Source organism: Malaclemys terrapin, chromosome 13, assembly GCF_027887155.1.
Source record: "Malaclemys terrapin pileata isolate rMalTer1 chromosome 13, rMalTer1.hap1, whole genome shotgun sequence".
Classification (NCBI taxonomy): domain Eukaryota; kingdom Metazoa; phylum Chordata; order Testudines; family Emydidae; genus Malaclemys; species Malaclemys terrapin.
This window is the reverse complement of record NC_071517.1, coordinates 25343292-25631649: the sequence shown is the minus strand read 5'-3', so window position 1 is coordinate 25631649 and position 288358 is coordinate 25343292.

Sequence of the window (288358 nt, the reverse complement as noted above, 5' to 3'; positions counted from 1 at the left end):
CCACAGGTAAGTCAAAAACACGGAAACCTGGGAGAAGGATCAGAATCTGGGGAGAGTACAGGCCATTATAGCAGGGACAAGGGAGTGAGCAGAGGGAACATAGTGGGGAAATCAAATCAGTGTCTTAGATATCTGTATACTAATATGAGAAGTATGGGGAATAAGCAGGAAGAACTTGAAATGCTAGTGAATAAACACAACTATGACATAGTTGGCATCACAGTGGCTTAGTGGGATAATACACATGACTGGAATATTGGTACTGCTCAGGAAGGACAGTCATAGAAGAAAAGGAGGAGGTGTTGCCTTATATATCAAAGATGTATACACTTGAACTGAGGTTAAGATGGAAATAGGAGACAGACTAGTTGAAAGTCTCTGGGTAAGGATAAAATAGGTAAAAAACAAAGGGTGATGTCATGATAGGGATCTACTACAGACCACCTGACCAGGAGGAAGAGGGGAATGAGGCTTTTTTTAAACTACTAACAAAATCACCCAAAGCACAGGACTTGGTGGTGAGGGTGGACTTCAACTACTCAGACGTCTGTTGGGAAAATAACACAGCAGAGCACAGGTTATCCAACAAGTTCTTGGAATGTATTGGAGACAATTTTTTATTTCAGAAGATGGAGAAAGCAAGTAGGCTGTTCTAGACTTGATTTAGAAAAATAGAGAGGAACTGAGAATTTGAAAGTGGAAGGCAGCTGAGTAAAAGTGATCATGAAATGATAGAGTCCATGGTTCTAAAGAACGATAGGAGAGAAAACAGCACAATAAAGAGAATAGATTTCAAGAAGGCAAACTTTAGCAAAGGAATGGGCGACAGGGGATGGATCGCGTGATGATTACCTGTTCTGTTAATTCCCTCTGGGGCACCTGGCATTGTCGGAATACAGGATACTGAGCTAAATGGACCTTTCATCTGACCCAGTATGGCCATTCTATGTTCTTAAAATGTGGTGGACGCGCTAAATGACTTTTATGTTTCAGTTTTCACCAAAAAGTTTAGTAATGATTGGCCATCTAACATCATGAACGCCAGTGAAAATGAGGTATGAACCAAAGCAAACATAGGGAAAGAGCAAGTTAAAAAGTACTTGGACAAGTTAGATGTCTTCAAGTCACCAGGGGCTGATGAAATACATCCTAGAATACTCAAAGAGCTGACTGAGGATATATCTGAGCCATTAGCGATTATCTTTGATAACTCATGGAAGACGGGAGAGATTCCAGAGGACTGCAAAAGAGCAAATATAGTGCCACGCTATAAAAAATAAAGTAAGGAAAACCCAGGGAATTACAGACCAGTCAGCTTAACTTTGGTACCCAGAAAGCTAATGGAGCCAATAATTGAGCAATCAATTTGCAAACACTTAGAGGATAATAAGGTGATAAGTAACAGTCAGCATGGATTTGTCAAGAACAAATCGTGTCAAACCATCCTGATAGCTTTCTTTGATAGGGTAACAAACCTTGTGGATAGGGAGGAAGCAGTAGAAGTGGTATAACTTGATTTTATAAAGTTTTTGATACTGTCTCACATGACCTCCTCATAAATAAATGAGGGAAATGCAACCTAAATGGAGCTACTATAAAGTGGGTGCATAACTGGTTGGAAAACTGTTCCCAGAGAGTAGTTATCGGTGGTTCACAGTCAAGCTGGAAGGGAATATCGAGTGAGGTCCCCCAGGGATTGATCCTGAGTCCAGTTCTGTTCAATATCTTCATCAATAATTTAGATCAGTGATACTCTGACCTCAGTGGTTCAGGAGCCAAATTAGTGATCAACATTGCCAAAAGGGCCACAGGAGTGTGAATTTATCATTTCATTTACTATAGATATATAATTCTCAGAGCAAAATGACTGACCAAGTATTCTACATTTGGTTAATAACATAGTAAAAACATGCTGATTGGTTAATAACTTAGATTGGTTAATAATTAAATCACACAGTGTTTTAAGATCAGGTGCTGCAAAGAGCCACAGGAGACACATTAAAGAGCCACTTGCAGCTCCCAAGCCTCCATCTGAGTATCAATGATTTAGATAATGGCATAGAGACAGGGCCGGCTCTAGGTTTTTTGCTGCCCCAATCAAAACAATTTTTGGCTGCCCCCCACCTCAGCCCTGGGCACCCCTCTGCTGCCCCAGCCCTGGGTTCTCCCCCCACCCTCCCACACCCACTGCCGCCCCAGCGCTGGGCTCCCTCCTTTCCCCCCCACTAGTGCCCTACCCCCAACCCTCCTGCCATCCCAGCCCTGGGCTCTCCCCCCAACCTGCACCCTCCTGCCACCCCAGCCCTGGGTCACTGGTAACTCGCTCCAAGGGCGGGTCATTCAGCAGGAATTTTGGATGTGCACAGAACACAGACAGGATTGATTCCCATATGGTTACAGAACTGCAGTAAAGTGGAACAATTTTCAGCTTGTGTGATTGGAGGATATCTGGATGCATACTATAAGACTGTCCTACATAAATGAGGAAACCTTGAGGTGCCTTTATTATTCTTTTGTTCCACTCTTTGTTTCTATGGGGAATTTGCCAATGCAATATCACTGTCTTCCTTTTAAACAAATAAAACTAAAAAAAAAAAAAAAAAGGGGGGGGGAGAGGGGCCAATGGCTGTTGAAAATAGCAATTCCAGTCCTAATAACCACTGGGAAGCATTTCTTGCTCAATTTTATCCTACTTTTTCTACAAGTTACAGTGGATCAGTATATTTGATTTGGGAGAAATGAAGTAATAGCTGCCCAAATTGAACTTGAGCACTCCTGAATTTTGAGGGTGTTCAAATCTGGAAGGCAGGTGCTAGATTCCCTTTCTGAATATTAGCTAAATCTGGAAAGGAAAAGTCAATTTCTGCTTCCATAGCTCAGAAGTGGAAATCCTCCTACATGCCTGGTACTGTATCTAAAGCTGCCCAAGCCCTCTAACAGAGACTCCCCTCCCTTACTTTTCATTTTAAATTCTAGTGGGATCCATGTACCTCCCTTGCTAGGCTTCAGATAGAGAGGGGCACTGTCCATTTAGTCCACCCAATTCCACCTTTGCTGCAAGGTGAGGTCACACCAGTATCCCTAATCCAGTCTGGGGAAGTCTTCTGAAGGGGATATCTGGGGCAAAGCCTTCTACTCCTTGGGCATACTTGTCCCCCATTCACAGTGCCACCCCCTTCTAGCAGCCAGCTCCCCATCCACGGCAAGCGCATGGGGTCTCAGCTTCCCCACTCCCTCCCCCTCCCTTTCCTGTAGCTAGCAGCCAAGGGAATGCTGGGAAATGTAGTTCTTTCCTTGCTCCAGGGCTGGCTCTATAGGCAGGGAGTTAGCCAAGGAACTACAGCTCCCAGGGTCCTGTGGGTTCTCAGCTCCCATGCTGGATACCCAGCTGCTCCATGGCTCCGCTTCTGCAGCGTTGCGAGAGGGGAAGAAGTGAGTTTAAAAAAAAAAAAAAAAAAAAAAGGATGGCCCGAATGCCGCCCCCTGCAAATGTGCCGCCCCAAGCACCTGCTTGTTTTGCTGGTGCCTAGAGCCGGCCCTGCATAGAGAGCACACTTATAAAGTTTGCAGACGATACCAAGCTGGAAGGGGTTGCAAGTGCTTTGGGGGATAGGATTAAAATTCAAAATGATCTGGACAAACTGGAGAAATGATCTGAAGTAAATAGGATGAAATTCAATAAGGACAAATGAAAAGTACTCCACTTAGGAAGGAACAATCAATTTCACACATACAAAATGGGAAATGACTGCCTAGGAAGGAGTACTGCGGAAAGGGATCTGGGGGTCATAGTGGATCACAAGCTAAATATGAGTAACGGTGTAACGCTGTTGCAAAACAAGCAAACATCATTCTGGGATGTATTAGCAGGAGTGTTGCAAGCAAGACACAAGAAGTAATTCTTCCACTGTACTCCGTGCTGATAAGGGAGCTTGGGGAATCTTGTCATTGGGAGTTTTTAAGAGCAGGTTAGACAAACACCTGTCAGGGATGGTCTAGATCAGGGGTTCTAAACCTTTTTCTTTTTGAGGCCCCGCAAACATGCTATAAAAGCCATGGCTCACCTGTGCCACAATAACTGGTTTTCTGCCAGAACCGGCATTAAGGGATAGCAAGCAGTTCAATTCCCCAGGGCCCCATGCCACAGAGCACACCGTGAAGCTAAGTTGCTCAGGCTTCTACTTCAGCCCCAGGGGGCAGGGCTCAGGGCCCAACGCTTCAGCCCCATGCAGTGGGATTCCGGCTTTCTGCCCTGGGCCCCAGCAAGTCTAACACTGGTCCTGCTTGGTGGACCCCCTGAAACCTGCTCGTGGCCCCCCAGGGGGCCCCAGTGTTTGAGAACCACTGGTCTAGATAATACTTAGTCCTGTGATGAGTGCAGGGGACTGGACTAAAAGACCTCTCAACGTCCCGTTCAGTCCCACACCTCTATGATTCTATATTGACATGGGTTCCTGGAGGTTATATTGGCAAGGCATGTTGGCTCTTGGAGGTTATATTCACTGGGCATATGGGCTGCTGGAGGTTATATTGGCTGGGGATTTTTGTTTTTTTCTCCCCACATTGACACAGAATAATTGCAAATGTTTTATTGTCCTTGCTGCGAAGGATCCTTGTTTGGTTTGTTGAGTTGCATCTGTTCCAGGGCTCAGGAGGAGTTGGGAATTTTGTCTCCCAGATGCCTAACATCTCATCTAAAATATTCCTAATCACTTGAGCTTGGAAGTGTAACAATTGCTTTTCATGAATACTTGTGAGAGGAAACCTAGCTGGCACGGACATTAACCCAATCGGGTGGGAGCCCAGGGGACGCATTCAGTCTCTTTTTACATTTCATTTATCAAAACTATACAAGTGACCTAAGCCAAAAGTCATCTGCTACTGCCAGGGCCACCTGCCTCAAGTTCAGGAAGATCTCTGGTTAGCTCAGCCCCTTGCACACTGACTGGATGGTCTGACCAAAAGATAAAAAGAAATAACTGTCCCTGCATCCTCTCTCTGTCTCTAGGAAAAAGAAATCATCAGTAAAGCCCAGGAGTGTGACACTTTGCTAATGAATGTAACCTATCCATAGTGAGCATAACAGAGAGAGAAGAATTTCTTATCTGCCCCGCTCTGCACACACCCCTTGCTCTGCAATGTTAAATGAAATGCTATGAACTCTTTCACCTGATCAAATACATAAAATATAATTTTGTTGTTCTCCGTAACTAATCTCAGGTTAGTGGGAAGCAGAAGAGGTGCACAAAAGCCAGGAAAGTGACATCCAGTGCTTCCTTCTCGTCTGTGTCGTTTTACTCACATTGGCAGCAATAGAGACCCTCTTGCTGTTTGAAAGAATGTTTCCTTTAGATTCATGAGACGTCCCAAATCAGATAGTAACCCGAGAGTGACAATGCCTCTGGAGGCATTAAGGAAGGTTTAAATGGCACTGGAAAACCCCTAAGGAAATGAAAAGGGGGATCACAATTGACCAGGGAACTGAATATTCCAGAGATTTTTGTTACTTAGCTCATACTGTCAGGAACACTAAGACTATGGTTTTGAAAATGTTTCCGCATGTTCTGTGTATTATTACGTTATCGTTGATCTAGACCCTGTTAGGGATTTCATGCTCTTAGCCTGTGTTGGAGATTCAGCACATTTATCATTGAGATCTTTCTGAGATGTGTCAACAAATTCAACCTGCTGTTTTGAGTTAGTTACGTGGAGTGACAGAGTGCTGTGCTTCACATCGGCCCTGCTGGGCGGGGACGGAGTTGCACTCCTTGCAGGGTCTATCTAAGGAAGCTGTGGTGATTCCTGATCCTTTCCTAGCTGATTGTCTAGGATCCCTTATGGAAAGAGACTGAGTTGAGAGTGAAAGCTCCTCCATCACACTCTGTCTTCTGTCCTCGCTGACTGCTGAGTAGACATACATGTCTGCTCCACCTCCTGCCATCTTTTAAGAGTTATGATTGAGGCGGGGAAGGAGCTGCAAAAAGGGCAGGCTCCAGAGCCAAAGTGCTAATGAAAGTATCAGCAGCCTGGTGAGACGCTGGGAAAGCCTTAAATGGCATCCCAGCCTACCCACGGCGTGATGGTGGGGTCTAGCACAGGGGTGCCTCGTACACCCAGAAGGGCCAAGCAGGCGTGGGGGGCTTGTGTCACACCTCCAGTGTCCCCAGCCAGGCAGCAGGTGAGGGTTTGGCTGAGGAAGCACGCAGCAACCCAGGAGAAGCAGCAGCTGCCCCTGTGTTCCCAAGTCACTGAGGGGTGGGTCTAGTCCAGGAGCCACAGATACCCAGCAGCAAAAGAAAGTCATGGTAAAGTCTGTGGAACAGGCTTTGCACTGTTTGCCCAGCCCTAGGCTTTGCTCTCTGCTGGGTGGCTGGTTTGATAGTTGCAGGAGGAGAGGGCAAGGAGGATGCTGACTACACAGGCTTCTTGTTCTGGGGAGACAGAGTCTCTGCTGACCTAAATAATGTAAAGGGTGCTCGGATTCCCCAGTGGGAGCCTCAGCAGCATCTGATAATAAACAGTGTCAGTGTGAGAGAGACACTGTCCGTGTCAGTGTGAATGTGAATGTGTCAGCGGTTCTAAACGTCATCCCATTCCATTCCATTTCCATCAGAATGCAACCCAGGCCTGGGAGTCAGCCCGCAATGCCGTCTAATGCACAGCCCACAGCGTGCTCTGGAAACACAGGCCAGAAGCTAATTCTTTGCCCTGTTGACCAACATTTCTGAGACAATAGAAAGAAGGAAATGAATTGCAGAGCTCGTGTTTTAGAAGCGAACGGTTTAAAGCGAAGTGTCCTTTGCCAAACCCTGGCATAGTGAGAGTGAGAGAAGGAGCTAAAACAGGGACTGTCACTGGCAATGGTACTTTGTAACACTGCATTTCCCCAGCAAAAGTCACCTTGGATATGGACCCTGGTTCCTGAAAGCCAAGGACAGAACTTACCCAATGGCACTGAGTGGAGACCTCCTAAGAGCAGCATTTGCAGGGAAGACATTTCCTGGCATGGGTATCTTGCCCCTATCACAGAAAAGGCCACACTGTCCCTTCCAGCAACATGAGCAGCCTTGGGCACCAACCTGTCTGGGGCATGCAAAGAGGGGGCACCAGGCCTGCAAGCTTGTGCAAGTCCCACCCACAAAATCCACGGGCTTTGGCTGGGTGAGCGTTTGTGTGTGGGGCTGGGAAGAGCTGGTCTTTCTGGTACACTCACATCCAGGCCCCACACACAGAGATGCAGTCGGAAGGATAACTCAATAACTACAATGAGCTACATTCAAATGAGGGACTTTGGGGTCTCAGAAATACAAAATACAGCCTCCAAAGCATCCAAACTTCCCAGCTCAGCCTCATTTCTGAGGAAGATGAGAATAGGGGTTCTCTGAAATATTAAAATTCCAGAGTATTTACTCAAAACATAACAACACATTAACTCCAATCACATGTTGCATTCAAATATTAGAATATTTATTCCAAATATGGTGCTGTTGCAATTGTATGATAAACATGAAAGTGAGAGTGCCGTTATTTATGTCCTGACTTCAGCTTCTCAATCTCATGTTTAAGTTTGGTGTATTTATGCTCTTTCATCCAGCAGTCCGACTTTATCAATCCCTGTAAAACTTGTGAGAAATAACTGTGCCAGCAGCAGAGCAAACCCCAGTAGAGTGCACACAACCCTGGTGGAGAGTACAGTGTATCTTCTCCCACTGCACACCTATCCCTATGGAGCAGGGCTGGCAAAAACTCCAGCACTTTGCATAATACACAGGTGCGGCAGGAAGCCACCCTTTCAGGCTGGGACTGAAGATGCATCCAACGTGATTTCAATGATACAACATTAAGTTGGTAGAGAAGGATTATTTCGCGTATTCCGAAAGCCCACGCTGTGACCAGGAGGGATGCAGTAAAATTAGGCAAAGGGAAGTTTTGACTGAACAGCCTGAAAAATGTCCTGGGGGTGCCTATTACACAGTGCAGCAGCCTCATTAGATGACTTAGAACTTTTAGATGACTTGGAACTGGACTGGCCAAGGACTAATACAAAAGTACTTTGCTCTTCGCTGGGTCCTGGGGTCTGGGCTCCAGCTACTCGCCAGAACTTCCACAGCACCTCTAGAATCTCGCTGAGTGAAGTGGCTGGAATTCCACACTGATTACCTCAAAACCAGACAATGCTCCATGAGTGACTGTGTCTGTGTAGAGGCTACCAGAGTCAGTTAAGCCATCAACTCCTCCAGGTCAACTGCCTGCAAAGAAAGGGAAGAAATAGCTTTCTCTGACTCCCTCATAGTCATACTTTAAGACTTCCAAAAGTCTCTCTCCTGCCATTGAGCTGACTTGAAACATAGTTTCCTTCAATACTGCTTCAGTCTTGGTCATGATCACTAGCCCTCTGGGTACAGGAGTGTTCTCTGTGGGTGGTGCATGGGGACATCAGGTCATCAGTACAGCAAGATTCCAACAGCAGAATATTCTCCCTAGGAAAAATCTGAGACTTACTGGGATCCAGTGATCTACATGGGCAGGCCTGGAGATAGGTCCTTCTTCCACAACAGGTGCAAAGAAGTGAGAGGACTTCTGAAAGCCTCAGGTAATGACCAAGAGTCAGATGTAATCTGCACCATTTGAGCTGCCAAATCCACATCAATGCAAGATGCAGGATGATCCTATTTAAATATGTAGAATCACATCCCGTACTCACAGCTATAGTCACCTGTTCATGGGTGCACTGCACATCTCAGATGTCTTGGCAATTAGCCTGATTGCAATGGAACAAACCCCCAGATTTCAGGCCATCTCTCTAACTTTGTTCCTTTTGGATTTCACTATCTCATGGGAAAACTGCCATGACTTCTTCCCTGTTCTTTCATTGTTGGCCCTCCACTCCACCTGCTGTGCCACCATCCTCCACCAATGAAGCATTGGAACATTAATGTACATCTAGTACCATCCACCGTGTAACAAGTAGAAGTGTTCTGGATTCTCCAGGAATGTTCAGCAGCAGCTGATCTATAGAAACCTACCTAGAAATGCAGGAATTGCCACCTGCTCAGAATAACAGCCTGTCTACTCCTGTATCTGTCTGTGACATAGCATCAGATGCTTTGCAACCAAGAAGCCTCCAAGTCCTGCCAACATAAGAAGTCAGTCTGAAATCCAAAGGCACTGGTATAAAGGTTTTGCATGGAATCCACCCTCCACCCCCGCCTCCCCAGTTAATGGCATTCCAGGATTGTCTGATTTCAGGAGTGAACAGAAGATTTAGAGAGGGCTCAGCTCATCAGCCATAGTGGGGAAAGAAAATGTATGTTGTTTTATAAAATGCTTTAAAAATATATTTTCTTAAAATGCTGTTTTAAAGTGAGTACTTTAAAAATGGCTCTGTTTGCTGGGACAGAAATAAGGTTTCAGTGCATTTCACTCTGATTCACGCTGTACGGCCCATACAACTCAGAGGGAGGGCGCTGGGTCTGTTCCTTCCTGTGCCTCATCAACAGAACTGTTTGCTCAAGTCAGGCCCACCTGTGTGAAGTCCTGCTCCCGTCACCCCTCGGGCAGACTGAGGGCAATGGGGTCACACCTGGGGTACTCAGGGCTTGCCTAGGTGATCAGTGCGTGCATGGCAGGCTGGGATATACATCTTTTATCTACCTCACATCAGAGTGCTGCAGACTAAGCCCTCTGTGCGGACCCTGCTACCAGCAATAAAAGTTCTGCAGTGTGCTTCGATCCATGGTGCTGTGCAATGGGAGCAGATAAAAGTACACCCAGGAACTTTCACTGCATGGTGGCAGCAGGCTCCACACAGATACTTAGCGGCAGGCTAATGCAGGGTAGATTTACCCCCCAGCCTGCCACGCCCTCTCTGTTCCTATAGTCAACCCCTGAGGGCAAGAATTGGCACCGGTGTCACAAAGGGCTGAGATGTCCCGAAGAGTCTTGTTACTGTTGGCGGTAGGCAAGGTGGAAGGAGCCTCGCGTGACTCCTCGAGCCCAGGCTGAGTTTGTGATTCTGACATAAGAACGGCCATACTGGGTCAGACCAAAGGTCCATCTACCCTAGTAGCTTGTCTTCCGACAGTGGCCAATGCCAGGTGCCCCAGAGGGAATAAACAGAACAGGTAATAATCAAGTGATCCATCCCATCGCCCATTCCTGGCTTCTGGCAAACAGAGGCTAGGGACACCATCCCTGCCCATCCTGGCTCATAGCCATTGAATTTATTTAATTCTCCATGAATTTATTTAATTCTTTTTTGAACCCTGTTATAGTCTTGGTCTTCCCAACATCCACTGGCAAGGAGTTACACAGGTTGACTGTGCGTTGTGTGAAAAAATACTTTCTTTTGTTTGTTTTAAACCTTCTGTCTATTAATTTCATTTGGTGGCCTCTAGTTCTTGTGTTATGAGAAGGAGTAAATAACACTTCCTTATTTACTTTTTCCACACCAGTCATGATTTTATAGACCTCTATCATATTCCCCCCTTAGTTGTCTTTTTTCCAACCTGAAAAATCCCTGTTTTATTAATCTGACAGAGCAAACATCTTTCAACGTGTCAGCTGAGTTCACCGACTATGGACTCATTGGGTCAGATTCACTGCCCTCCTCCACCCTCCTGCACTAGCCCTCATGCTGGGCATAGAGCCGCACCCTGGCTCCAACACCACAGCCCCAGCAGGCCCTGCTCTAGGTGGTGCGCTGAGGGGTGGCCAGGGTTGCCAGCTGAGCCCCTCTTAGCTGCTCTAAGCTGCGCAGGGGGTCAGGGCTGTGATGGAGGATGAGGCAGATAGATATAAACTGTTCCCTTACAGTGGGCCATGCTCACTGGAGCTCAGCAGAGAGCCTAACTGACAGAAAATGCCCCGTGTACTGCCTGCTTCACAGAGTCACTGTGCAGACTAGAACCACATTGCAAAGCTTTCAGTTCTTTGTTTCTGGTTTATTTTTCCAGGCATTGATGTGCACAGTGGTAGTGGCTGGAAACTTACTGATTACCTCCGATTACTCAGTAAGCCCTGCAGTTAGCTAACCTTGGTGTCTGCAGAATTCAGGGCATGTCCAACACGAGGATGGGGAGGGCAAGGGGGTAACCAATATAGCCAATAGAAAATTGGCAGGTTTTCACTACCACTCCTGAGTACTGCTGCTATAAGACACTGCTCAGTCAGGATTTCATTACCCAGATCTTGCAGTGGGTCCTGTGGATAATAGACTGTCTAGGATAGCAATATCAGTTGTAGCTGCCTGAGGAATCTGGAATCCATTAAGATCAATACAATCACTGAGGGGAAGCCAGTGCCCCTTGGAGACAATGTTTGGCTCTGGCATTTGAGTCTAGTTTTAGAATACAATAAAGATGAAGCTGATATCAGAAGCCCCAGAGCCAAGATGTGGTACTAACCGAAGTCTGAGATGATTGAGGCCTGGACTAAGAGTTCTGCATCCTGCTGAGAAGCAAGGATCCCGCCCATGCAGAATTCCAGAGGTGGAATGGTTATAAGGGGAGTCTCCAAGGAATTCTCAAGGTCAGACGTGACAAACACTGAAGAAAACCTGATGACATCAAATAGCTCTGCAGCGCCATGGTACAGTAAGCAGCATGTTCTGTTGGCTGTTCTCTGTGGAGGCAGGTTAGGGACACCTCTTCACTGCTCACAGTAGGATGTGTGCATGTTATACCTGGCTGACCTCAGGCGCTTGGAGGGAGATGCCACTTTGGAGGGATTTCTCAGAAATGCCTCCAAACTCATGGGGTTTCTGGCCATAGCAACCAGATAAAGAATAAAGGAGCAGCAAGATGGGGCCTGCCCTAGCAGCCTGCAGGGAAACAGCACATGAGTTCCTGAGCCTCAAACATTGCCTGAAATCACTTAAATGATGTGTCCAAAGCAGAACCCCAGGAGCTAGCAAGAAGACATATTTAGTTAGTTTATAATAAGCAGCAGAGGGAGAGTGGGCAGGAAATTAGCGATGAATTTTCAGTGAGATATGGCAGCAAAAAAAGCCAGTTGGTTTTGGGCTCTGCATGGGGAGGCATCAGCCCTGATTCTGATCTCACTTACTCTGGTGTGAGTCGGGAGTGACAACACTAAAGTCAACAGAGTCACACCAGTGTGCAGTTGGGACGGGGCAAGGGAGAGCTGATTCACCATTTCCAGGAGCAGGTGGGTAACTGCTGCCCATGCACCGTGGCTGACACCACATCTAGAATGCGGGGACCAGATGAGGGCACCTCAGTACTTAAAGGAGTCAGTAAAATAGACGGGCCCAAACCCAGAGCCCAGGTGCCATCCCGCTTTGAAGCAGAGGGGACTGTGCAGCTCAGACTCATCTCTGCACTGGAAGGTTTAACGCGTTCCTAGCATGGCTATTTTTATACTGCTCCCAGCATGAGAAAGCTGGCCTATTGTTTTACCATCTTGGCAGCAAGGACAAGGCAGCTGCCCCAGCACTCTGTGCCCATCCCGATGTTCTAAAGACGGCTGCTTTGCCTCTGGGATGACAGACAGGGTCTGAGAGGAGCTGGCAGGGTGTACACCATGAATATAGTCACTTGGAAGGTCAGTAAGTACTCCACCAAATACTAGCAATATAGGTTGAGCCCTTGCACTGCACCAACCCTCCTGCATTGGAGAGGGGGCAACTGAGCAACAGGAAAGGAGAGACCTGAACACTAAGAATGGAGAGTGAAGCAATGACAGAGAGTGACATGATCTGTGTCTACATGTGTCGGAAGGCAGCAAACTCCACGGAGTGAGTGAGAGCCATTGGGTAAGGAGGTCCAGGTGGGTTTGGCTTGGAGAGAGGAAAGAAATTAAGGAAAAGAAAATATGGGCTGAGCATCAGGGCCTATTAGCATTTTGAAATCTCCCAATCTTGGGTACAGTCTTCTGAGGGAAAGGCTGGAAGTACCAGGGCTTGAGACATGTAAAGTTGCATCATACACTGCAGGGAATAATCCTCTGCAGCTCCTAGGCAAGGTCTAGAAGAGTGGTGCACAAACTCTCCCAGTTGTGACCCCCTTATCATTCATGGAGTTAAAAAAAAAAAGAATATTAGGTTTGGAAGGAACCTCAGGAGGTTATCTAGTCCAACCCCCTGCTTAAAGCAGGACCAAACCCCAACTAAATCCCCCTCAAGGATTGAACTCACAACCCTGGTTTTAACAGGCTAATGCTTAAATCACTGAGCAATCCCTCCTCCCCTTCCTTTGCTACCCTTACTTCTACACTGCTACTGGTGGCAGCACTGCCTTCAGAGCTGGGAGGCCAGAGAGAAGCAGCTGCTGGCCAGAGAGTTCATGTTGTGTGCAGCGTGGGAGGATTATTTGCATTAATCCTGCTCTCGTCCCACCACGCAATACCTACTCTATTTTTATCCCACTTCTGCTACTATGGCAGCAGGTCCTGCGGGACCCACAGGATCCAAGTTTCTTTGCGCCCCCCCAGAACTTCTTTTGCCCCCCCAGAAGGGGGTACCACCCAGTTTGCGTACCACTGGTCTAGAAGTCCTTTCCGATTTGTAACTGCAGTGACTGTAGGAAAGAACAAATATCTCTTGGAATGTTTGTATGAGAATAAGACAGTGAGAACAGCATGGATGATATTAAAGGAGGGCTCATTTGTGTCTAATACATTGGAGACATTGTTTACGAAAAATTCATTCTTCTCTAAAGATCACTTCCCTAAAGTGTTTTATTATTGACTAATTGATTTATTAATTTATTACTCCTTTCTGTGTCCATTCCACTGATTTATATAATCTAATGAATTATTTCTCATTAAGCACATGACTTTGAAGCACTGGTACATGCTTATCTGGAAGACATTGCTTGGCAAAGCACCAACTTATCTTCTGAATTTACTCATGTTTTCCCCATCATTGCATCATCTCAGATCTGGTGTTTTCTTGAAGCTGGTCATTCCGAAGGTTTTATTTCCCTTTGGGAGGTCCTGGTCGTTGGAATTTTCAGCAGTTGACAGCTGCTTGGAGCACACTACAAAAGGATTAAAGCCAACAGCATTTCTATCTTTTCATCTCTCTAGTCTTAGACTGAATCAGTTGCTGGCCGCTACTTGTAGCTGCTATTCATGACATGGCTGGTGTTGTTATGACCTTTTCTGAGTTATTGTTTTATCTGATGTTTGCAGGACATTGTATAACTCCGGGGTTTATGTGTAACAATGGAGCTGGATCACTTTCCTTTATTTTGGAGTGAATTTATTGCTGGTGGAAGGTGCTGGAATGACAGTGCTGGCGTCTGAAATCCTCCAGTTAGCCACAAAACAGGTACACCACAAGCAACAGCAAGACCAGCTTCTGCGTGCCGCTCTGTGCCCCAGCACCCCTGGAAGGGAACCCACAGTAGGGAGGGAAGCAGTTGGGCCATGGTGGGTGAACCCAAAGAAGATGGGGCTTGGAGTACAGGAAGCAGGTGGAAGCCAGCTGCATAAGACACCAACCATCTTTCTCCTCCTCTTCATGCCCCAGGGATGGGCTCCTAGAGCACAGGGCTCATTTCCGCCAGCGGCTTCCTCATGGGCCAGATCATTGCTATGCTTTGAACTAGACCCAGAGATGTCTGGGTCAATGCAGGGGTGTGCGTAGTTTTCTAAGCCATCTGCTATCCCTGCTTGAGTCCCCAGGGGCCACTCAAACCTCAGCTTCTCTCTGGAACCTACCAACAGGATGGAAAATACAAACAGCACTAATTGCGATGATGGTTTGTGTGCGCTAGACGCCAGCTCACTGGAGCTCTGCGGAGCCCACCAGGCTCTCTCACAAAGGCCATTGAACAGGTGGGAACGTCTTTCATCCACCATCAGATCTGGAAGTGAAAGGCTCTGTAACAGTGTATCTAGGACCATTTACCTGGCGCACATTGGTGTTGGGTCCCTCATTCCTACAGCTGTGCCTAGCATTTGGAGCTATCTTGGCAAGGTTACAAATGCACATTGCATTTCTTGTTAAACCAGTGGTTTGGAAAAGCTTTCCTATGTGGCCATCCATCAATCCATGTTCTTGGCTCTTTTGTGACACGCTGCCTCCTAGCTCTGCAGGCATCTTCCTTGTCTTGCTCTGGCTTTCTCCTGTGGTGCATAAGGCCACCCAGGGGATCCAGTTATAGCTGCCCGCTGAGCAGCTGGGCCTGCCGACTGTGTGCAAATTCTTCCAGAGCTTCCCTGGAGGTTCCTTAATCACCTGCAAATCATGCAAAATCAGCTGACGTTGGATATAACTTTTCCATAAATAGGGTGGGGAGCAAATCCCTTCTTAGCGTATGTGCAACGTGTGGCACAAGGCTAGGATGAATCACTGAATTTGGTCCACTGGTTGGAGCATTAGCTTCCCCAGGTACTGACAGGGAGCACGACGTGAACACTGATCCATTCCCCTCCCCCAAACACACTGCTTGACATGGGCCTTGCCTTTCATTGCTGGGCTCTGCTACTTTTTCCATCAGTCCTTTGGGCTGACTTCAGTGGCATGTAAACCCTGGCTGTCTGCCTGGGGAGGAATTTCACCCTCTCAGTCCACCCATGACCCTGGGTATGGCACAGCGATTTTACTTTTAGAGCTGTGCCAAACCCAGGCTCTGAACAGTCCCAAGCTTTGGACAAGATTCCAGTGTAGATCTCAGAGTGAGCCCCAAGCAGGGGCCCAAGGTCTGATCTATTGTTTGACTAAGTTCCCAAGCTGTGATTACTGCAATTCGTTGGCCTGGCATTGCTATTTGCCCAAGCCCAAGTGCCGACGGCAGCCTCCCAATACTGCATAGTTGCATTAGGTTGCTGTAGGTTTTAATAGCCTTTGTTTTGCAAAATAAAAACTGTTTTAAAAAAGTTGACTCCATGTAGTGCCCCAGCCCTCTGGCCATGTGACCCTGTGGCTCCGGAACTAAATGAATAAAAGAAAACCACAAGGCTCTTTCCAGAGCCCGAGTTTGGCTCCAACGTGTCAGGATGAAAGACAGTCTTAGAGAGGAATTCACTTCTCTCTTTATTTAAATCTGTCAGACAGAATCCATCTCTCTGAGACAGAGCACACACTTCACGGGAAGAGTCGGAGGCAGCCTTTCTCCTCTCAGCTGCAGAGCATTCTTGAGAGGCAGAGCAATCCTCAAGGAAATCATGTGAATACATTACGATAAAGGGGAGCGGCAGCCAGGCTCTGTATGTGGGGGGTGACTTTGGCAGCAGAGCAAATGCTTCTGTTTTATTAGAAGAGCTGGGGGTGGTCCAGTGACTTTTCTGCATGGGAGTGAGGCAGGGGCAGCGTCACACAAGTTACACAAGGGATTCAGCCAGAGCTGCTCCAGCCACATGGAGACCCCCGAGACCAGCCATATGGAGATGGAAAGAAATACACAAGAAGGAGGCCCAAGAGATTGCATGAGCCTTATCCCTGCATAAGCAAAGAGGAGGTGCAATGTCTCCCTGAGGCTTGCCCTGGGCATGAGGTGCAGTCCCTCCCCAAGTTCCCCCAGGGGTGGTGTGCACTGCACTGGCCCCTGCAAAGAGCTGCACCTGCATAGCACAATTCAGCCTGGTGGTACCAGGGAAAGTGCATGAGAAAGGAAGGCAGAGAAGCTACCAAGGCTGAGGTTCCTGAGGTCATTTCAGGTCAGATTACCTAACTCTTCATGTCTGCTTGGACGGGCCTGACAAAAGGCCAGAGCCAAAGCCTATTAAAGTCAGTGGAAAGGCTCCCAAGGGATCAGCCCCAGGACAGGAGAAAGTAGCTTCAGAAAGCGTATCTGCACTCCAGTAGGCAGCAGGGGCCTGGTCTTGAATGGTGCAGAACACCCTCAACTCCAGTTGAAATCAGCGGGAGCTGAGGTGCTCAGCACCTTGCAGGATGGGGCTGTTAGAGATGTGCTGCTGGCAGAACACAGAGATGACACAGCCACCTAAGGCTCAGGGTTATGCTCACAGGCTGGCGTTGCATATGTTGGCTTCCAAATCCAGTGGTAATTCTGTGCATTTATCGCACTGGGGTAATTATCTGGGAGCACCAGAGCGAAGCTAGTCTCTCCCAGGCTGATCTACCAGCAGGGAGCAGAGGGGATAAAGGGCGCTTCCACTGATACTGCCTGGGGTTTGGTTAGGGTTGCCAGGTGGTCGGTTTTCAACTGCAACGCCCGGTTGAAAAGGGACCCTGGCAGCTCCAGTCAGCACTGCTGACTGGCCATTAAAAGTCCGGTTGGCACAAGGCTGGCAGGCTCCCTACGCGGCTCCTTGGAAGCAGCAACATGTCCTTTGGATCCTAGGTGGAGGAACGGCCGTGGGGGCTACATGCGCTGCCCCGGCCCTGCTTCGAGTGCCAGCTCCACAGCTTCCATTGGCCAGGAACTGCCTGGCCACACCTCTGCCTAGGAGCTGACGGACATGTTGCCGCTTGTGGGGAGTCACCCAAAGTGAGCGCTGCCCGGAGCTTACACCCCTCACTTCCTCCTCCCCAAGCCCCATCCCTGAACCCCCTCCCACACCCAAACTCCCTCCCAAAGCCCGCACCCCTCATCTCCTCCTGCACCCAAAGCCCCAGCCCTGAGCCCCCTCCCGCACCCAATCTCCCTCCCAGAGCCCAAACCCCCTCCTGCACCCCAAACCCTTCATCCTTGGCCCCACCCCAGAGCTCACACCCCCAGCCAAAGCCCCCACCCTCCTGTACCCTAACCCCTTGCCCCAGCCTGGAGCCCCCTCCTGCACACCAAACCCCTCACCCCTGGCCCCGTCCCAGAGCCCAAACCCCCTGCCAGAGCCCTCACCCCACTGCACCCCAACCCTCTGCCCCAGTCTGGTGAAAATGAGTGAGTGAGTGAGTGAGTGAGGGTGGTGGAGAGCAAGAAACAGAGGGAGAGGGGATGGAGAGAGCTGGGGGCAGGGCCTTAGAGAAGGGGCAGGGCAGGGGCGGGGCCTCGGGGAAGGGGCAGGGCAGGGCCAGGGTGTTCGGTTTTGTGCAATTAGAAAGTTGGCAACCCTAGGTTTGATGGTAACTCTCTGAGGGAACCAGTGGACAAAGATGCTGGCAGTAGACATCTGCTGTGCTAGGTGGAGTCTGCAGGGTGGCTCACTCTGGCACTGAGCCCTCTCGGTGTGGGAGTCCCAGCACATCTCAGCACCACAAGCAGAGGGATTTCATGGTGAGGGACAGGGGGATGGCTCTTACCACTCCACCCGCTTGGGTCTGTATATTCATGGCGTCTCTTGGTAGCAGTCCAGGATGCGGCCTGGCCCATTCCTTCCAAGCCTCCCAGACAGCACAGGGGGCTGGGCGAAGGCAGAAAGAATGGAAAATGCTCCCTGCTGTTGCTATTTAACTTTAGGAATCTTTCCAGCTAAGATAATAACAGAAGACTTCAGTTCACCATCTCAAATATGCAGGTACTTTGTAGTATTAGGAACTGATGCCCTGTTCTTATAAAACTGGCCCCTGCTGATAGGGGAAGACAAAGTTGCCCATAAACAACATTTTATTTCTGAGTTAATGCAACTTCATGGGCAAAGGGGGTCAATCAATTTTTCATAAAGTATAAAACAGAGATAAGTGCTGGGGATCACGGCCAGAGTTGCTGTAGAATGGGATTGAGAAGCGTGTGATGCAGTGCTGGGGTATGCTTCAACAATTACTGGCCAAGTGACCTTTCATTAATTTCCCTTAAACTGTTAATCTCGTCTTTTTCAGGGTATGGGCTATTTTCAGTCACATTACATTGTATCTACATTTCTCTCCCATGCAGTAGTGGAGAGGGTCTGCTTGTGTTGTTGAAATTAAAACAATATAGCCTTCCTGATCTGCTGAATTCCCCACGGGGCCAGAAGGAATGGGTCTCTGAGTGAGTTGGAAGGTGATTGTTTGCAGTAATGTGCATGTGACAGTTAAGGGGCAGGCTGTGATTTATGAAATCCTGTCAGGACAGAAGCTGTTGTTTCCCTTCTCCAAAGGCAGCCATGTGAATGGGAAAGAGCCTATGGGCCCAGCGAGTGAAATCATCTGTTGAGATGTCCACTGCCTGTCTGTGGTACTGTAAAGGGGAGAAATGCAGGCCTCAGCCAGTGCTCCCGCCAGGGATCCAGCTACTAAACCAAATATTTAAACATTCGGCCCCAATGGGCATTGTAACAAATGATTTAGGGGGGAGAAAAGTGTTTCAAGAGACTCTGTTTTACCAAGAAATGATACACGTATAAGAAAGGATGGGTGGGATTTTCCCAGCAGTCCAGGGGGTTTAGCCACATCTCTTCTAGTCATCAAAGTGATGGAAATCTCCCCGTACGTATTCACCGTGTCTGGGGCACAATCTGTACAGGGCTGTGCCTGTCGACAAGAGGTCAGTGGCAGGGCCTCTCTGCCAGCTGGGTGAAGAAATGACTGTGCAGCCCACATGCTCTCTGGCACATTGCCAACTGTCACCCTGCATAGGGATCATGGCCCGGCCTGCAGGAGGCAGAAACTAGCACTTCTGTTGTGGACAGGATGGGGTGAAATTAAAAGAAAGAGGAGCAGAAGAGGCCAGGGATAAAAGGGGAAGCATGGGGTGTAGGTAAGAAGTAATTAATGCTTTAGCTCTATCCGCATATATATTCAAGGGACACCATCATAGGACCTAACCACATCAGCCACACCATCAGGGGCTCTTTCACCTGCACATCTACCAGTGTGATATATGCCATCATGTGCCAGCAATGCCCCTCTGCCATGTACATTGGCCAAACCGGATAGTCTCTATGCAAACAAATAAATGGACATAAATCAGACATTAAGAATTGTAACATTCAAAAACCAGTAGGAGAGCACTTCAATCTCCCTGGACACTCAATAACAAACTTTGAAGTGGCCATTCTTCAACAAAAACACTTCAAAAACAGACTTCAACGAGAAATTGCAGAACTGGAATTAATTTGCAAACTTGACACCATCAAATTAGGCCTGAATAAAGACTGGGAGTGGCTAGGTCACTACAACATTTTTTCCCCCTGTGTTGATACTCACACCTTCTTGTCAACTGTTGAGTATGGGCCACATCCACCCTAATTGAATTGGCATCATTAGCACTGCAAAAAATAATTTTCCCTCTCTTGATATTTACCCCTTCTTGTCAACTGTTGGAAATGGGTCACATCCACCCTAATTGAATTGCCCTCGTTAGCACTGCCCCCACCCCACTCGGTAAGGTAACTCCCATCTTTTCATGTGCTGTATATTTATACCTGCCTACTGTATTTTTCACTCTATGCATCTGATGAAGTGGGTTATAGCCCATGAAAGCTTATGCTCAAATAAATTTGTTAGTCTCTAAGGTGCCACAAGGACTCCTCGTTGTTTTAACCCTTTAGGTACATCTGGAAAGGGCATTCATCTTGTTTTTCCACCATAGCTAGAACTAGGAAGTACTATAGGTCTGTTTTTCTGATATTTCTAGACCAATGAACTTCTGAGATTTTGTATATGCAACTGAATGGAACCTCCTCAGACATTCCACTAATAATAATAACAATAAATCTATCTCTTATACATGCTTTTTATCACTAGATTTCAAAGTTTATCTATCTATCTATTTGAGAAAGCTACTGTTACCTTAATGTGTTCAGTCTGTATAAAGCAAACATTTCTCCATGTGAAAATAATGCTCATCATAGACGATACCTCTATCTGTTAAAATTAAATTACATTTAGGTGCCAGAGTGGTTCTAGTCAATAAGAAATGACCCTGTGGCCCATCTTTTGGGAAGGATTTGTATTCTTGGCCTGTGTTGCAACATTAAATGAGAATCATTCTCTGTCATTAACCTTTTTCACTTTTCAGGTTTCTAACTATGAATATACTCTTCCCGGGTTTTCATACCTGAATTATTCTCAGTTAACAAACAGAAATCAAATGGTGTGGAGAAAAAAAAATACCAGTCCCCATGTCAGTCAGGGCTGAGAGTCTCCAGATCTGAAATGCTGGCTGTCAAGTAAAGAATTCTGTTCAGCTCAGGAAGTACTTACACCATAACCTCACCCTTGGGGATTTAGCAAACACAGGGAGGGAGTTTAATTTAGAGACACTTCAGAAACAAAAATACTTTTTGAACACACAGCAAGGCAGCTGAAAAGGCTTTCTGCAGTGTTATCATAGCTGAAGAGCAAATGCTATTCAAAGCTGCTTAATGAATCAGAAGCAAGCTGACCTTCTTTGATTGCAGAACAAGCTTGTCCACACAAGGTCTGGCCCAGCCAGGAAGCAGCAAGCACCTCACAGGATCAGGCTTTCTGTGTCTCCATGAGTAGACGTCTACTGCATAACATCGATATCACAGCATATACAATGTATTAGTAACATATGGACACGATCTCATACAGACTGTTGTGGCGGCTACATTTAAATGAAATGTAAATCGTGAAAGTGAAATGAAAGCTAATCTCCACATTTTGTATTAGACAAAATATCACAGAGTGAATACAGATAAGTACCAAGTGTGAAATATCCAAAAGGGTGGGCTCTCCGTTCCGCATGACCTGATGGAGAAATGCCTTAAAATAGCATATCTCACTGCAATGCTTTAAACAGAGACATCCAATTGATTACTAATACACTTGGCATAGGACAGACAACAATCAGTTCTACACATTTGAAACAGGTGTTCATAGATTCTAAAGCCAGACGGGACAATTGTGATGATCTGGTCTGACCTCCTGTATAACATGGGCCAGAGAATTTCCCATAAATAATTTGTTTGGAACTATAGCAGATCTTTTAGGAAAACAGTGAGCCTTGATTTAAAAATTGCCAGTGATGGAGAATCCACCACGACCCTTGGTAAAGTATTCCAATGGTGAATTATGGTCACTGTTAAAATGTATGCCTTATTTCCAGTCTGAATTTGTGTAGCTTTATCTTCCAGCCATTGGATGGTATTGTACATTTCTCTTTTAGAGTGAAGAGCCTGTTATTAAATATTTGTTCCCCATGTAGATACTTACAGACTGTGATCAAGTCACCCCTTAACCGTCTCTTTGTTAAGCTAAATAGATTGAGATCTTTGAGTCTATCACTATAAGGTAGGTTTTTTAATCCTTTAATCATTCTTGTGGCTCTTCTCTGAACCCTCTCCAATTTACCAATACCCTCCTTGATTTGTAGTTGCCAGAAATGGACACGGTATTCCAGCAGCAGTCGCATAAGTGCCAAAAACATGTTTGAACAGATGGATGTAAGAAGAGAAACTAAATTCATGAACACTTCTGAACTGTAGCGTTGAAGCTAATATTTACAGGAAAAGAAGCCTGGTTCATGGCTGGCTGAAAATAATAATAATCAAAACAACAGCAGCAATAATGACACCTGGCTGTGATATAATGATTTTAGAGTCATGTGATGTGTCGAGACGTTTCTACAGCTTTTCCCTCAGAGATCAACAGGGGTGGGAGGGCTGAAATGGTGTTAGCCAATCAGATTCTACAGGCAAATTTCTGCTTTCTAACTGTCTTATCAGCATTTGTAGCATGATTCTCCTCTCACTCCAGTGTAAATAAGGAGTAACAGCACCAATGGTAGTGGAATTCCTTGCGAGCGGGTGAGGGAGGACTGATGCAATTGCAGAGGTGTAGACAACTTTTTTTATTTGGGTGCAACTAGATGTAAATATTATTAAGATAACAGCTGTTGAAGATTGTTTTCGATACTCTGATGGTAGCTAGGCCAGTCCCTGATAACTCACAGTTTGCTCTTCAGTCCAGGAGGTGGTGCAGTTCTTTGATCGTCTTGGCTGCTTGAAATCTCTCTCTACCTTCCAGGGCATCAGCTGGCTCTCAGTGGACAGGGCTGGGTTGAGGGTCTTTCCTGCAGCAGGCTCTGGCTCCTTTCTTCCCTGACTGGAAAACAGTTCAGCAAGCAGGTGCCCTCTTCCTGTGTGACAGGGAATTCTGTGTGCCTGGGTGATGCTCAGCTGTGTTTCTCCTGCTCCTCCTTTAGCCAGGCTGTCTGAGTCCCTCCTTGTCTCACCAGGATTACTGAGCCTCTTTCTCTCTCTTTGTGGCCAATGTCAGATCCCCTCTCTCTGGAAAGACCTAGGATAGGTCTAGCCAGTTGCCACTCCTCTGGAGCTGATTCCCACTGCCTCCTGACTGGGTCTTCTCTACCACCACTACCCCCCTGCCTACACTAGTTCCATGTGCTCCGTACACAAAGGGAAGGGGTGGTCAGACATCATGGAGCCCATGATTCTTTGGCATGAATCCCATCATGCTTGGAGTCAAAAGGCCTCCAGCTGCCATTTTATTTGTAGTCTTCTCCTTGTCTGTGAAGTACCAACAGATGAGGTGTAGTCTAAACTCTTTCTTCATTCTGCCATATGATAGACTGTTCTACAAAGAAGCATGACTATATCAAACTATGAGGCCAGCTCGGTTTGCCAGAGAGTGTTGTATGTTTTAATTCTGCTGCAGTCCTATATCGTTCTTACTGAGCAGTGGCTGCATGAAGTATACAAACAAAGTGTGTTTCCAAGTGCTAAAATGAAATCATTGAAACACGGCAGTACAAAGGAGGAAACTACATTTCCAACAACAAGTGGATCAACTTCTGCTGGTTGTAGTACTGAGCTGTCTTCTCCATTGCCAGCAACAGCAATCAAATACCAGCTGCCTGTACTGTTAGCACGTCTGAGACACCCCATCAGCCACGACTTATGTCTTTCTCTTTGTGTAACTTTGGAAAACAAGCCATTCTTCTGCTTATCCTGGTTTGAGGATTTTCAGTGGCTCCATTATTCTAATGGCAGGACAATATGTTTCTACTGTTGTACAGCTGTTAAGTACAAACTACTTTGACTAAGTACACAGAAGAAGTGTTCACAAATTCTAGATTATCTAATTGGAAGAAAAGGCTCAAGACAAGTTTGAGAGTCACCAAGGTTCTTTGTGTCACCAGGAAGCAGCTGATATTCTTCAAAAGACAACAACGAATGTCCGTACTATGCTAGGTTTTCAGTATTTTCGAAAGAAAGAAGCAAACAGGAGGATTCTAATGAGGTTATTAATTAGCATATGTTATCTTGCCAGACAGGGACTTAGGCTTTATCGACACTGGCACTTTCGTCGGTAAAACTTTTGTCCGTCAAGGGTGAAAAAAAAAACCCTGACTGACAAAAGTTTTACTGATGAAAAGCACCGGTGTGTACAGCGCTGTTGGTGGGAGACGCTCTCCCGCCAACAACGCTCCCACCCCTCATTGGGGGTGATTTTATTTTGTCAGCAGGAGAGCTCTCTCCTGCCAACAAAGAGCGGTTACACAGCATACCTTACAGTGGCACTGCTGTAGTAGCACAGCTGTGCCGCTGTAAGGTGCGCAGTGTAGACATAGCCTTGATGGTGAGGCCATTATACTGAACAAGCTGAAAAAATGCCCTTCAGTGGAGAGGTTTTGCACCTCGCAGGTTGCAATGAAAGATCCTGACATGAGTGTTTGAATTGGTGGAATAGCAGCTCAAATGGAAAGGTTTCATTCCTTTTTGTACTGAACAAGGTTGACATGGCAGATAATCTGTTCAAAACTTGGCATGCATCAGTCATTTTAGCAATAGAAGGCCAAGTGAAAATTATATTTATGAAAATGACATTTAATTCATTTCAGTCCATCTGATCAGGTGAAAGCTACAACTCATTCTGGGAGCAAATCTATCTGAAAAGTTTAAAGTTGGAGATAGAATGCCTGAGCTTACAAGAAAGAGAAAAGTTCTGAAGAAAAGGCTAATAGGGACAGGTGAACTCCGATACTCAAATTCAGCAAAGGAATTTTATAAGTAGATCTACTTTGAAGTAATTGATCTTACACTGCCCAGTATACAATCAAGGTTTAACAAAAAAGCTACAAAATTATTCAAAATCTTGCAACCCTTTTAACTTAAAATGTAGTTAAAATGCAATTTCAAAAAATGCTTCAGGTGTATGGTTCATTCTGAAGACCCCCAAGCCCTCATTATCTTTGCCCATGAACTGAGAGCAGAATTAGGTCCTAGGGTTTTTTTAACCCTGCTTCCTCTTCCCTTCAGAAAGTTTGTTTATTCTTTTAAAATTGACCTTTTAATTTCTGGCTATCTGAGGAGAGTCCAGGAGTTTCTGATGTTCATTCAGGCTTCACACACCAAATCAATAGAGTAAAAGAATCCGGGAAGAAGCTGCAACACTATTTCCTTTAGCACTTGCTCAAGTCTAAAACTGAACTTCCTATATCTTTGTCCAGTGCCCCTCTGCGCTTGCAGACCTTTGAACAATTGAGTGTTATTCACAGAACTGCTCATGGATTATAAACTCACACATGTGAATGTTCTCATAGAAGTAAAATTCTTTATGTGCTCTGGGACATTGCTTGACATACCAGAGGGACGGGGTCCCCAGAACCCCTTTCTAGAGCTCTGGCCCAGAGGCAGTTAACTAAGCCAGGGAAAGATCTGACCGAGTCCTTCCCAACAAGGACCATGCACACATTTACAATTATTTTGTACAAAACCCGATTTGTTCTAGCAGTGCTGCCTTGGGTCAGCACTGGTATAAGAGAGAGGGTTTAGAATGTCTAAAATATTCTAATTCTGCTTATCTGCTTCCTCCCCAGAAACCCTTTTGTCTTCTGAGAGACTCAAAGCGCCAATGGCTTCTTCAAGCCTGGCTTGTTTTAAGACTTCCATTCATCCAATTAGGGAATAGAAACAATACCATGTGACTTATGTGACTAATCACAATTAATCAACACAGCTCACATTTTGAATTTCAAGTATCGACTCCACTGAGGAAGCTGTTCAGGACCCATCCAAAGAGGAACAAAACATTTTAAATCTTGGAAAAAATTGTCGCTGAAATTGGAATGATGAATAAATCTGGAATTTGTAGTGTGTTCTAAAAGCAGGAAAAAAAGGTTAATTTCATGGCGGGAACAGTCAGTTCTCAGCACAACATCTACATCTACACACCTGTATCCGCTTGTCTACATAAAAATTTTTAATGAGGCCATCCTGTGGGATCTGAATGTAAATAACACAAACACTCAGCCCATAGGACTGTCTCCCCGATTCCTCCTTGTCCCTATGGTTCAGCGTGCATCAGCTTTGCCTTAGCCAACATTCACTTCTTGACTGTATAAATCTTGTATTGCTTCACCACAACAGACACTAAAATCTGCTTCTTATTCTGTGGCAAGCCTGCATGCATCATGTTACAAACTGAAAACATTGGATACTTTGAGCCACTGAACATTCAGCATTCAATTCTATTTGGTAATTGCAGTATTTGGAAAAGGAGCTATCACTGTACTGCAGAGTAATTAATAGCACCCACCATAGGGGCCGTACAATGCCATGTGGGAGATATATGAGTATGTAAGTGGGAACTCATCCAGGATTTGAATCTGGCACCTCTCACACTTATGTGATGGGTCTCATCTGAACCAACACACCAGGGGTAGAACCAGAGACTTCCAGAGCTAGAAGTGTAAGCTACTATAGCTTCCTTGGAGGATGGTAAGACTCATATCCTCTGCAGAGCAGCACAGTGGGGGACCTGTAGCTCACATGTACTAGTGGGTCACACACCTCGTAGGCACCTTCTGACATCATCTGGTCTTTGGCCACTGACATCTGAGAGCAATGACTAGAACATACTAATGATGATGACATTTCATCTCCCCGTCACTGTGGCGAGACAGACCCAATTAATAAGATGTCTGTGCTAGGCTGGTATGGTATTGCTTTGAGGGTTAGTTTACACCCCCGTTGCCTCCAGAGAATCAGGAGATCTTTGGGAACTGTGTGTAAAGGAAATAAATAAACAAAACCCTGCTGAAATGAACGGAGAAGTCTGCAAATGTAGCCCCCAAAATGTCAGGCAGTGTATGTTATGTTTCCTCTGGCGATGTGAAAGACCCGTTTTCACTTGCAGATTTCCCAGCCTCACAGCAATCAGGTATGGTTAGTCAATGTAGAGGAATCAGTGTCATTATGAGAACATTAATATTAGAATGTCTGACTTTCTGGGGGGTGTGTGTGTGTGTGTGTGCGTGTGTGTGTGTGTTTGTAAGATTCATGCTGCACTAATATAAAAATATTTTTTTTATATTAGTGCAGCATGAATCTTACACACACACACACACACACCAGAAAGTCAGACATTCTAATATTAATGTTCTCATAATGACACTGATTCCTCTACATTGACTAACCACACATGATTGCTGTGAGTTAGTCAATGTAGTGTTTGCTGCATCCCTCACTGTCACTCTGGCCGTGCTGAGGGCTTCCTCACCAGAGCTATGGCTGCACTGCTTGCACACAGAGATGGGCTTCCCCATTTTTCCTGTAGGTGCAGCTGTGTGTTTTACGTAGAGGTGGAGAACTGACACTGACTTTAGCTGTTCCAATGCTAATTAGTTAAGGGCACCCCAGTAACGCTCACACAGTATTTTAATCCAGTCTTTTTTAACCAGGGACTGGTTCTGAATTTTGCAAAGTTTGGGCTAGTTTGTTTGGGCCCAGTCCTGGTTCAGATTAATATCTAGTCCAAACACACATTACAAGAATTTTATTATTATTTCTTCATGAAGAAATATTGCCACTGAGTTAAAACTGTGTATCTGTTATTAGCTCCAAACCATTAGGGAAAGACATGTATTATATGTATTATAAACAGAAAAGCAGAAAGTGATTTAGAATAAACATGGATTGAACCATACTTCTGCCCCATTCACTCCACTGTACTGTATCTGTTGACTCCACTGATAGGTTTAACATTATCTATTGGTCGCTTCCTGGCACACAGTTTGTAAATTGTCTGCACCAGCCCCTGGTGTGTGCTGACCTGACCTAGTGTGCAGGCATTGAAAGAACATCATTCAGTGGCCAACCTTTCAGATTGCACACTTTTTCTAAGTTGAATCCTTGCTATCAAGTCTGCTCCTGGCACTCAGTCCAACTCCAGACAGAGTGAAATTCCCTAGCCATGGGACAGCATACACAAAGCACCATGCTTACAGGAGCCTCGGAGAGGTGCTTCCAAAGCAAACATCTTGTATGTAGGGCTATGATCTTAGCAGGAGTTTTCAGTGAGTGTGACCTCCATTATTTCCATCACGGCAAATACTAGTGAAACCAATGGTAAAATATGGCAATTCCCAAACCGTGGCTCTTCTCCGAGTGATGCCCCTTTAATCACTCAACACGTGTTTCCAATTCACATGTTCAGATGATAATAACCTCACTATATCAGTTTTCACTTGTTAGACCAAAATGCCTTTTTGGTTTGAGGCTGCACATGTTGTACTACACTGTACAAGTAGGTTATTCTTAGAAACAAATCCCTTTCCAAAAACATGCAGGTCAGCAGTTCAGCCTTTGGTTTCACTTTCTGCACTGTTCCCTTTATGCTCTGTTTCCAGTCTCACCTCCCGGCTCATTCCCCTCACAACCCATCACCACTTGCCTGCTTTGCTATTTGTTCTACACTAGCTGGTCTTTTCATTTGCAGAGCCTACAGGTTAAACAGAATGTCTCGTTTCACTTTCAGGTGTATTCTTACCCTTTTAAAAAGAAATAAATCTAGCTAAATTTCAAAACAAATCATCTGACTTAAAAAAATATTTTCCATTTTTTTGCAGATGAATTTATTTCCCAGATTTGACCCAACTTCTTGAATAGTTTTAGTTGACCCAGCACTGAATTTTTCAATGAATAAACTATTTGTCAACTTTTTTTGCCTTTGTCCAATAGCAAAGTGAGAGTGAAATCCACAGACCCAGACACTTTGGGGTGGAGAATTCCCTTGTGACACTCCATGTTATACTAGTATATTGCAAGGCACAAGAGTTAGCAAAATCACCCATGTCTGAACAGTCCGACAAAATCTAGCATCACATGGGAGGGTGGTGTAATGAACTGTCTAGTGTGCATTGGTACCCCTTGCCCTTTCCGGGATGGAATCAGAGCTGCGCAACTCTGCATCAGAGGCACTATGCTGCTAAAAGCGAATGGAACTGAAGTGACAGAGGTCTGATGAGCAGCACAGTGTAACAACTTGGTAGTCTCAGGTAGCTGCAGATGGTCATGTTAGTAGCCAGGCTGGAGGCTGCACGGAGTTAGTCATTTGTTTGCTCCTTTTACAGTATAAAAATATGCTCCTAAGGAGCTACCACAAAAAGAATGTAAGGATTGTTAAAGCTTTAAAACGGGAACTCTGCTCGCACGACACCAAAGCAACCTGGACAGGAGCAAAGTCCTTGCCCTCCTCTCATTTCCTTCTGCATGTCACGGTTTCGAGAGTTCATCGTGTGCTTACGTTGGTGTGATTGGTGCGCTGAGTGAGCTATGTGCTCAGATTGGTACAACGAGTGCTCTCAATCAGTTGTGTGCTCATGGTACGATTGCTGTTTCAGAGCTCTGGATGTCTCCCTGTAAGAACCTTTCTCAAAACTAACCCACTGCCTCCTCTCCAGCTCTGCGATCTGACACACCCCCAGGGAAAGTACAGTTCGAGATTGTCCTATACACCACCAGCGACACAGTCATTTCATAACAACTGTGTTTTCTAATTGCTCTGTACTGATCACAGATATCAACCATATCATCCAAAAGGCTAGTTCAGCCTATATATGGTCAGAGGATGGGAGTGCCAAGATGTCTGTTTTGTTCTGCTAAAATCAGATAGCTAGTGCCCGTCACTACTCCAATGGGCTGCAGCCAACTCACATTGCTGACAGATGCACCGGAATTAGCTGAAAGTTGGACATAACAACACTAGTGAAAGAAGCTTCCCTTGATCCCCTCTGCCTATCTGTCTTAGCTGAAGGACCCTTTCGCTCTCAGCAGAGAGCAGATATCTGCTGGCATGCAGCAGGTTAATACAAAGGTAGACCCTGATGATGTTTGCATAACCAGGGCTAATCTGGCCTCTTCCCTTCCACAAGTGTGAAGTATCGTTAAAGGTGCAGTAAGTTTGGCCCAAGACTGAGCCTGCAGCTCTGTTCAGTAATTAGAGCCTCATTCTGGAAGAAGGGAATTTACATTATTCCTGCAGAGTGCAGTACACAGAAGCCGGTATGTGCTCTCCAGGACTTTCGCAAAGTGGGGCTGAGGGAGCTGGTTGAGAATGTGACCTGTGGTTTGGGATGCTCAGTGTGAGTGTGGTGGCAAAGGGGGCAGTGAGAGCCAGGAACTTGCTCTGGGTAGCTCGTCTTCTGAGTGTGTCATGGGGATCAGCACCAGCTCCAGCTCTTGTTTCTTGCTTGGTCTTTGGTCCGTCCCCTTGTGTTCACCTGCCACAGCCTCATGGCAACAGCCCTCACTGGGAGCACATCTTTGCCAGGCCCCTGACCAAGACTGCGATGCGGTTGCAGATTCTAGAGACTCTGCCCCCTCTGCAGTCCTCAGTGAAGGTTACGTGGTTCTCTTCCCCTGGGGAACTCTGCGCGAGAGTCCCCAGATGGCAGTAACCTCAAGGACAACAAAATTCATTAACTACAGAGGAAATGGAATTCAAACAAAGAAAGGGTTTGCTTAACTGATCTAGAATTATCCTCCTCCTTTCTGAGCTTGGTCAGAGAGAGAAAGGAAAGTGACTTGCTTACCTCTCCAGAGACCAACCCTTCTCTCTGACCACTTTGCTCAACCTCTCAGCTTCCCTCACTGACTCGACAGCTTCTCCCCACTGCATCCAGAGCTCTCCCTTCTCAAGCCTCTGTGGCAGGGTCAGCTGGCCTGTTGGTCAAAGGTAGCCTCCTCCCATTCTCCAGACCAGTTCTCCCCACTTGCCACTTGGTTTTGCACTGGCTGCTTTCTCTAAGAGATGACCCACTGAAGCATTTAGCAGTGGTTAACAGCCACCTCTCAAAGGCTCAATGACCAAGCTTAGAAACAGGCCAGCCTGCGTTTCTCAGTCCCAGCTGTTTTTTCTGTTGACCTTTACAATAGGCAGATTCACATTTTCTTCCAGACCAACCTTACCCCCCACTCACATACTTATTTTCCATTGTTATAAATCAGGGACAGAGGTCTAGACTTCTATCACCATCACCATCATCATCATCCCTGGGACTGGCTCAAATTCTACTTGGATTTACACCTTGTGCAACCAACTGATTTCCTAAATTTCAATGTGGAAACAGAAGATGCATGTCAGGGCAGAACATGGCCTGGTCCACCCATTGAAAGAGATGCATCTGGAGCAATCTGTGACCCAGCCTTGTGTGTCATATTAGAAACACCAGTGCTCCACCTTTGATGTGGCCTGGGAAGAGGAGAAGGAAGGTGATAGGTTTCTTTGCAACAGGCAAAGTCTCTTTCATACAATGTTGAGCTTGGATGCTGCATCAAGGCTAATACTGATGCTTACTCTGACTGCATACTGTCCTCATGAGATTTTCCCATCTTCTCCAGGGAGCTGGGCTCTGGCCATGTTCCAAGATCACATTCCTGTTGCTAAGATTAGAGTTAAGAATTTATTTTACAGCATGGCCAGTGTCTTGTGTCTGTTGCTCTTTCTAAGTGGTGGGCCCATCTTGGTTGTGGGTTGTGGTAGTGATCTACTGACTGTGAATAATGTGTGGTCTGTGTAGCAAGGCAGGTATTCCCTGTAATTCAGCACTTTGAAGGTTTTGGATCAGTGCTTGGAATATGCATTTGAACCACCATAACTGTCTTTTAACAAAGTTCTTTTCTCTTTTAATTTCCCAGGTTTTTTTAAGATTGATCTATACATTGATCACAACTTCAGTGTATTTATAGATTGTTATTTGTTGGCTACTGTAAAGTGTTAATTTAAAAGAATCCATGCCTCACCTTGTGTAAGCAGAAGTAGTAATTAAAGCACAAAAAGTGTATCAAGACCCTTTAAACTAGTTGACTGACAGACGTCTCCATTTATGATTGTTCTGTATGGGTCTGAAAATGAATCAGTATAGCTCAGAAATCCAATGCATTTTCAATAGAAATGTTTCTTGTTATTAAGTGAAAACTTTGTATGTACCCAAATGAGCATTTTACCGAAGGAAATCCCCCAGTATATAGATCAGAGTAATACATCAAATCACAGTTATCTGATACTCAGTGCTGTCTCCTACATAACGATTGCAAAAAAATAATGTGACCAGTTTGTTAATTAAAATATTTTTCTCTTAACATTATTTCATGAATTGCTGCCATAGCCACTGTTAACAGTTTTAAATAGTGCGGCTTCAGTCTGCCACACTTATTTCATGTGAAGACTGAAATCTAATTTTGCACAAAATGAAGTAACTAGAGGAGGTTTTGTAATTAATTGATAAACTTAACAGTAACAAATCACTGGGACCAGATGGCATTCAGCCAAGAGTTCTGAGAGAACTCAAATGTGAAATTGCGAAACTATTAACTATGGTTTGTAACCTGTCCTTTAAATCAGCTTCTATACCAATGACTGGAAGATAGCTAAGGTAACGCCAATATTTAAAAAGGGCTCTAGAGGTGATCCCGGCAATTACAGACCGGTAAGTCTAATGTCAGTACCGGGCAAATTAGTTGTAACAATAGTAAAGAATAAAATTGTCAGACACATAGAAGAACATAAATTGTTGGGCAAAAGTTAACATGATTTCTGTAAAGGGAAATCATGTCTTACTAATCTATTAGAGTTCTTTGAAGGGGTCAACAAACATGTGGATAAGGGGGATCCAGTGGACATAGTGTACTTAGATTTCCAGAAAGCCTTTGACAAGGTCCCTCACCAAAGGCTCTTACGTAAATTAAGTTGTCATGGGATAAGAGGGAAGATCATTTCATGGATTGAGAACTGGTTAAAAGACAGGGAACAAAGGGTAGGAATAAATGGTAAATTTTCAGAATGGAGAGGGGTAACTAGTGGTGTTCCCCAAGGGTCAGTCCTAGGACCCATCCTATTCAACTTATTCATAAATGATCTGGAGAAAGGGGTAAACAGTGAGGTAGCAAAGTTTGCAGATGATACTAAACTACTCAAGATAGTTAAGACCAAAGTAGACTGTGAAGAACTTCAAAAAGATCTCACAAAACTAAGTGATTGGGCAACAAAATGGCAAATGAAATTTAATGTGGATAAATGTAAAGTAATGCACACTGGAAAAAATAACTCCAGCTATACATACAATATGATGGGGGATAATTTAGCTACAACTAATCAGGAAAGAGATCTTGGAGTCATCGTGGATAGTTCTCTGAAGACGTCCACGAAGTGTGCAGCGGCAGTCAAAAAAGTGAACAGGATGTTAGGAATCATTAAAAAAGGGTTAGAGAATAAGATGTAGAATATCTTATTGCCCTTATATAAATCCATGATATGCCCACATCTTGAATACTGCGTACAGATGTGGTCTCCTCATCTCAAAAAAGATATACTGGCATTAGAAAAGGTTCAGAGAAGGGCAACTAAAATGATTAGGGGTTTGGAACAGGTCCCATATGAGGAGAGATTAAAGAGGCTAGGACTTTTCAGCTTGGAAAAGAGGAGACTAAGGGGGGATATGATAGAGGTATATAAAATCATGAGTGGTGTGGAGAAAGTGAATAAGGAAAAGTTATTTACTTGTTCCCATAATATAAGAACTAGGGGCCACTCCCTCTGGGACACCTGGCATTGGTCACTGTCGGTAGACAGGATGATGGGCTGGATGGACCTTTGGTCTGACCCAGTATGGCCATTCTTATGTTCTTATGTTCTTAATGGGCACAAAACACATGTTCCTTCATATCTTATGTGTCCCAGAAGTGTCCAAACCCATCAAATCCATTTTTTATTCTGTAATGTACGTACTGGAGGGGTCCAAAGGAACATGAGACATTGCCCTGTTCAAATCGGGAGATTTTTGACTATGTATTAAAAACACCACTACCCTCCTACCTCAAAACTCAGAGATTCATAGATTCTAAACCCATAAAGGACCATTGTGATCATCTAGTCTGACCTCCTGTATAGCACAGGCCACAGAACCTCCCCAAAACAATTCCTAGAGCAGAGCTTTCAGAATAACATCCAGTCTTGATTTAAAAATTGTCAGGGATGGAGACTCCACCACAACCCTTAGCAAATTGTTCCAATGGTGAATTACTGTCATTGTTAAAAATTTACAAATTATTTCCAGTCCGAATTTGTGTAGCTTCAACTTCCAGCTATTAGACCTTTCTCTGCTAGAGTGAAAAGCCTGTTATTAAATATTTGTTCCCCATGTAGGTAACTTACAGACTGTGATCAAGTCACCCCAACGTTCTATTTGTTAAGCTAAATAGACTGAACAATTTGAGTCTATCACTATCAGGCAGGTTTTCTAATCCTGTAATGATTCTCTTGGCTCTTCTCTGAACCCTCTCCAATTTATCAGTATCCCTCTTGACTTGTGGGCACCAGAACTGGACACAGGATTCCAGTAGTGGTTACACCAGTGCCCAATACAAAGGTAAAATAACCCCTCTCTTCTTACTTGAGGTTCTACTGTTTGTGCATCTCAGGATCACATTAGCTCTTTTGGCCACAGTGTCACACTGTGAGCTTATGTTCAGCTGATTATCCACCATGACCTTTAAATCTTTTTCAGAGGCACTGCTTCCCAGGATAGAATCCCCCAACCTGTAAGTGTGGCCCACATTCTTTATTCCCAGATGTATACATTTACATTTAATGAAAACAAATATCATTTGCTTGTGTCTTCTTCATTATTTACCGCTCCCCCAATTTTTGTGACATCTATAAACTTTATCAGTGATGATTGTATGTTTTCTTCCAGGACATTGATAAAAATGTTAAACAGCGTAGTGACAAGAACCGATTCCTACAGAACCCCACTGGAAACACACCAGTTCAATGATGATTCCCCATTTACAATCACACTTTGACACCTAGAGTCAGGCAATTTTTAATCTATTTAATGTGTGCCATGTTAATTTTATCTCATTCCAGTTTTTTAATCAGAATTCTGTGTGGCACCAAATTGAACACCTTACAGAAATCTAAGTAAACACTGTGACCATTAAAAGCAGCAAAAAGTCCTGTGGCACCTTATAGATTAACAGATGTATTGGAGCATGAGCTTTCGTGGGTGAATACCCACTTCGTTGGATGCAGGACGGTATTCATCCACGAAAGCTCATGCTCCAATACGTCTGTTAGTCTATAAGGTGCCACAGGACTCTTTGCTGCTTTTACAGATCCAGACTAACACGGCTACCTCTCTGATACTATGACCTTTGTCAACCAAGTACATGATGTCAACACTATGACCTTTATCAGCCAAACTTGTAATCTCATAAAAAAGATACCAAGTTTATTTGACAGGTTCTATTTCCCATAGACCCATGTTGATTTGCATTAATTTCTTAACCTTACTTTCATTCATTGTTAATCAAGTCCCATATCAGCTATTCCATTATCTTGCTCGGGATCAATATCAAGCTGACAGGCCTATCACTACCCGGGTCATTCTGTTTTCCCTTTTAAAAAATTGGCACAACATTAGCTTTCCTCCAATCTTCTGGAACTTTCCCAATGCTCTAAGATTTATTGAAAATTAATATTAAAAGTCCAATGAGCTCCACAGCCAGCTCTTTTAAAACTCTTGGATGAAATTTATCTGGACCTGCTGATTTGAAAATGCCTGACTTTAGTAACTTCTGTTTAATATCCTCCAGACATGCTAGTGGAATGGAAAGAATGTTATCATCATGATATGATGAGACTATATAATTTTTCCCCTCAGATACAGTACAGAAATATTTATTGAACACTTCTGCCTTTTTCTGCATTATTAATGATAATTATGCCATTTCCAGCTAGTAATGGAATGATACCATTGTCAGGATTCTTTTTGTTCCTAATATATTTAAAAATCTTCTTATTATTGTACTTAACGCTGTTCGCCATAGAGTTCTTCTTGTGTCCCTTTGGTTCCCTTATCAATTTTCTACAATTCCTAACTTCTGGTTTATATTCATTACTATCAACTTTCCCTTTCTTCAATTTGTTATATATTATTATTTAAACATTTTTTATAGCTGCCTTCACTTCCCCTCCAAACCAGGTTGGGTTATTTAACCAATATGGGTTTCCTCCCTAATTGTGGCATTGTGGCTTTTTAGGCTTCTGTGAAGGTGTTTTTAAATTATTCCCAATTATCATTCACTCAGACATTCATCCTCATTTCCAACTACTGCTTACTGTTCTCATTTGTCTCTGAACAATAGCTGATTCCCAGATCCTCTCACATGTTTGCACTGTCAAACTGAAATCTGTAATGCAATCTTAACTATGCTGTTGCGACCTGCTGCGGCAGAATATTTATCAGAATCTGGAAATCTAACAGTAAATCCTGCCAGAATTGGCAGGCTTCCAAAAAGACTGTTCTGTGCTTTGTTCAGTGCAGTACTGCAAATCTGGCATTTCCTAAACACTATGTTTGTCTGAAATCTTTTATGTTCCATCCCAGCTTCCCCTCCACTCTCCCTATAGCCCAGAGAGAATTCCACAGCACCTTTTCAATTCGACTCCGTTGCCTTCTTTCTGTATGCTCAGAAGATAGTTTAATTAATAGATCCTTCTTATTTCTTCTCATTCTTCTCTTCTTTCTTGGGTACAGTCACCAGAACCAAGGGGCTATGCACTGCAGTCCCTGTCAGATTGATTCCAGCATACGCTTTGAAACAGAGAGACTGCTCATTCAAAGGGAATTCCTGTCTTTGACAGATCTATTCCCAATAACACAGAAATCTCAGCATAGATAGCTGAGGCTCAGTCACTGCTCAAACATGCAGGCCCTCCTCATTGAAGAATTTCCATGGAGAGATTTCTCTCTTCCTTGGCTTTTCAGTATTTCATTGTCACTTCATTATCTCGCAGCATCTCACAGCATCCAGACTGGAGCATTACACCTGCCAAAATTGTATGCAAATAATTTAAAGGCTTTAGCCTGGGACAAGATGAGGCTGGAATATGTCGCTCCTTCTTGCTATTTACCTCCAATCCAGGGAGTTCTATACCAAAGTCAGCAAGGGACTCAAGGTGGAAAATCCAAGACTGTGGTTTCTTTCTCTGTTGCTCTGCATCCTTGACCAATGTGGGGGAATTCCACTGGGATTGTCCAGAAGGCACAGCGACAGACTGCAAACTGATCCCTTATCATCTACCTGATCTTAAATCACCTCTGGGTCTCTACTTGATCTTTGTGCTGTACTTGCGACCCACTCGTAAATTACACATGTGCTAACTCCGTAAGATGGTACATTAACCATAGAGAAACATAGGTGCTGAAACTAGGGGTGCAGGGATGCTAGAGCACCCCCTGACTTGAAATGGTTTCCATTATATACAAGATTTACAGTTTGGTTCAATGGCTCTCAGCACCACCACTATAAAATTCGTTCCAGCACCCTTATAGGGAACTTCCGTATACATGGTGCTGCATTATCACACAATAACACAAGTGCACAGACTAGGCTGCGACATCAGCCATCTGGTCACTTTCTGGAGCACTCCCATATGTCCCTCCCGGCTTCTTTGAAAGAGTAGTGGTATTTCCTTTCTAGCCCCTCTTCTCCACTTCCTCTGACAGTGTGTTCAGAACCATTTGGCTCTGCATGGTCTGTCCTTCCCCAGTGGCAGAGTCCCATTCCAGGTCTGAGTCCCTTACAAACCCCTGAAAGGAAGGGAAGACATATTATCCCCATTTTATGGGGCAGGGGGAGGGAAAACGATGCCTGGCAAGGGGGAGTGAGCTGCTCAAGGTCCCACAGGTTGAGGATGAGAAAGAAAATGAACCACATGGGAAAAGATGTTAGTCATCTTGCAGAATTCACGACTGGCAGTGCTCAGACATGATGTAAGATCCCATATAAAACAGAATAGAGCCCCAGGGGGAATTATACACTAGTGATGACTTTTCTCTTCCTAGAAAGTGCAATTTATACATATTCATGTGTCTGAAAAGAGGCTTTTTGCCTGGACAGACTTTATTTCACCAGCTCCTACACTTCTAGTTCCAGCTCCCTGCCTAGCAGAGAGTGTTGGGGAATGTCTCCACAGCAGCTGCTGCTTCTATCTATAAATAATGTCTCATACACCTGTGCTTTCCCCAGGAAAGGTCAGAAATGTGTGTCACTGTCCTACCAGCTAATTGTTCACAGCCCCCTCCAACAACAAGGAGTTAAGCTTGTGATGTGGATTGCAGCCAGTGCAAAAACCCTTCTGAAAACTGTCCTGCTTCCTTCCCCGCTTTCAGTGGGGTTTGGGTTTTTATTCCTATGTGTCTGGCACTGTGATTTCATCACCTCAGTGGGCACTGAGATCCCAGCACGGCCTAATCTGCACTTGGGCAGACTTGTTTCTGAGCGAATGAAACCAAGAATAACCCCACCACCAAGACGGGCTACTGAGTTGGCTGCTCTCTGGCACTTCCCCATCACAATTACCAGGCTTTGCACGGCTAGTCCAGCCAGCTATGTCCAAGAGGAAACGTGGCAGAAGTGTCTCCCTGCCATTGGCACCAAAGAAGCAAGCACGTTCATCCCCCTTCAGGCCACAAGAAGGGCCCAATGTTTGGCCTTCGCCTCACCATTATTTCAGCTTCGATTGGGCATTTAGTCAGTTTCAAGGCATCCTGACTTCCTCCCCACTTCTACATTCTCCCGGAGAGGCCTAGGCTGGGGTGATTCCCACCATGACTGGCTCCCATGCAGATTTACTGGTGGGTCCCTCCAAGGCGCTGGCAGTGAGCTGCACTTAGCTGTCCAGAATGGCAGTGAGGGTCACTGCAGGCCCTCAGCCAGAGCCAGCAGAGACTTGGCGTTGCAGCTAAAGGAGTGTCTGCGCAGAGATTATTGGCTTTCCCTGTCATTCTCTTTCCTTCTGAGGCCAAGGGCCTAACAAGCACAGCCAGCCCCTGCTCCCCTGGCACACTGGAAATTGCCCTCCCTCCTCCTTCCTTCCAGGTGTGTGTCTCTCTCTCCAAACGCCAGCCCTGCCTCCACTTCCCGGACCCCTTTCCCCTTTGTTCTTGAGCTAGGGCCTTTCCTCTGCCTCCCTGCCAGCAGGTGGCAGGAAATCTCCTTCTTCCTGTTGGTTGCTAGGGGTGACTATCCCAGCCATTGGGGTTCCCATTGTCTTTCCGAATCCTCCACTGATATGGGCTGATTTTCAGCTGGTTCTTTTCTGGCCCATTCAGCCCATCCCAGACAGTTACACCAACGCCTCCTGTCCTCAGCTCTTCTCCAAGATGCCAGAGCAACTTTTTATCTCTTTACAAATCCGTGCCTGGCAACACAAAGCACGGGGAAAACTGAGGCAGACATAGAACTCATAAAAATATTACCAAAATCCCCACTTTCTCACATGGTGACTCTCAGCCTGCCTCCCTGTAGGCCAGATAAGGACACATGTTCTCTCTGCACATTGACGCGCTCAGTGTTAGTGCCTGAGTGAGGCATATGTACACACCCTTATTGTTTTCAGAGGATTGTGGAAATGCTGCATCCGGGACAATAGTTCCTCCATGGTTCACAGAACACCCGTGCTTTATTAAGGGCGTCTTAGGGTGAACAGCAATTGGAACCTGTCTGCTTCACTCCAGCCTTGGGAGCCCAGGTTAGTACCCGGGGTAGTGTTATGGAAAGGGTGGTTAGCATGAGGTAGGGCAAAGCAGGAAACCACAGCACTGCGACTGCGCATTAGGCAGGGAGTGAGTTAACAAGAACACACTTAGCAGGAGGCTAAAGCTTCATTTGCCCATTGGATGCAGTGAGCTCAGTGCAGGCAGAACCTACCCTGGGTGACTGAGGTCCTGGACATGGGGCTGGTCTTGCTCCCTTTGGACTCATGGGAGTTTAATTAATGTTTTTGTTTGGGCCTTTATTTACCAAACCTCTTGCTCCTGCAATGTCCTCTAGAGCAGCAGCCGTCTGTGCTGCCAATACTGGCGACAGCAGGGCGGTCAGGTGCCTGTGACCTGCCTTGCACCAAAGAACATTTCTCTTTATTTCACGAAAAATGAGGGATTCCAGTTCATTCAGCCTCATTCTTCCAGCCAACATGGTGAAATGGCCAATACATGAGACCTCTGGGCCAACCCCCTCCCACTGATGGACCTGGGGGAGGAACCCTCCTCAGTGAATATGCCTTCCTCTCTCCCATGATCATCTAATGCGGCTGCTTTCCTGCAAAGCAGAATCAGACAGCTTTATTCAGGGAATAAAATAAAGAACCGAAAGTCACAGCAGCCCAGAGCAAGTGCAAGTCAAAGTGTCCGGAGCAAGTGAAAGCACAGGAGAAGGATTCACTGTAGGGGAAGGAAAGATGAATGGATCTCCAAGCTTGTTAAAAAAAAGGTCATTTGCCTCGATGCCAGATTTTAGAGCTTTCTGGGAACAGGGAGTGGCACCCAGCCAGAGACAGCACTGACGCACCCAGGGCAGTCCCAGGAGGTCAATGGAGGGGCCCAGGCGCTATGTCAGTACAGAATTACCCCATGAAACCTTCTAAATGACATTCCTGTGTAAGGTGGCCAGGTGTCCGGTTTTCAAATCTACTGACCGGACACCCAAAGTCCGGTTACTGTAGGTAGGGGAGACAGGGAGGTGTCAGGTAATTAACCCTCGCCAGCCCCTACTCAGCCAGGGCCGCCACCTACCTGTGTTGGGCGGCTGCAGCTCCCAACCCCAGCTCTGTAGGCAAGTCCCTTCCAACCTGGACAGGGGGTGGGTGGGGGAAGCAGTGAGCAATGGGGGTGGGGGGAAAGAGGAGCGTATTGGGGGCAGGGTCTTGGGGTAAGAGGCAGGGTGGGGTGGGGCCTTGGGGCAAGAGGCAGGACAGAGGCAGGGCTCTTGGGGCAGAGGCAGAGCCTCGGGGGAAGAGGTGGGGCAGAGGCGGGGCTCTTGGGGAAGAAGCAGGGTCTCGGGGAAGAGGCGGAGCCGAGGAAGTTCTGGCACTCCTGTTGGAATAACTGGTTTTCAGATATTCTAAAGTTGGCAACCCTATTCCTGTGCCAAGGACAGAGGGCTAAATCCCCTCTCAGGACTGTGGGCCAAAAGAAACCTGATGGGGTTCAACAAGGACAAGTGCAGAGTCCTGCACTTAGGACGGAAGAATCCCATTCACTGTTACAGACTAGGGACCGAATGGCTAGGAAACAGTTCTGCAGAAAAGGACCTAGGGGTTACGGTGGGCGAAAACCTGGATATGAGTCAATAGTGTGCCCTTGTTGCCAAGAAGGCTAACAGCATTTTGGGCTGTATAAATAGGGGCATTGCCAGCAGATCGAAGGATGTGATCATTCCCCTCTATTCGACATTGGTGAGGCCTCATCTGGAGTACTGTGTCCAGTTTTGGGCCCCACACTACAAGAAGGATGTGGAAAAATTGGAAAGAGTCCAGCGGAGGGCAACAAAAATGTTTAGGGGGCTGGAGTACATGACTTATGAGGAGAGGCTGAGGGAACTGGGATTGTTTAATCTGCAGAAGAGAAGAATGAAGGGGGATTTTGATAGCTGTTTTCAACTACCTGAAAGGGGGTTCCAAAGAGGATGGATCTAGGCTGTTCTCAGTGGTACCAGATGACAGAACAAGGTGTAATGGTCTCAAGTTGCAGTGGGGGAGGTTTAGGTTGGATATTAGGAAAATCTTTTTCACTAGGAGGGTGGTGAAGCACTGGAATGCGTTACCTAGGGAGGTGGTGGAGTCTCCTTCCTTGGAGGTTTTTAAGGCCCGGCTTGACAAAGCCCTGGCTGGGATGATTTAGTTGGGAATTGGTCCTGCTTTGAGCAGGGGGTTGGACTAGATGACCTCCTGAGGTCCCTTCCAACCCTGATATTCTATGATTCTATAATCTCCAGAGTGTCACAGCCTAGATCACCCTTCCCTTCCAAGTGCTCCCTCCAGTTCTCAGCACAGAGCTTGAGATCAACTGCTAGCCCGAGGGCAGAGGAACACAGTAAACTCCTCCCCCCAAAGTCATCTGTGGCAGGGATCCCAGGCAGCATGAGGATCCAGTGAATTGGCGAGGCTGGAAAGACAGGAACTAATCCCTAAGGAAAAGTATTTCCTGCAAGAAGGGGTGCCTCACACTGGCCGAGACAACATCTGAAGATAATTCTCCAGAAGACAGAGGGAAGAGTTTTAACAAAACCCTAGATTCTTGCAATACAGGGAGTGGATAAGTGCAGGGATCAATGGGAAATGAATGGCAGGATTGCATCTGTGGGAAGGAGACACATGCAGAACAGTCCTGAATTTATGGGGGAGAAGAGTTTATTTAAATTAACCAGAATCATTCAAGATCTGAAACCCAGGTAACGTCCACGCGGAGAAGGCTGTGGTTAGTAGCATGACCTTCATGCACAGTCTCATATTGGGCTGTTATTTTAACAGGACTGGCTTTGGATGCAATTGAAATGGGATTATGTTCCAGGATGGGTGCTGTGAATCTGTGCAGACCTGTGCCTGCCCTGCTCTCTGATCGCACGGGTGCCATCCCTGGCTTTAGCACGTTCCCTGAGGCGATGCTCCTGCCAGACGAGACACTTAGTAGGACTGCAGCCTGCCAGGGAGTTTTATGGCACCAGCCGTGGAGTTCTAGCAAGCAGCAAAGGGTGGGACTCCTCCCTCTTGTTTGCTGAGAAGGAGCAGCCAGCAGGATGCTCCCTGGGCAGAGGGGAAGGATCCGCTGGGAGCAGACCCTGTCACTCCCTACAGGAAGCTGAGGTGCTTTGTGGGCAAAGTTTTAACTGAATCTATTAAAGGTCCTGACAATCCTGCGGAGGCGTTAGCCCTAGGAGGCTCCACCCAGAGCGGCTCTTTGGGAGAGTCCTGCCTTCCCACGTGGCTCATCAGTGTGTGCATCGCCAGGCTTCCTGTCATAGGGGGCCACAGATCCCCCATCACCCGGGGGCCTTTGCCTAAGAAGCTGCCATTCACCACAGCCACTGGGTTTAGCAGCAAGAAACCTGGAAATGCCAGGTAAATGCACATGAACTCCCTTAACTCTGCCCTGCAGTGACACTGTGCCATAACCACAGCATTATGGTTAAACCGTGTTAGTGTTTTGGTCCCAGATAATCTAATCTGATGACATTTAGAGCAGTTTTTAAAGTCAGATTTTTTGCCATATTTGTCCATTGTGGTGTCACTACTGGGCAGGGTATGGTTGTTCGGCTGCCCTAATTGCATTTCCACAGCTATGTGTGTTTGTGACGTTACACCCCATATTCTTCATAGAAATATGGTTATGATATGAATATGGTATAACTAAGATATACTTTATGCAAGATAGTCTTGTAAGATATCATTGGAAAGGTTATAATTTACTGAATGTGTTTATCCAATGTGTATGCATGTATCATTTTTGTATCTGACGCTGGGAATATTGACCATGGCTCTGGTATTTCAAACGTGCTACGTTGGGTGAGGCCAAGCAATGTTAGTGGCTTATTGAAGAAATGCACACGAGCATAAGGAACTGTGTGCAATAGAAACCGCTCAGAGATAGCTCTATACAATGGGAACTATTTGACCCAGGTCACAGCAAAATAGCTTTCCAGCAAGCGTGGGAAAGATATAAAAGAGGGACAACGACAACATGAGTGGCCCTCACTCTCCCTACAACAACACACCTGAAAACACCTGAGGAACAAAGACTGAACTATGAGCAGTGATGGTCCCAGGCTAAGATCTTAAGCCTGTGTAAGAAAACCTGGGAAAGCCAAGGCGACCTGTGCCTTAAGAATCTGCCAGCCTGTTTATCACTAATGGTGAGAATTTGTTAATTTGTATCCTACCGATCTAGTGTGTTAACCTCAGTCTGCAGCTTGTTTATTTACTAAGGTAATCTGCTTTGTTCTGTTTGCTATCTCTTTAACTACTTAAAATTCACCTTTTGTAAACGTATTTCTTGTTTAAAATAAAACCCAGTTTATGTCATTTCTAACTGGGGAGGCAAGAAACTGTGCACATCTCTCTTCACATTGAGGAAGAGGGCGGATTTTTATGAGCTTGCACTGTGCATATTTTTCTATACAGTGCATGACAGTATTATTTTGGGTTTATCTCCCAAAAGGGGTGGGCATGTGAGTGCTGGGGGAGTCCTCTCACACAGAGCTGACTTCAGCCCGTGTCTGCAGCCTTACCTGTGTGTGTGTGCTGCAAGAGGCCGGAGAGCCTAATTTAGCAAAGCATGGAGAGGGAACCCAGGCTGCTTAAGCAGGAGAGGCTCAGTACATCAGGTGGCATCCCAGAAGGGGCATCCAACGCATCACAGTGTTTGCATTGATTTTCAGTTTAACTGTAGCTGTGCGTTTCTGGGGTTTGTAACGCTTGGCTTGGGGATAATTACAACAACCCGTTATGCGCTTTGCTGTCCACTCCCTCAGCCTGAACTCCAGTTTATTGTTGTTTCTTGTCCAGGGCTTTGTCTACACTTGGAATGTTACAGCCGCACAGCTGCACTGCTGTACCACTACAGTGTAGACACTGCCTACGCCAATAGGGGTGGCTCTTCCATCAGCGTAGGTGATGCACTTCCTTGAGAGGCAGTAGCTAGGTCAACAGACAAATTCTTCCATTGACCAAGCGCTGTCTACAATGGGGGTTAGTTCAGTTTAACGATGCTGTTCAGTGGGTGTGGATTTTTCACACCCCTGGGCGATGTAATTAAGCGACTTACTTAAGCAACCAGGCCTAGGAGCACACGCAAGATTCCTTCTCTGCTTATCTGTGTTTGTATTGCCTGTTGCACTCTTATTCTTGCTGCGAAGTGTGAAATGATCATGATTGTCTGTGAATCACCAGAGCATGGGGCTCAGCTCAGCCGTGCTCTCAGCACAACTAACAGGGGCTCAGTGAATCAGGAATTGAAAATCACCCTGTTTTTCTGGCTTCAGAGCGAAGCAGACTGCAGATGAGAGCAGTCCGGCCTCCCCTGAGGGCAGGGATGGTAGCAGAACTGGCTCAGTGTCCAGGGGAGGCACTCTGGTAGGGCTGGAGTGTCACTTGCTTCTATTGCTGTTACAACAGAACCATGAGCTACTCCCAGGGTACACGGCAGGATCTGACACCATGGCATTTCCCTGGGAAGGTCCAAGGTGAAGGCGTTCACTAATGAGGACATGGGTATCTCTGGAGTGTGGGGATGGGACATGAGTCTTGCATGTCCCAGGGCATGTCTACATGACAAGCTTAAGTTGACCTATGTTAGGTCCACTTACAGCCACTGCAGTAATTACTGCGATGGTTCACATCCACACTGCTCTCCTGTTGATGGTATGCGTCCTCCCCAGGAGCATTTCCACCAGCTTAAGAGGGGCTGAGAGCCAGGGCTTTCAGCTCCTTGCAGCTCTCTGACTGGAGCCCGGCTGCCCCCAGGTTCCTGGCTCCCTGCTCCCACCCCGAGCCCCAGGCTCTTGGCTTCCCGCTCTATATGGACACTGTGTCACTCTAGTTACACCGACATAAGCTATGCCTCTCGCAGAATTGGAGTTATTATGTCAGTGTAGTAGGGCACTTACATGGGCGGGAGCAAGGCTGTAGTGTATACACTGACATTAGTGCAGACCAGGGCCCCGTCTGGTTCCAATCCAGTGCAGGTCAGTGCTCTCTGAGTGCTACTCAGTGTAAACTGGGGCCACACTGGGCATGGTCAGGAAGTTGCTCCAGGCCCTTCTTTGTACAAAATGGTGTTCACCTTTGGGCCTGACAAACGGTGAGGGAAGGAGCTGGTGAAGCAAAGACTACCCCTCCCCACCACCTCACCTCCCGCCCCTTGCTTTGCTGTTCACTAGCACCAAAGTCTGAAAGGAGGCAAATCACTTTTATTGAGTTGGACAAATGACATACCAGCAAATGTTTTTTTCTAACCTTTCCCTGCAAAAATATCTTCAAATAATAGGATTGTGTTTTTCCAAAAATGTTCCTTATTGCTTTACATCAGTATCCCATTAAAGCGTGGCATTAGCGTTCCGTTATTAATGGAATACGACACACAAGTCTTATTATATTAGTGATTTTCACAGTGTAACTTAGTAAGCTATTTTTAATATTCTTATGGACACATGCCAGCGTGAGAATATATTTATATTCGATAGCAGAGAAATACGTTTTCAGCCAGTTTTGACTGACTTTTTAAATTGCCCAGGAGTGCAGAGGAATGTGACCCATCCAGCCAAGTGTGGATACCAAGGCAAGAGGAGCCTCAGAACCAGTGGAGAGCAAAACATGCCCTGGGCTTGCTGGGCTGAAATCCTGGCTCCATTGAAGTCAATAGCAAACACTGCCCCAGCTGCTGGGGAGGACAGATGAGAGAGAATTGATACTATTGACAGTCACTTCTCCTCCTTCCCAGCCAATAGGCCGAATTCACTGCTGCTCCCCCAGTGGAGTTACACCAGGGGCATTGCCTTTCATCCTAGTGAAGGAAAACCCCCACACAAGTGGCCCTTGTGCTTGTGACATGAAAGGTGTCAGCACCCTGGCCAGCATCCATAGGCGAGCAGGGCGAAGGCCGGATCGCTCCCCTTGCTCGTCCTTCTTCCCCTTCCTTTAATACTTTCACGAGACATTTCTGTGGTGCAAAGGGAAATTCTGGCTCTCCTGAGGGGCTTTTGTCATCTGACAGCTACATTTCAGGCTCATTTCCAGGGCAACAAACCTTTCCACCGAGGGAGCACCCATGTGTCGGGGGCTTTTTTATCATGACCCTGGCTGTGGTGTGCTGGGGGTACAGGGCTAACATGTCAAACCAGAGTGCTCAGGCTTCTGTGAGGCTCAAATAAGCCTCCCTCAGGGAGCCTTTGGATCTAGAGCACAATCTGCAACACATTTCCTGTTCAGTGTATGAGGAAAGCACAGAGCCGGCGGGCATGCTAGCTAGCAAGGCGCTGAGCCAGCTGGGAGCTAGCTGCATTGGCAGTACTACCAGTGTATTTAATAACGGCAGGAGCCCACCTCTGAACAAAATCAGAACACAGACAGACAGACTGATAGGCTCCCCGCTAGTCCTTTCTGGGGCTCCACAGCCTAGAGAAATGTCCCCCTCTGCCCAGGACAGCTGCTTCCTTTCGAGCTTAATCTCCTTCCCCTGTGCGCCTGTCTAGTAACGCCTGCTCCCTCCTCCTTTCCTCCCCTCCAGCCAGGCCCAGGTGGGGCCTGAGCCCAGCTATCTTCACTCCACACCCTTCAGCCCATGACAGTCAGGGCGCAGACACCCCAAGGGACACAGGAAGGCTGAACCCCAAAGCGTACTCAACTGAATCAACTGGTTGTATGCAATGTTATTGTGCATAAAATTATGCCACGTAAGGTCTTGTATGAACGTGATGGTCATTATGAGATCTGCATACAGGCCTTGGATAGGAATCGGTGTAATTATCTATAGAGAACAGTCACTCAGGACCGGTACTACAATTTCAAGTACACCTCGTAGGAGGGAGGGGCTCCTCCCAAGCCAGTTGTTTACATGACACTAACTTCAAATACCAATCCATTGTCCAGCCAGGAAAAGACAACGGTGGACCACTAGAGTTAAAGGGAAAACACTGAACCAACTTGAAACTGAATAGAAAACCCCAGCCTTGGAGAAATAAGAGAAGAGGGAATTTCCCCCACCGTGAATCACCATAGCCTGAGAGAAAAAAGCCTGCAGACACTTAGGGTACATCTACACTACAGCGGGGAGTCGATTTAAGATACGCAAATTCAGCTACGTGAATAGCGTAGCTGAATTCGACGTATTGCAGCCGACTTACCCCGTTGTGAGGACGGCGGCAAAATTGACTTCTGCCGCTTTTTGTCGGCGGCGCTTACTACCACCTCTGCTGGTGGAGTTAGAGCGCCGATTCGGGGATCGATTGTCGCGTCCCGATGGGACGCGATAAATCGATCCCCAAGAGGTCGATTTCTACCCGCCGATTCAGGCGGGTAGTATAGACCAGACCTTAGAAGAGAAGGGTTTGACACGAAGGCTATCCAGAAACTGAGGGGCAGCCGCTAAGTGGGATGCTGCCTGTGAAACACTGGATTCCCTCTGGGATGGGGTACTCTGGGAACCTGTTCAGAGGCAATAGGTAACATCTTAGAAAGGGAAGTTCGCTCATATCAAAGTGTGAAGCCAGAAGTTTCTTTAAGCTTATTTTCTGTGTAATTTGTCTGTGTTGCTTTTCCTCACTATTCCACCTTTGGAGCTGGGGCTTTTCTATTAAATAAACCTGTTGTTCAGTTTTACCCAAGCAGGTCTCTGGTGTGCAGACTGTGCGGAGTGCGTGTGCCGTGGTGAAGTGATTACTGGGAGCTTTTGCTCCTTGGGGGGTGACGGACCAGAGGGAACAGTCTGAGTGTCTGGTGGTTAAGAACTTGGGGTAGACGGATTTGGGGAGACTCTGACTGGAAGGTCTGCTGGAATCACCCTGCAAGGAATAACTAGGCTGATGGAAGCCAGGGTGAGACCTTGTGCTTGTGCTGGCTATGGGTGTCAGGGCTCTGAGCCGCAGCAGCACGACACTAAGGCATGCAGGGGTACAGGACAGGCGGTGACAGAATCCCTTAATAGTGTGAGTGATCCGCAAAATGTCCAAAGCACTTCCCCATCGGCAGAACTCCCAAGCAGACAGAGGCCTGGGCTGGGACTGCCTTGGGGGTGGGGTGGGGAAGGCCCAGCTGCCAGGATCCTCACAGGACCCACATTTTCAGAGTTTGTATGAATAAGTCGATTTGGCCAGCTCTGCAGAGGCCCATCTAAAGGGGCCTGTGAAGCTCAGAGGCCTTTCTTATTTCAGAGCCAGCACAGCAGGAATTCCTTCACCTGGATGTGACCAAATTCAGCTGTGCTGCCACCTGGTAACTAAGCAGGATGCTCCCCGCTGAGGGCATACCCGCTGAATGCCACGGCTTGCTCAGGGCCGTGTGTGCAACATTGGCTAGGGTGCGGTTTGCAGGGTCAGGCCCATGGGCAGGAGGAGGCTGCAGTGCGTATCTGCACTCCTGTACTGCCCCTTCGTCGGTATGTAGCAGGGGGCATTCCGAAGGATGCTGCTGTCATTCCCTGAGATGATGCACAGCCTCCATTAGCAGCACTTGCCACTGGGGGGCGTCACAAAGAGGCTGAAATCGTCCCTAGCCCAGCCGAAGGAGCTAGTGACTGAACAGCACTCTCCTTGCCACTTCTAAACAGGCCTCAGCTGCTAACAGATGGATGTAATCTCGAAACCCCAAGAACCACAGCACCAGGCTGCAGGGCCTTTGGAAATACCTTGAGGAATCTCTGGCGAGATCTCCACCGTAACAGCAATGTTTACGGGATTTGTGCATCCGTTGGGAAGCGCTCTGTCATGTTTACATTATTATTACGATTCTTCCTGCTTTCTTCACATCTTTGTTGTAACGACAGGCTTCAGAGTGCGGCCTCGGTGGGTTGCAAACCCAGCCTGGAGGTCAGGACGTGCCGTGCTCTCCGGGACTGGAATGAATCTGGAAAAGATCCTGTAACTGCAACACAGTCACAGCTCCTTGCATTGTTCCGGAAAGCTCAGCGGGTCAGTGCAGGAGCACTGTCAGCTGTGCATGGCAGAGAGGCCATAGTAGGTTCTGTGCGGAGTCTGTGTGTCGGGATAATTAGCTTTACACTAGGGAGGAGTCAGATCCTGCCCCCCTTCCATGGCTCTGGAGAGCCCCACATACAGTGGGACCAATTTCCTTCTGCAATGCCAGCAAGGGCAGGATTTGTGCCACATGCACTATGCACATTGCAGCACCTAGCTTAGCAGGCATCCCTGCATACCACTGACAGGCAGAGCATGGTGGGATGGGGAGAAGTGGGCAGAGGGGTTGCATGAACTCACCAACCCTTCCCCCACACTCAATGAAGCAGCAGATTCTGCTGCCACTCTGGAACTTAGGAAGGAAGATCCCCTTCCACCCAGGCTACGCAGAGCCCTCTGTGTCCAGCCTAGTGACCCAGGCCAGACTTAACCCTGCTTTCACTGGTAATGAAACAGCTCGGAATTTCTCCTCTTCTTCATTTAAAACAGTGGAAGTGGTTTGCACAGCAGTAACAGAACACAGCCTCCTAGCCAGGTCTTTCCTCTCCTCTGGAGCCATTCTCCTAATGCCACTCATGCTTAGTACTGGGAAGTCCCCGCAGTGTTAAACATCTGTGTGAAATGTGACTGTGCCAGATGTTACTGGAAGATGATGCAGCTTTGGGCTTGGAGACTGATTACTGTAAGTACAACTATTCCAAGCACATGCTGAGCTAGACTTTGGGGAAAGAGTACCCACAACAAACATGAGAAAGAGCACAGACTCGGCCAAACCTCATGGGCAACAGCTATAGGAAGCCTCTGCTTGCCAAGCAACCAGGGAACAGCTCACCATGGAGCCAGGGAACAGCTCACCATGGAGCCGGGGAACAGCTCCCCATGCAGCCAGGGAACAGCTCACAAAGGAACCAGGGAACAGCTCACCATGGAACCAGAGTGTCTTGCCATGGAGCCAGAGCGTTTCCAGGGTTTACAAGGGAGCTCTAGGGGCAGGCCTCGCTAATGTAGGCTCAGGGAGAGAGGTGTGTCTAGCGCCCAGGCCAGGTATTATGTACACAGCTGGTAGTTTCAGTCACCATGGAGAAGCTACAGGACTCTGGTTAGTCAATATAACAGGGTTCCTGCATTTGGATGCTGGACACACTCCTGTCCTGAAGCACCTGGCTTTCCAGTTCATACTTGTGTCACCACACAGGCTCTGTGTATGGGCTGCAGTAACCACCCCGTTATCTTTGGGTATGTCCAGAACCCTCGCCACATGAATCCTTGACAGACAGCACTCAGACTGGCTCATCCTCACTCAGGTAGCCAGCCAAGGCCATGGCAGGATCTGGCTCCAAGGGCAAACAATATTAGCCTGGGGCTACCTCTGTCAATGACAATTACCATGTGGTTCATTCCAAATGAGGTGGGGTGTGTAGCTCGGAATCTGTGCTGCAAGTGGGATTTTGTGCACTGTATCGTTCAATTTGTAAGCACCTTGTGTGCAGAGTTCAGAGAGCTCAGTGTAAACGCACACGTGTACACACACACAGAGTGCACTCTCACACATGCACACAGAGTGCACTCTCTCGCACAACACAGTGCGTTCTCTCTCTCACACATACATAGTGCGCACTCTCTCACTCTCTCTCACACACATGGTGTGCTTCCTCTCTCTCTCTTTCTCTCTCTCTCTCTCACACACACAGTGCGCTCTCACTGTCACAGACACAAGTGCACTCTCTCACATACAGAGTGCGCTCTCTCTCTCTCACACATACAAAGTGCGCGCTCTCTCTCTCACACTCACAGAGTGTGCTCTCTATCTCTCTCTCACACACACACAGTGCGCTCTCACTGTCACAGACACAAGTGCACTCTCTCACATACAGAGTGCGCTCTCTCTCTCTCACACATACAAAGTGCGTGCTCTCTCTCTCACACTCACAGAGTGTGCTCTCTATCTCTCTCTCAGACACACACAGTGTGTGCTCCCTCTCTCTGTTTCTCTCTCACACACACACAATGCGCTCGCAGGGCCGGTGCTACCATTTAGGCAAACTAGGCGCTCAGTGTAAACGCACACGTGTACACACACACAGAGTGCACTCTCACACATGCACACAGAGTGCACTCTCTCGCACAACACAGTGCGTTCTCTCTCTCACACATACATAGTGTGCACTCTCTCACTCTCTCACACACACAGTGCGCGCTCTCTCACTCTCTCTCACACACACAGTGCGCGCTGTCTTACTCTCTCACACACACACAGTGCGCTCTTTCTCATACACACAGTGCGTGTTTTCACATAGTACGATCTCTCTCTCTCTCACACACACATAGTGCGCGTGCTGTCTCTCTCTCTCTCTCCCTCTCTCTCTGTCATACACACACACACACACTGCACTCTCTCTTTACTTCTGTTATTTCTTGTTGTTCTCCTAATCTAAAAATCATTCAGAGTGACGTTTCTCTTTGTGAATGGAGGAATATAACACAGACAGCCCATTAACTGAGAACCAATTTGTTCCAGTACATTCAGAATTCATGGATCTTAAGGCCAGAAGGCAGCATTCTGATCCTCTAGTCCAATGTTCCTCAATCTCTTCAGACTGGCGACCCTTTCTTCGAATTCAAAACTTTTTGCAGTCCTCTTACATTTACTATAAAAGTAAGAGTAAAATTCTTCAAAGTTACCTGTAGAATGTGTGTGAAGAGATTGACATCGAATACTTGACCATGAAGGATCAGGGCATGTGGTGGAGCCAGATTTTCTTTGTTGAGATTGTGATATAATTTTCTGTGCCTTGTGACCCTCCTACTGAGTGCCTTTCATAACCCACCTGCTGAGAAATATAGTTCTAGTGAAACCAACGGCATGACACAGGCCCACAAGCCTGGGTGAAGTAGGGCAGATCTTTTAGACAGAGACGCCAAGTCTTGGTATCCCAAGTGTGTTGTACCAATGGTTAATTATGCCCAACATTGAACATTCGCACCACATTGCTAGTCTGAGTTTGTCCATCTTCAGTTTCCAGCCACGGGATCTTGATGTCTTTGCTACATTGGAGTCTCTTTTTGTAAGAAATCTTTTTCCCATTTGGAGCATAGAAATGCTGGACCAGCTCAGACCATTCCTCCTGCATGCTCTCTCACTGGGGCTAGTCCCAAATGCTCCAAAGGAAGAGGAAAGACTGCTCAGGGTCCGGGCAGGATTGTACTCAGGGCAGTTAGCCTATGCCGCTGCTCACTGCTGCCCATGCTACCGCAGCTACACAGCTATTTTTAGAACACTAACTCAGTGAGAGCTAGTGTGCGTATGTCTACTTGAGCAGGGACTCTCTCCCCCCAGCTCCAAGTGTAGACATAAGCAGTGAGGCCTCTGGGGACAGTCACAGCAGGGAGAAAGCTGTTTGATACATCACCTCGTGGGGTTCTCAGAACAAGTCAAAGGACTCAAATCAGAGTCCCGCACTTAGGACAGAAGAATCTCATTCACTGTTACAGACTAGGGACCGAATGTCTAGGAAGGAGTTCTGCAGAAAAGGACCTAGGGGTTATGGTGGGCGAGAAGCTGGGTATGAGTCAACAGTGTGCCCTTGTTGCCAAGAAGGCTAACGGCATTTTGGGCTGTATAAATAGGGGCATTGCCAGCAGACTGAGGGACGTGATCATTCCCCTCTATTCGACATTGGTGAGGCCTCATCTGGAGTACTGTGTCCAGTTTTGAGCCCCACACTACAAGAAGGATGTGGAAAAATTGGAAAGAGTCCAGCGGAGGGCAACAAAAATGATTAGGGGGCTGGAGCACATGACTTATGAGGCGAGGCTGAGGGAACTGGGATTGTTTAGTCTGCAGAAGAGAAGAATGAAGGGGGATTTGATAGCTGTTTTCAACTACCTGAAAGGGGGTTCCAAAGAGGATGGATCTAGACTATTCTCAGTGGTAGCAGATGACAGAACAAGGAGTAATGGTCTCAAGTTGCAGTGGGGGAGGTTTAGGTTGGACATTAGGAAAATCTTTTTCACTAGGAGGGTGGTGAAACACTGGAATGGGATTACCTACGGAGGTGATGGAATTTCCTTCCTTAGAGGTTTTTAAGGCCCGGCTTGACAAAGCCCTGGCTGGGATGATTTATTTGGGAATTGGTCCTGCTTTGAGCAGGGGGTTGGACTAGATGACCTCCTGAGGTCCTTTCCAACCCTGATATTCTATGATTCTATAATTCTATGACTTTACAAGATGTGCAGTCACAAAACCAACATGCAAAGAGTGACAAATATAAATAAGAGGGAAGGTAAATGCAAACTGTGTGCAGAGGACCAGAGCTTGTATTCATCCAGCTCCAGATGGCAAAGGGGAAAGCTTGCAATCACACATACTTAGTTTATTTAATCACAGTCATGGTTATAAAGGAAAGAAAATGGGCACAAGCCTAAATATTGAGTGTTAAATCCTCCACAAGGAGGTGCAGAGAAAGTAGGGTGACCAGATGAGAGGAAGAAATTATCGGGACACCCGGGAGGGGAGGGGGGGCAAAAAAAAAAAAAAAAAGCCAAGTGCTGCCAGCGGAGCAAAAAAAGAAAAAAACAAACAAACTGCAGGCGGAGCGAAATATCGGGACGTCTGGTCACCCTCGGAGAAAGTGATGTAAGGAGACAAAGCCTCCTACAGGGGACTTGACGCTGTGTGATGCAAGCACTGGCCACACTCCAGCACAGCATATAAGCAAGTGCTGAACATTAAGCACAGGAGCGGTCCACTGCCATCTTTTGCAATTAAACTCCTTTTGGAGTAAGATATCTGGAACAATAGGAGTCACTGCCCAAAACACAGGCCATGAGTCAGGAGTTTAGCCATGTGGATGGAGGGGTTTCCCTGCAGGCTGCATGTGACTATAACAGGGTTCAAAAAAGAACTAGATAAGTTCATGGAGGATAGGTCCATCAATGACTATTAGCCAGGATGGGCAGGGATGGTGTCCCTAGCCTCTGTTTGCCAGAATCTGGGAATGGGTGACAGGGGATGGATCACTTGATGATTATTTGTTCTGTTCACTCCCTCTGGGGCACCTGGCATTGGCCACTGTTGGAAGAGAGGATACTGGGCTAGATGGACCTTTAGTCTGACCCAGTACGGCCATTTTTATGTTCTTATGAACACAGGTCTGGGTATTGCTTTGGTGGGGCTCTGAGTGTGCGTAAGTGTGAGCAGCCACAGGCAGAAAGACAACCGAACCAGACAGAGACGGCTGCAGAAAGTGTTGCATCCATCAGGGGGGAATTCTATATTAGGCACCATCCTGATGGATTAAGAGGAACTGATCGCAGAGTGAAAACTTCATGGTAATTTAGGTACAAGTGATCATGACTTGATCCTATTTATCATAGACAAGTAGAATAAAGTCCAGAGCAGTAATATATATACTTGGTGCTTTAAAAGATCCAATTTCACAAAGCTGAAATCAATTATGAGCCAAATCAGCTGGGAGGAAGAATTTAATCAGAAAAATGTGAATAATGTTTGGGAAATGTTTAGGAATCCTTTACTAGATACCCAAAAGCCACAATCCCATAACTGAGGAAGAAGGCTGTGCTGTTAAAAATAAAATTTGGTTTAGAGAGTCAGTGAAGGCAGCTATACAAAATAAAATAAATACTATTTAACAAATGGAAGAAAGAGAAAGTTGATAGTAATGAGCATAAATCAGAAGTTAGGACTTGTTGAAAATTGATAAGGGAAGCAAAGGGGCACAAGGAAAAAACTATGGCCAGCAGAACTGAAGACAATAAGAAAGAGTTTGTTAAATATATTGGGAACAAAAAGTATCCTGACAATGGTACTGTCTCCCCTTTTTTGAGAGAAATGGCAGAGTTATCCATAATAATGTAGAAAGGGGAGACAAGATCAATAAATATTTCTGCTCTCTATTTGGGTGAAAAAATAGATAATGGAGTCATATCTAGGGTTACCATACACCCAGGTTTTCCCGGACAGGATCTCGGCCTCCATCTGGGTGGATTTTTGAAATAAGAGGAAATGTCTGTGATTTTTCTGCTCCAGACACTGCAGGTCAGAAAAAGCTCTCTGCACCCTGATTGGTTCCTTCCCTGCATCCGCACTGCTGGATCCCGCCCCCCCCAGCCCTGGCCCATCTCAGCCCACCAGGTAAGCAAAGCCGCCAAACACCTCTTGGCTGGGCCACCTGCCCTGCCATGGGGCCTCAGAGCCCAGTCAGCAGGGGTAATAGGGCCAGGCCCCAGCTGCCTGCCCTGGGGAGGGGGAGAGATCCACAGGGAAGCACTGACTGATGGGCTGATGCTGCATCCCAGGCCTGTGCCAGCCACCCTGCCACCGTGACAGGGAACGGCACTGCCCCACACCTTGAGAGTGAGGCCACAGGTACTCCCTCCAGCACCCCCAAAACCCCCTCCAGCACCCCCAAATATCCATCCCAGTACACACATACCCCTCCAACACCCCTAACTGTACCCCTCTTCTGCTCCCCCTCCCCCCAGCAGTATCCTTTATTTGGGAACTTTAAATATGGTAACCCTTGTCGTATCATATGCTCTTTTCATTTGCTATTAACTCTGAAGGATGTTATATAGAAGCGACTAAAGTTAGACAGTTTTAAATCAGCAGGTCCAGATAATTTGCATCCAAGAGTTCTAAAAGAGCTGGACTGTTGATCTTCAATAAGTTTTGGAACACTGGGGAAGTTCCAGGTGATTGGAAGAAAGCTAATGTTGTGCTAATATTTAAAAACAGTGAATGGGATGATCTGGGTAATTACAGGCCTGTCAGTCTGACATCGATCCTGGGCGGGACTTGATTAATAAAGAATTAAAGGAGGGTAATGTAATTAATGCCAATCAACATGGGTTTATGGAAAATAGATCCTGTCAAACTAACTTGCTAGCTATTTTTGTCGAGATTACAAATTTGGATGCTAAAGGTCATAGTGTTGATGTAACCAACTTTAACTTCCGTAAGACATTTGACTTGGTACCACATGACATTTTGATTTAAAAAATAGAGAGTTATAAAATTATCATGGCCCACTGTGATGGGGTGTTCACCACACACCTCACCTGAAGGGGTTAAGGGGTTAATTAAGCGAGTAGGCCGCACCTGGGGGAGAATTAGGCTGGACAGACAAGTCCAGCCGGGCGAGCACAGGAGGAGGAGCTATAAAGTCAGGAATTAGAGAGTAAGAAGGGAGCTGCAGTGCAGAAGGCCTGCAGTCACTCTCTGGGCTTGGACAGGGGTTGGAAAAGGCTCAGGCAAACAGCAGCAAGGTTCACGGTGGTGCAGACCTTGGCCACTGTTTAGAGGGTCCCTGGGCTGGAACCTGGAGTAGAGAGAGGGTGAACCCACGTTCCCCTAACAGCCATGGGGGAAGTGGCACAGTCTGGGCGATGAATGGGAAGACTGCCTGAGACAGTTTATGTGGAGAGACTTTGACACCCTCCGGAAGGGGAAGCATGGATAGGGATCTGGCTGGAGGGCCAAGCCTCAAAGAGAGAGCACTCTGAGCTGCAGAAGAGAGAGAGGCTGCGGGGCCTGCAAATGCATGACAGAAGGGGGCATCGGCTGTGGAAGGCGTTAATTCATAGAGGATCCAGGAGAAGGTGCCTTGCAGTGAGCATGCCCTGTTATACACACACATAAACTGGATTAAAGGCTGGCTATCCAATAGATTTCAATATGTAACTGTAGAAGGGGAATCCCCACTGAGCGGGTGTTTCCAGTGGGGTCCCAGAGGGATCAGTTCTTGGCCCTGCGCTATTTCACATTTTTATAAAATGACTTGGAAGAAAACATAAAATCAGCACTTTTAATGTTTGCAGTTGACACAAAAATTGGGGGAGTGGCAAATAACGAAGAGGCCAGGTCACTGATACAGAGTGATCAGGATTTCTTGGTAAACAGGGCTCAAGCCAGCAATAAGTGTTTTAATACGGATAAATGTAAATATGTACATCTAGGAACAAAGAATATCAGCCAAACTCACAAGATGGGGATCTCTATTCTGGGAAGCAGAGATTCTGAAAAAGATTTGGGGTCATGGTCAATAATCAGCTGAACATAGGAACAAAGGAATACTGAGTAGGAGCAGAGAGGTTATTTTACCTCTGTATTTGGCACCGGTGTGATTGCTGCTGGAATCCTCTGCCCAGTTCTGGTGCCCACAATTGAAGAAGGACGTTGATAAATTGGTGAAGGGTCAGAGGCGAGCCATGAGAATGATTACAGGGTTAGAAAATCTGCCTTATTGTGATAGACTCAAAGAGCTCAATCTATTTAGCTTAACAAAGAGAAGATCAAGGATGACTTGATCACAGTCTGTAAGTACCTTTTTGGGGAACAAATATCTAATATCTCAGCCTAGCAGAGAAAGGTCTAAAATTATCCAATGGCTGGAAGTTGAAGCTAGACAAATTCAGACTGGAAATAAGGCATAAATTTTAACGGTGACCATAATTAACCATTGGAACGACTTACCCATGGGCGTGGTGGATTCTCCATCACTGATAATTTTAAATCAAGCTTGGGTGTTGTTCTAAAGGATCTGCTCTAGGAATTATTTTGGGGCAGTTCTCTGACCTGTGTCATAGAATAGAATCATAGAATATCAGGGTGGGAAGGGACCTCAGGAGGTCATCTGGTCCAACCCCCTGCTCAAAGCAGGACCAATCACCAACTAACTCATCCCAGCCAGGGCTTTGTCAAGCCTGACCTTACAAACCTCTAAAGAAGGAAATTCCACCACCTTCCTAGGTAACCCATTCCAGTGCTTCATCACCCTCTTAGTGAAAAAGTTTTTCCTAATATCCAACCTAAACCTCCCCCACTGCAACTTGAGACCATTACTCCTTGTTCTGTCATCTGCTACCACTGAGAACAGTCCTCCAGATCATTAATGAAGATATTGAACAAAACCGGCCCCAGGACCGACCCTTGGGGCACTCCACTTGACACTGTCTGCCAACTAGATATGGAGTCTTTGATCACTACCCATTGAGCCCGACGATCTAGCCAGCTTTCTATGCATGGAGGAGGTCAGTCTCGATGATCACAGTAGTCCCTTCCAGCCTTAGAATCTATAAATCTGTGTTATTTTAGCCTCAGCAAGGGGCTTTGGGCTACATCCTCTAAGCACGGCCTGCATTCTGTGTTGCTAGATGGATACATTTACCTGTATTAAAATGCACATTGTTGGTTTTTGCCCAGTTTACCAAGTGATCTTGATCTGTCCTCTTCATTATTTACCAGTCCTCCAATTTTTTTATCATCTGCAAACTTTATCAGTGATGATTTTATATTTTCTTCCAGGTCATTGATCCATATGTTAAATGGTATAGAGCCAGGAACAGATTCCTGCCAGACCTCACTGGGTCAATGCTGATTCCTTGTTTACAATTACATGGTGAGACCTATCAGTTGGCCAGCTTTTAATTCATTTAATTGTGTTATGTTAATTTGATACTGTTTTAGTTTTTTAATCAAAATGTCATGTGGCTCTTTCCACCCTGCCAGAGTCTCTTTTATGTCCTTCCAGGGTCAGAGTTTCTGAAGATTTTGAAACTTGCAATCAGGTGGCTTGAACTCCCCTCTGGCTACAGCTGAGGAGAGAGAATGTACTTGAAAATAAACGAACCCCTCAGTGGCTTGTGTGGTGCCTCTACAAATGAGATGCTGCTCAAAGTTTTATTATGGAAATTTTGTTCTGTGACAAATATGTTATGAATGACTTGACTTGAAAACATGCCAACATGTATGTGCTGCTATCACAACATTCAATGACTTTAACTTGCTGCGAACATTCTTGTGATAAATCATGGAAAAACTGACTTGTGCTATCTTTAGTCACTGCAATGTTTCACTCTCACAAGTCACTCACAGCTCTAAAAATACAGTTTATATCATTGGATTCTTGGAATTCTTTCAGTTCTTACACTCAGATTGAAGTGGCATTAAAGTTAGGCTGTGAGGTTCAAGACTGCAGGCTGATATTTCATTGGGGATTAGCCATCTTTGGGTTCGATACATTGTTTGCAATATTAATTTGATTTGGATCTAAAGCTAATTTGGAAAATCTTCCTGCAAATGCACCTCTTACCTGGCTATGGGGAACCAGGGCCAGAATGAGCTTGGGACAAGACAGTAATTTAATAACCACACTTGGATTCCAATATATCTTTAAACTGAAACACATGCACACAGGGTAGACTGCTCGCCAGGAGATCAGTGAAGAGAAGATTTGGGGGGTTCAGATTACCCCTCAAAACCAACAGAGAGCAGGTCCATTTTTGCCTGAGGCGTATCATTTTGTGTTGAGTTTCGGGGTCAGAAGTCTATATATTGTTTTTCTAATGTTTTACCGAAGGGACTTTGTCATTGATTCAAAGGCACCACCAGCAAGATAGCCCTGACCTTCCGACAGCAGGCTTTTTCTGGATTTGATTACCAGCTCTCCAGTGCTTGATAGTTTGAGCAGAATTTAATGCTTTCTAATTTTCCTTGATAGGGACCATGAAGCACATTGTGTTCTTTATCCCAACTGGCAGCTCAACAAAGCTCAGCAATAAAAAGCCTCATTTGTGTAATAAACTGTTGTACAATCTACTACTTATGAACAAGGTTCCTGAAAATGTGCAACCTTTCTGCACATTACGCTAAACGCAAACCAGATGGGCATTTCCAAATTCTCCTCTTTGTTGCAGGGGGCTGAGGAGCTGGTAGTCAGAGGGTCTATTTCACTAGACAAATAAACAGCAGAATCTAACTGCGTTTCTTTCCAGAATCTGCAACGGGAAACCTGCATGGAAGACGTTATGCACAATTAGGCAAAATCCTGCTGAGCGTGTGTGGTCGTTCGTGGCCTGACCAGAAAGGGAAGGGCAGGGCACAAGGGAAAGCAAATCTGCACCTGAGACTTTGCCTTCCCTTTGTCATGGGAGGGATGCACACAGCTCCTCATGCATTGAGCAGCCCCAAGAAATACTAAGTTTCAGAGTAATAAGAGCTTCTCAGGAAGCTGTTTGATGTGGCACATCACTTACAAGTCCTGAGAATCCTTGAGTTCTTGTGACAATCAGTGATACAATGAGATCACTGCTGGAGAGATCGATCTAAAACCAAACCAGCAGACTCCAGGGAGGAGCATTGTTCATACAACTCACATCCCAAACCTTGGCCTACAGCCACAGAATCATACAACAGAATCAAAACTGGGAGTAGACGAGAGAGAGTAATGGAGAAGCATAGACTAGGGAGAAAGGGCTCTTCCACTGGGGCTTGAAATGAGCTGGAGAAGATGTGAGGGGAGACACTGGAAAGTGTTCCCACAGCGGGACCTGCAGAGGCGAAGATGTCGCAGTGCAGCGATTGTGTGATGGGACAGAAAGGGAGCCATTACTAAATAAACAGAATAAGCAGAGACGGGGAGGGGTGAGACAAGGCCCATGCAGGGGCTAAGCAAGTCTGAACATGGCCTGAAAGCGAGGAGCACAATTCCTAAGTGGATCCTGAGTGGATCACTTCAAGAGAAGGCAGGATACTGACGCAGTCAGTCGCTGCTGCAGATCTACAGTGCCCATTAAGAGTGGAATGCTAGACCTCAGGAGAGGCACCCAAGACATTCCTCAGCCATGCCCAGCTAAAGAGAGCAAACACTTTATCTTTGGACCTAGCAACTGTAAATAAAGGCTGTAGACGGGACTACCCTAAACCATCCTTTTAGGTCCTCTCCAGTGAGGCAGGGAAGCTGAGCACTTAGGAGAGGAGCTGATATGTGGGCCTGCAAAGGACATGCATTCTAAGAACTCCAGTAGCAGGGCTGCAGCTTCCCTGGATACCATGATCAATGGGGCCCCTCCTCTCCAGAGCCCATGGGAAGGGGGACCCACTCCTCTCCAGAGCCCATGGGAAGGGGGACCCACTCCTCTCCAGAGCCCATGGGAACGGGGCCCCACTCCTCTCCAGAGCCCATGGGAACGGGTTCCCACTCCTCTCCAGAGCCCATGGGAACAGCGCCCCTCTCCTCTGCAGAGCCCATGGGAAGAGGGACCCACTCCACTCCAGAGCCCATGGGAATGGGGCCCCACTCCTCTCCCGAGCCCATGGGAAGGGGGACCCACTCCTCTCCAGAGCCCATGGGAACAGGTTCCCACTCCTATCCAGAGCCCATGGGAACAGGGCCCCTCTCCTCTCCAGAGCCCATGGGAACGGGGCCCCACTCCTCTCCAGAGCCCATGGGAAGGGGGACCCCTCTCCTCTCCAGAGCCCATGGGAACAGGACCCCTCTCCTCTCCAGAGCCCATGGGAAGGGGGTCCCACTCCTCTCCAGAGCCCATGGGAAGGGGGACCCACTCCTCTCCAGAGCCCATGGGAATGGGGCCCCACTCCTCTCCAGAGCCCATGGGAATGGGGCCCCACTCCTCTCCAGAGCCCATGGGAACAGCGCCCCTCTCCTCTGCAGAGCCCATGGGAAGAGGGACCCACTCCACTCCAGAGCCCATGGGAATGGGGCCCCACTCCTCTCCAGAGCCCATGGGAAGGGGGACCCACTCCTCTCCAGAGCCCATGGGAACAGGTTCCCACTCCTATCCAGAGCCCATGGGAACAGGGCCCCTCTCCTCTCCAGAGCCCATGGGAACGGGGCCCCACTCCTCTCCAGAGCCCATGGGAAGGAGGACCCACTCCTCTCCAGAGCCCATGGGAAGGGGGACCCACTCCTCTCCAGAGCCCATGGGAACAGCGCCCCTCTCCTCTCCAGAGCCCATGGGAAGAGGGACCCACTCCTCTCCAGAGCCCATGGGAATGGGGCTCTTATTTGCTCCGGTGCTCTAATAGAGGGGGATCTGTTAACCAGACACACTCATTTGTACTTAGCTTGAAAAAAACAGGGCTTTGAATTATGGCAAGTGCTGGCATTTGGAATAGTGAGCTGAGCAGGTGCACGTGTAACTGACGTGGTCTATATAGTGCAACAGTTTATTTTCAAGTCCAAAGAGAGAGAGAGAGAGATCGCAGTAAGTGGGCAGAGAGATGCATTTGTTTGAATCATCTGTGTCCCTGCTCCTGAGCAGAGAGCAGAGCTGGGGCAGTGCCCAGAGACAACCAGCAGAAGCAGGTGAGCATCTTTGTGGATTTCTCGATACTTTACAGAAAGCCACTATAGTGGCTCTTCATGTCTGACACATGCTGAGCCCTAGCCATGCTCAGGGGGAAATATTCTAATGCAGGAGCTGCTGCACCCCAAGAGGACATGACTGGAGCAGGAGAGGCGCTGCCGGGATGTATGCTGTGTGAGCTCAGCCAGCCATACCTCCAATGTCCTACTGCCGGCAAGGAGCCATGGTTTCGAAAGCACCTAGGTGACTTAAGAGCCTAGGTCCCATTTTCAAAAGTGCCTTAGGGCCCAATTTTTAAAGGGATTTAGATGCCAAAAAAGATGCAGGTAGCTGCCTTGTGGTTTTTACAAATGAATCTGAGCAAGGTGGGCACCTAACTGCCAGTGACTTCCCTTGGGATGATTTGTATTTAATCACTTGCATTTCTAAAGTTGCCCGTCAGCCTGCACTGTCCTGCACGTCCACTGCCAGCACTGACAGTGAGCATTTCCACCAAGACACCTCGTGGAATGCCTGCAGTGACCCCTGGTGACCCATTGCCTGCAGTGACCTCTGGGTGACCCCATTGCGTGCAGTGACCCCTGGGTGACCCCATTGCCTGCAGTGACCCCTGGTGACCCGTTGTCTGCAGTGACTGCTGGGTGACCTCACTGTCCTCAATGACCCCTCTTGACCCTATTGCAGTCAGTGACCTCTAGTGTCCCATTGCCCACAGTGACCCCTGGTGACCCCATTGCCCACAGTGACCTCAGGGTGAGCCCATTGCCTGCAGTGACCCCTGGTGAACCCATTTCCCACAGTGACCCCTGGGTGACCCTACTGCCCTCAGTGACCCCTGGCTCATTGTTTTCCATGACCCCTTAGTGGTGTCATTACTCTCAGTAACCCCTGACCCCTGGGTAGCTGCATTGCTCACAGTGACCCCTTGGTGGCCCCTCTACCCTAAGTGACCCCAGATGGCCCCACTGACCCCTGTGTGGCTCAGTTGCCAGCATGGTTTTCTGGGTTTTGCACAGGTGTATCTGCCTGGAACTTAGCAAACAGTTCTGTTGCTGCTGCTGCACAAGAAAGTGCAGCCCCATCACCCTGCTTCGGAGCCGGGCAGGTTCTGCAGGCGAATGGGAGTAAAACTCCTTGGAAATGTATGTTGCTCACCGCAGCCAGGAGAGGTGACTGATGCACGTGGGGGAGCAGCTCTGGGGTGCTGGATGGGGCTGTTTCAATACAGTCCCTGTCTGGAGTGGATCCTGCAAGGGGCCGAGCACCCTCAGCACATCATGGCCCAGATGTGCAGCTCCAGGTGTGACATTTTTGAGGGTGAAAGTCATTTCTCTCCCTCCATGGCCTCCCAGTAATGTATGTGTGGCCAGGGGCTGGGGGGCGGGGATCAGAGGGGAAGTTAGTGACCTTCTCTCACCACCCAAGCCCTACTGGGGCTGGGGGGGGGGGAAGGGAGGCTACAGGGAGGCAATGGTCCCCTGCCAAAAATACTCCCCTACCCCCATGAAGATATCAGTCTCTGCTCTCGCCCTCCCCCCCACCCCGGCTGAAGGGCTGTGGATTGTCTCTGCTGGGGAAGCCAGCCATGGCAAAGGGACCTCCTTTGTCCCACAATTGCTGGGGCCTACTTTGGCAGCGCCCTGGAGATGATGGGAGTGTGGGCCACCAGCTCACCCCCTGAAGTCAGCAGGAGGGGAGGGGAGTCACAGGGCCCTCCCCAGCAAGGGTGATTTTTCAGGCACCTGGACAATGCAGGGGAGGATCTGGCACCAGGACGGGCAGCATGATTGGAGGCAGGAGCACTTTGGGAGGGATTGGGAGCAGGAGCAGCTAGGGAGCAGTGGGAGGGCTAGGTGCCCTGCCCAGCATCCCTTCGGGCCTGAGACTCTGGGTCCCTCCTTGCAGAGTGGATCGTGCTGGTCTCTGTGGAGCAGATAGGGTGACCAGACAGCATATGTGAAAAATCGGGACAGGGGGTGGGGAGTAATAGGAGCCTATATAAGAAAAAGACCCAAAAATCGGGACTGTCCCTATAAAATCCGGACATCTGGTCACCCTAGGCAAAGAGATGCTGTCAGAGAAGCTTCTGCTTCTCACCGGGAGGGCACACGGGCTATGGGGAGGAGCATCCACTCCTCTTCTTCCTCCCCAAAGCCACAAATTTAAAGGGCCAGCTGTCAGCCTCTCTCATCAGCTGTGCATGAGATCACAGTTGTTACATCAAAGGGAAACGTGCATAACACTTGGCAGGTTTGCCAACTCCTGCTGAAGACCAAATGAGATGAAGGGGCTCAGCTTCTCCCAGAGCGGGAGGAACAGACTTTTTCAGATGATCATTCTAGTCAATTACATTTATTTAAAATGAAACAATAAAGAAGGTTAGGAGGACAGCAACACCCTGGATGGCTGGCCAGGGCGTCAGAGGTGTTTATTCTCTCTTAAGGATTTCTTAAATGACCCAGCTATAAGGAGGTGCAGGTATGCAGCTGTATGCAGACAACGTGTTATGATAGCACAGGATAAATACCTAGATTAGTCAGAAGGCTGACACCAATTGCACTGTGATCAGCTGGTGCATCCTAGATCTACAAGTGCATAGTTTACCAGTAATTTTGATTGGCAGTAACTGGCCTTGGCATGTGGGTGCCTAGTAATTACAGAGCTGGAAACTTTTCTGTCTTTACCTTTAAAAAAAACCTTGGGAAATTAAATGCAAAACACTGTGAAGCTTGCAAGGAAATATAAATTGTGAAATTGACTGTTGAAAGATCAGTCTTAACTGTGAACCCTTACGTGTCTGCCTTTGGTAGCAGTCTTTAAATTCAAAATAATATCTTAGGTATCTACGATTGTATGTAGAATTGGTCCCATGATATGATATTGACTGAAAAACAGCATGTGGTTGCTTAAAAGCTCTGGGCCTGATTCATCATGGCTTTACTCCAGTTTGGTGCCAGTAGAACTCCACTGGCATTAGTCAGGTTACTCCTGATTTTCAGTAATGCATGCAGTCACAGGAGCAAGGCATTGTAACTTCAAGCTTCACTTTCACATTTCCTGATTTTTGAAGACTTAACACTGAGCCCTAATGGTGCATTAAAGGAATTTTCATCATGTAATATATTAAACAGTTGCCAACTATCTTATACTGCCTAAAAGAAACAGCAAACAACTTCAACAGGCTTTGCATAGATTGGGTTTTAGTCTACTCTCACTTCACACAGGTTTCCCACAGCTGTAACTCCCCTGACTTTCATGGAGTTACTCCCGATTTACACCATTGTCAGTGAGATCAGAATCTGGCCCTGTGTTATAGAGTCATAGAGTTCAAGGCCAGAAGCCCCTGCACTCTGAAACCAACAATGGAAATGAGACCAAAGTATCGCAGCCCATGGGAGACTAGACTAGTCTGTGCCCCAGGCAGCGAATAGGAGGGACCAGGGTGCACCAGTGCCCTAGGCCCCTGCTAGGGCAGGGAAATGATTAAGTGAGAGGTACCCAGCTAATCCTGGTAAGTGACCCGCACCCACATGCTGCAAAGTACGGCAAAAAAAGCACAAGGTCACTGCGCATCTGAGCTGGGGAAAAATTCCCTCCCGAGCCCACATATGGCGATGAGTTAGATCCTGAGCATGTGAACATGAACCACCCAGCCAAGCACCTGGAAGAGAGAATGGTTTATGCCAATGGTTTGCAAACTTTTCCAGTCGCGCCCCCCCCTTACCTTTCAAGGAATTTGTCATACCTCCCTTCCATTGCCACCCTTACTTCTGTGCTGCTGCTGGCAGTGGTACTGCCTTCAGAGCTGGGCAGCTGGAGAGCAGCAGCTGCTGTCCGAGTGTTCATGTGGTTTGTGGCACAGGAGGACTATTTTTTTAATCCCACTCCTGTCCCACCCTGCAATATCCACTCCACTCCCACTTGCTCCCGCTTGTTTGTTGAATGTTTATCTTGCTCCTGTTATTATGGCAGTGGTCCTGAGATCCCAGTGGAATCCTAGTCCCGCTTCAGGGCTCTAAAGTCTGCTGTGAAAAGTGCTATTTGTATGCTTGCTTTTTAAAAGGGCGAAAGGCTGAAGTTTCTTTCTACCCCCTCCAGAGAACCTCTTGCGTCCCCCAGGGAGGTGCATCCTTCACTTTGCACACCACTGGTTTATGCCACCTCAGAACCCTGGCCCACTCTGCCCAGTATCCCATCTCCAGTGGTGGCCATCCCTGATGCTTCAAAGGAAGGAAATAAAAAAAACTGCGCCCAGAATAAATGATCTGGAAAAAGGGGTAAACAGTGAGGTGGCAAAGTTTGCAGATGATATAAAATTACTCAACATAATTAAGTCCAAAGCTGGCTGCAAAGAGTTCTCACAAAGGGATCTCACAAAACTGGGTGACTGGACAACAAAATGGCAGATGAAATTCAGTTTTGATAAATGCAACGTAAAGCACATTTGAAAATGTAATCCCAACTATGCATACAAGATGATGGGTTCTAAATTAGCTTTTACCACTCAAGAAAGAGCTCTTGGAGTCATAGTGGATAGTTCTCTATAGTCACTATATAAATCCATGGTATGCCTGCACCTTGAATACTGTGTGCAGTTCTGGGTGCCCACTCTCAAAAAAGATTTATTAGAATTGGAAAAAGTACAGAGAAGGTCAACCAAAGTGATTATGGCAGGGATCCGCAACCTTTGGCATGCAGCCCATCAGGGAAATCCCTTGGCGGGCCGGACCGGTTTGTTTACCTGCAGCGTCCATGGGTTCAGCTGATTGCAGCTCCCACTGGCCGTAGTTCGCCGTTCCAGGCCAATGGGGGCTACGGGAAGAGGCAGCCAGCACCTCGCCAGTCTGATGGTGGCATTTAAGGCTGACATAGAAGCACTGAATTTAGGAGCAATTTCCAATCTCCCATTTACTTACAGGTTTAAAGCATTATCTTCCAAAGCATCTTCCAAAGCACCAGAGTAAAATAGTTCCCATCCACTTAAATCCTGACCTGCATTAGCATCACTCTACAGCTGTCATCAAGCATGATCTTGCTCAGACAGTTCTCCCTTTTCTTACTAGAATGGAAAAGGGACTCACCATTCTTCCTCTCAGCAAAGGGGGGTGGCTGGACATTGGTGCATATGGTTAAGTCTTTCACTTCTTCTGCACCCTTCTCTTTGTGTGTCTTTTCTTCTTCATTCCCACGGGGTGTATTGTTCTGGTCTGAAGGCTCCTGTTGGATCACACCATTTATCACCATGCCTGAAAGGACTGATCCTGAGTCTTGCTGCTCCACTTTGAAAGAGAAGGATTCCAGGAGGTCAGAACTCCAGAGCCAGCTCTAGAAAAGACCAGAAACAGAAGAATCCTAAATCACCTGATATTTCATTGGAACAAGGAACAATGTTCAATCCTTGTGATACAAATAAGCTGACAGATATTCACTCCAGTTCTCTACAGGCTGGAGACACTTCGAGACAGATACACACCTGGTTAACTCCCCTGCCTTCAAGGAAGTTATGCCAGCTCACTATTTGGCCCTTCTGCTCTGTTTATCCAGGTTAAGGTTAGCAATATGGTGTCACCCAGCAATAAATTCTAAGTACTGGAGAGAGGGGGGAGCCTGTTCAGATTAAATGAAAATGGCACTAAGGCTTCCACCATTCCACAGTGCAAACTCAGCCAAAACCTTCTGTGATGTACATAGATGTCTGGTTAGCCTTAGAGCTGGGCAAATACCACAATGTCTGGTTAGCTATAGAGCTGGGCAAAAAAATACCACAATGTCTGGTTAGCTATAGAGCTGGGCAAAAAAATACCACAATGTCTGGTTAGCTATAGAGCTGGGCAAAAAAATACCACAATGTCTGGTTAGCTATAGAGCTGGGCAAATATCGTAATTAAGAGTTGTGAAAATTTGTGCAAATAAAACCTGCTGACTGACCTCACTGGTACCTGCAGCCCCTATATTAATGACCATTTAGATGGTGGCACTTGTATCTATAGGCAAGGAATGTTTGCTGAGAGCAAGAACCCTTGGTCAAGCTGTGAATACATATTACTGTGAGCACAAAAGTTAATTCATTGAACAGTTAGAAAATCTCACACAGAAAAAGAGACTTTTCTTCTTTACAAAGCGCAGGTTATCCAAGCCAATCAGGTAACAGAAATCAGGCCAGGTGTCTTACAGAAGGCTGCCAATTGCATGCTACAAAGAGTGACTCATAATTACCAAACAAGAATAACAACCGCTTCACAAACAATCCTTGGATTAAAAGTTGTGTGCAGAAAGTATACACTGAGCAATTAGGAATAAGAAACACATATGTAAAATCCACAGCTTGTCTGCAGATAATATATTATCCCTGACGTAGAATCTGACTGGCTCTAGTTGAACCTGCTTTTCTTTTGAATGAAACACTCAGCTCCTGACTTCAGGAGGGACAGAAGCAGGAACATCAGAAAGTCTGCTTTTAGGAGACATCCTGGCCAATTTTGCAGCCCCAAGAAATTGATTGTTCAGGCCAGCCTTCAATAAGCATCTGAGTTTGTGGGTACTTCGTTGAACCTCTGAACCTTTGGAGGATGATTCCTGAGCCTGAGGTGAGAAGAATTCTGTTCACATTGTAGGATGCAGACCTCTGAATCTGCAGGAACGGTTGATACTAAGTGTAGCAGTAAAAAGCTGCAAGAACATTTCAACAAAACAGTGTCCAAAAAATCCAAAGATGATAAGTGAAAGTGAATGCCAGGAAGAATCAGCCCCAGCCTCTAATGAGTCCCATCAGGAAAAAGCCGAGGAAAGCTAAAAAAGGGCATTTGTGGAGAACAAGAATAGAAAACTGCAAGATTGAGCCAGTGATAAAAGCTAGTTTGATACAAAAAGGTTCCTAAACAATTACAATTTACTGTATAAGGAAGTCAGAATAATATACTGTAAATGACACTGTCTCTTCCACATCAAGTTCCCTTCTTACAGCCTGGAATTGCCCCATGCCACCTCTCCCTTTGCCACCTCCCTGCCCTGCCCCCTCACACCACCTTCACCTGCAACCCCTGTGGCCACCTGAACCACCCTGCACCTGCCACCAATTTCACAAGGCTTCAGCAGTCCCATGCCACTTGCTGTCTCTGCCCAAAGGCTCCTGCCCTCTGACAAGCCTGTCTGAGCCAAGGTTCCTGTTCCCCGGTCACTCCTAGAGTTGCCAACCGTCCCAGTTTCACTGGGAGTCTGACGGACTCAGGCTCTATCTCCCGGAGGCTACTGAAGCCAAACCAGGAGATTTTAGGCACTAAAAGTCCAATAGTGCAGTGGGACTAAGGCAGGCCCCCCGCCTGCCCTGGCCCTGCGCCGCTCCTGGAAGCGGCCAGCACGTCCCTGCAGCCCCTAGGGGGGAGTCCAAGGGGGTCTCTGCACTCTGCCCCCACCCCGAGCGCCAACACTGCAGCTCCCATTGGCCGGGAACTGTGGCCAGTGGGAGCTGTGGTGGCAGTGCCTGCGGGCAGGGGCAGCTCACAGAGACCTCCTGCCCCCCCCCCGCCTAGGAGCTGCTGCCAGAGGGAGGTGCCAGTCGCTTTTGGGAGCTGCTCGAGGTAAGCGCTGTCTGGTGAGAGCCCAAACCCCTCCCCTCCCCACCCCAGAGCCTGCACCCCACACCCAAACTCCCTCCCAGAGCCTGCACCCCGCAACCCCTCTTACACCGCAACCCCCTGCCCCAGACTGGTGAAAGTGAGTGAGAGTGGGAAAAAGCAAGTGAGGGAGTGAGGGAGGATAGAGTGAACGGGGGGCAGGGCCTCGGAGAAGGGGCAGGCAGGGGCGTGGCCTCAGGGAAGGGCGGGGCAGGGGGCAAAGCAAGGGTGTTTGAGTTTGTGCGATTAGACAGTTGGCAATCCTACATCATAGGCACACAGTGACATGGCTGCCCTCTTCTCGGTACATCACATAGGGTTGCCAACTTTCTAATTGCACAAAACTGAAAACTTTGGCCCACCCCCTTCCCTGCCCAATCTCCAAGACTTCTCCCCCCGCTCACTCCATCCCCCCTCCGTCTGTTGCTCACTCTCCTGCACCCTCATTCACTCTCTCATTTTCACCAGGCTGGAGCAGGGGGGTGGGGGGGCAGGAGAGGGTGAGGATGCCAGCTGGGGGTGCGGGCTCTGGGGTTGGGCCAGGGATGAAGGGTTTGGAGTGCAGGAGGGGGCTCCAGGGTGGGGACAAGGGGTTTGGAGTGCAGGAGGGCGTTCCAAGCTTGGGCAGGAGACTGGGGCTCAGGAGGGAGTTTGGGGTGCAGGCTCCAGGAGAGAGTTTGGATGTGGGAGGGGGCTCAGGGATGGGGGTTGGAGCACTGGAGATGGTTCAGGGTGTGGGCTCTGGGAGGGAGATTGGGTGTGGGAGGGTGCTGAGGGCAGGGGGTTGGGATGGGGAGGGGTTGCTGGCTCTGGAGGGGGCTGAGGGCTGGGGCAGGGGGTTGTGGTGTAGGAGGGGTTTCAGGATGTGACCTCCGGGTGGTGCTCACTTTTGGGTGGCTCTCCGCAAACGGCGACATGTCCCTCGACTCCTAGGCAGAGGCACGGCCAGGAGGGTCTGCGCACTGCCTCTGCCTGGAGGTGCCACTTCCACAGCTCCCATTGGCCGTGGTTCCCGGCCAATGAGAACTGTGGAGCAGGTGCATGGGACACGGAGAGTGCATGGAGCCCCCATGGCCGTTCCTCCATCTAGGAGCCGAAGGACATGTCACTGCTTCCAGGGAGCCTGCCAGCCCCACACCAACTGGACTTTTAACGTCTCAGTCAGCAATGCTGACCAGAGTGGCCAGGGTTGCTTTTTGACTGGGCATTCCAGTTGAAAACCAGACACCTGGCAACCCTAAAATCACAGCCCCTCCACTGCATTCGCTTCCTTCAGACACCATCCACCCCTTGTCCTCAAGCGAACATTCACAGCTCTGTAGCAACCTCCTAGATGCAGCCCTTCTGTCCCAATCACCTGCCCGCCCCATGAGCCCCCTGCCGCCAGCAAGCACATTTGTCTAGTGGGCGTGCGGAGAGACCCACCCAGGCTTCCCCCTACGCCCCTCCCTGCAGACAAGGCTGCCCCCAGGCCTGCTCACGGCCTGTATTTCAGCTTGTGATCAGAGACTCCCCTGCTCACGCATCCTCTCTGGTCTCCCGTATCTGCCACCCACCCAAACTCCCTAGTCCCTTCTCTGATCTCTTAGCTACATTTCCACCACAGTGTCCTGGGGCCTTTCAGACCAGGCCTCTGCTACACCCACAGTGTGGAGAACGCCCTCCTTAGGGCACCCAGCCAGCGATCTCCCTGTCTGGTGGCCCCAATCCCAGGCACTTCTTAATCCCCTTGGCTCTGTGCAATATTGGGTGCTTGACTGTGCCATGCTCCTTGAATGTCTCAAACCCAGCAATGCCTCCTCCCTGCTGCCATTCCCCATCGCTCACTAGTCGGGTGGGACCTTGTGCTCCTGGCCACTTCCTTGCCGCAGCTGGCCTCTGAATCCTCCCTGGACTCCTCCCTACCACATCAGCACTGGGCTCCACATGGTTGAAGGTTGTCAAGAAAGATCCTCCCCCCAGCAATGACTGTACTACACCCATCTCCTTTCTCAAGGATGACCTGCATTTCCCCTCTCTCCCACAGTCACGGAGCCCAAGCTCTCCTCTTCTACCCCGCAGCTGCACTAGCTCAGCGTCCCCAGGCTGGAGTCTGGCAAAGGCGCTGTCTTCAGCCTGTCACCTCATGCCCACTCTGGCAGCCCTTTGACTCCCCACACACATCAGTGTCCTTCCCAGGAGTTCTCCTCCTTTCCTGGACCCGTCTTCCACTACCTCTGCCAGCTCCTCTTCACAATGCCTTCCACTCCGCCAGGCCAGCCTCCGCCTCTCCTTCCACTCCGCCAGGCCAGCCTCCACCCCTCCTTCCACTCCTCCAGGCCAGCCTCCACCCACCCCTTCCACTCCCCCATGCCAGCCTCCGCCTCTGCTTCCACTCCGCCAGGCCAGCCTCCACCCCTCCTTCCACTCCTCCAGGCCAGCCTCCGCCCCTCCTTCCACTCCGCCAGGCCAGCCTCCGCCTCTCCTTCCACTCCACCAGGCCAGCCTCCGCCCCTCCTTCCACTCCACCAGGCCAGCCTCCACCCACCCTTTCCACTCCGCCAGGCCAGCCTCCACCCACCCCTTCCACTCTGCCAGGCCAACCTCCGCCACTCCTTCCACTCCTCCAGGCCAGCCTCCACCCCTCCTTCCACTCTGCCAGGCCAGCCTCCACCTCTCCTTCCACTCCTCCAGGCCAGCCTCCACCTCTCCTTCCACTCTGTCAGGCCAGCCTCCGCCCCTCCTTCCACTCCAGGCCAGCCTCTGCCCCTCCTTCCACTCCGCCAGGCCAGCCTCCACCTCTCCTTCCACTCCGCCAGGCCAACCTCCACCTCTCCTTCCACTCCTCCAGGCCAGCCTCCACCTCTCCTTCCACTCTGTCAGGCCAGCCTCCGCCCCTCCTTCCACTCCAGGCCAGCATCCACCTCTCCTTCCACTCTGTCAGGCCAGCCTCCGCCCCTCCTTCCACTCCAGGCCAGCCTCCGCCCCTCCTTCCACTCCGCCAGGCCAGCCTCCACCTCTCCTTCCACTCCTCCAGGCCAGCCTCCACCTCTCCTTCCACTCTGTCAGGCCAGCCTCCGCCCCTCCTTCCACTCCAGGCCAGCCTCTGCCCCTCCTTCCACTCTGCCAGGCCAGCCTCCGCCCCTCCTTCCACTCCGACAGGCCAGCCTCTGCCCCTCCTTCCACTCTGCCAGGCCAGCCTCCGCCTCTCCTTCCACTCCGCCAGGCCAGCCTCCGCCCCTCCTTCCACTCCGCCAGGCCAGCCTCTGCCCCTCCTTCCACTCTGCCAGGCCAGCCTCCACCTCTCCTTCCACTCTGTCAGGCCAGCCTCCACCCACCCCTTCCACTCCACCAGGCCAGCCTCCTCATCATTCCCGCTCTCTCCTCACTGCTGCCGGAGGGAGAGTGAACTACCACTCCAGCCATCTGCAACCCCTCCCTCCTGCCTCCTTGCACTTCATTGGCTCCCCACCCTTCCTAACGCATGGGACAAAGCTCACTTTGTCTGTGCTGCGCAGAGGTGACCAGCTGTAGCCAGCGGTGCTCATTTACCAGCCCTCTGGGCCTCTCCTTAGCCACTGCCCCCCACCCCCCAACTCTTCTGTGCAACGTGCCTGTGTTGTGATTAGAGCCAGGGGAAGCTTTTCAGACAAAACTTTTTTGCAGAAAAAATGCAGACTGAGGTGGACTGAAACATTTTGCTAATTCACGTCACTTTCCACGAATAGCTTTGGCCAAAAGGAAAAAAGAAAGCACGCTGAAGTGTCAAACTGACCAGTTTGGGCATTATCAAAATGAAATGGTGCAATTTTGGGACTAGATTCATGAGGGGCAGTAGGCATCATTCACAGAGGAGAAAATGGTGGTGCCCCCTTTGTAACTCTTAGTAATTGCCAGTAATTAATATGTTCACCTGGGATGGGGGAGACTTAGGTTCAAATCTTACATCCCAGATGAATGCCGAACCATCAGGGCATGGGCTACTAGGCAGGCCATTTGTCTGGTTTGGGGCCGGACAGTCTTGTGAGGTCCCGGGGGCAGAGTCACATGGGTTGGGGAAGTATCAGAATGTCCAGTAATCTGGGGATGCCTGAGTGGACACCCTATAAGGCAACTTTGGGTGGGTCTCTCAACCTCTCCCGTTGAAGCTGTTCCACTTTGTATATGTAATTACAGAGTCACTGAAGCAGAGACTGAAAGCCAGGTGTTCCCCCTCCCAGGTGAATGTCCCAACCCCTGGCCTACAGAGTTATTCTCACTCTCTTTTGCTGGAAAAATGGAACAGCTCCAACAGAAGAGACAGAGGAAATCCCGAGCTATAATAGCCTATAGTCTGGTGGTTAGACTCCCCTGGGGGCAGGGAGATTGGGACTCAAGTCCCTGCTCCACAGCACAGATTCAAACCTACTTTTCTTTTAGATTTTCGGAACTGCCAATGAACTGAACGATCATTTATTAGCTCTGTGCACTATGAAATCATGAAAGGTGCATTCTGCAGCTAAACTGCCAAGTATTGTTGAATGCAGCCATCCATCCACCGCCGCATTTACAGAGGCCCACTTCAGCACACACACACACACAACAGTGGTTTCAAAGCTAAATTTATTCAATGAATAAGTGGCACAGAACTAGCCCTAGCTGTTTACTTTATTATTTTGAATATAAACTTTTTAAGGTTGAGAAGTTGCTGATATAATGCATCTTTGCAATGAAGACTTGTGGGTGATGAGAAGACATTCCAGCAAGCTGCTTCTGCTTACAAAAATGAGACTTGGTTCAGCTGAACACTAAATCTTTGATAAATTAGTCAGGGCTTTGGTGACGTCCATGTTGAACCAATATGACAGTTTTATATGGATTATGATTATTAATGTTTTTGAAGAATAGAGCGAGTGAGCCAGAAATCCAGTGCTGCAGCTTGGAGACCACCAGCATAGGACAGTGCTTCTCAGGAAGGCTTCTTACTTTCTCTGTGTACAGTTTTTTTTTGCACTCAGAGCAGATGCAACATTTTAATTTTCAGTTAGTGTACTGGGGTCCTTGATTTCTGAGCCAGGAGGTGATGTCTTGACTTCAGAGACTCATGCTTTCACAAGGCAGTCAAGTAGCACTGGCTCAATGGTGTTTTTTCGAAAGTCAGATTTGACCTCAAAACATTCCACTTTGTTCACTCACTTGAGCTTGAACCAATTGTATTTACAAAGCTTAAGCACGCTTTTGAGCCTCAGAACACATCTCCCATCAACCACTGCTGCCAGCACATAAAATGCGAGACTATACACAATACAGGCCATATCCTGTCTCTCTCTGCCTATAAACAGTAAATCCACACAGTCTCGCTCTGATGGTAGTTTTACATGGGGGCTTCCCAGTGAGACGATGGGCTCTGGGGAGAAAAGGCTTGAGTCCAACAGTTTCATTCTTTCTGCCTCAAACCAGGGAGCAAGGAGGTACCCGAATAACAGGCAAACCACCTGCTCTGAAGCACACTTTCAAACCCCACTCCCCCACAAAGCTCAGGCAAAGCGTGTTTAACTGCCTGGTTAGCGCAATGCCTGTGCAGTCCCACCCAGGGACCTGGGCCCAGTTCCCCTCTATCTTGCAGCACTTCTCTCCCGAGATAACCCCAGTGACGTGAGGGGAGTTGTGCCTGATTTACACAGGAAAGAGGCCCATGAGCACTGCCCTCAGTGCAGGAGCCCCAAGCTCCTCCGCTGTGGAGCAGGGACTTGACCCTGGGGCTCTCCTGCCTTAGCTGAGCACTCTAACCACCAGCGCGGTGGGTCAGCTGCGGGTCAGCGCTCCCGTTGGAGTGTTTCCATTTTGTATGAATAGATAACTAGTCATTGGGCCAGTGAGAAGGAGACTGACTCTATCGCCTGGTAATGAGGGCACTCACCTGGGATGTAAGAGACAATCTGTGAATCAGCAGAGCAGGGCTTGGAGCTGGTGCCATATGTCCCTCTCTGGTTTGAACCAGAAATTTCATCTGAGAACTGCGGACTTTTCAGCAACCCCCATAGGTAAAAAGTTTCCGTGAATTGGCATTTGCTGATGAAAAAATGTTTAGTCAAAAAATTCCTGCCCAGCTCTAGCACCACAGCCTTGTCCCCTGTCCAGAGGGTCTGAAGCTGGGTTCCTGAGCTCTCCCCTCAGACAGAGACACTCTGGGAGGGCGGGATTCGTCCCTCGTGGTGGTGCTGGGTCTGGGATGGGTCAGGCAGGTGGGAGGAGGGGCAGGTGTTGGTATCCATCTAGGGGCGGCTGTGCAGGGGCGGGGGGAGTCGTGGTGTTGTGACAAAGGCTTATGGGGGTGCAATGCAAAGGATCCAGGTTGCCATTGCAGCTCCCCCCACCCCCCACCCGCTCTCCGCCAGCTGCTCCTGTTATTGAGAGGAGAGTTGGAGTGAGGTTCTTCTCCACATCATTGCCAGGGTGGAGTGTTGGCTGAGTGAGGTGAGCTGGCTGGTGAAGCGTCCATCCAGTCTTGCAGAGCTGCCCTTGACCTTGTGCTCGTTTGGCCCTACAGAGTCCTTGCTGCGTGCTCCCTGGCCCAGCTGGAGCATCTTTCAGGTGCTCTTTCTGTTCCTTGTTTATGAAGCTGGGACAAGCAGAGATGATGCCATTTGCAAACACTGGCCTCTAATGTGCCCGTATCAGCCCAGCCTCACATAGTCACTCCCTGCAGCCAGGTCTGGATTAATGCAGAGCAAACTAGGCACGTGCCTGGGACCCAAATGCGTTGGGGAGGTGGGCAGGATCCTACAAACAGCCCTACGATGCACTCCTCGTGGCTGGGCTGGCCATGCTGCGGATCCGGCTGCTCATCCTGCTGCTGCTTGTGGCACTGTTCACCCAGATGCGGGTTGCAACACCACTCACTCAGATTTGCCCTGGCCACTCCTCCATCATGACCCAGCATGTGCAGTTGCAGCACCACTCAGGTTTGGCCCTGGGAGCCACATCTTGGGGGTCAGTGCCCTGAGCAGCAGTGGAGCCAGTGGGAGCTGTGGAGCCAGTGCTGGAGGTGGGGGCAGCGCGCAGAGCTTCCCAGATCCCCTCTGCCTAGTGGCCACAGGGACATGCCAGCCGCTTCTGGGAGCCATGCGGAGCCAGGGCAGGCAGGGAGCCTGCCTTAGTCCCACTGCACCGCTGACTGGACTTTTAATGGCCCAGTCAGCAGTGCTGACCAGAGCTGCCAGGATCCCTTCTCCTGGGCTCTGCCTGTGGAGCCAGAGGCAAGGAGCAGGCTCGCTGCTTGCTGGCCAATTGCCATGCAGTCTGGATGCCTCAGGACTTGTCCTATCCCAGTGGGACCTGAAGAGCATCCTCAAGGCAACTTCCTCCCATGGATCTGCCCCACAGCCCCGGCCCCTTTCTGGAGGAACTGCAGGCAGGCTGTATTAGGCAGCCTTCAGGGCTACTGCTGATGCAGGCAAGCTGGGGCCCTGGGGTTTTGTTCCCTGGAGGCCAGGCATACTAGCATTCGCAGCTCTGAGGGGCCAGGATCTGCACATGACGTTGCAGGGCTCTAACTAGATGGGCTGACAGAGGGTCATTTGCTTTGGGGCATGGCCCCCCACAGACTTTTCATAGAACCGTATGCACTCCCCCCTCCCCCCAGATTTGCAGGCCAGCATAAATTCACACATAACATTCTTCACGCTGACACCACTTTGCCTCCGCCGAATATTGCTGACCCGACATCCCTGCTGACAGCCCAGGCACCAGCCCTGCCTCCTCCTTGTGGCCATGCTGAGTGCTAGCCCCAGCCTCCAGGCCAGCTGGGCAGTGACAGGCCAGCCAAGGGACATGGAACTTGTTTCTCCTCAATGGCAAGGCAAAGCAGCTACCAAGGCTAGCAGGCCAGCCTGGTCAGAGAGGGTGCAGAGAACAAAAGCCAGGTGTCCCCGGTGGCTGTGGCAGACGGTAACTTGAGCCCCTTGGACAGCCAAAGGCAGGCTCCCTTGTGGAGCACTGGAAGCTGTATTTAATTTAGCAATGTCAGGGACATGCCGTCCTGTGGCTGATTCGATCACGGTTCCATGCTAGAACTGCAGGGCTCAGTGTTACTGGTTAATACTTGTGCTCGGCATTGACCAGCTCGAATGTTCAGATCCTATCTCAAAGCTTTGTGTTCATGACTTGCCCTGACAGATTCCCAGACCAGATGTAAGATTTTCTACAAGTAAGGGTACAAATCACTCCGTTAAACTGGTTTTGAACATAAAGTATTTTAGAATGCCCACGTTTTCTCCATTTCAAAGGCTTGTTTGTTCACAGTGAGATGTTGGGGGAAGGTAATTAAAAGTCTGGAAATCAGGAATCCAAGGGAGAAGTCCCCAGCATTCATTGCCACTCTCTCATTACCAACAGCACTCTTCCTAGCACCCTCCCCACTACAAGGCCTTCACCTGTATCTCCAACAGGTACCACAAAGCAATACATACAGCAGCTTCCCCAAACTCGCAATAATTCAGCACCTTACCAGTGACTTCAGCAACATGAAGGCAGAGTAACTTCCCCCAAGCCTGGAGGGTCTGCCCCTCCATTGACACCAGAGCGCAGGAGGCTGAAGGAAGGCTTGGTGCACTAATGTGAGCTGGATGGAGCTGGAGCATGTATAGCTTTCAGTGTCCGATGGAGATGGAGCGCTGGAGTGTGTTATTGACAGCGCTGTGACAATATGAAGGTGGCAATGAATGTAGGAGACTCTTCCCCTAACGTCTGGTTTCTGTGCTTTTAAAGATCTGGGTGGGTGGGGGCAGGGCCAGCTCTAGGATTTTGGCTGCCCCAAGCAAAAACAATTTTGGCCACCCCTGCCCCTTTTTAGTGCCCCTCCTGCCCCAACTCCGCCCCTTCCAAACCCCTTTCCCAAATCCCCAGCCCCGCCTCCTCCCCCGGGGGAGTTGGAGAGGCGGGGGCACTTTTCCCCCATGCCACGGAGTTGGCGCTTATGATGGCCGGCGCCAAAATGCCTCCCCTAGAAATGTGCCGCCCCAAGCACCTGTTTGTTTTGCTGGTGCCTAGAGCTGGCCCTGAGTGGGGGCATCCTCAATAGGGTTGCCAACCCTTCCGGATTGGCCAGGAGTCTCCTGGAATCGGCCTCAATCTCCTGGTGACTGTTAAAAGCAATCCGGGAGATTTTAATAGGGCAAAAGTCCTGTCGGCGGTGCAGCGAGGCTAAGGCAGGCCCCCTGCCTGCCCTAGCTCTGCGCAGCTCCCAGAAGCGGACAGCATGTCTGGCTCCTAGGCTAGGGGGTCTCCACATGCTGCCCCTTTGCCGAGGGTGGACTCTGCAGCTCCTATTGGCTGGGAACCGCAGCCAATGGGAGCTGTAGGGGCAGTGCCTGCAGGCAGGGGCAGTGCGCTGAGCCACCTGGCTGCCACTGAGTCTAGGTGCTGGACATGCTGGTTGCTTCTGGGAGCTGCCCAAATTAAGCACCGCCCGGAGCCTGCACCTCTCACTCCTCCCACACCCCAACCCTCTGCCCCAGCCCTGAGCCCCCTCCCGCACTCAAACTCCCTCCCAGAGCCCGCACCTCACATCCCCTCCCGTATTGCAAGCCCCTGCCCCAGCCCTGAGCCCCCGGACACACCCAAACTCCCTCCCAGAGCCTGCACCTCGCACCCCCTCCTGAATCCCAATCCCCTTCCCCAAGCTCAGCCCACAGCCCCCTCCCACACTCCGAACCCCTTGGCCCCACACCCCAGCCCAGAGCCAACACCCACTCCCGCATCTCAACCCCCTGCCCCAGTCTGGTGAAAGTGAGTAAGGCTAGGGGAGAGCGAGCGACGGGGGTGGGGTGGGGGGGATGGAGTGACTGGGGGCGGGGCCTCAGAGAACGGGCAGGGTAGGGGCGGGGCCTGGCAAGGGTGTTTGGGTTTGCGCAATTATACAGTTGGCAACCCTAGTATGCAACCTGAGCAGTTGTAAAGTAAAGGTTTGTTTGTTAACTTCCTCTGTTTTTATACAGGGGGCGTGCCTCAGTGGGTAGCTTCCCAGGGTGAGAAGGAGAGGGGTGAGCTGCACCTGCCTGGAATCAGAGGGAGAAACCACACTGCCACACCTGTTCTTGGCTAGGTCAGCGCTCTGGAAGGCCGTGAGACCGTGAGGTGTCGCAGGAAGGCCTGTGTCTCGATCACATTTTATCACCATTTAAAAGTTACTGAAAGTAACTGTGCCAAGAGCAACCTGCCATATTTAGCAGTGATGCCATGACCCATCAGCTGGAGGAGCCTGGACCCTCACTCACTTCCCAAAATATGCTGCAGCCTGTCTTGGGTACAGCCTGGAGCAGCTGTAGCAGCAGGGCTGCCTAACATCTTCCCTGTTCCTCAGGGTCCCCCATCCACCGCGGGGTAAAGCCCACCTCCCAGGCTCCAAATCTGCCAGTGTGTGACACTAGCCAGCAAATCATGTGCAACAGACTGACCTGTGACCCCCTGCACTGGGTGAGTCCCACCATTACTTACAGCTTGTGCTGGGTTTTATGTAAAACAAACCAACCCTGTTTCAAAGATTTTCTCATTGTGTGACGGAAATAAACTAGAATTGTTTTGTTTGAAAAGCAGTTCTTTCACAGGACCCCAGAACATCCTCCCCACCCATTGGGCACCAGCAGGGTTTGAACTCTAATCACCTAGTTTAGACCACTGCCATGCAAGCTACAGGAATAATGCTCAGCTTCCCACTGCACGAGGCACTAGAGAGAGACCTGACACATGCTGTTCCACAAGACTGCACAACTTTTTGTAGACAGCAATAGCACAGGCATCCTGGATTCTATCCCTGCTTGGGGAAGACAGTTACAGGTAGGATAACCAGACTGCATATATGTGGAATAATCAGTTTGAAAGACAATGTGGCTTAGGTACTGAGATTTCTAGCTACATATTAGAGAACTGGATTCTTTTCCCAACGGTGCCTGAAGTGTTGTTGTGTGATGTCGCTGCTCATTTATTTGTAAAAGGTAGTGGCATTTTCTAGGGCTGGGGTTACAGCTTTACTTAGGAATAAGGGAGAGGAAGGACATGAAAATAATAAGAGCTAATGTTGCAAACTCAGCAGTTAGGAATTGCCAAAGGTCTGTCCCCTTGTGCGTATGCATTAGGGCTGGCCCGCTGACAGCAATTACAGGCCTCAGGGCCAGGGCCATCCCTGGGGGCCCGGGGCGGAAGTGACGAATCCATCACTTCCAGGACCACCGTCACTTCCGGGACTGACCACGCTGGCCAATGACACACCAAGGAGCCCTGCGGCCCATCCGGGTGATTTAAAAGGGCCTGGAGCTCCTGGACACTGCTGCTATCGCGGTGGTGGTCGGGACCCCAGGGCCCTTTTAAATCGCCTGGGCCCCTAGGCAATTGCCCCCTTTACCCCCCCAACCCCTCCGTCAGCGGGCCTGCGTTAGGGTCTGGATACCTTGGTGCTTTCGAGGTGTAATCCCAGCTCAAGCAGACATGCTGCACTAGCTCTGATTGAACGAGCATGCTAGAAATAGAAGGTTAGCCACAGCGATGCAAGCAGCTAGATTCCCAAGTATGATCCCAGCCGACATCCAAGTATGTACTCGGGCTGGGTAGCTACTCATGCCAGCTCAGTCAGAGCTACATGTCTACCTGAGCTGGAAATTACACCTTCCAGCTCCAGTGAAGACATACCCTTAGTTACACTGGCTCTGGTGCTAAGGGAGAACTTATCCATATGCCCCCTTCATTCAGTATAGCAATTAGCCCATGCCTAGATACCCTGTTAACGTTACTTGGTTTCAAAGACAATTGTCGTGCATGTTTTAAAGTTGACCATTGCATTTCTCAATGCTCCAGCGTGTGGGATCAGGTACAGGACCTTAACCCATCTCACACCTCATGCCAGAGTGAGAAGCGTTTTGGTAAATTACAGACATTCTGGGGCTGGTTCTCCTCTGGCTCACCCTGGTTTGACACTGGTAGCTTGGTGGATTTCAGTGGCGCTTCTCCTGCCTTACACCCATGTCACTGAGAGGAGAGCCAGCCTTGTGAATTGTCTACATAGAAGTGTTTCTAATGTTACTCGCCTTTTAGCTCCTCAGTTTCTTTTCCTATTGCGCCTCCTGAGCACACCGAGAGGGAAATAAACATAGCTCTGACGTGGAGTTTCTCTAAAGCCTCCCATCCTTTCCTGTTTGTTTATCAAAGGTTCAAATGGAAGTAAACACGTTTAGTGCCATTGCATGAGGAGTGGCTATTAAGCAATCCTGGCCCGCCATAAAACTTTAAATACCCATGGAGAAAAGCCAGGAGAGAGATGTACACAGATGCAATTCAGCCTTATCAAATTCTTCACGTGTTTGTTGTGGCGTGTTTGTATTCCTGGACTTCTGCTCACAAGAATGTTGCTGATAAAACAGTCTTGCTAAACATGGATTTTTGTGTTTTTAGCTGATGTTTACAGTGCACTAGACAGTAAGAGGAGCTCTGGATTCCAGTGGGCAGATGTACAGAGGGATCCAGTTATAATTTACACTGCAGCTGGTTGTTGGGAGGATGCTGGTTAGTCCCTGCTACACATGTGCTTCAAAGAGTAACTTTTTGTCATTGATGGAGCCCTGTTTGGCAAGGGAGAAAACAACTCTATGGTTGCTAGTTTCTTTACCTACAATAACAAGTGAACTCTGCTACTCCAACACCCTCCAGGATGCAGTGGAATGCACTGGAATGGCTATTATCTCTCTGTTTTCTTTCCAGATACTGTCCAGTTTGGATGACTCTGTTTGTTGAACTCCCTGGTGCCTCCTGCGAGAGGCACAAAGCTCTGCTCTGAGATAGAGCTGAGTGGAATGGCACTATTTTGTCTGGAGGTTACAGGCTGTTTCTCACAGAGCTGCACATTCTTTCCAGCCCTAGAGGGGCAAGCCACCCACCACTCCAACCTCTGCACAAGGATCCACTGCTCCAGGAGATTGTTTGGGAAAGACAGTCAGAACACTTCCACAGTGGATGGGAAACCAACACAGGAGCAAACCTGTTACGAGCCTGAATCCCACAATTATTCTATGGGGCAGTTTGCACAAAATCACTTTGCACTATGTGCTGCTCGGTAGGTTTCAGAGCCAAGAACCACTGAGCTGAAAAATCAAGGCAAACATGCTCAGTTCCAAGTTTCATTATGAGCCCCAAACTTGGGAAAGTTCACCAAAATGTTTGATGAGCCTCAGCAGAGTTTTAGGGCAGCAGCTCCTTTTCCTACATGTTCTCACAACAGATGGCTATTGCCTCCCATGACTACCAATAGAAGTGAAGCAAAGCTGCCCTTGTAACCCACCCGCCTCCTGGGTGTGGTGTTCTGTCCCATCTAGTGGCACTGAGACCACTTAAAGAGAGATTAATGAGTTTACTCTACAGCCAATTGGCTTTTAGCTCATGTGGGGCTTATGCACTAAGCTCCAGAGGTCCCAGGTTCGATCCTGCCCACTGATGACTGGGGTCTGTCGGCGTTACATCCTTAGGGATTGTGGTGGCCACCTGTGTTGTCAGGAGATAGAGAACAGCACTATGGAGAGCAGGTGAATGGAGATGGTGGCCATCTTTGCTTTGGGCAGTCTGTGGCTTCCATCCCTTTGAGGGCAATGGAAGATGGTGTCGATTTTGAGAAGTCTATCTTAACTGACAGCAGCCTAAGGCCTCAGTCCCAGTGAAAACAATGGGAGATGGTGGCTATTTTGAAAGAGGGCAAGTCTTCATGAGTTTCTCTGAAGAACATTATCCCTCAACATCTGCTTTCAGATGTTAAAAATAATGGAAAAAATGACCATTAACCCTAAAAATCTGTTTTCCAAAACTAGCCATTATATCAGATCTGCTTGAGGTTCACCTCTTTGCCAAGTTTTGTGTCAATAGACTGAGATCATGCAATACAAAAATCAGTCTGACATTGGGTGCTAAATTCCTTAAAAGACCCATTTTAAAATTAATTTTGACTAACAATAAACAGATTTACTGGTGAATTCTTAGATAACTCATTCCATGACTAAAGAGTAAATGCTTTAATTCTGTGGCGGATACGGAACAAACAGTTTTAATTCCTGCTTTCAGTGCAAAAGTCAACTCAGTCTCAACTGTGGAACTGCAGCCAGTGTTTCCATGATTATAATCCTAGCACTAGCACCCAAAGGCCCCATTGTGCTAGGTCCTGTGCACTTCACAGGGAGACATGGCTCCTTATCATCATGCCAAGGTGTGACAAGGGCATTAGCTAGCAACAGGCAGGCAGGTGAGATGAGCAGTGATGCGGTCCCATGGCTGCTGAGGCAGTGGCTGCACAACCTCTTGGATCTACTGCATCTCAAGGGCTTTAAAAATGTAAATAAATAAAATGTGATGAGCTCTCCCCAGCTGTCACACAAGCTAGCCATCACTCTCCAATGTGTTGCAGCCATCACAGTGGAAATGAGGCTGGAGGAGGGGTGACAGGAGGGGCTTTGCCTATTAGTTCAGGGAGGACATCAATTCAGAGTGGGTGTTTGTGACCCAAGGACCTCCTGACACCTGCTGGCAGAAGGCACAGGAGCACATAAGGGCACAGGGATCCCCTGGGTTCACCAACAGGGGGCATGTAAGATCACTACTGAAAGCCTGTGTCACACTAATCATCATAATAATTGCAAGATGTATGACAAGCCACCAGTGGGCTTGACCTTATGACAGGGGGATCTCAGCCATCCTGGTTGAAAATGCTGGGAAAAGGCCTTGGGCTAGCTATCCTGTAGGAGACGGGAATGTCCTGTGAGTTAAGTTTAAGCTCTAGCAAGACTGTTGTGATTTTGTTTCATAAGTAGCCATTTGTTTCCAATAGTCTTACTTACTAACACTTGAATCTCTGTTCTTTGACAATAAACGAATTCTTGTTTTCACTATAAATATATCTAAGTGCTGTGTGTGTTTAGCAGAGTGGTGATCCTGAGTTAAACTAGTACGCTGGTGTGAACTTCTCCTTTGGGAGCAGCGAATCTGAGAGCTCTGTGAGTGTTCCATGGAATGGGGGCTGGGCACTCCAGAGGGATGCCCGGAGGACTTGGGGATTGGTCTATGCCTGTTGCTAACGTGTATAGAGGGAGGGAGGCCAGGGAGGCAGTGCTTATATTGCCAGAGGCTGTGGAGTTAGGGAGCTGATCCACAGCCCACATAGACAAGATGTCCTCATGCTAAGGGCAGATGGTTGTGAGGTGCCTCACAACCCAGGGTCCCCTGGCAGCGTCAGAGTGCTGTAGAAGGGGGTGTGTGGGATAAGCAGACACTTGATATGATGAGAGATAGGAGAAGATGAATAGGGAGGAGCAGAATTGTGACAGGCCTTGGGAGGGAGGCCAAGAGACCTGAATTTGATGTGGAAAGGGATGGGAAGCCAGTGGAGGGTTGCAATATGGACAGACTGAGGGGCCAGCACCATGACCAGAGGCACAGTACCAGAGTGTTCGATGCGCACTTCTGATAAAGTGGAGTAAATAAGTATTGGACCGTCCTAGGTTCAACCTCTGCCTGAGGTGTCTGACTTCCCTCAAGATGGGCTAACGCACAGTCACAGCGCTGACACTGCCTTCATTCTCCTTTGATTTCCACAGCCAGCCAAAATGGTGCCTGGCTGTTTCCCATTTCCGGCAGAGAGTCCGCTGACCTGGGGTGGGGGCAGGGGAATGGTCCCTTGGACACCGGCTTTGCTAGCTGGGGTCCAAGGGTGTTTCTGCAGTCAGCTGGCTCATAACAAAAATATCTCCGGTGACTGAAGCGTCTTTCCGCTGTTTAGAATACAGATGTGCAAAAGGGCTGGTGTTATTTCAACTTTGCTCAGTGCTCTGTAACACATGGTGCCCAATAAGACCCCCTGATGGTTGGAGAAATCCAGATGATTAAATATTTACCTTCCAAAAGGTAATGGCTTGAAACCTTTGTTAAACAATGAGGCTTCTCTGGGGGGATGTTGGGAGGAGGCCTGTGCTATGGAAAATCCCTCAGCTGACATCTGTGTAGAATCCAGGCTGGTGCCCAGCGCCAACTGCCTGATCCGACACAGAACACAAGCAGCCTCAAATAAACAGATACAGCCCATGAATAAAAGGCTCATAGGTTGGTGTCCAAATGGGGCTTTCAGAACTCCAGGGCTTATTCCAAAGTGACCCTGCTCCTGCTGACCTGGCTCTGAGTTTTGAGCAGGATCCTGGCTCACGATAGTTTGGACTGAATTCTTCCTCTCCTCAAACATCCATTTATCACAACTGAGAGGCACCTCACAGACTGCACTGAAACCTCCCCTCACCATTCCCTGCACAGAAAGGGGCACGGTGCCAGAAATGTGGCTGCAGGTACAATTCTCAGTCCTTGCTCCTCTGACTGCCCGATGGCAGGGGCAAGTCAGGCAGATGCACATGCACGTGACTTTATGCCCAAATCTACATGCCCCAGGGTGCACTGAGCTCAAGAGCTGCATGTCAGTTCTTAAGACACCACCATTGGCACAGATACAACTGCCATTATCACCACAGTTCAGGGAAAGATGTACCTGCAGCCAGCACTTTGCTGAGACAACCCATCAGTGATAGAGTGATAGAGAGAGAGGTAGGCAGATGGAGAGGAGAGAGTCCGACTGATGGATGGATAGCAGTGATAATGCTGGGACACATTGTGCTCCAGAACCAGGCAGAAAGCTCTTGAGAAGAAAAAAGGAAAATTAGAGTCATTCACAAAGGATGAACAGATCCAGACTTTAAGAAAAGGAACAGTGGCCAGAAGGCTGGTCATACAGGAGAATTGTCTTCGCAGGGCTGAGAGTATGGAGTGTACCGAAATGATCTCTCACTCCTGGATGGCATAGGCTCAGGGTTGGTTTTCACCAGTGAGTTAACACAGGATATAGCATTAGTGTTCTCATTAACTTGACCTCTGTTCTCACACAAGCTCCCTCCCCCCATGTGCAAACAACTGGAGTCAGCCAGCATGCCCAGATGGATGGCAGACCTTGAGTGAGCTTCCCTTAACATTCGCTAACTTGACAACAGCTGCTAACTTGACCTTTCTGTAGCATGTCCACAGGCTAGGGCCATGACCCAACAATCAAGAGCTGCTGGCTCTTCAATATCTATCCATAATCCCCCTGGCCTCCCCATCTCATGATTTTCTCTTCTCATCTCTCTATTCTGTTTCCTGGCTGGAAGTGCAAATGGCTAGCCATACCCAATGCAGTTCATGACATGCCAGCAAAGGAAAAGGAACAGGGGTAATTGGGGAAGTGCAATACCATTCCATGGGACATTGTTCTTCAATGTTCTGCTTGTTGCACTTTAGGTGTTGAGTTTTGTTGGGTGTGGGTGTTTGGTTTGGGGCCAGCACTGCCTGATAATTACACCTGTTGTTCTCTCTTGCACTTGACTTTTTGGCAGCGTGTACTCCAGACAATAACAGGGAAAACAGTCACTGAGAAATAAAACATTTACTAAAGTCTCAGATTGACAAGTCATGCAACTGGCACCAAGTCTGCTAACCCCTGGCGCCAACACTGTTTTTCAAATTAATCTTCCACAAATTCCGACAGAGTACTAATACTGTGATCACTTTACATCTCTCCCTCCAAACCAAAGATGTGGCAACACAAAATGTCCCTTATTTCCCTTCCTCTCCTGGATCCAGCACCAGGTTCCAGAGACGCACTGGCAGGTTACCTGTACAGGTCCTGGAAAGCAACACAATTGTCAACCTATTCCTGCCCATACGGTGCACATCTAACCCCATAACATGAATGGCATTATACACGCTGCAGTACACACGCTATGGCAGGCAGCCCCAGCTTGCCCAAGATAGGTCCAAAGCAAATTCCATCCCTACCCTTCATCTGCTCAATGTGTAATTAACCTTCTTATGCCAGGTGCTCCCAAATGGGCGGAGGGCCTTCATGACACATGGAAGTAGAGGGTAGGCCGGGTCTCTCTAAATGGCAGTGGGCACAGACACTCTATTAATACCCATATTACTGGTGTGAACAGAATCCCAACTTGGCTGAATTCAAATACTCTGGATCTCCAGAACTCCTAGGCATCATGCACTTTGCTGGTGCACCCCACGTAGGTGTCCGTGAACATCCCTCCATGTTCCACCAAGAGCGAGTAATATCCCTTGGTGTTATGTAACCATATGCACCTGGGTGGGGTGGCAGACAATGGGCACAGTGTGCCACAATGGCCCCACCACAGTGCAGGAACCACATTCTGTCAAAGCCTGCAATAGGTTTGGGGACACTGCCCCTCTTCACCACAGCAATAGTTGCTTGGCAAATCTCCATCAGCAGAGCACTCGCAGTTGACATGCCAGTGCTGAAATGATTAGCTACAGATCTGGAATAATCCAGCATGGTTATACAGAGTTGCCAACTCTTGTAATTTTATCACATCTGATGGTGTTTTTCTAAAAGTCCCAGCTCCTGGAGTATGGTGGTTACAACTAGAATCTTAGCTTCCTTTTATTAAAAAAAAAAAAGGTAAGTTTCTTAGATTTTAAGGTCCGAAGGACCACCATGATCATCTAGTCTGACCTCCTGCACATTGCAGGTCACAGAACCTCACCCACTCCTGTAATAGACCCCTAACCTCTGGCTGAGTTACTGAAGTCCTCAACTCACGTTTTAAAGACTTCAAATTACAGAGATGCTACCATTTCCACTAGTTTAAACCTGCAAGTGACTGCTATGGTTCAGAGGATGGCAAAAAGCCCCAGGGTCTCTGCCAATCTGACCTAGGGGGAAATTCCATCTTGACCCCAAATATGGTGATCAGTTAGACCCTGAGCATGTGGGCAAGACCCACCAGGCAGACGAAGGGAAGGAATTCTCTGTAGTTACTCAGAGCCCTCCCATCCAGTGTTCCATATCCAACAGTTGGGGATTTTTGCTACTGGCAACCAGCCTGCCTGGTTGTGGAAAAAAAGCTTAAATCATGACCTGCTAGCACTGTAAAGGCTCAGAAATCAGAAAGCAAAGCAAAATAATCCAAACATATTTGTGACAAAGTGGGAATTTTCTGTAATATTTTTATGGAGCCTGTGTGTGCCTCGGTTTCCCCTATATTTCACATGGCTACCTGGGGGAGGTGCAGTTTGCTCTCAGGGTAGGCTAAGAGTCACAGGTATGAATGTCTCCTAGCTGTCTGAGCCTGAGCAGGTCATTTAAAAGCATTGTCTGAGGCAGACCCCATATCAATGGAAAATCTGAGAATACAACGGGCAAATCCAGTCCCCAGGACTTTGACACCTAACAACCAACAACCCAGAGGGAGGTGGATTTCATCACCTCTCAACAGGGAAACTGATCAGACACCCCTGATGAAGAACAAAGGACTGGGGAAGTGTGAGGGATTAGAGTTGATGGCTAGAAGGAGTCAGGGCTCTCACCTGGGAACTGGCCAAGGAGATCAGACTGAGAGAGGGACAGATCCTGAACATGGGGTTCACTGCAGCTGGACTGGGCTCTGGGCTAACCAGAATGGACGTGCACTATGCTTTAACCTTCATTTCTCTCTGCTAACGTCAGGATTCCTAAGCTGTGTCCAGTTGACTAATAAACCCAACTGTTTTGACAACACTGTTTGAGTGTCACTGCAAATACTGGCTGAGGTGCATTAGTCCCTGAAGAGTGGACAAGTCTCTGCCAGGGGCCTATCTCAGTTGGACTTGCTGACCAGAACTCATGTTGTGAAGCAGGAGAACTGGAGCCCCAGAGGTTCAGTCTAGGAGGCGGTGAGGCCACAGCCTATTATGAAGGAAGAATGAGACCCGTTGGGGTCTGGCATGTTGAAGGGGACTGTTCCAAAGCTGGGCGTGTAGTACCAATCTTGTGAGTCCATGACAGCATTCTTAAAAACAAAACAGTTCATGATTTTTAAGCCAATCTGATCATTTTTGAAGCCTGACTCATGGTTTTGAAGGCTTGTGGTTGACAGTACTGGGATTTGGAGGGTGAATTCTGAGATCGGGGGTTGAAATGTGCTATGTACCCATGGCTGGAATTCTTGTTAGTGACCCTGCACTGTCATGTACCACGCAGGCCTAAGTGCTTGAAATAATTCCTCATCATGAAATGTGGCCTCATGGCAATATTATTTTTTCACTTGCGTGAACATGCTGAGTTGAGACAAGCCTCCAGGCTGAAACTCAGCCCCTGCACAAGGCCTCAGCACCACTTATATTGGACTTGAGTCCTGAAATGAAGCAAGGCTCAGGGGTGCATTTCACCCTCAGCAATCTCTCCTAGCAGCAACTCAATACAAATAGAACAGCTATGTCCCTGTGATCAGCCTCTGCACTGTTGTGTTCTCAGAGCGAGGGCTGGCTTTCTCATTCGGAAGGTCTTTTGAATGTCTTTGGGATTGCTGGGCTGTTTAGCCACCTCCCAGTTATGCTGCATGTGTGGTTACTGCTGATCGTTGTCTTGCTCTTATTTTGTTCTATTTAAAAAGGGAATAAACAAAACCTTTCCAAAAAGAAGGAAAATGTGGCAGAGACTTGAAATGGGAAAGGCCTGCAGCTGGGCCCTCTTCTTATTTCGGGACACCGGCAGGGGAGGAAGAAAAAAAGCCACCATGACAAACATGATTAATAAAGTGATGAAAGAGATTCTGAAAACAGGAGTGAAGTTGGGGACAGCGCGAGCATTCTGGCCTCCAGCTGCTCCTTCACCAACATGGAGCTAGTGTCAATACAGGGCCCAGCCTGCCCTGGGAGCTGGGACCTGCGTCACTCCTGCCAGACCTCTGCGCACAGAGAGTGCACAGTAGGGATGAGAGTCCACCATCCAATCTCCCATTCCCATTGCAACAGGGACAGTCCTGAACCGGAGCACTGGGCTGGGCCACGGCCCTGCTTGGGTTCGGATCATGATGTGGAGCTGAGCTTTGTAGCTGGGGCCGAGCTCTGCAGCACTGCTTCCCAGGCAAAAACATCCCTGAAATGTGCGGGGCGGTCAGCTCCAATCCAGGAGCTGAACTCAGTGACATGGGGTCATCTCGACCCTGAATGCAGCCAGAAAAGGGGAAGGAGTCATGAAACAGGGCGCCTGATTTGATCTCACTGACCCCAGTGGTACTCAAGGGGTAAAGTCACAGGAGGCACAAGTGTGAAACTGGAGTGAGAGCAGAACCAGCCCAGAGGCATGGCAAGGGAATGAGAGGCGTGGCAAGGGAATGAGATTCTTCAGACAAGCGGCTGCCAGGCAGAAATGGCTAGTTGTGTGGTTCAGATAAAGCAATGCAAATAAAAGGTATTGTAAGCTCAGGGATCCTGCCAGCAGCAGCGTTGATGGGAGCCCAGCAACCCAAGGGAAGAGAAGCTCCTCAGGAGCACACCTGCCTGCCCACCTCCACACACAGCCCCAAGATAGCTGCACAGGCGCTGCTCTGCGGCACAAAGGGCCAGTGTCCTGCAGGCCTTTACTAGAGCAGTGACTGTGCATGGAGCGCCTGGTACAGGGCTGAGCCCTTCACTGACCCCGCACAAATAAATAAAGCCGCTCAGTAATGACAGCTGAGGGGAAAGCCATGTGCACGGCTTGTTTACTTGGTTGCATCAATGACTTTATAAATCATTTTAATGCAGAGAGGGTTCAATGGAAAGCGCCTGAGACCCTGCACCAGGTCCAGGCGGCTGCTCAAGGAGCAATGCTCATACACAGCAGTGTGTGGGCACAAAGCACTTCCCAGCACTCACACAGGGCTCCACGGCTCACATTCTTCCTTGCCTTTGCCATAGGCACAAAGCGGTCTCAGAGCTGGCACTGCCAGCCAAGGTGATTCCCCAGTATGCAGGATCACTGGGGGCCAGGGAGGGGCATAGCAGCTGCTAACCTAGTCCAGTCCCTGGGGCCAGTGTAGGGGACCTGGCTAGGGCTTCCTTTAGTCCCAGCAATCCCCGGCTGCCATTACAGCCCCACAGGGCCGTGGTAGCAGGGTAATTGAGAGCAGCCTCAGGGGGGTCAGGCCGATGCACAACTGGCCCAGGACTGGTGCAGGGAGGGTCCTTCCCTCCCCCAAATCCACAGTGTGCTCCCAAGATCAGAGTGTGCTCATGCAAAGCCCTGGACAATCTGCACTGGGAAGGTCACCAGAGCCAGATCCTGGCACATGTTCAGATTGTGTCCACAGTTAATGTTCAGCATGGACATTCATCCCTTCGCTATGTGAATGCAGCATCCGAGCTGTCAAAGGAATCAGAGCCATGCCAGGCTCTCCTGTGATGCAGGACAGGGGAGAGGGCGACGGGCTCAGCACATGCACAAGGGCCACCTTGCAGAGCTTCTGGCTAGTATGCATTTTCATATCATAGACTTGTAGAAAATTAGAGTTTGAAGAGATCCTAAGAGCTCATCTAGTCCAACCCCCCTGCTCAAAGCAGGACCATCCCCAACTAAATCATCCCAGCCAGGGGTTTGTCAAGCTGAGCCTTAAAAATCTCTAAGGATGGAGATTCCCATACTTCCCTAGGTAACCCATTCCAGTGCGTCACCACCCTCCTAGTGAAACAGTTTTTCCTAATATCTAACCTAGACCTCCCCCACTGCAACTTGAGACCATTGCTCCTTGTTCTGTCATCTGCCACCACTGAGAACAGCCAAACTCCAGCCTCTTTGTAAGCCTCCTTCAGGTAGTTGAAGGCTGCTATCAAATTCCCCCTCATTCTTCTCTTCTGCAGACTAAATAAGACCAGTTCCCTCAGCCTCTCTTCATAAGTCATGTGCCCCAGCCCCCTAATCATTTTCGTTGCCCTCCACTGGACTCTCTCCAATTTGTCCGCATTCTTTCTGTCATGGGGGCCCCAAAACTGGATGCAATACTCCAGATGTGGCCTCACCAGTGCCGAATAGAGGGGAATAATCACTTCCCTCAATCTGCTGGCAATGCTTCTACTAATGCAGCCCAATATGCCGTTAGCTTTCTTGGCAACAAGGGCACACTGTTGACTCATCCAGCTTCTCGTCCGCTGTAATCCCCAGGTCCTTTTCTGCAGAACTGCTGCTTAGCCAGTTGGTCCCCACCCTGTAGCAATGCATGGGATTCTTCTGTCCTAAGTGCAGGACTCTGCTCTTGTCCTTGTTGAACCTCATCCGATTTCTTTTGGCCCAGTCCTCCAATTTGTCTAGGTCTCTATCCCTATCCTCCAGCATATCTACCTCTCGCCCCAGCTTAGTGTCATCCGCGAACTTGCTGAGGGTGCAATCCATCCCATCATCCAGATCATGAATGAAAGATGAGGAAAGCCACAGGGCTAGGGCTCATCCAGAAGATATATTTTCACTACAAATATTTCTCAGTGTGACAGTGTTAAGCAAAGTGCTGGTCCTAAGCTGAATATTACAAACTGATGTGTGCTGTTCTTTGGGTATAGCAGGCCTGGGATTTCTGCAAGTAGCCAGTGCCAGGGGCACTAAGAGACTGTGGGACTGGTGTGCACCTATTGTTAACTGCAAGGCAAAGTGCGGGCTAACTTAGCCCAGAGGAGAGTGCTCGAGTGGCTGACAGGCTGTGGGTGTCAGGGAGCTGGCACCAGTTAAGCACAAGCAAGATGCCCTCATGCTGGAGACAGGTGGTAACAAGGTGTCTCTCAGTCCTTCGGACCCTGAGAGTCCTCACAGGGCAAAAAATAAATATTTAGGAGTTTGCAGGAAGAAAGAATGAGAGAATCTGGCAAAGGATACCTGGGGACTAGCAAACAGCAGGAGTGCTACGAGCAAACTCTGCTCTGGAAGCCGTCGGGCAGAGCTAATGCTCTAAAGATGCTAGCAGCACCATGATAGGGGTGCTGGAACAATTTGTATGGGGGGAGAGGGAGGGCTGAGAGCCATTGAAACAAACTGTAAACTCTGTATATGATGGAATCCACTTCAAGTCAGGGGGTGCTGCAGCACCCCAGTCCCAGCACCTATGCACCATGAGCTCATTATTGTCTCTAGTCGCTTCCAAGGGACATGCCAAACAGCTTCTTTATAAATATTGGAATTAAAATGTCTGCCTTTTTGTAGCAAAGTAAAAAAAGACCATTAAATTAGCCCAATTACACACTGGTCTAAACAAAGGAGGGCTGAGCCGGCCAACTTTAAAATGGTATCAAATGGCTTTTAATATGACACAGATAAATACTTTCCAGTTCCAAGATGGAACACTGCTGTCCCAGGGGATAGAAAACAACCTCCGACGGGGACCAGATACCTGGGTGAGTAGGGATTTACACCCCACTGCTCTCACTCTGAGTCACACTCAGCACACCTGGACTGAAGAGCACCGCAGAATGGAATGACAGCCGCTGTGACATTCTGAGCCTGCAGCTCAGGCATAGGAAGGCAGGTTCCCAAGGGTGGCTAATACTCGGAGATAACTGGAGACAGGAGGACTCATACAGGGATGAGGCTGCTTAGACACCGTCCCTCCTAGACTGAGGGGGACACTCCCAGCACTGGGCGGATTATCCCTGTATGGGGGAGGGGCAGTGCCCAGGTGTGCCAGTTCAATAGTGTGATGGGAATCCTTATCCCAACCCAAAGGTGTGCCCCTCCAGACTGCCCTGCAGCCATACCCTGGCAGCATGCCCAGGACAGGAGCCATATGGATATATTAGCATTTCATGCGAAACACATAGACGACGGGTCTCTACTTCCAAGAGCATACAAAGCACACAATGTGCTTGAGAGACATAGATACAACTTACCCAGCTATGTGTGACAGCATCTGTCTCTGACATGGGATTGTGCCCCTCCTCACCGTCGGGCCCTGGCCATGCACTGGCAGGGTTTTGGTGAGACCGGCTGTGATTCTAGCACATTTATTTCTTGCAGGCAGTGCCTGGGCCTGGCTGGACTGGAGGCTTGTTGAATAGGTTCCCAGCAGAAGGGGGAGCATGGTGAAGGGTCTATGTGCAGAGGTCCGTGTGAGTTGAGGACACTCGGGACCTCCCAGAAGTGCTCAGTATCTTGCAGGGCGAAGCTCCCTGAAGGCTCAGTACTGAGCCAATGCTGTTCCCCTTGCCCCAGCAGTGCCCTATTCCTTTCAGCCATGTACATTTGAGCCTGCATCAGGGCCTGAGCAGCTCCAAACCCCCATCATGAGCCCGAACCCAGTGACTGGCAGGGAGACCTAGAGCAGGGGAGCAACTGGGTCCCTTGGCCTGTGATGTGAGCGGCCTCCTGTGTAGCCCACAGTTTGCCTTTACTATATTCATTGCCTTGCCTTTATTATTCTGCCTTTATTATATTCAGCAGTAGCGCAAGGAACCTACAGGTCTGTCTCCTGTAAGACATTGGCTTCAGCAGTTAGCATGAGGCTTGAGGCCTAGGAACTTTGGCATAAATAAACAGCCCAACAGTCACCCCTAAGTTTTGGGGAACTAGACATAGCATGTAAGGGGGAATTTCGTCCATAATGACACCAGCCAACCGCAGAAACATGAGCTAACACCAAATTTTGGAAAGTTTTGGAAAAAACATCGAAGCACAAGAGTGCCCTGGCAATGAACTGACGCCTACGATAATGCGTTGAAATCATTAATATACTAACCTAGAGAAGAAGGACACCTCACCATTAGTAAGTGGAGTAAATACAAATAAGGAAGAGGGAGAAACCCCTACAGAATATGCATTAGACATGGTAGCATCAATCTAACATATAAAAGTCGCACCCCAGCCTGTCTGCAGGAGAGAGAGATGTAGCCCTTGGGAGGTGCCAGAATGATGGCCACTGGTGAAGATGAGGAAGGTGACAGTGATGAGGAAGATAATGGTTAACATTTCAGGTTGTTCTGCAGGGGGGGGTGGAAATATGGATGTTCATAGGTACTTTCTGTAATATTTCTATCTATGTTGCTGGGTTGGTGTGTTTGTGGCTGTGCTAAATGTATTAATAAATTATTTGTAAATATACACAAGTTCTTATAGTGTGAGTGTTGCAACTGTGCACATTGGAGTTCCCAACTAGATAATAATTTGAATAATTCTGGGTCTGATCTTGGGACAAGAACCTATCAACCCTCAAAGTGATAACTCAGAATTCTTAAGTAATCAATATAATCATAGAATCATAGAATATCAGAGTTGGAAGGGACCTCAAGAGGTCATCTAGTCCAACCCCCTGCTCAAAGCAGGACCAATTCCCAGCTAAATCATCCCAGCCAGGGCTTTGTCAAGCCAGGCCTTAAAAACCTCCAAGGAAGGAGACTCCACCACCTCCCTAGGTAACGCATTCCAGTGTTTCACCACCCTCCTAGTGAAATAGTTTTTCCTGATATCCAACCTGGACCTCCCCCACTGCAACTTGAGACCATTGCTCCTTATTCTGTCATCTGCCACCACTGAGAACAGCCGAGCTCCATCCTCTTTGGAACCCCCCTTCAGGTAGTTGAAGGCTGCTATCAAATCCCCCCTCATTCTTCTCTTCTGGAGACTAAACAATCCCAGTTCCCTCAGCCTCTCCTCATAAGTCATGTGCTCCAGACCCCTAATTATTTTTGTTGCCCTCCGCTGGACTCTTTCCAATTTTTCCACATCCTTCTTGTAGTGTGGGGCCCAAAACTGGACACAGTATTCCAGATGAGGCCTCACCAATGTCGAATAAAAGGGAACAATCACGTTCCTCGATCTGCTGGCAATGCCCCTACTTATACAGCCCAAAATGCCGTTAGCCTTCTTGGCAACAAGAGCACACTGTTGACTCATATCCAGCTTCTCATCCACTGTGACCCCTAGGTCCTTTTCTGCAGAACTGCTACCTAGCCATTCGGTCCCTAGTCTGTAGCAGTGCATGGGATTCTTCCGTCCTAAGTGCAGGACTCTGCACTTGTCCTTGTTGAACCTCATCAGGTTTTTTTCGGCCCAATCCTCTAATTTGTCTAGGTACCTCTGTATCCGATCCCTACCCTCTAGTGTATCTACCACACCTCCTAGTTTAGTGTCATCTGCAAACTTGCTGAGAGTGCAGTCCACACCATCCTCCAGATCATTAATAAAGATATTAAACAAAACCGGCCCCAGGACCGACCCTTGGGGCACTCCGCTTGAAACCGGCTGCCAACTAGACATGGAGCCATTGATCACTACCCGTTGAGCCCGACGATCTAGCCAGCTTTCTATCCACCTTACAGTCCATTCATCCAGCCCATACTTCTTTAACTTGGCGGCAAGAATACTGTGGGAGACTGTATCAAAAGCTTTGCTAAAGTCAAGGAATAACACATCCACTGCTTTCCCCTCATCCACAGAGCCAGTTATCTCATCATAGAAGGCAATTAGGTTAGTCAGGCACGACTTCCCCTTCGTGAATCCATGCTGACTGTTCCTGATCACTTTCCTCTCCTCTAAATGTTTCATAATTGATTCCTTGAGGACCTGCTCCATGATTTTTCCAGGGACTGAGGTGAGGCTGACTGGCCTGTAGTTCCCCGGATCCTCCTTCTTCCCTTTTTTAAAGATGGGCACTACATTAGCCTTTTTCCAGTCATCTGGGACCTCCCCCGATCGCCATGAGTTTTCAAAAATAATGGCTAATGGCTCTGCAATCTCACCCGCCAACTCCTTTAGCACCCTCGGATGCAGCGCATCCGGCCCCATGGACTTGTGCACGTCCAGTTTTTCTAAATAGTCCCGAACCACTTCTTTCTCCACAGAGGGTTGGTCACCTTCTCCCCATGCTGTACTGCCCATGCAGCAATCTGGGAGCTGACCTTGTGCGTGAAGACAGAGGCAAAAAAATCATTGAGTACATTAGCTTTTTCCACATCCTCGGTCACTGGGTTGCCTCCCTCATTCAGTAAGGGGCCCACACTTTCCTTGATTTTCTTCTTGTTGCTAACATACCTGAAGAAACCCTTCTTGTTACTCTTAACATCTCTTGCTAACTGCAACTCCAAGTGTGATTTGGCCTTCCTGATTTCACTCCTGCACGCCTGAGCAATGTTTTTATACTCCTCCCTGGTCATTTGTCCAATCTTCCACTTCTTGTAAGCTTCTTTTTTGCGTTTAAGATCAGCAAGGATTTCACTGTTTAGCCAAGCTGGTCGCCTGCCATATTTACTATTCTTTCTACACATCGGGATGGTTTGTTCCTGCAACCTCAATAAGGATTCTTTAAAATTAATATATATAATCTATAGATCAGGCTATACCTGTGGCACACACATATTTGTTCCCCCAAAATATAGTCATGTCCCTAGAAACCCATCAATGCCGAGGATGCCCTTTCTCCTCCCAGATCCCTCCCTCCCTCTCAAGGGATGGCAAGGCCTGCGGAGTCTCTGAACTGGCCTTCTGGTAAATTAACCTGGGGAAAAAAGCTTCGCTCAGAAGTGAAAACAAATGTGTTTGGGAAACGGAGCACCATAGAAATGCAGCACTGGTGCCTACAGCCCCATCTCTTCCTAATGCTTCGCTGGTGTTTCCTTGGTACAACAAGAAAGGAACTGGTGAAATCTGGGCTGTAGCAGCCTGACCCGAACGTACATCTGCAGCACACACTCCTGTGTAAGTGCTGTTATCTGCACTTCCCCTACACTCCTATGCAAATACTATCACCTGCACACACCTGCATTCACACTCACACTCTCTGTGCAAACATCTCCTGCAAACTCCTTCACCCAAACACATGGGCACAGTAACCTGCATACCCTGCCACCCCTGCGCAGAGGGCACTGCCTCCCACCTGCACATTCTGCATTCTGCCCCAGCCCCTCCTTGCTCACCCAGACACACTCACATCCCACCCACACTTGGGCACACACTCAGGTCTGCACTCCAACTCACATTCCACATTCACACCACACTCATACTCTGCACTTACACACACACACACACACCCTCCTGCAATCACACTCATTTGAACCCCTGCAAACACTTGCACACCCATTCCACACATACACACTCAGCCCTGCACTCTGTGCTCTCGCACACTGAAACCCAACACACGCACAGGGCACACACATTTGCACCAGGACTCTCTGCACTCACAGTGGCACAAATGCTTTCTAGGGATGGGCTCAAACAACAAGCTGAGTTCCTAACCTAGTTACAAACTCTTTCAGTGTCCAGGTTATCTGGTTAGGGCCTAAGGTTGCCAACCCTCCAGGACAGGCCTGGAGTCTTCCGGAATTGGCATCGATCTCGCGGTGACTACTGAAAGCAATCCAGGAGATTTTAATAGGATATTTTAAGAAAATGACATAATGTCATGTTGGGGGGAAAAAATCTCCCGGAATAGCTTCAGTCAGAGTTGGCAACCCTACTTGGGCCCATGAGCGAGACAAGATATTTACTTGCAGTATATCATTCAGCCACTAGATGTCCCTGTGCTCTGCATGGAGTTCCAGACAGGATATGGTTACTGATCAACATGGGAGACAAAGCTGGCACTCAGGCTGTGTGGAAGCCTGTTTGTGTCTGTAGCTGTTCTCAACATCTCCTGGCTGAACTATGATTTCCCTGTATCATGATGGGAGGGTCAGGGGGAGGAGAGGCTGGATTTAGGCTTTAGTTTGGGCCCTCTGACTAGTACCTGGCCCCTTGCAACTGTCTGGGCTGCTCACCCACTTCCTGCTGTTCTCTTGGCCTTTCTCACTGACCTGGTCTCTGTGGATTTTGCATTTGCATGTTCATGCTGGCAGGAAGCAGCTGAACTTTAACTAGAATCAACTGTTCTGAAGGTTCCTTATGTCACTGGGTATATGAGACGACAGCAGGTACATACCTCTTCAGACCCCTATTCTATGGATGTGCAAGCACATGACTTCAGAGATGGATACTTTTCATATTAAAGTAGGGATCAAATTGGGAGAAATAGGTGTTGGTTATCTGTGTCAGTGGCCAGGACATGGGTGGTCTCACCTAGTGGTTAGAGCCAGAGCCTGGCTTAGAGGTTAGAGATGGAGTCAAGAGTCAGAGCTGGAGTCAGAAGTCAATAACCAGAGTCAAAGGTTGGAGCTGGAGTCACGAGTCAGTAACCGGAGGCAATGGGCTGATCTGGAATCAAAAACCAGGAGTCAGAGCCACAGGTCAGAGCTGGAGAGAGAAACCGGGCCAGGGAGCAATGCTGGAGCAGGACAGGAATAAGGTAGGAGCAAGGCAGGCACAGGAGCAATCGTAGCTGTGCAAGTGTTGAGTAGCCAATGACATGCTGCTGCTGCCGCTGGATTTAAGGGCACATCTGCTAGTTCTCTTCAGCCAGTCAGGCAGGTCGGCCAGTCAGGTGACTCTTCTGTAACTCACCTGTGTTCATTAACCTGCCTGAAGACTGAGCTAGCTCATCCCAGGCTCAGCTGCAGGCCCTTGTTTCTCATACTCTGCAAGGCTCCACCCACAAAATAGTCTCTGCCCATGGGAGTTGCCAAAATGAGACACGGCTCATGGTAGAGTGTGGAGATGTTCAAAATGTGACCATGCAGCTCTGGGCTCCACTGGGTTCTTGGAACTAGGCTCCCCGTCGGTGGGGCAGGAATTTGCCCATGGGCTCTGCTAGGCAGCTTGGGCTGGGGTCTTTCTTGAATGGGAAAGAAAAGTAAGTGGTGGCATCTCCCAAATGCCAGCCCTTTATGGCACCAAAGGGAGCTGTCACTTGCAGTAAATTGTGCAGATCTCTGACTCTCCTGCGCCTTTCTCTCATGAGCAATGAAACAGTGGGACATTTAATTTATAATCAGTGGGCAGCAGAGGTAATCCTTCCCTGAGATGAAGGAGGCAGTTCACACTCCTCTGAGCTATTGTTCCAGGCTCTCTGCAGACTCCTCTCAGCATCGGTTACACTTGGGGCATAGTTTGGGATTTTCTTTGCAACCATAACAGCTACAGACATAGTTTTATTGCACACGAAAAGTTGAAATTCTGGAGATATAGACACCATCTTCAGAGAGGTGCCAGTGTAATGGGCTGCTCTGGGCCAGCCTAATCTCATCCTGGTTACTTGGAGGATAAGAACTAATAGCACTGGCGTGTGCTTATGGCTGGGCTAACAGGAGAGGTCTCATTCCTTCCCCTTCCCTTTCTGGCTGATTTGTTTTCACAAACTGTGCAGCTCTTCCTTTGGGTTGACATGAAAATGGGGTTTGGAGCAGGAGATAACATGAAACACAGGAACATCCTAGGCGGAGGGGCTGATGTGAGGGCCCAGGCCTCTATGGGTGTGTCTACACAGCGAATGGCAGCCTGTGGCAGCAAGTCTCTGAGCCCAGGTCACAGACGTGGGGAGGGGGTGGACTTCAGAACCCAAGCTCCAGCCTGGGCCACAACATCTACACAGCTAGTTTAGCTCCGCAGTGTGAGCCTTGCAAGCCCAAGTCTGTATACCCGGCTCTGAGGCATGCTGCCGCAGGCAATGAGACATATCCTGTGACATCACTGGTTCAGTTCCTCTGGCTCACTGGGCTGATACCAAGGCCTAGACTTTGTTGCCTGCCTCCCTCAGCTCAACCTGGCTTTCTTCATGTCTGTTTGTTGTGAGCAGGAACAAAGCCCGCAGTGCCCCCTTTGTGTGGGAGGGAGAGAAACGGCAGCCACCAAAACAGGGCTGAGCTGCGTCTTCGCTGAATGAAGCAACCAGTGGGCAATGCAACAAGAAAGTGGGTGCTGGTGAAAGACCAGGAGCAGAGATCCCTGTGGTCGGGATGAGGAGAATCGCTGTGAGCTCCATGCAGATGGATTTCTCACCTCGCCCTGAGGAGAGCATGGGGCCGCAGGATAAGGCAAAGGTGATAACGGCTGCATGACAACAACTGGGTTGATGACATCACACCTGATCTGAACAAGGTTGAGGCCTACTGCTTGGGCTAGGCTTGGCTTTGGCCCTGATCCCCCTCCTCTTCTCCACTCCCTACAACAGATGCTATTAGATGGCAAAGCCAAAGTCTCAGTGCTGACTTTCTCATCTGAAAAATGCTGTCACTTGCCAAGCTCAGCGTGGAGCCGTGCTCAGGTCTCTCAGACTGTGACCTCTTTGGAGGTGACACCATCTGTCAGTTGTGTTTGTACAGCACCCAGCACAATGGGGTCCTGGGCCAGGACTGGGGCACCTAGGTGTTACTGTAATCAGCTGCTCTGCTCTCCTGTCTGTCACAAACCATTTCCACTGGACAAGCAGCTCTCAGCCCCGTGGCAGTGGGGTTTGCATTAAGGACACGACTTGCTGCTCCACTCTCAGCCCTGCCAGTCCCAGGAAAGGCGTGTCTCAGTAATTCCACATGCTTGAGAGTGCTACTGCTCCAGGGGAGGCCACCAGCCCCACGTTTGGGGCATGCAAGCAGCTCAGCACACAGGCTTTGTACCAGTCTGTTGGGTGTGGGGGGCATGATATTTTACTAATATATGTATACCAGTAACACGCACCCCAATGTGGATGTTGCTATCTCGGGATAATGAGGCCATATACCAGTATGGCTTATCCCCCTTCCTGTCCAGGAACAGCTGCCCTGGTATAAGTCCTGGTACCCTGCTATAGCTGTGCCCACCCTGGCAGGTAATACTGCTTTCATTTTGCCTGTCTAGAGCAGTACCCTGTGGAGTGCAGGCAAGGCCATACACAGGATGGGGGCATGGACTGGCCTCCTGTAGGGGGCAGTCCCTCTCCTGATCTGAGATAGGCAGCTGGGTGAGAGTTGGGGGACAGGGTTATTTGTATTGATTTGTTACATCTCAGTGCATGTAGCTCTGGAGGACACTGCGGCGCTGATACCCATGGTGCTGGGAGGACCCTGCACTCTGTTCCGCTCTCCCCTGCTCCTGGTCTCTGCAGGTGGCTGTTCTCTGCATGCTGTGGGCATTTGTCCCTGAGGACTGGACTGAGCCCATGAGCTCATTTCCGGCACTTAGGCAAACAGCTGCGAGGCAGGAAAGCTGACAGCAGGGAGCCAGCCTAGCAGGGGAAGGCCAAAAGGGGTCAGGAGTGAAGAGCAAGAGTGGCCAAGAGCACCCCAGCTTCCTGCTGTCAGAGCCAGCTCGCCAGGCTAGGCTGAGCAGGAGGGTGGCACACGGTACGGCTGGCCAGCCGGCCTGAGGAAGGCTCAGTGCCTCGCTTTCCCTGTCTGCAGATTACAGCTAGCGTCTACCCGCCTCCTAGGGTTCTAGTGCCATTGGAACCCATGGTGTCCGTGCGGCACCCTTCCCAGAGGCTGTGCTGTGTAAGTGCTGAGTGTGAGTCTTGTCAACGCCAGCACGAGGGAGAATACAAACGTCAGTACCTAGGAACCACAGAGGAGTAATTTCCTGATTCGTATCAGATCCCGAACCAATGTTTGAAAATTACACACAGCCTTGCAGCTTGCCCAGCATAAGCAGAAGCAGATGTTGGCAGGAGCAGCCAGCGAGAGTGTAAGAACTCCCTGTGGGCGCACACAGCCCTACATAAAACAACTAACAACAGGGAATATTTCCTTGCTACCTAAACTACTTGTCCGAGTTCAAAGCTGGCATGTCCGTGCCACTGCTCTGCTCACCAGACTCCAGTTACCTTCTGCAAAAACAGCCCTGCGGCTGCTTCTGCTGCTCACAGAGGCTCTGTCCAACCTGTTTCTGCTCCGCTGGATGTGCTACTACAAAATGGCCGACGTCACACCAGTACAGGGACTGGGGAACGGCAGGCAGCCCCACAAATGTCACTGTGCTTCCAAAGACCGGTCTGGGGATGAAATGTGTTCTGAGATGCATCCTCTAGCAGCCCAGCCCTGTGTCTACGCTGTTCCCTGCCTATTGCACTCCCCGTTGTGCCCAGTACACTGAAGGGTGTTGTACGGCACATGGACACTGACCGCCAGGGAGGTGCTTCTGGGAACAGAACATCGACCCATTTTCAGCGGTGCACAACCCGTTCTCAGCTTGTCTGACTCCACCCCAACCCCAGGGATGCTGGGTGGCGAGAGGGATGTCAGAGTCCAACTCAGCCGCAGCGCTCCCTCCCCCCCCAGGCTGGTTACTCTGCTAAAGTTAAGCACAGCTTCATCTCACTGAAAACTCTGGCAGGGAGCCAGCACCCTGCCTCCATCAGCACCTTGCCACTCTGATGAGATGCCCCTGCACCTTCTACCGCAATGGGGTCAGGACGCTGGGCACAGGGGTTCTTCTGAGGGGCTGTCATCAGCACCCTTCTCCAGCCCGATCACTCTGGCTGACATCTGCCCCATGCAGAGGTCAGTGCGAGGCCTAGGCACTGCTGAAGACCCATGGAGACCTCGTTCTGATGGCTGACGTGGGACTGAAAAGGTGCTTAGGGCTTGTGCTGCTCTGTGCAGAGTGGGAATGTCCCCCTTGGAATCCCCACACCTGCACTCCAAGGGATGGTGCACCCTGTACACTTCGATTCTGTAGGAGGGGCGGCACCATCTTCCAGAGCTCCACCAGCCCAGCCCAGCCCTGCACCATGGCCCCTGCCCCCGGGCTGTGCACACCAGCACAGTCTTGCCTAAAACCATCCCAGAGAAGCAAGAACATTTACAAAGAGGATGACGCTGTATTCAGCCGTATTCCAGCTTCAGGTGGGAGTGACTGGCTGCCAAGCCGAGGCCCAAACTGCACTAGACATACAAGAAGAGCTGAATGTGAGATCACTGGCCACCAGGTGCCAATGTGGGCAGCATCACCCCACAGCTCTCCCCTTGTATTGTTTATTATCAGCCCATTAGAGACCTCCTGGCAATCATAGCGCAGGGCAGTGAGCTCCTGCAGCTAGACATGGAGGCAGCTCCCTCAAACGTCCCCAGAGAGCAACTTGCAGGAATCACATGCTCTGGCACAGCTCACACTAGGCTACCCACAGCAAACCACGCTGGGGACCTGAGAACTTGGTGACTGACAGGCCTGTTATCAGAGCTGATAACATCACTGCCAGGCCGCCAGGCCAGGCATGGAGCTGCACCCCTTGCAGCCTTTATCATGTCAGAGATGCCTTCAAATGCAGCAGTGGGAACACAAAGCTCCCACACTCATGCCTGCCTAGGGAAAATGATGTCTCTGAGGCTGCCAATCTAAAGGGTGCTGAATCAAGACACTTGGTTCACTTGTCTGACACCCAGCTGTGAGAATGCCAGGCAGGACTGCTGGGCAGTGCTAGGCTGAAGGCTGCGAAATCAGGGCAGTGGATGAAGAAAAACTGGGAGATTTGGCAGGTGAGTATATGCTGCCAGGCACTGTCCATTAGGGAAATGCACAGCTCTGGACATAGGTCATTTGTGTCCGTGTCTCAGCTGTGAGCAACTATGTTGTTGGGGTTCAGGGAGAACAGGGGTCATTAGGAAAGGAGGCCCTCTCAGGTTACAACTTCCACCCCAAGAATGCAAAGATCATTCATCCACAACAAATGCTGGTCCTGTTTCATAGACTCAGAGATGCCAAGGGACCCCTGGGAACATCTCATCTGACCTCCTGCGTAACACAGGCCATAGGACTTCCCTGAATTCATTCCTGTTGGCACCAGAGCAGATCTGTTAGAAAAACATCCACTCCTGATTTTAAAATGGCCAGTGATGGAGAAATCACCACAGCCCACAGCGCAGTTCTCTCGTTACCTTTGCTGTCTCCGCTAAACAATGCGCTATCCCTGCTGGGGAGAGCTCACAACGGGCGCTATTGCTTTCTGTTCCTATCCCCTTCACTTACAGGCTTCACTTCTCCTTCTTTATGTCGCCTTGGGCTGTTTGCAAAACAAAGCTGGAAAGAGATACATCACCGAGGAGGCTGGGGCATGCTGAGTGGAAACTCCATTGATTACTCTGTGCGCTACCTTCCTGACATCATGAACACCTCAGGTCCAGGGAAAATCTGTGTTCTATCAGCTCTTATAAGCAAGTGTTTCAAAAGGTTTACAGAAAAGTAAACAGAGCTCTGAGTAACAAAAGGGCCCCGTTTATGCATTCTTTGATTCACTGTAAAGGATGGTGTAAACTGACTTTTTAACCAAGCATTAGGCAAGATTTGGGCCCACGCCATTATATAATAAACAGTGACATGGCTATATTAAAATATTTACTTAATGCACTGAAGTGACTTATAGGATGAGTGGCTACTCAATAGAATGTCCTGAGTGTGAAGGCGTCAGGTGCCATTGCCTATATAAATATTCTGTGTGCACTTGTTTATAGGAAAACCCCATCTGGATTTGGCTAAAACAGCAGACACCCTGATGACCCCAGTTTTTGCTATTGGAAAATATAACACAAGTGTTCACTCATCTAGTCTAACAGCAGCAGCTAAGTGCCATCTGACAGACAGGAGGGTATTGGCTTTTCTCAATAGAGAGCAGGCTCAGCAATGAGAGTGGTTTCACAATAACGGCTCCCCAGGATTTATAGCATCCCATGGAATATGTGCAATGGTCCCCACCTCATCTCCACCCCCAGCCTTCCTGGGTGGGAGACGTTGAGATGACTACTGACAAATTCCTGAGGAAGAGAGATGTAGACACCCCAAAATAACGGTGAAAAGCAGATTGATCTGGATGCTGATTTGTACCACTTGGGGATGAACCATTAGGCTGAGCTCCCACAATCCCATTCCCGCCTATCCTTCTGAACTGATGCCAAACTTAGGTATCTTCTGCCTAGGAAAGGTGCCTGTCCAGCTGGAAACTAAAGCCCCCCATTCCCCAGCCCACAGAAAATTTTTCCTTCTCAGGCTAAAGGTGAGGTTCTGCTGCTGCATCTGTCCCTGGAGTCACTGCACTGCTGATCTACAGCCGATGGCTCTGCCCTGTGTTTTGAGCCACGGTCATGGGAGCCCTGAACTTGGACCCTCCAGACTACAGAGTCAGTCCCACCCCCTGCCTGTCTTTGGTCCACTGACTATTGAAGGATTTTATACACAGTGGAACTGCTTCAACAAGAGAAACTGAGAAAGTCCTGCCCTAGCATACCACGTATCCCGGTGGTTGGGGCCCTTACATGGGAGGTATGAAACCCAAGTTTAAATCCCTGAGCCACAGCAAGCAGGGCAATGAAATGCGTCTCTCACATCCTGGGTGAGTGCCTTGACCACTGGGCTAAAAATTCTAACCTGGGCAGCTGCATGTAAATCTAGCCTGAAAAAATGTGGGGGTCAAAACTGTCTGTGAATTGGGGTCAAATTCATGAGTAGTTTTGGGTCAACCCAAACTGCATTTCTCAGTGAATAAATTATTTGTTCACAACATTTCACCTGCTCTCACTATGATATAGTCTTTAATGACATAACCACATACTATTTTTCACATACAGGATGGACAGTGCTAGTCGAATGGCCAGATATTTGGAATTCCTTTTATTGGCCTCACTTGACCTGTGGCTCCAAGCTACCTTAATCCACACATTCAAACCTGCACCAATAAAAAATGATCCATTTTCTCATGTGTGTGCGTTTCTATGGCACTCATCACCATAGCGTCTGAGTGCCTCACAAATACTAAGGAGCTGATCTTCACAGCTCCTCTCTGAGGGAAGGAGATATTGCTATCCTTTTTTACAGCAGGAGAACTAACAGTGTGTTTACATTTAAAACACCACAGGAACACAGCTGCAGTGTAGATACTCACTCCAGCAACAGGGAGGGGCTCTCCCGTCACTGTACTTCATCCACCTCCTGGAGAGGTAATACAATTCTGCTGTTGACCTAGTGCTGCTGTCTACGCCAGGGGTTAGGTCGGCAGAGCTACTTCTCTTAGGAGGGTGCATTTTCACACCCCTGTGAGACATAGCTGTGCCGATGTAAGTTCCCCCTGTAGACCAGCCCTAAGGCACAGAGACCCAAAGGCTGAAATTGTCTAGATTGGACACTAATTTTGGGCGCCCAACTCTAGACACCTAGGACCTAATCTTTTCAGAATACTTCATGTTTTTATTGCCCTGCATATTCAAAGCACTGCTCCCATTGACTGCAGCTGCAGCTGTGAGGGTTCAGCATATCTGAAAATCAGGCCCCAAGATCTCAAGTTGGGCACCAAGAAAACAAGGAGCACCTGTTTACTGGGCACTGGCAAGGAGTCTGGTTTAAGTCACTTGCCCAGCATCACACAGGAACTCTGTGGCAGAGGCAGGTCTAGAGTCCAGTTCTCCTGAGTGGTATTCAATGCTTTAAATATGAAAGGAAATGCCAGGAGTTTGTGAAGGCTTTTGAACTTCGCATGCATGGGAAGTCATTACCAGAGAAGGCAGAGAAATTTTGAGAAGATTTAAGAACAACAATCCATGAAACAGCTTTAGCTACATTTGGGGGAAAGAGACCATCAAAAATGCATGGGTTTGAAGAAAATGAAGCGGAACTATTACCTCTCATCAACATTAAGAACACAGCCTCTCTGGAACACAACAAAAAGCCAACAGAGAGCACCAAAGTGAGACTTCGACATGCAAAAACCGAGATACAGCGAGCAAGCAGACGTTGTGCAAATCATTACTGGATCAAGCTCTGTGAAGAGACACAGACAGCCTCAGACACAGGAAACCTCAAAGTCATGTATGACGGCCTGAAGAAAGCTCTAGGTCCCACTGTCAACAAGATGGCCCATCTCAAATCGCACAGCGGTGAAATCATTACCAGATAAAAGCAAGCAGTTGTCTTGTTAGGTTGAACACTATTCAGAGCTATATGCACAAGAAAGAAACATCACCAGCGAATCACTGGACCAAATACCAACTCTACAGGTCATGCCAGAGCTAGATGTGGAACCCACTGTAGAAGAGCTAAGTCAGGCCATTGATTTGCTATCAAGTGGCACGCTCCTGGAAAAGATGGCATCCCAGCAGAAATCCTCAAGTGCGAGAGACAGCCTATTACCATGTCTTCATCAGCTGCTACTTAAATGCTAGAAAGAGGGTGAGGTACCACAAGAGATGTGTGACGCAAACACCATCACTTTGTACAAAAATAAAGGCAAAAAGGGTGACTGCAGAAGTCATCTTAGTACGCCTACAAAAGCTGGTGAATCGTGTCTACCCTGGCTGGAAGATCCACTATGATATTTTCTCTGCGTCAACTCCAGGAAAAGTGCAGAGAGCAAAATCGACCATTGTACATCGCTTTGTGGACCTAACCAAAGTATTCGACACAGTCAGCAGAGCAGGTCTATTTGCAATACTAGAAAAGATAGGATGTCCACCAATCCAGTTAAGTTTTATATGTTCATTCCACAACAACATGAGAGCAACTGTCCAGTTTGATGGGTCCACTTCAGACAGCTTTGAGATGCAAAGCGGAGTGAAGCAAGGATGTGTTCTTGCCCCTATACTCTTTGGAATCTTCTTCTTGGTGGTCCTGAACTGTGCATTTAAGGACATGAAAGATGGAGTGTATCTCCACACAAGATCAGATGGGAAACTCTTCAACCTGTCCTGACTTAAGTCAAAGACCAAAAAAAGGTGCTAATCAGGGAACTTCTATTTGCTGATGCTGCTGCCCTCATAGCTCACAATGAAGATCTACTACAAGAACTCATGGACCGCCTTTCAAGTGTCTGTCAGGCATTTGCTCTCACCATCAGCATCAAGAAAATGGTTGTATTAGGATGGGTTGTGGGGGGTTTCCACAATATCCTTCAATTACAGTAACTCCTTGCTTAACGTTGTAGTTATATTCCTGAAAAATGCGACTTTAAGCAAAGCGGTGTTAAGCAAATCCAATTTCCCCATAAGAATTAATATAAATAGGGGAGGTTAGGTTCCAGGGAAATTGTTTTCACCAGACAAAAGACTATATATATATAGACACACACACAATATAAGTTTTAAACAAACAGTTTAATACTGTACACAGCAATGATGATTGTGAAGCTTGATTGAGGTGGTGAAGTCAGAGGGTGGGATATTTCCCAGAGAATGCCTTACTGCTAAATGATGAACTAGCACTCGGCTGACCCCTCAAGAGTTAACACACTGTTGTTAATGTAGCCTCACAGTCTGCAAAGAAGCACAAATGGAGGGTGGGGAGACAGCATGGCAGACAGAGACAAACACCCTGTGTGTGTGTGAGAGAGAGAAGCGCATTGTCCCTTTAAGTATGCTGACCCCACTCTAAGTACATTGCCTTTTTAAGTAGATCAGCAAGTTGAGACAGCAGCTGCTGTTAGCAAGCTCCCTCCGTCCTGAGCCCTGTCGTGTCGTCGTTCCCCCCCTCCCCCGTTCTATGGAGATGGGGTAAGCGGGGGGCAGGAGCAAAGGGGGAGGGGGACACCCTGACATTAGCCCCCTCTCCCCCCCGGCACAGCAAGCAGGAGGCTCCTGGGAGCAGCTCCAAGGCATAGGGCAGGAGCAGCACATGGCAGTGGGGGGAGCGACAGCTGAACTACCGACAATTGATAGCCTGCTGGGCGGCTGCCGCACAGGGAACTTAGGGGAGCAGGGAGCTGATAGGGGGGCTGCTGGTCCACCCCGATTCCAAGCCCCCACCAGCTAGCTCTAATGGGCTGCTCTTTCTACAAGCAGTGGACAAAGCAGGCGGCTGCCAAACAACATTATAATGGAGCATTGCGCAACTTTAAACAAGCATGTTCTCTAATTGATCAGCAACGTAACAATGAGACAACGTTAACCGGGATGACTTTAAGTGAGGAGTTACTGTACCTTAAATGCAAACCAGCTAGAAGAAATCCAAAAGTTCAGCTGTTTAGGTTCTACAGTGACCACCAACCTTTCACTAGATGAAGAACTAAATGTTTGCATTGGAAAGGCTGCCACCACCTTTAACAGACTAACTAAAAGAGCATGGAACAACTCAAAGCTGACCATCAAGACCAAAATGCTAGTGTACCAAGCTTGTATCCTCAGCATTCTCATGAGGAAGACCAAAGACAGGGTAGGTCCACTGCTTAGTGAAGAGGGAGAAACAGTAACAGGAAACTTGGAAATGGCAGAGATGCTTAATGACTTCTTTGTTTCGGTCTTCACCGAGAAGTCTGAAGGAATGCCTAACATAGTGAATACTAATGGGACGGGGTAGGTTTAGCGGATAAAATAAAAAAAGAAAAAGTTAAAAATCACTTAGAAAAGTTAGATGCTTGCAAGTCACCCGGGCCTGATGAAATGCATCCTAGAATACTCAAGGAGCTAATAGAGGAGGTATCTGAGCCTTTAGCTATTATCTTTGGAAAGTCATGGGAGACGGGAGAGATTCCAGAAGACTGGAAAAGGGCAAATATAGTGCCCATCTATAAAAAGGGAAATAAAAACAACCCAGGAAACTACAGACCAGTTAGTTTAACTTCTGTGCCAGGGAAGATAATGGAGCAAGTAATTAAGGAAATCATCTGCAAACACTTGGAAGGTGGTAAGGTGATAGGGAACAGCCAGCATGGATTTGTGAAGAACAAATCATGTCAAACCAATCTGATAGCTTTCTTTGATAGGATAACGAGCCTTGTGGATAAGGGTGAAGTGGTGGATGTGGTATACCTAGATTTTAGTAAGGCATTTGATACGGTCTCGCATGATATTCTTATCGATAAACTAGGCAAATACAATTTAGATGGGGCTACTATAAGGTGGGTGGATAACTGGCTGGATAACCGTACTCAGAGAGTTGTTATTAATGGTTCCCAATCCTGCTGGAAAGGCGTAACGAGTGGGGTACCGCAGGGGTCTGTTTTGGGACCGGCTCTGTTCAATATCTTCATCAACGACTTAGATATTGGCATAGAAAGTACGCTTATTAAGTTTGCGGATGATACCAAACTGGGAGGGATTGCAACTACTTTGGAGGACAGGGTCATAATTCAAAATGATCTGGACAAATTGGAGAAATGGTCTGAGTTAAACAGGATGAAGTTTAACAAAGACAAATGCAAAGTGCTCCACTTAGGAAGGAAAAATCAATTTCACACATACAGAATGGGAAAAGACTGTCTAGGAAGGAGTACGGCAGAAAGGGATCTAGGGGTTATAGTGGACCACAAGCTAAATATGAGTCAACAGTGTGATGCTGTTGCAAAAAAAGCAAACATGATTCTGGGATGTATTAACAGGTGTGTTGTGAGCAAGACACAAGAAGTCATTCTTCCGCTCTACTCTGCTCTGGTTAGGCCTCAGCTGGAGTATTGTGTCCAGTTCTGGGCGCCGCATTTTAAAAAAGATGTGGAGAAATTGGAAAGGGTCCAAAGAAGAGCAACAAGAATGATTAAAGGTCCTGAGAACATGACCTATGAAGGAAGGCTGAAAGAATTGGGCTTGTTTAGTTTGGAAAAGAGAAGACTGAGAGGGGACATGATAGCAGTTTTCAGGTATCTAAAAGGGTGTCATAAGGAGGAGGGAGAGAACTTGTTCACCTTAGCCTCTAAGGATAGAACCAGAAACAATGGGTTTAAACTGCAGCAAGGGAGGTCTAGGTTGGACATTAGGAAAAAGTTCCTAACTGTCAGGGTGGTTAAACACTGGAACAAATTGCCTAGGGAGGTTGTGGAATCTCCATCTCTGGAGATATTTAAGAGTAGGTTAGATAAATGTCTATCAGGGATGGTCTAGACAGTATTTGGTCCTGCCATGCGGGCAGGGGACTGGACTCGATGACCTCTCGAGGTCCCTTCCAGTCCTATAATCTATGAATCTATGAATCTATGAATCTATGTATGGTGGGGAAACATGGACAACTTATGCTCATTAGGAAAAAAGGTTGAACAGTTTCCACCTATGTTGTTTACGCCGTATACTCAACACCAAATGGTAGGATAAAGTCACCAGTGCAGAGGTTCTTCAAAGGGCAAATTTACCAACTGTGATAGCCCTGTTCAAGCAAAGATGACTGCGCTGACTGGGCCATCTGAATAGGTTGGAAGATGGATGCGTACCCAAGGACATGCTATACGGGGAGCTATCAGAGGGAACAAGAACAACAGGACATCCCAAGCTTCGCTATAAAGACACATGGAAGCGAGATATGAAGGAATTTGGAATTGATTCTGACCAATGGGAAATCTTGGCAAGTGATCGTAACAAGTGGTACCATTGTCTTTGTCAAGGCTTATTCTCCACTCTGGCACTTCAAGTGCAGAAGGTGGGGCCCGCAAGGATTCTAAACATTAATACTGGCCACTCCAGGCTTGTATTAAACTCTCAAGGTCACAGCTTCTCTCTGACCTTGGATTGGTAGATCCTGCCACCACCCAAGTGCAGAACCCCTTTGAGATCCCAGGAAGGCGCACTTGGGAATTCCTTCTTGTGGGGTACCCTCAAGCCCTTTCACCCCCCCCCCCCGCTGGGAAGTGCTGAGAAAGAAAAGAAAAATGAAATCAGCTGTTACTACCAGCTAATTAAACAACATTTGCACAACCCTCTTAAGACACAAAAATCTAATTCTGTTCTTAAAAAAAAGTAAATTTTATTAATGAAAAAAAGAAAGAAAATACATGTGGGAACTCAGGCTATTGCTAGATTTTAAAAGAGCAACTACAAGGATTAAGCACCAAGAATAGCTTTCTTGAGATCCAGCTTAAAGGTTACAAGCAAAACCAAAGCACCTGGGGTTAGCATAGAGGAATCCACAAGCCATAAAGAAATAAAAGGAAATAAGCCTAATTGCGTCTTCCTAGACATTTCCTGATCTACTTACACATATGGGGTTTCAAATGAGTAGTTTCTACGTATGATACCGAAGATTTTTTATACCTGGCCCCAAGTTTCTTACAGCATAGCTGTTGCTCTGTCTGCCTCTCCCTGGGAGAACAACGACAGACAAAAGGGGAGTCTTGTTTCAATTTTTAAAAGTTCTAGCCTTCCCATTGGCTCTTTTGGCCAGGTGCCCACTCACTTCCTTTTATCTATGCATAGCAGTGAGACTTTTTAACCCTTTACAGGTAAAGCAATTAGAGAACAGCTACTTAGAGGGATTTTATAGCTACTGGCTGGCTGGGTGTCCATAAAAGGGAGATTCTCCCACCGTTCATTTATCACAGTCTCCATCGGGGTATCAAAGTCCATGACAGAAGCTGGCTCCTACAGCTTGAAGAGAAAAAAGCCCATGGGAAGCAAGCAGCTCCCAATCAAGATACATACATTTGCAATAACCGCCAAAAATCATGCAAATCTCGGATTGGACTATTCAGTCACATGAGACATTGCAAACCAGCCACATCATAGGCTGCAATTCCCACCATCTCTCGCAGATAAAAGGATGCCAACTTCCAAATATGAGACCATGCTTCTTTCTCTTTCTGCAATCCCTTGCCTCATTCACTACACTCCTTCCCACTTCAGCAGCGACTGAGGTAAGGGTCCTACAGACAACAGTCTCCTTCATTACACCGGCCTGATTCTTTCCCTCACCACCATCCAACCTGTGTGTTCAGTGAGATGGGGGGGCCTATGGATAAGAGAGTAAGTGTTCATATGGTGGTGCTGCAGCCCTCATACAGCTCCCGGACGAGGCGAAGGAAGGTCTCCGGCATCCCGAAATCCCGGAGTGTGTCAAAGATGTGGTGGTGGGGGATGGACCCGAAGGCGGACCCGAAGGCGTTGGCCAGGTCGAGCCACACTATGGCACACTGCTTCCGCGCCCGTCTGGTTGTCTGAATGACGGTTTGGAGCAGGAAGTTGTGCTCGTAGCACCCCCTTCTGGGCAGGGCTAATGGCCCCTCCGGCCGTCGCCCACTCCGTGATTCTGGGGGGGATAGCTCAGTGGTTTGAGCATTGGCCTGCTAAACCCAGGGTTGTGAGTTCAATCCTTGAGGGGGCCACTTGGGGATCTGGGGCAAAATCAGTACTTGGTCCTGCTAGTGAAGGCAGGGGGCTGGACTTGATGACCTTTCAAGGTCCCTTCCAGTTCTAGGAGATGGGATATCTCCATTATAAATATAAATATAATTACAGACTGTGTAGTAATGCATATGCATAAGGGGGCTGAATTAAGGTTGCACAGCAAATCTGGCATTTCCTTAATATGTGAGTGCTCGACTTTGCAGCTGCAATGTTCTTTTACTGTAAGTCTTTATATGCATTTCCTACATTTTTTAAAATGAAAACTGAAAAATCGGAAATTCTATGAACCCCCAACTTGAGTTATCAGCAAGGCTACGGCCTTGAGAGCCATGGCACAGACCCCTGCTACTTGAGCTGATGGAGTAACTGGTAGCTCAACATACACTAGCCACTAGAGTGGGCTGAGACGCCTTGCCAGTGGGTGTGACAGCTATTTGCTGATGGCAGAGGAATGGTGAGACTTAGAAACACTGGGTTCAATTCTGGGTTCTGAAGGGGTGTGTTCTTTAGAGGTTATAAACCCTTCTGTCCCCTGTAACCTCTGCTCCTTTCTATCCTCTTAACATCTGTTTTATCCACCCTCTGCCTCTTCTCCACTTTAGCCCTCTCCCACATCTCAGGTCCTGTCTGTCCTATCCAGTGCACCAGGATCTGCCCCCAGCCCCTTTGTGCCTATCCACCCCACAATCCAGCTACTATCCCCCTCTTCTCCTATCCACCCCCCATCACTCTGCTCTGGTTTGTCCTACCCGTGCACCTAAACACCCCCGGGATCTATCCCCTTCCACTTTGTGCTTATCTAGTCACTCCAACTCCTAAATCCCCTTTACCCCCTGTTCCCCTGGCTCCCTACTCCCCATCTCTGTGTATTCCACCAGGCCGCACCTCCTCACTGCCTGAGCACAGGAGAGTCAGTGTCCCTGCTCTCAGTACCATTGCCTGGCACTATGGCAACCCCGAGCAGCCAGGAGCAGCAACTGTAAGAAAAATCCCGTTCAGCGCCTGCAGCCTGGGCTGGAGCATGCTCAGTCACTCTGGGAGATGGCGCAAGCACAGTTGGGTCACATATAGCAGCTGGCAGGGGTGGAGCATGCTCAGTGTGGATGAAATATTCAGAGAATTTAGCTGCAAAACTTTAACAAGTCTCTACTGATCATGTGCAAACTGAGATTTTTTAGAGCATTACAACTTGGCTAATTTTGGGTGAATTTTCACAGGGGTGGAAATTACCCTGACACCAAGCAACCCCCCTGCCAAATTTCAAATCCTTCCTCCAAAGCAGGAAGGTGCTAGAGTTTCTCAACGAAATAGCTGCAAGAATGTAATAACATGGGCAAAAAATATATTTTCTCCTAATCCTGTCCTCTGAAATGGCAGCACCATTTTGCCTGAAACTGTAGGGGGGGGGGGAACAGCTTCAGAGAGACACCCAGTATGCAAAATTACAGCTCAAACAGTCAAAGTTTGGCGAAATTATCAGCAACTGAAAACTGAGTATTATAATAGAAATTGCTGAGGAACATTAACTATAAGCAGTGCTAGGAGCCCCACCTAGAATACTATTGTAAAATATCAGACTGAATAGATTAATAGATTCTCATGCGAGAAGGGACGTTGTGCTCATCTAGTCTGACCATAGGCTATAGAACTTCCCCACAATAATTCCTAGAGCAGATTTTATAGAAAAAACATCCATTCTTGATTAAAAAATTGCCAGTGATGGAGAATCCACCATGACCCTGGGTAATTTGTTCCAATGGTTAATTACTTGCACTGTTAAAAATGTATGCCTTATTTCCAGTCTGAATTTGTCTAGCTTCAACTTCCAGCCATTAGGTCATGTTATGCCTTTCTCTGCTACACTGAAAAGTCCATTATTAAATATTTGTTCCCCATGTAGATACTTAGAGATTGTAATCAAGTCACCTTTTAACCTCTTTGTTGAGCTAAACACATTGAGCTCCTTGAGTCTATTGCTCTAAGGTGGGGTTTCTAATCCTTTAATCATTCTCATGGCTTTTCTCTGAACCCTCTCCAATTTTTCAACATCCTTCTCAAATTGTAGGCACCAGACCTGGACACAGTTTTCCAGTGGCAGTCAGACCACTGCTAAATACAGAGGTAAAATAACCTCTCTACTACTTGAGATTCCCGTTTATGCATCCAAGGGTTGCATTAGCTTCTTAGGGCACAATGAGTTCATGTTCAGCTGATTATCCATCATGACACCCAAATCTTATTCAGAGTCACTGTTTTCCAGGATAGATTCCCCTGTCCTGTAAGTATGGCCTACATTTTTTGTTCCCAGATGTATACATTTACTTTTAGCCATATTAAAACATACATTGTTTGCTTGTGCCCAGTTTACCAAGCAATCCTGATTGCTCAATGTCAGTGGCCTGTTCACTTCATTATTCACCACTCCCACAATTTTTGTGTCATCTGCAAAGTTTATCAGTGGTGGTTTTATGTTTACTTTCAGGTCGTTAATAAAAATGTTAAATAGCATAGGGTCAAGAACCTATCACCGCAGGATCCCACTAGAAACACATCTGTTCAATAATGATTCCCTGTTCACAGTTACAGTTTGAGAATGATCAGTTAGCCAGTTTTTAATCCATATAATATGAGCCATGTTAATTTTATATCTTTCTAGTTTTTTAATCAAAATGTCACGTGGTATCAGGTGCCTTACAAAAGTCTGTTTATTACATCAACACTATTACCTTTATCAACCACACTTGTAATCTCATCAAAAAAAGATATCAAGTCAGTCTAACAAAATCTATTTTCCATAAACCCATATCAGCTGCTCCATTATCTTGGCCAGGATCGATGTCAGAGTGACAGGCCCATAATTACCAGGTCATTCCATTTAAAATTGGTTCAATATTATCTTTCTACCAGTCTTCTGGAACTTCCCCAGTGTTCCAAGACTTATTGGAAATCAATGGTCCAATGAGCTCCTCATTGATCTCTCTTAAAACTCTTGGATTCAAGTTATCTGGACCTGCTGATTTTAAAATGTCTAACTTCAATAGCTGCTGTTCAACATTTCCTAAGATTCTAGTGAAATGGAAAGAGTGTTATCGTGTGATTTGAGTACATCATATGTTTCTCCCCCAAATACAGAGCAGACATATTTATTGAACACTTCTGCCTTTCCTGCATTATTAATTCTACCATTTCCATCTAGCAATGGACCATATCATTGTTAGAATTCTTTTTGTTCCTAATATACTTAAAAAACCTCTGCCTTATTATTTAAAGAGGCTTCAGATGTTATCACCAAAAGCTTTGTCCTAAGGTAATATACATGCCTTCTAAGGCCACAGCTGCTGAATATTACTGACAGGTTATTGAGAGAAAGACATTTTTATTCTTTTGATGTATTTGAAAACTGGGTTGGAGTTGTAGACTGTCACTTTAATGTGTAAGGGGTTTCCTGGTCCTGCTTACAGGCTAGGGGGCTCTGTACAGAAGCATGTGATTAGAATCAGCAGCCAGAAACCCGCACTTACAAAGCGCAGTGACCAACAGGCTCTGAGCTAACACTGCTGCTGAGTCAGTGGCTGCTCAGGAGGTAGTGTGGCAGGCCCAGGAGTGAGGAGGCAGGGCCTTGTGACATCCACACTTAGGAGTGTTGGAATTTGCAGCTTGGGCCCATCTCCAGCTGTCACAGACCATTCCCTTAAGTGTGATATGCCGTGGGCATAACACTAATTTTGAAGGTCTGGAATACGAAGGAGGTGATCTAGCTTCCAATAAACTGAGCTGTGAGTGTGTGTGGCGGTCCTGTTATGGCATGGCCCAGGGCATAGGAGGGAGGGAACCTCATCTCTGACTTTCCTGCCTTCTGTGCCTATAAATCTCAGTGCTCAAAGCTCCATGAATATCATTTGACTGCAGTGGGTCTAAACATTAGGGGGAGACAAAACAAGGAAGTGAGAGGGCTGATACCTAACCCTGTGCCCCACACTGCACTGACATTCCTTTCCAGACACCTGGGCCCCCAACACCCCTGAGGCCTGTGCATGGACGGTTGTTGGCCCCTGAAGATCTCCCCTCTCCCATGCAGACAGGACAGGGCAACAAGTTATGTGCACTGCCCCCCCTCTCAGAGATAGGATCCTCTGTTCCAGGGCCAGGTGTGAGGAGGGGCCAAAGAAGAGCTGATGTGGATGAACAGATATCTCAGGAGCCTGTGGGCCTGCTCTGAACTGTGTCTGTCCATGTCCCAGTGACTTGGGGAATCTCCACAAGGAGAATATGACAGAGCTTTCCCCCATGGGCTATTCTTACAGGAGGGAGCAGCTGGCTTAGAGGATTTGTTGCACATATTGAAAGAGACCCATTGCCCAGTGGACCTCAGGGATAAAATGCTAGGAAAAGCTACCAAACAACACCATCCAGATTGCACCTGAGGTAAATGCCTGACATGGCATGGCATGGCAAGAGCAGCAAAGTAGTACCATCTGCAATCCATGCACCTTCAGAATGAACCCTCCACCAGCCCAGCTAGACCAAGGCTATGGAATCCATGATCCATGTGCCACGTTTCCTGGTGTCCAACACTTTGCTTTGCAGGTGAGATGAATTAGAAATGTACGATCAGATTATATTTCTATTCATGGCCAGTTATTAGAAGGTGCTTGAGCAATTTGAGGAACACCAAAAGGACACTAGTGCAGAGGAGAAATATCCTCCATAGAAGGAAATTTGACCCATTAGTGAAAGTGATGTTTCTTCACACAACAAAAGAACATTGGTTTGTCGGTGGCCTTGCTGCTATGCTGACAGGAAGAGAGAATGTTCATGGGCCCACTTCCGCAGCTTTCCTCATGCTCATAAGTAGGACTCAGCGTGAGTGTCTGATTGAACTCAGTGGGACTAGTCATGGGGGTTAGTAGCTCCCAACAGGAGTAAGAGTTTTAGAACAGAGCCCAGTGCCACTGCACATGTATTTGCCCTTGCTGTCCCGCTCTGGACGCAGCTTACTGCACTTGCCTGACTGGTCGCAGAGGTGCTGAGAGTTGTAAACACAATTTCACAAACTGAAAGCCTTTAGTTCTTCCAGATTTTGTTCAGTATTCCTTTCCCTTGCTCTCCAGCCCTTTAATTATATAACAAACCCATGTAGTATAAATACAATCCAACTCTCATATCCTGTCAGACAACACTTAGTACAGCAAACCTGACTGAAGAATGCTGGCACGGTGGCAACACACTCTTGCAGCATGCTGCACTATCTTTATGAGTAGTATAGTTTAGTCTAGTACCCTTTCTGTTGAATAACACCATCACAGATGGGGTCAGGACGCAGATATGAGAGCAGCCTTACCTTTTACTGGGACTGAATTTATGGATCCATTGAACTCTTGTGCAGAAAGGATGCTGCATATCAGCCTCTGCATGCTTCAGCAGAGCAGCTATAAATCCAGAGGCACAGATTGTGTCATCCACAATATTCTGCTTCCTCTAGCTGCCAGCACAGTTAACGTGAAAGTAGAGAGTCCTTCCTCCCACTGCCACCCGCGTTCCCCACCAGAACGCAGGGGCTGAGCGGTGACACAAGGAAAGAGTTGGCAGATACAGCAGACACGTACCAGGGCTCCTTGTAGCTAAGGGCCAGGTAGTGGCGTCCAGTTCCTGGCTTGTGTCAGGGTTGGTGCAGATCAGCATTGTTTCAGGAGAGCGCCTCTGCGCAGGGGGAGTGTGCATGATGCTTCTGTTGGCACACCTGGCCACCTCCACAGGCCAGCACAGAAAGAGTCAGGGCTATACACCCTCTCCCACCTGGGAGCCTTCCCCTCCCACCCAAGGCACAAAGAAGGCGCAGACTCTCCCAAGCACAGGGACTGCTATTGTGTGTAGCCCTTGCATGGGGTGGGGGAGTCTTTGTGCCTTCCCATGCCCCGAGCACCTGTGTGAGAGTCAGACACAATGTGGCCCTAAGTGGGATCTTGCTGACCTTCTTGGAGATTTCAGCCAGAAGAAGGAATGCAGAAAGCCAGTGAAAGCCTACAGTGCAGGCTGTGCTTCTGGCCCAGCAGAGGCTCAAGGAGAGGAACTTTCTCAAGCTTCTATTTCCTGTTTGGGTTGGAGGGCTCTGGCTGCAAAGTCCTGGATTCCAACTGGTGGGTGTGCTTCTGGGTGAGTTATCAACAAGGTACTTAAACGGTAGAAAGAAGCTTTCACCTTGCTACAGAAACATGGCATTCCCATCAGCACACAGTGAAGAAAAGCAGAGGGAGATGCTCTGCAGCTGGACATAAATGTCAAGAAGAAATGAGAAAAGGTAAAAGAGTTAAGTGCTTGGACAAAAGAGCAAAAGCTATGGGAAATAAACAAGAGGAGCTGTGAAACCAACAGAAAAGATTAGGAGCCTTGGAAGGGTTGACGTATAAAGAGAGATTAAGAATTATTACATGTAATGCTATATGCTGTGTCTATAATCCAGTTTGCCCAGTACTTTCCATTATAAACCACTATGAGTCTTGGTTTTCATGTGCTTATCACTAGGCCTGGTTGAATGTTTATGAATTTTTTACATGATTTTTTTACAAATATTTTTGGAAAAGTTTCACAAAAATATTTTGATTTTCTCCAGACAGTTTATAGAGTGGCTGAAAATGTTAAAAATCTCTTCCACTGCACGGGATTAGTAATTCTGAGTGCTTCACAGCCCTTATTCATAGATTCATAGATTCTACGACTGGAAGGGACCTCGAGAGGTCATCGAGTCCAGTCCCCTGCCCGCATGGCAGGACCAAATACTGTCTAGACCATCCCTGATAGACATTTATCTAACCTACTCTTAAATATCTCCAGAGATGGAGATTCCACAACCTCCCTAGGCAATTTATTCCAGTGTTTAACCACCCTGACAGTTAGGAACTTTTTCCTAATGTCCAACCTAGACCTCCCTTGCTGCAGTTTAAACCCATTGCTTCTTGTTCTATCCTTAGAGGCTAAGGTGAACAAGTTTTCTCCCTCCTCCTTATGACACCCTTTTAGATACCTGAAAACTGCTATCATGTCCCCTCTCAGTCTTCTCTTTTCCAAACTAAACAAGCCCAATTCTTTCAGCCTTCCTTCATAGGTCATGTTCTCAGGACCTTTAATCATTCTTGTTGCTCTTCTCTGGACCCTTTCCAATTTCTCCATATCTTTTTTGAAATGCGGTGCCCAGAACTGGACACAATACTCCAACTGAGGCCTAACCAGAGCAGAGTAGAGCGGAAGAATGACTTCTCATGTCTTGCTCACAACACATCTGTTAATACATCCCAGAATCATGTTTGCTTTTTTTGCAACAGCATCACACTGTTGACTCATATTTAGCTTGTGGTCCACTATAACCCCTAGATCCCTTTCTGCCGTACTCCTTCCTAGACAGTCTCTTCCCATTCTGTATGTGTGAAACTGATTTTTTCTTCCTAAGTGGAGCACTTTGCATTTGTCTTTGTTAAACTTCATCCTGTTTAACTCAGACCATTTCTCCAGTTTGTCCAGATCATTTTGAATTATGACTCAGTCCTCCAAAGCAGTTGCAATCCCTCCCAGTTTGGTATCATTCGCAAACTTAATAAGCGTACTTTCTATGCCAATATCTAAGTCGTTGATGAAGATATTGAACAGAGCCGGTCCCAAAACAGACCCCTGCGGTACCCCACTCGTTACGCCTTTCCAGCAGGATTGGGAACCATTAATAACAACTCTCTGAGTACGGTTATCCAGCCAGTTATGCACCCATCTTATAGTAGCTCCATCTAAATTGTATTTGCCTAGTTTATCGATAAGAATATCATGCGAGACCGTATCAAACGCCTTACTAAAGTCCAGGTATACCACATCCACAGCTTCACCCTTATCCACAAGGTTCGTTATCCTATCAAAGAAAGCTATCAGATTGGTTTGACATGATTTGTTTTTCACAAATCCATGCTGGCTGTTCCCTATCACCTTACCACCTTCCAAGTGTTTGCAGATGATTTCCTTAATTACTTGCTCCATTATCTTCCTTGGCACAGAAGTTAAATTATAATTGAATTAGCCCTCCCATCCCACCCAAGGGGAAAGCATCCCCCACAGAACCCAGCTATATCTCATCCACTCTGCTCTTATTACTATACAAGGCCTCATTCACAGACCTTAGGGGGCAGGCACATCTCAATCTCTCCATTTTGCAGGTGCAGTGAGTATGAGGCTGCACAAAGTCATTTCAGGCAGAGGTGGGACTAGAACTTGGAGCCAAATTGTGGGCCACACCTTTCTGCATTGCACATAGGTTTGAGTTCAAGGTTGAATTAGGCAAGTGCTTTGATGGGGTTTGGATTTCGTGGTGCAGGAATCTCATGTGTTAAGATTTCAGAACTACGTGGCCAAGATCTCACAGTATTCTCAGTGTTTTCAAGAAATCTGGGCTGAAATCTTCCAACAGCTCTTCTCAAGGGATTTCAGACTCATTGCAGACAGAACTGAAAAGAGACCCTCACTGCTTGAGCAGCTGACTCAAAACAGTACCTGTAGGAGTTTGCTTTCAGGTGGGTGTTAAAATTTGATCTTCTTCTGCTCCCACAAACTCAAGCAGGGACAGCTCTGGATGTCAGACTAGATTATTTCATGGTCCCTTCTGGCTTTGCAATCTAGAAATCTGTGATTTGGGTCCACCTCAGTGCAAAGCTGGCTGCATGGAGTTACAAAGATATCCCACAACTGGGTGACTGGGCAACAAAATGGCAGATGAAATTCAATGTTGATAGATGCAAAGTAATGCACATTAGAAAACATAATCCCAACTATACATACAAAATAATGGGGTATAAATTATCTGTTGCTACTCAAGAAAGAGATCCTTGAGTCATTGTGATAGTTCTCTGAAAACATCCACTCAGTGTGCAGTGGCAGTCAAACAAGCTAAAAGACTCTTAGGAAACATTAGGAAAGGGATAGACAGTAAAACAGAAAATGCCACTCTATAAATCCATGGTGCACACACCTTGAATACTATGTGCAGTTCTGGTCACATCATCTCGTAAAGGATGTATTACAATTGGAAAAGATACAGAGAAGGGCAACAAATTTGATTAGGGGCATGGAACAGCTTCCATATGAAAAGAGGTTAAAAAAGACTAGGACTGTTCAATTTAGTGAAGAGATGACTAAGACAGGCATATGATAGAGGTCTATAATATCATGACTGGTGTGGAGAAAGTGAATACGGAAGTGTTATTTACCCCTTCCCATAACACAAGAACCAGGGGTCACCTGATGAAATTAATAGGCAGCTAGTTTAAAACAAACATAAGGAAGTACATCTTCAAGCAATGCAGATTCAACCTGTGGAACTCATTGCCAGGGGGTGCTGTGAAGGCCAAAAGTATAACTGGGTTCAAAAAAGAATTAGATAAGTTCATAGAGGATAGGTGCATCAATGGCTATTAGCCAAGATGGTCAGGGACACAACCCCATGCCCCGGTGGTCCCTAAATCTCTGACTGCCAGATACTGGGACTGGACAACAGGGATGGATCACTTGATAATTGCCCTGTTCTGTTCATTCTCTCTGAAGCACCTGGCATTGGCCACTGCTGGAAGACAGGTATCAGGGGGTAGCCGTGTTAGTCTGTATCTACAAAAACAACAAGGAGTCTGGTGGCACCTTAAAGACTAACAGATTTATTTGGGCATAAGCTTTCGTGAGTAAAAACCTCACTTCTTCGGATGCATAGAGTGAAAGCTACAGATGCAGGCATTATATACTGACACATGGAGAGCAGGGAGTTACTTCACAAGTGGAGAACCAGTGTTGGCAGGGCCAATTCAATCAGGGTGGATGTAGTCCACTCCCAATAATAGATGAGGAGGTGTCAATTCCAGGAGAGGAAAAGCTGCTTCTGTAGTGAGCCAGCCACTCCCAATCCCTATTCAAGCCCAGATTAATGGTGTTGAATTTGCAAATGAATTTTAGTTCTGCTGTTTCTCTTTGAAGTCTGTTTCTGAAGTTTTTTTGTTCAATGACAGTGACTTTTAAATCTGTAATAGAATGACCAGGGAGATTGAAGTGTTCACTTACTGGCTTGTGTATGTTACCATTCCTGATGTCCGATTTGTGTCCATTTATTCTTTTGCGGAGGGACTGTCCGGTTTGGCTAATGTACATGGCAGAGGTCACTGTCATTGAACAAAAAAACTTCAGAAACAGACTTCAAAGAGAAACAGCAGAACTAAAATTCATTTGCAAATTCAACACCATTAATCTGGGCTTGAATAGGGATTGGGAGTGGCTGGCTCACTACAGAAGCAGCTTTTCCTCTCCTGGAATTGACACCTCCTCATCTATTATTGGGAGTGGACTACATCCACCCTGATTGAATTGGCCCTGTCAACACTGGTTCTCCACTTGTGAAGTAACTCCCTGCTCTCTATGTGTCAGTATATAATGCCTGCATCTGTAGCTTTCACTCTATGCATCCGAAGAAGTGAGGTTTTTACTCACGAAAGCTTATGCCCAAATAAATCTGTTAGTCGTTAAGGTGCCACCAGACTCCTTGTTGTTTTTGCTGGAAGACAGGATACTGGGCTAGATGGACCATTGATTTCACCCAGTATGGCCGTTCTTATGTTCTTATAGCCATGGATATTTGTTGGCTATTTTGGAAATCATTTTCTGCTTCTTACATATGTATTGAATACTGCCAATGCTGCTGCTACAGGGCTCTCAACTGCATGTGTTAGTTGTGGCAGAGAATGCCCCTTTGATACTTTGGTGAGGAGGAAAGCACAAAAGTAGTCACTTGCTCCTTATCCACTAGCAGGGAGTACAGTGCTGTGGCTAACTACTGTCTGCTTGGATGGTCTACAGCTGTAGTAAGCAATAAGTGTGATGACAAAAACTCAAGTTACCTACTGGTACCTGGAATATCCTGAATATATTGCTGTGCAGCCACTCATGTTCCTGAACTCACATCCCCTGGCAAGTACTTAGCCCAGTGTGTTCTTATCTGATTCTAATGCTTCAATTTCACTTCTGATCAAAGTAGGGAAGGATGCGTGTGGCACGCAGCTGGCCTGCAGTGTTCTTGCTGCATGTGAGCTAACTGATGCTGATGAGAGTTACCTGGGCAAGTCCCCTCCACATCACACAGAGAACACACCCTGAGGTAGAGCAGCTATACAGGATGACATAGGTGCCTCCTCCCACGCCCCACCTCCTCCCCCCATGAGCACGCCGCGTCCCTGATCCTCTGCCTACCTCCCAGCACTTCCTGGCCGGCCGCCGCCAAACAGCTGTTTGGTGGCGTTAGCACGCTCCGGGGGGTGGGGAGGGGAGGAGCGGGAATATGGCGTGCTCAGGGGAGGAGGTGGTGAAGAGGCGGCCGGAGCAGGGATTTGGGGAAGGAGTTGGAATAGGGCAGTGGTTCCCCAACTTTATCAACCTGTGAACCCCTTTCATTAAAATGTCAAGTCTCGCGAACCCCCTCCTCAAAATGAATATTTCCAGGGATTTTCTCCTTTACCTGAGTATAAATTATAAAAGCAGTGATCTTGGAAATATAAAATTTGTTTTCATGACTTGCTTATTTCACACTATTATTAATTATTATTTATCATTACAGTATTTTTATTACATTATGAAAATGGCAACACTCTTCCAAGATCTCACTTTCGTAGCTTGTATCACTTTGAATAAGCCTGTTATAAGACAAGGCTCCTATGTTTCATCAAGGAGTATCAGATGTGAAAGAGCATGAAGGTATTTAAGAAGCCAACTCAAAGAATTCCTCCTCCACAAGCATTCAGGTCTTGAGCAGTCCAGGCAAACAACGCACATTACAACAAAGCTTAAACTTGTTCTTCATAATAATTTTAAAAACAACACTAGCTGCCTATTTAATTTTAAAAACAGCAAAAAATATCCACCTCCCTTTCTATTTCTTATAAGGAGTCTTGAAGTTTGATAGATATGCTCGGCTTAGCTCTTGGAAGTCCAGGAGCTCTGTGCTGCTCGCCCCGTGCTGCCCAGGGTCCCTAGGGACAGCTCTATTCACCATTAGGGAATTTTTTCCTGAGAACCTCATGTAACATTTCGCGAACCCCCAGGGGTTCACGAACCCCAGTTTGGGAACCACTGGAATAGGGGCAGGGAGGGGGCGGAGTTGAGGCGGGGACTTTGGAGAAGGGGTTGGAATAAGGGAGGGGCCTCATGGAAGGGGTGGAGTGGGGGCAGGGCTGGGGCAGAGAGGGGGGTCGAGCACCCAGGGGAAAGAGGGGAAGTTGGCGCCTATGCAGGACAATACGCTAGTCCTGGTACAGGGATCCATGAAAACAGATCACTCCAGATTGAACTCGTCTGGAAATCAGCATCTCATGTAGTGCAAACATAGGTAAAGTCCAGCACATCTAGGTGTGTCCCATGTGAGGGGCATGACTATGCGAGGATTTGGTGGTTGCTGTCTCAGGGATGAAACCTCCATTACCACAATAGCTTCAATAGCTGGCTGACTGCACTTCCTCTTTAGCCTGTAGTCTGGAGACCCAGTGTTGTGAGTGCAGATAATTTGCTACCCATTTTTTGTTTAGACAACTCTAGCTTGGCAGAGTGCCTGGGTGTGCCTCCAAGAGTGATGTAATGGCTCAGAGGCAGGAGCCCTTTGACTCGAACGTCTACAGCTAATGAGCTCTTTATAATTGAAACCATTTTACAAAGCCGTAAGTCTGATGACAATGGTAAGGATGGGGCTGTCAAGAAAACGAGCTCGTAATGCTGATGCTGAAGGACTGGTGGGTTTCTAAAGAACAGAGCTTAGACAATTATATCTGTTATTTCTCAGAGATAAAGAAGGAAGTCCGCAGGGTGATGAAACTTGCTAATAAAAAGCTCCTGTCATGCTGAGAGCTTTTCAGAAACCGTGTCACGAGAACATAAGAATGGCCATACTGGGTCAGAGCAATGTTCCATCTAGCTCAGTATCCTGTCTTCTGGCAGCAGCCAATAACAGGTGCTTCAAAGGGAATGGACAGACCAGAGCAATTATCAAGTGATCCATCCCCTGTTGTCCAGTCTCAACATCTGGCAATCAGAGGCTAGGGATATCCAGAGCATGGGATTGCATCCTTGATCACCTTGGCTAATAGTCATTAACCAACCTATCCTCTATGAATTTATCTAATTCCTTTTTGAACCAGTTATAGTTTTGGTCTTCACAATATCCCCTAATGGGAATCAGACAACAACCTGATTTAGTGAGGGTAGCACCTTTCTCCTCTCCTTGTGCATACAAAATGAAAGTCCATAAGCCCAATTCATATACCCAGAACCCTCCTTGGCAATCTGGGTTCAGCAGTGCAGCATTTTGATATGCAGTGAGAACGATAGAGTCTGTCAGACAAGAGATGGGCTAGAACGAAGAATTGCCTGGCTGCACAGTCTGGCTGCCATGGGTAGGTGTAGTGAGATGAGTGGAACTGGAGAAGGGAGGGCAGGTTTAAGAAGGACCTAGGTCAATGTAGCACCAGGTGTTCAGAAATGAAGTTGGGGCCTAGCTGATTGCCCATAAACTATAGAGCCTCAATATGGATCAGCCAAGATCTCCTTCCCACAGCTCTGCCAGCTGCACCCAAGTGGGGCTGGTAGAGGAGCCTGCCCTGGCTCCATTAGCACTGGGTGATAGTGTGATGCAGTTCCTGAAAGACAGGACAGCCCTACCAAGTGTGCGAGACACACCCATTGCCAGCACCCCAGACACACCATAGGGACAATTCAACACTCCCACTTGCATCATGAGGGACAGCAGCCAGAGGACCACTGGACAGGGCACAGGGGCTGTTAGCCACATGGACAGAGCAAGGCACAGGGAAGTGCCACTTGTTCAGTGTAACCTGCACCCAGCTTCCCTCTTTGTTACTGAATCATGGGGGCAGCATCGGTGCTGTGAGAGCTCTGCAGGTCAGCAGCTGGCAGGGGGAGCCATGGGCCTTGGTCAGAAGCCCCCAGAGCTCTGTATTTTGGGGACACAAACGTAGCTCAGGTGTGGACCAACTGGCAGGAGGATTTTCAGCTGGCCATGCAGGAGGACAACCACAGCAATAAAGTAAAGCTATTACTTTCCCCTGCTGGGGAACAAAGCAGACAAGGCTGCCACACCCTTTTTTTCACCACTGCCTTAAGCCTCACAGCAATCCTAGGAGTCCTGGGAAATCATCGCTTCCCAAAGCAGAATGAAACTGTGGAGCGACATAACTTAGAGACCAATCTGAAGTGGAGGGTAAGACCCCCGTGTTACAGCCTTACGCACAGTGGCTGCTACACCCCACATTGGGAACTTGAAGGACTCCGTGATTCAGGATACCACAGTTTGCAGCACTTGGAATCAACTCCTGCAGGAGCAGCTGCGCTGGGAGGTGATCTTACATTAGACAGCAACAAAGGGTCCTGTGGCACCTTTAAGACTAACAGAAGTATTGGGAGCATAAGCTTTCGTGGGTAAGAACCTCACTTCTTCAGATGCAAGTAATGAAAATCTCCAGAGGCAGGTATAAATCAGTATGGAGATAACGAGGTTAGTTCAATCAGGGAGGGTGAGGTGCCCTGCTAGCAGTTGAGGTGTGAACACCAAGGGAGGAGAAACTGCTTCTGTAGTTGGATAGCCATTCACAGTCTTTGTTTAAAATCCTGATCTGATGGTGTCAAATTTGCAAATGAACTGGAGCTCAGCAGTTTCTCTTTGGAGTAGGACCAGACTCCAAAGAGAAACTGCTGAGCTCCAGTTCATTTGCAAATTTGACACCATCAGATCAGGATTAAACAAAGACTGTGAATGGCTTTCCAACTACAGAAGCAGTTTCTCCTCCCTTGGTGTTCACACCTCAACTGCTAGCAGAGCACCTCACCCTCCCTGATTGAACTAACCTCGTTATCTCCATTACTTGCATCTGAAGAAGTGAGGTTCTTACCCACGAAAGCTTATGCTCCCAATACTTCTGTTAGTCTTACAGGTGCCACAGGACCCTCTGTTGCTTTTTACAGATTCAGACTAACACGGCTACCCCTCTGATACTTTACATTAGAGAGATGCTTGGGATGAGGCATGCAGTGAAAGCCTCTAGAGAAAGGGTGAAAGCACTAGGAGGCACATCACCCCCAGAAGTACATGCATTGCAACACCCGCAAAGGAGAGCAGTGGACAGGGTTCCATACCCACAGTGAGATGCATTGGCTGTGGGAGACCGCATGAGGAGGTAAAGGAGAAGTGCCCCACACTAGAACAACATGGTAAAGAATGTGGCAGGTTGAAAGGTCACAAGAGTCAGTCAGACTTGTACGAGAGGGGTAGGGAACGTCAGACGGGGGTGATGACATCATGACTCTCTCCTTGAGTCTGGGAGAATGCCAGGTTCAGTCTGTTGGGACAGGAAAGCAACAAGGGACAATACCAACTTCTGTGCTGCAACAAGGATGTGATAAATAAAGGGGGAGGGCGGGTAGCTCCCTTTGATGGACACCCAACTAGCCAGTTAGCTGTAAAATCCCTCTTGGTAGCTGTTCTTTACTTGCATTATCTGTAAAGGGTTAAAAAGTCCCCCAGGTAAAGAAAAAAAAATGGGAACCTGACCAAAAGAGCCATTGGGAAGATAGAACTTTTTAAAATTGGGAAAGAAACTTTCCCTTTGTCTGTTGTTCTCTGGGCTGCAGGGACATGGGCAGTAATGCTGTAACCAGCTCTAAGCCAGGTATGATTATAGATTATCAATTGATACCTCGAACCTACTTATCTGGAACCTCAGATATGTAAGTAAGATTAGGGAATGTCTAAAAAGACACAATTAGGGTTATTTCTTTTATTTCGTATTGGCTTGTGGACTCCACTATGCTAACCCCAGATGCTTTTGTTTGCTTGTAACCTTTAAGCTGAACCCCCAAGAAAGCTATTTTGTGTGCTTGATTTTTGGAATTGCTCTTTTAAAATCTAGCAAAAGCCTAAGTTCCAGATGTATTTTCTTTCTTTTTGTTTTTAATAAAATTTACCCTTTTTTAAGAACAGTATTGGGTTTTTTGTGTGTGTCCTAAGAGGTTTGTGCATATGTTGTTTAATTAGCTATTGGCAACAGCTGATTTCCTTTGTTTTCTTTCTCAGCTCTTCCCCAGGGGGTGTGAAAGGGCTTGAGGGTACCCCACAGGGAGGAATTCCCAAGTGATCCTTCGTGGGTTCAAAGGAGTTTTTTTTTTTGTTTGCATTTGGGTGGTGGCAGTGTTTACGAAGCCAACATCAGAGAAGAGCTGTAACCTTGGGGAGTTTAATACAAGCCTGGAGTGGCAAGTATTAATTTTTAAAATCCTTGCGGGCCCCCACCTTCTGCACTCGGAGTGACAGAGTTGGAATTCCACCTTGACAAATGGTAATAGGGAACTATCCTGTGCAAGTTCAGCTGGATAGCAGCGCCTCCAGTAATGTGATTCCTTGAATGGAATTGGACTCGAACATACCCATTACAGAGAGTAGGCACACTCTGATGACGTACAACGACAGCATAATGCAGCCCATAGGAAAATGTGACCTCATAGTAACTGACATGAAAAATAACAGACGGTACAAACTGAAGTTTGTGGTGATGGATGGTAAGTACCACAGATCCCTCTTGGGGAATAAAACCTGTGACAGGGTATCCACCCCATACAAGGCTTGAAGGCGTATATTAGGCCAATTAACCTATAGGCTGCACATGGAGGAAAGCCAGGGAATGCTAAGGCCTAATTGCCTGATGAAGTCTAGCTAGGGGAGGAATTGGGCCAGTCCTATAAATCCAGGAAGCTGGCTACAGAAGGGGGCTGCAGAGAAGTAGTCTGCAGTCACTCCCTGAAAGTAGGGCGGTGAGTTTGAGGCTACAGGATTCAGTAGTCTATAGTTACTCCCTGGGAGGAGGGAGTTTGACCTGGTACAACCAGAGGTGGGTGGAACCAGAAGCTATTGGAAGGAGTCCAGGGAAGGAGTAACAGGGTTTGAGAGAAAGCAGACCACAGTTGCCAGGTATAGGGCCCCTGGACTGGAACCCAGAGTAGTGGACAGGCCCGGGTTCCCCCACCAGCCACTGGGGAAGTTGCATCATCAAGGCAATGCCTGGGAAGACGGCTTGAAACCATTTGTGCAGAAGAACTTTGGTCCCCCGGAAGGGAGATACAGGCTGGATGATCTAGTCTGAGTCATGAAGAAAAGGCAGCGGCTCCTGGAGTAAGAGAGGGGCCACGGATGGCAAAAGAGACAGAGTGTGGCGGAGTGCAACCCATCACACAGACAAACAAGCCATGATGCAGCATCAGAATTTTATAACTGCAGTGCAAGTAAGCAAAAGGGGGAGTCCTATGGACAGTGGAGACAATTTGAAAAGCATATGGGGATGTTTTCAAAGGTGATGGGTGCCTTAAATGAAAGCTGTGCCTGAAAATAGACCCCACAGTAGAACCTATGTGCTTCCAGTGGCACTATGTAACCCAGTATGAAAGGAGCTTGAAAGTCCGGGGTACCATAGCACCTGTAGATCCCAGTACAGCCTGGGTAAGAAGCATGATGGGGGGAGAGAAGCCATCTGGCAAATTATGCATGTGCATTGACCTAAAGCCACTGAACTGGACATTGAAAAGATGCCATCATCCACTGCCCATAACTTATGACTTGTTGCCAGAACTTTCCAAAGCCAGAATCTTTACAGTCTGTGATTGATGAATTGGTTTGGGCACAGACGCCTGGATAGAGTCCGGCATGCTGACACCCTTTGCAACACCATTTGGTCATTACAGATGGCTGTGCATGCTAATGGGCACAAGCCCAGCACCAGACATGTTCCAGAGAAGACTCTCCCAAGCACTGGAAGGACTCTCTCAGGACTGCCTGGGGTGAAAATAATTGCAGATGATATCCTCATCATAGGCAAAGGGAGCAATGATTCAGAAGCTGAATGAGACAATGACAGAAAACGACAAGTACTGGTAATGTGAAATCAGCTGTGAAAAGTTAAGAGACTGCTACCCAAAGCTGTTTCTTCTGGTTCAGACCCTCGTTAGCATTTCTGGCACATAGGAATAGGGATGCCAAACAGTGCAGTGCAGATACCGATGGGAGGAAGGACCAAAATCTTGCTACCAATGAGAGGAGACCTGTTGCAGCCAAAATGAGGGAGATACCACTAAGAGGAGATGGCCAACAACTGGACAAAGCAGGCATGGAAGTACACCAGGTCAGCCCTGCTTGCCCTGGCAAAAGGCACTTCTAAGAGGATCCAGCCATTAGAGAGATTCCAGAAGGAGAGGACTTAAGGAGCTGTGAGGGGTATAGTGGCATCCAGAGCATACAAGGTGACTATGCTAGAGGAACAAGTGATCTGAAGGAACAGGAGACACTTACGGACCAGGAGACACAGCACCAATTGAACCCATAGAGATACCAAGACCATCACAGAATGGAGAGACAGAGAACCACCCAGAGAGCAACCCCATGGGCAGGGAGTAAATTCCCCAATGAATAGCTTACTAGACTTGGAGACAGGGAACTGGGAAACAGAGATGGGTCACTCCCGGTGCGATCGCCTGCTGAGGAGACCAACCGATCTTAAAGACTATGTAACCAGCATATTTACAAGACAAGATTCCAGCTTGGCTATGTGCTAGCAAACTCTGGCTGAAGGGACACCAGCTGGGTGTCTGGGTGTCAATTATTGATTTTAATGTTCATATTAAATGTTTATAAAATAGGGAAGATGTATCATGATCAGTGGAACTAGAACCAGAGGGCCCATGTTTTCTGGAGGGGCGGTTATTGAGGGAACACCAGGGAAACTGGCAATTCTGGGAAATTAGGCTGGAAGCCACTTGGTCACATGGACCAAGCAGGGCACAGGGCTTAATCAAGTGCCAGTTGTTCAACTTAACCTACACTCAGCTTCACTCATTGTGAATGAAACAGCACTCCCCCAACCACTTGCAAGTGGGTCAGAGAGTAGAGTTGCCAGGTGTCCAATTTTCGACTGGAACACCCGGTCGAAAAGGGACCCTGGCGGCTCTGGTCAGCCCCGCCGACCAGGCCCTTAAAAGTCCAGTTGGTGGTGCTGCAGGGCTAAGGCAGGCTAGGCCCTGCTGGTGCATCTAGTTCCCTAGTATTGTTTGAAGAATTATGACCTTTAGTGTGCACCAGCAGGGTCTACGTGGACCAATTCAGGCACAGCATGTTAGTGCACTCTAGAAATCACCCTCATCCCCCGCCGCCCAATAAAGCGCTTTACCGCACTGTGTAAACAAGCCCTCTTTTTTCTAATGCAAATGAGCAGAGAGCACATTGCCCACCATGTGGACAAGGCCTGAGAAGGGTGCCACCTCTCCAGGTTTTCACAGGATTGTCCCAGCTATCCTGGGAAATCTTTCAGGGTGCTCAAGGGAGAGCCAGGCTGGAGACAAAGGGCAAAGCAGCAGTCAGGGCCCTAGCCCAGAGCTCAGGAGACCCAATCTCAATTCTCTGCCCCACCAGTCACCCAGGCCTAGTTCCCCAAAGGCAGTGAGGTCGTATGATGCTAAGCTTTGCAGCACCGAGAACCTTGGGCATCTAGAAAATCACAGGAACGCATTGCAATCCACAGAGCCTGAGATAGGCACCCAGGCTCCTATACAATGAAGGGAGAGAGACAGGCACCTTAGAATGGGAACCACAAAGCCAGCACACTCGGTGGAGAGCTGCCTAAGCTTACCAATGGAAGATGCGGGTGAGAGGGCTGTGTGCTAAGCCCTGCCCCTCTGATAGAGCTAGGCCTCTATCCCTGTAGAGCTCTCTCCTGGAGTCAAGCAGCCTGTGTTGTTTTTTGTGAGAATGAGTTTGGCTCGCCACACAAAATGTCCAAGGGAGGAGGAGTAGGTGGGCCAGCAAGAGAGAGGGTAAGAAGGACGCTGCATCCTAGGAGTTTGGGCACCCACCTGGGAGACCCTGCGTCTAGTCCCCCTGGCCCTACAACACTGTAATTATGGAGAGATTCAGCAGGGGAGGTTTAAAGAGCTCCCTGACACACACATCAGATTATCTCTTAGCTCAGGGGTCAGAGCACTCTCCTGAGGGGTGGAAGACCCCTCTAAATCCTTGATCCCCCACAAGCAGAGGAGGGACTTAAACCTGGGTCTCCCAAGCGAGTGCATTAAGCACTGATCTAAGCATATAAGGCTAGCAGCACCTCCAACCTCATTTTGAATGGGACCCCATCCAATAGGCAGCCTCTGAGCATGCCCACCAGACTGGGCCTGCATGGAAGATAGGTGGACTAAGGCCTGTCTTCCCCTGCTTGTGAGTTGCTCTGGGGCTTAGACAGGAGGTAGGCAACTGGATGCCTAGAGAAAAGCAGCCGGGCGCCTGCCCTGAGATGCTGAGGGAAGCTTTACCCTGAAAGCAGAGGCACTGAGTGAGTGGCTCCTACCGGAGTTTTGTCACAGTGGAATCTAAAACTGGGACTCTGGTGCCTAAGTCTGGGCTTTAGGTGCCTTTGTGAATCCCACCTTTAGCCTGTCTGGGCATCAGGTCCTCACCTCTCTGATGAGGATAACAGCCCTGTCCCACCTTGCAAGGGGTTGGGAGGAGAAGTCCACTGAGGAGTGCAAGGGGCTTAGATAGGACTTGGCAAATCACTACTTCAGCTCTCTGAATCTGAGTGGTGGTGCAGCCATTTGCTGTCTGAGCCACATCCTCCTGGGGCATTCAGGAAGAGTTCCTTTTAGCTCTCATACTGTCTCCTCTGGCTGAGGTAGGCACCAGGGCCAGCTCCAGCTTTTCTGCCGTCCCAAGTGGCAAAAAAAAAAAAAAAAAAAAAGACGAGCGGCAGCACTTTGCTGGCAGCTCAATCGCGCTGCTTCTTCGGCGGCAATTCGGCAGCGGGTCCTCCCTCTATTCCTCTTCAGCGGCAATTCGGCGGCAACTCAAAGAGGATGAGAGGGAATGAGGGACCTGCTGCCGAATTCCCGCCGAAGGCCCGGACGTGTCGCCCCGTTACTGGACGGAGTGCCCGCCCTTTGAATTGGCCGCCCCAAGCACCTGCTTCCTACGCTGGTGCCTGGAGCCGGCCCTGGTGGGCACAGGCTCCCTGTAGGTGTCAGGAAGCTATCTGCTACTGTAGCTGCTGCACTGTATCCATGGGCTGGCAAAGAGTTGTGTGTTCCCTTGTGAGGGCAATAGGACCTCAGTCTTGTCTCTTGGAAAATCAGTTCCTGGCCAGGGCAGATAGTGCCCAGCACACGCAGCTGGCGTTTGCCTATTTCTACTACTAAGGGACAGGCTTGGCATCTTAGTTTTTATTCTACTCATTGATCAAAACAGTCTTAAGATTTATTAACATGTCTCAGGAAGACTGACATACTAACAGGGATTACTTCCCTTCAACTTCATCTTCAACTATTTCCTAATGCTCAGTATACTTCCTCTCCAACCTTGACAAATTTTGTTCATGGCTGTAAAAAGATAATGGAGCAAATAATCTAACAATCAGTTAGTAAACACCTAGAAGAAAATAAGGTGATAAGCAACATAGGGATGTAAAAGGTTAAACGGTAAGCATTAGACTTACTGGTTAACGAACCTTAACTGTTAACCCTGGCGGCCCTGGCCGGTGGGACCCCAGCCCTGGCCACGCCAGCAGGACCCAGCCTTGGCCATGCTGGCAGGACCACAGCCCCATCCGGGCTGGAATGGGCCCCAGCCCCTACCATGCCAGGCCCGCCAGAGCTACCTTGGTTAACAGTTAACGGGTTAAACAATATTATTTTAATCAGTTAACCGGTTAACTTTTTTAACTGATATTTACATCCCTAAAGCAACAATCAACAAGATCAAATCATGTCAAACCAACCCAATACCCTTCTTTGACAGGGTAACAAACCTTGTGGATGGGGGGATGCAGTAGATGTGATATATTTCAACTTTAGTAAGGCTTTTGATATGGTCTCTCATGACCTTCTCATAAACAAATTAGGGAAACCTAGCCTAGACAAACCTACTATAAGGTGGGTGCATAACTGGTTGGAAAACCACACTGATAAACTCGTTATCAGTGGTTCACAGTCAAGCTGGAAGGGCATATTGAGTGACGTCCTGCAGGGATCTGCCCTGCATCTGGTTCTATTCAATATCTTCATAAATGATTTGGATAATGGCATAGAGAGCACACTTAAAAGTTTGTGGATGATACCAAGCTGGGAAGGGTTGCAAGTGCTTTGGAGGACAGGATTAAAATTCAAAATGATCTTGACAAACTGGAAAAATAGTCTGAAATAAACAGGATGAAATTCAATAAGGACAAATGCAACAAAAATGATTAAAGGTCTACAAAATATGACCTACGAGTACAGATTGAAAAAAAAATGGGTTTGTTTAGTCTGGAGAAGAGAAGTCTGAGGGGGGACATGATAACAGTCTTCAAGTACGTAAAATGTTGTTATAAAAGGGAGGGTGATAAATTGTTCTCTTTAATCACTGAGGACAGGACAAGAAGCAATGGGCTTAAATTGCAGCCAGGAAGATTTAGGTTGGACATTAGGAAAAACTTCCTAACTGCAAGAATAGTTAAATAGGTGGACAAATTATCTAAGGAGGTTGTGGAATCTCTATCATTAGAGGTTTTTAAGAACAGGTTAGACAAACACCTGTCAGAAATGGTTTAGATAATACTTAGTCTTGCTTCATTGTAGGGGACTGGACTAGATGACTTATCAAGGTCCCTTCTGGTCTGACATTTCTATGATTCTTATAGCATGTAAAGTGCCATCAATACCACTGAACTGCTTCATTTTGCCGATGATGGCAAATCAAGCTGAAACATTAATGAAATCAATCAGGTCTCGTATTCTGAGCATTAACTGATAACTCAGTACTGTCAGTCGAGGGCCCAATTTAACTTTGTGAGGGCTGCATGTTTGACATGCCTGTGTTAAAAATATAATTTAACATATGTTGATTTTTAAACCGTTTCTTGAATACATACTTGTTCTAGGTTCGACATGTTTGGTGTTTGTGGGAGAAAGGGCTTTCAAATGGTGCTCAGCTAGACCCATTTCTGATTACACTAGTATCAAAATTTCCACCAGCCGGAGGACTTGGAGCTGGGAGCTAGTGGAAGCAGTGAGTCCCCCCCCCCACTATACCACCGAGGGTGACACCAGTGAAATTATGATTGTGTAGTTTTTTACAACTCAAATGACACCTCCCTGACCTTTCTGTCATTAACTTGCCCCCGAATTACACGTGCTCCCGGACTGCATGTGTGCACTGCATTTTTCCAGTCTTATAACTTTGTACAAATTTGGGCAGATTATCCCAGGGAAGGCAAAAGGCACATCTCAGACACAAAGGGCACCTCTCCCCAGCTAAATTTCAAGTGCCTGCTCCAAAGCCTGGGGGTACTAGAACTTCTCAAAGGAAAGGTTGACAGAATTTTTACCATGGGCAAAACAACATATTTTTCTCTAATCTCATTCTTGAATACAGATGAACTGTGTTGGCTGAAAATTCCTAAAACAATTCAGCCTGAGACAGACACCGGCATAAAAAATTTCAAACAGTCAACATTTGACAAAGTTATATGCCACTAAAATCAATGGCTTATAACGGGAAGTTTTGGGCAACCTTAACTATAGGCATCACTACCAGCCTCACCTAGTATAACAAATGGACCTTTAATTGGCGTAAACGCAGCATTGGCTCATGTCGTTATGAGCCCTTCTGCAAAGGATGGAGCTGATCTCAGCTTCCAGCAGGTTTTATGTAAGGTGAAATTCCAGAAGTTATAGCCGGGTTCTCTGTAATGTCATTGAGCCCACCTGTCCCCAACTCTGAGCAGCCAAAGCAGGAATGTGCCTTCAGGGGATTCTCCAGCACTTTACTTAGCCTTGCTTCCAATAACTAAGTGATGAGGCTTCGGCCCATCCCTTCAGCGGTCACTCCCCTTTCTCTCAGGAGTTTGCTCTCAAACCCAGACTAATATGCCTTTGTTTAATGGCACTGCATAACTCTAATTACTTCTACAGGTGGGACTAGAGAATAGATTAGCAGAGAAAGGTTGATCCAATGGCTGGAAGTTGAAGCTAGACAAATTCAGACTGAAAATAAGGCATACATTTTTAACGGTGAGTGTAAATAACCATTGGAACAATGGAACAAAGGTTGTGGTGGATTCTCCATCATGGACAATTTTTTAAATTAAGATTGGATCTTTTTCAAAAAGATCTGCTCTAGAAATTATTTTGTGGAAGTTCTATGGCCTGTGCTATATAGGATGTCAAACTACATGATCAGAATGGTCCATTCTGGCCTTGGAATCTATGAATCTATGAATACTGCAAATAGGCACCCCCAGCGACCCATTCAGAGGCACATTTTTTTGCTTCAGTCATGCTCCTCCCCTTTTTCTTTTCACAAATAGTCTAGCATACAAGCCATATTAGCATGAGAGATGACCTTTAAGCTTAAATACCTGAATATTTCCAAAACAAAATTTCAAATAGTGCTTTTAATTATAAAGATTTAAAATTCACAGTTCACATTGTGCTGATTCATTACTGAACAGAAACAGAGAACAGACACCGTGTCATGTGACTTTGATCTGTTGGGAGAATTGGACTCAGGAGCGTACCTGGACTCTAATCAACAGTGCATGATTTTGAATTTCAAATACTTATACACACTGTGCATGCATGATTTCTGAGCCAGGAAATACTCATTTACCACTCTCAGAATAATTCCAAATAACAAATAGAGTCAATAAAATCACAATCCACTTGCAGACAGATCCCAAAGAGAAGTATAGGCAAAACTGGTGAAATAAATTCTTAGTTACAAATTATTCTGTCTCTTCTAGTTCTCACCCTCCACTGCCCACAAAACAAAATACAAAAACAAAAAAACAAACAATTCCTCTACCTCCCTGGTGTATATACCTCTATGGGGTTTAAACTAAGAGCAAAAGGGGAGGGTAAAAAGAGGGTAGATACGAGCATTCAGAACAAAATCAAGATGTTGAGAACAAAATTAATCAAAGAACCAAAACACATGAAGAGAACAAATTTCTGAATTGCATATACACTAACGTTAGGAGCCTTGGTAACAAATAAGAGGAATTGGAATTGCTCTTTTATGAGCATAAATTTGAGCAAGTTGGTATTACGGAAACTGGTGGAATGATTTGCACAAATGGAATGTTAAAATCGATAGTTATAAACTGTTTAGGAAGGATCAAGTGGGCAAAAGGGGATGGAGAGTGATACTCTATATCAAAAATAGTATTACCTTTTTTCAAGTTTTGGATAACTCAGAAGAAAATGATCTTGAATGCTTATGAATCAAATGTCCTAACAGTTAAAACAGAAGATGGGGTATTACTTGGTGTCTTCTACAGACACCAAATCACACTAGGGAACAGGGTGACAAGCTCCTAACGTACCTACCAACAATGTTTAGGGAAACAAGTTGTGTGATCATGGGTGACTTCAGTTTGAGTGACACATGCTGGAGGTCCCATGTTGACAGTAGTAAAACATCCTTGGAATTTCTAAACCTTATAGATGACAATTTCCTAATTCAAAAAGTGTTGCAGCCAACATGGGGGAACTCTGTAATAAATTTTGTCCTAATAGAAAAAGACGAACTGGTCACAGAATTAAAAGTTAATGGTAGCTTGGCTACAAATGAGCATGACTGTGCAAGCAGAATAAAGTCCAGATCAGTAATACATATATTTGGTGCTTTAATAGGACGAAGTTCACAAAGCTGAAAACAATTAGGATCCAATTCAGCTGAAAGGAAGAATTTAATCAGAAAAATGTGAATGATAATTGGGAATCATTTAAGAACACGTTACTAGATGCCCCAAAAGCCACACTCCCAAAATTAAGGAAGAAGGCTGTGCTGTTAAAAATACAATTTGGTTTAGAAGGGAAGTGAAGGCAAGTGTAAAAAATAAAAAATCATACATAACATGTGGAAGAAAGGGGAAGTTGATAGTAATGAATATAAATCAGAAGTTAGGAATTGTCGAAAATTTATAAGAGATGCCAAAGGACACAATGAGAATTCTATGCCATCAGAGTTAAGAACAATATGAAGGCGTTTTTAAAATATATTAGGAACAAAAAGAATCCTGACAATAGTATAGGTCAATTGCTAGATGGAAACGGTAGAATTATCAATAATAATACAGAAAAAGAAGAGGTGTTCAATAATTATTTCTGTTCTATATTTGGGGGCAAAAAAGATTATGTGGCCTCGTCATATGGCCATGATGACACTCTTTCCATTCCACTTGTATCTCTGGAAGATGTTACACAGAAGCTACTAAAAATCAGACATTTTAAACTCAGCATGTACAAATAACTTGCATTCAAGAGTTTTAAAGGAGCTGGCTGTAAAATGAACATGGCACACATTACATGGAGTAAAAACTAACTGATAGGTCTGTTTCCATGGAATCCCACAGGGATCGGTTTTTGGCCTACGCTATTTAGCATCTTTATCAATGACCTGAAAGAAAACATAAAACCACCAATGATAAAGTTTGCAGTTGACACAAAAATTGGGGGCATGGTAAATAATGAAGAGGACAGGTCACTGATACAGTGCAATCTAGATTGCTTGGTGAACTTGGTGCCAGCAAACAATGTATGATTTAATACAGCTAAATGTAAATGTATACCTCTGGGAACAAAGAATGTGGGCCATACTTACAGGATGGGGGACTCTGTCATGGGAAGCAGTGACTCTGAAAAAGATTTGGAAGTGGGAGTGGATAATCAGTTGATCATGACCTCCCAGTGTGCCCAAAAGGGGCTAATGTGATTCTTGGATGCATAAATGGAAATCTCGAGTAGGAGTAGAGAAGTTATTTTACCTCTGTATTTGGCACTAGTGTGACCACTGCTAGGATACTGTGTTCTGCTCTGGTGCCAACAATTGAAGAAGGACATTGATAAATTGGAGAGGATTCAGAGAAGAGCCACGAGAATGATTAAAGGATTAGACAACCTGCCTTACAGTGATAGACTTAAGGAGCTCAATCTATTTAGCTTAACAAAGAGAAGGTTAAGGGGTGACTTTATTAGAGTCTGTAAGTACCTACATGGGGAACAAATATTCAATAATGGGCTCTTCAGTCTAGTGGAGAAAGGCATAACACAATGCAATGGCTGGAAGCTGAAGCTAGACAAATTCAGACTGGAAATAGCGCATCAATATTTAACAGTGAGAGTAATTCAACATTGGAACACTTTACCAAGGGCTGTGGTGGATTCTCCATCACTGGCAATTTTTAAATCAAGACTGGATGTTTTTCTAAAAGATCTGCTCTAGGAATTATTTGGGGGAAGTCTTGTGGTCTTTGCTATAGATGATCACAATGGTCCCTTCTGACCTTAGAATCTTGCCGCCCCAAGCAAAAAAAAAAAGCCGCCCGGACTGTGCCACCCCAAGAATGGACAGAATGCCACCCCTTAGCATGTGCCGCCCCCGCTGGTACCTGAAGCCGGCCCTGAAAGCAATATAAAGCAGCTTAAATCCAAACTAGCTTTTAATAAACAATTGATTTTCATGCATGCAGCAGAGAATCCGGACCATAATTTTCTGTCCCTCCATTATCCCGTGTTATTTCCAGAATTTTACTTTCTAGGGCTGTGTGGTTGTTCAGATCTGAACCCCCTGTTACACAGATATGGCCATTTTGCTATATAAATAGCACCATTTTTAAACAAACAATGTGACAGAAAGGAAGGCTGGTTTCTCTTCCTGTTGCAGAGAGACATACCCTGGTGTAGAGAAACCCAGGGGGTAGGGGGAGGTAGGTGTGACAGTGCTGTGAATGAGCCCTGTTCTGAATAATACCCCCACCGAGATACAGTGCTTCCTTAATGTGTTCATTCTTGCTCCAGAGCAGTGGCATGGTGGGGTCACTGCACAATGTACATGTTTAAAGTATTGCAGGAACAAAACGCTAATAAATAACTTTTATATTCTTCATTTCTTCAGTTGTGACATATATAAAGGAGATGAAACAAGCCCCAGAAGAATCCGGCCTTAGCGCTTATCTTCTGTTTGAACCGTTAAATGCCAGCTTAGTTATTACTCATGCTCTTGACCATTGAAGTTTTTCCTTGTGCAGTAACTCTTGTGTTGAAGCTAATGTGAGTAATCTCTGGGATTTAGGCAGTTGCTTACTAAGGCAGACGCTCACCAGTACGGCTGATCCCAACGGATTGCTTCTCTCCTTTCTCTCTGCCTACAACCTAGTAAAGTCAGCTTCTATGACCCTTCTACAGAATCCTTCCCATCACCTGTTCTCTATGATGGAGGCACCAATGCAATAAGCCAGGATTACAGGGGGCACTCAGAGGACACAGCCTGTCTATTAAAGGGTGTAAGTGAGGTAATGGGGAGGGGGGTGCCAGACAGAAGGTCAGCACCCTGAGAGTGTGCCCAGGCACCCTGAGATGGGGTAGTGGCTGGACTCCATTCAGGCTCCAGAGCCTTGAAACCCCCCTGGGAATGCACAGGGCAGAGGCTTGGATTCCCCTCACAGCAATGCTAGGGGTGGAGTCATGGGGCCTGGGGGAGTGTGCACCATCTGCTCCATTGACTAGGGCAGTTTACTATCCTTGCTCCATGAGCCAGTGTGGCGGGGAGAGCAGGAGAGGCCCCACTTCTCTCCCCAGCCTCATGTCCCACTTAACTGTAACAGCAGATTGGCCTGAAATAGTGGAGTCAGAGATGGCTTTGTTGTACCCACCAAGGCAGGAGGGCTCCATGTTCTCTGATGCTCTCTTGCTCCAGCCATCCCTGAGACAGCAGTGACTAAAACCAGCAGGGGTGCTGGAATAATTTTTATAGTGGGGGTGCTGAGAGCCATTTGAACCAAACTGTAAACCCTGGATATAATGGAAACCACTTCAAGTCAGGGGGTGCTGCAGTATCCCTAGTTCCAGCACCTATGAAAACCAGGTCAGAATCCAAGCAGAGATACAAGATGGTGGCCATGAAATGGGAGGATTCTGACCACTCGCCAGGACTAGGCACAAGCCCTGAACATGCTAGGGTGGATGGGAGCAGGCATTCAGTCCTAGTCCCGGGCCCCAAGGTGTCACCCCTGCAAACTGGCCACTGGGCCCTCTGGCCAAAAGAGCTGTCAAGGCCCTAGTAAAGCAGCCAGCGACAGATCAGGGACTGGAGCCATTCTCATGCCCTGCATTCACTGAGGCAGCACTTTGCTCCCTGAATGCAGGAGCCAATCTTGCCCTCAGGGGCCTCCCACCTACTTCTGGACAGATTCTCCTTCATACACCACTGGCTCCACTTTCCCTTGCACCCCAGTGGCAAAGTTCCCAGTTTAAGAGGGGAGAATGTGCAGAAGTTACCTGTTTGTGCTGGCTGCAATGTCCTTGGGGAAGCCTGGTGCAGTTTGCAGGCCCAACAGGGTGAGCTACAGGGGAATTTTGGCTTGATCCTGGAATTCCCTGACGTCTCCAGGTTGAAGTCAGACGTGCAGTGTTTAATGTTACTGAATCCAAGGAGTTTGTGATTTATTATAGATGTTCCAGAGCGATGAACAGCAGAAATCTCTCTTGCTGTCTTTTTTCTAATAAGATTGCTAGCCAATAAAACTGGGGGGAGGAAGGATAAGACCCCCCTCGATTGCTATAAACCTTTCTCAGGATATATATAAAAATCAGGGCCTGCTCATGCTCGTCCGAGCCAGCTGAGCTATTCTTATCACAGGAAACCAAATGTCGGCTGCCATTTTCACACTTGGCTCTGTGACAGCCCGCCTTGAGACATCACATCTGTGACAATTACTCCCAACCCTAAACAACCTGCTTCAGCCTTTGGAGGGCATGCTCCTTTTCCTCCCAAGTTTGAAATGCTGGTGTCCTGACACAGGGACTCATTCTGCTCCCAGGGACATGGAGGAACTCGGCTGACTTTACACCAGATTTGCACCTGCCCCCAGATACAGAACTTGGCCACTAGTTTAGGGGACTTTTTAAGTCATCTCATTTTCTAGCCTCAGGGCTTCTGCATCCCCCCAGGTAACTGGCAAGTGGGTAACATTCATAGAACGGCTCAGGTACCATTGAACTGCCTGGAGATGGGGGAGCAAGAGCTCTGAAATGCAAAGCCCTCTCCTAACAGGGAACTGAGCAGACTCAAGGCTTCTGCTCAGGTCACACTCTTTGTGCTGCAGCTCTCCCTCTCGCTTTCTCTGCTGCTCTGGACTGGGGTCTAGAATATACATAGCAATTGGTCTCTTGCGTTTCACATGGGAAAAAGAAAGCCAAGCTAAAAAAGGCAAGTTCCTCCATGCAATTATGGGAGCTCTACATATATGGCCACATTAGAAAGGGATGAGCCTTTTACTCCATCAGGATACACCAGGCTCATCTGGGGAGCTCTGAGCTGCAGGAAGAGCATCAGATTAGATCTCACTGCACCCGGCTTACCCTGCCCATCTAAATAACCAACCCATTCCAGACGTGGCTGGTTTTATACACGTCACAGCGTAAACTCCCAGCATGGCAGAACCACACTCCTTCTGTTAGGATTGTCATTTTGGCTCTGGGTGGTATTGTGCAGGTCTTTGAATATCAGAGGTACACAGTCCAGACATGAGGCTCTTTCCAATCCTGCCTCTCCAGATATTGCTTCCCACTTCCCTCCCTCTGCTCAATGCCTAGACCCCTCTCCTCCAACCAATCAACCTAGCTTCCTGCCTCCCGATTGTGCTGAAACTGCTCTAACCAAGGTCCCTCTGACTCCTCCTTACTAAGTCATAGGGGGACTTTAGCCAAGAGGAGAGCCTGATTTAATAAATACATAAGAATCTGTGTTATCAAGTGCTTTGGAGAGCTCCAGCACTATGTCCTTATCCAGGGACAAGACAGGACTGTTCCTCAGTGCACAGTGTGGCCAGTGTCTGTGTCCGGGCCTGCAGGGGTTGCTGCTTCTAGGGCTGAATAGAGACATTCTGGGGTAATGAAGCAATTCATGGTCTGGAACAGACTGGCCAGGTGTAACTGAGTGGCCGCTGGGGCAGTAGGGGAGGCAGCCTCTTGGCATCTCCCCTGCCTGAGCATAGCTCTGTGTTGCAATCTAACTGGGCTGGGCCCCATTTCCACCACCAACGCTCAAGTTCTCTTCCTTCCAAGTTCTCCTGCTTCAGGATGTCCCAGCACCATGTGGAGTGTGGGGGAAGAGATTTGGGGCCAGAGGTCACTGAATGGGCCTAGTGTCTCCCTAGGTCTTTTGTCCCCTGCCTCCTTGCTAGTACAGAGCTATCTTTAATGAAGCACTGTATGTGCCCAAGGGCTCCAATGGTTTACCTTACAGGCCCATGAGCATCAGATGGTTGCTTCTGGAGCTGGGAGCAATCGTGGTCTCTGTGTACCATGTGAACCAGCAAATGGGGATGTTCCCTGACTCTCTTCCAGCAAGAGAAGCACTCCCCTGGACCTGGCAGGCCTTCTGTCGTGTCTGTATAGCACACCAGAGCTGTAGCGCGTGTGAGTTAGACAGTTGGATTCCTCTCCCTAAGCTGTCTAGGCTAGGAGCGTCTGTCTGAACCATTTCCGAGTCAGGGCTTTGTTTCTCCAGTGAGTAAAGTACAACATGACAAATCTCTGTGCTAAAGAACTGCCCTAACATCGATCCCTTACCCAACCCAACAGAGAGCTCTGCTCTCTCCCTTCCTTAGTGCCTGGTGGGATGCCGGGAGTCCTGCTGACCTCATGTTTCATGTACAGAGCAAACGGCTTCTCCAGCAGCTTTCTGCTGGCAAGGCTCCCTCCTGGAGCCTAACTGAGCCTCCTCTGTGCTGTTACACTGGTCCTTGAAGACCCCATAAGAACTGTCCACAACAAAATGAACTGCCTTCCCTTTAGACTTTTCACCCTGCCATTGTAAATCCACTGGCCTCATGCCAAGGACTACGCTAGACACAACCATAATACAGTCATTTGTCTTCTGCGCTGCATAGGAGGAAACAGCCGAAACGCTCGGCTTTCAAATAATGTAACAAAATGCAGAGCCCAGCCTGAGGTAACTTTGTAACCTCTGCAGTAACAGCCTTCACTCCAGCCCGGACTCCACTGCGCCAGCCAGGCAAATGCTAGCTGGCCACTGCCAAGCCTATGGGCACAGGAGGGAAAGGAGCTTGGAGATGGCATTAGGAGTCACAGCCATTTACATCTGTGTTATCAGAGAGCAGCCATGACAAGCATATTGAGCTGCAGCTGTCCCCTGGGGGGGGGATCCATTCAATTATAGGCCGATGAATGGCTGGGAAAAGTTGCCATCTGAGCCTAAAGCAAAACACCTATAAATACTCCCACGCCCCATCCAACCACTCCCCACCCCCTGACAGCACCCCCAGAACTCCCGACCCATCTAAACCCCTCTGCTCCCTGTCCTCTGACTGCTCCGATCCCTGTTCCTTGTCCCCTAACTGCCCCCTCCTGAGACCCCCCCATCCTAACTGCCCCCCCCGGACCCTACCCCCTACCTGTACCTTGACTGCCCAAAACCTTATCCACACCCCCCAAAAAGCCCCCCCCCGAACTACCGACCCCCCCCTCCGCTCCCTGTCTCTTGACTGCCCCCTCCAGAACCTCCCTGCCCCTTCTCCGACCCCTTGGTCCCCTTACCCTGCCGCTCAGACCAGCGTGCTGGAGAGGAGGAGCAGGGGGAGGAGCTTCAGACTGCCGGTGCGAACTGCCGGCTGGTGATCTGTGAATGCAGGGAGGGAGTGCTCTCAGCTGCAGGGGAGAGGAAGGGGAAGCGGAGGAGGGGCTCTCTCTGGCTGTCGGATGCTGTTTTTAACTCTAAAAGCCGGACATGTCCGGGGGAATCCGGACGAATGGTAACCCTAGGAAATCAGATCCACATTTTTAACCATGAAGAGAATCAACCCCTGGAACAATGTAGCTAGGGACAGGATGGATTCCTCATCACTTGGAGCCTTTAAATAAAGACTGAATGTCTCTTCTGTAAGATTTTTCCTGATTCAACCCCAAGTTATTGGGCTAGATGCAGGAATCACTGGGTAAGATTCTCTGGCCTGGGCCATGCAGGACTGGATGCTCATAATGGTCTCTTCTGGCCTTAAAATCTCAGAATGTGTTAGTCTCCGAAAGGCCACTCATCTCCAAATGCAACAGGTCACCAAATGTTTGTATGAGGCCTGTGGCTTACAGTAAGTTTAGAGTCAGGCCTCAAACCTGTAACTTATTGAGGGAAATGGGACAGGATAATGCCTGAATGTTCCTTCCCATCTCGAATCTGTCCTTATCTCAGCGGCAGCCTATTCTTCATCATGCCATCCCATCAGTGCCAGAGTACTTATCAGAATACACTGAGTGCTAATGAGCTCCAAATGGCTTCTCTACTTGCTATGAAGTGCACATTATCATTTCATTTACTGCCATCTTCTCTTTCTTTCCAATGAGGCAAATGGTGCGGACACATTTCAATTACACATCACTAATCGCTAACTGAAATGTATCAGCATCCCCACAGAAATGACAATTAGATCACTAGAGAGCCTGGGAGACCTCCTGTAGTCCCAGGAAATATCACACAGCCCTGGCTTCTGGTTCTGCATGTTGGGAAAGGAAAGCTCCAGATTGGCTCTGACATAGTGCATCTTACTGCAATGGATGGGCCAGTGTTTCCATCCCCTCAAGTCACAAAGTGCCTTAGGATCTAGGGGAGTCCCAACAGACAGTGTGGCCAGACCTGTTAACTGCTAGTCCATGCCTGAAACTCTCCCAAGGGAACAGGTGTCTCGTCCGACCATGCAGCTTGGTAGACTCTGCCACCCAGTCCCTCCAGAGATAAGCAAGGGCACTTTACTCTGCTCTGAGTGGGCTATTAACAAAGGGCCTGCCTGCAGGGAGGCAAACAGGCAGATAATTCCACCTGCACAGATTGACACGGGCCAAGTTATCAATATCAGTGGGTCAGGAAACTCCAGCACCTTGTTCACATGCTCTCAATCGGGTGTAGCAGTACCTCAGAGTGCAGTAATTCACCCTGCCCATGGCAGTCATGCATCAATGCTGCATGCTGCAAATGGCTCTTTAACGAATGGTTTCATCAGGTGCTGCATGAGCACTGAACACCACCACATGCTGCCAGTGCATGACCTGACAGAAGAGTAATACCTCTAGCAAACAGGCCTCCCTTACTCGGTTATATAAAGCAGGCAAAGTGTCAGCCTGATTAGTAGGTGGCTCTTCTAGTTCCAGCGGGATAGTTACTCATATCCAGCTCACAGCTGTATAACACTCTTAAGAAACCAAGAGTTTGCCTCTACTGACGTGGATATATAGGTGCAAGGTACAAGGGCTGTGTACATACCCATAAGTACAAGGCTGTACACAGCCCAGAGATCCGGTCTGGGCCCTGCAGACAGAAAGGGCTTTTCCAGGGAATAATACGACAGGAAAGACCAAGTAATCCCCTGAAAGAAACACCAGCACATTCCTCAAGGCAAACAGTTAAGTGACAAACGGCTGAACTGTCTCCCCAAAGCCTGCAGAGAACACGGCAATGAGCACCATGTGTGGAAACGGCAGCTGCCTTTCTGTACTGCAGACCGCGATAATGCCAGGAATGCCGGGCTCTGCTCTAGAATGACGCATGCGCTGTGATCATCTCAATAACCAGTGCAGCAAACCTGCCAGAGTATCTGAGTCTGGGCCTGGGCCTGCTCTCCCAGGGCAGACCACAACTGTTAGCACAGTGCTATTGGCTACACTGGGTGGGGTCTTTTGTATGATTGGCCCTTTTACTCCACTGATGAGTCACATCAAGAGCCACAGCTAGAGAGATGGATTTAGGGCTGAGTGCTTGGAGTGGGTCTCACGTTTGTCCTAGGAATGGATGGTGCGACATAAAGAACACAGGTATTGTTCAAGCAGAGAGTTCCTGTCCACACAGCCAATGGATAGAGGTGAGCGAGGGGCTCCATTAGCTGCTTCTGTGAAAGAGCCAGTGGTAACTAGTCTCAGGAACACATCTGTGCCGTCAGCTCCCCACAGGGGATGCTGCCATTGGCCTTCACCTCACATCTTCCCTCTTAAGCAGCCTCCACAGAGTGGCTGTGGCAGAATGACTGGCAGCCTGTCTGTACCCCTGTGGCCACTTGGGATGCCTTCGAGGCTCTGAGTATTTGGGCAAGGGTCAGACCTCAGCTGGCCAAGGGGATTTGCCACTCCGGAGCCCAGTCATTAAGAAATCAGCTACTCCACTCCTGTTACTGAGCGCCCATGAGAGCTCCACAGAGTGTGGCACAGAAATAGGAGGCTCTGAGAGGCCGTGTCAGCAGTGGGATGCAATTGTGAGTAAGGCTAATATCATTCTGGGTGTATTCTCAAGAGTGTCATATGTAAGACATGGGGGGGGGGGTCATTGCCAGGCCCTACTCGGCACTGGTGAGGCCTCAGCTGGAGTAGTTCTGGTCCTGGGCTCCACACTTGAAGAAAGATGCAGACAAAGAGGAGAGAATCCAGAGGGCAGCAACAAAAATCATAAAAGGTTTAGAAAATCTGACCTCTGAGGAAAGATTAAAAAAACCTGAGCATGTTTAGAGTTCAGAAAAGAAGCTGAGGGGGACACGATAACATGCTTCAGACCAGTTAAAGGCTGTAATAAAAAAGGATAGCGATCAATTGTTTTCCATGTCCACTGAAGATAGACTTAGACTCAGACTTTAAGGTCAGGAGGGACCATCATAATAATCTATTCTGACCTCCTACACATCGCAGGCCACAGAACCTCACCCACCCACTCCTATAATAGACCCCTAACCTCTGGCTGAGTTACTGAAGCCCTGAAATCATTATGTAAAGACTTCAAGTTATATTCAAGAATATTCCATTCACTCTAGTTCAAACCAGAAAGTGACCTCTGTGCTGCAGAAGAAGGCAAAAAACCCCAGGGTCTCTGCCAATCTGATTCAGGAGAAAATTCCTTCCCGACTCCAAATGTGGTGATCAGTTAGACGCTGAGCATGTGGGCAAGACCTACCAGCCAGACACCTGGAAGGAATTCTCTGTAATAACTCAGAGCCCTCTCCATCTAGTGTTCCATCTCTGACCGTTAGAGATATTTGCTAATATTGGCCACATGCCATTGTAGGCAATCTCATCATACCATCCCCTCTGTAAATTTATCAAGCTCAGTCTTAAAACAAGTTAGGTTTCTTGCCCCCACTACTCCCCTTGGAAGGCTGTTCCAGAACTTCATTCCTCTGATGGTTAGAAACCTTCCTCTAATTTCAGGACTAAATTTATTGATGGCCAGTTTATATCCATTTGTTCTTGTGCCAACATTAGCCCTTAAATAACTCGTTTCCTTCCCTGGTGTTTATCCCTCTGATGTATGTATAGAGAGTACTCATATCTCCCCCCAGCCTTCTTTTGGTTAGGCTAAACAAGCCAAGCCCCTTCGTTCTCCTCTCATAAGGTAAGAACATAAGAACGGCCATACTGGCTCGGATCAATGGTCCATTCAGCCCAGTATCCTGTCTTCTGACAGTGGCCAATGCCAGGTGCTTCAGAGAGAATAAACAGAACAGGGCAATCATCAAGTTGCCCAGTCCCAGCATCTGGCAGGGAGAGGCTTAGGGACACCCAGAGCATGGGGTTGCACCCCTGACCAACTTGGCTAATAGCCGTTGATGGACCTGTCCTCCCTGAGTTTATCTAATTCTTTTTTGAATCCAGTTATACTTTTGGCCTTCCCAACAATTAATTTAATTGGGTTACTCTGATTCTTGTGTTATGTGAAGGGTAAATAACACGTCCTTTATCATTTTTCCTACACCATTCATGATTTTATAGACCTCTATCATATCCCCCCTTAGCCAAATCTTTTCTAAAATGAATAATCCCAGTCTTTTTAATCTCTCCGCATATGGAAGATGTACCATCCCTTAATCATTTTTTGCCCTTCTCTGTACCTTTTCCATTTCTAATATATTGTTGGGGTGACCAGAACTTCATGCAGAATTCTAGGCATGGGTGCACCATGAATTTATATGGTAGTATGATGCTATTTACTGTCTTATTATCTATCCCCTTCCTAATAGTTCTTAACATTCTGTTAGCCTTTTTGGTTGCTCCTGCTCACTGTGCAGATGTTTTCAGAGAACTATCCACAATGACTCCAAGATCTTTCTTGAGTGATAACAGCTAATTTAGATCCCATCGTTTTGTATGCATTGTTGGGATTATGTTTTCCAATGTGCATTACTTTGCATTTATCAACATTGAATTTCATCCGTCATTTTGTTGCCCAGTCACCCAGGTTTATGAGATCCCTTTGCAACTCTTAGCAGTCTGCTTCAGACTTAACTATCTTGAGTAATTTTGTATCATCTGCAAACTTCACTATTTACTCTTTTTCCAGATCATTTATGAATATGTTGAATAGGACTGGTCCCAGAACAGACCCCTGGGGGACACCACTATTGACGTCTCTCCATTCTGAAAACTGACCATTTATTCCTACTCTTTGTTTCTTGTCTTTTAATCAGTTATTGATCCACAAGAGGACCTTTCTTCTTATCCCATGACTGCTTAATTTGCTTAAGATAGGTTCTCCATTCCTCTTATCATCCTAGGAACCCTTCTCTGTACCTGTTATAATTTGAATTCATCTTTCTTAAACAGGGGAGATCAGAATTGCACACAGTATTCCAGATGCCTTGAATAATGGTAATAACACTTCCCTGTCTCTACTGGAAATACCTCACCTGATGCAGACTAGGATTGTATTAGCCTTTTTCACAGGCACATCACATTGGTGACTCATAGTTATCTTGTGATTGAGCAAAACACCCAGGGCTTTCTCCTCCTCGGTCGCTTGCAACGGATATGTCCCCAGTTTATGGCAAAAATTCTTCTTTTTAGTCCCAAGGGCATGACTGTGCACTTTGGATTATTAAATTTCATCCCATTTCTATTATTCTAGTTTTCAAGATCATCCAGATCTTCTTGTATGATATTCTGGTCCTCCTCCGTATTGGCAATAACTTTGTGTTATCTACAAAAGTTATTAGCACACTCCCATTTTTTGTGCCAAGATGATTAATGAAAATGTCAAATAAGATTGGACCTACGTCCAATCCTTGAGGAACTCCACTAGTAATCTCCCTCAAGCCTGACAGTTCACATTTCAGCATGACCTGTTCTAGTCTCCCCTTTAACCACTTCTTTACCCACCTTTCAAGTCTCATATTAATCCTCAACTTCTCTAATTTAAGCAATAATTCCCCATGTGGAACTGTATCAAATGCCCTACTAAAATCCAAGTAGACTAGATCTACTGCATTTAATTTGTCTAGAAATGGATTATCTTCTCAAAACAAGAGATCAGGTTGGTCTCGCATGATCTACCTTTTGTAAAGTGATGTTGTTTTTTAATTCCAGTTACCATTTGCCTCTATGTCTTAAATTACTTCCTCTTTCAAAATTTGTTCTAAGACCTTGCATACACTTGAGGTCAAACTAACAGGCCTGATCACTTTTTTGCCTTTCTTAAATGTAAGTACTATATTTGCAGTACTCCAGTCCTAGGGTACGACCCATGAGTTTACAGATTCATTAAAAATCTTTGTTTCTGCGTGTGCAGCTTCATGTGCCAATTCCTTTGATGTTCATGGATGGAAATTATCTGTGCCCCCTGATTGGGTCCCATTAAGCTGATTGAGTTTGGCTCCCACCTCGGATGTGGGGAATTCTACTTCCATATCCTCACTTCCATTAGCCACCCTGCCACTATCCCTAAGCTCCTCCTTACCCTTATTAAAAACGGAGGCAAATATTCATTAGGTGCTGAGCCATACCTAGATTATCTTTAATCTTCACCCCATCCCCAGTATTTAGCAGTCTCACTTCTTTCCTTGCTTTCTTTTTATTTATATGGCTTTAGAACCTTCTACTCTTGGTTTTAATTTCTTTTTCAGAGTCCAACTCTGCTTGGCTTTTCTTAGTTCTCACTTTGTCCCTAATCTTTCTGACCTCCAAGAAGTAGCTTTCCTTGTTGATCCATCCCATCTTCCATTCCTTGTAGGCTTTCTGCTTTCTCTTAATCATCTGTTTGAGATGTTTGTTCATCCAGCTTGATCTGAAACCCTTCCCTATGATTTCTCCCCCCCCTTGCTTGCGATACCAGCTTCAGATAGTTTCTGCAACTTTGATTTCCAAGCCTCCTCCACTTCCCTAAGTCCACTTCCCTACCTAATGCCCTTAATTTTTTTAAAGTTTGCCCTTTTGAAATCAAGGACTCTAGTTGCAGACCTACTTTTGTTTATCCTTCCATTTAGTTTAAACTAGGTAGGACAAGAAGGAATTGGCTTAATCTGAAACAAGGGAGATTTTGATGAGATATCAGGAAAAACTTTCTAACTATAAGGATAGTTATGGTCTGAAACAGGCTTCGAAGGGAGGTTCTGGAATCCCAGTCATTGGAAGTTTTTAAGAAAAAGTTAGACAAACACCAGCCAGGGGAGGTCATGATATACTTAATGCTGCTTCAGCATGAAGGGATTGACAAGATGACCTCTTGAGGTCCCTTTCAGCCCTCCATTTCTATGATTGTAGATGCATGATCCCATGCTGTGTTTCCAATAACCACTGGGGGTAAAGATCAATAATCAAAAGAAGCATCAAGAGATTCTCTCCACATTAAATCCAGAAAACAAAGCAGAGCTGTATAATATCTAGACTCAGGGATCACAATCTGGAAGAAGAATATGGGATTCGGAAAGCCCAGTGGGGACCCAGAGAGGAATGATTCTTAGAGCAGTTTCCCCTTTAAGTAAAGACCCACTGGAAAGGCAAGTTTATTTCATGCGGCACCCAAGTACCGTGGGCCTTAAGAAATCCTGGGTTAGAAAAACCAGGCAGTTTCCCCAGCAGAGACAGTGCATATGAGCAACAGGCACGGTTAATCCATTTTCAATAAGAGACGGAGGAGGGATGAAGAGAACAAATCAAGCATGTATGAGCGAAATTGCTAATGACAGTTTGTTTGGGCACTGCACTCACTTGCAGTGGGTGGGGGGGAGATGAACGGATGCCTATTTTTATACACAGAGCCAAGAGAAAACTATGTTTTGCCCCACTGCCTGAGCACGGGACATGTTCCAATCCCCTGGGTCACCACAGCTCTCGTGGAAGGAGTTGTTTTGATAACACTCTCGAGAGGATCTCTTACGAAGTACAGCCTTGAAAACAGCAAGTAAAATCTTGGCCCCACTGAAGTCAATGGGAGTCCTGCTTCCAGTGCAATGCTGCGACTAAGAACTAGTGTGATTCTTGGGTGTAGAAACAAGGGAGTATCGAGTAGGAGTAGGGTGCTGGATACTCTGTCAGTGACACCAGCAGTGGAGCCTGTGCCCAGCTTGAGAATCCACACTTCCAAAAAGTTGTTGAAAAACTGGGAAGGGTTCCGTTACAGGAGTGCTCTGTCTCTGTCCTACGCACAACAAACAGCACTCACAGAGCACTACGATTGCACAGCCAAGTCCTATGCAGCTAGGAAATGCCAGAATCCAGGCATTTGTAAAACCAGAACCTCCAATGACAAGCAATTCCCCTTCTCAGGAGGCCTGACCACCCCATGGGGATTGCAGAACAGACCTGCAGGAACCTGACTGCACCAGGGAGAGTGCCACCCCCTCCAGGGACCACCTTCCCACCCCCTCTCCTATGTGAAAGAAGAGGCCTGCTCACTCTTCGCCTGGCAGCTCATGCCACTTGCCGTCTCTCACCATCAAGAAGAAGCACCAACAGGACTTACCAAGCAGATGGGTCGTGCCGGTGACAGGTCAGGTCCTCTGGGAGGGCATTGGGGTGTTCAGGTATGAGGGCCATATGTGTTCCTGGATTTCACCTCGGTTTCCCTCCCCCATTCCGTGCACTGCTCCCTCCCTTAAGGGCCCAGCCCGCCTGTCCATCCAGACCTGGCAGCTGCTCAACAGCCAGAGAAGCACTGAGTGGCCTTGAGGAGAGTCGTAGTGACCCTGCTTGGGGAGGTGGCCAGGCAGCCAGGCAGCACTGGAGGAAATCCCCTCTGCTGGCGTCTCCTTCCCCTCCAGCCATGTGGCAGGAGGAGGGGATGGCGTGAGCTGAGGTTGCCTGGCCTGTTCTACACCCTGGGCTTCAAATGCTGGAGCCCCATCCTGCACTCAGAGAGGCATCTGGGTCTGTGCACGAGCTCAGCTTCCCATCCCCCACCACCAGGGCACCCTGACCTGGCACATGCCTCCCTGCCCATGGATCCTCTACAGAGTCATTGTTATGTCTCTGAGGGTCTTGGGGAGCTTTCTCAGACACCTACAGCCTCTGGTGCTCCCATAATCTGCTCTCCTTCATGATGGCACCTGGGTGAGAGCAGAGGACTGGGCGCTTTGCAATGTTTGCAGCCTCCAGCCACACCTGGCCAGGCAGACCCAGGGAACCATGAGGTGGGCCTGGAATTTCAGACAGCCCAGGGAGACTCTGACATTGGTTAAAGGCCATGGACACCTGGAGGAGCCCTGCCTTTCCTGCACCATCAACCCAGGGCCAGCAGTCAGGGTTCCAGGCCTGCAGCACTGTGGTTAGGTAAATGTTCCCAGCTGCCTGGGGACCCCTTCCTGATCCACCATGCCAGACTAAGCCAAGGGACCAGTTCAGCGGGGACTTCACACTGCCTCACTGGGACTGGATTTTATCCCACTCCAGTCAGTCCTTCCCCCCTCGTCTGATCTGCACACACTTGTGCTATGAGAGAACACGGGATGTGAGGCATTCAAGGCAGCTCAGAGTTACTGAGCCCAATCAGAATTGGGTTTGGGTTGGTTTCAGCTCATACTATTTTCACTCTCCCAGTTGGAATTTCAATGGAATCATTCCACCAAGTGATCCTAGAGTCCTGATCTTTCCTAGGGTCCATCCCTGGCCTCTCCCAGGGATATATCTGACACCTTTATGAGTGGAGAAGATTGCTCCTTTCAGGCTGGAAAGGTCCCTCATTTAATTCCTGTTTCATGGTAGAAAAGGCCCATTGTCCCAATTGGCTGGGAGGTGTAGGGGGCAGCAGAACACCCAGACTTGGTCAGTTCCCCAGTGCAGCCTGACTCACCCCACACACACACCTTCCCCTGCTCCTCCTGGACCAACTCCCAGCCAAACTCCAGACAGGCACAGAGTCCCTCCTCTCTGATGCAGCCCCTGCAAGGCAAACTCTCCAGACCCTGCTAGCCCCATGTCGCCCTCTGAAACTGAGCAGCTGCTGCACTTGGACAGTTCCTTGACGATCCCGTATGAGCCTTTTGGTCTGACCTCCCGGTGCAAATAGAGAAAAATCCCAGAACCACCACTGCTTGCACCAGACAATCCTAGGATCCACAAAACTCCCAGCACCATCTCCCCCACTCTCAGCCATGGGACAAATCCTCAGAGCCCTGTGGACTGAGGGATTGCCATGAGCTTGTTCCCCTGTTCGCACCCCAGCCTGGACACACCCACGCACCTGCACCTACTACCATTCCCCCCACCACATCCTTGTTCATCAGACAAAGAACTTATCTTTTCCCAGGGACTTCTCAGGGTTCGGCTTCTCCTCCTCCCATGATTCCTGTTAAATCTCTTCTTTCAAGTGTTCAATTTCCCTTTGCTGCTCTCCCTGCCCTGCCCCACGGTGTCTTTCTGGCCATGAGGCTGTGCTATGAGACAGTCCCTTTGGGAGGAAAATCTGTCCTGATGGACAGTGTGAGGAGTTACTGCTGCAATCCCAGCTGCCTTGAACGGGGAGCAGAAAACCTCCTGTTTCCAATCTCTCGTCTCTCACCCGGCTGCACTACCTGCTTTTTTCTACCCCAGGGGTTCTTAAGGCCACGATACTTGGGTGCCACATGAAATAAACCTGCATTTTAAAGGGGAAACTGATCTAAGAATCATTCCTCTCTGGGTTCCCACTGGGCTTTGTGAACCAATGTTCTTCTTCTAGATTGTGATCCCCCAGTCTAGATGTTGTACTGCTCTGCTTTGTTTTCTGGCTCCCATGTGGAAAGACTCTCCTAATGCTTCTTGTGATTATTGATCTTTTCCCCGGTGGTTATTGGAGACAGAGCATAGCACTAGCTCAGTCTGTGGGCAAAGCTTCATCAGGCTCCCTGCAATTCCAGAACCCCAGGATCCACCATGACAGCTCTCAGTTATCCCAATCCCACCAAAAACTGCCTTCCGGGCTCCCCAAAGGATTAGGTAGGTTCAAATTCCACTTCCCGCCAACTTCTGGCTACTGCTGCCCAGAAGGAGCCTACAGGGCCACAAGCCTCCCCTCCCCCCCCCCCCCCCCCGGGCGGTCCAGGGAGCACCCATTCTTCTTTGGGGGTGGGTCTGTGAACTAGCCAACTTTATCCTCCAAATGGATTTTGATTAGAAATCTTTTTGGTCTTTATTTACTTGCCTGTGTAATTGTAACCGCATGTCATTATAGAATAATGTAATAACAACGACTACTAGCACCAGGCTCTTCTCAGACTCAGCCAGCATTTCCCGGGCTTTGGACGCATGTTACTTTCCTGTCCTGGGTCTCCCTGCCATCATGTGTTTTTCATGGATTCACTGATCCTGGCTCTCCCCTGCCCCGCACATGTGTGTCGCCTACACCAGTGCGCGCTGAGTGTAAACACCCACCAGAGCAGGCAGCAGTATTTACAGCCACTTGGCACAGCTGGCACTGGAGACACAAGGTGCAGGACTCAGAGAGCTGGGCCCTGAGATTGAAAGGCTGGAAGGGATGATGATGCCATGAAGCTGCTTTCTGTGCAGCTCAGGCCAGAAAACAACCCCAGGTTGCAATGGGTCTGTGAGGTTCCCTGTGGAGTCCCATGCATTTGTCCTTTCACTGTGGGGCAGGGCTTGCTCCTCATTGTAGAAAGTGAGTGTGTAGCCTCAGCCCCACAGATACCCCAAGATGTGTGGGGCCTCAAGGGGCCCCAGACCATCCATGTAGAAGCACTGTGCATCTGTGGTAGTGCCGGGCCTCTCCTTAGTGAAGAGGGGTACTAGAGCTATGCTTCGCCCTACTCCCCTGTCTGCGGCTGCCCTCAGAGTGGGAAAGGGTTGGAGGTTTTCAGAGTTTTACTGTTTCCTTTTGCCATGTGGGTTTCTGGAAGTAGGGTGTTTTTTTTGAAATGGCACATGCACTAGCTTTTCATGGTTTCTCTGGATTTTGCTTATAACCAGCAGTACCAGATAATCTGCACTCAAGACTTCTAAAAGAACTGGCCCAGAGGCTCTCTGCATAGTAGATGCTGATTTTTAACAAACCTTGGAACACTGGGGACATTCCAAAGACTGCAGAAAGCTATTGCTGTGCCAATATTTATAGAGTGCAAACAGTAAAACTAGAGTAAACTATAGGTCTGTTAATATAATCTGTTAACCTGGAAAGCCTGATATAGGGCTAATTTAATAGAGCACTGAAGAATGGTGCCATAGTTAATACCAGTCAGCATGGATTTATGGACAACAGGTCTTGTTAGATTAATTTGACAAAATTTTTGGATGAGATTACAAGTTTGGTTGACAAAGGTAACTGTTGACATAATATACTTGACTTCTGAAAGGTGTTTGGCTTAGTCTCGGATGACACATTCATTAAAAATAGCCTGATACAAAGGCCCTATTAAATAGATGAAAAACTGGCCAGCTGCAAGCTCTCAGATGTAATTGTTAATGTGGCATGAGCATCCAACATGGGTGTTTTTAGTGGGGTCCTGCACTGTTTTGGTCTTGGCCTGATGCCAATTCAATCTCTTTAGCAATGCTCTGGAAGAAAATACCAAAGTTTTGCTGGTAAAGTTTGCAGATGACAGAAAAGCTGGTGGACTAATAATGACTGATAGCTCAGTTATACAGGACAATCTGAACTGCTCAGTAAGCTGGGCTCATCTGAACAACCAGCAGCCAAATGCAACGTCATACATCTAGGAACTAAGAATTGAAGTCACCCTGACAGATGGGGGACTGTATCTTAGAAAGCAGTGACTTTGCAAGGCACTTAGGGGTCATAGCAGAGAACCAATGAAGCATGAACTGTCAGTGTGATGCTGTGCTGAGAAGTGGTATTTGTTTATGGCACAGAAGAGACCATTACTAGGATACTTATCTATTTCTGGTGTCCATGCGTCAAAACAGATGTTAATAACTTGTAAAGGGTTCAGAACAGAGCCACAAGAATGATACGAGGTCTGGAAAACCTGCCTGAGTGGGAGACTTCAGCTCAGTCTATTTAGTGTAATCAAGAGAAGGTGAAGAGGTGGCTTGATTGTGGTTTGTAAGTACTTTCATGAAGAGATTTCTGATAGAGGGCAGAACAAACTCTGATGGCTGAAAGCTGAAGCTAGACAGATTCAAACTACAAACCAGGAGTTCATTTTTAATGGTGAGGGTAATTAACCATTGGAAGAATTTACCTAGGAACAGGCTGGATTCTCCATCACTTGGAGTCTTAAACTCAAGACTCGGTGCCTCTTTCTGCTCTAGCTCAGCTGGGAGTTCTGGGTCTGTTGCAGGAATTGCTGGGGAAGGCTCTCTGGCCTGTGTGATGTAGGAGTTCAGATCAAATGATCAGAATGGTTCCTTCTGACCTTAAACTCTCTGAATCTGGTGCACAGGCTGCAAGAAGCTGTCATTGTCACTCTGCATTCTTGAATGAGCAAATGAGCATGGACTGAGCTGTGACCCTGCTAGACTTTTGCAGGCCTTTTAACCCTGATGGTCCGGCAGAAATCAGTGGCACCTACAGCCTTTGCAGAGCATATATGGGAAAGGATTGATCTTGTAGGCTATTGCGGCCAGTGAGTGCGGTGAGTCTCATACGGTGTGTTTCATTGTGATAGCTGAATTCAGATGGCTTCTGAATGTACTAACACGGCAGAGAATTGCCCTTCTGCAGCAAAATGCAGCACTGGTCCCCTACACACCTGTCTCATTACCAAAGAGCGAAACTGGATGCAGGTTAGGTTGAACAAGTGGCACTTTATTAAACTGCGCCTTGCTCTGTCCATGTGGCCCGGTTGCTTCCAGCCTAATACCTCCACGTTGCCTTTTTCCCTGGTGTCCCCTCAAAAACAGCCCCTCCAGGGAACATGGACCCTGTGGCTCCATTTGGGTGATGCTGAAATGAACCCACAACAATGTGCAGATTGCTTCAATCCTGGAACCCAGATGTCCATGGTAATGGTGGCCATGTTTGTTCCCATGCCCTTGCCCCTCCCTGTGGTGGAAGTGTCTCCCTGGAAGTCCTGTCAGCAATGCATAGCTATTACTGTGGAACAGTCACTGCTCATGGGGCTTTGCTGTAGTCTGAGTCTGATGATAAAGAGCTTGAAAAACATCTGAGCAAGTTGGATCAAAGACACAGGAGGCATCTGATCAGCCGTTCAGTCTCTCGGGGAAGGCATGGCTGTGTGAGGGGGCAGTGAGAGCTCCTGCTCCCTTGCTCTCCTCAGCCTTTGGATTTGTGTAGCTGCAGCTTGGGAGTCACAATCCAGTGTCACTTTCAACTGGCAAAGAATGAGCTCCCTCCCACCTGCAGGTACAAGCCAGCAGGGTTTGACTCTCCTCTCAAAGGCGTATTTGTGCAGGATCTTTGCTTTTCACACTCTGGGGCCTCACTCACCATTCACATCGGTGGTGCAACCTTGACTTCAGAGGAGTTACTCCTCATTCATACCAGTGTCTGTGGAAGGAGGATGAGACCTGTACATGCCCTAATCCAGGCAACTGCCTGGTGCCTCGAGGTCTGCCAGGAAAAGGACGTGATGTGGGACTACCTCAAGAACATGTGCATCACTCTTTCTGCAGGTCATTTCCATCAGGAAATGCTGTCATTATTTATTCAGTTCCTGTCCGTTAGCGACTGGAGTTGGGATATATACGTTTCTTTGCATGAACTAGTGTGTTTATGCAAAGAGCTGTCTCCAAATCAGTGGCAAGAAGTTTAACTGATGCTATCGGCTGCTGCTTTGTGGGTTTTTTGGCGTTCTGGAGTATGTTTTGGTGAGCTTTTCCTCCCCATTGTCTACTAATGCCCTTGGCCACAGCTCTGTTATCCTCAGCTGACTCACTTTAGCTCCTAATCCCTAGAGCTGAGGGGAGTGAACAGAAAATAAGATTCCAAATGCACATACCTCATGTATCAGCAGCTAACAGATTCTTACTGCCTGCTTTGGCCCCCAAGCAAAGAGAATGAGCTTAGTCAGTATCCTGTCATTTGCTGCAGTCATACAGTAGAAGCAGCTAAAACTGTACCCGGTTCTGTCCATTGACGATGTGGTATAGGGATCCATATGAGTGTAGGAGAGGGGCAGTGCAGTAATGCAGGTCAAGCTGAATGTCAGAGTAAGTCTCACACACTGTGCTCTCCCATGGACATGTTATTTGTGTGCTTTCTTTCTTTGCTGTTAATCTCAAGTCACCTGGACTGGAAATTCCTGCATTGCACATTGTGCCTGGAGAAGATAGCAAAGATAGAGCTATTGTTTTAGGACACTGTGGGTCAGATCATCAGCTGCACTGAGTTTACATTCAATGCAGCTGATGAGAGAGGAGGTGGTGGGGTGAGAAGGTGGATCTAAGCCACCTTTCCATTCCCCTGGGTCAGCCAGAGACCATAAGCATCCCCACTGATATGCTCTATGACAGGGGTTCTCAAATTTAATTGCACCGCGACCCCCTTCTGACAACAAAAATTACTACATGACCCCAGGAGGGGGGACCAAAGCCTGAGCCTGCCCAAGCCACGCCACCCCAAGCGGGAGAGCCAAAGCCAAGACCCCAGGACTTCAGCCCCAGGTGGAGGAAGGGGGCTGTAAGCTGAGCCCTTCCACCCACGTCTGAAGCCCTCAGGCTTCGGCCCCAGACCCCAGCAAGTCTAACACCAGCCCTGGTGACCCCATTAAAACAGGGTCACGACCCACTTTGGGGTCCTGACCCACAGTTTGAGAACTGCTGCTCTATGATATGCCAGCTGCCACAGTGCTACAGGAATCCAACTGGGGAGACCCAGCTGTTTTTCAGGGTGAAAAGGGGCCAAGTTACAGAAGAGGTTCTGGTCCCATGTTATTTTTTGACACGGTCTCATGACCCAGCATTTCCTGTGCCCCAGGCTCAGGTAACAGCTGCCAACACCAAGCTTCACACTTCATGTCACCCCTCCCTCTGTTCCCTTAATCCAAGGACCCTGTCCCCAGGAGCAGGAGCTCACTGATAGCTGTGGTTGGTGCTCTTTGGAGGCCAGGGAAACCAATCACTAGAGCTCCTCTCAGGCTCAGTTAATGAACTCACTTTATTACTTACAAGTAAACCCATGTATGAACTCATTCCGAGTCCCTTCCTGGCACCTTCCAAGAACAAGCCCTCTCCAGCCCACCAGCCTCAACTCTCTCCTCCAGCCGTCTCCTCCCATGGCAGGAATTTGAACAAATATTGAAGGGTGGCTCCTAGCAACCAAAAGGGCCCTTACAGAGTCCTTATCACTGTCTCATTTCCAGCCACTGGCTTTACTTCTCCTAGAATCCATTATCTATCAAATCACTTGAACTGAACGCATGACCTAACATAATCCACACCACATAACCATTTTGTTTACATGCTTGGGCACCACCTGTAGGCAACTGCTTGCATGCAAGAAATGCTTATTGTTAGTTGTAGTGCAATTCTTTTTATGAGCTGCACATCTATATTACCAATTAAGTCTGTTTACTGCCTTTAGCTCTCTGACTGAAATCATCTTAGGGTTGGAGCTACTGCCTGCAGGTTATAACTACATAAAACCCCAAAACATTACAGCATCCCAAGAGCTCTGTGTCTCCAAATGGGCTTTGTACCCTGAATTCGTATTTACAGGTACTTCAGCTTTCTCCAGAAATCACATTTTTTGGCTGACTGGCTCGTGATTGACCCCAGTCCAGAAGTATGTGCTTTTAAAGTTAGGGTTACCATACGTCCGGATTTTCCCGGACATGTCCGGCTTTTGGGGGCTCAAATCCCCGTCCGGGGGGAAATCCCCAAAAGCCGGGCATGTCCGGGAAAATCGGGAGGGAGGGCTGGGCTGGGGTCGCGGGGCCGGGCCGGGGCCGCGGGGTCGGGCCGCCGGGGGGGTGAGCTGGGCCGCGGGGTCAGGCCGCCGGGGGGGTGAGCTGGGCCGCGGGGTCGGGCCGCCGGGGGGGTGCGCTGGGACGCGGGGCCGGGAGCCGGGGGGTCGGGCCGGGAGCTGGGCCGCCGGGGGGGGGTGCGCGGGGCCGCCGGGGCCGGGAGCCGGGGGGGTGCGCGGGGCCGGGGGGGTGCGCGGGGCCGCCGGGGCCGGGCCGCCGGGGGGGTGCGCGGGGCCGCCGGGGCCGGGAGCCGGGGGGGTGCGTGGGGCCGCCGGGGCCGGGCTGCCGGGGGGGTGCACGGGGCCGCCGGGGCCGGGCCGCCGGGGGGGTGCGCGGGGCCGCCGGGGCCGGGAGCCGGGGGGGTGCGCGGGGCCGCCGGGGCCGGGAGCCGGGGGGGGTGCGCGGGGCCGCCGGGGCCGGGCCGCCGGGGGGGTGCGCGGGGCCGCCGGGGCCGGGAGCCGGGGGGGTGCGCTGGGCCGGGGGGCCGGTCCGGGAGCCGGTCCGGGGTCGCGGGGCCGGGGGGTGCGCCGGGCTGCTGGGGGCCGGCCGGCAGGCAGTGCTGGGTGGGCCGGGGGTGGTCGGCCGGGGGCCAGGGCCGGCACCCCAGGGCCCGAGCCGACCCAGGCTGGAGCCGCCAGGGGGGCCAGCCTGGGCCGCACCTCCTCCCCCCACACCCCCCCTTACCTGCTCAGGCTTCCCGCGAATTAAATGTTCGCGGGAAGCAGGGGAGGGGGCGGAGACTTTGGGGAGGGGGCGGAGTTAGGGCGGGGGAGGGGGCGGGGCTGGGGGCGGGGCCAGAGCCCCGTGGAGTGTCCTCCTTTTGGAGGCACAAAATATGGTAACCCTATTTAAAGTTTCATAACAATCCATTGGGGGCATTTCCCAGTTATTTCACTGTGATTAGAAAAGAAAGAGAGAAAGAAAACTCACCTAAGGGGCTTTCAGAGGCTGCTTTTAGCTGGGATAATCCCAAATCAACCTTGTTTAATACCTCAGCCTTGGCCTTGGCAGAATTTTGAGTGAGGCCTGGTGCCTCTGCTGTGGCTGGAATACATTTGTTTTGAAAAACAAAGTTATGGACATTTAAAAATAGAGCCTAAGCATGCACAGCATGGTATGTTCCTGCAGCATGGAACATGCCCCGGGCTGCCACGCTGCTCCAGAGAACCTCACCTACGTGCCTGTGGTGGGACGAAGAGCTGCGCTTGAGTCCATGTGACTTAAGAAACAAGAAGTATAGAGAGGACTGAGGGTCAAAGATTGTTTTAAAACATCCTTTAGCAGGTCTTTTGCCTCTTGAATGGTTTGGATCATTGCTTCGGGGGAGCCCTGTCCAAGTCTCCCAGCAGCAATAGCCCTACTCAGGGTTTCAAATTGTCACTTGGAAAACGGTAATGCTAATGCTATAGATGTGGGGTGTGACATGATGGCACTGTCAACACTTAGTTTTCTCTATATTGCATCTTTACATTTGTAGGGTTCGGCTCTCTACAGGGGTAACGGCCATGTTGTGAGGTAGAGTCAATGCAGGATGTCAGTGGAGTCACACACACTGAGACTTGTTTTCGTGTTTCCCTTAAAAAAAAACAAAAAAAAAAAACTACCACCATTCAGCTTGTAGGGAAGTAACTGAGCTATGTGCATAGAAAAACATAATAACTAATGAATATCAGAGTATTCACGGCAGCTGAAATTCACTCCTAGGCAGAAGGCCAGCCCAAGACGGAAGGCACCAGCCGGCTATGTGGGACTCAGGTTCTGCCTAGGTTGCAGGTTGTCCCTTTGCAAAGGGGGGAAGAGAATCTGTCACTCATAACCATGGACATTAGCACTGATGACCTGATTCCATCCATCCAATCAGGGGTCCCACAGAGCACCATGTGAACCATAGAACTCAGCTTCTGAATCCCTGAACCAAACAATCTAAGGACAATCCCGATTATTTGTCAAGTCAACTGAAATAACAAATACCTTTATGAAAATCAGATGCTGCCACAGGCACTTCATGAACAGAAAAAGGGCAAAGTTATTGTCACCGTTATTTGCTCTAATTCCCTCAGCTCCATCCCAGTGCAAATAACCACAAATCCCCCCACCCAGCAGCCAGCTTTCTTTGGGCTGTGAGCCTGCCAACCTCACAAGTTTGGACTTGTTAATTCAAGGCTGGGAAACCTCCAAAGAAAAACAGAGTCTCTGGGAATTACTAGAGTGTAGCCAGCCCCTCGGCCACACAACCAGAGAGAGCAGAACATCTGTCTGAAATGGGCCAGAGTCAAACCCCAGGGCCAAACCACTCCAAACTTTGAATACTCAGATGGTCAAGTCAAGTGCACCCTAGTCAGGAATACCAATGTTAAGTTTCTATATAACCTTTACTCTGCTCCTTGTGGATCTGAGTCTGGTCTCCCACTGGTGTAAATCGAGAGTAATTTGACAGAAATCAGCAGTTCCCCCAATAAATAATTGGTGCATGTGAGAGGAGAATCGAGCCCATCAGGTGCAATAGAACTGTGGCTCACAATCTTTCCAGAATACCGTACCCCTGTCAGGAGTCTGATTTGCCTTGCGTACCCCAAGTCTCACCTCAATTAAAAACTACTTGCTTACAAAATCAGACATAAAAATACAAAAGTGTCACAGCACACTAGTACTGAGCAATTTCTTACTTTCTCATTTTTACCATATAATTATAAAATAAATCAATTGGAATATAAATATTGTATTTACACTTCAGTGTATAGTATATAGAGCAGTATAAACACGTCATTGTCTGTATGAAATTTTAGTTTGTACTGACTTCGCTAGTGCTTTCCATGTAGCCTGTTGTGAAACTAGGCAAATATCTAGACGACTTAATATACCCCCGGAAGACCTCTGCGTACCCCCAGGGGCAGGCATACCCTGGTTGAGAACCACAGCAATAGAACACTCACACCCCATTTCCATAGGACGCTTTCCTCCGAGTGGTGAAAAGTCCCTCTGTGAAGGCCAGCACGATGCCTAGCACCAGCTCAGTACCACTAAGCACTAATTTGCTCAGGGAGAATTTCACTGTGTACGAGGCAGCTGATCTGTATCTGTTTGTACCCACTCTGTCAGTGAGCAGCCCGACACAGGCACTGCACACTGCCCAGCCTGTGTTGTCAATGAGGCAGGAGTCCGCATCCCAGATCCTCAGCTCATGACATTACAGTATCCCCTGCACCCCTCAACCCCCCTGTCGCAGCACAACACTCTGCATCTGAGCTGAGCTTTCCAGGGAGAACACATTACCATGAAACCCCACGTGTCACTCGCAGTGTCCCCCTGCTCACAGCCAGCCTTGCTGCCCAGCATGCTGAGTCACCCTTAGTACCAGACCCAAGCAGGTTTGAATTAGCCAGGAGGAGCAGGGAAATGGCAAGCACACATGTTCGGGAGAGGCAGAAGTGAAAGCAGATGTGCAAGGAGAGCAGGACAGGGGGCTGGAACTGAGTTCAGCTCACTGTTATCTAACTGGGGGCTAGTGACTGTCACACTGCAGTTCTTGAAGGAAATGAGTGAGTTAGAGCCCCAGGGACCCCCAAAGGACACTCAAGCCACTGTCTGGGCCCAGGATGGGATGGTGTTTACTGTGCATTGGATCTGATCATCCCTGGAGAAGGAAAATTTCAGAATCCAAGAGAACAGCTAGTCTGAGCGCACAGCTCAGGGGAGGGGAAGGATTTGATTGTCATCACTGCTGACTATGAACTCCTCATGGAAAACAGGTAACAAAGTGGTAGCTGAATATTGCAGGGAGGCATCCCCTGCGCCTGCCTCTCCAAGCCTTACAGCTTATTTAAGGAGACAGTGCAGCCCGGATATATCATCCAGCTTGTTTTACTGTTCTCTAGCTGATGGCTGACCGCCATAGTGTATCACAGACTGTTGGAATTGAAAGCTGTCACTTTAAGAATGTGTGTGTATGGGAGGGGACTTGCTGGTCCTGCCTGCAGGCTTGGGGGGCTCTGTAGGGAAGCATGCCATCAAAGTCAGTTTGGAAAGACACGGCCTAGAACAAGGTAGAATGAGTTAACATAAGAACGGCCATATGGCGCCAGATCAATGGTTCATCTAGCCCAGTGAACAAATGGAATGAACAAAACAGGGCAATTTAGAGAGACAGTTCCTCAGATTTGTGCCTTTCTGCCTTAGGGAGCAGCCTGCTTTGTCCCTTTCTGTTATTGGTTACTGTATATCATTATGGATTCTAATAACAGAAGTAGCGTTATGTTCCAACCTTCCAGCAAAAGCATTTGATGTTTTCTTCTAACTTCTCCCATGTGTATGCCACGAACATAACACTGCAGAAGACAGCATCCACTTCTCCAGCACTGTATGTGAATGGGATCACATCGCTCCAACCCACACTACAGAATCACTCCCCTCCTGTTCAAGGTCAAGGACCCCATCTCTGCCTGCAGCTCCAAATCTGGCCTCCACAGTCCCTCTCTCTCTCTCATCCCTCTGCTGCTTTACTGCCACTCCACAGACTCTGGGCAGTAACCCTGCTGCCCCTGTGTTAGAGTAAGTCCTCTAGGAAGTGTAGAGATGCCACATTTTCTGTACACTGCAGTTGCAATCTTTGGTTTCCTGGGACACTTTCTGTTGGGGCAGGTGCAAAGAAACCAAGGATAGGGCAGTTGCAGGCTGCAGCTACACAGAGCAGTAGGATGTTTGTTACCTCATTTCTGTACATAGTTCCTGTTCATAATTAAGGGTTTATCTTAAACACCAGTCTTGTCAGTAAGATACTACATGGTACCAGCACTGGAAGGCACAGCATGCTGGATGACCCAGTCAGAGGTAACAGTACAATGGCTGCTGCTAATCATCATCATCATCATGGCAAATTCCAAAGGGATGTGGCCTCCTTGCAGATTGATTTCTGACTAGGGCCTCATGGAGGTCTGATTGTATATTCAGTTTATGTCCATCTCTGGCAATCTTGCTGCCCCCCTGAAGCTTTCAGCACCCACACGATCACTGGCCATATAGTGGCATTCCTTGATACACAGGCTTCAGACTTTATTGTTTTTCCTTTCTAATAATATGTCCGTACCAAGAAAGCTGCCAAAATTGAGCCAGTGCTAAATGGCAGTGGTTGCTGGATTTGGCTTTGAATATCCTCATTTCTGATCTTATCCTGCCCTGAGGTATAGAGCAGCTGATGAAGATGATGAGAATCGAAAATGGCTGCTACAGAGTGACAGAGGAAAGTTTTGTGGAAATAATGAAATCCTTTTGAGGATCATACTGTCCCTAGAAAAACTGTTCCTTAGGAGAGGTTTATGTTCAGGCTGAGAACACAGAATGAAGGGGAAACAATAGAGAAGTTTGTCACAGATGTAAAACTAAAAAGTCAGTCCTGTGACTATTGAATATCAAAAGACTCTCAGTTAAGACTAGATTGTCCAGGTGTATAATAAAAGAGTCCATGATGGTTACTAAGGGAGATGGATCTGATGTTACAAAGGGCAAATGTATACGCCAAGCAGCAGAACAACCAGAAACACAGCTAAACAGCTTAGAGAAGGTAGAGAGCATGACAGTGTGAGTACCACAGCAAAACCAGCAAGGGAAAGGGTCATAGAAATTAAGTTGGCCAGGGAAGAAACATGGAAAGCAGGAAACAAAGCCATGATGTGGCAATCAGCATGAATATAGGAAATGCCCAGCATTCAGACAAATATGTAGAAACTGTAATAAGCCAAACCATTATGCTAAAATGTGTAGGGGAAGCAGGAAAATGCATGTATTAAGTGCAAAAATGGATTCCTCAAGTGAAGAGAAAGAGCAGCTTTTAAGTACCGTATTTTCCAGCGTATAAGACGACCTTGTAACCCAGGAAAATCTTCTCAAAAATCGGGGGTCGTCTTATACGCCGGGTGCTGAAACTTCCGAGCCGGATTGGAGAATCTGCGGTCACCGCATATGGTGGGAGGAGCTCAAAAACTGCCGCGGCCGCATGAAAGCAGCAAGGGCGGAGCAAGCTGCAGGCGTCCGGGACGCCCGGGGTATGGCAAAAAGAGAGAGAGCGGTGCTGTGCCCAGTAAAACACGCCTCTTTCACCCATCTGGCCCGCCCTTGTATCCTATTACCTCCTTCTCTGCCTCTCAGATCTCGCTCCTGAGGACTGCAGTGAAGCGGCGCAGGCGCGCATGTGCGAGATCTGAGAGGCAGAGAAGGAGGTAATAGGATACAAGGGCGGGCCAGACGGGTGAAAGAGGCGTGTTTGCGCTACCGCTCTGATAGTCTTGGAGACAGGGAGGGCTGGGCAGGCAGGGAGAGCTGACCAATCCAAGCAGGCTTTGTATACAACAACCAGCCAATCGCCGGTAAGGTACATCGCTTGCCATGATTGGCTGGTTGTTGTATACTGGGTACCACATACAGTACAGCACCAGTATCTGTACCTGTTCATACAGTACAGCACCAGTATCTGTACCTATTCATACAGTATAGCACCAGTTCATACAGTACAGTATACAAATGTCCAACAATCAAAACCCCATCATGGCTCCACCAGCAAGAAGAAAGAAATATGAAGCCAGTTTCAAACTTAAAGTTGTAAACTTTGCCATGGAACATAATAACTGCGCTGCTGCAAGACAATATGAAGTAACAGAAAAGATGGTTCGGGACTGGAAAGCAAATGAAAAAGCATTAAAGAGTATGCCAAGGGGTAAGTGTGCATTAAGAAGAGGCACCCCACATTGGCCAGAACTCGAAAAACATGTAGCAGACATGGTGAATGAGCATCGCCAAAATGGTTATGTAGTGACACAAAATAAAATACGTTTGTTTGCACTTCAGTGGGCCAAATCTAACCCAGATCACAGCAACAGATTTAAGGCCACTGTATCCTGGTGTACTAGATTCATGGAAAAGCATAATATGGTACTGAGGCAAAAGACGAAAATTGCCCAAAAATTACCTGCAGATCTTGATAGCAAAGTAAATAGTTTCCATCGATACATAATACAACAGCGCACTAAACATGACTATGCGTTAAGTAGTATTGGAAATATGGATGAAACTCCAATGAATTTTGATATGGTTGGAAATAAAACTGTCCATCAAAAAGGTGAAAAAACAATTTTAATTAAAACAACAGGACATGAGAATTCCAGTTTTACAGTGGTACTAGGATGCACAGCTGATGGCGCCAAACTGAGACCAATGATTATTTTTAAAAGAAAAACAATGCCGAAACTCAAGTTCCCTGTTGGTTGTTTTGTACATGTGAATGAAAAAGGCTGGATGGATGAAGAAGGGGTAAAGCTATGGCTTGATAATGTATGGAGCAGGTGACCAGGTGGACTTATTCAAAAATGTAGTCTACTGGTGTGGGATATGTTCAGGGCTCATTTAACTCCCAGCACCAAGCAAAGGCTTGCAAGACTAAACACAGATGCGGCAGTTATTCCTGCAGGATTGACATCGTTGGTACAGCCACTGGATGTGTGCCTAAACAAGCCATTTAAAGATCGCATTCGAGAACAGTGGAGTGAATGGATGGTTAGCGGCGAAAAGTCTTTCACAAAAGGAGGAAACATGCGTGCTCCACAGTTGGATGTTTTGTGCAAGTTTGTCATAAAAGCCTGGAATGATATTGATGCAGAAACAGTAATCAAGTCTTTCAAGAAGTGTGGCATATCAAATTCATTAGATGGTATGGAGGACGACTACTTGTGGCAAGTTGAAGAGGAAGCCGAAGCTGAGACCACACCATCTGATACGGAATTCGATCCATACGATGACTGCCTTACAAATGTATCACAAGATGTCATTGATGTACTTATGATATCAGATGACGAACAGGAGGATTTTGAAGGCTTTTAAAGGGAAACTGTCACGCCAGCAAAACCTGTAAAAATACCGTAGCTTGCAGTTATGATGGGCGTTGCTAACTCGCCAGGGACTTGCCCGGCACTTGCTCTCTCTCTATTGTTTGTTATCTTCCTCCTATCATCATCAGTTCCAGTTTGGTTGACAGCTTAGAAAACAAACAGCATGGCAGCTCCCATGGGTTTATTGTCTTATCCTTCCTTTCAGCTTTAGAGTGAATTAGGAAAAGTTTAATCCACTTGCACTGTTTTATGTTTACATGTTTGACGACAAACAGCCTTATGTTTATAAGTGACAGTTTTCCTGCTAAGTACCTGCATGTCATAAGCATTTGAATTAAAATTACCATATTGAAATCAAATCTGATGCTTTTTTAATTTTTATTTGGTGTGCGTTGGAAGAGGGGTAGTCTTATACGGCGAGTATATCCCAAACTCTATATTTTAACTGGAAAAGTTGGGGGTCGTCTTATACGCCCAGTCGTCTTATACTCCGGAAAATATGGTACAGTAACAGAAGAGGCTGGAAACACAAAAGATTGGCTAATTAAAATGTGCACAGATAGCACTTATATGACATACAAGATAGCCACTGGGGCACAAATCAACGTACTAACTGAAATAGGAAGATGTGAGGCGCACATAAAAGTGGAAGAGTCAAAAGTATCTGTGAAATACTGTAACAGAGGAACAATTCCAGGGTTGAGAGAGTGCACATTGACACTGAAATACAAAGGGAAAATGATAAAACAAGAGTTTGTGGTGGTACCCAGAGGGTTACACATATGTGAGGTCTTGTTAAGAGGATGTATGCTACAGAGAGACAGAAAAGCAACATGGAGTCATAGAGTGTAAGGCCAGAATGGACCACCAGATCATCTAGTCTGACCTCCTATGTATCACAGGCACCAACACCACCCAGCACCTGCACATTAAACCCAGCAATGGAAATGAGACCAGAGTTTACAGCCCACAGGAGACTAGGCTAGTATGTGCAGAGAATAGGAGGGACCGAGGTGCAGCAGTGCCCGAGGTCCTCACACTGGCGGGAAATGATTACATGAGATACATCCAGACAGTCCTGGCAACCAGATACGAAAGATGAAGATGCATTCACAGGCAATGGGTGCCTCCCAGTAAGAAACAAGGTATTGTTAGGAGAAGATGTGAAACCTGTGACACATGCTACACAAAAGTGTCACAAGTTTAAGAAAGGGGCTAGAAGAGCTACAAAGCACGCCAGCAAATGGTATCATTCAAAGAACAGAAGAACTAACCGATTGGGTTCAATCCTTAGGAATTATAGAGCCAAAAGGAAGGGGACTACAGCTGCCTGTGGATCCTAAGGAGCTGAACAAAAACATAAAAAGAGAACACTTCCACTTGCCCACAAAAAGTGAACTGTTGTCTGAGATGGCAGGAGACAACTTCTTCAGCAAATTGGATGCATCAGCTGGATTTTGGCAGATCCCCTTGGATACTGAGAGCTCCAGTACCTGCACTTTCAACACACCATTTGGCAGATACTGTTTCCTAAAGCTCCTTTTAGAAGATGTTTCGCTCCAGAAGTATCTCACCATACAGTGAGCCAGATGCGAGAGGGTCTAGCAGGTGTGAAAGTGTACAATGAAGACATCAAGGAAAAACTTAGAAGAGTTCTGGAAATTGTGAGAGCTAATAACCTTAAACTAAATAAGGCCAAATGTCAATTTAAAGCAACCAAAATAACATACTTAGGAGAGAGACTGATCTTAAGGGGAATTTTGTCTGATGAATCAAGAATTCAGGCAAACGTGCCGAGACCTGAAGATAAAAAGGGAATTCAGAGTTTTCTAGGCACACTAATTATGCCAGCAAGTTCCTACCTAACTATACAGCTCGCACAACTCACCTAAAGACACCTCCCCCACAAGGGCATCAAATGGCATGGATGGCAGAGCATGAAAGAGAGTTCAATGATCTAATGCACATGCTGACATCATCTCCAGTGCTAACATTTTCTGACCCACTGAAAGACATCACACTCTCTACAGGTGCCTTGAAAGGAAGGCTGGGAGTGGGGAGCAGTACTACTACAGAGTCATGGAACTGATTGGTCGCCAGTCTCCTATGCATCTAGGGCTAGGACAGCCATAGAGATAATGTCTGCACAAATTGATAAAGAGTCACTAGGTCTGAAATATGGATGTACAAGATTTCACAAGTATCAGAGGGGTAGCCGTGTTAGTCTGGATCTGTAAAAAGCAACAAAGAGTCCTGTGGCACCTTATAAACTAACAGATGTATTGGAGCATAAGCTTTCATCTGTTAGTCTATAAGGTGCCACGGGACAAGATTTCACAACTTTCTCTATGGGTGTAGCTTCAAAGCAGAAATGTCTCACAAACTACTGATTGCAATAAACAAAAAGGGGCTTGAAGAAGAACCACCATGGATACAGTGACTATTTTTGAAAATACAGAACCATGATGTGACCCTACAGTTCCAACCTGGACACCACTTAGTAATGGCAGACACACACTCTCAAGAGGACATGCTCCATCTGACAATACGCAGCCTGATGATATGGAACAAGCAGTAAACGTACATGTGAACATGATTAAAATGTCACATATGGTATGTCCAGGAATACGGGATGAACTGGAGAAACAACTAATGACGAAATGCTACAAGCAGTGATAAGCAAAGGAGGAAAAAAATCAACACTTCCCACCTTCCTATTCCCACTATAAAAATAAGCTTTCAGTGATCTCAGGAGTGCTCTTGAAGGACACAGATTGGTTCCAACAGTGACGAGAAGCAGAATATTCGAACAATACATGAAGGGCACCTAGGATTGACCAAATCAAACAGCAGAACTTGAAAAGTTGCATTCTGCCCAGGGATTAATAGTGACAGTGAAGAAATGATGAGCAGGTATGGAATGTGTCAGAAGTGCAGAGATTCCCAGAAGAAAGAACCAATGATACCACAAGAACAACACATAATCTCTTGAGACAAAGTCAGAATTGACATGTTCAACCTGGGAAGACATGATCACCTGCTTATAATGGACTACTTTGCCAATTTCCCAGATATAGTCACGTTTGAAGATACCACAGCACAACAGTTGTCTGGAACTTAAATCTGTATTTTCACATCATGGAATTCCAAGAACAGTAATAGCTGACAATGGACCACAGTTCAAGAATAGGGAATTCCTAAACTTTGCTAAAATGTATGACTTTCATCATGAGACATCTAGTCCCAGACATCCTCAAGCCATTGGATTAGCTGAATGTAAAGTAAAGAACATAATTATCAGACATATAGATAAACATGATTTGTTGGGGAAGAGCCAACCTGGTTTTTTTGAAGAGAAGGCATGCCTCACCACCTAATAGTATTCTTTAAGGATCTCAACAAACATGTCAACACATGTAATCCAGTTGATAATAGTGTACTTGGACTTTCAGAAAGCCTTTGACAAGGTCCCTCACCAAAAGCTTTGAAGTATAATAAGCAGTCATGGGATGAGAAGGAAGGTCCTCTCATGGATCAGTAACAGATTAAAAAATAGGTAACAAAGGGCAGAAATAAATAGTTTTCACTAGAGAGAGAGATAAATAGCGGGGTCCCCTAAGGATCTGTACTGGGAACGGTGCTGTTCAACATATCATAAATGATCTGTAAAAAGGGGTGAACAGTGAAATGGCAAAGTTTGCAGATGAGACAAAGTTACTCAAGATAGTGAAATCTAAAGTCCAGCAGCAGTCAAAAAGAATGTGAAGAATTATTAGGAAAGGGATATAAAATAAGACAAAAAATATCACAATGCCACTATATAAATCCAGGATGCACCACACTGTGCATCCCATGGCCATTTCTGGTTGTCCCATCTCAAAAAGGATATAGTGGAACCGCAAAAGTTTCAAAGAAGGTTCCAAACTGTTGATCATAAACAAAGATGATCAAGGATATGGAACAGCTTCCATATAAGAAGATACTAAAAATATTAGGTCTGTTCAGATTAGAAAAGAGACAGTTAAGCGGGGGGATATAATAGAGGTCTATAAAATACCAAATGGTGTGGGAAAAGTGAAAAGAGAAGCTAGACATCACCTGATGAAATTAGTCAGCAGCAGGTTTAATACAAACGAGAGGAAGTACTTTTTCACACAATGCACAGTTAATCTGTGGAACTCATTGCCTTGGAATGTTGTGAAGGCCAAAACTATAAATGGGTTAAAAAAGAACTACATAAGTCCATGGAGGATAGGTCTATTAGCTGAGATGGTCAGAGATGCAACCTCATGGTTGGGGCGACCCTCAACTTCTGACTGCCAGAAGCCTGGAGGGGAAAATAGGAGTGGATCTCTCCAAAATTGCCCTCTTCTGAACACTCCCTTTGAAGCTTTGGTACTGGCCACTGTCAGATACAGGACATTGGGTTAAATGGACCATTGATTTTACCTAGTATGGCAGTTATATGTTCTTAATGTGGAGTACGTATAGTAAAGAATTTGCTCAAAAAGTAATGGATGGAGGAGAAAATTGGTATTTAGCACTACTCAACTACAGAGCACCACTGCAATGTGGAAAGTCACCTGCTGAACTTGTTTATAACAGATATGTAAATACTCAATTACCAGATATAGGGCAAAACAAAGGATGACTAAGGAGTCTGTGATAGTGAGGAAAAGACTTGGCAAGTACAATCAGAAAGTAAAAAATATTATAATGAATGAGCAAGACCTTTCCCACAGCTAACAAACAAAGACTCGTGAGAATCTGGCAGGAAGGGCACTGGCAAGTCAACATGCCAGTGATCATTTAGTGGTGGTTCAGTTCAGTGAAGAAATTTAGAAAGGGATCTAAAGAAGGGGAGATGTTTCATAGAGTAAGTCCTCTGGGAAGTGTAGTGATGTCATGCTTCCTGTACACCGTAGGTACAGTGTTTGATTTCCTGGGACACTTCCTGCAGGGGCAGAAACAAAGAAACCCAGTACAAGACAGTTGCAGCTACACCACTCTATACTGGAAACCTACTGACCGCTACACTTACCTACATGCCTCCAGCTTCCATCCAGGACACACCACACGATCCATTGTCTACAGCCAAGCTCTAAGATATAACCGCATTTGCTCCAATCCCTCAGATAGAGACAAGCATCTACAAGATCTCTATCAAGCATTCTTAAAACTACAATACCCACCTGCTGAAGTGAAAAAACAGATTGACAGAGCCAGACGAGTACCTAGAAGTCACCTCGTACAAGACAGGCCCAACAAAGAAAATAACAGAACGCCACTAGCTGTCACCTTCAGCCCCCAACTAAAACCTCTCCAGCGCATCATCAGAGATCTACAACCTATCCTTAAAGATGATCCTTTACTCTCACAGATCTTGGGAGACAGACCTGTCCTCGCTTACAGACAACCCCCCAACCTAAAGCAAATACTCACCAGCAACCACACATCACTGAACAAAAACACTGACCCAGGAATCTATCCTTGTAACAAAGCCCAATGCCAACTCTGTCCACATATCTATTCAAGTGACATCATCATAGGACCTAATCACATCAGCCATACCATCAGGGGCTCGTTCACCTGCACATCTACCAATGTGATTTATGCCATCATGTGCCAGCAATGCCCCTCTGCCATGTACATTGGCCAAACCGGACAGTCTCTCCGCAAAAGAATTAATGGACACAAATCTGACATCAGGAATCATAATACTCAAAAACCAGTGGGAGAACACTTTAACCTGTCTGGTCATTCTATGACAGACCTGCGGGTGGCTATTTTACAACAGAAAAACTTCAAAAACAGACTCCAACGAGAGACTGCTGAGCTGGAATTGATATGCAAACTAGATACAATCAACTCAGGATTGAATAAGGACTGGGAATGGCTGAGCCATTACAAACATTGAATCTATCTCCCCTTGTAAGTATTCTCACACTTCTTATCAAACTGTCTGTACTGGGCTATCTTGATTATCACTTCAAAAGTTTTTTTCTCTTACTTAATTGGCCTCTCAGAGTTGGTAAGACAACTCCCACCTGTTCATGCTCTCTGTATGTGTGTATATATATCTCCTCAATATATGTTTCACTCTATATGCATCCGAAGAAGTGGGCTGTAGTCCACGAAAGCTTATGCTCTAATAAATTTGTTAGTCTCTAAGGTGCCACAAGTACTTCTGTTCTTTTTACAGAGCAGTGGGACATTTGTTCTTTCTATACACCATTCCTGCTCATAATAAAGAGTTGCTCTGCTTGTCATAAAGATACTACAACCACACTTTCCAAGACTCACCTTAACTCCCACTCTTTCCCTTCTGGCACAACATTCTGACCTGTCCTTCCTGCCTCTCCTGTGCATTGTCCCCACCTCCTCTCATCTCCCAACGTAGCTTTCTCTTTGCTGTGAGGCAGACTGGTCAAAACTTTCCATGTAAACTGTTTTTTATCACAGAAAACTGAGTTTTCAACTAAACACTATTTTCCTGGAGTGTCTGCTTTCTGTGGAAAATTACAACTTTTCATTGAAAAACAGAACCCTGAAAACTGAACATTTTGATTTGGAAATACCAATGCAATGCCTCATGGGAGTTGTAGTTCAGGTGCCTCATGTCCCCTTTCTCCTCTATGGCCTAGATTCCCCACCTGCACTACACATCCCAGGATGCAGCATAGCAAGGGACTCCCAGAATGCACCGCAGTGGCTGAGTGAGAAGGAGAGACCATGTTCCATTGTGGGAGATGTAGTCCAGTCAGGGAGCCCAACCCTTAGAGGACAATAGGGGCATGAATACCAAAACTACAGCTCCACTGAGGCACTGCAATGGCATTTCTGAATCAAAATGTTCAATTTTTACCTTAAAAGGTTTTTGACCAAAATTTTGGGGTTTTTGATTTTTCACCAAAAAGTCAAATTTTTCCAGGGAAAACCCCCACATTTCCTGCCCAGCTGTAGCTGTGATTCCTGTGCATTGCCCTTTGCTCAGCAGTTCCATCTCTGACTGCTAGGTCCATGCCAGCACTTAGGGAGCCCCTGTGTGATGACGACATTACATAGCACAGGCTGTTAAGATAGCATAGGAGCTGGCGAGTCAGGGAGAAACATGGTGTCCACCTGTGTCCAGCAGCCTCGGCAGAGACTCTGCTTTCTGTGTATTATGTGCTTCCAGGAGCCCCATTTTCTCAGGTTTACATGTCTAAGCTCTGGCTCCCTTCCGAGGTGGCTCTTCTCCTGGGAGCAGCCACAGGCTCAGAGTACAGGTGCATGCAGAATTCCTTCTAGCCCCCGCAGGTGCAAGTTGCCTTCTAACTCCCTTCACCACTCAGCACCCCTGCCTTGTAAAGGCACAATACATCATTTATCTGCTCTCTTACCAGGGAATGCTATTTGCTGGCACTATTTCCCATTCATAAGTGCGTAGCTTGGTGGAAAATAGGAAAACCTGTCACACGGAGTGTTAATTCCTTTGCTGATAAAGTTCTGGATCTCCCATATCAGCCCTCAAACTGTCCTGTGCCAGGAAGCCTTTATTTAGCAGCAACATTTATCATTGCTAGGCATATAAAGAATACATTAGCCACTCTGAGCAGGGATAAAATTAGCAGTATAAACAACTAAAGTAAATGACCTTAGTGGAGAACCATTGCTGATTCTGACCCAACACCTACCAGAATGATTAGTCACAGCCGATCATTACAGGGCGAAAAGGGTTGCTGAGGCTTGTTTAGAAATCAGAGACTCATACTGTTTATTTTAGGGAACAGATCTAATTCCCGCTGTGAGTTTCTCTATTAGCACCGGGTCAGGGTCCCACCTCCACTTCTCCAGATTCCACAAGTCCTTGGGGTCTAATCATGTGGAGGAGTGACGGAGCTGCGGGGCACGTGTGAGTAGTTCTCCAGGAAGCTGGACTGATTCTTTTTTCAAACTGAATGGAAAGGAAAGCCCTTTATTGTGGGTCAGCCTGAGATGAGCATGGAGCAGGGGGTGGACACTGACTCATAGAGTCAGACTCAGAGACTTTAAGGTCAGAAGAGACCATCACGACCATCTAGTCTGAACTCCTGCACATTGCAGGCCACCAAACCTCAACCAACAACTCCTGTAATAGACCCCTACCACTGGCACTTGGGTTGCCAGGCATCTGGCTTTCAACCGGAACGCCTGGTCGAAAAGGGACCCTGGCAGCTATGTTCAGCACCACTGACCAGGCTGTTAAAAGTCTGGTCGGTGGTGCAGTGGGGCTAAGGCAGGCTCCCTAGGGCTCCCGGAACCAGTGGCATGTCCCTGTGACCTGTAGATGCAGGGGCAGCAGGGAGGCTCCCCTTGCTGCTCCTGACCTGAGCACTAGCTTTGCAGCTCCCATTGGCTGGGAACCATGGCTGTGGGGGTGGTGCCTGTGAGCAGGGGCAGCGTGAACTGTGCAGAGCCGCCTGGCCACCCCTACACCTAGGAGCCAGACATGCCGCTGCTTCCGAGAGCTGTGTGGAGTCAGGGCAGGCAGGGAGCCTGACTTAGCCTCACTGCACCGCTGACTGGGAGCCGCCTGAGATAAACGCTGCCCATCTGGAGCCTGCATCTCAAATCCCCTCCTGTACCCCAACCTCCTGCCCTGGTCAGAACCCTCTACAGCACCTTAACTCCCTCCCAGAGCCCGCACGCCAAACCCGTGCCCCAGCCCTGAGCCCCCTCCTGGAGCCCGCACCCTGCATCCCCTCCTGTACCTCAACCCCCTCCCTGAGCCCCCTCCCACACTCAAACTCCCTCCTGGAGCCCACAACCCCTCCCACACCCCAACCCCTCTCACACCAAACCCCCCTCCCACACGCCAAACCCCTCAGCTCCAGCCTGGAGCTCCCCGCCTGCACCGCAAACACCTCATCCCCGTCCCCACCCCAGAGCCCGCACCCCCAGCCGGAGCACTCCCTCCCACCCACACCACAACCCCCTTCCCCAGTCACCTCCTGCACCCTAACCCCCTTCATTTCTGGCCCTACCCTGCACCCACACCCCCGGCTGGAGCCCTCACCCCCTCCTTCACCCCAACCCCCTGCCCCAGCCCAGTGAAAGTGAGTGAGGATGGGGGAGAGTAAGTGAAGGAGGGGGAGAGGAGATGGAGTGAGTGGGGGCCGGGCCTCGGAGAAGGGGCGGGGCAAGAGCAGGGCAAGGCTGTTTGGTTTTGCGTGATTAGAAAGTTGGCAACCCTAACTAGAACAAGAGGAAGCAATTCCACACTGGACCTGAATTGCTTTAAATTCCTCTTTATCATTAAAATCCTGGCCAATCCCCAGCCTCATGAGGATTGGGTGATGTGTCCCCCTCTCTTCAAGTAAGGTATGGGCATGAAGAACCCCAGCACCAGACATTCTCCCTCTGGCAAAATTCTCAGTGAAGTCTTAGTTAAATGTGGTGTGTGCAATTCATGGCAGTGCAGGGCCAGCACAAGCACTGACGTCTCAAGGAAGCCCTCGAAACAAGAGTTCAGTAAGTTGAGGGGAGCATTAGCTGTGAGCTTGCTCTTTGCAAATGTTAAGGACACCTGGTAAGAACTACAGCAAGGTTAATACAGATACTTCCTATAAAACGGCTGCATTCTGGGCTCCACAGCAACACCCAAAAATCAGGAACTTCTGGAGTTAAGGATTCACATATAATGGTCACTCTGACCCCTCAAGCATTCATATGATCATGCAGCCAAATCACAGGCTGTTTCTCAAATAACACAGTATCATCCCATTTCTCCCCATGTCCCTAGGGCTTTATCATACATGGAGGGGGAAATCCTGGCCCATTGCAGTCAGTGGGAGTTTTGTGATTGACTTCAGTGGAGTCATAATTTACCCCCATTTTCTCAGAGTGCTGGTATTGCTCTGGGTGAAGCAAATAGGCCTTTGTATAAAAACTGACCTCCCCAAACTGAGATGTATGTTCCAGCCAAAGAGCTGATACTGGGAAAGTCAAATTGCTCCATGGTTGAAGTTAACGTTGACACTACAGCTCTGACGCCAGTTCAGCACCCTGCCCAAATCACAGGTGGCTGGGTAACAGCCTGTCTCTTCCCCACCGCACAGGGTTGGGACGTGGTTGAAAGATTAGCCAGTGGGCATCTCAGCTCAGACGTTTGAACACAGACAGACCTGCTGGCTGGCTAGAAGTACCTGCTTGTCAATGGTGAAACTCAGATGTCACATGTTACTGGACTCTTGCCCCTCCGTGGCCAGACCGGAGGCTGGAGGAAGCATAAGCCTCTTTGTCAGCTATCGTGGCGTCACATGGTCAGAGGCCACAAGCCAATGCCTGCCACAGCTGCCAGGGCAGCAGCCCACAAGCCAGCAGCAAGGCTTCTTCCTTTCCTCCAGTTTTTGAAGACAGAGACTAGCCTGCTGCTTTGCTATCAACCCCCTTTCGTGTCACAGCTCCCATAGCCATGCACAAGGGCAGGCTGCAGCCATCCTCCATCTCACACTATCCCAGCTTCATCTGCTGCGTGTGCACAGTAGGGCACTTCCAAAGTCCACACTCCCCAGCAGTGAGGCGTATGTTCAGGACCCTACATGCTCCCTCCTTGTCTCACCTATGAATTCACCACCAATCTGCTCCCTGCCACAAAGTTGTGTTCCAGAAACCAAGCTGCCGCTTCTTTTCTTTAATGATGTTTCTAGACCTTATGATAGCAGGGAAAATGTTCCAAATGGGAACTGAGTGTAACCAATGTAGTGACATCTGTCTGAGCCTGCAGACAGTCTGAAACAATGTGATGTTGACTCTGAAACCTAGTGTCTCCATGTGCATGTCAGCATTGTTAACTATTTTACTGTTGATTATTTTAATATCCAGCTAATGTGCTGAGGCCATAAACCCAAACTACCTCCCATGCCCAGCATTAATTCTTGTCCCTCCTTCCTCCTCTTTGTGGCCTTTGTACCCTCTGCTCCTCCTCCTCACTCAATTCCTCATGTGATAGCTGTCTTCTTCTTGCTGCCTTCCCCATCACCTGTCTGACACCAGCTGCTGGCACTGTCTTTTCAAAGAGCTTGCTCTGCCTCCGTGCTCTCCATGGCTTTGGCTTCCCATTGCTGGTCCCAGATCTTCCCTTGCCCTTCTTTGAACCAGCCCTAGAGGGGAATTTACTGCTATGCCATGGAGGACAATAGATCACTCTCATCACCAGGAGATTTCCAGAGCCCTCAGAGTGACCAGCCATCTCTAAGGCAGCAACTGACCCCTAAATTAATCCAGGGGGCTCCGCCACCAGCACACTGCTCAACCTGGCACACACAAGGACTGGCCTTGTGTCAGCTATTTACCTTTATCCTCCTGCAACTGATTGCAAAGGGCAGTTGGTGAAGATATGTGGCTTAATTGCAAGCACATGCTGCTGAATCTTGAGCATAGCCTGATGGTCAGAAATGTCTCAGGCAATTTAAGCAAACTCTAATGCGTGTGTGCCACATTAGTTTTCCTGTTATGCTGCTGATTGGCATGTTTGATCCAAACTAAACAGTAGCTAGCTGTGGAATACAGAGTGCTTTCCTGACTGTAACGCCCAGGTGCAGGCAAGTGCAAGAAACAAGCAGGTTGCAGTGCTTTAATACAGCCTGGAGTGTGCAGCAGTAGCAGCATGGGGCAAGCAAACAATTTCCTCCACTCTGGCCTGCACCATCTCCTGCTTGCCATGTGCCTCAGATCCCATCACTGTGGGGTCCTCAGCTCTATGTACTGCTTGTCAATCCTGGCCCAGGGGATGCTGGGCCACCGTCCTCAATGGAAAGCTCTATTTAGGGCCTTTCTGGCTTCTTCTGAAGCCGTACGCAATGGGCTGCATGGTGTTGTGAGCCCAGTTCTGAGGCTCCAGATTCAGTTCCACGGGAGATTGCTCTTTCTTCTCCTTTTCCCTGCCACATGTGGAAGTAAGAAGCAGGAGTCACCTTGGGGTCAGGAATCAGGTGGAGAGACAGGTCATACTGGGGGCCAGGAGGGGAGGCTGCAGGGGGAAAAGGGGTTGAGGGAACAGCGGGGTATCGGTGCTCCCTTGGCTTTATGATGAGTCACACTGTAGTTAGTGGGTTTTGAAGTCCCTCGTGATACCGTGATTTCTGGCATCAAGTTGGTGACTTCTGCTCTTATCCCAACGCTATCACCTCCTGTTCTTTACAATGGGCTGAGGAGACAAGCTGACTTGTCACGTTAGCAACTCTTTCCAGAAAGCCAGTGCATGGGAAATCAGGGCTGCCAAAGGACTGAAGCTGCTGCTCTGTGCTCTGTTATAGCTAGGGACTGTGAAACTGCAGGGGAATATGAGCCAGCAGCAGGCTGGGTGGGTGTGAGGATAGCAGAGGAGAACATGAGGGAGGGATGGGAGACCGAACGGGCAGGGAGGAGAAGGCCAAATGAGGGGGCACAGGAGGCTGTGGGGGTATGGCGGGAGGGTATGAGTAGGGCAGGGAGTTAGGACAGCGCTTGGAGGGGATGGAGGGGGTGGACTAACAGTGCCCCACCCCAGGATGTAGGAAAGGCAAGTGAAGTCTGGTGCAGGCTGCGTTTGTATGCATGTCTTTAGAGCTCATTTGCCCCTGAGTTGCTCTCACCCAGACCGGGGTAGGGAACAGGCAAGTGGGATACGGGCGGATCACATGGTGGGGGGAGGCAGAGAAGCTTCCCATCATTCCAGACCAGGCTCAGCTCACAGAAAACCAGCGTGTTGAAACCTTGTGATTCTGAAGCCAATCTCACATGGCTCGGGCCTGATTCATGTTGCTGGATGTGTGGGGCTGACGACCATGTGCTGTGGGGGCCCTGGTGGGGAGACAGCCTCAGAGTTCCCTGCCCCTACCACTCAGAACAGCTGGGGCAGGAGCCCTAAGGGCTGAGAGGAGAAGCAGGAGCCAGCGCTTGTCCCCTCCCCAGTCCCAGCCCTGGGGTGGGGAGCCTTCCCCTAGACAGGGCTGCCAGCGGCTGGGTGGCAGAGCTGGTGCTGAACACCCTGCCCTGTTGCCTGCCCCCTCTAGTGTGAGCTCAGGGCTCCTCTGCATCACCTTGCAGCCAGTCCCATCAGAGCGGGTGGTAGCAACCTCTCCCCTGGCCTCCAGCAGGGGGACAGCAGAGATGGGCCCATGTGCTGGAGCCCAGGGAGGAGACCCAGCTGCTCAGGGCTCCCCTTCCTGGGCCTTCAGGCAGAGAATGCCAGGAGCCACAGGGGGAGGGAGGAGGTTCTGGAGGCGGGGAAGGCACATGCTGGCCCTGAGACACTTTGCCTGCTGTCACCCCCCATCCTTTCCCTGGCAGGTTGGGGTGTTGGAGATGCAACTGGGACAGGCACCTGGATTGTCTTTCTTGTGCTCTCTGTGTCCCCCTGCTGGCGCCCAGGCCATGAGGAGCAAGCAGCCTGATAGGAGTGCAGAGGGATAATTGCAGGAGGAAAATACAGACTCCTGCACCTCATCCTTCCAGGGATAAATCGCCATAGCTCTGGTGGGGCAATGACAGTTTACCTGGCCTGAGTCTGGCCAGAGTGTTGACGGCTAGAAAGCTCCATTCTGAGCAGCCAGTCTGACCCCCTGCATCATGCTGGCCAGAGAGCCTCCCCCGGCACCTCTGGCTTGCGACATGCTCACAGTTGGCCGGCCTGCTGACAGCCGTTTCCCGTTAGACTGCTTTCCCAGTGCAAGCTCCTGATCAGCTCCAATGCTGTGGTTTACATTGATTTTGCTGATAAAATAGTTTTAAAATTGCTTTGAAGCCATCAGCCTGTGAGTACAGCCTGTGTTTGCTGGCCGCCGCAGTCCAGCTAGTTGGGACACTGTCAGGAGAAGAAGAAAAACATTTACTCTCTGTGAACGGGAAGGGCTGGAGTTCAGCTTATCTGTGGGCCCCACAACACCCTGAGCCCAGGTTGCTGATCCTTGTTCATTCTGTTTGCTGAAACACTGAAGCTACTTTCTCTTATCTGGCCTCTTGTGGAAGCAAGACCAATGAATGTGGGGTAGTGGCTGGTGTCTCAGGGTGAGCTCAGATAAACACTACAGATTTATCCCAACCCCCCAGACTCTTAGTCTCCCCTCTCCACCCCTCCCTGTCTTCTCTCAAGCTGATTCTTCCCCTCATCCCCAGCCCATCTCCTCTTTCCCCTAACTCTCCTTATCCATGACCCTATTCCTCTATCCCTCATTCCGAATCCACCAGCTGCCTGGTTAATCCCTGTCCCCACAGCCCAGTGACGACTGCGCTGGCCTCACCTCACTGTGCTTCTCTTCCCCCCCCCCCCCCTCCTCAGCCAAGGTCTGCTTTGATTGTCCTATCTCTGGGCTCTCCTGACCTTCCTGCTGACCCCACCACTGCTGTCACCAGGCTCAGACGGTTAGGAGGTCTCTGTTGGGAGTAGACTAGATGGTCTAGTCTTCTCATGCCCAAGGATTCAGCACAGGTCAGAGGTATCCTAGAATGTCACCCTGGCCTTAAAAGAGGACTTTTGAAGACAATAGGCTCTCCCAGCAAGGATTGCTGTCAGAGGGTATCAACAAATGTTGCAAAGCCATGGGGAAGAACAGACATGGACTGGATATGGGGCAAGCTGCTACTGCTCTCAGTTACTCTAGCAGATCAAGTGTCAGAGGTCTGTGAAGCGGATCAAAAGATTCCAGATGGGCTGGTGAAACTTGGGGCAGTCAGTATGGTTCCACATGATGGAATTTTGGGGTGGGATTCCGTTTGTTTTTTCAAACACCTAGGAAATTACATATAAAAATCTGTTAAAAGAACTTCAAAGTTGCAAATCAAGCATTCAAAAGCTAGCAAATGCCTGTGGAACCTCAGAGAGTCCTGTGGCACCTTTAAGAATAACAGATGTATTGGAGCATAAGCTTTCGTGGGTGAATACCCACTTCGTCAGACGCATGTCTGTCCCTCAGTTCGTCCCATGGTATGTGTGCATTATAATACAGTCTTTAATTATGTGATCACAGACTAGTTTTTCCACAGGACCCTGCCTCATTCAGAGCACAGGATGGATAGTACTCAGAGTCATGATGTTTTCTGTAAACAGGGTCCTGTGGAAGAAAGAATATGTGATTGTGTAATTACAGACAGTCTTGTAAAGCATACATAACAGGAGGCGGGATCAAGACTGCACATCAACATTAATTCTGAAATTACCTAACTTTTATGTACTTGACTTTGCAACCTTCATGTTCTTTTAATATAGTGTGACAGACCCAGACCAGTGGGGTACAGGAGTCTGGTAGAGGGCAAATATACTGGTCACTAGATGAGTAGTTTTCTGTTCCCTGAGTGACCAGACCTATTGGGATCCAGGAAGTGGGCGGGCAAAGCCACGCCCTGGGGGGATCCACTGGGATCCCCCCAGCCTAAGGGGGGTCCACAGGACCTGGAGACCAAAAAATTACGGGGGACAACTAATAAAAGAACAGGGACAGGAGTGAGGTCAAAGGGTCAAACGAAGCGAACCAGACGGGGACACCGAGCAGAGAACCCCGGACAGCGCCCACTGCTCCTCGAAGGTGTCAAGGGAGCCAGTGGATGCTGCCCAGAGGAACTCTGCCCGGATACGTGAAAGAACGGAGGACCTGAAATACGCCCCACAGTCACAGCAAACTCCATCGGCCAACCTCCTTACTCTGGTTTTATAGATGGCCAGTTACGCTAGAGCCAGAAGGAGGTTGACCAGGAGGTCCCGTGACTTTGTGGGGCGACGGATAGGGAGTGCATAAATAAAAAGGTGAGGAGAAAAGTGCAACCAAAATCTTAACAAAACATCCGTGAGGAGCCGGAATAGGGGCTGCAGCCTGGCGCACTCCAGGTAAACACGCGCCGGGGTCTCCCTCATGCTGCAAAAGGGGCAGGTATCTGGCATGGGGTAAACCGCGCCAAGTACACGCCCATGCTCACGGCTCCGTGAAGGAACCGCCAACTGATGTCCCCTGTGGGCTTCGGGATCAGAGCAGAATAAAGGCTGGCCCACCGGGGCTCCTCACTCTCCAGAGGTGGCAGAAGGTCCCACCACTTCGTATCGGGGCGGGACGCGAGGGTGAGGACATGAAGAACATGGAGCACAAGCATGTATAGATGTTTCCTTGGCGCGGTCCGGAACAGAACCGGCTGCAGATGGTGCAGCCGGCTCATGGCGAATGGACGGGGAGGGGGTTGGTTTGGTCCATGGGGCAGGGGCCCGATGAAAAGTCTGGAGGGCTTGGAGTGGAGGGTGGGCGGGGCATGCCCTCTCGCAGGACCCGGTCGACATAGTCCCGAGCAGCGGGCGGCAAAGCGGCCCTCACCTCCTGAAGTACGCGCCGGGGAGTACGAGGTCTGGAGAGTCCCATGCGCTGAGCGAGCGTCAGGGGATCCAGCCAGTCTCCCCGGTCGTAGTCCAGGAGGTCTCCGACTTTGGTGACTTCTGCTAGGACCAACCTCTGGCGCACCATGGGGGACTCCGCCACCTGCACACGAAGCTGGGGGTTGTGTAGCAGGGGCTCCGCGAGGAGATCTGCCCCCATGGACCTGGTCACTGAAAACAGTTTCCAGGTCCGGAGGAGGTCCTGGTAGAAGACCGGCAGTTCGGAGAGGTCTCGCGGAAGACCTCTCGGATGGAGACAAAGGAGCTGCCGGTCATATCGGAGCCCTCGGAAGCGGCGCAGGAAGGCGTGCGCCAATACGCTCCATGCCGGACTACCTGCACCACAAAGGAGCCTCTGCAGGGCCTGGAGGCGGAAGACGTGGACCTGAGCATGCAGACACTTCAGGCCCTGCCCTCCCTCCTCCAGGGGTAGATGGAGAACCCCCGCAGAGACCCAGTGCAGTCCTGACCAAAAGAACTCCAGAATCAACTTCCGGAGGGTGGTTAGGAAGCCCGGGGCCGGGACCAGGGTGTTGAGCCGGTACCAGAGCATGGACAGGACTAGTTGATTGAGCACCAGTGCTCTCCCTCGAAGGGAGAGACACCGGAGCAGTCCTGTCCATTTCCGGAGCCGCTCCGACACTCTGCCCTCTAAACCTAGCCAGTTCTCCGGCGGAGACGGATGCGTGGCAGAAAGGTAAACGCCGAGATAGAGCAGCGGACCCGCGCTCCACCGGACAGCCTGAAGCGCGGGTGGGAGGGAGCTCGCCTGCCACCCATCCCCTACCACCAGGCCAGAGCTCTTGACCCAGTTGACCCGGGCGGAGGAGGCCACCGAATATATGGTCTGGCAAGCCTCCACCCGCACCAAGTCGCCCGGGTCCTGGACCACGAGGAGCACGTCGTCGGCGTACGCCGATGGGACTAGCCGCAGCTCTGGCTCCCGCAGCACCAACCCTGCCAACCTCCTACGGAGGAGACAGAGGAAGGGCTCGATTGCCAGAGCATACAGCTGGCCCGAGAGGGGGCACCCTTGACGTACTCCTCGCCCGAAGCTGACCGGTTCGGTCAGGGTCCAGTTGAGCCTGACCAAACACTCTGTGGAAGCGTACAGCACCTGGAGAAAACCCACAAACTGGGGCCCAAAGCCAAACGCTCACAGAGTGCCCAGGAGATACCCGTGGTCCACCCTGTCGAATGCCTTCTCTTGATCCAGGGACAGGAGGGCGAACGACAGACCATCCCTACACCCGAGTTCCAAGAGGTCCCGGACCAGATACAAGTTGTCGAAGATGGTGCGGCCTGGGACGGTGTAGGTCTGGTCTGGGTGGATCACGTCCGCCAGCACGGACCCTACTCGCAGCGAGATGGCCTTCGCTACGATTTTATAGTCTGTGCTGAGGAGCGAGATGGGACGCCAATTCCGTAAATCGCGGAGGTCCCCCTTCTTCGGCAATAAGGTGAGCACGGCTCGCCTGCACGAAAGAGGGAGGACCCCGCCCTGCAAGGACTCGGCCCAGACGGTGACGAGGTCCGGGCCGAGGACGTCCCAAAACATGCGGTAGAACTCCACGGTCATCCCGTCCATGCCCGGAGATTTATTGGTGGGCATGCAGCGGAAGGCTTCCGAGAACTCGGCCAGAGAGAGAGGCAGCTCCAGCCGGTCTCAGTCGCCCGCGCTGACCGTCGGGAGTTCATCCCAGAGCATTCTGCAAGCGTTAGGATCGGTCAGATCCGGGGAGAAAAGGCCTGCGTAGAGGGCCCTGTCCCTCCCGCACATTTCCGCCGGATCCGTGAGGGGGGTGCCGTCCTAGAAGGCAGGTGACGTGCTTCTTAGCCCCCCTCTTTTTCTCCAGGGCATAGAAGAAGTGGGAACCGCGATCCATCTCCCGAAGGAGGCGGATGCGGGATCAAACAAAGGCACCTCAGGCCCGATGGTCCTCGAGGGTCCGCAGCTCTTCCCGCTTCTCCCGGCACGCTCTGCAGAGGGATGGATCACCGGTGCTGGCGGCCAGACGCCTCTCCAGCTCTAAGACCTCCCGTTCCAACTGCCCTATCGCCGCATCCCTCCGTCGGCTGGCGCCCCGGGTGTAGTCACGGCAAAAGAGCCGGGCGCGCACCTTCCCCAGGTCCCACCATCGCCGCGCCGAGAGAAAGGCACGCCGCTGCCCTCGCCAGGCCAGCCAGAACTCCCGGAAGGACGTCAAGAAGCCCACATCCTCCAACAAGCTATTATTAAAGTGCCAATAGGCCGGCCCCGGCCTCTCCGCGCAGAGAGAGGCTGTCACGGTGGCTAGATGGTGATCTGAAAAAGGGGCCAGCCGGACGCTGGAGGAGTGGGCCCGAGAAACATGGAAGTGTGACATATAGATGCGGTCCAACCGAGAGTGGTACGACCGATGGACCTCCACCCAGACAAAAGTGAATGTCAAAACGTCATCCGGGTGGTGGTCGTGCCAGATGTCCCCCAGGGAGTGATGTTCGACGATCTCCCGGAGGACATCCGCGACGGCCGGGTGTTGCTCGGTCCCGTTCCTCCAGGGTGGCGTTAAAGTCCCCGCCCAGGACCAGGCACTCGCGAGGATCCAAGGTGCTGAGGAAGGCGGACGCCTGCTGATAAAAACACAATCTCTCCGGGCCCAATGTCAGGGCGTAAACATTGACGAGATTAACCACAAGCCCCTCCACACGGACCTGGAGGTGCAGCAGACAGCCTGGCACAGCCTCGGCGACCCCCGGCACCTCGGGCCGTAGGTCGGGGGAGAACAGTGTCGCCACTCCAGCCGTACGAACTGTGAGGTGGCTAAAATAGACCCTGTCCCCCCACTTCAGCCGCCAGCTAGCTTCAGCGGCTGGATCTGTATGGGTCTCCTGCAGGAAAATAGAGTACCCCCCCCTCCCGAAGGAAGGAGAGCACCTGGCTCCTGCGGAGACCCATCCTACAACCCCGGGTGTTTAATGTTGCAAAGATGATCGGTGCCATGAGGAGGGCTGGGGGGATCCTCGCTAGCAGAGACACCCACGGCCTCCGTCGGGCCGCGCAACAATCCGTGACCTACCCCATAAGCGATTAAGGAGTCACAGAAGAGGCAGACCCATTGGTAGGCCGCAGCGGCCTGCCTCCCGGTCCTCTTACCCTCCCCCATGAGGGCCCTCGCGGCCCAGAGGATCTGATGGAAATCCCCCCATCGCTGGAGTGCAAGCTGTACCTTGTTGCGGGAGCCATGGACGTCCTCAAGGAACTCCCGTAGCTCCTCTCTCAGCGTATGGGGGGGTGGGGTCACTGATGTATGACTTTCCCCCAGTGGGGCCCCTGTCACAGCCCCGTGGCCCACCGAGATGGGCAAGCAGGGGGCAGACCCTCGACGTGGCGTCCGATGGGCTGATGCCACGTGGCCCGCCTCAGATCCTGGCTCAATGGGGGGCGGCGGCGGAGGGAAAATAGCAGCCCCTGGTGGGTCGGGATAGGGAAAAACAAAGGCCGCTCCTCGGGGGTCATCCTCTGGGATATAGAAGGAGACAGCCCCAGGGGTGGCAAAAGCATCACGGGAAGTGGAGGGGACAGGGACGGGTGTCAGGGGTAGGGCTGGAATCAGGAATAGGGACAGGGGAAGGAGCAATATTGGGATCGGGGGTCCCAGCAGCCAGGCCACTGGGTGGCGGGGTAACACCCCGCAAATGGGCTCAGGGATTTGCGGGGAGGGAGGTGGGCCCTCGGCGATGCCGGACTCATGCTCCAAGGCAGATGGTAAGGCCACGGCATCCGTAGGTGGAGAATCAACGATGGGGCCCCCACCCGGAAAGGAGGTCAGCTGTCCCTCAGCCATGAGGGAGTCCCCTGGCGACTCAGGTCCCAGTTGCATGGCACTGGCCGTCACCTCAAGAGGCTCGGCGGCCGCTAGCGGGGTGCCATCTGCGGCCAGGTTGGTGTAAGAGTCCAGGGGCTCCTCGGAGGCAGGAGCGGAAGCAGTGGGTAAGGGGACGGAAGATGGGGAAAGGGGGGCCGAGGCGAGGTCGCTCAGATCGAGGCCCGCTGGCAGAGGGTCGTCCTCCCCCTGGGTAACCGGGGTCAGACCCAGGGCCTCGATCTCCTCGTAAATGGAGGGGAGATCGCCGTCCATCACCCCAGGGCTCTACCCGCCTGTACCCGAAGCGACGCTCGCCTTGGTGCATGCAGGGGCTTCAGATTGTAAGGGGTCGAGAGGGGCTCCATCAGGGGCTTCCATAGGAAGGTACTCCGGAGGAGGGGTAGTGCTATCCTCCGATGCTGCCACATCTTCCCTAGCCGGTAATGGTGGACAAAACCCACCCGGGGGCAAAGCGGAAGGTTCAGCATCGGTGCCCCCCTTCCTGGTCTTCCAGGGGGCTACCACATCAGATGGAAAGAGCGGAGCTCGAGCCTTCCGCTTGCCCCGCTTCCCCTGCACTAAGGACCAGCCCTCCATGGCATCATCCGGGGGCTGGCTAACAGGGGTCAGGTCAGGGAGCAAGGGCAAAGGCTTAGGGACTCGGGGAGGCAATGGTGGGGCAGCATGTAGGAGGGAGGATTCTCCCTGGGGCATGCCCTCTTCTATGCCCGGCGATATCCCTATCTCACCCTCCTCCACAGGCCCCGCCAGATCGCAGGTGGCAGAGGCGGGGTCCACTCGCTTGTCTAGGCGCACTGGGGGGGATACCCCTTGGGCCCGAGCGGGAGTGTTGGTGGGCCGGAAAGGAGGAGGGGCGGCTTTGGGCGCCGGGCAGCTAGGGGCGCCGGCGATGACGGGGCTGGCGCCCTGCCGGGGCTCGGGGGTCCCTGATGTCCCTCCGTGCCAGGCCAAGGGGCAGTCCCTCCGGACGTATCCTATCGCCCGGCAGAGGTAGCACCGGGCCTCCCCCGTTGAATAATGCACCCGGTAGCGGGCCCCCTGATAGGGGACCAAAAAGGACCCCTCGAGTGCCTCACCGTCACGTGCCGTCGGCGGCAGTTGTAACTTTACCTGCCGGTGGAACGAGAGGACATGATGGAGGGCGGGGTCTTTGCAGCCCAATGGGAGAGGGCTGACCACAGAGATCGGCCTCCCCAAGGTAGAGAGGGCGGGTAACAGGGCGGCATTTGGAAGGAAGGGAGGGACAGAAGTTAGGACCAATCGGGCGCCCAGGTCTTCTAGCGGCTCCAGGGGGACGTACACGCCCCCCACCGCCAGGCCCTTCTCCACTGCCTCCTGGGCTGCGGCCTCCGATGCTAGGAAAAAGACGACCTTTCCATACATCTTGGAGGCCGCCACAATGGCCGTGGGCCCCACCACCCTCGCCAACGCCCGCACGTAGATCTTCACGTGGGGCGACATGGGTACCAGGAGTCAACGGACGCCGTGCTTCCTGGTCAAGGCGGGGAAGGGGCCCCGGCCGCTGTAGATGGTAGCATGGGGGAGATGATGTAGCGGCAGGCGGAGGGGCCGCCGCCACCTGGGCATATGCCCTGGGAGCTGGGGGTGGGACACCCATAGAGCTGGTGGAGGGAACAGCAGGGAGGGACGCCGCGGCCGGTTGTGGGGCCGCGGCAGTGGGGGCACCCCCCGCCATGGAGGGCCTGGCTTTTTTAGCAGGGCCTTTACCCTTCTTTGTGCCCTGGCCCTTCCTGCCGGCTGGGGGACTCCCCCAGAATCAGAGGGGGCGAGGGACGTGGCAGCAGCGGCGGTTACCTCGTTACCCACCGCTGCCGGCGCTCCAGCAGGGGTGGTAGCAGGTGGCTCGGCAGCGGTGGTTGAGGTAGAGGCTGGGGGGGACGATGGTGGGGTGGGTGGAGAAGGGGCAGCAGGGTCTGCCCGAGGGGTCCCACTCGCCTCGTCCCCTGCCATAATGAGGACGGGGGCAGAACAAAAACCGGAGGGGGCAGGGAGTGGGGAAGCAGGTCGACCACTTCTCCCCGCTAGGCTGGAGGCAGGGGAGGAGGGCGCCAAAAAAGGGGTGGGCTGAATGGGAGCAGGACTATCAAGGGCTAGGGGTCAGTCACCGACTCGGGGAAGGTTTCCGGCTCCTCTAGTCGCACCAAGGAAGGGGGAATATAACAGCATTGGGGGGTGCAGTGAGACAAAGTCAAACTAAAATGGGGAGGGGCACAAGCGCAAGGGAGGGGACATGGGCGCACGAGGGGAGAGGCTAATCAATGCAAGGGGACCGCAGGGGAAGGGGAACAATCAGGCTGGGAGTGGGGCAGAGGAACCACGAAGCTAGCTTCAGAGGCTGGGGCGGGTCAAATAGACAAAGGTTGTAGAGGGAAAGGGTGTGGCAGACAAACAGACTGGAGCTAGCAAGGGACTGGGGCAAGGGAAAGGGGCAAAAGGCTGCAAGGGGCAAATGGGTAGGTAGCAGGGGCAAAGCTGGGGACTTGCTGTAGGGGGGAGGGGGTCAGTCCAAAGGAGGGGGGGCATGTGCACCCACGTGCGCTTGCAACAAAAAAGAAAGTCCTTGTAAGCTGGCTGCTGTATCAGGCCCAATGGTGGCAACAGGGCATGGCAAGCCTTGGGGAGCAGCTGAGTCCCAGAGGCAGGAGCCCAAGGCAGATGGTGAGTAGTCAGTGGGGGTGGTGGAGGGGGCAACGATGATGGTGGTGGTGGCGGTTGGGGGGGGGGACGGACACAGATGGACCAGGCTCCACGCCACACCTCCTGTGTCTCCACAAACACAGTCTAGATCCCCACCACAAGAGCACAGTTAAAAAGTTACTCAGTCCGGGAGGGCCCCCTCTACGGTGGTCTGTAGAATTCCTACACGCTCCCCCACTGGCAGATGGTCCTCTTCTTCTCCTCAGGCCTCCAGCAGCTCCCCAGCAGCAAACGCAGCAGCTCCAGGCGGCAGTCTGGTGGCCAGCAGGAAGGACCCTTCTCAGGTGGAGGTGGTGGTGGCATCCCCAGCAGCAGGAGCAACGGTTGGGGTCTCTCCCTCCCCTCCTCTGGGGCTGGAGCAGCAGCACCCAAGGGTGTGGGTGGGTCTAGCAGCCAGCCAGCAAGCAAGCAAACAGGTAGCAGAGAAAGAGGAGGAGCAGCCCCCTCCCTCCAGGCCAGAGGGCTACAGGAGAGTGATCTATTAGTCCCAGGTCAGACAGGGTCTCTGTTCCCTGAGTGACCAGAGCAGGGACTGCACTAGAGTAATCAGGAACCTGCTAGAACCAGTTAAGGCAGGCAGGCTAATTAGGACACCTGGAGCCAATTAAGAAGAAGCTGCTAAAATCAATTAAAGCAGGCTAATCAAGGCACCTGGGTTTTAAAAGAAGCTCACTTCAGTTTGTGGTGTGAGTGTGAGGTGCTGGGAGCAAGAGGTGAGAGTTGCTGCTGGAGGACTGAGGAGCACAAGTGTTATCAGACATCAGGAGGAAGGCCCTGTGATGAGAATAAGGAAGGTGTTTGGAGGAGGCCATGGGGAAGTAGCCCAGGGAGTTGTAGCTGTCATGTAGCTGTTACAGGAGGCACTATGGACAGCTGCAGTCCACAGGGCCCTGGGCTGGAACCCGGAGTAGAGGTTGGGCCCGGGTTCCCCCCCAAACTTCCCAATTGATCTGGACTGTGGGTTCTTCCAGAGAGGAAGGTTTCTGGGCTGTTCCCCAACCCACATGGTGAATCTCTGAGGAAAGAAAATCTGCCGATAAGTGCAGGCCCCACCAAGATAGAGGAGAAACTTTGTCACAATAGGTTTTTTTGTATGTAATTAATAACTATATTAAACAACACTGGACCTAGTAAGGAACCCAGAGGTCCCACTGTTAATCTTTCACCATGAAGAAGACAGACCATTCATTCCTACTTGCTTTCCCTATCCCTTAGCCAGTTTTTGATCCACAACAATTGTGACAGGTTGGATCACAAAAACCGCCTTGGGGCTGCCAACTGACGTGTTGAGACTACTTCTGCCCCTGCATTCCTGCCCTGGCAGCTTGGGACTTCAGTGCCCTGCCTGGTTTGAACAAGACCCGCTAGCCTGCTGCAAACCCAGACCCAGGTCTAAACCTCATCCCCTAACATCTGTAGGCTTAACTGAAAGCAGCTTAAGAAGTATTCCTGTCTCTAACACTCAGATGCCCAACTCCCAATGGGGTCCAAACCCCAAATAAATCCATTTTACCCTGTATAAACCTTAAAGTTTGCCCTCTATAACACTGATAGAGAGATATGCACAGCTATTTGTCCCTCCCCCCAGGTATTAATACATACTCTGGGTTAATTAATACGTAAAGGTGATTTTATTAAATACAAAAAGTAGGATTTAAGTAGTTCCAAGTAATAGCAGTCAGAACAAAGTGAATTACCAAGCAAAATAAAATAAAACATGCAAGCCTATGCCTAATCCAGTAAGAAAACTGAATACAGATAAAATCTCACCCTCAGAGATGTTTCAGTAAGCTTCTATCACAGACTGGATGCCTTCCTAGTCTGGGCACAATCCTTTCCCCTGGTACAGCCCTTGTTCCAGCTCAGGTGGTAGCTAGGGGATTTCTCATGATTGCAGCCCCCTTTGTTCTGTTCCACCCCCTTTTATAGCTTTGTCACAAGGTGGGAATCTTTTGTCTCTCTGGGTCTCCCCACCCCCCCAACTGGAAAAGCACCAGGTTAAAGATGGATTCCAGTTCAGGTGACATGATTACATGTCACTGTAAGACTTCATTACCCACTTGCCAGCACACAGGTATACTGGAAGACTTGCAAGTAAAACAGAGCCATCTACAGACAATTGTCCTGGTTAATGGGAGCCATCAAGATTCCAAACCACCATTAATGGCCCTCACTTTGCATAATTACAGTAGGCCCTCAGAGTTATATTTCATATTTCTAGTTTCAGATACAAGAGTGATACATTTTTACAAATAGGATGACCACACTCAGTAGATTATAAGCTTTGTAATGATACCTTACAAGAGACCTTTTGCATGAAGCATATTTTAGTTACATTATATTCACACTCATCAGCATACTTTCATAAAATCATATAGAGTGCAACGTCACAACAATACTTTCCTCTCACCTCCTGACTATTTAGCTTCTTTAAGAACCTTGTCAAAGGCTATTTGGAATACTGTATACATTATGTCAACCCGTTCTCCTTTATCTACTACTTTACTGACAAATTCAAAGAATTCTAATAAATCAGCGAAGTATGATTTTCCTTTGCAGAAATTATGCTGGTTAAGCCCCATCATATCACAATATATTAATCAACAAACAACATGACTTTGATTTAAGAACATGAGAACGGCCATACTGAGTCAGACCAATGGTCCACCTAGCCCAGTATCCTGACTTCTGACAGTGGTCAGTACCAGATGCTTCAGAGGGAATGAACAGAACAAGGCAATTTCAAATGATCCATCCCCTGTCATCCAGTCCCAGTTTCTGGCAGTCAGAGGTTTAGGGATACCCAGAGCATGGGGTTGCATCCCTGACCATCTTGGCTAATAGCCATTGATGAGTCTATCCGCCATGAACTTAGCTATGCCAGTTATGCTCTTGACCTTCACAATATTCCCAGCAATGAGTTTCCCCGATTGACTGTGCATTGTGTGAAGAAGTACTTCCTTCTGTTTGTTTTAAACCTGCTGCCTATTACTTTTGTCATGTGATTCCCTAGTTCTTATGTTATGTGAGGGGGTAAATAATGCTAGTCTCTTTCTGCACACCAGTCATGATTTTATAGACCCCACTTAGTCATCTCTTTTCTAAGCTGAACAGTCTCAGTCTTTTTAATCTCTCCTTGTATGAATGCTGTTCCATACCCGTATCCTTTTTATTGCCCTCTGTACTTTTTCTAATTCTAGTATACCTCTTTTGAAATGAGGTGAACAAAACTGCACACAGTATTCAAGCTGTGAGTGTACCATGGATTTATATAGTGGCATTATGATATTTTCTGTCTTATTGTCCATCCCTTTCCTAATGGTTGCTAGCATTAGGTTAGATTTTTTTGACCACCACTGCACATTGAGTGGATGTTTTCAGGGAACAGATGCATCCTGAGGTGAATGCCTGAGGTGACTGCATCAGAGACAGATTCATCCTGGAGGTGAATGCCTGGCTGAGAGGATGGTGTCACCAGGAGAGCTTTGGCTTTCTTTACAATGGATGCTTTTCCAGGAAGAAGGACTGCTAAGCAGATATGGGGTCCACCTATTGAGGAAGGGGTAGAGCATATTTGGATACAGACTAGCTAACTTAGTGAGGAGGGCTTTAAATTAGGTTGGCTGGGGGCAGGTGACAAAAGCCCATAGGTAAGTCAAAAACATGGAGACCTGGGAGAAGAGTTGGAATCTGCGGGGAGCATGGGCCGTTATAGCAGGGACAAGGGAGAGACAAAAGACAACATAGTGGGGAAATCAATTCAGTATCTTAGATATCTGTAAACTAATGTGAGAAGTATGAGGAATAAGCAGGAATAATTTGAAATGCTAGTTAACAAACACAATTATGACATAGTTGACATCACAGAGACTTAGTGGGGATAAAACGCATGACTGGAATATTGGTATAGAAGGGTACAGTTTGCTCAGGAAGGACCGGCATGGAAGAGAGGGAGGAGATATTGTCTTATATATAAAAAATGTATATACACTTGGACTGAGGTTAAGATGGAAATAGGAGACAGACTTGTTGAAAGTCTCTCGTAAGGATAAAAGGGGTAAAAAAACAAGGGTGATGTCATGATAGGATCTACTACAGACATCTAACCAGGAAGAAGAGGGGGATCATGGGTGTTGGGTGGAGCCCCCCTTCAGAGAGGCTAGCCACCGGCTCCTTCCCTTCCACCCATGCGCTCCCCCCGGGGCCAGAGCCCCAAGACCCCCTGCCCTCCCTGTGGCTGGAGCCACAAGCCCCCTATTGCCCAGAGGTGCCCCAATCCTGCCCTCACATGCCTGGAGGAGATCCAGGCCAACCGCAGCCACACCGTGCCTCCCCTCCCCAGACCCCAAGTCTCCCCAGGGAAATGTCTGTTCCTGAAGAAGCTTTTGATATGCCCCATGCAGGTTCCAGGGCGGCCGAGGTGGTGGTATTTTCTACTCAGCTTCCTCCATTCATCAGTAATCTCTCTGGAGTCCAGGGAGATTACTGATGAACCTCAGAAGCTGAATAGTAAATACCGCCACCTCAGCCACCCTGGAACCTGCACAGGGCACAATGAAGCAAAATCTTTCCTACAAAACCCCTGAACTGGGGGTCCAGTGGCAGCGGCAACACAAGGGGAGGCTGAGCCTATTATACCTGCCGCCCATGACAAAGTCACAACAAAGCACAGGACTTGGTGGTGACAGGGGACTTCAACTACCCCAATGTCTGTTGGGAAAATAACACAGCAGGGCACAGATTATTCAATAAATTCTTGGAATCTATTGGAGACAATGTTTTATTTCAGAAGGGAGAGAAAGCTACTAGGGGGAGAGACTGTTCTACACGTGATTTTGATAATAGGGAGGAACTGGTTGAGAATTTGAGAGTGGAAGGCAGCTTGGGAGAAAGTGATCATGGAATGATAGAGTTCATGATTCTAAGGAATGGTAGGAGGGAAACAGCACAATAAGAGAATGGATTTCAAGAAGGCAGATTTTAGCAAACTCAGGGAGTTGGTAGGTAAGATCTCATGGGAAGCAAGGCTTGGGGGAAAAACAGTTCAAGAGAGTTGGCAGCTTTTCAGAGACATTATTAAGGGTACAAGAGCAAACTATCCAGTGGTATAGGAATGATAGGAAGTATGGCAAGAGACCAACCTGGCTTAACCAGGAGATCTTCAATGAGCTGAAACTCAAAAAAAGAACCCTACAAAAAGTGGAAACTAAGTTAAATTACAAAGAATGAATATAAACAAATAACAAAAGTATGTAGGGACAAAATTAAATTAAACTAGCTAGAGACATAAAAGGTAACAAGAAAACATTCTACAAATACAAGAGAAACAGGAGGAAGACCAAGGACAGGGTAGTCCTGTAACTCAGTGGGGGACTGGGGGGGGGGAGAGGGGAGAATGACAAAAACAGAAAATTTGGTAATGACAGAAGTGCTAAATGACTTTTTTTCATAGAAGATTAGGGTTGGAAGAGACCTCGGGAGGTCATCTAGTCCAACCCCCTGCTCAAAGCAGGACCAACCCCAACTAAATCATCCCAGCCAGGGCTTTGTCAAGCCAGGCCTTAAAAACCAATAAGGATGGAGATTCCACCACCTCCTTAGGTAACCCATTCCAGTGCTTCACCACCCTCCTAGTGAAATAGTTTTTCCTAATATCCAATCTAGACCTCCCCCACTACAACTTGAGACATTGCTCCTTGTTGTGTCATCTGCCACCACTGAGAACAGCCTAACTCCATCCTCTTTGGAACCCCCCCTTCAGGAAGTTGAAGACTGCTATCAAATGTCCCCTTCCTCTTCTCAGTGTTCACCAAAAAGTTTAGTAGGAATTGGACATCTAACTTAATGAATGCCAGTGCAAATGAGGTAGGATCAGAGGCTAAAATAGGGAAAGAACAAATTTAAAAATGACTAAGACAAGGTGGATGTCTTCAAGTCACCGAGAGCTGATGAAATACATCATAAAATACTCAAGGAGCTGACTGAGGAGATATCTGAGTCATTAGCGATTGTCTTTGAAAAGTCAATGGAAGATGGGTGAGATTCCAGAAGACTGGAAAAGGGCAAATATAATGTCAATCTATGAAAAGGGAAATAAGGACAACCCAGGGAATTACAGACCAGTCTTGTGGGTAGGTCGGAAGCGATAGATGTGGTATATTTTGACTTTAGTAAGGCTTTTGATCCTGTCTTGCATGACCTTCTCATAAATAACTAGGGAAATACAACCTAGATGGAGCTACTATAAGGTGGATGGATAACTGGTTGGAAAACGGCTGACAGAGAGTTATCAGTAGTTCACAATCAAATTGGAAAGGTATATTGAGTGGGGTTCTGCGGGGATCAGTTCTGGATCCAGTTCTGTTCAATATCTTCATCAATGATAACGGCATAGAGAGTACACTTATAAAGTGTGCAGGTGATACCAGCTGGGAGGGGTTGCAAATGCTTTGGAGAATAGGTTTAAAATTCAAAATCATCTGGATGAACTGGATGAAATTCAATAAGGACAAATGCAAAGTACTCAACTTAGGAAGCAACAATGAGCTGCACACATACAAAATGGGAAATGACTGCCTAGGAAGGAGAACTGTGGAAAGGGATCTGGGGGTCATAGTGGATCACAAGATAAAAATGAGTCAACAGTGTAATATTGTTGCAGAAAAAGCAAACATCATTCAGGCATGTTGTAAGTAGGACACAAGAAATAATTCTTCTGATCTACTCCATGCTGATTAGGCTTCAACTGGAGTATTGTGTCCAGTTCTGGGCACCACATTTCAGGAAACATGTGGACAAATTGGATAAAGTCCAGAGAAGAGCAACAAAAAATTATTAAAAGTTTTAGAAAGCATGGCCTATGAGGGAAGATTGAAAACAGATGGAGGGGAGGCATTATAACAGTTTTCAAGTACATAAAAGGTTGTTACAAGGAGGAGCGAGGAAAAATTGTTCTCATTAACTTCTGAGGATAGGACAAGAATCAATGGACTTAAATTGCAGAAATGGCAGTTTAGGTTAGACATTAGGAAAAACTTCCTGTTAGGATAGTTAAGCACTGTAATAAATTGCCTAGGGAGGTTGTGGAATTTCTGTCATTGAAGGTTTTTAAGAGCAAGTTAGACAAACACCTGTCAGGAATGGTCTAGATCAGTGGTTTTAAAACTGCACGTCACAATCCAGTCCTGGGTTGTGGAATGTAAGGCACTGGGTCGCGGCGGCTCTGGTCAACGCTGCTGACTGGGCCATTAAAAGTCCCGTCAGTGGTGCTGCCTGGCTTAGGCAGGCTATTCCCTACCTGTTCTGACACTGCGCTGCACTCCAGAAGTGGCCAGCAGCAGTTCGGCTCCTAGTTGGGGGCGAGGGGGTGGAGCACGGGGCTCCGCACACTGCCTCTGCCCCAAGCACTGGTTCCGCACTCCCATTGGCCAGGAACCAGCCAATGGGAGCTGGGGGGCAGTGCCTGCGGGTAAGAGCCACGCGGAGCCGCTTTTGTGTCTCTGCCTAGGAGCCGGACCTGTTGCTGGCCGCTTCCTGGCCGCAGCGCGGTCCACAGTGCCAGGGCAGGCAGGAAGCCTGCCTCTGCACCCTGGCTGTGCTGCTGCGCAGCTGACCATGCCCCAACCCCATGCCCCAGCCCTGAGCCCCTCCAAACCTGGAGCCCTTCGGGCACCCCAAGCCACTCATCCCCAACCCAGAGCCTGCACCCCCAGTCCAGAGCCCTGACCCCCTCCCGCACCCCAAACCCCTGCCCCAGCCCAGAGCCCCCTCCCAAACCCTGAACCCCTCATCCCCAGCTCCGCTGGGTCAAGGCAGCAACAATTTTCTTCAACTGGATCACCAGAAAAAAAAGTTTGAAAGCCACTGGTCTAGATAATACTTAGTCCTACCTTGAGTGCAGGGGACTGGACTAGAAGACCTCTCAAAGTACCTTCTAGTCCTATGATGACTCCAAGATCTTTCTTGAGTTGTAAGAGCTAATTTAGACCCCATTGTTTTGTGTATATATAGTTGGAATTATATTTTCCAATATTCTTTATTTTGCACTTATCAGTATTGAATTTCATCTGCCACTTTGTCACCCAGTCGAGTGAGATCCCTTTGTAACTCTGCAGTCAGTTTTAGAATTAACTATCTTGAGTAACTTTGTCCCATCTGCAAATATTTATCCCTTTTTCTAGATCATTTATGAGAATGTTGAACAGCACTGGCCCCAGTACAGATCCTTGGGGGACCCTGCTATTTATCTCTCTCCCTTGTGAAAACCATTTATTCCTAGCCTTTGTTTCCTATCTTTTAATCCATTACTAATCCATGAGAGGACTTTCCCTCTCATCCCCTGACAGTTTATTATGCTTAAGAGCCTTTGGTGAGGCTCTTGTCAAAGACTTTCTGAAAGTCCAACTACACTATATCCACTGGATCACCCTTGTCCATATGCTTGTTGACTCCCTCAAAGAATTCTAATAGACTGGTGAGGCATAATTTCCATTTACAAAAGCTGTGTTGACTCTTCCCCTACATATCATATTTATCTATGTGTCTGATAATTCTGTTCTTTATTATAGTTTCAGATCAATTTGCTTGGTATTGAATTTAGGGTTACTGGCCTATAATTTCGAGGATCACTTCTGGAGCTTTTTAAAACTAGGCTTTACATTACTTTCCTGTCATCTGGTACAGGGGCCGATTTAAGTGATCGGTGACATACCACAGTTAGCAATTCTGCAATTTCATATTTGAGTTCCTTCAGAACTCTTGGGTGATACCATCTGGTCCTGGTGACTTATTAATTTATCAATTTGTTCCAAAATCTCCTCGGATGTTGCCAAAATCTGGGACAGTTCCTCAGATCTGTCACCTAAAAAGAATGGCTCAGGCATGGGGATCTCCTCCATAGCCTCTGCAGTGAAGACTAATGCAAAGCATTGATTTAGCTTCTCCGCATTTGTCTTCCTTGAGTGCTCCTTCAGCAACTTGATTGACCAGTGGCCACAGTGAATGCTTCGCAAGCTTCCTGCGTCTGATGTACTTTAAACAAATTGCTGTTATTTTTTAGTTGTTCTTCAAATTCTTTCTTGACCTGCTTAATTGTACTATTATATTTGACTTGCCAGAGTTTATGCTCCTTTCCGTTTTCTCATTAAGATCTGACTCCCAGTTTTTAAAGGATGTCTTTTTGCCTCTCACCATCTCTTTCTGTTGTTTTTATTGCTGGTGGCATTTTTTGGTCCCCTTACAGATTTTTTTTTTTAATTTGGGGCATATCGTTAATTTGAGCCTCTATTATGGTGTCATTTCACTCTTGTCACTGTTCCTTTTCATTCCGTTCAACTATCATCCTCATTTTTGAGTAGTTCCCCCTTTTTTGAAGTTAGATGCTCCTGTGGTGAGTTTCTTTGGCATTTCCCCCCTACAAGGATTTTAAATTTAATTACATTATGATTGCTATTACTGGGCGGATCAGCTATATTTACCTCTTGGACCAGATCCTGGGCACCACTTTAGACTAAATCAAGAATTGCCTCTCCCCTTGTGGGTTCCCAGACAAGCAGCTTCAAGAAGCAGTCATTTAATGTGTGCGGCAGCAGTTGTTTAATATCTTGCTCTTTGTGGCATGGTACTATTTGGTATTCACAAATATTAATGCACAAATATTTTCCAGTTTGGGGCTTCTTGAGTTGATACCATAGTAGCACTTGTCAGTATTTCTTACTCACTATTCATCATTTTCCTATTAAAAAGTTACAGTCAGCTAGTCAGGAAGCAGAAACAATATCATATGGCTAATCACATGCCACAAATAGTACCAATCATAGTGGAGAGTTTGTAACCACCTGTAGTCTGAAAATTGTCTCCTCTGTTGGGAGAATGTTCCGGAAATGTACAGAAATCAGGAGTGCCTCATGAAAAGGCCTGAATTAATTGATTTTTGTGTTTGGATGAATGCTCTTTGGCCAGATCTCTACACTGTCAAGTCAAATTCAAACAAACCTGCAGAGCAGTGGTAACAAATGTGTATCCCTGATCTGTCTTTGTGTTACCAGATGGATCTTGCCCCCAGCTTAGTAGCCCATAGGTAAATGTGACAATGAGTTTGTACCATGGGATGTTTCTGATCAAGCCCAGTCTCTTTCCATGCCAGACTGGAGCTTCTGTGCTGTACACTACCTTGTTCTGTCACCCATCACCTCCTTCTTACAATTCCTTGAGAATCAAACGATGTCCCCCTTTAGATGTGGGCTGTGTAATGTTATTTTAAAGAATGATATTATTTCCTATTGGGATTCTGAAAAGTGAATATTTTACACTGAATAAAATGATCACAGCCATTTCCAAGGACAGCCAAGGAGCTCAGAATGAGTCGATCATGTTTCCAGCCTGGAGACCTTTGGAAGGAGCCCCAGGGAGAGGGGGAAACACACTAATGTTATGTTTTTATATTCAACAAACAGAGCAGACTCTGCAAAGCAGCAATGTCCAGCCCAAAGTGTCAAGACGTTTATTTTTGTTCCAACCTGCAATGGGGCTTAGTTTGGGATGCGTTTGGCTTTTCAGCCTGTAGTTACCCTGTGTAAACAGTTTATTCAACATGGCTTTGGGCACTTCTTCAATAAACCCACCCTAATAACCCTACTGGCAGACCAAACAGATCACAGATTAGCAGACAGAGCTGCTGTAAAACACCCCATTACCCACCCCCTGCTTTCCTGTTTGTGTGAGATGTAAAGTCCTGTACTTAGCCATGTTTATGCCTTGTTTCATAGCCACATCTGTGGGTCATGGAGCCGTTCCTATTAATACACTGCTTTAGTCTTCAATGGAATTGCTACATGTAAGGGGGGGAAAGCATTTTTCAGGCTTTTTAGAAGAGGTGTCAATACATTTTAATTAAGCTTATGAAAAGTGCTGGGGTGCTGGCATGTGGGTTAACAGGGAAGGAACGCTAGCTTGATCAGGAATGGAAGAGTCTCCGGATTAATGCTAAAGTCACCTATTGCTTACATTTCATTTTAATGTGCTTGAGTTCAATAAAAGTTTATCATCTCCATTAAAATGGTGCCTATTGAAACTGATTTAATCTCGTTAGCGCAGAAACCACATGAAAGAAATCAAGTACACAGAGAAGATTGAGCACAGTTACTTTCGGAGCATAAATTACATAAAAGCAATGGAGGCTCAGCCCGAGCCACAGCGCCTGTCACCTGCATTGCTAGCATATTTATACCAGTGCACTTTGCTGTGGAAGGGCTTGGTTGTGAGCCATATCACAGCAGGCCTGAGCGCCTGCCAAGCACAGGAGTAATCGACTGCTTAATGTCACAGCATCAACACTCTCCTGCAGAGCCTATGAATTGTGTTACATTCGAACAAACAAATGTCATGTGGAGGGGTGCTGGTCAAATGTCTACTGGCAGCAATACAATGCAGACATCAATTTTGCCTTCAGCATCACCCAGCTCTCAGCACAGGGATGCTCTGCCTTTCTTAAGGAAAAGTGTCAGCTGAGCCATTGGTTTAGCTGGCTGTTCCTTGCAGCAAACAGCCTTCTCTCGGGGCCTTGCAGGAGAAGCACTCGCTTTACTACAGCAGATGAGCAGGAACAGGAGGCAGTGCCACTGCCAGGATCAGACCCAGGGCTCAGTGCGCAGAATTTCTGAGCCACTGGCAGCCACTGCTCTGAGTGCCTGTCGCCTTGTCTAATCTCCTCTGCCCTGGGAATTGCTGTGGCTGCGACTCTGTGAATACTTGGGAGTGAGAAGGGCCGAACAGCCTCACACTGTTACTGCATCAACCGGGAGCACAGGAGTGGCCGGCTGAGCGGTACCATCCCCAGCAGCTTCACATATAGGTAGGCCTTTGGGATGCAGTGGCTGCACATCCTCTTGTGATGGGAAACCATGAGGCAGGGATCTCGCGATTCCTGTGCACACAAACCCTCCCACCACATTTTGTGCAGGGTGGAATTCCAAACTGCCTAGCCATACAAAAGGATAAAATAATGCCTGGGACTGATGCAGCAAATTGTGACACTTTCCCTCCCTCTCCCATGCTCCAGTTCATCTGGACCCTTGAGCATTGGTACATGGGGCCAAATGCTCCTTGGTGTAGCGTTTGCAAATTGCTGGCCTTTACTGAGGACCCTTGCTGTGAGCAAGGGCACTTAGTGGGCGCTCTTGCCCGGTTATGTAGACACCCAACGCACTGGTCTGTGCTGTGGGACCATTGCCTATCACTGTGTGTAGCTCCCTAGTTCTTGTGTCAAAGGCCGTGAAAAGAGCAAGAAATCCCTCAACAAGGATCTCTTTCTCAGCAGATACCTGCACGGGCCCATCCTGCTGCCTGGCTGTGTGTGTGGTGAGAGCCAAGTTTCTTCATTCCCTTTTCGTAGGTGTACATGTGCAAACCACATCTCCAGCCCAGTGGATGGCGATATTTTAACCGGCACATTCTCCCTGCCAATATGTCTACACTGCCTGCTAAGAGAAGAACTCAACAGCATTGTTCCCACTAAAGATCAAAAAGGACTGAATAGAGAAAACCTGGTATGCAGTGTAGTTGTAGCTGTGTCAGTCCCAGGGTATTAGACAAGGTGGGGGCAGTGATATCTTTTATTGGATCAACTTCTGTTGGTGAGAGAGACAAGCTTTCGAGCCACACAGAGCTCTTCTTTAGGTCCTCTGTGTAGCTTGCAAGCTTGTCTCCAACAGAAGTTGGTCCCATAAAAGTTATCACTTCACCTACCTGGTCTCTCCTAAAGAAAACCTTGGCCTTTGTCTCCTGACCCCAGGCCAGAGGAAATTCTAGACAACTGCATTGCCCAAGCACTGGTGTCGCCATGCTGGAGCGGAGATATGTAGTAGCCACTTGGTTTCGTATTCTAATGAACAGACTTCCTCTGCTCTTCCCGCAGAAGCCCCCTGCAGACAGGGGCATGGGCAGCTCCAATGTCTTGCGTGGGTGTTGCTCTGGAAATCTGCTGTGATAGGTGAAGCATCAGATGAGCAGTGGGGGTAGAACAAGGGAAGATGAGGAGATGAAATACTGATCAAATATGAAACATATCTTTGTCCATACACAACAAGGGCTTGCCAGAATGAGCCAGGAGACTATGCCTGCCCTTTGGCAGTTCATCCACTGGATACACTCCTGCTGGGATTCAAGCTTTCCCCATCACAGTCACAACCTCCTCCTTGGCTGGAACTTGCAGGAAGATCCTAGTCCAGTGTAGGGCATGCCAGGCTGTTCTCACTGATGTGCATATCAAAGTGGCCTTAGCACTGCCAATAAATCTCTCCCTACAGCACTGCATGCAGCACATTTGGGGTGCAGAGCTATGATCTGCTTTGCCCACACAAATGCCTTCATTGTGAAAATCAAATTTCTCAGACCTGGGGCCTGCAGACCTTCCCGGTCCAGTGCACGTGCTTACCACAAGCACAATGCAGAGGCTGCCTTGGGGACCACTGTCTGAGATGCATGCCCCTAATATAGCATTGATCCTTAGCCCAAGCCCAGACTCAAACACCCCACGTATATTTGGTCTTTTCCCCCACCATGAGCACCGACAGGCAGCCTAGGCAGCTGTTCCTCTGCCTCCAAAGCTTCACTTCTCTCCCCTGTGTTAGTCATCATCTGTGTGTGCCCATTAGGAGAGTGAGTGAGAGCTCCCAGTGCTGTGCACATGGCACCCAGCCCTGCATCTCCTGAACAGTACTAGCTCCCCAAGAGAGCACCGCCAGCACCATCTCCTGGCCCCCTCCATGTCCAGCAGAGATACCACCAAGCAGCACTGTCCCCCCTCCCTTGCTATCTGCCCCACTCCGGCAGCACTGTGCAGGGGCAGGGACCGGGTTGTGTGTTGCGCTGGGGAGCGCAGCCACGTGTCCGGCTCCGCACAGAGCCCAACACCATGTTCTGAGCGGCAGGGTCAGGGGGCAGGAGAAGGGGCAGGGAGATTTTGGAGGGGGCAATCAAGAGACGGGGGGGGGTCGGGAGTTCGGGGGGGGCTTTTGTGGAGAAGGTTTTGGGCAGTCAGGGTACAGGTAGGGGGTAGGGTCCTGGGGGGCAGTTTGGGGGGGTCTTAGGAGGGGGCAGTTAGGGGACAAGGAACAGGGAGGCTTAGGTAGGGGGTGGGGTTCTGGAGGGCAGTTAGGAGCAGGGGTTCCAGGAGGGGGCAGTCAGGGGATAAGGAGTGGGGGGGGTGTTTGGGAGTTCTGGGGGGGGCTGTCAGGGGGCAGGGGTGGGGAGAGGGATTGGAGCAGTCGGGACAGGGAGAAGAGGGGTTTAGATGGGTCGGGAATTCTGGGGGGGGGGCTGTCAGGGGGTGAGGAGTGGTTGGATGGGGCATGGGAGTCCCAGGGGTCTGTCTGGGGATGGGGGTGTGGATAAAGGTTGGGGCAATCAGGGTACAGGTAGGGGGTAGAGTCCTAGGGGGCCAGTTAGGATGGGGGGAGGGTCTCAGGAGGGGGCAGTCAGGGGACAAGAGGCAGGGAGGCTTAGGTAGGGGGTGGAGTCCTGGGGGGCAGTTAGGGGCAGGGGTCCCAGGAGGGGGCAGTCAGGGGACAAGGAACGGGGGGAGGGTTGGGGGTTCTGAGGGATGCGGGAAGTGGGAGGGGCAGGGGCGGGGCTAGGGCAGGACGGGGGCAGGGCTCCTCCCGTCCTCTTTTTTTGCTTGCTGAAATATGGTAACCCTACCTTCCACCAATGGCCAGGTGACTGAATCTCATCTGATCAGCACAGCGCAGGCCATAGTGACCCACACACACAGCAACTTATTACATTCAGAAAGGAAGCCACACCCCTGGGAAAGCTCCAGCTGGTACAAACTGCAGCATGCTGAGTACCACAGGTGCCAGGAGTGCATCAGTCCATGCCCTGCCCTCGGCACTGGCTTCACATTAAATACAGAGTTCAGCTCAAGATACCTGTCCTGATCTGCCAAGTCTCTCATAGGACAGGCCCAAGTTCCCTGACAGACCAGCTCTTTCCATGGCCATGGCCTGCCATGATAGTTACAATGCAACGAAACAGCGTGAGCGCAGGAGACAGAACCTGGGCAGGGGCTGGACTCATACAATGGCACTCGCTCTGGCCTCACCCTGTTCAGAACTAACAGCAAGACACACTCCTTGGTCTTAGACACACTCCTTGGTCCTAAATCACTGCTTCACAAACACACTTGCATGTGGGTGCTCTCACTCCCATACACCAACAGGCACACACAGTACTCATGATTTCACACGTACGCACTCATTCGCAGGAACACACTCATCTGCACACTCAGTCTTGCACACATATATGGACACAGAGGCACACACACACACCATATAGACACCCATGTGCACACACATTTGGACACACACACATGGACTCGTGCACACAGGCAAGCAAACAAACAAAAAGCTCTATGAGCTAACCAAGCTGCTTCCTCTTCTGCAGGCTGGGCGAGCGAGAGAGTTACTGCAATCAGCTACATGGCAGTGGGGGTAGAATGTAACGATGGGCTGTAAAGGCCAGTGCCTTTGCTTAAACACCAATAAAATGAGGGCAGAGGGGGGAAGAGTGCATTTGTGCAGAAACAGGAAGTATTTGAAAATTCCTCTTGTGTGAAAAATTCTCCAAGGGAAGTTACAGTTACAGACCTTGCCATTCACCATGTGGTACATCCACACAGCATTCTGGATGTCATGTATTGTAACAGTTCCCAAACCAATTCATCTCTGAGTGGACCAGGCAAGCATGCCTATCTGTAAGAAAGGCCAGGGCAATTCTGCACTGTGAATGCAAAGGTATCACGTCATAGAGCAGAGAGGGCTCTATGTAATTGCACTGGAGATCTCTGGTGTAATTGCACTGGGCATCATTGCATTCAGTTCTGGCACCATTTTACTAGGAATATTGACAAATTGGAGAGAATTCAAAGAAGAGAGAGAGAGGGACAGACATATGAGGAAAGATTCAAAGAAGTAAATATTTACAGCTTGGCTAAGTGACGACTAAGGGGCACATGAGAACAGCTCACAAACGTTAGCAGGATGTAAGCACCAATGAGGAAGATGAATGATTTAGTGATACGTGGGGGAGAAGCTGGGTAAAATGGGCTGGAACTAAAAAAGGGAACATTTAAGAAAAACTTGCTGATAGTGAAATGTAATGGATGTAGGGTGGACCCTCTAGGGCTGGGCTTGGCACTCTACCACTGGAGCACATAGAGCTAGTGGACAAAACACTAGAAAATCTCCAGGGGAGAACAATTCGGCGCTGGCTCCAGGTATAGACTGCATCGTCTAATAGCTCTTTTCTGACTCTAACTCCTATGGACCATTGCAAAACACTTGCCTTCCACTTGGGCTTCATCACGTGCCCACATTTTGCAAAATCCGGTAAGTAAAGCTGGCTGGGAATGTTCAAGCACAACATTTTTTGTCAGAAAACGCCAATTCATCAAAACCAAAACTAAACATGGGAAACGGTTAGGTTCAATCAAATTTTCGATAAAAAAGGTTTTTCTTTTAAATTGTTGAAACATTTTGTTGGGACAGGTGTGAAACAAGAAATTCTGGTTTTCCAGTTTGAAGGGCTTTTTTGTTTTGAAATTTAAGCTAATTGTACTTAAAAACAAATAAATAGATGGTGGAAATCAAAATGAAATGTTTTAAAATTTTTGAAGCAAAACATTTTGATTGATTTGAACTGAAAAACAATTCAGATTTCAACTTTTTGTTCCAATTCAGGATGGGAAAATTTTGTAAATAACTAAAAAGTTTTGCCATATCAGAAAACCGTTTATCAGCCAGCCTTCCCCACAAACCCATCCAAACAATCTCTAGAAGCACCACGCACCTCCACACAAGAGAACAGATTTGTTACACTTTTAGGAGCCAGTTGTATCTCTAGCTCTTCTCAGGTCTCCTGGAGTCACCCCAAGTGAGGTCCTTTGCCACTCATCTTTCACAGGGGTTGAATCCTGTGATTCCTCCACTCATAGACTGAGAACAGAGGACAGTACCAAGTGCACAGATAACTGATCTCTTGAAGGCCTGGTAAATCCTCCCATACCAGTCAGCAGGTCGTTCTTAAAAACAACTTTTATTTTGTGATTTAAAAGCATAGAGAAAATGGAAAACAAAGAGTAAAGCACAGCTCAGCTCACCCAAGGTTTGCATGGCCCCACGGCAGGCCTGCCTCAGCTACAATAATCATATGTTCTTTTGTAAGCAAGGGACCTTCTGTGATCTACCCTTATCACAGCTGACACCCTGTCCTGAGGTCTCCCTAACCTCCTGAGCAAGCATGAGTGTTGTTCTGAAGTAGAAGAGGCAGCCTGCTTTCCCAGTGGCACTCCAGTATCATCTCACCCACTACTGCCCATAGCACCCTGCTTAGTTAAACCACTCCTTTCTCCAAAGCGGGTGAGCCAGCGCCTGCTGACTCCAGCCCAGGAGATGGGGCTGGATGGACTATTGGTCTCCATGGCTGTGTTCACCAACTCTGACTGCTTCCTCCCCTAAGCTGGGGGGAGAGTCTGAACTTGTCAAGCCAGGTTTGCCTTCAGAAAATAGCTTCAGCTCCTCTCCTTTTTCCATGAATCCTTGACTATACTTTTAGAAATTGAACACACAAGTCATCTGGTGTCCCGCATTTTAAGCATATAAATCCTAGTTTCTCTCAAGGCTCAAACTCAGCCAGCCCCACTCTTCACCCTTCCCTCAGCCTTTGTCCACACCTCAAACCTCCACCTTTCCCAAGACTCACAAAGCTTCAGTAACTTCCCAGGTGTACAGATCAGTGCCCTTCAGCAAATGGATCCACAAATGCTGCAGTGCCACAGAAAAGCTGCTCCCATCAGGTTTCTAGTGGATTCAGGCACCTGGAACAGATGGGAGGAATATATGTACTTGTGGGTGCTTCTCCAAACCCCACAGCTAATGGCTTTCCCCCATCACTAAGGAGACATCTCGCAGGTCTGTTTTACTTTATCTCTTCTATCACAAAGCAAGTACGGCATTAACTCAACTCTTAATGTTCATCATACAGATCTAGTCTGTGGACCATCTCTGGGAGCATACATGACCTGCTCTGTGTCTGCACATGTTCGCTTTTAGAGATCCCTGTGAAATGGATGAAATGGCTTCTCATGCAGTTGGCCACCATTGCCAGATAAGCCGAGAGTTCCGAATAGTCTCCAAGTAAAGTGATTAACTAGTGAACCATTTAATTTAATTGATAAATTAAACTGTAATAAGTCACGAGGCCCAGATGGGATTCACCCAAGAGTTCTGAAGGAACTCAAATGTGAAATTGCAGGACAACTAACTGTGCTATGTAACCTATCATTTAAATCAGCTTCTGAACCAAATGATTGGAGGATAGCTAATGTGACGCCAATTTTTTAAAAAGGGCTCCCTAGGTGACCCCGGCAATTACAGGCCAGTAAACCTGACTTCAGTACCATGCAAACTGGTTGAAACTATAGTACAGAATAGAATTGTCAGACACAGAGATTAACACAATTTGTTGGGGAAGAGTCAACATGGTTTTTGTAAAGGGAAATCATGCCTCGCCAATCTACTAGAATTCTTTGAGGGGGTCAACAAACATGTGGACAAGGATAATCCAGTGGATATAGTGTACCTGGACTTTCAGAAAGCCTTTGACAAGGACCCACACCAAAGGCTCTTAAGCAAAGTAAGCTGTCATGGAATAAGAAGGAAGGTTGCCTAATGGATCAGTAACTGGTTAAAAGACAGAAAATAAAGGTTAGGAATAAATGGTCAGTTTTCAGAATGGAGAGAGGTAAATAGTGGTGTTCCCCAGGGGTCTGTTCTGGGACAACATATTCATAAATGATCTGGAAAAGGGGTTAAACAGTGAGGTGGCAAAATTTGCAGATGATACAAAATTACTCAAGATAGTTAAGTCCAAATCAGACTGTGAAGAGTTACAAAGGGATGTCACCAAACTGAGTGACTGGACAACAAAATGGGAGATGAACTTCAATGTTGATTAATGAAAAGTAATGCATATTGAAAAACATAATCCCAACTATACCTACAAAATGATGGGGTCTAAATTAATTGTTACCACTCAAGAAGACTTCTTGGAGTCATTGTTGACAGTTCTCTGAAAACATCCACTCAATGTGCAGCGATAGTCAAAAAAACTAACAGAATGTTGGGAATCATTAAGAAAGGGATAGATAGTAAATCAGAAAATAATATAATGCCTCTATATAAATCCTTGATGTGCCCACATCTTGAATACTGCGGGCCAGGGCCGGCTCTAACTATTTTGCTGCCCCAAGCAGCAAAAAAAAGTGCCGCCCCGCCGTAACACCCCCCCCACCAAGTGCCGCGCCGCTGAAACCCCCCCTGCCGAGCGCTGCGCCGCCGAACACTCTCCGCCCCCCGTCGCACTGCCGAACACGCCCCGCCATGCTGCTGAACCCCCCGACGCGGCGCACCGCTGAACACCCCCCGCCAAGTGCTGCTCCGCCGAACAGCCCCCGCCCCCCACCGAGCGCCACGCTGCAGAACGCCCCTCGCCCCCCGCCGAGCGCCGCGCTGCCCAATACCCCCGCCCCCCGCGGAGCGCCGCTGAAACCCCCGCCGAGCACCGCACCACCAAACAGCCCCCGCCCCCCGCCGCACTGCCGAACACCCCCCTGCCCCCCGCCGAGCTGCCGAACACCCCCGCCCCCCGTGGAGCGCCGCACCGCCGAAACCCCCGCCGAGCGCCGCTGCACTGCTGAAGCCCCACCACACGAGCACCGCCAAACACCCCCCGCTGAGCGCCGCACTGCTGAATCCCTCCCTGCGGAGCGCCGCACCACCGAACACCCTCTGCCGAGCGCTGCGCCGCCGGAACCACCCCCCCCCGCCGAGCACTGCGCTGCGCTGCCCCCCGCCACCCCAAGATTGGCCGCCCCTTACCAGGTGCCGCCCCAAACACGTGCTCGGTTGCCTGGTGCCTGGAGCTGGCCCTGCTGCGGGCAGATCTAGTTGCTCCATCTCAAAAAAAGATAGATTAGAATTGGAAAAGGTACAGCGAAGGGCAACAAAAATGATTAGGGGTATGGAACAGCTTCCATATGAGGAAAGATTAAAAAGAGTGGGAGTTTTCAGCTTGGAAAAGAGATGACTAAAATGGGATATGATTGAGATCTATAAAATCATGACTGGTGTGGAGAAAGTACATAAGGAAGTGTTATTTATTCCTTCACATAACACAAGAACCAGGGGTCACCCAATGAAATTAACAGGCAGCAGGTTTAAAACAAATAAAAGGAAGTATTTCTTTATACAACACACAATCAACCCGTGGAACTCGTTGCCAGAGGATGTTGTGAAGACTAAAATTATAACAGGGTTCAAAAATAACTAGATAATTTCATGGAGGATAGGTGTATTAGCCAGGATGGACAGGGACGTAACCCCATGCCCTGACTGTCCCTACCCTCTGTTTGCCAGAAGCTGGGAATGGGCAACAGGGAATGGATCACGTGATGATTACCTGTTCTGTTCATTCCCGCTGAAGCACCTGGCATTGGCCACTGTCAGAAGACAGGATACTGGCCTGGATGGACCATTGGTCTGACCTAGTATGGCCAGTCTGATGTTCTTATGTACCAATCACATCTCTGGCTGCCATCCATCCAGTTTTGAATATAATCAAGGTTGATATATAAAATTACCTAAATCCCTAATAGAAATAATTGGAAGCAAATGTGGAGAAGTGACTCTGGAGCTGCAGTCTGTTTGGTACCGTTTGGTTAGTACATTCCACGGGTCTAAATCTCATTATGCAATTAGAACAACCTTGCAGCACTGAACCCCACCTGGCTGATGCTGCTGTCATTAAAACACGGGCTTGGGGGAGTCATCAGAAAAGAGTGAGTGCCAAAAGGAAGGGAATATTCAAACCAGCAGGACTCCGGTGGTGGATCAGCTGGTCTGGCCTTTTGGAACTGATTACACATGGGAGGTGGAATCCTGGTCCTGAGCAGATCCCATCTCATTGTTCAGCTCTGTGATTACAATGATCACACTTTGATCACGAATAATTGTAATACATTGCACTTACATGGAGCCTTTCATCTGAAGACATCAAAGCACGTTACAAAGGCCACTATGGCAGGGAGACTGGCTTATGGTTTTTGCTCTATTGCCTACTCAGTGATAGTACAGGCTGCAATTAATGTACACATGTGCAACACTTCTTGACATGTGCAAAACATTTCAGGGTCATTTGGGCATAAAAGAACTTCACAGAGCCCTTGTTCCAAGAGAGGTCTCTGTATAATGCCCTCTTCCCCATCAACCTCCCCTGCAGCAGTCCTGTTAGCAACCAGCACAGCCAATTATTAAACTCTGCTGAATTCAGGAAAGTTCACAGAGGGCCTGAGCAACACTTTTCCCCCTTTCAAATGACTGCCTGTGTTCACCACTTCAGAGGGAAAGAATGAGCATGAAATTCAATTATACAGGCACCCACTTAAACACTTGAACTGTAACTGCTTCCCTTAAGCTTTATTTTGAGGACAGGGCGAGACTGTGATTCCACTCTAGTTATGACAGCACTTTATTCCATCTGCAGCTCACGAAAGATACACAAGTCTCTTAACAGAAGAGGCAGGATTTTGAGCTCTGTGTTTCCAACTCTATTTGTAATGAAAGTGGGCTAGCTCTCTGCCTTGGGGGGTTATAAAGCCACCCCTCACTGTAGAATCTGTGTGCCTTCCTTGTAAACCCCACCAGTAACAGAGAACATGAGCAAGAGAAAGGAACATGCAATGTTTCTGTATACAACAAGACGTGGGGTAACATACAAACATACTGAATTTGGAAAAAGGTAGCATGCAAAGCTACTAATGTTCCTATGGATAAGCACATGGGAAAAACAGAGGCTTTCTCGTTCCCTGAATTGGAACCTTCTGCCACATGCATTTTCCCCAAAGATATTTTCTCTTCTACCCATCTCACATGGGCATCTCGGACTGGTTCAAACTGCTTGCCACCTGACTAAAGACTTTTACTGTCACTGGCCGGAAAAGTCAGCTGTGCGGCAGAAAGCAAAAATCTGTCAGCCCAGCATCATCCGAGGCCGCAGATTGCTGTCAAAGAACCAGGTTGGTGCAGCAGTAGAGCAAGTGATTGATTCTTTTTAGCAGGACTGACCATTTTGACTTGGCCTTACGTGCAGCATATTGAAACTATATTCCTTGATATTTTGCAAGGATGCAAATGTCAATTGCTCTGCTATGATAGTGTGGAAATTAAGAAACTCTCACGACTGGCACCTATGTTTGAAGCTGTTCAGAATGGGTTTCCTGACATGATTTAATAGTTCACTGCACTTACGGCAGTAAAGCGCCTCCATCATAATGCATTATCCTTCAGGGCACTCTAAGCAGCATTGCCTGGAGCAGTAATTTGATTAAAATAATACTGTTTTCCTGTTAGATCTGCTTCTGAGTGCAAATCATTGAGGCAGGTCCCAAGGCCAGTGCCAGAACCATACAGCATAGGATGTGGAGCCCCAGCAACCCACCTGTGCTCCAGCGCACCCTGCTATTTTGCTCTTTTATAGCAAGCCTGTGCTGACTCTCTAGACTGCATTCTGATCTCATTTGCACCAGTGAGGATAACTCTGCTGGAGTCAATGGCATTGCACCAGTGTGAGAGCCATGTGAGATCAGAATCAGGCCCAGTATATCTGAACCAGTTATTTACAACCCTGAGAAGACTTACATTGAAAAATCCTTCACCCCTTCACCTCTGTAAAACCCAAACAAACTTTGATGCAATACCTTAGCCAAGGCTCCTGGCTGTATCACATGAGCAATGCAGTAACCCTTCCACATGAAATAATCAAAGAGCACGGTCGCAAAGGTACAGCACATCTGCCCAGGTGAATGGCTCAAGGGGGCAGAGATGAAAAAGGCAGATCTCTACTCATTCATACCATGGCAATTAAAGGACTCCCCAGTGTCAGCTGGAATATTTGGGACCATAGACAATGTGAACAGAAATTAATCTCGATTTCCTTTGTGTACAGAGCCTGAGCTAACTCTGGAGAGCTTTTAAGCTAAGAACTTCTTAGCCAGCTATTGATGAAGCAGACAGAACTGTGCGCAGAGGCATTTGCTGTGGGGTGAACCTCTGCTGAACCACTCTGCACAGCAATTAGAGTGTGTCCTCAATGCTTGGAAGGGAGCAGATCAAAGCCGGGATTAAAGATGGGCTCCAAGTGCTGAAAGGTTATTAGTGAGGGGAATGCTTCTATTTGACTGACTCAAGGAAACATCTGCCTCTGTGTGCCGCACAACCTCGCACATCACAGATGCTCTGCTCATGTAGCATGGCCGGCGGGCCTCATGGTACTCGACTTCACCTATTGGCTGTCTCATGCACTTTGAAATCAAACTTGCTTTCTTCCCCCAGTTTTCTGTTCTCACCTAACAACAAACTAGCCAGTGTTTACCTGTCAGAACTACGCTCTCCATGGGACACCCTGTCCTGAGCCGCAATCCCATGGTTGCCACATGGCTGTGGTAAGCTTTCCTTTGCTGTGTGCATGAGTCCGTGCCCAGGCAGGGTTCGACAGCGGGGCATTTGCAGTACTCTTGAACCGATCTAGACTAGGAAGCTGAGGTGTATTTAGCACCGGTGTTAGCTAATATCTGCTAATTAACACTTCTTGGCACCTGGCGGAGACAAAGATGGTGCAAAAACATGTTAGCTAATGAGTTTTCTGCAGGTGGCCAGCCCTCCAGTCTAGACAGGGCCTGCATGTCGGTGGCCAGGAGATGGAGGTGTATCCAGGGCTGTTTTCGGAACAAGCAAATAACAGCAGACAAGCTCTTTTCCTCATAGAACTTGTTCTCATGACCTAATAATTTGACTGACCTGATATTAGTCCAACAGCCTCTCCGTGAAGGTCCAGCTCATAGAAAAGAACTGTCTCCTCAGTAGGAAATTTCAGAGATGTTTTCCCAACCAAACAGCATAAACTATTCTGAGCCCAGCCTATGGAGACAGAGGCACTGAGTCGCTCTGGCTTTCTGAACGTGGCTTTGTAACATCAGAATTTTGTAGAAAGGGCAATAAATGTGTTTCCTCTGTTTGCATGAAACACTGTGCAGATTCCTGTCATGAGGAATGAAAACAGGAGTAGGGTCAGCAGATGATAATGAGTCTCCGTGTGCCTTTCAGAGGGTCAATGCCAGATCACCGAGCCAGGCCTGAGCCAAGAATCCGGGGGAGGCTTCCTGGAACGGCTCAGAGCAAGAACAACGGAGACACCCCAGTCGCAAGTCTCCGAACGCATCCCAAATGTATGAGTTATGGGTTGTTTGTCCAGGCTAGAAGCACTGGTGGGCACTGGGGCTGCCAGGGGACTGCACTGGCCCCTAGGTCTGGGCAAACTTTTCCCATCAAAATGTTTTCTTGATAGAAAATGGCGGTTTCAACAAACTGGAATTTTGCATGACAAATGTCCATTTTGGTTGAACATTTTTTTTTTTGAGGGGGGATTGTCAAAAAACTGAAAACTTGGAACACAAACACTTTTCAATTGCCAAAAACCAAGAGAAGCAAAGTGTGTTTTCTGTGAAACCTCCACAATGTGGAGGAGAAAGAAGAAATGTTTGCTGTCATCAGGAAAGTTAGTGGGCAAATAAAACATTTCTGACTCAGCTCCCCTTGTGCCACAAGTTACACCAATGACCTTGGCTGGACCTGAGCCCAGCCCATGGTGCAGGGCACGGACATCAAAGCTCTGCCCCTGCTCCTACTGCTGCCCAAGTCTCAGCCCCTGTACACTTCAGGGGCCAAATGCAGGGCTGAGACTAAGAGAGGCTGCAGTGCATTTTGGTGGGAGGAAGTGACCCACTCTCCTGTCTCCCTGCGTGTCTGCACCGCCCCAGGTCAGGCTCCCATTGACTTACCTACAGACCCAGTCTCTGATACAGGCAGCGCTGGTTTCACTCAAGTGGATTTTTAAACCAGTGCCAAACTGCCTGCATTCCTGGGGCAGGCAGCAGCTGCTGGCTGGTGGGGTGACCTGAGTCAGGCCTGGAGGACCGGGGCTGTCCCTGGGGTGCTGTTGAAGCTAATGCGAGCATCTGGGGGAGACCTGTGAAAGGAGACACCAGGACATGGGAGCTCCACTGGAGCACAACGCCTGTCCTGGGGATGCAGGAACCGCACAGGGGAGGTACCTTCCCAGCACCATGGCTGCTAGGATCACAGAACAGGGGCCAGCTGGCCAACCTGCCCAGACACCCTCCAGCAGAGCACTTGCCAGGGTAAGAGATATATGGTCCAGGAAAGGCCATGGGGCCCAGTGCACCAGCCTGTGTGCCACCAGGGACTGCCTGCCTCTGCCTGGCTAGTCACCAGGCCTGATGGCTTGGGGAACAGGATTCCAGTGACCTGTCCCAGGATGGAGGCAAAGGGAGTAAGAGGGAAGGGATAAGGGGCGGGTCTAGGAGGTGCGTGCAGGAGGATTTGGGCAGCTGAAGGTGCCTGTTCTTCATTCTGCCCTGGCCCTTGGCAGCCAGGGTGGGTGGAGACACCAGTGTTGTGAGGAACTCAGGGCTTTCAGCTCCTGCTGATGCTCAGAACCTGTTTGGCAGGCTAGGCCCCTCCGGAACTCAGGTGTCCAGAGCTGTTGGGATGGGCGCATGCCCTGTGCCCACCCATTTGAACCCCAGCCAGTTCCCAGGATGCAGCCTCAGCTGTGGCAGAAATGCCTCTGCAAAGCCAGCCCAAAGCCAAGCAGTCCCCATTTGCAGAAAGACAAACCCTTCTTCGCTGTCCCTGGGATTGTGGGGGAAACCTGAGAGGCCATTTCCATCAGTCACAAACTCCGTCCACCTCCATGGGACAGAACATTACTGCCCAGGAGCACACTCCTCTCCAGTGTCCTCCATGGAGGAGGAGTCTTCCCTGTATTCTTTCAAAAGAGCTGCATTGCCTCAGGGAATTACTCAGGCCTGGTCTACACTTACAAATTAGATTGACCTAGCTATGTCTCTCAGGGCTATGACAAATTTTGTGCTCTTAATGGCATAGTTAGGTCGACCTAACCCCTAGTGTAGATGGACCTAACCCCCAGTGTAGATGCAGCTGGGTCGATGGAAGGGTTCTTCTGTCGACTGAGTTACCACCTCACAGAGAGGTGGATTAACTACATTGATGGAAAACCTCTTCTGTCAATGTAGGAAGTGGCTACACTACGGGCCCTAGCTGGGCCCTTGAGTCTAGACACAGCCTCAGAGTCACGTTTTCCTGTGGCTCGTCCCAGATGGACCTTGAACAGTGCGTCTCTTTTTTAGCCAATAGCTCGGATCAAATTCAGTAAATAGTTTTGGCTGAAAAGAAAATGGGGGGGAAAGTCTGAAGAAACTGAAATGATGTTTTGTTTCCAACTGTAGCTACATTCATCTTAAAAGAAAAAAAGGAAAAAACAAACAAAATTAAAACGTTTTATTTGCCCCCAAAACAATTATTTATTTATTTTCGTTTGACTCCTGAACTCGAAGACCCATTATTCCCTGAGCTCTAGTTGGAACCTGGCTGCTGTTTGTAGGTCCAGCACTACTGGCAGGGGGAGATTTGTCCCCTAAATGGTCTCCAAACTATTGTCAGAAAGGCCAAAATATGTACAGAGTTATCCAATGTTAAGCGACGGAGCAGCAGCAGATCAGAGAGTCGTCATCCTTTGTATAAATTATAAATTACAGCAAAACCTTGAGTCCATACCCAAATCTTACTTTTTTAATCTCTTAAAATCTACTCCTTTGACTCCTGGAAGGTTGTTTGTTTTTTCAATAACAACATCTAGGGGCCTCAAAATACTCATGTCCCCCCTAGAACTGGCCCTAGATTGCACCACACCCCAGGTCTATGCAGTCAGGGAGCAGGACGGGGAATCAAAGACCCTCAGATCCAGCAAGTGGGGTAGCTTTGATGCTGGTCCTGAGTGCAGACCAGGATATGCAGGAGGTCTGATGCAAAAGCTGCACCGCTTTGTTTTAAGGGATGATTTTAAATTGATTAATTGATTGGCGGAAACGCCTGTGTGGATGTACTTATTTTGGTTTATTCCAGGCTTGTTTCAGTTTAGTTTAAACTGGTTCTTGATCAAATTAAGCTAAACCCAAGTAAGGCACTGTATGTGTGACATCAGAGCATCTACACAGTGGGGTCAGTGAATCCATTTAAACACTGATTGAAGTTCTCCCAGTAAAATATTTTCAGGAGGACAAGGCCGGAGCTTGCAGCGATTCCCCCAGCCTCAGGCCGGAGGGGCAGTGAGTCTCAGGTGGCCTGTGAGCCAGCGCAATGGGAAGCTGGGGTGGTTTTCTGCAAAGACACTGATGGCTAAATGATAAGAGCTGAACTCCCAGACCCTCATAATGGATCCCAGCTCCTCAAAGCCCCAGGACGGCCTGCCCATGCCCCGGAGGCGGGGAAACTCACACTGGCCATTTCATCACCAGGGGCTGGGGTCCTCAGCAGAAATGACAAAATCTCAGCTCCCTCGGAAATCACACACTCCACAGTCCAAGCAGCGAACACTGTGTTTTGCTCAAGTTCCAATCTCGGCTCTCTCAGCATGGATGGGGTGGGAAGCTCCCTTAACTGCCGCTTTGCTGACTAACACGGCTGCTACTCTGAAACCTGCCACTTTGCTGTCAGTGATGGGTTAAACATCAGAGCCTATCATGGTTTTCCCTGTGCCTGTCAAAGCCCAATGGAAAGCCCGGTAACAAACTTATGGAGCTACTAGCAGCACACTTGTTCCAGGCAAAAGATCATGATACATGTGTCATAAAAAGGCAGAGACATCTTCCAGATGTTTTTGTGCTTTGGGTCTGCACAGATGTTTTCGATGTCTGCCCATAAATGTTAGAAATGTAAAACATTTGTGTCCCACAGATGTACAGATTAAATTATGCAAGAGATGTGATAAATCTCCTGTAATGCGAGAAGACCATGAACTATTCACATTCCATGTTTTTAGTCAAATCAGTCCCATTTTCCAGGGTGAGACGATGAAGGAGACGTTTATTGTTATTAAATGTGACTAAACATTACGTAGGATATTGAAAAGCAGCACGCATGGAGCTGTATAAAACAATACATTGCAAATAATGCTGGAGAGACCTCCTGCTTTGACTGGCCCTTGCAAAACAGTGAGGCCTGAACATGGAGCAGGCCTTACTGCAAAGCCTGGACAGGAGCAGGCCAAATGTCACCTGGCTCCTAAATGCTTCTGGCAGCAACCCAGCGGCCATGCCTGTGGACTGATTGTAAGGACAGCTTGAGTGTGCAACTAGTGAGGATGCTCTGTGGAGGTCCTAGTGGTTCCATTCTACTCCCCCACATGGCCCTGGTTTCTCACCTTCAGGCAGTGATGTTGTAGCCGCGTCGGTCCTAGGATGTTAGAAAGACAAGGTGGGTGAGGTAACTTCGTTTATTGGACCAACTTCTGTTGGTGAGAGAGACAAGCTTTTGAGCTACACAGAGTTCTGAAGAAGTTGGTCCAATACAAACTATTACCTCACCCACCTTCTCATCTTCATTTCACTCTTTAAAATACATTTACTTTCCTCCCTTATGCATTATTGTGCATGTTTCACATGGAGTTATGTATGTGTGCACGCACATGTGAGTTTGAACATGAGTAATATGTATGATTGTGTGTGGGAGCGGGTTGGGGGTGAGTGAGTTAGCGTAGGCAGTAGTGTGTGAGTGCTCATGTGTGTTTGTGTTTGTCTGGGCAGTTGTGCATGTGTGTGTAGGGAGCAGGTGGGAGCATGTTTCCGGAGAGCAGAAGGTGATACAATACCCAATAACAAAGAGTCTTTAAAAAAGGTCACTCTTGTTCTTTTCATTCCAGTATGAACAAGATGCACAAACTAAATGACCTTGTTAGCGCTGCCCCATGCTATTGGAAACCTGCCCTGAGCCCGAAAGCACTGCCCATGCTATTGGACACCTTCCCTGAGCCTGTCAGCGTTGTCCTGTGCTATTGAATACCTTCTCTGAGCCCATTAGGGCTGCCCCATGCTATTGGAGGAGGGATAGCTCAGTGGTTTGAGCATTGGCCTGCTAAACCCAGGGTTGTGAGTTCAATCCGTGAGGGGGCCATTTAGGGAACTGAGATAAAAATCTGGGAATTGGCCCTGCTTTGAGCAGGGGGTTGGACTAGATGGCCTCCTGAGGACCCTTCCAACCCTGATATTCTATGATTGGATACCTGCCCAGAGCCCATCAGCGCTCCCCATGGCATCAGACATTTGCTTGGATCCCTGTGTCTTGGTTTGCTAATCTCCCTCAGAAACACTGACACTTTCCCCAAACATCACTAGTGTGAAAAGCCTCATCTCTGAGCCTGTTACCACAGAGATGATACTGCATGCACATCTTCCCAGGGCCATCTTCCTGCAGCACGTCTGCTCTGCCCCAGACCCAATAGAGGTGTCAGACTGAAGCCTACTACTTTGCTATTCCCCCTGCAGTGCGATCCGCTGGAATCCATGACCTGCAGTCTGTTTTGTTTCCAGGCCCCTAGCACATTTCCAGAGCACCACTGGCATGACTCAAAAGCCTGAAGTCTGGAACCTCACAGAACTTCTAATGTGCCGCACATCAATCCTCAAGGCCACTTTGATCAATCAAGCGGCATTGCATCACAGTAAGCCCTGTAGGGAAAGTCTGAGCTGGCCCTCTTGCTGCCCTGCCAGATTCCCAAGCTGCTAGTAATTAATAACATGGAAGACAAAAATGTTGGGTCTCATCTCTGTTGTGCACATCTTAATCGGGCATGAAAAGGACAAACTGCGTGTTGGAATCAGAACTTCCAGTCAGCCTCCATGCTATGTATATGCTCGATGGCTGTGCAGTCTATGCACAGCCAGCGAGAAAAGAAAGATGGATTTAGCAGCTCTAAATGCTGCACAGGCAAGTGCTGTGAGTCCATGCTCTGTTCTGCACAATGGGAGCTGTCACCCACACAGAGACTGTAGGATTTCCTGCCAATCCCCCTAGTAGAATAACCCCTATGGAGCCTTTCATGCCACCTTCCGAATTTCCCAGCCATTGCTTCATGCACGAAGGCTGCACAGGCGACGGGCTGCCAACAGGCCAAGTGAAAGAGGCCCATTGATTGCTGCCCCTTGTCTCATCTGCTGCTATTCATACCCAGCTGGACCTGTCCTGTGAAGGCCAGAGGAGTGTATCACATGCTGGATGGTTTATTAGCATTTCAGGGATCTGCTGTCACATGGTCAAGTGGGTAGTGAGCTCCAGTGGGTCTGCCTTGCTTGTGCTTACTGTGTGTCTGTGCATCGCTCTCACAGAGTCCGCATGCCAAGGGGCCCAGAGCAATATGCTGACAGAGCTGTCCTCGGCCTGGCTTGATCTCCCTGCTCACCTCTCTCCTCAGATTTCCTGGCCACTTTGTCGGTTTGATATAGACAGAAGGGCAGAGACCTTGTCTTCTCGTGAACCAGTAGGTCTAGCACAGAGAACAATAAGAGCGGGTGTCGGGGTGGGGACTCTGCAGAGGCAGGTTCAGGCCAGCCAGGCAGACAGTCCCTTCCAGCCTCTTGTGGGCTCTTTTGTGTCAGGCCTACAGCTGGTGCACAGGGTTCCTGGTGCTTCACTGTCTACCCGGCCAGGCCCAGAAGGCACAGGCAGAAACGCATCCCAATAATAAAACACCAGCTGGATTTTAAATGCAATGGAACTGTCTCGGGCATCCCACAGAGCTTGGCCTGACTCCCCATCAGCCAGCCCTGCAAGTGGAAGCAGCTCCTACTGCAGCCACACGGGGTCCAACCACCTTGGCCTAAAGTTTGCTCACATTTGGATGGACAAGGGCACAGCCCCTCACACTTGGCAATGAAACCCCATGCAGCACTTTCTTCTGGGGGAAAACAGAGAGGAAGGACAGAGCAGCAGAGCAGACAGCTGGGGCACTGGCGGGGGCAGGTGGTGCCAGGACATGTGGCAGAGACGGGGAAGGAAGCATGGCACAGGGAAACTCCCAATAAAGGCAAAGACTCCTCCAGGCCCATCCTTCAGGGAGTGTTTCCACTAGAGCTGGCTGGGAATTTTCCATCAAAATGATTTTTCACCAGAAGAAGCAAATTCCATAAAATTGAAACTTTCAGCAGGAAAATTCAGATTTTGTTGACATTTTTTGATTTTCCATCAAGAAAATCAACATTTTGTTTTGGGTCAGTTCAACATCAAATTTCATCTGCCCCTGGTGTTGCGGTACCTCATGGGAGTTATAGTTTGACAACTTCAAGCCCCCATTTTCTCTTATAGGCCAGGCTCCTTTTCTGGACTATATCTCCCATGATGCACTGCTGTCTCCTCTCTGACTGTCACAGATTATCATCGGAGTCACATGTTTTAACATTTCTAAATTAATTTTGGGGGGGAACTTTTTGTTCTGCAAAAAAACTTGATATTTCAACTTTTTATCCCAATCTGGGACAAAAACAAATGTCAAAATATTGAAATTCTGATTTTTGCCCAACTCTCTGAGCAGCCAAAAGAACTTGCCCAATGAAAGATGCCTCATTTCCCAGTTGTGCATTCAACAGTTATAACCCTTCTGTCTTTCCCCCATTCGTGGAGGATTCAGAGGCAAAGCATGTTTCCTCTTGGCCCTGCCTCTCAGCCAGGCCTCCTGCATGGGGCTCAGCAGGCCCTTGGGATATGGAAGAGTCAAAGGTAGGATCTGATACCTAGAAAATCCAATTGAGCAGGAATGAGAGAGCAGAAGCCAGCCCTTGCTGGGGTTTGGAAAAGCCAATTGTGAAGGATTTCTGTTCCAGATGTCTGCTAAGATCAAACAGCTGGTGGGGCAGAGGGTGAGCACAGAACATGCTGTGGTGCAATAGCTTCTGTTAATTATTCAGAGGGTACCTGATGTTCATAGCACTCAACTCTGCCCTAGTTTTTTGTAAATGAGCTTCTTGCTCATTGAAATTCAGGATTTGCAGACTTCCCTCCAGTTGCCCTTGCAGTGATGGGTATTTTGAGACTTTTGTGACTCTCAGGGCAGCCTAGGGTGGAAGACAGCTGCTTCTCCTTGTCCAGACGGGGGTTAATATCCTGAATCTCCCTTCAGCTACACCAGTGGTGAATGGATTTCAGTGCAGTCACTCGTGATTTACACCGCTGTGAGGGAGAGCAGAATCCAGCCCTGAGCCACATGTGTGTTTCTGACAAACCCACTGGCTGCTGAATGGGGAATGCCAGAGGCACGAAGCCCTACAGCAGTTGGAAGGGGTCCGTGTCTCCTCACGCTCATGAGCTAAATGCTTGCCTTAAAGGCAGTTGTTGTCAGAGGCTGATAATCTTCTTGGGAATTCTCTTGTCTAAGAATAACCTGGATTGACGTCATGGCCCCCGTGCTGGGGGCAGGGCATGCAAAAGCAGGGCAGTGAACTGAATGTACTGGAGAAATGTCTGTATTCATTACTGAGAACAGTTTGGTTGGCGTAATCCCCTCTCCTGCCCTGCCCCGTAACCTGCCTGGAGCTACTGAGTTAATAACAGCCTCTGCCCGAACGGACACCCTCCCCCTCAGCCCCCCCTGCCCTTTAGCCAGGAATGTGACTGTAATGTTTTCATTCTCAGTCAGAGCGGACAGGCCGGGCCTCTGCTTGGCACAGCATGGTGGGGGAGGGGGAGCAAAGGAGTGGGGGGCCAGTGTGTGTGTGTGTGTGTGTGTGTGTGTGTGTGCGCGCGCGCACATGTGTGTTTGTATGTGTGTTTGTCCAAGTGTGTGTGTTTATGTGCATATGCTTGTGTATGAACATACACACGCAGGTTGCAGGTTCCCCTGGTCTCTCTTTCAGCCATCTCCCGCCCGCTCAGTACCTTGTCTGGGAAGCTCTGGTGCCTCAGTAGTTCACAGAAGACCTGCCATTTGGCAGTGTAGTTGGGGGCAAGGAGGGGTCTGTTGCTGGCATCATTCTGATTATGGGTTCTATCTTTGTGTTGCCCAGGAACTGCAGCCCTGGACCAATGCTCCATGCCAATCCTCTCAGACTTGGCTGAGCTATAATGCACGCAAAGGCCCGTGCATGGTACTAAATGTCCTGCCGCTGCAGATGGCCCACAGGGGGTCCATGTGGTCCCCACAAGATGGAAATTTTCAGTTTGCTTTTATAAAAATGTAAGTAAGTCCACACACAAAAGGACGATGTTAAAAAAAAAAAAAAAAAAAAAAACAATATTCAGGTTGCAAAGTCTTGCATTCGGAAAATAGGAAATCCCAGTATTTGGGCTGCCCGTGAGACCTGAGCCCAGTCCCTGTAGCTTATGCATTCTGAGACAGTCAGCAATTCCATGAGCACAGACTATTGTTTCTGCCTCATTCACTGCACAGGGTGGACAGCGCTCAGGGAATGGGGCAGGAGTTCCCTATTTCCATTCAATGGCCCCTCTGTCATCTACTGCCATCCTCCAAACCCTGCCCTGAATACAGGAGACTCCATCTCCTCACTGGCTCGTTTCCATGATGCTCAGCACCGGGGGCCCAAGAGCTTACAGACAGCACTGAATTCTGAATTCTTTCTGAGGAGGGGGGAGTATTGTCAACCTTGCTTTCCAAGCAGGGAACTGAGTGGGGAAGACAAACGGGTTAGATTTTCAATGAGCTCAGCACCTGGCAGCTCCCATCGAGGCATCAAATCCATCAGGGATTCTGAGCAGACCATCGCTTAGCAAGCCAGTGGCAAGGACAGGACAAGAACTCGCAGCTGCCCAGCGCCTCGCCTTCCCGTCAGCGGCGCTGAGCACTGCTGAAAGTCAGCCCACAGGTGTCTCATGATGGGCACCCAGGAAATCAGGAGCACCCAGTTCCTGGCCAGCAACACAAATGATGGACGCATAGTTTGTGACAGCGTGGGGCTGGCGATGTTGAAATCCTGCTCTGCCTGGTGACCCCTCTGCTCAGTGGGGTCATGGGGGAAGGAAGGAGAAGCAGAACTCAACCCATGCTGACACAAGGAAAAATGGAGTGATTCTGCAGAAGGTTTTCAAAACAGTCATGGTGGGAACGCAGGCTGCAGAGTGCAGGCCTGAAATCTTCTCCATCTCCTAGTATCCAGCACATGGTCCGCAGTCCTGTGCCCAGCTGCCAGCAATCCTGACTCATTATCCTGGGCTCTTGGGCTGCTGCACTGGACGCTCGCATGGCTGTTATGGATCAGTCACTGATAGGAGCTGAGAGCAGGCCATAATGCACTGTATTGCACGTGAGTGATTGCATCCCACCAGGGGTCCGGAATTTTGATGCTTTTGTTGTCCCAAATTGGGCTGAAAAATCAACGTTGAATTTTTTTTACAGAATGACCGTTCTGGAAAATTCCAGCTCAGGAATGGCGAAACATTGCATTTTGAGTCACGGGAGTTGTAGTTTGGATGCCTCATGCCCTTGTTCTGCCCTAGGAGCTGGGCTGCCTGGCCAGCTGACATCTCTCACTTTATTGCTGGTGACGCTGCATGAGCCAGAACAAACTCCACAGAGTTTGCCATGGAGGCAGTTTGAAAAACCATCTTTTGACTTCCATTTGAGAAGTGATAAACATGGGCCCTGCAGGCTGTTGTTACAGTCACTTTGCAAAGTAATCGAGAGCCCAAGGAATTCTCTTTTCAGCCCCTCTCTCTAATACATGCAGGTCCTCTCACCACACATAGAGCATAAATCCTCTGGGAGGCAGAGGAAGGGGCTGATCACAGATGAATTGATAGAACGTGGCTCTGGGAGCAGAGTGACCTCAGTGACATGTCCTACCCTTTTTTTGTCTTTCCCACACAGTGCAAAAGGACTGAGTATAAAGTGCTGCTATATATATGGCTTGCTGTGCCATTCAGCTGGGCAGCATGAAGTCCATGCTCACACTGATCTGTCTGGCATTAAAGGATTGAGAGGTTATGTTGTTGGTAGATTTCTACACATCCAAACCATGAGTCATTATTTCCGAGAAGCCAAATACTTATTTACGGGATGCTAGTGCAAATTGTGTATCACAAACTGTATTTCTAATAAACTCACCCAAACTGAACACAGTCAATCTCTGCTGGCTCACAAAATTAATTAGATTTTGGCACTGAACCTAGACACATAGTTAATGAAAAAGAAATTTTACAGTGAACGGGTTTCAGCAATGAAGCAAATCCTACCTGCCTCTGAGTTGGCTCCTATCTGTCAGCAGAGCGGATTTACAGCTGAAATTAGGCACATAAATATATTCAGATGGGCTATGGGGCAGACTACAGCTCACCACATCAACCTTTGTCTATACACAGACATTGCAAACACAGAGTGCTTCAGAACTCATGCTGAGATCTGGATTGCTAATATTTCCTCTTCAAGCACAATTCTTATTATTATTTAAATTGCTTGCATTTTTTTAACTCACAAAAATTTGGAAATTTTCCGAAGGTTTCATCCCACTTATTTTCTTTCATGAGTTTTCTGCAGAATTTTGTCCTGAAAATGGTAAATGAAAACTGACTAACAATCAAAACCAACAAATAAACAAAAAAAGGTTTCATCAAAAAGTGGAAAACTTTGAGAAAATCAACAAGTTTTCAGGAAAATCTGTTTTCTAAAATGGCCAAATTCCATCAGAAAAACCACCAGGTGTATTATTTCCTCTTTTTACTGCTGTAGCTGTGAGTGTGGGTCAGTGCTGCATAGTACCAGGTGATGTACGGATCCACAGAGAATCCAGAGGCAGCATTTCCTGTCTGCACCAGGTAGGTTGATCAAAGACATGTCCAAAGATTCGCAGAGAAAAGAGCCCGGTTCCTCTAGCAGAACTCAGTCACCGACACCATTAGGACTGACCCCGGTGGCCAGAGCACCCCCGCCCCCGGCATGTTTCCGGCTCGCTCAGCCCATGTGCCGGGCAGCCGGGTCCAGGTGCGAAGCAGAGGGGGCAGGCCACCACTGCCTTCCCAGCCAGGCTCTCTCTCAGACAGCTGCCACACCGCACAGAGGCAGCGACCTGGAGCAGTCACCCTCAGCTGGCGTGAAAAGCTGCTCCATCCCGTCCTCTCCACTCCCCACCTTGGCCAGGCTGCCAGGGAGAACGGCTGAGTGAGCTGGAAATGTGCCGGGGGTTAAGTGGGAGGCTGCAGCAGGAGAAGAACAGAGTTCCCCCACACACAGGTAACTCTGGTGGGGTGGGGAGAACATGGGCAGTGAGTCGCTGGGGAAGACTCCAGGAGCAGGTTCCCTGACCTCTGCTCAGCCAGAGGTAGAGGCATTGCTCAAGACCTGTGCCTCCCCTCCTGAGGTGTCCGCAAGATCCGGTGATACACTGGTGCTGTGAGTCTCTCTGGGTTGAGGCCAGGCCCAGAGGCACGTGATCCCCGTTCCTGTGGCCCCAGCCCCCCAGAAACTGGCAGGATTGGCTGCCCTGGCCCAGGGAGGTGGGGCTGGAAGTTCCTCCCAGAGGCGACACATGGGGTGGTCATGTGTCCCCCCCTTTACATTGTGCCCCCCCATATCAGGCGGCACCAGTCGTCTATGCCTGGCACAAAGATCACAATCTGGCCTCTTAGATCAGTTCAGATCAGTATGTAAAAGGGCAGGGTCTACATTTTCCAACATGGCTGCTGATTGCGGGTGCCCAGGTTGAGATGCCATGGAGGGCCTCTGAGCTCTAGAGGGGGGTGCTGGACACATGGGCCTGCCAGATCATGACTGCCATGCTGGGCATTAGCCATGTCTAATGTAAGGGCAGCTGGCCCTGTGGCAGTGCCTCAAGGAAAGGGGACAAGGTTATCAGGTATCAGGGGGTAGCTGTGTTAGTCTGTATCCATAAAAACAACAAGGAGTCCGGTGGCACCTTAAAGACTAACAAATTTATTTGGGCATAAGAAGTGAGGTTTTTTACCCACGAAAGCTTAAGCCCAAATAAATCTGTTAGTCTTTAAGGTGCCACTGGATTCCTTGTTGTTTTTAAGGTTACCAGGACACACCTGTAAGCTCCACCTGGAAACCATGCCTTACTTCAGGCCCGAGTGACCCTCTGCCCCAGACCAGCCAAGGAAATAAACAGGACTTGTGCCCTTTTCTGGTGCTCTGTGACGGAGAAAGCAGGCCTATTAAGTGGCTTGTTTGTGCTTTTTCTGAAGGTGATGCCTTTTTCAGCTTGTGTTTTTCATTAGAAACTCAGGGCTTGTCTGCCCTGGAAGCTACTGTGGTGGGCAGAGCTCCAGGGAAATGAGACCATCCTCAGAGCAGGACACTGGACGCTGCCTGACTGACAGGGGAAGAGATTCAGAAACAGATGCTAACGCTCTGCTTTTGGTTGCTCATTATTAACACCTACTGTACTTTACTTCACTGTCTAATATCATTTTGGAAAAAGGTGTCTGTCAAAGATCCAATACTGTGCCCCTTCGCTGAACCTGACAGATCCCCAACTGCTCCCTGGAGACCTGCAAGGGCGCCTCCAGCAGAGCCGGAGAAGAGGGGACATCCCTGAGGTATCTAAGGGCTGAGGTACACACTGTTGTAGCTCTCCTGCCATCGCTTACCCCAATGAATGAGTGGGAATAAGCCAGATCAGTCTAAGCACCTTTCTCTCCGTACAGCTGCCTCCACAACAGAGCTTGTGCTGCTTTAGCTAGGCTGCTGTAAACTCAGCCCTGGCCCCGAAGTAGCGATGTGAGGACGAGCACTGCGTGGATCAAGCCTAAGGTAAAAATAAGCAGAGTTAAAAACCAACCTCTGCTATTGAAGCCTCCATTAGCCCACACCAGAAGGCAGGAAGGGCACAGCTCGGTCCTTGCAGGCTCCATTGCAGATCCCTCTAGCGGTTCCAGACAGGAGCGCTGAGCCATGTCCAGCAGCAACAGGACCCTGGCTACAGTGGTGGCTGTTGGGAAGTCAGCCTGCAGCTCAGTGCGTGCTCTGAGGACAGTGGGCAGCGTGCTATCACATCCTTGCTGCCTACCCATGCGTCAGCTGGGTGTGTATCATTGAGCGGGGGCCATGCTGTCCCCTTCTCCACTTTGTGCTGCTGCTTTGCAGTGTCCTTACTGGCCCTGTCGGGGTGGGCAGGGCAAAGGGGTGCTGCTGTTTCCCTTGGTTTCTGACTGTGCTAATGGCTTCCCCTCCACTCAGCTGCAGCTGGTATGCAGCATGATCTGCAGATGGTTTGCACAGCTGTGTGGATCTGGCAAGCAGCTGTTGCACTCTGCACTTGTTACCCGGGCAAGGGACAGAGAAATCCCCCTAGTTGTGGTGCAGAGTGAGAAGGCACCACTGTCTCCTGGCTTCCCCAGCCCGCTGGGTGCCTAAGCCCAACCCGCCACCCCCCAGGAACAGACAGTCAGTGGCCAGGAGTGGGGATGTAAGGGGAGCCTTTCACTACCCCAGCGAGAGCCCGGGTTATTACAGGAGCAAGGGGTGCCCAGGGCCAGGTGAGGCTGGATTTGAGCCTCCCTTCCTTTTGGGCAGACCAGCATGCACCCAGCAGCACCAAGGTGCAAGGTCTATAAGCCAAGCAGCCTCTGCCTGCCCTGATTTCTCAGTCCCAGCACCAGTGATTGGATCTGACCCCCGGGCTCTCAGAGCAGCTGCTGACACCACATCCAACCCATCCTTCCCCTCAGCCCTGAAGCATGGAGGGGTAGGAGAGGGCTGGGGAAGAGCAGCTATTTGGGGGCTTATCCAAAGAGCAGAGACCTCTTGCTTTGACAGCACCCCTTCCGCAAAGCCAGGACACCTGTGGGGGGAGCACAGCCCACTTGCTAAGGGCAGTGCCTCTGGGGTTGCCAGCCCCTTCCCGCGGCCAGCCTGGGCCCAGCACAGCCTCTCCTCCAGCAGGCGGCTTTACTGGCTGGCATGCAGAACTGCCCCGTGCTCTCCTGGATTTGAGGCTGTTTTTATGAACTTGGAGCTGAGAGCAGCTGTTTAGTTTGAAGGGAGCGAGGAATGTATTAATAGCCGGCAAGGCGTGCTCCAGCTTCTCCTCTCAGCGAGCTGTTTGCTTTAGGGAAAAAACACTTCACTTTTTCCATTCATTTCTATCCTTTGTTAGTGGCTCAAGCGCCCGCCCACAGCACACTTGAGGCTATGTTAACCCCGCACCTGCCGCATCTATAGCCTGCCCTTTCATGCATCAGAGATGGGCAAACGCAGACAAAACGGCTCCCAGCAGCGATTATGCTGGGCCCTTTGGCACCAAAACCTGGGCTAAGAGAGCTCCTTTTGCTGCCAGAAATGCTGACCTGTGTAGTCACTGGGACCAGCGCACAGGACACAGGGTCACATGCACCAGGACAGAGTATTTACAGGTGACTCTGAGAAATGTTGGTGCCACCTTTGCCCTCCACCAGGCCGGGGTCATTGTCTCTTGGCCCACAGATAATTAACGTGCACTGGTGAAAACTGTTCCAGACCAAGGGCTCCATTCACAGAACCTTTGATCATCTGCAAATGAGTTTCCTAGGCCTTTCAACCCAGCAGCACTGTCACTGGCCCTGTGTTTTACGTTAGGGCTTAGCCTCAGGGATGTAAGAACATAAAGATGCAGACAGGATGCAGATCACAGAGGACACTACAGCACTGCATCCCAGAACTAGGGTCCCATGCACACACGCACCCCACCAGGGCACTATACCCCAGCATTCGGGTCCCATGCATGCACTTCCTGATCAGGTACTGCAGCATTCCCAATTCCTCCTATATTTATAACCATTGCAGAAATGGAGTGTGGATTATCCAGAAGGGACCCTTTATTGTGCCTAGAGCCAGGCTTCTGGCAGGAGGCAAGCAGCCTGCCTTCTGAGATGTACCTGCCCGGCATCTGAGCCCATGGGGCTACCAGCAAGGCATCTCAGGAGCTGGCATGCTATAAGCTGGTCGCTGCCCTGCTCTCCCATTGATGAAAAGAGAGAGATGCATCTTTGCTAAGCCAAAGCCATCTGTTTTCGATTACAGAGGACTCCTTGTGGGCTGGGGTCTGTTCTGCCTGCTGCTCGCCTGGATTCTTCCTGGAACACAGCAATTGCTTTACAACACCATAGACTAGAAGAGGCATCCTGCTGAGTCCCTATCCATCCTGAACTTTCCATAGCAAGGCTCTATTTTTAACTCGCAAGGTCTAGAAGAGGGCTAGTTTCCAGGGGAGTGAGGCAGCCGGCGGGGACCCTAGGCACAGCACCCAGCTGTGAAGGACAGGGGCAGATCGGTAATAATTTACGACTACCATATGTGACCTGGCTCTTAGGGTCGATGGGTTACTGGGATGTGTATGTAAGGCATATGCAAAAGGAAATGCTACGATCTTATTGACACCTGAAGTTTTCACAATCGTTGAACTTTTGGAATACACCTCCGGCATTCCCTTTTGTGCATGCCTTACGTTTGCTGTCTGTGTGTGTTGGTTTAGTTTAATAGCAGGGCTAGCAGGAGACAGGACAATGGCTCTAGATTTGCAACATGGTGGGGGTCACTAAGGGACAATGCCAGAGCGATTAGCTGGGAAGATGCTGCTACGGTACCGGGCTGAGCTGTACCTGAGATCTCCCCTTTGGTCTCTGCGGGCACTTGTTCCAACTGACAGGCCCCAGTTCACCCCATGTCAGCTGGCTCATGAGGCTACTCCACCCAGTTTCACCAACTGTAAGTACGTCAGATGTCCCCCCAGGTGTGGGACGGTGACCAGTGTGAAATGCAGTGAGTCAGGGGAACTCCAGCACAAACCAGGGTGAGATGTTGGTTCATAGAAATGTAACGAGCAGAAGGATTCAGGGTTAAAAACAAGGCGCCTATATGCACCTCCTCTTCCCAGGGTGCTCTTGGGGCCACCTCTTTGCCCCCCAGCCATTAAGCCCCATGTGTTGTATGGTGGCACCTGTGCTGGTGTAACTGGAGCGCCGCTGTTTACTCCATGCCAAGCCAAGGTGGGCCTGAGACTATGTCAAGGAGGCCAGGCCAGCCCTGCCAGGCACCCATGCTGTGGTCCCCTAGTGCAATAGGCGGGGGGAAGTGGGGTCCCACACATGATGCAGTGGGTGCCTCCCAGGGAAAGGCGTGACACAGAGAGCCCAGTGCTGGCTCCAGGAGAGCAGCCATCCCAGCCCTGTACTGGGATGTGAGTGAGCATCTGAGTCTGCTGAATCTAAACCAGCTGGCTGAGCCAAGCCCTGTGTCTCCCGTTTTATGGTCATCGCTGTAACACTTGGGCAGGAAGCACTTTGTTTTCATAGTGGAGGAAAGCAGCTCAGTCTCCAGGCCCTGAAGAGAAATCCGCTGGTACTCACATCTCCTTGCAGAAAGCCTACTGCCCGTCAGAGCCATTGTATGCCCAGGGCCCCCTCAACTCCCACAGGCAGGGCGTGCGAGTGACATTTGCCCTCCACATTTGGGGATCTGGGTATGCATACCAGCCCAGACTCCTCTAAACCTCTCACTCTTCAGCCAAACCCAGAGATGGGAGTTACCAGCAGGGATGGAGGTTGGCTGGTTGCATGGCTGACAGCTCAAAGAGGTGAAACCACCCCTGTCCGCAGGCCTGTGCTCCACAGCAAACCGCCAGGGCTGAAGTGGGACTTACATAGTCCCTGGGGCGCTGTGCTAGCCCCCTGCCTCGGGGTGGATTTCACTCCACACAAGCCTGTGGTTTGGTAGCTCTGCTGAGCACATCCAGCCGGAGATGTTTATTGTTATTGTTTTAAAGGGAAGCATGAAGGTTAGTGCAGTTGGGTAAAACGTTGTAAATCACGGCTGGGACGGCTGGCTGAGCGCTGCAGAGAGGCTCCCGCACAGAGCAGCCCACACACAACCAGGAGAACAAGGAAGTGAGAGAGCCATCTGCTCTCCCTGGAGATGCAGGAACAGGAGTCACGGATGGGGGCAGGCCCCTGGTAGAGCCGGCCCTCGGGGTCAGTAATGTGAGACCCTCAGCAGAGCAAGAGACACAAAGTGCATCCACTAATGCTGACTGTTTATGCTGTGTCACAGCGCGTGCCTCTGGGGCTGCCTGGAAGTTAATAAATCAAGACCTGGGTTTAAACTATGTCAGCTAGCAGCAATGCCCCCAATATTTCAGTGCTGCACAGCTCTGTGAGCAGCAAGGTTCCGCAGCTACATATTTCAGCATATATCAAAGCCTTTTGGAATTACACTCCACGATATTCCTCCCTGGTGCTACATCAGTGGGGAACTGGGCCTATTGCAACTAAACACTCCTGAACTGAAAGGCCTCGCTCCTCTTTTATCTGCTCAAGTGATGTACCAATTGATTCCTGCTCAGCAGACGTTTACCTTCCAAGCCTACTGGAAGTCCACACAGACACAGCCCCAGTCCTAGCCTCAGCCTACAGCATGTGCCCAATACTCCGTCCCATCCAATTTTACATTTCTCCCACCACAGGGCTTCTGCTGTGTCCCCTGGGACACGGCTCCACATGCTCATAGGTAGTACAGCCAGGAAAACAGGATTTCCCCAATATCCAGCCTACCTTTTCCTTTGCTGAGCTTCCTCCTATGGCTCCTAACTGTAACAGCCCAAGCAGCTCCTCTACCTCCATGGTGCTTACACCCTGAACCTACCTGCAGCTCCGTTTGCTGTCCTTTAGCTGAATTACACATTTATCTCTTCCTCATAGATCAGCCCTAAATCACTCCAACCATGCGCCATTTTTGTTTCCCTTCTCTGAGTTCCCTCCAGTCTATTGGTGATATGTGGACACAGTGCTCGGGCCAAGTCTCGCCAGGGCTGCACAGTGGGACGCCTCTGGCCAAAACCTCATGAGAATTTTGCCCACATTTTGATTTGCAAATTGGTATTCCATGTGGCCAGGAGTCCCACATCATGCTGAGCATTGCCTGGGAAATGACGTTTCAGGTGTGTGCAACCTTGGATGCAGGGATGTAACCCTCCCGTCTACACACACTGGAATTTCCTAGCCACATTTTTGAGGCAGACAGGTTGTCATTTAGACAGCGAGGACAATCTCATCTTGGTGAGCAAAGGTGAAAAGTGAGTGTTAGTATTGGGTTATCAGAACATGTGCACTGAAAGATTTAATTGTTTATATATGTTATGCTGCATAAACCAATTATAAACTTTTCCTTACACCAATTTGCATATGTGGTTAATGAATTAGACCCTACACATCAAAGTAGCCGTACAAATGAGAAATAGCAATCAACCGGGGAGCTCATTGAGACCCTGGAGGCAGTTCCCAGGCAGAGCTGTCAGGAGTCTTGCAGGAAATTCTGACATTTCAAAATCTGTTTTGTTCCTGAATTGGAACCAAAGTAACTTTTGAAATTTACCATGGGATGGAGAATCCAAAAAATTGCACTTAGAAAACCAAAGATTTCATTTTGATAGTGCTGAATTGTTACAATATAAAATATTAAATATGATCTATATTATACAATAGTATATGTAATAAAATAATAAATTAATGTTATAATGTAATACAAAAGTCTAAATGACAAAGTTGATATGAAATATTTGGACATTGAAATGAAATGGGAAATGTGAAAGGATTCATTACAAGACTTTTCTGTCAAAAATTGTATTGAAATCAGCCCCTTTCCTGTGACACATTTTGAATTTTATGAAAGTGCATTTTCCAATGGAAAAACATTGGGTAAAATATTTTGATCAGCGCTGCTCCCGGGGAGCCCAAAGGTGCACCCTGTTTCTCAGTCTATCACGAGAATGAGCTGAGTGGCTGCACAGGATCCTTCTAGACACTGAGTTATTCAAAATTTTTCAAATGGAAACATTTCCTGCCAAAAAACATTTTTTTTCATGAGAAAAGATCATTTCGACAACACTTTTTCAATTTTTGGAAGGGAAATCTCAAAATGAAATTAAAATATTTGTTTAAATTTTCAAATGTATGAAATTTCAGATTTTTATTTTTACCTTTCTCCCTCTTTTCCTCCTGAATGCAGGGAAATGGGCCATGCCTAGTGCTGGGTGTGGGGGTTTTCCTCCCCTTTTTCTACTCTGTCATTTTCCAAAACTTCCTCAGCTATGGCACAAGGAAAAATGAGACTGTGACAAATATTGCTTGCAAGCATATGCAATATCTTTGGGGACCATATTGTATTAAGATGACGGATTACAGTAGGCCAGGGATTGTATAAAACTTCAGCGAGGAGGGTTACCACAGCCCCTCCAGGAGCCAAAAACATTGGGGAGTGATTAAAGTGAATCACTTCGACTTTAAACCCATCCAGACAGGTACCACCCACTGGGGAGCTTTGCATATATCTATTAAGACTAGGTTTTCCGGAGACCAACTGACAAAGAAAGGGCTTGTGACATAAAAAGGCTGCATTTAAACTGATTCAGGGGCTTTTTTTCTGATCCAGCAAATGGACAGGAGCTGCTGTCTAAGTGCCCCAACCCTTGTGGAAAGGTTGGAAAGACTTTGGCCTATTAGGGCCCCATCAGACTGGTGGGTGACTCCTGGTAAACTTTTAGCATGTGTATAGGAACTTGTATTGTTTTTATGTTTTCTCTGTAAGGCTTTTACCTTAAGAATAAATGTGCTTGCTCAGCAGGAGCTGGGTGGTAACTGGTAACTGCTGGCGAGACACTGGTCATAGGCCTCAGTCTGACCATTAGGCAGACTGGCTTGCGGGGGATATTACAGCGTAGGGCAGGAAGCGGTGCGATTTTAAAACCCCAGTCAAGAGGGAGAGAGACATAGGTCTCCACCACGAGAGGGGACAGCTGGGAGCCGGAAACCTTAAGTGAGTGACGTTGTGGGACCATGGAAGTGGAATCCAGGGGCAGTTACCCTGGAACTGTGACAAATACCATGTCACCTTGCTATTGTTTCCAAAATCAAGGGGAAAAAATTCCCCAGCCAACTATAGTCTACCCCTCCCTAATGTGACTTTTCCATGTCTTCAATTGCTGTCATTGCTATGGAGATATGATAGCGAATGGGGTGGCGGCAAGTTCACGAATGGGAGAGGAGTAGTTCTCCAGACATCTCTTTAAATAGAAATGGTTCTGCTGAAATCACAGGTAAAACTCCCGTTGACAGCAGTGGGGCCAGGATTTCACCCTTGGTTCCCACAATGTAAACCTTTTGCTCTGTATGACTGAGAATGGCCCTTCTGTCCATTAGTGATCTCTTTCCAAGGCACTCATTGCTTTCATAGATGGGCTGGGCTCCAAACATGTGGATACTCTGTGGATCCCTCAAACTGGATCTGAACTTTGTTCAAGGTGGCTTTTAATGATAATTTTCTCCCCTACAAAATCCTCATGCTTTCCATAGCTCCTGCTTCCTGGAATGCTGAGCTAATGGTTTGGTAGAAGGAGCAGCCAATGAAAGACTGAATGCATATTCACAAGGGTGAAATTCTCCCTTAAGTGGTCTCAGTGCCAACCATTTATCAGGAAATGTGGCTGAGATCAGAAGATTTCCCTTTGGCAAATTACATTGATACTGCTACTCTGATAGGCCCCCAATCCTCCTCCAGTTCTGAGAACCAAGACACAGATAATGATCCATTTCCACAATGACCCATGCAAAGACATCCATACCCTGGCAGCTGCGGAAAGTTATCAGGAAGAAAAAAACCAAAGCAAGCAGGGATTTGATTTCCCCCCACACAAGGCAGCCATTCCTTCCCACAAAAGGACAGAATCTGTAGGGGACATGATCACTGCCCATCCCAGACCTCCCAGACAGTCCGATACAGATCACACATGGCACCATGGCACTTTCCTACTAGCTCTTAGCTGGACAATTCACTGTCATCTTATTTTTAAATAGAAGAGATCAAAGCTATTCTTAGATCCTGTGCATGAGATTAAACCAACAGAAAGAGACTTGCATGCAAAATTGTATCCTACATGCATCATGACCTCATGCATACTGCACGTGTGCGGTCACGCTGTGTAGAGTTCCATTTTATTCTACAAAATGGCATCCTCTGTGCATGTTTGGGGCTAGACAGAATCGTACCACTGGCATAGCCGGTGCTGGGGTATGCAGTATATGCCTTGCATATACAGATGGCATGCCACTGCTGGTCAAAACTTGCACTTTCTGTTCTGGGGAAAATCCCAACATTTCAAAATTTGTGTCCATTCCAGATTGGAAGAAAAACAAAAAAAATTGAAATTTCTCACAAAACAATATTTTTTGAAAAAAAAAATCATTTTGGATTAATCATTTTGATTCCAATTTTTACTTTATTTTATATTAAAATGTAATTTAGACTCCACTATAAAATGAAATTAATTTCAGAATGAAACATTGCTTCAAATGAAAAACAGAAAAGTTACATTCTGAGAAGGTTGAAATGGAACGTCCAGACCTTATCAAAATAGATTCCTAAATCCTAAGGCCAGAAAGTACCACTGTGATCATTCAGTCTGACATCCTGCATAGCATGGGTCAGAAAACGGCCCAAAATGATTGCTTTTGAATCGGAATGTACCTTTAAAAAAAATCCCCAAAATGCTTTTTTTCCATTTTTTTTAAACAAAAATTCCTCAAATCAACAGGCTCCCACAGAAAGTTTCTATTTGGCAAAATGGCATTTTCCAATGGAAAAACGTTTGGTTGGAAATTTTTCAACAAGTTCTACTCATGTGTTTCACTAGCACAGTTCGCTCCAGGCAATTCCAAAGCATCTGCGTCAGGAAGAAAGAATGATCTTGTGGTCTGAGTAGGATTCAAAGGCCTGCAGGCAACTCCTGGCTCTGTGTGTCCTTGGGGAAGCTACTTCATCTCTCTGCACCTCAAGTCTAGCACTAGTCAAAGTGATTTCATTTATCCACAGAAAATTTTGGGAAAAATAAAATAAATTGTTTTTATTTAAATTTTCCATGGAAAATTTTGATTTTCAGGTGAAATTCAAATACCAAAAAAATTGGGCCAAATGCTGAAATATTTCAGTTTGCAAATCTTGGACGGGGAGGTGGCTAGGGTGACCATATGTCCTGTTTCGGCTAGGGCAGTCCCCTTTTTAAGCCCTGTCCAGGTAGTCCTGACTTTTTTGGCAAAACTGGGCATTTGTCCTGTTTGCTCTTGCCAGCTGATCATCAGTCAGCAAGAGCAAATGGGACAAATGCCCGGTTTTGCCAAAAAAGTGAGGTGTAACCCCTAGCAGGGTGTGGAGGAATGTGCAAGCAGGGAGAGGGAGGCGAGTGGCAACACCAGTCCTGTAGAGGAGAGAGGGCTCAGGAGAGTGGGTTGGGCGTGGCCAGCCCCACCCAGGCAGGTGGCAGGGGTCTTGGGCTGGTCCCAACTGCGGGGGGGTAGAGGGGGACCTAGGGCTGGCCATGGGTGGGTGGCATGGGGGGATCAGGCCAGTCCCACGCATGGGGGAGAAAGGGGGCTTTTGGCCAGCCCTGCATGGGAAGGCAGCAGGGAGTCTTGGGCCAGCCCCACCTGCAGAGGTAGAGGGGGTCCTTGGGCCGGCCCAGGGTGGGCAGCAGGAGTGGCTCAGGCCAGTCCCCTGCATGCGGGAGAAAGGGGACATTGGGCCAGCCCCGCGGGCAGGAGGCAGGGAGGGCTGTGAGGGGGGGAGCATGCTCGTGCGGGGGGCCTTGGGCCGGCCCTGTGTGATGTCCCGTTTTCCCTTTGAGAAAATATGGTCACCCTAGAGGTGGTGCATGTGATTTCCTGGCCATGGGGCATTCTGGGAGATGTAGTCTGACTGGAGCTGAACCCATAAAGAAGAATGGGGACAAGGCACTCTGACTATAACTTCTATAAGGCGCTGTGATAGCATTTCCAAATCAAAATGTTGCTGTTTTCGCACATGCCGAGTTTTGATGCAAAACTGAAGTTTCCAGTGAAAGCAGACACTTTTCACAGAAAATTTCATTTTATCAAAAAAAATCCAGTTTAGTTGGAAAAACCTTGTCCAGCCCTATGTAATTCCCCTGTTGTCAGTAGGAATAATAATCCTTCCTGCACAGGGCTATTTGTCTTGTCAGCATTTCAGAGCAGGGATTGTCTGTCAATTCATGTTTGGACAGCCCCAGGCAGGGGAGGCTACTCTCACACCAGTCATCACAGCACTAGAAACAGCGACTGTGACTATCGAGGCCCCAACCATTTTACTTGCAGGTCACAGGTTTGGATCTGGTCCAAGACTCCCAGTCTGAACCTCTTCTCCAGCTGCTGCCCCCTCCACCCAGCCACTGAAGTCACCGGCAATGCTCCCATAATATCAGTGGGGCAGGGTTGAGTCCATAGCGACACTCCTCCCTGGGGATCCCAGCTGAGTGACTGTGACAGACGTCTCCCCAAGTGCTAGCTGATTTCACCAGAGACGGTTGCTGATGCTCTCTTCCCTGCAAAGGAGGGGCCAACAGAGGCAAGGGGTCTCTGCTTCTGGCCTCTCTAAGGGTCTGGGGTTGCTTTTGAAAGAGGGGCCTGGTGTGCAGTGAAGTAGGGCTGGGGAAGATGATGGGCAGCCTGTGTGGCTGTCCCAGTCCAAAAGGCATCAGCTGTTCTAACATTCTCTGTGCATTGTTAGGGGGGAGGGATAGCTCAGTGGGTTAAGCATTGGCCTGCTAAACCCAGGGTTGTGAGTTCAATCCTTGAGGGGGCCACTTAGGGATCTGGCGCAAAATTAGTACTTGGTCCTGCTAGTGAAGGCAGGGGGCTGGACTCAATGACCTCTCAAGGTCCCTTCCAGTCTATGAATCTATGAAGGCTCGGAGCTTGCCAGTCACTATAACCAGCGGTAGGACCTACAACAAGCCCAGGGAATGGCTGTGTCAGCCTGTGCTCTCATCAGAGGGGGATATTTCACAGGCAGACTCTAGGGGTCGCCAGCCTTCAGCTCATCTTGCTAGCCTCGTCATCTAGCCCGGCCCAGCCCTTTGAAATTGTCTGTCCGCAAGTGGCCGTTAGGCGACCCAAACAGTCCTTGTATAAACAAACTCCAGGCTTTGCCAAGGCCGCACACCTGGGAGCTCAGCCTTTATGAAAGTGGAACATACGGTTCCATGTGGAAGGCTCCTGGCCAACAGGGGTGGGAGGCTGTGGGGAGGGATGTTAAAGTGCAGAAGACACTGGACCTCCCTAGGGAGGAAAGTGGGCGTATTTCTGCCCAGGGGACAGACCACTGGCCCATATAGCTCAAATTTCTGATAGTGTGAGATGTTTTCATAGCACACAATCCCCCCAGACTCACAAAACTGGGTCGGTTGGAGACCTGTGGCCAACAGGCACTCCCCAGCCAGGACAGGATTTCTCATAAACTGTAGAAGGCTCTTGTTACATGGCTGCACCGTCTTTGGGGCAGGGACTCTCTCTTACTCTGGGGGGGGGGGTGTGCGTACGCATGCACAACGGGTTCCTGACCTCAGCTCGGGCCTCTGGTGCCACTGCAATACAAATTAATAATAATATAATTGTAATTATGAACTAATCCTCAGCACGGCCTGTCAAGTAGGGGAGTATCACCATCCCCATGGGCAGCGATGACAACGACTGAGGCAGGCAGCGATGACAACGACTGAGGCACAATGAGATTACAGCAACATTTTAAAACGTAGGTCCCTCAAGCTAGGTGCTAATAGCCATATTCAGGCACCTAAAAGCAAGCGACTCTTTCCTGTGCTGCTGATCAGCCCCAGCTCCCATTGACTCCACTGGAGTTGGGGGCGCTGAGCACCTCTGAAATTCAGCACCTGGCAGCAAGGGAGTGCAGGGTGGGGACATGAGGTCAGTGTCTGAGAAGCAGCTTAGAAGCGCTAATCCTGCATTTCCCAGGACCACACTGAGAGTCTTGGTCTGGCTCTGAGTTGACGCACGCAGCTCTGAATCACCTGTGACAAACACAGGCTCTGTTCCTCGCTGAGCACTCACTCGCGCAGGGCAGAGCTTTCCTGTGGGGTGTGTACGAGAGCCCGTCGACACTGAGAATTTCCCTTCCACAGGAAGTTCCCACCTTTCAACTTTTCCTTTTGTCCTAAATTGAAATAAAAAGTAGCAATTTCCAAACTTCCTGTGAAATACAATTTCTGAAAAAATTTGTTTCAAAAATATTGAAACAATTGTATTGAATCATTTCATCTGGATAAGGCTGAAGTGCTTTCATTTGGCTTGATCATGAAGATGAATATATAATATAATAAAATAGTTCTCATGGTAGGTGCTTTGACCAATTTGAAAATTTTGACACTCAGTCTTCAAAACAGCATGCGAGCTGACTCTGACCCCGCTGGCAGAATTATGCGAAAGCACAGAGAGGAGCCAATGCTCGATAAGCAAACAGACTAGGGAGGCGAGTGCAAAGGGCTGATGGAGGAGGAGGAGGAGGAGGAGAAGTCTTGGATGAGGATTTCAGCGGAGGTGCAACTGAGAAAGTGGCAAACATGCCATTAAGGTTATAGGCCCTGCCCCTGTGAAAACTCACGTATGTGAGCAGTTCCATTCACCTCAGAGGGCTGCTTGTGTGAGCAGATAAGCCCGGGTCAGGTGTCTGTAGGGCTGAGGCTAGGTTGGGATTCAGGCACAGACAGGCTGCCCAGGCGGAATGCCAGGAGAGACATAGGCACAAGGCTGCACGGGGGGGAGGGGGGGGCAATTTGCCCCAGGCCCCGGGCTCCGCAGGGGCCCCCACGAGAATGGCTGAGGCTCCCTCCCCAGCCCTGGCCCGACCCCACCTCCGCCCCTCTCCCGGAGCCTCAGCTCATCCAGGAGCGTCCCTGGCTCCGGCAGGGCCTGAGCTCCTCCCTGCTCAGAGCTGCATGGTAAGGGGGGGGGCTGTGAGCGGCGGGAGCTCAGGCCCCGCTGGAGCTCGCAGCCCCGCCCCCTTACCATGCGGCTCTGAGTGGGGAGGAGCTCAGGCCCCACTGGAGCCATGCTGCATCGTGTCCAGGGACGCTCCTGGATGCGGCGCGCTGAGGCTCCGGGTGAGGGGGGAGCCAGGGGTAAGGGGCCAGGGCCGGGGGGGTTGGATAAGGGGCAGGGAGGGGACAGAGGTTGAGGAGGGCGGTCAGGGGACAGGGAATGGGGGGGTTGGATCATGGGCATTCCAGGGGTCTGTCAGGACTCGGTAGGGGGGTAGAGAGGGGTCGGGGCAGTCAGGGGACAGGGAGCAGGGGTGGGGTCCCGGGGTGGTGGTTGGAGGGGTCTCTGGGGGGCGGTCAGGGGACAAGGAGCAGGATGGGTCGGAGATTCTGAGGGGGATAGTTGGGGAGCAGGAAGTGGGTGGGGGTTGGATAGGGGGCAAGGCCAGGCTGTTTGGGAGGCACAGCCTTCCCTACCCTAAAGCTCATTCAGCAGTTTGAGGCTTGCAGAAGAGCCAAGCTGTTAGCTTTTCCATTAGGGCTGCCGTCCCTTTCACTTCTCAAATGCCAAATTATAGTCTATATTTAATTTCAGTGCCATAGGGAGATTCATGTCAGGGGAGGGTAGCTTCATTTAAAATTAGCCACTGGGGGAGGGATCACATGAGAAGAGCAATATCCTACACCACCTACCTCCTTCCCAATCCTACCAAGGGAGGACCCCCCCCCTGCATTCCCTGAGGCTTCAGAGGGGTTAATTCAATGGTTCTCAAACTTTTGTACTGGTGACCCCTTTCACATAGCAAACCTCAGAGTGCGACCCCCCCCTTATAAATTAAAAACACTTTTTTATATATTTAACACTATTATAAATGCTGGAGGCAAAGCGATGTTTGAGATGGAGGCTGGCAGCTCGTGACCCCCAGTAATAACCTTGTGATCCCCTGAGGGGTCCTGACCCCTAGTTTGAGAACCCCTGGGTTAATTTAATTTTAGCACCCTGTGTCCATTCACATGCATGTGCTATTTTGAGTATTTTAGTTTTCACAACATAGGCTCATCTCAGATTCTGGAACAAGCTCAAATGCTCAGTTCGTGGAGTATGTACATAAGCTATACTAAAGACAAACCCGCAGTAACCGTCTCCAGTTTGTGAGGGACCCCATGGAGCCAGTCTCTAGGAAACAGATAAATGCATAGAGGTTAAGTCCATTAATGGCTATTAGCCAGGATGGGTAAGGAATGGTGTCCCTAGCCTCTGTTTGTCAGAGGATGGATGGAGATGGATGGCAGGAGAGAGATCACTTTATCATTACCTGTTAGGTTCACTCCCTCTGGGGCACTTGGCATTGGCCATTGTTGGTAGACAGGATACTGGGCTGGATGGAGCTTTGGTCTGACTTTGGTATGGCTGTTCTAATGTTCTAACCTAAATGCACGCAAAGTTATGGAGACAGATATGAGTCAAGGAAGCCAGCAGAGTATCAGAAACCTGGAAAAATCTCTGACTGGATGGGCTCAGGCGTTTGGTCACAAGCTGAGGTGATTCAAAAGTTTTGGATTTTTTTTTAGCAGAATTTTTTTATTGTTTCTTTAACAATCAAACACAGCAAGCAGCAAATATTTGGCCACACACTTCTGAAACTCCAAACCATATTCAGGTTTTGACAGACTAATTTCAGCTTTTCAATTAAGAAAACCACAACAAATTTTGAAGGAAAGCAGACATTGTCCGTGATTTTTTTCTGCTTTTTAAAAACCCCTAGTTTATGATCCAAAAAAAGTTTTGACAGAAAATATTTGTCCAACCCTTTTAATGAGCTTTAGTGCCTTTTAGCACTAGCTGATGCTGAGAACTAATGATACCTTGTAAAGAAGTTTTCTCAAAACTGGGTTTGTGCCAAGATGCGGAAGGTTTATTTTTCCCAGGGCCGCCCAGGGGGGGGAGTAAGTGGGGCAATTTGCCCTGGGCCCCACAGGGGCCCCCACGAGAATATAGTATTGTATAGTATTGCAATTTTTTTTATGGAAGGGGCCCCCGAAAATTGCTTTGCCCCAGACCCCCTGAATCCTCTGGGCGGCCCGGCATAGGCAGCCGAGTGGGTTTGGATGTGTGAGGTCTGGGGAGATGCTGGGCTCTAGCTGCGTCTTTGTAACAAGTCCTGCTGCTGTGATGTGGGGAAGGGAGATCGGTGTCCCTGCATGGAGCTCCCTGGCTCCCTGCTTCATGGAGCAGCTACACTGGGTTAGTGTAGTGATCAATGGCTCCATGTCTAGTTGGCAGCCGGTTTCAAGTGGAGTGCCCCAAGAGTCGGTCCTGGGGCCGGTTTTGTTTAATATCTTTATTAATGATCTGGAGGATGGTGTGGACTGCACTCTCAGCAAGTTTGCAGATGACACTAAACTAGGAGGCGTGGTAGATACACTAGAGGGTAGGGATCGGATACAGAGGGACCTAGACAAATTAGAGGATTGGGCAGAAAAAAACCTGATGAGGTTCAACAAGGACAAGTGCAGAGTCCTGCACTTAGGACGGAAGAATCCCATGCACTGCTACAGACTAGGGACCGAATGGCTAGGTAGCAGTTCTGCTGAAAAGGACCTAGGGGTCACAGTGGACGAGAAGCTGGATATGAGTCAACAGTGTGCTCTTGTTGCCAAGAAGGCTAACGGCATTTTGGGCTGTATAAGTAGGGGCATTGCCAGCAGATCGAGGAACGTGATCGTTCCCCTTTATTCGACATTGGTGAGGCCTCATCTGGAATACTGTGTCCAGTTTTGGGCCCCACACTACAAGAAGGATGTGGAAAAATTGGAAAGAGTCCAGCGGAGGGCAACAAAAATGATTAGGGGTCTGGAGCACATGACTTATGAGCAGAGGCTGAGAGAACTGGGATTGTTTAGTCTCCAGAAGAGAAGAATGAGGGGGGATTTGATAGCAGCCTTCAACTACCTGAAGGGGGGTTCCAAAGAGGATGGAGCTTGGCTGTTCTCAGTGGTGGCAGATGACAGAACAAGGAGCAATGGTCTCAAGTTGCGGTGGGGGAGATCCAGGTTGGATATCAGGAAAAACTATTTCAGTAGGAGGGTGGTGAAACACTGGAATGCGTTACCTAGGGAGGTGGTGGAGTCTCCTTCCTTGGAGGTTTTTAAGGCCCGGCTTGACAAAGCCCTGGCTGGGATGATTTAGCTGGGAATTGGTCCTGCTTTGAGCAGGGGGTTGGACTAGATGACCTCTTGAGGTCCCTTCCAACTCTGATATTCTATGATTCTATGGGTTCCCCACATTAGAGACCCCCAGGCGGCCACTTGTCTCAGTGAGTGAAGGCTGGAACAGCATGAGCCAGGCCCCCTCTGTAGTCTCCGCAGCCAGCTCCTGCCAGCATCTCCAGAGAGTTTGTTTGTTGAAGGACATGGCGTTCCAGCCACTGGATTGCTGGCAGGCCTGCCTCCCTTGGGACATTTTTAGCTCTGGCGGTCAGCAATGTCAGGTCCCACAGCTCACACTCCACCCTGCCAGAATTCACAGCCTGGCCTCTATTGTCCCTCTGGCACAGCTGGGCTTTTTCTGCCTCAGGCCTGCTTGAGCACAGGGTGCGTATTCCAGCCTGTCTGTACTGTGGATGGAGGGTGTTGGGATTCCCCTCACTCCATTGTGTATCCAGCGAGAAGCTCTGCAGAGGGAAGGGAGTGATTGGGGAGGTGAAGATCCATGGCCAGCCAATCAACATGGCCTGCAGCAGTCGTTCCCAGAAGGATTGGAGATGGCTCATGGGAAAGGCACTCCTCAGTGCTTGAGAACCTCACTGTCTGTGGGGCTCAGGGGAAGAGGAGTCTTTCATTGGCTAATTTGTACCATGCTTTTAAAAGGATTCTCTATTCTTACAGTTACTAGTAATACTGAGTAATTAGTAATAATGAGTAATGCTACTGTTATCATTACTTCAGCTGAAGCTGCAGTGAATCACTCCTGATTTCACCATTCCCTAAAACTGTTCTGTCTGCACATATTGCCCTTTGGCTCTTGAACTGCTCTGTTCTCATGTGGCCCCACCCAAGACCAGGGAGGCAATACTCACTTGCAATGCAAGGTAGGGGGAAAGCAAAACTTCCTTTTTGCAGGAAATTCTGCAACTTTGACATTTGTTTTCATTCCAAAGTGGAATAAAACTAAAGGATTTCTTCCTTCAAACCATTTCATTGTATGTCAAGCCAAATGTTGCATTTCAATAACATCAAATTGTTATATTACATTCTAAATTATTATAGAAAATAACATTCAAAAAATCAAACCTGAAACGTTTAGTTTCTCTTTTGACTTTTTGTTTCATTTTCTATTCTAGTTTATAGCAATAAAAGACATTTCAAAAGAGTGACTTCTTAACAAAACATCAAAAAGTTCCATTCCGAGAATATCTAAAAAGAATGTTTTGGCATCAACAAAATGGTTAGTTTCAAATGGATTTTTTCCTCCAAATCAGCCCATTCCCACAAAAAGCCAAGATTGTGACAAACCAGCTTTTCTGCTGGGACATACATCCCTAGCTCTGACAATGTACCTCAAGCCCCCTGTACACAGATACATATATCTGCGCACACATGTACACGCACACACAAATATAAAGGCATGTGCACACTTACATACACCCCTATGCACACGCATTTGTGCTTTAGAAAATGTTTCCTTTAGATAAAGTGATAAATCATCTGAAAATGCCCAAGTGCTTGTTGCGACTATCTGCGAATCAGAGCAGACTGGCCCACGTTGCTGTAGCCTGACTGGAAGGAGGGAGAAGTGCCAGTGTCACACAGGGGCCTGGTCTTGTCAGATTTGCAGACCCAGAGGGTCAGATGGTCCCAGCTGGTGACATCAGCATTCACACTCACCCAGTCCAGATGGACCACTAGACAGGTGGTTTTCCCATCACTGCAACTGTTCCTTGCACATGGCTTCCCCTCTGGCCCTTCAATGGCATTGTCCTCATGTGGCCAAGCCCAGGTGACGTGTGTGAGATGGAGACAGCACCGGGAGCCTTCCAGGCCACCCCATTCTCACACACACAGCCAGGAGATAGACTTCTCAGGGATTACTTCCCACAGGAGAAGAGCAGGTCACTCTGCTTAGTGTGAATCCCAGTGCACCAGAGCTCTGCCAGCCTCAGCCTGCGCCCTTATGCTCAGAACATCGGCTGGAAAAACAGCTCTGGGGCCATGTCAGCTGAGTGCTCTGAGCATCCCACTGACTCATTACCAGTTCTCTTGCCTATGGGCAGAGAGCTTCCTCAGTGCCAGACTGACCCCAGTCTGCTATGGATGAGCAGGGACCAGCGCCCTCCTCATGTCCCTTTGGGCACAGCCATCTCTCTTCCCCTCTGTTAACAGCCAAACCCAAAGGACGGCTGCAGGGTCCAGTCTGTTTAAAGAGAGGAACAAAGCAGCCACAGAACAGAAGACTCACTGAGCCGAGGCCGGTGCAGACACTGCGTGTCAGCAAGCCAGTGACAGCCAGTGGTAACCCACGTAGCAGAGCCCAGCCTGGGCCTTTAGCAGGTTCTGTCTCTGGTGTTTCAGAGCAGGCTGCCCTGCAGAGACCTGGCTCTTTTGAGTCTTCAGAGGTCTGCTCGCTGCCCTTGTGTTCTCCTCTGGCACCCTGAGGGGCTGGTGGATGGTCCCCAAGGCGTGTTCCTGAAGCAGGGCTGTGCTTCCTCCACATGCCCACCAACCTACTGGCCAGCTCCAAGCAAGCCCTTAGCACACCAGTGTGCAGCCGATGGCAGGGCCTAGGGTTACCATACGTCCGGATTTTCCCGGACATGTCCGGCTTTTTGGGCTCCAAATCCCCGTCCGGGGGGAAATCCCAAAAAGCCAGACATGTCCGGGAAAATCGGGCCGGGCTGGCGGTGCGGTGCCGGGACGGGGCCTCGGGGGACGGGCCAGCAGTGCGGTGCCGTGCCATGCCGGGGACTCGGGGGCCGGGCCGGCGGTGCGGTGCCGGGCCGGGCCGGGAGCTCGGGGGACGGGCCGGACCGGGGGCTCGGGGGACGGGCCGGCGGAGCGGTGCCGGGGGCTCGGGGGATGGGCCAGCGGAGCGGTGCGGGGCAGGAGCTCGGGGGACGGGCCGGTGGAGCGGTGCCGGGCCAGGGGCTCGGGGGCCGGGCCGGCGGAGCAGTGCCGGGCCGGGAGCTCGGGGGCCGGGCCGGCGGAGCGATGCCGGGGGCTCGGGGGCCGGGCTGGCGGACCGGTGCCGGGCCGGGGGCTCGGGGGCCGGGCCGGGCTGGGGGCCCGGGGCTCGGGGCTCGGGCTAGCGGTGCGGGGCCGGGAACCGGTCACACCCCCCTTACCTGCTTCAGGCTTCCCGCGAATCAAATGTTCGCGGGAAGCAGGGGAGGGGGCGGAGACTTTGGGGAAGGGGCGGAGTTGGGGCGGGGTTGGGGGCGGGGCCCCGTGGAGTGTCCTCCTTTTGGAGGCACAAAATATGGTAACCCTAGCAGGGCCCCCATCAGACAGCTCCATTCCCAACATGGCTGCAGGAAGAGATGTGCAGGCAGCCGTCCCTCTGCTCGCTGGCTGAGACCGCATAGCTCCCTCCTGCCTTCCTCTAACCCCCGGCTGAAGTCCTGTCACCTGGAGTGGGACCTTCATTCTCAAGCCCTGAAGGAAGAGAACTGGCCTCTGCTCTGATTTCAGTGCCCCTACTTGCTGCTGGTGTCTCCTTATATGGGTGTGGCCACATCACTCACCCCACAAACCCGCCCCCAACCATGTGTACCCAGCCAATGGTGCACTGTCTCCAGCGGGTGCTCTGTCTCCCACAGAGCTCAGAGCACTTTACAAAGGGTGGATATATCTTGTCAGCCACATTCCACTAAGGCCGGGAGGGGGGTAAGTGACTTGTCACAGGCCACATGGTGAGTCACTAGTGGAGCCAAGTATAGAACACCGCTTCCCTGAGCTCCACTTCAGCACGGTATTGAGGGGACCATGCTGCACTCTGAAGCCGCCTCTGCCACCCCCTGGTGTGGAGCAGGGCTGGGTTTGATCAGTCAGATATAAATATATTCCTGGCTATAATAAGATGCTGGTCCCTGTGCTGTGCCGGGAAGGCTCTGGCAAGCTGGACTACACTACCTCTCTTGCGCTGGGGCGATACGCAGCTTCCCAGAAGCAGCTATGCCAGGAATTCATTATGCTCCAGCCGCGACTTTTTCTCTTCGCAATGGCAGAGACACACAAAACCAAACAATCGGTAACACTCCTCAACAAGAGCAAAACAGTGATAAAAGTGTGCAGAAGTGGGGAGCATCCCCAGGGCCTGTTGTTTTCCTAGAAGGCAGAGAAATAGACTGGATTGTCCAGCTGGCTGATTTACCCTGGCTCAACAGCGAACATGCACCTGCCCCTCAAAGCTTCTAGGAGAATTTATTAACACTCCGGCAAAGGAGAGAAGTTAACACTGCTAAACACTGCTCTGCAGGCTGGCAGGCTGTGCTGCAGGATGCAGCAAGGGCATAACTGAGGTCTGTCTGTGTCTCTCTGTCTGGTTGTGTCTCCCATCACCATACTATCTGGGCAGCAAGCTGCTGTATTAGTAATGAAACCTCATTACCACACTCACTAGCAGGGCTGGCGCAACCCATTAGGTGACCTAGGTGGTCGCTACAATTTGGGGGGCAGCGACCGTGGCGGTATTTCGGCGGTGGGACCTTCCGCCACCTAGGGCAGCAGAAAAGCTGGCGGCACTCCTGCTCACTAGCCCCAGCCCAGCATGTGATCCCGCTGCAGTGGGAATCAGTGTCGCAATGTGCCCATTTCCCTGGCAGGCAGGTTGTTCAGGCCAGGCCTTCTCAGATCCCCGTATTGCCAGTTCTCTCAGTTCTCATGATATTTGGTGCTTTTCTGCCCCTGCTCCTGGAGTCACATGGTTACCTGAGAATCGCTGCTTCCCTTGAAAAAGCAAAAGTAAGCTCCAAGCTCTCCCGATGGCAGAGAGAGGCTTGGGAATGTGACTGCGAAGGCTCCAGCCCAGAAGGCAATGCAAAGAGAACCTGGAATGTAGTATGTTAAAAATCTCAGGAGTTTTAAGCCAAACTCATGATTGTCTGGATCTCAACTCAGGAGTTTGGGGTGTGCAGACTCAGCTGTATCATGTACCTACAAGTCAGAAGCTCTTTGCTGGCTCTAACAGGCCCAGCACTGAATGAGTGCATGTCTGGGCTGGCCAGGCTGACACTAAAATCCAGCTGCTGCTAAAGGGCAGGAACCCATGGGAGGGGGCTCTGGGGAGAAGCATTCATGAAGACCCCACTCTGCTGGAGGGGCAGCCGCCCACCCAAACCCCTTGTGCGTCCGCAGGGAGGAGTACAGGGCCAGGACTATCTGCTTGGAGTCCCTGGACCTAGCTAGGGCAGGAATAGCCCTCTTCACATATAAGGGAGCAGCCCTTATTCAGGGCACCCCCACACTGGCTCTGCAGGAGACCTGGGCACAGGGGGTGCAGGCGGGAGTGGGTAGATTGTGTGCATCCAGGCCTTTGCCCCAGTCATTCAATGTCCAGCCAATGGCTTTTAGTGGCCATGGCAACAAGGATGGTCCTGGGCAGCCACTGGCTGGGAAGGCCGAAGCCACCTCCTCTGTGCCCTTGAGCCAGCACAGGGATGAATCTGCCCCTCTGTGTCATCACACTGCTCTGGTCCTGGCACTCCCTAGCTCTCTGGCAGCACAAGCCTGCCCTGAGAGTCCATGAAATAGATCCCTAAGAAGATGCCCAGCATGGGAGCAGCCTGATGGGACTGATCACACAGGAGAGTCCGGCTGCATCTCCAGTGACATGCATTCCAGATAAACTGTGTGCTGTCCACAGTAGTGTCTTCTGGGAGCTCCACAGAGATTGCTGCACTTTTATGACTGAGTTTAGTCTCCAAATTCAGCACAACCTCCCTCCCACACCACTGCACAGCCCCCGTCCCCCATGCTCCCTGCTCCTACTCTATCGCACTTTTAAAGAGTGCCAGCTAGGCTCCCTAGGCTTCGGCGCCACAGACAGGCCCACACAGGCAGGTCATGGTACCGGGAAGTGGAGTGAGTGGGGAGCAGCTCTGGTGCATACTGGGAAATTCCTGCACAAGAACACTTTGTTGATGTTAGCGTTCAGGTCTCTCAAGTGTATACCAGGCAGGAAACCCGCAGCTCAGCCACCCCTGGCTCTTTCATCCAAACCAGCTAAAGGGCACTCCTCCAGTTCCTGCTGTCACACTCACATAGCCTGAGCACTGAGCTCCCACTCGGGGCGGGACAATCAGCACAGCACGTATTTTGCCATGACACACATGCCTACTTCTTCGACCAGGCTCTGCATTGGGTGTGACATTGGAGAATGCGTAAGAAGGGAGCCTTTCCTGTCTTTGGGATGCCATCGCTTTGCCCACAGGACGCGCCTGAACTGTTGCTGACAGGGGTTTCCAGTGAGCTCACGTGAGTCTCAATAGCGGGGTAGCCACGGTTGCATTGGCAGCAGCCACAGAGGCATGGCTTAGCTATGCCAAGTACAAACCTGCCTAAACCCCATGGATATGTACTCAGCATTAGGGTTACCATATCTCATAAATAAAAAAAGAGGACCCTCCACGGGCCCTGGCCCCGCGCATTTCCGCACCCCTAGCCCTGCCCCAACTCCGCCCCTTTCCCACCCTAATTCCACCCCCTCTTCCCTCCCACTCCCAGCCATGGGGAAAGGGCTGCCCCAGTGCTACCGGCTTCAGGGTTTGCCGGGCAGCCCCCAGACCCTGCGCCCCCAGCCGGCGCTTCCCCAGCGCAGCTGGAGCCCGGGAGGGGAAGCGCCCAGCCGGGGGCGCAGGGTCTGGAGGCTGCCTGGCAAACCGTGAAGCCGGTAGCGCTCGGGCTTTGGGCAGCCCCTATGCCTCCGGAACCTGCGCCCCCAGCCGGGCACTTCCCCTCACGGGCTCTGGCGGCGCAGGGTCTGGAGGCACGGGGGCTGCCCGAAGCCGGTAGCTCTCGGGCAGCCCGGCTCTTAAACAGAGCCGAGCTGCCCGAACGCTACCGGCTTTGGGCAGCCCCTATGCCTCCGGACCCTGCGCCCCCAGCCGGGCACTTCCCCTCCCGGGCTCTGGCGGCGCAGGGTCTGGAGGCACGGGAGCTGCCCGAAGCCGGTAGCTCTCGGGCAGCCCGGCTCTTAAACAGAGCCGAAGAGGAGCAGAGCCTCCAGCCGCGGCGGCTCTGCTCCTGCCCGACTCTTCGGCTCTGTTTAAGAGCCAGGCTGCCCGAGCGCTACCGGCTTCTGGCAGCCCCCGTGCCTCCAGACCCTGCACCCCCAGCCGGGCACTTCCCCTCCCAGGCTCCGAAGAGTCGGGGAGGAGCAGAGCCGCCATTTTCCCGGACATGTTCGGCTTTTTGGCAATTCCCCCCGGACGGGGGGTTGACTGCCGAAAAGCCGGACATGTCTGGGAAAAAGAGGACGTATGGTAACCCTACTCAGCATAGCTAAGTTGTGCCACCGCTGTCACTGTCCATGCTACCATGGCTACACTGCTATTGATAGTCATGCTAAAGCTCATCGAGCTAGCAATAGCATGTATATGGGAGCTGGGAATCACACGCTTAGCTCCTAGCAGCCTGAGACCTGTTTTCACCTTTAGCAGCAACTGTTTCATCTCCTGCAGCAGACAGGGCTTAGGAAGGATCCAGCCACTGTCAGGAAATGCCTGGTTGACAAACAAATGCTAGCACTGGGGGAGTCTGCGTTTGCACAAACTCTAGCAGAGCTTTGCAGCAAGGAGAAGAATCTTTCCCAAGATTATTTCTGTCTTGCCTGTTTGCTGAAGGGAAATGAAGGGCACTGTGGTTTCCCACCAAGATTTTATTGCATGCTGCCACTTCCCTGATTTACCATCATTAAGTCCCAGTGGAAGTGATCCAGCTGGCCTGGGCCAGCTTTTTCACAGGCAGTTCAGGAGGAAAGTCACAGAGATCTGTGAAATACACTGATGAATTCTGCAGGTTTTCATCATTTGTGAGAAGAGGAGAATAAGAGCAGAACAACAGCGAGGGAGGGAGGGAGTGCAGAGTGTGAATAAACCTAATTTGGAAAAGCAGGCTCTTATTCCTGAAGGTCAGTTTGTGGATCATGATTTACCACCCCTATGAAAAGTGCCAGCTAATTACGCATTACCCAGTTGGAATTGGCAACCCTGATGGGCAAGTTCTCATTTTCAGTGTATGCTTTCATAGCGTGATTTGCAGACATTGACTGGCTCTACATTTGCAACATGCTGGATTTTCATTTGTGCCGCTCGGCAAATGAGCTGTGTTTGAAAACTGTCTGCAAAGCTTGACATCATCAGTGAGGCCAGGAAAGAAAATTATATTGCGGATTATTTTTTCCCATTTTTGCAAAAGCAAAATATTTTGCAGTTTGTTTCCAATTTCTTTGCTGTTTTCCACAAAAATAAAAGTGATATTTGCTTGTGGAAATGTGGCATTTATCCAGGGGTGGGGTCAAAGGTCAGCCAGGAAAAGAGGGTGAACATGAGGGAATTTGGCCTTGAATAAGTAACTACTCAACAGGTAAACATTGTTGGAGAGGAATCAGAAACCTCCCTGGACCCTGTTTGTGTTTGGACGAATAAAGACTTGGGAAAAGTTCCTCTTGCCAGCCCCGTATCAATGGATGCTTGAGAGGTCAGAGGGCTCGACAAGCAGTACAGATACAAGTGATATTTATCTCACTGGAATCTTTAGAATTGCCAATGCTGAAATTGAGGACCAGGGCAGAGCTATATCTGAAACAGGTGTCCTCCTTCACTCAGGCAAAGGAAGGCGCTACCAATGGAAACAGTAAAATCACCATCTTCCAAAGTCTCCAAGCTCTTGGGATCCTACCACAGTTACTGGGATGTGGATGGATGATTTCCCATAGTTCCCCCCTGCTTCTAGGAACCTCTCGCTCTGCCATCTTCCTACTGACTTAGGGCCAAATTCTGCTCTTAGTTACACTGGGGTAAATTGGGGGTAATGGTACCAGACAGAGCAGAGCTGCTCCTGACTGGCAGAGCAAAGCAATCACCGTGGTGTTTCCCTGTCTGTCTGCTTGCAACACAATAACTCTTCACTACCACATCCGGTCAAACATAGTGTTTCAGGGAACATTCTGTGCAATAATGGTGAAAAGCCTGATTTCCACCATTGTAAGGGGAGAGGAAAATCAGGCCCACAGAGCAATGAGTCAGAGCAATCTCTCTGGTGCCCTTGCCGCTGCCTTCACATATCACAGGCAACAGCTCAATAGGCTGCTCTCTCTCATTGGGTGCGCAACTCAGCCTGCCTGAGCAGTGAAGTATGCCAAGCAGAATTTGGCCCTAGGTCAGTAGGAAGATGGCAGAGCAAGAGGTCCCTAGAAGCAGTGGGGCGCTCTGGGAAATCATCCATACTGTTTTACTATCTGCCGATAATATGGTCCGAGTTTATCCTGGGAGCTGAGGCTCTTTTGTAGGAGGTGACTTCTGGGTACTCGTCTGGCTCTGTCAATCTGTTTTTTCACTTCAGCAGGTGGGTATTGTAGTTTTAAGAATGCTTGATAGAGATCTTGTAGGTGCTTGTCTCTATCCGAGGGATTGGAGCAAATGCGGTTATATCTTAGAGCTTGGCTGTAGACAATGGATCGTGTGGTGTGTCCTGGATGGAAGCTGGAGGCATGTAGGTAAGTGTAGCGGTCAGTAGGTTTCCGGTATAGGGTGGTATTTATGTGACCATCGCTTATTAGCACAGTAGTGTCCAGGAAATGGACCGCTTGTGTGGATTGATCTAGGCTGAGGTTGATGGTGGGATGGAAATTATTGAAATCATGGTGAAATTCCTCAAAGGCTTCTTTTCCATGGGTCCAGATGATGAAGATGTCATCAATGTAGCGCAAGTAGAGTAGGGGCGTTAGGGGACGAGAGCTAAGGAAGCTTGACAGAGTACCTAGAAGTCACCTCCTACAAGACAGGCCCAACAAAGAAAATAACAGAACGCCACTAGCTGTCACCTTCAGCCCCCAACTAAAACCTCTCCAGCGCATCATCAGAGATCTACAACCTATCCTTAAAGATGATCCTTTACTCTCACAGATCTTGGGAGACAGACCTGTCCTCGCTTACAGACAACCCCCCAACCTAAAGCAAATACTCACCAGCAACCACACATCACTGAACAAAACCACTAACCCAGGAACCTATCCTTGTAACAAACCCCGATGCCAACTCCGTCCACATATCTATTCAAGTGACATCATCATAGGACCTAATCACATCAGCCATACCATCAGGGGCTCGTTCACCTGCACATCTACCAATGTGATATATGCCATCATGTGCCAGCAATGCCCCTCTGCCATGTACATTGGCCAAACTGGACAGTCTCTACGCAAAAGAATTAATGGACACAAATCTGACATCAGGAATCAAAATACTCAAAAACCAGTGGGAGAACACTTTAACCTGTCTGGTCATTCAGTGACAGACCTGCGGGTGGCTATATTACAACAGAAAAACTTCAAAAACAGACTCCAACGAGAGACTGGTGAGCTAGAATTGATATGCAAACTAGACACAATCAACTCCGGTTTGAATAAGGACTGGGAATGGCTGAGCCATTACAAACATTGAATCTATCTCCCCTTGTAAGTATTCTCACACTTCTTATCAAACTGTCTGTACTGGGCTAGCTTGATTATCACTTCAAAAGTTTTTTTTCTCTTAATTAATTGGCCTCTCAGAGTTGGTAAGACAACTCCCACCTGTTTATGCTCTCTGTATGTGTGTATATATATCTCCTCAATATATGTTCCATTCTATATGCATCCGAAGAAGTGGGCTGTAGTCCACGAAAGCTTATGCTCTAATAAATTTGTTAGTCTCTAAGGTGCCACAAGTACTCCTGTTCTTCTTTTTGCGGATACAGACTAACACGGCTGCTACTCTGAAATCAGCACAAAAAGCCATGCATACGCCCCAGACATACACAGTGAGCGCAGAAACACTGAGGGTACAGTAACACTGCTAGGGCGTTGCAGTGGGAACACACACTCGGGCTAGGCTAACCCAGGGGCTCACATCCAACAGCTCCAGTTAACTGTGCAGCCTAGCCGTGGCCAAAGAGACAGTCACATCCCACCCAGACTTTCTAGTGAACCTGGTGTGCGCTGGGACAGGACTTGGGAAATGCAGCCAGTTCTGTATAGGTTCTCGGACGTGGAGACATACTTGATGAAACTGACAGGCACTTGTTTCAGTATTGAGATTTGGTGTTGTAGTTCAAAATGCTGTCAGTAACAAGGCTACTCCAGACACATCCCTAAGTTATAGACATCTCCCACACACAACCCACCACCTTCCCAGCCACAGTCCCGTCCTGTGACAGTCTGGAGCTGCCAGCAGGAGCAGCCCTAACCTGCTCTCAATGTGCTTGTTCAATACAGAGGAGAAGGATTCTCTGGAAGGCACATGGCCGAAAACTAGGCCAGATTCTGCTCTTGGATACTCTGCCATGGAGTTACTTCAGAGTGACATTGGTGCAAGCTAGGCCACTTACTCTGGAACACAGCAGCACGGCTGGGGGAGTGCACTGATCCTCTGCTCCTCTTTCTATTGCAGTGGGCACTACACCATGGTGCAAGGGCAGGCGGGGAGAGCAGGTCACCAGCAATATTACTAAATAAATAGCCTTTTAAAATAAATTCCAGCATATAAAAAAATAGCACATTGATGTTCCTGGGCTGGGAGTTGTACTATTTAGGGACTGTGCAAAGAAAATAAAATGCCTATTACAAAATAACTATTTAGAGAAAACTCTGCAGAAAGATCTAGCGAGAACTATGTGTTTTAGCATGGTCTGTTTACAGTGCATCATTGCTGGTCTGCTGAAAACTGTGCTGTAACAGAGCAAAAATGCATCTGCATTCCTTCAGTGCAAAAATATTCATGTGCAGACATCACAGCAATATCACAGTTATTTTCCTTCTTCTTGTTTTGGGGTATTTTCTGCTGCTTCTCAAAGTTCAGATCACTTGACCTAATCTGTCTGGATAAAAGCAGTACTGTTCTCCAAATGTACAGGCTAATATCACTAATAACTAGTGTTGTTGCTAAAGGATCGTTGCCAAAGGATTTGGTATTTAAATACAAAACTACAGTTTGTTTGCAGTATAAAGGATATTGGTGTAGAAGTGTTGGTAAATCTTTCCCAGTGCTGGTGCTGTTCCTCCCCCTGCAGAACTCACCCCTTCCTAGTGGTTAGAGCACAAGACTAGGAGACAGGAATCTGGCTTCTATTCCCAGCTGGCACAGGCTCCCTGTGGGACCTTGGGTGAGTCACGTCCCCTCTCCATGTCTTAGTTTCCCTTGGCGTTGTGCTGGGTGTTCTGAGGTTTAATTACACGTTTGGGAAATGCTAACTCTCCGTGGGGGAGATCTGCAGAGTGCCTCCAAATACATAAATCATCCTGATGTGCTTACTGAGTGGAGCGGGATGCAGCTTAGGGGCAAGCGAGATTGCCAGCCACAAGAGTCAGGCCCCAAACCATGGGACTGCATTAAAAACCATCAGATTTAGGGCTTGTCTACACTGGCACTTTACAGCGCTGCAACTTTCTTGCTCAGGGGTGTGAAACCCCCCCCGCCCCTGAGCACAGTAAGTTTCAGCGCTGTAAAGCGCCAGTGTAGACAGTGCACCAGTGCTGATGGCTACACCCCTGCAGCAGTGCTTTAACGTTGCCAGTGTAGACGAGCCCTTAGAAAAAATAAATAGACATCTTGCTCTTTGCTGTCAGGTTTCTGAGCCTGTGGGTTACACTCGGGCCACGTTTCCGCCACAGTCATGAGGGCTAGAAACAGCCTTTTTTTTCTATTGGAAAGTTGTGATTCACATGAACTAACATGCCCCCAAGAGCTGAAGCTTTGAACAAAACCCTAGTTGTGAGAGCTGGCAACTCTGAGCATGAGCAGCACACAGGACAGGGTGCTTCTGTTTCCTAAAGCCAAAGGGAAAGTGCTGGGTCAGCAGGGAGAGGGGCACAGAGCAGAGCTGGGACAGGGACAATCAGGAGAGGTTTGCTGGGGAACATGACTCCACCCCCAGTTCAAGGCTACCCAGAAGAAACAGCCTGCACCTGCCACAAGGAAGAGGATGAAAGGTTGCACAAGAAAAAAGTTCCCAGTCTTGCAAACCCAGGCACAACAGTGCCACTGGCTTTATTACCCAGCCCCTTATTAGAACTTAGTGGAAATTTGGGATTGCCACCCTGCAGGAAATTCCAATATTTCCACATCCGTTTCTATCCCAAAGGTTGATATGGAAATGCTGCAACATTCCATGTCAGGTAAGTTTGACATTCATAGATTCCAAGGCCAGAAGGGACCATTGTGATCATCTAGTCTAAAGTCCTGTATAACCCTGGGCAGAGAAATGCCCCACAATAATTCCTAGAGCAGAGCTTTTAGAAACACATCCAATCCTGATTTCAAAATGGTCAGTGATGGAGAATCCACCACACTTGGTAAAGTGTTCCAGAGGTTAATTACTCTCACTGTTAAAAATTTACACCCTTATTTCCAGTCTGAATTTGTCTAGCTTCAGCTTCCAGCCATTGGATCATGCTAGACCTTTGTCTGCTAGCTTGAAGAGCCAAGAAGCAAGTCACCTTTTCTTTGTTAAGCAAAATAGATTGAGCTCTTGGAGTCTGTCACTTTAAGGCAGGTTTTCCAATCCTTTAATCATTCTCATGGCTCTTCTCTTAACCCTCTCCAATTTGCCAACATCCTTCTTGAATGCAGACACCAGAACTGGACACATTATTCCAGGAGCGGTCGCATCATTGCCAAACACAGAGATAAAATAACCTATCTGCTCTACTCGAGATTCCCCTGTTTATACATCCCAGGCTCACATTAGCCTTTTTGGCCACAGTGTGATGAACTGGGACTGTTCTTACTGTGGTCTTTGAATGCTGACAGGGGAGTATGGCTAGGATGATCTGCATTGGGGGATGGGAGACTGGCAGAGGGAGAATACCTGAGCATGTAACATGAAAATCCAGGAAGGGGTTAGAGGCCAGGTGACACCTTTGCCCGGGAAACTGAACAAAGGCTGTGGGAGAGGTGGCTGAAGGGAGAGTTTCACGGGCTGGCTGGTGATATGGCTGGGAGGCAGATGGGTCTCTGACCTCCCAAGAGGGCTGTGGTGCCCTGGGACCCCAAGATGGACCTAACTGAGTGGGTCCTGTTGTCTGTGCCTGCAAGACCTGTCTTGGACTGTATTCCTGTCGTCTAAATAAACCTTCTGCTTTACTGGCTGGCTGAGAGTCATAGTGAATCGCAGGAAGCTGGGGGTGCAGGGCCTTGTGTCCCCTAGGAGCTCATGTTCAACTGATTATCCACCATGACAAACCCTCCTCCCCAAATCTTTTACAGAAGTGCTATTTCCCAGGATATTTCCCATCCTGTATGTGCAGCCTAAATTGTTTGTTCCTATACATTTAGCCATATTAAAATGTGCATTGTTTGCTTGCCCCCAGTTGACCAAACAATGCAGATCACTCTGAGTCAGTGACCTGTCCTCTTCAGTATTTGCCACTCCCCCAATTTTTCTGACATCCGCAAACGTTGTAAGTGCTGATTCTGTTTTCTTCCAGGTCATTGATAAATATGTTAAATAGTGTCAGGGGACACACTAGAAACACACCCATTCGATGATGGTTCCCTGTTTACAGTTACATTTTGAGACCTATTAGCTAGCTAGCACTTAATTAATGCATGCCAGGTTAATTTTATATCGTTAATCAAAATGTCACCTGGTACCAAGTCAAGTGGCTTACAGAAGTCTAAGTCTATTACATCAACTTGTAATAGACTGGTAATCTCATCAAAGATTGACAGGATCTACTCTCCATAGACCCATTTGGTTTCTCCTATGAGCCAAGCTGCAGCCCACTCCCTCATCTTTGAGCTTTTCAGATTTATCAGGGCCTCACACTGGTCCTGAGATGTGCAGCCTGGCCAGACTGGCCTTCATTGCACAGGGATGTGAGAGTGCCTTTGGCCCTGTACTGCAGGGCCTGGTCTCCGTGACCAGCATTACATCTGCCATGCTGCAGATCCACCAGACACTCCTGTGACTGCCTGCAGGCACTCTCCCGCTTGCTCAGGGGTCCTAGCCAGAAGACTAGCCAGTCTACGAATGCCCAAACACAGGAGGTGCCCTGGTCAGGAGAGCTCACTGGGTATGTGTTCACCGGTGTGTGTGTGTGTGTGTGTGTGTGTGTGTGTGATTCACAGCTCAAGGAGACACACCTGGGCTAGCTCTGATCAAGCTAGCACCCAACAAACAGAGTGTAGCTGTGGCACAGCCGCCCCGAGTACATGCTTAGGGTCTGTGATGGGCACGTGCTCGGCAGCTAGTCGCTCCCACCACTGCAGCTGCATGCTAGTGTGAGGAGAGCCAGCACCAGTATGGCTCTCCGAGGTAGAAGTCATCTCCTTCCCCCCTGCCCCAGCAACAAGAGTAGACGTAGCTTTGTGAGTTCAAGGGCTGCAACTATCTGGGAATGCAGAGTGTGCTCTACCCTGTGACCCTCATGTCATCCCGTTTCCTTTGAGGGCCCTCTGTGCTCACTGGGAGACATGAGCCAGCACACCCAGGGGCTAGTTTCAAGGAGACATTGCACAGAAGATCAGCAGAGCCTGGGACCAAATTCCTTCCCACACTTCCCACCAGCCCTCATTGAGGCTCGAGCTGTTTCCCGAATCTACGTGGACCCATCATTGCCTGTGCATCGAGCGGGAAAGCCACCAGCGACAGCCTGGTGCTGTTAGAATCATAGACAGTAGCTGGAATCCACTCATTGGATCAGTTTGCTCAGGAGATCTGCCTCATCCAGGGAGGGCCTGTTCCCTGCAGTCTGTTCTCTGACCTAACCCTAAATGTCTCAGTGAGGGGTATCCAGCACTTCCTCTGCGTGGATGAGTCTGCCTTCCAACAGAAGCTTTGCAGACTGTTCAGCTACATTTTCTCTTTCTTCATTGTCTGCCATTGCTCCTAGCTATGTTCCTATGTAGCACCTTCTCGCCTTGCTGGTTTATTGTTCCATGGATTCCTCGGGGGGAGCACAGAGTATTTCCAGGACAGATTATTTACTAGAAGATACTTGGCACGTTGCCTTAGTAATGAAACACGGCTTTTTCCTTTGTAAAAACCTTACAAACATGTTTAAAATCTAAATACAGTGATCCAGTGCAACATCATTTAACAACTCCCAGAATATGCCAAGCATGAGAATTGGAAAAGCTGCCCAGCAAGATGCTGCAGGCCAGGGGTTGAAACCCCTTGGTTTGCCGTTTAAACAGAAACAGATTTCCAGCATCAAGAAGTCAGTTAACCATTTTAAAGGCAGCAGGATGGGGCTCAGTAAGAACTGGGCTGCCTGTGTGTCACCACATTGCACAATCCTTGGCACATATGTATAGCAGAGTCCTTGAAATGAAGGCCCTTGTAAAGATTTAAAGGCTTAGTCGACTAATATACTTAATATGGATTTCTCCAAATATTATTTTAAGTCATTCAGAGACACGGTTGCCTTAGTCTGATAACTGTGAATGAATACAGCACTCCAAGTGGAGCCTGCATGCTAGGACGGCATTTCCTACAAGGGTGTGTAAGGGAACACGAGATAACATGGGGCCCTGTAAACCAGAGACTGCACGTCGTGATTCAGACCCAAGTGCTCTACGAGAAAGCCCAGTCCCACGTCCCTGCACAGCTTGAGGAGCTGTGTCTGCTCCCAGGTCTGCAGCAAGCTCCAGTCACAGCACCTAATTCTCCCCTGCCCTGCACCCTGTGTGTCCTCTCTGACCTGGGAGCATTTTGCATCCACTTTGCCCTGGTGTAAATGGCATGCAAGGTGCAGAGCAACCAAGTCAGGCTCTAAAGGTCTGTTTCTGTTACTCTGAAGTCAATGGCAAAATGCACATTGACTCCAAAGGGAGTAGGTGTGGGATCAGCAGTCTGGGAAGGTGCAGGGCACCCACAATGGCCGTTGAAGTCATGTGCTCAATACATTCCAGGCTCAGGCCCTACCATGGTCCATTGAGCTCTGAAGAGGCTTGCTCAAATTATGCAATGCCCAGAGGGTTGGGCACCAGGATCTAGTGGGTTTTGGAGACAATAGCACTCACTGGGGACAATGTTTTGGGTGGCATTTCTAACCAATGAGCTGAAACTAAGTAGAGTTTAGTGAAAAAACATGTACCCAACTGCTTTGGGCAAATGTCAGGTCTGCCAGGAGCTGGGTGTCCACAGGTACAAACCAGCTCAGTAAGCTGCAGGGAGTTTTGCCCCAGTGCCTTGTTTAGAGAGGGCCACATACGAGAGAGCCCTGTGGTCCCAAAGCAGATCAGCTGCAGTCTCCTGGCTGCCTGCTCCTGCTCTCCGTGAAGTCAATGACAAAGCTCATGATAGGAATCCAGCCACACACTGCAGAGAGCTAGATTCTGCTTTAGACCGAAGTGCCACATTTTATTTCCGAAGAGAGAAAGGATACACAAAATGGGAAATCATTGACAGCACCTGTGACACTCTGTATCTCGGGGGAACACCCTGCACCCCCATGTTTATCCCTATAATGATTGTGTGGTATCCAATGCAAAGTTTGTCATGTAGGGTATATTCGGAAGGCTCATGATGCACTGAACATTGTTGTTATAGTAATGTTATAGGTTGTAATTTCATGTATATAGTTATGAGGCTGAAAATGTGTCCTCATGGCTTAAAACAAGCCCAGGCAAAACTCTCCAGGAACAGAGGGGCAGTTCATACCTCGTCAGGGCATGTATGAGACAAATGCAGCCCAGCCTCACAGGAACAAAGGACACTGGCCTAGGCAGCAACATAGGATCTGTTGGACATTCGAGTGAGCAACCCCCCCTTGGTCAGTTTGGGACTACAATGAGGTAATGCTCACCTGACCCTGAAGGGGGGAGCAAATCCAAGAGGGAAGAAAGAACATGATAAAAGGGAGAGAAGTTTGCCATGCTCTTCCTCTCTTTTCCACCTCCATCTACAGACACCACCACCAAGTGACTGAAGCGCTGATCAAAGGGGAGAGGCTGGCTGAAAGGTAACCAGCCAGCCTGTGGTGAGAAACATCTAAGTTTGTAAGGGCATTGAAAGTGTTAAGATCAGCTTAGAATGGGTTTTGCGTTTTATTTCATTTGACCAAATCTGACTTGTGTTTTGACTTATAATCACTTAAAATCTATCTTTTGTAGTTAAATAACACTAGTCTACAATTTTTGAGAAGTTGTCTGCTTCAGAGATAAAATGTGCTATTTATTATGTATTTTCATGTGCTGAATTCAAATATGACGATTAAAACAACCGATTGGCTACTGTTTCTAAGATATTTAAGTTTTTACATTTTATGTCTATGTATATTGTGTAGATAGTAGAGTTTTAATCATAAATTGTAAACCTAGGTCTTTTCATGTGTTTATGGTTGCTTTACATGATAATATTTCACCTGTCCTCTTTATGTAACACTTTAAAAATCAGCAAAAGGGTTATATAAATAAAATTTATTATGAAACAAAAAGCAAAAAACTATTATGTACATAGTTTAGTCCTATTCAGCACTCGGCACTTCTTGGCTTGTCTCTTGTATTCATTAAATGGAGCATCTCTTGTCACTGTCCAGCGATAGTCTGCAAGCATTGATGGGCTCCGTTTGCCCTGATAGTGTTTCTCCATTGTTGCAATGTCCTGGTGAAATCGCTCGCCATGCTCATTGCTCACTGCTCCGCAGTTCGGTGGAAAAAAATCTAGATGAAAGTGCAAAAAATGTATCTTTAGTGACATGTTGTAACCAAGGCTTTTGTATGCCTTGAGGAGGTTTTCCACCAACAACCTGTAGTTGTCTGCCTTGTTCTTACCGAGAAAATTTATTGCCACTAATTGGAAGGCTTTCCATGCCGTCTTTTCCTTGCCATGCAGTGCATGGTCAAATACATCATCTCGAAGAAGTTCACGAATCTGAGGACCAACAAAGACACCTTCCTTTATCTTAGATTCACTTAACCTTGGAAATTTTCCACGGAGGTACTTGAAAGCTGCTTGTGTTTTGTCAATGGCCTTGACAAAGTTCTTCATCAGACCCAGCTTGATATGTAAGAGTGGTAACAAAATCTTCCTTGATTCAACAAGTGGTGGATGCTGAACACTTTTCCTCCCAGGCTCCAATGACTGTCGGAGTGGCTGATCTTTCTTGATGTAGTGAGAATCTCTTGCATGACTATCCCATTTGCAGAGAAAACAGCAGTATTTTGTGTATCCAGTCTGCAGACCAAGCAAGAGAGCAACAACCTTCAAATCGCCACAAAGCTGCCACTGATGTTGGTCATAGTTTATGCACCTCAAAAGTTATTTCATGTTGTCATAGGTTTCCTTCATATGGACTGCATGACCAACTGGAATTGATGGCAAAACATTGCCATTATGCAGTAAAACAGCTTTAAGACTCGTCTTCGATGAATCAATGAACAGTCTCCACTCATCTGGATCGTGAACAATGTTGAGGGCTGCCATCACACCATCGATGTTGTTGCAGGCTACAAGATCACCTTCCATGAAGAAGAACGGGACAAGATCCTTTTGATGGTCATGGAACATGGAAACCCTAACATCACCTGCCAGGAGATTCCACTGCTGTAGTTTGGAGCCCAACAGCTCTGCCTTACTCTTGGGTAATTCCAAATCCCTGACAAGGTCATTCAGTTCACCTTGTGTATGAGGTGCGGTTCAGAGGAGGAGGATGGGAGAAAATGTGAGTCCTGTGACATTGATGGTTCAGGACCAGAAGTTTCATCCTCATCCTCTTCCTCTTCCTCGTCTGACTCAAGAGAGAATGATTCTGGTGCATCAGGAACCGGCAGTCCTTCTCCGTGGGGTACTGGGCGTATAGCTGATGGAATGTTTGGATAATGCACAGTCCACTTTTTCTTCTTTGACACACCTTTTCCAACTGGAGGCACCATGCAGAAGTAACAATTGCTGGGATGATCTGTTGGCTCTCTCCAAATCATTGGCACTGCAAAAGGAATAGATTTCCTTTTCCTGTTCAACCACTGGTGAAGATTTGTCGCACAAGTGTTGCAGCATATGTGTGGGGCCCACCTCTTGTCCTGATCTCCAATTTTGCAGCCAAAATAAAGCTGATAGGCTTTCTTAAACATAGTGGTTATACTGCGCTTTTGTGATGCAAAAGTCACTTCACCACAAACATAGCAGAAGTTATCTGCACTGTTCACACAAGTACGAGGCATCTCTGCTCACTTCGGCTAAACAGAAATGTGTCCCTTTGTAAAATCAAACACTGACAAATAGGAGAGCAAGACACTGCATGATTTCTAGAGCTGATATAGGGCAATTTGTTCAGCAGAGTGATGTAAGCTTCGTTATCATTGCATCATCCATGACTTCTAGGAATAACATGATGCAATTCATATCATGTATGATGCAATACCAGCTTCAGACTGCATCATTAATTGTTTTGCCTAAAAAACAAGTACTGTCCAAACCCAGTCATAGATTTATTCATGGATCCAGTCAAAGATGTATTTTAGTCATTTCTGGTTTAAATTGAGATTCCCTTCCCTTTATAACTCACTTATCCTCCGCCATTCCCAAGTCAAGGGTCGTATATACTGACCCAATAGCATATCTTGAAAACTAGAGCCAATCAACAATTTTAAGCATCATTTTCGTTCTCAGTGACCCAGAATTAGTAAAGTTTGACTACATTTATTTCAGAAACATTTTGGCTGTAGAGCAGTGTAATTTGTTTGTTTTTTCTACCTGAAGCAGTGTGTGTGACGGGTTGGACCACAGAAACCCCCCAGGAGCTGCCAGCCGATGTGCCAAGACTACTTCTATTCCTGTTTTCCCTGCCAGCTCAGGACTCCAGCATCCTGTCTTGCTGAGCCAGACACTCCCGTCTGCTCCAACACAGGGCCAGGGTCTGAATTACTTGTCCCAAAGCTGCAGGTTTACCTGAAAACAGTTCACAGAAGTGTGCTTGTCTTTAGCACTCAGATGCCCAACTCCCAATGGGGTCTAAACTCAAATAAATCCATTTTACCCTGTATAAAGCTTATACAGGGTAAACTCATAAATTGTTCGCCCTCTATAACACTGATAGAAAGATATGCACAGTTGTTTGCTCCCCCAGGTATTAGCACATACTCTGAGTTAATTAATAAGTAAAAAGTGATTTTATTAAATACAGAAAGTAGGATTTAAGTGGTTCCAAGTAGTAACAGATAGAACAAAGTAAGTCACCAAGCAAAATAAAATAAAATGTGCAAATCTATGTCTAATCAAACTAAATACAGATACTCTCACTTTTAGAGATGCTTCAGTAAGTTTTTTCCTCAAACTAGACACCTTCCAGGTCTGGGCACAATTCTTTCCCCTGGTACAGCTCTTGTTCCAGCTTAGGTGGTAGCTAGGGGATTCTTCATGGTGGCTCTTCTCCCTCTCTTCTGTTCCACCCCTTCATATATCTTTTGCATAAGGCGGGAACCCTTTGTCCCTCTGGGTTTCCACCCCCCTCACTGGAAAAGCACCAGGTTAAAGATGGATTCCAGTTCAGGTGACATGATCATATGTCACTGCAAGACTTCATTACCCACTTGCCAGCACACACATATACAGGAAGACTCACAGGTAACACACAGCCATTTGCAAACAATGGTCCTAGTTAATGGGAGTCATCAAGATTCCAAACCACCATTAATGGCTCACACGTTGCATAATTACAATAGGCCCTCAGAGTTATATTTTATATTTCTAGTTTTAGATACAAGAGTGGCACATTTATACAAATAGGATGATCACACTCAGTAGATTATAAGCTTTGTAATGATACCTTACAAGAGACCTTTTGCACGAAGCATATCCCAGTTACATTATATTCACTTATTATCATATTTTTATAAAATCATATAGACTGCACGTCACAGTGTGTTTGGTTTGAAGCGTGTCAGAGACTCCCCTTGGGATAACAAGCCTGGTACATATCAATTTCTTTGTTAAATTAACAAACTTATATAAGCTTGCAGAGACCAGCAGGCATAACTGGACACTGCAAGAAGGAGGTTCCTAGGGTTGTGTCTGGGACTGGAGATAGTGGCTAGTGTTATTCGGTTGTAGAATCCAAGCAGCGGCTGACCAAAGGTGCTCACTCACATAACTGGGAGCAGCTTACATGCTAGAGACTGTGTGTGAACAGCCCAGGAGTGGGGGTTCTCACAGCAGAGCAGGGTAAGGCTGGCTGCCAGAGTTGAGGATTGGAGTGACCTAGCAGATCACTGGTCCAGATAACACCCGGGGAACATCACAGCACTCCACTGAGTTAATGAGGGAGCTGGGCGCCTAGCATGGAGCCCACAGCAATCATAGATAGCCCATTAGCATGGTTATTACTCTTGCATAGACTGAAACTCCTACACAATTGCTAATGGGAAAAACAACCATATTTACTGCAGGAAAACAAGTTGTGATTACTCCAGAGATGACATCATAAAGCCCAGTGCCAGTTTAAACAACATTTGGAGAATTCATTTGTTTTGTGCTATTTAAAATGGTAGTGTGGGAGCCTATTTTGTGTGTGTGTGTGTGTGCGTGTGTGTGTGTATGTGTGTGAGCTGATGTAATCATGTTAATGTTTATTTTAATCTTGTATTCATAAAATTGATATCCCTACGCCTAAAATGGAAATATTCTGCTCTAAAACATCTTTTAATTATGGAAAATGATTTTATATATTTACGTCTCCCTCCCTATTTATATATGTATGTTTATAAACAAGCGCACAAATACACTGTGCTCTGTCCCTCACTCTCTCACACACATATTGGTGTGACCGAGACACACATGCAAGCACACACATATATATATTTTTTCATACTCAGAAAACTTCCTTGTGCACCATTATGGTTGCCACACACACAGCAGACCTGCATCAAATCACAAAAGAAAGAGCATGAAAAGTTAAGTCCCCTACCAGCACACAGGCTCTCCTCCTCCAACCTCAATCATAAGAACATATAAGAACATAAGAACGGCCATACTGGGTCGGACCAATGGTCCATCTAGCCCAGTAGCCTGTCATCTGACAGTGGCCCATGCCAGATGCTTCAGAGGAAATGAAAAGAACAGGGCAATTTTTCTATTTTTGTAACCTCTTTAATATCCCCAAGCATTTCACAGTCACTGTCACCATCCTAGTCAGGTGGTTGATAGTATATTCCTGCTGCTATCCTCTTACTATTCAAGCATGGAATTTCTATCCATAGAGATTCTGTGGTACGGTATGAGTCATTTATGATATTTCTGTATTTGATTCTATGCTTTCTTTCACATATAGTGCCGACAGCATGACCTACTCTGTCATTCTTATCTATTGTGTACCCTGGTATTACTGTGTTCCATTGATTATCATCATTCCACCAAGTTTCTTTGATTCCCATTATATCAATAGCCTCATTTAATACCAGGCACTCATGCTCACTCTTCTCAGTATTTAGACTTCAAGCATTTGCAAAGATATATCTTATCACTATTAGCCTGTTGCACACCGCAACCCTAACTCTGCCCATCTTGGGATGCAAGCCCCTTGAATCCCTTCAACCCCCTTGAACCCAATCTATATTTTTCCCAGCAGGATCTATTTTTCACAGATTTATGTGAATTCAGAGGACACCATTACCTGGTCGTTGTGGACTATTTTTCCAAGTACATAAAATAATGTACTTGAAAGACATAACATGTTGCAGTGTTATCATGAAACTGAAGTGCATTTTTGCTCACTTTGGTATTCCATAACAACTAGTGATGGGCATCTCACCACAATGCACTACAACAAAATGTAAGTCATTCCAAACAAACTATGATTTTGATAATGTTGCTAACAGTCCACATTACCCACAAATGAATGGAGAATCTGAGAAAATTGTACGGACAGCCAAGAAAATACTACAGCAGGAAGATCCATTTCTTGCTCTTCTGAGATATGGATCAACACCAATAGTAGCTACTGGGTATGGTACAGCACAACTCCTGATAGGAAGACAACTCAAAACTACTCTTCCAACTTTGGAAAAGATCTATCTCCAAAGTGGCCAGACATGAAGAGAGTAGCCAAATTCGATAAAAAGGCTAGACCTTATAAATACTTTAAAAAGAGACATCACTCAGTTAGAAAATTGCTGGGTCTAGAACCAGATGGCTGTGTTCATGTCAAATTGGATGGGACAAGGGATGGACAGCTCCAGCTGTCATAAAGAAAAAGAATTCAACACCCAGATCATATGAGATAGAGACCGACAGTGGAGAATTCAGCAGAAACTGTCAACATCTACAGTTTGTTCCTCAGACAGAACAATCAATGGAGCAAACTCTACATATAGCAGATGCAGAACAAGGAGACTTAAGGATCCCAAACTGACCACAACCAGTCATTGCAGCTAATGGACAGCCACATGATCAAGCTGTTACGTGTTCAGGTCATGCTATTAGAAAACAAATATGATTCAGAGACACTTAGACTAATCCATACTGAACTTCAAAGACAGCGTGATAGTGTAAATATGGTAAATGGCAGGAATGTTAAACTTAAAGAGGAAGATGTAATGGAATGCTAAACTGTATTATACAGTCCATCCACTAGATGGCACTGTGTGTAAAATACCTTATTTAAACAAACCTCAGCCATACCTGGCAGAGCATTAAATGATTTTATGATGAACACACCTGGTGTGTATAAGCAAGCTCTGTAGCCAGTCCAGATCTGGTACAGAAGTACATGACAGGACAGTCACATACCCTCTCTGTGCCTTCATTTCTATTAGAGGGGACAGGCCATGTTGTTACCTCCCAGGGGACGTGTCACTGGTCCCAGTTCTATGCTGAGCAGCACAAAAGTTCACTGTGCTGATTCCATCACTCACATCATAAAATCCTGCACACACAGCACTGCAACAAACTGGACATCTCCCCAGGCTGGGGCTGCACCTAGCTTTGGGCCAAGTCTCCCACCTTTCCTGTAGCACAAGAGGCCAGCTGCTCTGGGCGAAGCAATGGTTTGAGAAGGAGTGGTGCTAGTGCTTGTACCTTTGGCTAGGACACGCATGCCATCTGACTCTGCTCCAGGTGACAGCGTGGTCAACTGTGAACAGATGCAGTACTCCCACCATTGCAGGGACTAGCCCCTGGCTTCTTGCAACCGGGGGAGAATTTGGCAAGGAGCTCAGCTTAGACAAGGTTAAAGGAGATATGCCCTGGAGAACAAGGGAGTATCCTGCATTAACCCACCCAATGATCTCGCTTCTTGGGGGGTTGAGAGGTTAATTACTGCTTATAAAGCTCCTTGAGATCCTCAGAGAAAGGGTCTCAGAGAGGAACTCCCAAACATGTACTGAAATGGTGCCAAAATCTAGTTCTCAGGCTGGTTACCAGGCATGTTTCCCTCACAGATTCCAGAGCTCTTGAGTTCTCACAGGGCAAGTCTCCTTCTCCTCATTTTACAGGTGGGAAACTGAGGCACAGAACAGTGACCTGTTTTACCCCCGGTGACACAGGAAGTTTGTGATTCTCTGACTCCCAGTCTCACACTGGGTCCTTTGGAGCATGCAGTGAAATGCCCTGCACCTGGCCCTGAGAACAGCATCAATTCTTACTGCTGCACATCATACAGAGTTAATAGTTGTGCACATTGCTTTGAGAGGAGCTTGTTCCATGCTTAGGCTGTCAGCCCTTTGGGAAGGGGCTGTTGTTTTGGTCTATGTGTTTACAACACCTACACAATGGGTCCCTAACCCCTGGCTGGGGCCCCGAGGCACTGCCATTGTATCATGACAGTGTCTGGAGCAGTACTGGGATAGCTGTGTGTGGGGCTGGCGGAGGTCACATTTGAAGGTATAATAAATCCATTCCTTTCCCACACATGCCCTGTGCCTGGGCAGACTGGACCCTGCAATCCTGACATCATTTCCCCAAAAGCAAAGATGACCCTGGATCTCCTAGAGAGGTGGGGTCAGTCCTGCTCGCTCCCAGGCATGGCCTGACATGGAAGTTGTTTTTGTCTGTTCGAGGCCTGACAGCTCTGCTTCATCCTCTGTGTGTGTTATTTAGATATTGTTTACAATCTTCACAGTCTAACAGAACAACACAACAAATTATGTTCATCTATGTGTCTGACAATTCTGTTCTTTACTATAGTTTCAACCAGTTTGCTGTTACTGAAGTCAGGTTTACCGGCCTGTAATTGCCGGAATCACCTCTGGAGTCCTTTTTAAAAATTGGCCTCATATTAACTATCTTCCTGTCATTTGGTACAGAAGCTGATTTAAAGGATAGGTTACAAACCACAGTTAGTAGTTCAGCAATTTCACATTTGAGTTCCTTCAGAACTCTTGGGTGAATATCATCTGGTCCTAGTGACTTATTACTGTTTAGTTGATCAATTTGTTCCAAAACCTCTTCTAATGACACCTACATCTGGGACAGTTCCTCAGATCTGTCACCTAAAAAGAATGGCTCAGGTTTGGGAATCTCTCTCACATCCTCAGCCATGAAGACCAATGCAAAGAATTCATTTAGTTTCTCCACAATGGCCTTATCATCCTTGAGTGCTCCTTTAGCATTTCAATCATCCAGTGGCCCCACTGGTTGTTTAGCAGGCTTCTTGCTTCTGATGTACTTAAAAAAATTTTTGCTATTACTTTTTGAGTCTTTGACTAACTGTTCTTCAAATTCTTTTTTGGCCTTCCTAATGATATTTTTACACCTCATTTCCCAGAGTTTATGCTCATTTCTATTTTCCTCAATAGGATTTTAACTTCCACTTTTTAAAGGATGCCTTTTTGTCTCTTACCATTTTACTTTGTTGTTTATCCACGGTGGCACTTTTCTGGTTCTCTTACTATGTTTTTTATTTGGGATATACATTTAAGTTGAGCCTCTGTTATGGTGTCTTTAAAAAGTTTCCATGCAGCTTGCAGGGATTTCACTTTTAGCGCTGTACCTTTTAATTTCTGTTTATCTAACTTCCTCATTTTTGTGTAGTTCCCCTTCTGAAATTAAATGCTACCATGTTGGGCTGCTGTGATGTTTTCCCCACCACAGGGATGTTACATTTAATTATATAATGGTCACTATTATGAAGCGATCCAGCTATATTCACCTCTTGGACCAGATCCTGTGCTCCAGGCAATGGAGCAATCCAGCAATCCACTGCCAAGAATTCAGAGCTACCTTGATCCCTGCCTTGACCAGAGAACCTGAGTGAGAAACACTAAGGCCTGGTCTACACTAGAAAATTAAGTCAGCTTAACTACATCACTCGGGGTGTGAAAAATCCACATCCTTGGCTGGTGTAGCTGTGCCGACCTAACCCCCAGCATAGACAGCACTAGGTCTACAGCAGAATTTTTCCGTTGACCTAGATCCTGCCTCTCAGGGAGATGGATACGCTGGAAGGAGACCCCCTCCCATTGGCATAGGTAGTGTCTACACCGAAGTGCTACAGGGCACTGCTGCACACAAGCCATAAGTTCTGGTCTGGACACAGGTGTAATGTGTGCATCTGTGAACAAGGTCTGAATGCCGAGCCTAGAGAGGGCAGACAGGGATTCCTCCAGCTGCCCCCAAGGCTTTATTTTGCTATGATGGAGACATGCTGCCTTCTTAGAGCTGAACGACTCCTGAGGTCGGCATGCTAGATGATCACCAGTGGCCTGTGCCCTATCATATGGCAGGGATCAGTCCCCACTGGTTCCCCTGGTGACTGTTAGATGTGACCCTCAGTGTGTCCGGGATGAGCTGTTGTTAGCTGATTGCATGTTTGACCCGTGGTGCCTGGGGCAGCCCTAACTGGAAATGGCAAGGTCAGGGCAGGCTGCAAAAGGGAGAGCAGATACTCACAAGACTGGTGGGTAACACTGAAATTAAACTCCCCAACCAGTTACAAACTGTGCTTCTGATCCCCCACATTGGTTATCAAGAAGCAAGAAAAGAAATCACACAGCCCCCCTTTATTGAATTCCAGTTCTCTGGCTCCCAGTCAGCACCTAGGTCCAGTACAGTGAGAAGTTATTAAAAAACTCTGCTCACTATACAAAATGTTCTTCTGACCCCAAAGGGCCAGCCACGTCACCAGGTCAGTATAGGTGTGGATCTTACCCAAAATACCACGCTGCCAGCCAATCCTTTAGTGTCTATAGCTAAAGGTTTATTATAAAGAAAAAAGAAAGAACAAGAAGAGAGATGTTAAATGGTAAAACAGTCACATACATACGAAGACTTCAAATCCATATATCAGCTTCCTAGCAGTATTGGTGAGTTTGCTGGCTTGAAAGTCCCTCTGGAATACATCCACAGCTTGGATGGGTCATTCAGTCCTTTGTTCAGAGCTTCAGTTTGTAGCAAAGTTCCTCCAGAGATAAGAAGCCAGAATGAAGACAAAATGGAGAAGATACAGCTGCCTTTTATAGTCTTTTTCCATGTGGCCTGTGCTTCCTTTGTTTCCAACATAAGCTGCCCAGCACATGGCTTGGAAGCCTTTTCTGTCCATAGGCGTGCCCATGCATGCCTTGCTGAGTCATAAGGTGTATCCTCTGCCTTCTCTCAATGGGTCAATTGTATAGCTGATGGTCCTTAATGAGCCATCAAGCAGGCTAGGCAAAGCTGACCCCCAAACTGTCTGAAGGTGTCACCCAGGAGCATAGCCCAAGTTTGAAATACAGACATACATACATATCTATAACTCATAATACAGAGGTGATACAAACATATAAATGAGATTATCATATCTGGCAAATCATAACATTTCTGCAGATATCTTACATGGCATATCTGGCACAACTCATTGCAATTTTACAATATTAATATTCATAATATCCTCAAGTGTCTCCCAGATTCCATACAGAGTCACAGCATGGAGCCCGGATATGTATAACAAGCTGTCAACGGTTCTGAGGGAAACGATCCAGTGGAATCTTTGGCAGCTCTTGTAGGCCAGCAAGGAGTGACGGTGTCCTCTAGGCTGGCAGTTTGCTTGGGGGGCTGTCGAACTGCCAGCCACATCTGACCAGTGGCTCCATTCTACCAAATCCATCAAGGAAACCACGAGGAAGGGCTTGCTGAAACACAGACTCAGCTGGCATTTGCTACGTCGAGGGCAGTGCAATTCAGGGAGCGATCTGCAGGGTGATGATTGACAAATACCAGGGACCTGTGCATTGGGACAGCCACAGCACTGGCAGAGTGTTAGACTAGGAGGCCAGATTGACTCATCTGGGCACAGCAAAAGTACAGGAAGGCATTAAGGGAGGACCTTGCACTGTACTGTACAAAGTGAGGCACACTGGTGAGTAGCTGCGAATTGTCTGGAGCCATCCCTGGAGGAGCCTGGCTGGGGTGACTGGACCTGCAGCAGGTGGGATGTTAGCTCAGTGTGATTCTGCTTGGGCTGTCCAAGTTGCTCATTCGGAGACAGTCTGAGGGTCCGTTATTCAAGAAGCGCCATTCGCTTGGCACTGCTCACAGAGAGGTGGCTAGAGAACGCACCATACCCTCTAAACCAGCTGTGCACATGCTCCATGTAAGAGCAGAGGCAAGTGTGGGCAATGCCGGGAGTGATGGCAGGATGCACACGCAGGCTCTTGTGCATTGGTGCCTCTGGGGATGGCGAGAGCATCCCGGTGATTTCTCAGGGCACGACCTGTCTGGGGGGCGCTGATGATGAATGTCAGCCCGGCACCATGAAGAATTTGTGAGCATGACCTGCTATTAGAACTGACACAGCTTCACCTTCAGACACCCTCCAGAGCCCTCCACCTACTCCTGGGGCTCCCAGGGCCAAGCAATGCCCGGCCCTTCTGGGCATGGTGGAGGCCAACTCCCCTGCAGGCTCAGTGAGGTGGAGATGTTAGGAACATTCCTCGATTCCAAGGCCAGGCTGGACTATCTGCTGTGACCTCTGGACAGCACACACCAGAGACTCCCTCCCCGGCCCCCAATAACTCCTGTTTGGACTAGAGAAGAACGTTTAGAAAACCAGTCAGTCTTGATTTAAAAAACTGTCAGTGATGGAGACTCCATCACGATGCGGGGTGGGTTCTTCCAACAGTTAATTACTCTCACCATTTAAAACGTACATCTGGTTTCCAGTCTGAATTTGTCTAGCTTCCACTTCCAGCCCTTGGATTGTGTCAGATGTTTCTCTGCTATAGTGGAGAGCCATGATTAAATATCTGTTCCCCATGCAGGTACCCCTAGACTGCGATCAAGTCGCCCCTTATCCTTTCCTTTGCTAAGCTAAATAGACTGAGCTCCTGGAGTCTCTCACTGTACGGCAGGGTTTCTAATCCTTTAATCATTCTCCTGGCTCTTCCCTGCTTCTCACAGCCCTTAGGAGGGTCTTCTGAGGGGGCAGGGGCATTTACTCCTCCCCCAACAGCACAGGGAGTCACTCCTGGTTCGGCTGCACCCACTCCCTGGCTCTACCCATCGTCACGCTGATCTGCACAGTTGCCATACAAGGGCCTCTGGGGCCCCTCTCAGGTCCTATCCAGTCAGGGACCCAGGGCAATGGGAGTGTCTCCCTTCTCCTGCTGCACTGCGGGGACAGATGGCACCTTCCCACACTCCCAAAGACCATGCTTAGAACTGGGGGCCGCAGCCATTACCTGGATCCTGCAGAGGAGGAGCAGCCACTCAGTGCCCCTAAAAGGGCAAGTGAGTGGGGGGGGAGGGGGTTTCCTGGGCTAGAGGGTTGCGGAGTTGGGAGGGTGGGTGCAGATGTCTGGGGAGAGCAGGGGAGGATGTACCCATGAGGAAAGGGGTGGAATCATCACTGAAGGTTTGAGGTCTCCATGAAATCTACAGACGTTCTTTTATTACCAGTACCTGGGAGTTGAGGGAAACCTGACCTGCCTGACCCTGCCCTGTCCTGCTGGAGACAGATGGGTCGCACCCTTCGGATCTGGCTCCAAACTGCCCCAAAGCCCAGCTTTATGGATTTGGCATCCCAGTTTGAGTCCCATCCCTAGCTAGGCCAGTGCTAAAGGTCACACACACTGGAGCTGAGCAACTTGCTGGCTGAGCTGTGCTCGGAACACTAAGTAACGTCCGGATAAACTTTGTTTAAATGAGACAGCTGTGTAACTGGCACGAGCTGAAACGCAGTGAGAGTCCCAATGAAGTGTCATCTGCTCCCGGGGAGTCTCCGCCCACCCACGTTGCTGTGCACCCAAGTCCTGCAAAGACACCGCAGCCCAGAGAAGCAGGCATGTGTCAGAAATCTGGTGGGAGTTTTGACAGAGTTTTTGGTTCTCAACCGTTCCCTTTTTTGTAAAGAATGCCAAGAGTGCAGTCTTGAAAGATGAACCATTGTCCATCTCTGCCTCCCAGCTCCCCGACATGCTGCATTCCCTAAGGAACAGCAACCTGAGTCTGCAGCATAGAGAAAATTCAATTTCAGACAATCCAGCTTGTGCGATGGAGTATGGTTGCAATGAAATATAGTAGGAGCATGGCAGGAGAAAATGGGTGCAGAGCCAATAAAGCTGAGACGGGATTTGAACAGCATTTCTAGCGTGTTGGTGAGCAAGAAACTTCCAAGGAGACTCCTTAATAATAGCTCCAAAAACTCTCTGGGAATTTTATCTGAGACATAAGATCCTGTCTTTCAAATTCTTAAACTAGCAAACATTGTGTGTTTCACAGCTCCTGGAGAACACACCTGCTTTCAGTTCCTATATACTGGAGCCAGGAGGACATGGAAAGGAAACCATGTCTATCATATAGCAATTGGGAGACAATATGAACCCATACAGCCAGGTCAGGAAGGAGAGTTAATTTGAGAGATATTGGGTAATGAATGAGTAACAAGATTCATCCTGGACAAACGCAGGCTAATACAACAGGAGGAAATGACTCCAGTGGCCAGCGATCCAATGGGAGAGGAGCCTGCAACCCAGTAACACTGCAAGAGACCCAGGCCAAGTGGAGGCAGACAGGAACAAAGAATGTAGGCCACACTGACAGCATTGGGGGCTCTACCCTGAGATGCAGGGACGCTGAAAACAACTTGAGGGTCATGATGGAGAATTGGAATAAGCTGAATAGGAGCTCCCAGTGCACCACTGTGGCCATCTGGGCTAATCAGATCTTAGGACGTATACGTGGGAATCTCAAATAGGAGCAGAGAGGTTATTTGACCTCTGTATTTGGCACTGGTGCGAATGCTGCTGGAATAGTGTCCAGCTCTGCTGTCTACAAGGATGTTGAGAAGTTGGAGAGGGTTCCGAAACAAGCCATGAGAATGAGATTCTGGGGGGTGTGGGAGAGTGGTCACAGGGTGCGCTCAAGGGGAGGGGCAGAACTGGGCAGGCACAGGCAGGGCAGGGGTGGAGCAGGGGCGGGAAGAGGCGGAGTGGGGGTGGGGGCTTAGGAGAAAGGGTGGGGTGGGGTGGGGTGGGGTGAGGGCAGGGTCTGGGTGGAGCAGGGGTTGAGCACCCCTGGGACCCAGAGGAAGCAGGGGTTGAACCCCCAGGAGTGTGGGGGTTACTTATGGTTTGCATTGTTGTGGTGTTTTCCCATATTAATGCTGAGTTCCTCCTCCCTTTGCATCAAAGTTCTCTTCTGTTATACCACACTCAGAGCTTGTGAGTGGCGTAGTATAGCTGCGTTAAGGTGCCCAGGGTGGTGGTTAGTTTTCTCAGATTTCTGGGTTGGTCTCGAGCTGGTTCTGTGTTGTATTGTTAAGAGAAACCCCTAGATATTGAGCCTGGTCCTTGCTGCTGATGCCTCCACCTGGCAGAAGGGTTACAATGGTGCGCATTTCCAAGTGAAAATGAGCCCATTTTGAAGGACTGATGACTTCCCATTGAACCACATGGAAAATTTTTCTTTGTTAATGCAGGGCCTACAGACTGCCATGGCAAACACCCATGTGAAACTCCTGACACACATCGTTCCTCACACTGCTGGACTATTGGCCTTGTGAGCACTGCAGCCTGTACTGCCTGTGGATACGAGAGCACCAGGGCTGCCCAGGAGGAGAGGAAGACCTGCTGCAGCCTCTTAGCCATTCCGCCACTCTTGGGAGGTAAGAATTTTGTTGGATGTGACTGTGACCTTGGTGTGGTGGAAACCTATTGCACTGCCCCACCAATGCATGATGGGAAGGTTCTCACTATGGTCTGAACCAAAGCCTCTTCAAATCAATGGAAAGGCCACAGGGCCTGCAGGGGCCTAGCGCTGTGGGGGTGGTGGGGTTTGGCAAGGCAGGGTTTCACTGCCTAACTGCAATCCTGGAAGGCATTCACCCAGGACGTCCTTAGGAGGCTGATCATAGTTACAGAGGGGGCTGCACCCAAAAGCACACAGCTGGGCTATCCCAGGCAGTGGCAGAGCAGTGAGTAACCAGGGCCGCTGGTGAGATTCTCCACTTTTCCCCTCACCCAACAGGCAGGAACAGAACAACCTACATCTAGCGCCTCTGCATGGTCCCAAATCCTAGCAAACCACCCTCCTGCTGGCCAGTGCCTGGAGAACGTCTGCTCCTCCTCCCCCCTACTCAGTATCACCACTTTCATGGTGGGGATTTCTACCCGTCAGCCCTTCCACCTCCACGGCTGAGTGACAGCCCCCTCCAGCCCTCTGCTCTCAGCTCCTAGCGAGCAGCTGTTCTGAGGGTGTGAGCAGCCTTTGCCTCACGCCTATTTACTTCTTACCACACAAGCCTGCTGTCTGTTTCTCTCTTCCTGTGGGCTGTTAGCCTCTTGTCAGGCAGAGTTGCCTAGGGGCTGGAACACTGGGCTGGGATTCAGGAGATCAGGGTTGTATTCCTGGCTCTGCCACAAATCTGCAGGGCAACTTTGGGCAAGTCACATCCCCGCTCTGTGTTTCCCCCTCTTTAAAATGTGGGTAATGACACTGACCTCCTTGTAAAGTGCTGTGAGATCTGTGGATGAAAAGAGCCAGGTATTTTTATTACTGGCTACTCCTGGTTGGACAGCCAAGGAACACTTTAGGTCTTTTTGCCACCGCTTCACACCGGGAGCTCGTGTTGCGGTGCTTGGCCTTATGACCCCTAACTCCTTTCCAGAGTCCCTGCTTTCCAGGGTCCAGTCCCCGTTCTGCAGGACTGGCTGCATTCCTTGTTCCAAGATGGGGGCTGTATTAAAACACATGTGGTTCGAATGGGCCCAGCTCACCAACAATGCAGATCGCTCTGTAGGACAGCCCTGTCCTCAGCACTATTCACCACACCGCCAATCTTAGTGCCGGACGCACCGTTTATCAGCAGCAGTTTTACATTCACTTCCAGGTGATTTATGAAGATGTTGACAGCATCAGGCCAAGAACTGATCCCTATGAAACCCCTGTGAAACACCCATCCCCCAACCTCAGCCACGACGTACAGTTCAGAGAAGCGACTGAGTAAAATGGTGCCACCTAAGTGAGCACGCGATCCTTGTTGATGGCACTGAATGACACCTGCTCACTTGTCAGTATGTCACTGCTGTCAGCACTGTAGGGCCAGTGCAGCTATAGGAGAGTGAGCTGGAGTCTGCTCTGCCTCGTGCACCATCACTAGACTCTAACAGCTGCCATCAATCTGTGAAATGGTGACAGTGCCAGGGAAGAGAGAGCCCAGCTTGAGTTGCACAAATTGTTTGCCAGGCTAGCAGCCTCTGACTGCAGAACTGAGCAGCTTTCGCTCTGGAGTCGCTTGGGGAGAACAGATCTAAAATGCCCAGGTTGGATGGGGAAGGGGCGATTGTGACTTATTTGGCAGGAATTTTCTGGTTTGCACAATCTTGCTTTTTTGTGGAATTTCAGAACCTCAGAACAGGCTAAATTTGTGGTTCTGGGGGCCTTGAGGAAAAAAAAAACCTGCCTTCTTCTCTTGAGGAGTTTGCTTCGACATACAGAGCCCATGGAAGGATTGGACAAGAGGCTGACGGACAGGGTCCTTCCTTGGAGTGCGGGGGCGGGGGGGGGGGCACTAGAAATTCAACCCAGCACTTGTTTCTGCTGCGGCTGGGCGCAAGCCTCTCAGCCCGGGGAGACAGACTCTCGCTAGCAGGGCTCCAGCTAGCGCTCTAAAAACAGCCGTGTGGACATTGCAGCTCGGGCTCTCAAGCCACCCAATCGCCAGCCGGAGCCACAGCGTCCACACAGCCATTTTTAGTGGGCTAACTCAAGGCTGGCTTCCCGCTGCAGGGCAGACAGATCCTCCAGGGTCACCTCGGCAGATGTGCTGAACGCGGCGGAGCCAGTTGAGTCCCAGCCGCTGCCCAGCTCCTGCTCTGCTGGCAGCCGCTGGCCAGCCTTGTGGCCCCATTCTATGGGACCAGGGCAAATGGCAGCTTTCCCAGCAGCCTGGCTTGGCCCTGTGGGAGTCAGGAGCAGTCGTTGCAGGTACAGCTCTCTGGAGGGCAGTGCCCTCATTAGCCTCACTTGCCCTGTAAAAACGTTTGCTCCATGCAGAATTCCTCACCATTGACAGAAGGGATTTTTCCACAAACCCTCCCAGATAAACCCAACTTATTTAGCTGATAATATATAAACAGTTTATCAGCTTTGCGCATTTTCTGTGCAGCGGGATGGATGTTGTTCTTGGAATTCTGTTTGGTCATAATATTTAGAAGAGGGCTCTGATAGCAAAGATAAGCAGCTCGCCTGCAGCAGATGGCTCGCGAGACGCACCTCCGAGCCAACATTCTGCAGAGAAGGAATAAACTTGTAACGCAAGTTGTTTGTAAGTAGTTTTAGCGAAATGTCACATGTAAGACTGCCCAGGCATGCTCTGTCCAAGGTGTTTGAATTAATAGGAATAAAGATTCAAAGCCAGGGGCCAAATTTGCTTTTAAACTTCCTTAAACAAATGTACAGAGCAGAAAATACCCCTGGATTTGCTCTGAGAATGAAGCTGTTGTCACTGTATTAGTACAGGGAAGAGTCCCTAGCCAGTCCTTCTGCAGAGCTGCTCTGCCAGGGCCTGTAGTGTGCTCTGAGCCCAGTACCGGCTCTGTGGGGCAGGGCAAAGGAACAAGCCTTTCTTGCCACAAAGACCTCCATTAACCGCTCTTCGTTGGAGGCCACCCTCCAGTTTATGAATGACCCTGGCTGCAGCTGGCTCATTTACTTCCCCACAGGACTCTTGCCATGCTTTAGAAAGATAGTCTCGTTATCAATTGCCTCCGATCTCTTGCTTTTATTGACCCCGCCTCCGTGGCCAGACTTTGTCCCCAGGAAAGCTCAATGTGGCCCTGAACCTCAGCGAGTGCTGGAACACAAGGTCCCGCAAGGCAGCTGTTGCGCGCGGGTCTGGGCTGGCTCGCCATCTCCGGTCAGTTAACGGCGCTGCCAAGGCACGCTGAGCTCACAGCTTTCCCAAGTGCAGAGGTCACAGCGAAACCAGCGGTTGGGCTGATGTGGCTGCACAAGCTCAGTTTTCCCTCCCTGTGCATTCTCCTTCGACTCAGCCTTGCAAGAGACTGGGGTCCTGATGACCAGCATCCTCGCTGCTCTACCCTGGCCCACAGCCACGCAGGGTATGTCTCCTCTGCTGCAGGGAATGAGCCCCCAGCCCAGCAGGCACACTTGTGGGGCAGGGCTTGTGACAGTAAGCTAAAAGCAGCAATGTGGATGTTGCAGCACCAGTGGAAGCTCAGGCTCGCTACCCGAGCTCGGACCCGGGGGGAGCCTGGTGGCCAGCCCACACCTCTGCTGGGGCCACAATGCCCACACAGCTATTTGCAGTGTGCTGCTGCAAGGCCTGCTGCCCAGGGCCTGATCCATTGCTGCACTCCTCATTGCTACTGCATGTCCAAATAACCACGGCAGCCAAAAAACTCCACCTCCCACTGCAGCTGGCTGGAAAATGGTACCTCATTCTACCGGGTGGGGACCTGTCTACATTCAGCACGTGGAGCCAGACCCGAGCTAGCTTTAACTGAGCTAGCCCCCACAACATGAACCTGGTCCTCCTTACAGTGCTAGCAGATTTCAGTTGTGATGAATGAGGCAGCTTATATCTCCTGGAGCTATTGGTTCAGGCTGCCTGCAGACTCAGGCAGCATTCTCTTTGTCAAGCATCTTCTTTGAATCCCTAAGGGATAGTACCAAAATGAAACTGTGGTTCTGAGCCCATCACAAGACAGCAGGAGTAGGGCCCTGGGCACGGGCCTATAGTGCCTCATGGGGAAGCGGTCCCTGACCTCACCGTGCTCTGAATAAAATGCATTGAATTAGATTTTCCTCAGCAATGTCTTCACATGCACTCAACACACAACACACCCCCACAGCACACACATAACATGCACTGCACGCACACACACTCAACACTGCACATATACTCAACATGCACATATACACAACACACACACAGCGCATGCACATGTACACTGAACGCACACAACACAGACGCCCAGCTCACACACACACACTCTATGTGCGCACTCACACACACACAAGCAAGCTTACAATCTTATAAACTAATTACCCTCTTCTCCTACAGGCTGGGAAGAAGGAAGAGAAAGCAATATTGGGGTTATTGGCATTATTCCTGGTTTTAAACATCATGGGTGCTTAGTGGGGACAGCTAGCGCTAGCAGAAGGCCCACCCCTAGATGTGAGAAGATGATCCGGTCTGCACTGGCTTTTCAGCTGGGGCCTAACGAGGAAGTCAATTAGCACCAGTTGTGCTCAGCTCACCACTAGGAGCTGGCCTGAGACCCGTGTTCCACGGAAGCTGTCCAGTGATTACAGCACTAGATAGGTGCTGACCACTTCCAAATTCAAACCAGTGTCCACAGAGTGAGAGACTCTGTCTCCAACGAGCATTTACACTGGGCTGTGGTTCATGAATCACCAGCTCTGTTCTTTCCAGACCCCTCATAACTCCTCCAGCCTTTCCCTATGCAGATAATAAAAAGTAACGTCAGTCACACCGTGCTAATGTGGGCTTATGCTAGCGCTGTAAAGGGCTGTGTTTCCACTGATCTCGCCTCATGTCCTAGCATAACTGTGTTGGTCTTTTTTAACTGCGTCTCCTAATTGTGCAGATTTATGAGGACTCTACTGAAATGGCTAAGACGGCATTTAGAGTCCCTCAGCTCTCGTTCTGTTTAATTCATTCCTCTCTGCCTGGGGTTTATGATTCCAGCTCGGCGTGTGCAGCCCTGCAATTGCCAACATTCTGTTTCATTTCCAGGTTGAGGCAGATCTAAATCTCTGTGATTCTGTTTCTTCCTTGCGGTCTCTCTGCACCTCCTTACAAGTTGCTTCATTGGCAAATTACCCTCTGGACAGGTTCTCTGTGCACTGTGCAAACAGCACACAACTCAGAATGAATCTTAACCCTTCCTCCCCTAAACCAGCGGAAATGGGCTTGCTGCTCCTGGATTTTGGTCTCCAAACCCAGTGCTTGATGCATTCTGGTAACCTCCTCTGCTACACTAACTCCTCCGACAGTGATGGTCCCACCAGCCTTACATCACCTGCTACATCCTAGGAAGGTAGGAATTGCCAGACCGGGTCCCCCCAGTGGTCCATCTAGTCTTGGATCCTCTCTCCAGAGTGGCCAGTAACAGATACTGGACAGGACAGCGCTGTAACATGTCTTAGCCTCGGGAAGTTAGTATCGGGACTATATTCTCAAGCTTGGGGGTCTACAGCTGTTAAAATATTTTACCCTAGCTACTGTAGCTGCAGAGGATGCTCTTACTCCTCACAGACGAACCACTTCTGTTTGGAATCCTACTAAGCAATTGGCCTGCTGCCATCTAGCTGCAGTGAGTACCACAGGTGAAATGTGTGTTGGGTTGCAAAGCACCGAGTCTCTTTTTAAAGCGTGTTGCCTTTACGTTTTGTTTCCTGAGTACCTGGCCTTGCTTACCCCCGGGCGCGCTCTATCTCCAGGAGGGAGCATGTGTACCTTGCAGCTCCCCAGCATGCAGCGGGAGCTTGTTCAGTGCACTACCCCATGCATGGTAGTCACCTACTGGGCCCTGCCAGCTCCACAGACTGGTGCAGAGGAGTGGGGATGGGCCTGTTTCCTCCCCGCAAGGTGTGATTTGTGTCCCGAGGGGTGTGAGCCTTGTTGCCAAAGCCCGCTTGCAACCTCCCCCATGCACCTGTGCTAAGGCTAGACACAGTCTGGCCAGGGCTGGTCTCTGGGCCCTTGGGGCCTGTCCCCTGAATTGACACTTGCACAGCATTAGAGTTGCCGCCAGTGGCTGCTCTATGAAGCCCTTCCCATTGCAGTGGGGATAAGAGAACAGCAACCGCATCTGGCCTGGGGCAGGGCACGCTGATAAAAGAGGAACCACAGTCTTGTGCTGCTGTAGCCTGCCACATGCCCTGGGGAGCCCTCCCCAGCTGGCGGGTTTGATATGCGAGTCTCTGTACTGCTGCCCAGGGCAGAGAGGAGGCACTTCCAGATCACTGAAGATGACATGCCCTGCGCATGAGGTTTTACCCCCC